Below are 278106 nucleotides of genomic sequence, written 5' to 3'. Positions count from 1 at the left end.
TAGGGTTGCCACCGGTCCCGTAAAATACGGATTTGTCCCGTATTTGAGAATAACATTTTGCGTTCCGGAACACGGTGTGTTCCGCATTTTCCTAAATGCCCCAGGTCTATCACACAAACGTCACTGAATATAGTCCATGGCGTCAGTTCAGAAAAAGCTAAGGTATGGCAACATGACTGGTGTCTTGCACGCACACCTTTGGCATGATACATTTATTTTAAGAAGTACATTTTATGTTTTTGCCCCCCGTTTCTATGGTTTCTTGGGCTGGATGTGGCAGCCTGGAACGGTTGTTCAAGTGCAGCTAAACTTGGCATGTTAGTAAACGTGCCACAATTAACAATAATGCATTTCATCTGTGCAGCTGACCTGCAGAACCTGGGAATATACCATTCTGTCAAGATGGGGAGACTATAATTATAATACCTTGTTAAAGTGACCATTTTGTTACATTTTGCATTTGCAGTTATTTTAGTGTAATTTAAAAACATAATAACCTGCACAGATAGACAAAGAGACATTCATGGATTTATTTAGAAGTAACTTTTATTTTCCCCCTGGACCCAGGGTATGGCAGCTGCATACCCCTGCCATACCCAATTGACACCCCTGTTTTGGTCTTTCAAAATAAAGGTCTAAATGTATTTCCTCCCCTTCTTGTTTCGTTGATGTGATTGAAATGATGTTTTCATCTGAAGAAAAAGCTCAATAGACGTAAAACCGAAAGCCATATTTAGCCTACTAGTGTTTTACACCCTGTCTGTCCGTCCGTCCGACCGTCCGTCCGTCCTTCTGTGGGTCCCGGTCCGTATGTTACCAGCTAATCTCCGGCACCGTTGGGTGCCACCCATCCCGTAAAATACGGATTCGTCCCGTATTTGAGAATGAAATGTTGCGTTCCGTATTGAACCATTACGGAACACGGTTTGTTCTGTAGGGCTGTCACACAAACGTCAATACTGAATTTAACAATAATGGACAACGAGATACAATTTCTGGATCTTGGGTTCCTACAAGCCAAAAGGGTTATCGCCCTTTCATGGAAAAAGACAGGGAAACCTAGCATCGCTCAGTGGTTTAAGGAACTGTCTTTGTGCCTTCCATTAGAGAGAATCACATACACTCTCAAAAACAAGCAAGAGCTATTTGAGAAAATATGGGGAAACTTTATCCAGTATGTCAAGGGCAATGATCTCTCTTATTTAATGGAGGAACCAGGTGTGGGGTAGCTGCATTTCCTCTGCAGTCATTTGTCCGGCCATACGGCATAGGACTCTGGGTGTAAATAGTGTAAATAGTACATGTGCTCTTTATATAATAATTATGTAATACTCTTATGTGTCGTGTTAGTGTCTTTTTTTTTGGGGGGGGGGGGGGGGGGGGGGTTTCCTTGTCTATGCATGTTGTTGTATTTTCCTTTTTTGCTTGTTTCATCTGTGTGTAGTATATTATTGTCCTGTACATGTTGTTTTGTATGTCTCTTTAAAAAAATAAAAACAAAAATAAACATATTGTTTAAAAAAAAAAAAAAAAAAAACAATAATGGACAAGTTAAAACGCAGGGAATATTAAAGACAGTGAAAAGGGACGGATTAACCCCCGCGAGGGCCCTGGGACCGATAAAGGGCTCCCCCCAACCCCCACCATAACTTAAGCCATGATGATCATCTGTGGGTCAAGAAAGCACCTGTAGACAACAGAGGTAGTGGGCCGGTATTCAGATGATAGACAAGCCAGTGGGGCCAATGTGATGGCTCTGCTACTCAGTGCTATAGAGAGAGATCTCTCTATAGCACTGCTGCTACTCATGTCCAAGCCAGTGGGACAATTACATTAGTTATATTTACTTTGTGGGCCAGCCATTTTTTTTAACGGTCGGCCTGGACCGGCCGGGAATGGACCGGCCTTTCGGGAGTTGTCCCGCTTTTCCCAATGGCCAGCACGTCCCTGCGACCCCCAAAATAATCAGATTTACACTGGGTACACCCCCCCCCCCCCCCCCTCCGCGTTGCGAGGCCTTGTGAGCATACGTGTAGATCAGCTATATTTTCACAATTTCAGCCTCTAATATTTGATGATTTGGCCAATGTTTAATTTGTCATTTTAGAGGTGTTAAAAAGTCCTTAAATTGTCACTTTATAAATGTGCAGATACCCTCTATACACTTAAACTGTATGTTGGTTTGTTTACTGTTGAGTGAGGAAACAATATTTCACATTAAGTTAATCATCTGGGGACCCCCCAAAATAATTTGGCGACCCCCCTGGGGGTCCCGACCCACAGGTTGAGAACCACTGCTGTAAGGAACATGGTCTTATTCATCTGTGCTTTTACAACATGTCATGTCAGCAGTAAAGACAAGTTCTGCCAAACTGTGCACACAGGCATGAAACAGGCATGATTCATTTATTTTGAGAAGTACATTTTCTTCAGTGAAAAGGAGTTGGAGAGGCCCTCAGTGAAAAGGGACGGATTAACCCCCGCGAGGGCCCTGGGACCGATAAAGGGCTCCCCCAACCCCCACCATAACTTAAGCCATGATGATCATCTGTGGGTCAAGAAAGCACCTGTAGACAACAGAGGAGGGGCCCACATTTGATTTTTGCTTAACTTATATATTTCATTTTTGTAAATTGTCATTGACGGCCCAGTTCCCCCAAGGGCCCCTGAGAGCCAAGGGCCCCTAAGAGCCAAGGGCCCCTAAGAGCCAAGGGCCCCTGAGAGCCAAGGGCCCCTGGCCCCACCGGCCCTATGGATAATCCAGCCCTGCCTGCGAGCATAAACATCCCGTGGCTGATATGCTCTGCTCTGCTCTGCTCTGCTCTGCTCTGCTCTGCCTGTCGGCCAGTCTGTGTCCGCTTTGCTCGCAGCCAGGCTGAGATCAATTCTGTATGCCAGTGGTTCTCAACCTTTTCAGGCAGGGACGTACTGGGCCCCTGATTCCGGGAAAAGGAGTTGGAGAGGCCCTCATTTCACGCGGGCATCAGCCGTGCTGCCCGCGCACCAGATTATTTCGCCTTCCAGACGCACTGCAAGGCCCCAAATACTAACCGATGAGCCGTTACTGTGATTTTAGGTGTCATTGTTTTTCTGAGAGAGTTAAGGCCGTTCCATACTTTGACCGAAACCGCCGTTTTCGGTCAAAAGGTCCTTTTCTACCATATAATTATATCCCTCGGGACTTCTGAAACGCATTGGACCGAACGAGAGATTGGAAATTTGCACGTCGGAAAACACAACTCACCGAACATTTCGGTCGAAGTATGGAGAGGCCTTAAGACCATCCAGGAGTAGTCAAGGAAGCTAGGGAGTAGTGGGCCGGTATTCAGATGATAGACAAGCCAGTGGGGCCAATGTGATGGCTCTGCTACTCAGTGCTATAGAGAGAGATCTCTCTATAGCACTGCTGCTACTCATGTCCAAGCCAGTGGGACAATTACATTAGTTATATTTACTTTGTGGGCCAGCCATTTTTTTTAACGGCCGGCCTGGACCGGCCGGGAATGGACCGGCCTTTCGGGAGTTGTCCCGCTTTTCCCAATGGCCAGCACGTCCCTGCGACCCCCAAAATAATCAGATTTACACTGGGTACACCCCCCCCCCCCCCCCCCCCTCCGCGTTGCGAGGCCTTGTGAGCATACGTGTAGATCAGCTATATTTTCACAATTTCAGCCTCTAATATTTGATGATTTGGCCAATGTTTAATTTGTCATTTTAGAGGTGTTAAAAAGTCCTTAAATTGTCACTTTATAAATGTGCAGATACCCTCTATACACTTAAACTGTATGTTGCTTTGTTTACTGTTGAGTGAGGAAACAATGTTTCACATTAAGTTAATCATCTGGGGACCCCCCAAAATAATTTGGCGACCCCCCTGGGGGTCCCGACCCACAGGTTGAGAACCACTGCTGTAAGGAACATGGTCTTATTCATCTGTGCTTTTACAACATGTCATGTCAGCAGTAAAGACAAGTTCTGCCAAACTGTGCACACAGGCATGAAACAGGCATGATTCATTTATTTTGAGAAGTACATTTTCTTCAGTGAAAAGGAGTTGGAGAGGCCCTCAGTGAAAAGGGACGGATTAACCCCCGCGAGGGCCCTGGGACCGATAAAGGGTTCCCCCAACCCCCACCATAACTTAAGCCATGATGATCATCTGTGGGTCAAGAAAGCACCTGTAGACAACAGAGGAGGGGCCCACATTTGATTTTTGCTTAACTTATATATTTCATTTTTGTAAATTGTCATTGACGGCCCAGTTCCCCCAAGGGCCCCTAAGAGCCAAGGGCCCCTGAGAGCCAAGGGCCCCTAAGAGCCAAGGGCCCCTAAGAGCCAAGGGCCCCTGAGAGCCAAGGGCCCCTGGCCCCACCGGCCCTATGGATAATCCAGCCCTGCCTGCGAGCATAAACATCCCGTGGCTGATATGCTCTGCTCTGCTCTGCTCTGCTCTGCTCTGCCTGTCGGCCAGTCTATGTCCGCTTTGCTCGCAGCCAGGCTGAGATCAATTCTGTATGCCAGTGGTTCTCAACCTTTTCAGGCAGGGACGTACTGGGCCCCTGATTCCGGGAAAAGGAGTTGGAGAGGCCCTCATTTCACGCGGGCATCAGCCGTGCTGCCCGCGCACCAGATTATTTCGCCTTCCAGACGCACTGCAAGGCCCCAAATACTACCCGATGAGCCGTTACTGTGATTTTAGGTGTCATTGTTTTTCTGAGAGAGTTAAGGCCGTTCCATACTTTGACCGAAACCGCCGTTTTCGGTCAAAAGGTCCTTTTCTACCATATAATTATATCCCTCGGGACTTCTGAAACGCATTGGACCGAACGAGAGATTGGAAATTTGCACGTCGGAAAACACAACTCACCGAACATTTTGGTCGAAGTATGGAGAGGCCTTAAGACCATCCAGGAGTAGTCAAGGAAGCTAGGGAGTAGTGGGCCGGTATTCAGATGATAGACAAGCCAGTGGGGCCAATGTGATGGCTCTGCTACTCAGTGTTATAGAGAGAGATCTCTCTATAGCACTGCTGCTACTCATGTCCAAGCCAGTGGGACAATTACATTAGTTATATTTACTTTGTGGGCCAGCCATTTTTTTTAATGGCCGGCCTGGACCGGCCGGGAATGGACCGGCCTTTCGGGAGTTGTCCCGCTTTTCCCAATGGCCAGCACGTCCCTGCGACCCCCAAAATAATCAGATTTACACTGGGTACACCCCCCCCCCCCCCCCCCCTCCGCGTTGCGAGGCCTTGTGAGCATACGTGTAGATCAGCTATATTTTCACAATTTCAGCCTCTAATATTTGATGATTTGGCCAATGTTTAATTTGTCATTTTAGAGGTGTTAAAAAGTCCTTAAATTGTCACTTTATAAATGTGCAGATACCCTCTATACACTTAAACTGTATGTTGGTTTGTTTACTGTTGAGTGAGGAAACAATGTTTCACATTAAGTTAATCATCTGGGGACCCCCCAAAATAATTTGGCGACCCCCCTGGGGGTCCCGACCCACAGGTTGAGAACCACTGCTGTAAGGAACATGGTCTTATTCATCTGTGCTTTTACAACATGTCATGTCAGCAGTAAAGACAAGTTCTGCCAAACTGTGCACACAGGCATGAAACAGGCATGATTCATTTATTTTGAGAAGTACATTTTCTTCAGTGAAAAGGAGTTGGAGAGGCCCTCAGTGAAAAGGGACGGATTAACCCCCGCGAGGGCCCTGGGACCGATAAAGGGCTCCCCCAACCCCCACCATAACTTAAGCCATGATGATCATCTGTGGGTCAAGAAAGCACCTGTAGACAACAGAGGAGGGGCCCACATTTGATTTTTGCTTAACTTATATATTTCATTTTTGTAAATTGTCATTGACGGCCCAGTTCCCCCAAGGGCCCCTAAGAGCCAAGGGCCCCTGAGAGCCAAGGGCCCCTAAGAGCCAAGGGCCCCTGAGAGCCAAGGGCCCCTGAGAGCCAAGGGCCCCTAAGAGCCAAGGGCCCCTAAGAGCCAAGGGCCCCTGAGAGCCAAGGGCCCCTAAGAGCCAAGGGCCCCTAAGAGCCAAGGGCCCCTGAGAGCCAAGGGCCCCTGGCCCCACCGGCCCTATGGATAATCCAGCCCTGCCTGCGAGCATAAACATCCTGTGGCTGATATGCTCTGCTCTGCTCTGCTCTGCTCTGCTCTGCTCTGCCTGTCGGCCAGTCTGTGTCCGCTTTGCTCGCAGCCAGGCTGAGATCAATTCTGTATGCCAGTGGTTCTCAACCTTTTCAGGCAGGGACGTACTGGGCCCCTGATTCCGGGAAAAGGAGTTGGAGAGGCCCTCATTTCACGCGGGCATCAGCCGTGCTGCCCGCGCACCAGATTATTTCGCCTTCCAGACGTACTGCAAGGCCCCAAATACTAACCGATGAGCCGTTACTGTGATTTTAGGTGTCATTGTTTTTCTGAGAGAGTTAAGGCCGTTCCATACTTTGACCGAAACCGCCGTTTTCGGTCAAAAGGTCCTTTTCTACCATATAATTATATCCCTCGGGACTTCTGAAACGCATTGGACCGAACGAGAGATTGGAAATTTGCACGTCGGAAAACACAACTCACCGAACATTTCGGTCGAAGTATGGAGAGGCCTTAAGACCATCCAGGAGTAGTCAAGGAAGCTAGGGAGTAGTGGGCCGGTATTCAGATGATAGACAAGCCAGTGGGGCCAATGTGATGGCTCTGCTACTCGGTGCTATAGAGAGAGATCTCTCTATAGCACTGCTGCTACTCATGTCCAAGCCAGTGGGACAATTACATTAGTTATATTTACTTTGTGGGCCAGCCATTTTTTTTAACGGCCGGCCTGGACCGGCCGGGAATGGACCGGCCTTTCGGGAGTTGTCCCGCTTTTCCCAATGGCCAGCACGTCCCTGCGACCCCAGATTTACACTGGGTACACCCCCCCCCTCCGCGTTGCGAGGCCTTGTGAGCATACGTGTAGATCAGCTATATTTTCACAATTTCAGCCTCTAATATTTGATGATTTGGCCAATGTTTAATTTGTCATTTTAGAGGTGTTAAAAAGTCCTTAAATTGTCACTTTATAAATGTGCAGATACCCTCTATACACTTAAACTGTATGTTGGTTTGTTTACTGTTGAGTGAGGAAACAATGTTTCACATTAAGTTAATCATCTGGGGACCCCCCAAAATAATTTGGCGACCCCCCTGGGGGTCCCGACCCACAGGTTGAGAACCACTGCTGTAAGGAACATGGTCTTATTCATCTGTGCTTTTACAACATGTCATGTCAGCAGTAAAGACAAGTTCTGCCAAACTGTGCACACAGGCATGAAACAGGCATGATTCATTTATTTTGAGAAGTACATTTTCTTCCCCCCCCCCCAGCTAAACTTGGCATGTTAGTAACCCCCCGGCTCCACCGGGCGCGTCGAGCGTCGCGTCAACGTCAACGCTGGGAACGCTCCCGTTTTAATCAATGAAGGGCGCTCCACTGCCGACGTCAACGTCCGCGTCGGACGCTCAAATTCGCCCCGGTTCATTTTTTTACGGCGTCCGACGCTGGCACGACGCCGTCATTTTGGTGGAGCCCAAGCCTAAACGTGCCACAATTAGCAATAATGCATTGCACCTGTGGAGCTGAAATGTGGAGAATACAATTATAATACCTTGTTAAAGTGACCATTTTGTAAAAAATTGCATTCGTAGTTATTTTACTGTATTTTAACATAATAACCAGCACAGATAGACAAAGAGACATTCATGTATTTATATTTAAAAGTAACTTTTATTTTCCCCCCTGGACCCAGGGTATGGCAGCTGCATACCCCTGCCATACCCAATTGACGCCCCTGTGTGCACACACTCCCTGGATGCCGGTTCAGAACCGCATCGGGCTGCCGGACCCTCCTGGGTCCTGCAGGAGTCTCCTGGATCTCCTCCTCCTCTCTGGTCGACTCCTGGGTTGTCAAACTCCCAACATTCACCAGAGCACAAGGAGTTACATCTACTATATTCTAAATGTCCTGGGGTAGGAGGGACCCCCGGACCCCCCGCTTGAGGGGTGAGGGCAGGGCATGCAATCACACAGAGATATTCCTCCTCCTTGCTCCTTGGAACTCTTTGCCTACCGTTTTAAAACTAGAGATGGATGCTAATGTCTTTTACAGAGGACTCAAGTTATGGTTGAAATCAAATCAACTGTGTTCACATGAATAGTTTCTGTTGTCTACCTGCTGTGTGAATTGATTGATTATGGCTATTTATGATGTTGTATGTCCCACAAGCTGATGGGTCAGATTGTGGGAAGTTGTTATTAGTTCTTATTAGTAAGCACATATTGTAATTGTTTGTACTTGACTGGGTTTTAGATTAGTATTATTGTTTTTGTACTTGATTGGGTTTTAGACTAGTATTAATGTTTATTGTACTTGATTTGGTGTTAGATTTGATTTTTGTAAGATAGAAAAGCCTCCTGTGGACAGGTGATGAGAATTAGTACTTGAGCTATAATCACTTATGTATCAATGCATCTGGTTTGTCCAATGTAATTGTGATGTCCATGACAAATAAATAAAACACAACATAACATATTCACTTGAGTAATTCATGGTTATCATTACAGATGGGTCTTACACGTTGATTCAGGAATCAAATGCATTTCTGTACGCTTACTTTGAGATTTAATGGTTGAAATTGTACAAATAGTTTTGCATGACAGTAAAGCAAGCCTGATAAAAGTATCAAGCATGCAATTCTTCAGAACACAGGAAAATACATCTACTCTGTTAACCCTTTAATACCTTTACTCTGTTAACCCCCCACCGAATCCCAAGACAAATAACTAGGGGTGTAACGATACATTTTAATAGCGATTCGATACATATCACGATACATGGTTGACGATACGATACATGGACGATATTGGTTAATTCATGGCAATACGATACGATTCGATTTGATTCAATGATTTAAAATCGATATAACTATTTAGCAAAGAAATTAAATCTGTGTGAAAGGTGTGGATAGTGCAGGTTTTTAAGGGAAACATGTATTATTATGGATATAAATAAGTAAACACAGGGATTATCTGCAATTAATACATGGACATTGTATATTGACAAACCTGCACCTTGACATGAAAAAGTAATTAAACCCCTCCTTTTCATTTTTTCTTCTTAAAAATGCTAAATTCTTTGCACTGCCGATTCGATACGATACAAAATAAAACAATACGATTCGATTTGAGCTGTTTTCATTTCGATATACTTCGATTTTTTAAGTTAAAACGATATTTCGATACAGTTACTATATCGTTACACCCCTACAAATAACCAACCTACATGCATTGTGAGCTTGTAGATCTGCTATGTTCAGCACTTTGCTCAATCTCAGTTGTTTTCAACGTGCTCTATAAATAAAACATAAATTAAATAAAAGGATCCTTTTCAGTTAAGAGGTGATTTGACCAGGAGTTCAGTCAGTGTCATGAGGAGCCCACTGTCCAGCTCCTAAAGAGTTAACCCTGCAAGGCCCTTTTTGGCAACATTTTTTAAATCATTTAAAAAAAATATATATAATTAGTTTTCCTGTTATTTTTTCAAATCACCATTAAATCCTATTGTTTAGTATTACAATGCCATTGGCCACGATATTTGCATATAAATACCCCCCACAGAGGCTGACATTCACACCTCCAAGAGAAGTTGAAATTCCAGCGTCTGGACGAACAACATCTCACTTTTTAACTGAAGCTATTCCTCACTAAAACATAAGTAAAATGCCTGTAATATTGTTTTTTTCCGTGATCATTAAAATGTCTAGAACACGTGCATATGTTAATATTGTGAAAAATATCCCCAAAATGCAAATTAGAGAAGGATTTATGATTTATGGCTATAAAACCTTACAAAAACATTAATTTTTTAACATTACATTTTCCAGTGATTAGGACTCCTAAAACACCATCTGATAAAAAAATAAAAATAAAATAGAATTGGCCAGTAGAAATTAATTCGGGTCTTGCAGGGTTAAACAGGAAACAACAGCGATCACACAAATAAAACCAAACTGTTTTCTATCCGTTTTATTTTATAAAAGTTTCCATCAAGTCCACTACAAAGATCCAAGAAATGTAAACAAAACAACAACAACAAAGAACATTGAAGAGTAATTCTAGTTGAACAGGTTCATGTGAAATGACAGTTTAATGACATCATAACGATGTCATTCTGCAGTGATCAACAGGCTTATCAAACATTTGGTTCAAACACGCTAACATCCAATCTGCCATTTATTCACTTTTTACTTCTTATCCATTCTCAACACTGACCAGAAGAGGGAGCTCAGGAGCAGAGGCACAGAAATGTCAAAATCACACATTTCTGTTCCAAAACGTAAAGAACCCAAAATGACTTGTTTTACTCACCCCACAGAGACTGGATTTCATGGATGTTTTTATGTTTTTGTCTCATTCCTAAGACTCTTTGTGTCTCCAATCCATCAGTGTTGTTTTTGACAGCAAATTCTGATTTAGTTTTAGTCATAGTCTTTTGAATAAAATGTCATTTAGTTTTAGACATAATTTAGTCACCTGAAAAGTTATAGTTTTAGTCGACTAAATATCATAACATTTTAGCCGACTAAATCGGCAAAAAAGTTGATTTAGTCAAATGAAATGGTTTTTTTTGGCAGGCCTTGATGGCATCGTAATGAGAGATTTTACACTTGGGTTGTGTGCTGAAAATATCAGATCTACAAGCTCACAACACGTCGCGCAAGCTTGTTGATTGGCTATTTTCAGCACACAACACCTGAGAGCAACCAAACATAAAATGACTCTTCTCCACTAGTCCCTCCATAACGATTTAGTCTAGTTTTTATTTTGTTGACGAAATTGACAATATATTTAGTCTTAGTTTTAGTCATCACAGCTTAGTTTTTGTTTAGTTTTTATTTAGTTTTCGTCAGTGAAAAAACTGTCGACAAACATTTTTCGTCATAGTTTTAGTAGAGGAAATCAACACTGATAGGAATGTGACAAAAACAAGAGAAAATAACCATTAATTGAAGTCTCCATGGAAGTCATAGATAGAATAAAAGTTATTTTTGGGGTGAACTCTCCCTTTAAGCCTCAGAGGGTCTAAGAAGGTCTAAACAAGCCATTATGAGCAGAAACAATGAGTTAGAGGTTTGATAACAACAGTCTTACTTGACCAGACTTTAGAAACGTTTACACGTTCTTTTAATGTTTAGAATCTATATGTTTATTTATTTTTATTTTGGGGGGTGGAAGAATAATCTTATAATCAGGTAATTAATATCAACCCGGTCTAATAATATGTATGATATTATTACATATTATATCATATAAAACCAGTAACAGATCCTCTTACAGAAACCTTCAGAGATTAAAACAGCCTCAAACAGACGATCTACAAAGTCTCTCAAGGCGTCGCCAATGAGACGCCGTGGTGTTGAGAGCTTGTAGATCACAGCCCAGTATTCTAGACCAGGAGACTACGTTTTATTTGTATTTTACAGAAACTAAAAACAAGGCAAATGTTTACATCTGAAATGGTTTCGTTTCGGAATGTGTAACTACTGCATAACAACTGGAATGTGTGTGTGTGTGTGTGTGTGTGTGTGTGTGTGTGTGTGTGTGTGTGTGTGTGTGTGTGTGTGTGTGTGTGTGTCTCGTCATGCGGTCCGTTCCCAGGCAGCCTCCCTACCAGGAGGGGGCAGTGTTGGCCAGTCTTCTCATGCGCCTGCAGGAATGAAAGAACACATTTCAGTCAGAGTTCTGCAGAGCAACATGTGTCCCCGCGCAGACCAGATTGAACCAAGGTAAATAGGAGGTAGGGACATCACGTGACAACGGGGATACGCCATGTCCAGCCATGGAGCTCACCATGGGTGCCAGTGCCGCGAGACTATCCACCGTTTCCTGTCTAGGAACCAAATCTCGCGATACTTCGGAGAAAGAAACGATTATTATTTACTGTTATTATTATTATTTAATTATGCACTGTGCACATCGAAAAGCAAGTGGTTGTAAAAATACCTTTGATATATTTTCTTTATATTCCTGAACAGATTATATGACAAAGGTCTCAGTCGTTCATAAATAGTGTTTCTTCCAGGTTTGTTCATGAGCTGATCTAGCCGGCTCCATCATTCTGGCACCCATGGGAGCGTCATGGCCGCTCCCAGCGGTCACCTGTTTCCCTTCCTTATATTTTAACTTCCTTGCCCAGAACCCTAACCCCAGGAAGAATAGCTAATGGGGATCCATAATAAAGTAAAGTAAACATTATATGTATTTGGCCGTGGACCCCCAATTCAAAATATGTTGTTCCAGGGACCCCCATCTCACAATATGTTGTTCCAGGGACCCCCATCTCACAATATGTTGTTCCAGGGACCCCCTATGTTGTTCCAGGGACCCCCATCTCACAATATGTTGTTCCAGGGACCCCCAGAAGCAAAGATTTTTGCTTTTTGCTTGCCTGACTGACCAAGTGCATGTTTGAGTGGGTACACCAATATATTTAGAGCGTGTCAAGTCAGACCAACGTAAACCCTTGATGTCCAGTCTGTGGACTTCAAAATAAAAGTGCTATGTCGAGTTATGGGAAAGTAAGAGTCTTCTGGTTTGTGGAATGTAAAATTACAGCACTGTTGGCCTGCTGTATGATGTGCTGTTTTAACTGTTGGTACAAATAAAAAGTGAAACCATAAATTCATAGCCATTTAGATATTTGTCATAAATATTGTATTCAGTATATCTGACTGCTTGTATTGACTGATACATGTGCAATAATATAGAACATTTTGATGCATCACAATGCATCGAATAATCAAATCGAATCGTTACCTGGTGAATCGTTATTGAATCGAATCGTGCGGGCAGTGCCTATGCTGCTGAAACCAGTGAATCGTGCAGGCAGAGCCTATGCTGCTGAAACCAGTGAATCGTGCGGGCAGAGCCTATGCTGCTGGAACCAGTGAATCGTGCGGGCAGAGCCTATGCTGCTGAAACCAGTGAATCGTGCGGGCAGAGCCTATGCTGCTGAAACCAGTGAATCGTGCAGGCAGAGCCTATGCTGCTGAAACCAGTGAATCGTGCAGGCAGAGCCTATGCTGCTGAAACCAGTGAATCGTGAGGGCAGAGCCTATGCTGCTGAAACCAGTGAATCGTGAGGGCAGAGCCTATGCTGCTAGAACCAGTGAATCGTGCGGGCAGAGCCTATGCTGCTGAAACCAGTGAATCGTGCGGGCAGAGCCTATGCTGCTGGAACCAGTGAATCGTGCGGGCAGAGCCTATGCTGCTGAAACCAGTGAATCGTGCGGGCAGAGCCTATGCTGCTGGAACCAGTGAATCGTGCGGGCAGAGCCTATGCTGCTGAAACCAGTGAATCGTGCAGGCAGAGCCTATGCTGCTGAAACCAGTGAATCGTGCAGGCAGAGCCTATGCTGCTGAAACCAGTGAATCGTGCGGGCAGAGCCTATGCTGCTGAAACCAGTGAATCGTGCAGGCAGAGCCTATGCTGCTGAAACCAGTGAATCGTGCAGGCAGAGCCTATGCTGCTGAAACCAGTGAATCGTGCGGGCAGAGCCTATGCTGCTGAAACCAGTGAATCGTGCGGGCAGAGCCTATGCTGCTGAAACCAGTGAATCGTGAGGGCAGAGCCTATGCTGCTGAAACCAGTGAATCGTGCGGGCAGAGCCTATGCTGCTAGAACCAGTGAATCGTGCGGGCAGAGCCTATGCTGCTGAAACCAGTGAAATTTTGACAGCAAATTTTGACTTTTAGTTTCGGTCATTGTCTTGACTAAAGTTCCATTTAGTTTTAGTCAACGGAAACATTTTACTTTAAGACTTAACCCATTCATGCCTAGGATTATTGAATGCTTTAACTATTGAAAAAATAGCAGATATACAAGCTTGTAGATCTGCTCTTTTTGAAAGTCGTGAAAATGTGTGAAAATCTTTGAATATATGTATTTTTTAAGCGAAAGTTTGTAACTAAAATTTTGCTTCTGGGTGGTCCCTGGAACTAGATATTTTGAGATGGGGGTCCGTGGCCAAATACATATCATTTTGGGGGTCCTTCACATGAAAAGGTTTGAGAACCACTGACATAGTAGTCTCTCAAGAACAGACTAACTGAGCTCCAGTTAACACATCGGACGCCCACGTGGTTTTGAGGTCTTAATTTGCTGGTGCCCATGGCAACGCGTCATTAAGTGTGCCTGCCATGCAATGGCAAAACACTTATTGTTATCCGCCATACTTAATAATAATCACGTCACAAAATTTCGGCTCGTAATAACTGCCGCACAATTTACGCCACCGCCGCAATATATACATCAAAACGTGCGGCTCGGCCGGGAATGGGGTGCTATTACTTTTCTAAGAGAAAGGTTGTATCGTTTAATTGATATTAATTTATTAGTGAATTAATTTTACCCATTGACTTATAATGGGAATCGCAAAAACTCACATTCAATATTTTTTTTCTCGCAAACCATAGGGGCTACAGTTTCAAAACTTGGAGAGGAGATTTATAATGATATCAAGGATTAAATAAAAAATAATTTCGTCAGTTGGCCTCATGGTGGCGCTATAACAGTCCACTTTACCTTTCGGCCTGTAACTCTTGAACCGTGGGTCAGAAAATTAAAATTCCTTTTTCCCTGGATTCCTTGGGTCATGACGCATCTCCTCATATGGGCCACGCCCATTTGCGTCAGGATAGATTTTCCGCCATTTTGAATTTTCTTCAAAACACACTTTTTGCTCCTTTTCCTACATATTTTCTCCAAATGTCACTAAAATCGATACACACGATCTATGGACTCATGCGATAAACATATTTAAACGATATTTTGATAGTCCATACCGTTCTTCCGTAACAGGGTTCCAAAGTTAGCGGGAGGAGCCCGTTTTGTAAGAAGTAGCCATAAATCACAAACGAAACATCCAGTCAACACCAAATTTTAACCACAAGTGGGGGGCGCTATACTGAACATATACCCAAAAGCATTTCCACTTCGACCCATAGGGGGCACCACAAACACGCAAAACGTAACCGTTTCATGCCAAAACGTGTTTTTCAGGGGGAACGACCCTCTCAAAACGAAACACAAACGATCTCGGGAGCGACGGGACAACGTAATCGCCTTGCGGAACTTGTGGGAGGAGCCTATTTCTTAAAAACAAGAAACCATATTGCTAATGCTAACACATGCTAATGCTAACACATGCTAATGCTAACAAAGATGCTAATGTTAACACATACAAGGTTGCACACACTTAGCGAGCTGCAGGCACACTTAAAATTTCTTCGAAATTTTCTTTTCTAGTTTTACCTACCGGCGAGAGTACTGGTGAGAAAAGTAATCCGAGTATGTCCTGTTTATTTCGCGAACATTTTTTCTTTCAGTCAGGACCGTTTTTTATCATTTCTAAGCCACAGTGTTTGTATTACGGCATGTAGAAGAGGCTGCCGTTTTGAGAAAAAAATGAAAAAAGGAAGAGAATCCGGAGAAAACAGCATTTTTGTGCAGCCGCTAAACAGGAAGTCAACGAGACACACAGCACGTCCGGGTGACGTAATTGCGTGCTGCATGTTGGGAAATGGAGTTTGTTTCATGACCGCGGTAGCCAAGTGCAGTAGCTACAGTACAGTATAGTTTACTGTACAACGCGTCAAACGCGTCGTGGGCCTCCAGCGACATCAAAGAAATTGACTTGTAGACACCACGTAGGCATCCGATGTGTTAAGTGAAAAGGACCTTTTCTTTGACGATGGCTGGCCAGATTGCTGACATAGAAACATAGGGTTTTTCAAAAAATCTTAGAAGGATTCAAAAGACACTTATAGAATCGGGTCAAAATTCAAATGTTCACGATTTTTCAAAAATAGCAGATCTACAAGCTCACAGCGCGGCACCGTGAGCTTGTAGATCTGCTATTTTTCAATAGTTAAAGCATAAAATAATAATACACAATAATGTGTACCCGTTGGGGGCGGGGCTTACCTAGTGTTCCTGTCTTGGTCTCTGATCTTCTTCTCCATCTCAGCGTCTGTCAGGGTCTCCAGCAGGGGGCACCACTGGTCTGCATCGCCTGTGTTACGGATGGCGATCTCTACTGTAGGGAGAGGGTTCTCACTGTGGGGAGAGTTACAGTCATTATGCATGGTTCTCACTGTGGGGAGAGTTACAGTCATTACCACCAGTAAGACTCCCTAATCGGGAGATAAGCGACCGTCAGGTCGCAGCATGATTTTAGGCCATAATGTGTAGGAGCAGTGTCCAAAAATGTGTTTGAAAAAATCTGCCCGATGGTGGCGCTATTTGGGACAGATCCATGTTGATCAGATGAGTGTAGACATACTGTGTACCGATTTGCGTGATTTTAGGGCAAAATCTGTAGGAGTAGTGGCCAAAAAGGTGTTTGAAAAAATCAGCCTGATGGTGGCGCTATGGGACAGATCCATGTTGATGATATGAGTGTAGACATACTGTGTACCGATTTGTGTGATTTTAGGGCAAAAATTGTAGGAGTAGTGTCCAAAAATGTGTTTTGCAAGAATGGGCCTCATGGTGGCACTAGAAGAGGGCCATGTGAGAATTGATTGGAGGTTGTGGTTTGGCAGGCAAGCAGTGTGTGTGCAGAATTTGGCATGGATCGGGGCAACGGTTGCGGAGATATGAGCAGGGCAAAAGTGTGACGTGTGACGTGTGACTGACTGACGGACGGACAGCCGGTGGAGGTTTTGATAGTAAATGCGACCTGACGGTCGCAATGATCTCTACTGTGGGGAGAGTTACAGTCATTACCATGATCTCTACGGTGGGGAGAGGGTTCTCACTGTGGGGAGAGTTACAGTCATTACCATGAGGAGAGGGTTCTCACTGTGGGGAGAGGGTTCTCACTGTGGAGAGAGGGTTCTCACTGTGGAGAGAGGGTTCTCACTGTGGAGAGAGGGTTCTCACTGTGGAGAGAGGGTTCTCACTGTGGAGAAAGCGCAATGCAAATTTGTAGATCTGCTATTGTCACCAGTTTAGTGAGAAGCTCTTGTATGATGAAGTGGAGCATTAATCTATAAACCTGGACAGTCAGTCAGTCAGACAGTCAGTCAGACAGACAGACAGACAGCTGTGCAGAATGTGTTTCTCTAGACCAGGGGTTCCCAAACTTTTTTGTCTCAGGTCACCCCATGAATATTGTTTTAATCCGAGGCACCTCTACATTATAATTTTCACTCCCAGCACCTTATATTTATAGCACATCGTCGTTGTCGGGTGAAAACCAAACCGTTTGTTTTGTATTTATCATCTATAAAATGTACTATAGTGAAAACAGCAGATCTACAAGCACACAACGCCTCGCATCGTGAGGCGTTGTGTGCTTGTAGATCTGCTGTTTTCACTAGTTTTGTGCGACAGAGGTTTCTGCCTGACAGTGACGATATTTTAGTGATTATGTTGCGAGGAAAACGTTGAGATAACAGCCATTTTGGTTAGAACTGACTGAAAATAACTTTGTACTTCAAGTTTAAAATGATACTAAATATTTCTTCAAGTGTCCAAATAAATTCCAAATAATTATCAAATGATCTCGCGGCACCCCTGGACTGCCGTCGCGGCACCCCAGGGTGCCCCGTCACCCACTTTGAAAACCCCTGCTCTAGACAGCATAAAGCATTCTGGGTAATGGATCATCATGGATTATGAGCTTTCTAGACATAATGTAAAGCAGCCTTTTATGTGTTTTATGGAACAATAATGGCCATGGATTAAATGTACTTAAAAGATTTCTAATGCTTCATTTAATCTGCTGCCATCTTTACTGCTTCATATCACCCTGCTGTGTGTGTGTGTGTGTGTGTGTGTGTGTGTGTGTGTGTGTGTGTGTGTGTGTGTGTGTGTGTGTGTGTGTGTGTGTGTGTGTGTGTGTGTGTGTGTGTGTGCGTGCACCCACCTGAAGGCGTAGGTCCTCTGGTGCCAGCTGAGCTGTCCTCTGATGCTGTATGCGATGGTGGTGACGAACTCTCCTCCCAGACCAAGCTCACTGCACAGCTTCAGAGCAAAGGTCTCTGGAGAGTTATCTCTCTCTGACATGTCCCACTCAAACTGATCCACCAGCGAGATGTTACCAACGTGGATATTTAACTGTAAATGTAATATTTAATATGTTAATATCTGTCATGTCTACCAAGGAGATGTTACCAACGTGGATATTTAACTGTAAATATAATATTTAATAAGTTAATATCTGACATGTCTACCAGCGAGATGTTACCAACATGGATGTTTAACTGTAGAATATAATATTTAATATGTTAATATCTATGACATGTCTACCAAGGAGATGTTACCAACGTGGATATTTAACTGTAAATATAATATTTAATATGTTAATATCTGTCATGTCTACCAGCGAGATGTTACCAACGTGGATATTTAACTGTAAATATAATATTTAATATGTTAATATCTGACATGTCTACCAAGGAGATGTTACCAACGTGGATATTTAACTGTAAATATAATATTTAATATGTTAATATCTGTCATGTCTACCAAGGAGATGTTACCAACGTGGATATTTAACTGTAAATATAATATTTAATATGTTAATATCTGACATGTCTACCAAGGAGATGTTACCAACGTGGATATTTAACTGTAAATATAATATTTAATATGTTAATATCTGTCATGTCTACCAAGGAGATGTTACCAACGTGGATATTTAACTGTAAATATAATATTTAATATGTTAATATCTGTCATGTCTACCAAGGAGATGTTACCAACGTGGATATTTAACTGTAAATATAATATTTAATATGTTAATATCTGACATGTCTACCAAGGAGATGTTACCAACGTGGATATTTAACTGTAAATATAATATTTAATATGTTAATATCTGACATGTCTACCAAGGAGATGTTACCAACGTGGATATTTAACTGTAAATATAATATTTAATATGTTAATATCTGTCATGTCTACCAAGGAGATGTTACCAACGTGGATATTTAACTGTAAATATAATATTTAATATGTTAATATCTGTCATGTCTACCAGCGAGATGTTACCAACGTGGATATTTAACTGTAAATATAATATTTAATATGTTAATATCTGACATGTCTACCAAGGAGATGTTACCAACGTGGATATTTAACTGTAAATATAATATTTAATATGTTAATATCTGTCATGTCTACCAAGGAGATGTTACCAACGTGGATATTTAACTGTAAATATAATATTTAATGTTAATATCTGACATGTCTACCAGCGAGATGTTACCAACATGGATGTTTAACTGTAGAATATAATATTTAATATGTTAATATCTATGACATGTCTACCAAGGAGATGTTACCAACATGTATGTTTAACTGTAAATATAATATTTAATATGTTAATATCTGTCATGTCTACCAAGGAGATGTTCCCTACATGTATGTTTAACTGTAGAATATAATATTTAATATGTTAATATCTGTCATGTCTACCAAGGAGATGTTACCAACGTGGATATTTAACTGTAAATATAATATTTAATATGTTAATATCTGACTGGTCCACCAAGGAGATGTTACCTACATGGATGTTTAACTGTAGAATATAATATTTAATATGTTAATATCTGTCATGTCTACCAAGGAGATGTTACCCACATGGATGTTTAACTGTAGAATATAATATTTAATATGTTAATATCTATGACATGTCCCACTCAAACTGGTCCATCAAGGAGATGTTACCAACGTGAATGTTTAACTGTAAAATATAATATTTAATATGTTAATATCTATGACATGTCCCACTCAAACTGGTCCACCAAGGAGATGTTACCAACGTGAATGTTTTAACTGTAAAATATAATATTTAATATGTTAATATCTGACCCACTCAAACTGATCCACCAAGGAGATGTTACCTACATGGATATTTAACTGTATAAATATAATAATATATACATGGTTGGTTATGTCTCTCTGACATGTCCCACCAGGTGCCAACCCAGAAACCAAGGATCAATATGTTCTCCTGCTATGCTGCTGGCTGGCTGGCTGGCTGGCTGGCAGGCAGGCAGGCAGGCGGGCGGGCAGGCAGGCAGGCAGGCGGGCGGGCGGGCGGGCGGGCGGGCGGCTGGCTGGCTGGCTGGCATGTTACACCAGTTTAAAATACACAACATAGGCTTTCTTGGTAGGGTAGGTTAGGGTTATGGTAGGCTATAGGGTAGGATACCTTAATGATAACTCTCTGGTCTTGCTGCTCCTCCAACAGTAGGTCAGTAGGGTAGGACTCCATCTGCTGACGGATGGCCGAGGCGATGGCAGGAACGAAGGCCAGAGGGTTCAGGTCAAGGTCATCACACAGGATCTCTGCAAACATCTCTGGAGTCATCAGCTTCTCTATGGGTTAGAGAGAGAAGATAGAGTTAGAACATCTATGGAGTCATCAGCTTCTCTGTGGGTTAGAGAGAGATAATGTTAGAACATCTATGGAGTCATCAGCTTCTCTGTGGGTTAGAGAGAGAAGATAGAGTTAGAACATCTATGGAGAGAGAAGATAGAGTTAGATCTATGGAGTCATCAGCTTCTCTGTGAGGGAAAGAGAAGATAGTGTTAGAAATAGGACCTCTAACAGTAGCCATGTGTTGCATAGAGCAGGGGTTTTCAAAGTGGGTGACGGGGCACCCTGGGGTGCCGCGACGGCGGTCCAAGGGTGCTGCAAGATCATTTGATAATATTTGTAATTTATTTGGACTCTTGAAAAAATATTTAGTATCATTTTAAACTTGAAGTACAAAGTTATTTTCAGTCAGTTCTAACCAAAATGGCTGTTATCTCAACGTTTTCCTCCCGACAGAATCACTAAAATATTGTCACTGTCAGGCAGAAACCTCGTATCTCCAAGTTTCAAATGTGTACGTCTTTTGGTAAAGCAAAGCCCTGCTTCATCATACAAGACTGTCGCACAAAACTAGTGAAAACAGCCGATCTACAAGTACACAACGCCTCCCAACTTGTATATCTGCTGTTTTATAAGTTATAAGCTATAAATATAAGGTGCTGGGAGTGAAAATTATAATGTAGTGCCTCAGATAAAAAAAATATATTTATGGGGTGCCCTGAGACAATAAGGTTTGGCATAGAGAATATAGGCTGCTGCCTTCAGGAAGGAGATACGGTGTTCCAGAATACAATACGGTCAGACTAAAAAGGTCCTTTGTCCATCAGTCCACTTTAAGGCTTAATCAGGAGTTTGGGTTAGTTAGGGTTAGGGTAGGTAGGCTTAGCGGTGGACACTGCTCTGGTCTGTATTATCCTTATGTATGTTCATCTGTTGTCTATGTGAAATGTTTTGATACATGGCTGCTGTGTCACAAGGCACATTTCACTGTGAACTGACAATAAAGTACTATATCATATATCATATCATATATCATATCACATCATATCATATCAGTGTCAGAACAGACAGACGCTGTGGGTTCTGGGGGCGTGTTCTCTCCTCCGCGTCATCAGCGCTCACAGGGTTGGTGAAAGGGCCTTTCTGTGTGGAGTTTGCATGCTAAGTACGTCCAACCGGGACGGGTGAAAAGAAGCGTCTTGACTCCTCATGCATAGAAGGAGGCACAAGGTCAGTCCGTTGCTCTCCCCAGGTTGGCAGAGGGAGAGTACATTAGACAACTGACACCGGGTGAAAAATGATGGATTACAAATGGATGGATTAAATAAAAGAAGAGAGAGAGAGAGAGAGAGAGAGAGAGAGAGAGAGAGAGAGAGAGAGAGAGAGAGAGAGAGAAAGAGAGATAGAGAAAGAGAAAGAGAATGTAATGTTGTTACCGTTCATATTCCAGGTGAAGGCATCTCGTAGCTTCTGTCCATCTATGTCCAGATAGATAGATAGATAGATAGATAGATAGATAGATAGATAGATATATAGATAGATAGATAGATAGATAGATAGATAGATAGATAGATAGATAGATAGATAGATAGATAGATAGGTAGATAGGTAGATAGAGTAGTTACCGTTCATGTTCCAGGTGAAGGCATCTCGTAGCTTCTGTCCATCGATCTCCATGTCCAGACGGATGGTAGGTAGGTATGTATTGTATGTATTGTATGTAGGTAGGGAGGTAGGTAGGTACGTAGGATATGTATGTAGGTAGGTAGATAGATAGAGTAGTTACCGTTCATGTTCCAGGTGAAGGCATCTCGTAGCTTCTGTCCGTCTATCTCCATGTCCAGACGGATGGTAGGTAGGTATGTATTGTATGTAGGTAGGTAGATAGGTAGGGAGGGAGGTAGGTAGATAGATAGATAGATAGAGTAGTTACCGTTCATGTTCCAGGTGAAGGCATCTCGTAGCTTCTGTCCGTCTATCTCCATGTCCAGACGGATGGGGACCAGGACTTCGCTCTGAGAGGCGTTCTCATGGATCACTGCCGGGTCGTGGTCGTCGAAGCTGAGGGAGACGGAGAAGAAACGCTCAAACCTAACAGTATATATCCTTCCTTTGAACGTAACAACACTGTAGTAGTCAGTAGGGCATTAACGACTTGTGATTTTTGCAAGTCGACTCGACTCAGTAAAAAGTTGAGTTGAAGTCGGCTTTATCGTTTGATGACGTCATCACATCACACACGACACCCCGATTATTTTGGGGGGTCCCCAGATGATTAACTTAATGTGAAACATTGTTTTCTCACTCAACAGTAAACAAACCAACATAAAGTTTAAGTGATACATCTGCTATTTTCACTTTATTTTATTTTTTATTTTTTTTTACTTTCTCAACTTTCTTTCGTCTTTCTCTGGTGGGAGTCGACTTGTGTAATGAAGTCCACTCAGTTAATGCCCTATTAGTCAGTACTGCTGTATGAGACATGGACCCTCACAGTGGAGTCAGTGCTGCTGTATGAGGCTGAGACATGGACCCTCACAGTGGAGTCAGTACTGCTGAGACATGGACCCTCACAGAGGAGTCAGTACTGCTGTATGAGACATGGACCCTCACAGTACTGCTGTATGAGACATGGACCCTCACAGAGGAGTCAGTACTGCTGTATGAGACATGGACCCTCACAGTGGAGTCAGTACTGCTGTATGAGACATGGACCCTCACAGAGGAGTCAGTACTGCTGTATGAGACATGGATCCTCACAGTGGAGTCAGTACTGCTGTATGAGACATGGACCCTCACAGAGGAGTCAGTACTGCTGTATGAGACATGGACCCTCACAGTGGAGTCAGTACTGCTGTATGAGACATGGACCCTCACAGAGGAGTCAGTACTCTATGGGAGCCAACCCAGGACAAACTGACTCTATGGGAGCCAACCCAGGACAAACTGACTCTATGGGGGCCAACCCAGGACAAACTGACACTATGGGAGCCGACCCAAGACAAACTATGACCCTGATGTTAGATACGAGTGTGGAGGGCAGCGATCCTGGAGTCCCAAGTTGGTGTTGGCCAGACTCTCGCTTTGCATATTATTTATTATTATAGAATATTATAGAATAGTTACACTTTATTATTTTACCACATAGGGAAGGTTCTCCTTCTTGTCTCGTCCCATGCGGTTGCGGTTGATAGTGGTGGAACACGGTACTGCGTCCAGGTGGTGTTATTATAGGATATATTTATATGATCTTACCACAGAGGGAAGGTTCTCTTCTTGTCTCTCCCCATGCGGTTACGGTTGATAGTGGTGGAACACGGTACTGCGTCCAGATGATGGGAGCTGTTAGGGAGCGTTGGAACCCACTGGCTGCTGCGCTTGGTCTTCTGCTCTCTGTGCAATGCATCATGGGAACACACAGGTGTTTACTAACACCCTCCACGCAGTGTTGTTTTTGACAGCAAATTTTGATGTAGTTTTAGTCAGTCTTTTGAATAAAATTAAATTTAGTTTTAGTCATAATTTAGTCACCTGAAAGGTTTTAGTTTTAGTCTAGTTTTAGTTGACTGAATATCATCAAGATTTTAGGCAACTAAATCTACAGTTGATTTAGCAACTGAAATGTATTTTGGCAGGCCTTGATGGCATCGTAAGGACTGATTTTACACTTGGTTGCGTGCTAAAAATAGCAGATTTACAAGCTCACAACGCGTTGCAGCGCTACGCGCTGTGAGCTTGTAGATCGGCTATTTTCAGCACGCAACACCTGAGAGCAACCAAACATAAAATCACTCTCTTCTCTACTAGTCCTCCCCAACGTTTTAGTCTAGTTTTTATTTTGTTTACGAAATTGTCAATATATTTAGTCTTAGTTTTAGTCATCACAGCTTAGTTTTTATTTAGTTTTCGTCAGTGAAAAAAAACGCAGTCGACAAACATTTTTCGTCATAGTTTTAGTCGACTAAATCAACACTGCTTCCACGCTGAACAATGAGGTTCTGTGATGATGGAAACTGCTTTATATTTCGTAGGATAATAATAAAACATTATTTATACAGCGCCTTTCATGACATGAAATGCAGCTCAAAGTGCTTTACAGAAAAATACAAATGATTACAATAAAGCAGAGGAAAATTAAAACATAAAACATTGAAAAACATTTAAAACATTTTAAGAACAGTGCGGACTTCAAAAGCAGAACAGGAATTTAAAGAAATCTGCTAAAAGCAAGAGTAAAGAAATAGGTCTTGAGCTGTGCTTTAACTGATTTAGGCCTAACCTATAGACGGGTTTCTGGTCCACGTAACACTGAGGGTCGGTACCAAAATTAGCCAATGAAACCATAGAGTATAGAATGAAACCAGCGCTCCCCAAAACAACAGGTTTGGGGATTGGACGGAATTGATTACATGATACAGTCACCTGTGCATTTAGTCTCAATGTTTGTAAACAAGAAACCCGTCTATAGTTAGGCCTAAATCAGAAATTAGCCTACAAAAACAAATGTTGCTACATACTGTACATGTACTGTAAGCCCCTCCCATACACTAAAATGTGTTCCCAGCCTGAATGGGTTAAAGCTATCCACAGAGGCTGCCTGTCTTAGGTGTAGTGGGAGTTTATTCCAAGCTGTCGGTCCGTAGAAGCAGAAAGCTGCTTCACCATATTTTTTACATGTCATTGTTGCGCCTCAAGTAGGTCTGCACTAGAGGACCTGAGTGGGCGGGTTGGAACATATCTATGCAGGCAGTCATAGAGGTACGAAGGTGCCAGACCATTTAGAGCTTTATAAACAAGTAAAAGTATTTTAAAATCGATCCTAAAAACAACCGGGAGCCAGTGTAGCGACGCTAAGACTGGACTAATATGTTCTCTTATCTTAGTTTTAGTTAAAACTCTGGCTGCTGCATTTTGAACAAGTTGTAGTCTGTCTGTAGTTAGGGTAGGGTAGGGGATAGGAGTAGGATGGTAGGATAGGGAGTAGGAGGAGGGGTTGGTTCTGGTAGGACTAACCTGAGGTAGGCTGGAGGATAGAGACAGCTTTGTATTTCTGTTAGGAGGGGCAGGGGGTATATAGGGGTATATATATAGGGGTGTATATATAGGGTATAGGTCGCAGGGTACCTGAGGTAGGCTGGAGGTTCTGTATTGATAGAAACAGCTTTATATTTCTGTTAGGAGGGGTAGGGTGGTACATGTAGGGGGTATAGGGTTAGGGTTAGGGGGTATAGGGGTGTAGGGTACCTGAGGTAGGCAGGAGGTTCTGTATTGATAGACACAGCTTTATATTTCTGTTAGGAGGGGTAGGGTGGTAGTATAGGGGGTATAGGGGTGTAGGGTACCTGAGGTAGGCTGGAGGTTCTGTATTGATAGAAACAGCTTTGTATTTCTGTTAGGAGGGTTAAGGGTGGTATATGTAGTATAAAGGGGGGTAGGGTACCTGAGGTAGGCTGGAGGTTCAGTATTGATAGACACAGCTTTATATTTCTGTTAGGAGGGTTAAGGGTGGTATATGTAGTATAAAGGGGGGTAGGGTACCTGAGGTAGGCTGGAGGTTCTGTATTGATAGAAACAGCTTTGTATTTCTGTTAGGAGGGTTAAGGGTGGTATATGTAGTATAAAGGGGGGTAGGGTACCTGAGGTAGGCTGGAGGTTCAGTATTGATAGACACAGCTTTATATTTCTGTTAGGAGGGTTAAGGGTGGTATATGTAGTATAAAGGGGGGTAGGGTACCTGAGGTAGGCTGGAGGTTCTGTATTGATTGACACAGATTTATATTTCTGTTAGGAGGGTTAAGGGTGGTATATGTAGTATAAAGGGGGGTAGGGTACCTGAGGTAGGCTGGAGGTTCTGTATTGATTGACACAGCTTTATATTTCTGTTAGGAGGGCTAGGGGGTGTATATAGGGGGTATAGGGGGGTAGGGTACCTGAGGTAGGCTGGAGGTTCTGTATTGATAGAAACAGCTTTGTATTTCTCGTCGTTTCCCTCAAAGATCTCCTCACACTCTGAGGCCTTCAGCAGGGTCACACTGGTGGCTGGGGGTCAAAGGGCAAAGGTCAATGTCCATTACTGTTGTTTCAGTGTAGAGAAAAATACTCACATTCATCAAGTAATCTAAAAACTATCAATACTGTAATCTGGAGTGCAATATTTACTTGAGTAAAAGTACAAAATAATTGGTATCAAAATGTAGTTGGAAGAACCAAAAGTAGAAAGTACTAATTACGCAGAATGTGTTGATTGACGTTTTCAAATGTATAAAAGAGCTTTGGAAAATAGCAGATCTAAGAGATCTGTATACAGAGCTGAAGTGGTTAATGTATGTTTTGTAATTAATCTACAAAGTAACGAGTAACTTAAGTTACATTTTGTCTAACACAGACTCTATGACACACACACACACACACACACACACACACACACACACACACACACACACACACACACACACACACACACACACACACACACACACACACACACACACACACACACACACACACACACACACACATTTATATTCCTGAACCCATGATGTGACAGCAGCTAACAATGCTTCAGAAACAGAGCTTTGATTCATTAGGAAGAGAAGAGAATAACAAAGACTGGAGCCTGTCAGCCTGATGAAGGCTTGTTGAGCTGAAAGGCAGGGATGGATTACTCAACGGGCACAATGGGCCCAGGGGCCCCTGAGCTAGGGGGGCCCCTCAGCTTGAGCCACCGCGTGACCGCGTCCCTGTTATTAAAGGAGTAGTTCACCCCCAAAATGACATTTTTTTATATTGATTACTCATGCCATAGAGAGTAGAGTTCAATAATATTTTTGGGTTTTTGTCACAAGACAAAAATTTGATTCGAGTAAATTTACCCCCATTGATTCCGGATGGGGACCCGTTTCGAAACGGGTCCCCATCCGGAACGAATGGGGGTAAATTTACTGTTATCACATTTTTGTCTTAGGAATGCGACAAAAAACTAAAAATATTATTGAACTCTAGTCTCCATGGCGTGACTAATCAATATTTAAAAAAAAAGTCATTTTGGGGGTGAACTACTCCTTTAACGTTGCGCTATTTGCCAGACACTATTTTATTCGTTCATGTCAATAAATTAACCCCAAATATTCCTAAAACACCATGATACATATTTTACTGTAAGTGTTTAGCTCCTCAGTTTATCTATACTAGCCCTTACCCGTTCAAAGATATGAGCTCCGAAATGATGTGCAGTGTGTGGATTATGGGATGTGCACTGTGCACACAGTATATGAGGGATGGAAAGTAACTTTAACTGGTGCTTGCATGCTAATATGTAGGAGCATCAATGTAAGAAATACCCTTTCCATTTAACGGCTACAGAGATACTGTGTACCGATCTGCATGATTTTGGACAACATATGTAACAGGGCCAGAACCCCCCCCCGCCCGCCCGCCCGCCCGCCTGCCCGCCTGCCCGCCTTCACACACACACACTCCCCCCCCCCCCCATGTGTGTGTGTGTGTGTGTGTGTGTGTGGGTTTGTGTGAGATTGTGCATGGCCTGAACAACAGCGCCCCTCCCTTAACATGTGTGGTGACAAAAGGTACTGTAGGCTAAATAGATATAGATACACGATAAAAATGCAATTATACAGCATACGATTTGTGAAAGTGACAAACAGGCTTCACAGTTATGTCAGGTGTGTTCATATGCTGATGGTGATGCGATTTCAGATCAATTGCTCCAGCCACCGATGAGAAACGCGGTTTCAGACAGACAGACACTCAGACAGACAGACATTCGGAAAATTATATGTTAGATGACTTCAGAGTGAGGGATCCAAAAAGCAAGTGCAAAACAACATTACATGTTTTTAGGGCAGAGGAGAGGGAAAATAAACCCATCCAAAATGTTTTCAAGAATAAATACTATGTTAAGCTACACAATATTGTGTGTTATAGTTACGGTATAACTATAACTATTCTATACATTTCAGGGGCTCTTTTTTGGGACTACACCGTCGCTATGTCGCTGTGCGGTCGTAAGAAGGCATTTTGGTGCCCATTTTTTCATAGTCTGTCTACGCTGAAAGGCATCGACCACCTTGTAATGAGTGTTCTAACCAGCTATCATTCACTGTAACATCACCTTGTAATGAGTGTTCTAACCTGCTGTCATTCACTGCAGCATCACATCACATCACATCACATTTCATTTCATAAAAACTTCAAACCTCCGCTGACAGTTTGCCAACCGTGCCCTGGTGTCCTTCTTTTCCTGGGTGAAAAAGCTCCATTTAAGGGCATGTCTCACCGTGTGATGACCATATAAGGGCATGTCTCACCGTGTGATGACCATATAAGGGCATGTCTCACCGTGTGATGACCATATAAGGGCATGTCTCACCGTGTGATGACCATATAAGGGCGTGTCTCACCGTGTGATGACGCAACGATCTTCTTCCTCTCCTCCACTGAGGCCAGTCTCCTCCATAAGGACGGGTAGCGCTTGTACAGCGAACCTCGGAACATACGCAGGTAGTTACCCACCTGGAGAAGATATTATATTATTATTATTATAAGAACATACGCAGGTAGTTCCCTACCTGGAGAAGATATTATTATTATTATTATTATTATAATGATTATAAGAATATAGTTTACAGCGCTTCTCATTAAGGCTGGGTGATATTAGGAAAACCTTCGATATTCGATAACGTTGTTGAATACCTCAATATCGATATTACTCATGATATTAGTAAAAACGAATATTGCATTATATAGTTTTTAATGTTTTTCTGCTTTAGGTCCACTGCCTGCCTAACCCAGATAATGAATACATATCCATGCATGCACACTATGCATGCATGCACAGTACACATAGAATAAACCAGATAATGAATATTATATCCATGCATGTGTAACATGGTTAATAATGCTTCCACTTGCCCATGCATTAGATGTATAGTGTTCCACCTTAAGAGTGTCCTGCCACCTTAAGACAATGGGCGCGACTGTCTTTAGACAATGACGTTGTCTCGTTCACTTCCTATTCTCTCCCTGATATGAGAGCGGTAGGTTGTGTTTCTTGTGCTCTGGAGATAATTTTATTTATTTTGTTATTTTCGTATGAATATATGAATAGTAATACATATGTACACAGAGATATTATGATATATAATGATGCTTTAAATAGTGTTCTAATTTCACTGTGTCTGCTCTATTTCCAGCCTGTGTTCATATATACTGTCCAAGAGAGCAGACCAGTGATTGCTTCATTTCTCTGTTTATCAGAATAAATCTGCTCAGATGAGAAATATCCTGGTCTGTGGTGCTTTTCAACACAACGCACGATCACGTCTGTTACACGTGCACACTGTACAGTACACATAGAATAAACCAGATAATGAATATCATATCCATGCATGCACACTGCACTGCACACATAGAAGGGTTAGGTAGTTTTTATTGAAATAACCACACCTGGTTACAGATGGACTGTTGTGTTGCATGTGCTAGGTGCATGCATAGTGTGTGTGTGTGTGTGTGTGTGTGTGTGTGTGTGTGTGTGTGTGTGTGTGTGTGTGTGTGTGTGTGTGTGTTAATTAACCCATTTAGGCCTAGAATTATTGAATGCTTTAACCAGTGAAAAATAGCAGATCTACAAGCTCGCAGCGCGGCACTCAAGCTTGTAGATCTGCTATTTTTGAAAAAGTCGTGAAAATGTGTGCAAATCTTTGAACATATGTATTTTCAAAGCGAACGTTTGTAACTCAAATTTTGCTTCTGGGGGGTCCCTGGAACTAGATATTTTGAGATGGGTGTCCGTGATCTGCTATTTTCACAATTTCTGCCTCTAATATTTGACAGTTTGGCCAATATTTAATTAGTCATTTTAGAGGTATTAAAAAGTCCTTAAATTGTCACTTTATCACTTAAACTTTATGTTGGTTTGTTTACTGTTGAGTGAGAAAACAATGTTGCACATTAAGTTAATCATCTGGGGACCCCCCAATATAATGTGGGGACCCCCTGGGGATCGCGGCCCATAGGTTGAGAACCACTGCTGTAGAGCAACCAGGGGTCCCTGAGGGGGTCCCAGGTGGTCCCCAGCTAAATGATGTGATGAGAGCTGGTAACCAAATGGACCCTTACAGCACAGTAACTCTGAGGTCCATTTGGTTCCATATCTACACTCTCAGAGTTAAATTAACAGTGATCTAACCATAGAGTTATAATAAGTAGATTACAGTATAAACTGGGGTCTCAGTCTGTCAGAGATAGACAAGCCATTAGATGGGGGTCCGTAGCCTAATAATAATGCATGTCAAACTGGGGGGTCCTTGATGTGAGAATCACTGCTAGAGCTAGAGCCTTATGGGGGTCCCTCCTGCCTCCTCCCTGGTATGTCTTTTCAAACAGGGGGTCCGCGGGCTGATGAGAGTCCATCTGGGGGTCCCTGACATGAGAACCTCTGAGAAGCACTGTTCTGAATGAGCATGCTAACGTTAGCATGCTAGCCTGGTCCGGCAGATAAATGAACTAAACGCTTGTTTAGAAGGTTTTAAAGGTGTAATAAAGATCATACTGTACCTCTGACCCCACCATGAAGAAGTCTCCATCCTGCTCCAGTTGGAACTTGATGGGTTTCTGACCGAAGGTTTTGCTCAGCGCGATGCACTGCATTGTTGTTGTTACTGATGCTAATGCTAATGCTAACTGTAGAGGTGGGACGTTCGCGAACGAATCGAGTCTTTTGAACGGCTCTTTGAATTGAACGATGGATGGGCGTTCCTGTCTAAATGAACAGTGGTGGAGAAAAGTACTCAATTTCTTTACTAAAGTAAAAAAAATATATCAATACTGCAATCAAGTAGAAGTTTGCAATGTTAATGTGCTTGAGTAAAAGTAAAAAAAAATATTGGTATCAAAATGTATTTAAAGTACCAATATTAGAACGTACTCATTATGCAGAATGTCCTGTTTCACAGGTTTTCCAATGAGTAAAATGTTGAAAAATAATTTAAAAATAGCAGATCTACACGCTCACAATGCGACGCAGCGCGACGCATTGTGAGCTTGTAGATCGGCTATTTTCAAATGGCAGTTATGTACCTATATACGTCAGAAATAAATGTATTGAATGGTTGAAGTTATTTGTAATTTAATATAACTAAAATATACAGAGTAACCAGTAACTAGAACGAGCCAGACTTTTGAACGGCTCTTTGAAAGGAACGGATCCCAGAGATCCGGCTCACTTCAAAGAGCCATAAATCCCATCTCTACAGGAAGCTTCTTCTTCTTCTGCTTGTTTGGTTGATGGGAGAGTTTACATGCGCTGTAGTCTATAGTATACCGCCCCCTGTTGTACGGTATGAGTCCATGGAATAGTTCACTAGTGGTTCTCAACCTGTGGGTCGGGACCCCCCAGGGGGTCCCCACAATATTTTGGGGGGTCCCCAGATGATTAACTTAATGTGTAACACTGTTTTCTCTCTCAACAGTAAACAAACCAACATAAAGTTTAAGTGTATAGAGGGTATCTGCACATTTCTAAAGTGACAATTTAATACCTCTAAAATGACAAATTAAACATTGGACAAATTGTCAAATATAGGCTATAGAGGTAGAAATTGTGTCATACAAAATGTAATGCCTCAACTCTTAGTGCTCGTCAGGGTGGTGGGGGGTCCCCAGTTAAAATATGATTATTGTGGGGGTCGCAGCCTGAAAAGCTTGAGAACCACTGCACTAGTAGCCTAGTATAAATGAATAGCAGTGGTGGGGAAATTACTAAATGTTTTACCGGGGCCGGTACCTATTCGTCCGCCAAGGCAACGCGGAGACCCCACCCCTCATTTCTCACATGGCCCTATTGTAGCGCCACCTTCAGGCCGATTTTTAAAACACATTTTTGGACACTGCTCCTACAGTTTTTGCCCTAAAATCACGAATATCACTACACAGCATGTCTACACTCATGTCATCAACATGGATCAGGAAGATTTTGGAAAAACAAATTTTTGCCCTATTTGTGGAGATAAGCCACCTACGGTCGCTTATCTCCCGATTAGGGAGTCTTACTGGTGTAGAAATACTCTGTTACAAGTACAAGTCTGGAATTCAAAATGTAGGCTACTTGAGTAAAAGTATGAAAGTGTTGGCATCTAAACTATAAAAAAAAACGTAAAAGTACAACATGTCATTCTGTTATATGAGTTTACATGTTTTTACCTTGTAGTCATGAAACTGTACCTTTTACTATGCAAACTCAAAAATCAATCAGATAATTTGTACTGTGGAGAATGTGGACCCTTTGCATCGATACTGTTATGTAGAAATAGGCCTACTCTGTTACCAGTGGTGTGATATTGATTTTAGAAGTGTGGGTCCTCTAAATTCATGTAAGTCCAGAATTCAAAATAGAACTACACTTAAAACGTAAAAAGAAAACATTACATTCCCATTAAAATGCATTGAAATCTGCCCTCATAGACTGATAGATTATTAAGGTGTGCCCTTAAAGTATAAAGTGCACACTTTGCAGAATGTCCCATTTTATCAAATGTTTCAAATGTATAGGCCTACAGTAGGCCCTATTCATCTTTTGAAAATATCACAAGTCAGTTAGGCAGGGGACAGCAGGGGTCTTCAACGTTTTCAGGGCAAGCCAAAGACCTCTTAGTAGAGAGAGAGATGAAGCAGGGACCCCCACAACCTGTTCATAGATTCCATATAGTTTAATTGTTTGACAGCACAATCATCAGAGTATTTTGGATTCATGTCAATTTGTGTTTTCAGATATTTAACCACTTGAACCGTCAATACTTAATAAACTTTCGCTCTGTACTTAGTCTGCTCTTTTTCCCCTCTACACCAAAACTCTTAGCCAAAAATAGCCAATCTACAAGCACGAGGCGGTTGTGAGCTGGTAGATCTGCTATTTTTGGCTACTCCGAATATGGGCGCTATAGGGTTCAAGTGGTTAAAAGGAGAAACAAGTTTCTATCACACAAAGATTTGGACCCCCTGTAGTAACTCTGAGGAACCCCCTAGGGGTCCCGGATCTCCTGTTGAAGACCCCTGATTGTAGATCTGTTTTATCTTTATTTTATAATGATATCGTCTGCAGCCCTGAAAAGCCACTTACAGGCAGCAGCCGTTCGCAACTGGTAAAAAAAAAACTAACCTTAGCCCAACCCTACCCTCCCCTGCCCCTTCTTTGTATATACTTACTGTTTGTTTAGACTTACTGTTTTCTTTTTTCTTTTTCTTTACATATCTACTGCATAGTACTGTGTTCTATTCGTCTGTCATTCAATGTTATATGAGATACTTTAATGGTTTCCAGTGGAAATAAGCTTAGTCTTTTCATGGATCTCCTTTTAGTAGACCTTGTACCAGTGAACTGTACCGTCATGAAACTGTACCTTTTCCTATGCAAACTGACAATAAAGTCTTCAATCAATCAATTGAAGATTTTCTTCATGCGAGCAGAACACAGCAGAACAACACTGCCATCCACTAGTACAGGGGCTAATACAAATATTGGTACCACACAAGGTGACCATAAAAATGTTGGATTTTCTTCTTTCTACATGTCTCTAGTTTATATTTTGGTATGATAACCCTTTCTGATAAGTAGCTTAATTGATGTTATCAGCCGCTAGAGTTGGTGTCCTGTTAACTTTACATTACAGGGAAAAAAAGGGAAAAAATAATCTGCTTTAAGTAGCATATGAGGGGTCAAACTAGGGGGTTTTCATGATGCTGAATCCATTGCAAGCATCTGTTTTGCACACAAAACATTCCTTGGGCTAAAACGGCCCCCTCAAACGTGTGAAAAGTGATGACTCATCACTTTTCATCCCTTTTTCAAACCACTAAACCGTCGTTTTTAGCGCAAGGAATGTTTTTTGTGCAAAACAGATGCTTGCAATGGATTCAGAATCATGAAAAACCCCTATAGTTTGACCCCTCATATGCTACTTAAAGCAGATTATGTTTTACCTTTTTTTCCCTGTAATGTAAAGTTAATGGGACACCGACTCTAGCGGCTGATAACATCAATTAAGCTACTTCTCAGAAAGGGTTATCATACCAAAACATAAACTAGAGACATGTAGGAAGACAAAAATGTAAAAAAAACGTACGGTAAACACTAATAAACACTAATAAATAGTCAAACAGAAACACTAATCTATAGTCAAACAGAAACACTAATAATCTATAATCAAACAGAAACACTAATCTAAACATTAATGTGATAATAACGTGTCTAAGACGGGAGAGAAAAAAAAAGATTTTCCCTTCCAGTGAAAGTGTTTTTATAAAATCCTAAACTCAGTCATCAAAACCAACCATGAGTTTTTACCACACGTTTATTCTTTAAAAAAAAGTAAAATGGAAAATAAACAATCAATCAATCAAACAAAACCCAAAGAAAAAAACCCACTAAAGATCAGAATGATTCATTCACATAACTGTTCACATGTACTTTATACACTCTTTTCTTTTCTTATTTCTTTACAACTGTAGAATATAATTATCCTTGTTTTGTTTTTATCTTAGTTTTTCTGAGATGAAGCCAAACATCTCCATCTCAGACCATGTGACCTCTCTTCCAACTTTAACCCATTTAGGGCCTAGAATTATAGAATGCTTTAACCAGTGAAAAATAGCAGATCTACAAGCTCACAGCGCGAGTGCCGCGCTGTGAGCTTGTAGATCTGCTATTTTTGGAAAACGACGTGAAAATGTGTGCAAATCTTTGAATATATGTATTTTCAAAGCAAACGTTTGTAACTCAAATTTTGCTTCTGGGGGGGGGTCCCTGGAACTAAATATTTTGAGATGGGGGTCCGTGGCCAAATACATGTCATTTTGGGGGTCCTTCACATGAAAAGCTTTTAGAACCACAGACATAGTAGTCTCTCAAGAACCGACTAACTGAGCTCCAGTTAAGTGAAAAGGACCTTTTCTTTGACGATGGCTGGCCAGATTGCTGACATAGAAACACAGGTTTTTCTAAAAACCTTAGCCCTAACCCTAACCCAAACCTAACCCTAACCCAAAAGACACTTATGGAATCGGGTCAAAATTCAAAAGTTCACGATTTTTCAAAAATAGCAGATATACAAGCTCACAGCACGGCACTCGGTGCCGCGCTGTGAGCTTGTATATTTGCTATTTTTCAATAGCTAAAGCATAAAATAATAATACACAATACTGTGTACCCGTTCTGAATGGGTTAAAGGAGTAGTTCACCCCCAAAATGATCTTTTTTCCATTGATAACTCACACCATGGAGACTTGAGTTCAATAATATTTGTATTTTTTTGTTGCATTCCTAAGACAACAATGTGATATAGGCCTATAGTCAATGTACCCCCATTGATTCCCTATGGAGACCCAAGTGCATTTGGATCCCCTTCCGGAATCAATGGGGGTAAATTCATTGTAATCAAATTGTTGTCTTAGAAATGCGACGAAACACAAAAACATATTATTGAATTCTCCATGGCATGAGTAATCTATTAAACATAAAAAAAATCAATCATTTTGGGGGTGAACTACTCCTTTAACCACTTAACCATTTGAGACCTGGAACGCATCTGTGACATAGCAGATCTACAAGCTCATGGTGTGGCACAGAGTGGCGCGCCGTGAGCTTTTAGATCTGCTATTTTTGAAAAATCGTGAAAATGTCTTTGAATGTATTTTTGACCCGATTCTATAAATGTCTTCTTTTGAAACTTCTCAAACCTTTTCATGTCAAGGACCCCTAGAATTATGTGCAATATATTATGTATCAGGGACCCCCGAGAAGCAAATATTCGCTTTAAATAAGACATATATTCAAAGATTAGCCAACATTTTCACGACTTTAAAAAAAATAGCAGATCTACAAGCTCGAAGCGCGGGCGCCTTGTGAGCTTGTAGATCTGCTATTTTTCAACAGTTAAAGTATAAAATGATTCCGGGTCGACTTTCTCTGGTGGGAGTCGACTTGTGTAATGAAGTCGACTTGTTGACCTTTTCGTAAATGCCCTACGACACGGCGCCTCGCTTGCTTTAGCTCGCTCTGCGGTGTCTCACGTGGCTCAAGACGCCGCGCCTCCGTCGTCTCCACCGGCCAAAAAGCTCCCAAGCCGCGAGGGGCGTCGCCAACCTTCTACAATAACCAGTAAACCCACTTTTCTACCCGTGGCACCACAAAATGGCCGCCACTCCTATATACACACACATAACCTGACTCTGCCAGATGGTGGCAGCAGTGAGTACCGCCATACTTTTACCATCTGAGACTGCTCACGGAGAGTTGATATCACTCGTAAAGTCCCGGGCCGGACCAATCAGTGGCAGCTACGGGCGGGCTCTGAGCGGCTCTGAGCCAATAGAGTCTGACTGCAGACCATGTGGAAACCCAGGAGGCGGATTCTGGGTCATGCAGACAGGCCAATATGAGTGGTTGGAGTTGGCACTCCCAGACTGTGATGGACAGACGGCCCCATCCAATCACCTGCTAAAGAACTTGAAAAAATGGCCCGCCCCTTACATGGGGTCTGCCCGAGCAAGTCCAGATGGTAACAGTAGGGCGGTATATGCAGTATGCTCACTACTGCCACCATGTGGCGGAGTCAGGTTAACGCACACACACCGTATGATGAAGAGTCTCATGTATGGTCCATGCTGGTCCCGCCCCCTCCGTCCGTCACTCAATGACCATTTTGGCAAATCAATCGTTTTGTTTTTCTTTCTTCCAGAACTGTAGAAACGTGTCGTTACGTCCCTTCGTTTCTCTCTGAGGAAGAGTCTTTATAAGTTACTCAGCAGTGGCAGGTAGGGAGGGGGCGTGGTCTCTGTTACCCCCCCCCCCCCCCACCATGTGTTGCCCTTCCCGCAGGGGGCGTGGTCTCTGTTACCCCCCCCCCACAGGTGTTGCCCCTCCCCCAGGTGTTACCCCTCCCACAGGGGGTGTGGTCTCTGTTAACCCCCCCCCCTCCCCAGGCGTTGCCCCTTCCCCAGGGGGCGTGGTCTCTGTTACCCCCCCAGGCATTGCCCCTCCCCCCAGGGGGCGTGGTCTATGTTACCCCCCCCCCCCCAGGGGGCGTGGTCTGTTACCCCCCCAGGTGTTGCCCCTCCCCCAGGGGGTGTGGTCTATGTCCCCCCCCCCCAGGGGGTGTGGTCTGTTACCCCCCATGTTGCCTCTCCCCCAGGGGGCGTGCTCTCTGTTACCCCCCCATGTTGCCCCTCCCCCAGGGGGCGTGGTCTCTGTTACCCCCCCCCCAGGCGTTGCCCCTCCCCCAGGGGGCGTGGTCTCTGTTACCCCCCCAGGTGTTGCCCCTCCCCCAGGGGGCGTGGTCTCTGTTACCCCCCCAGGCGTTGCCCCTCCCCCCAGGCGAATCCTCCAGGTCTCTCCTCAGGAAGAGGGTTGTAGTTGGCGTCTTCCTCTGGGGCGTCGAACAGCATCTTTCTGTTTATGATAAGAATAAGAATAATAAGAATAGTTAGCATCTTCCTCTAAGGTGTGGAACAGCATCTTTCTGTTTAGGATAAGAATAAGAATAATAAGAATAGTTAGCATCTTCCTCTAAGGTGTGGAACAGCATCTTTCTGTTTAGAATAAGAATAAGAATAATTAGGGCTATTTAACTTTATTTCACCATTAAACTATCACTAACAGTAAGAACATATTAAGTACATTAAACTATAACTGACTGAACAGACAAACATGAGAGAAGTTAAAGAGTAAAGGGCTTTGCACACAGACGCATTTGTTCGCACGGATAAAACGGACAATTTAATTTTTTTTAAAGAAAACAATGATTCTCTACGACCTCATGCACACTAGCTCCGAATTAGCCGTGCGACGAGTGGCTGCGGCTGTGCGCTTTCTTCTCAATCGAACCCAGTTCGATTTGTGCGTCTTGTCGCATGCGGTAAAAAACTCATCACTCCTTTTATGACTCCTTTTGGGATCCGCAGCACCGATTCCTGCACAGCCTTGCACACCAAATCCAATGCGTTTCAATCATGCAACAAGCGGAAAAACCTCAATGGTTGAAAAACGCGTCCGTGTGCAAAGACCTTTAAACTAAGAACAGACGTACATGAGAGAAGTTAAAGGGTTAAACTAAGAACAGAAGTTAAACTAAGAACATAAGTTAAACTAAGAACAGAAGTTAAAGAGTTAAACTAAGAACAGAAGTTAAAGAGTTAAACTAAGAACAGACATTAAAGAGTTAAACTAAGAACAGAAGTTAAAGAGTTAAACTAAGAACAGACATTAAAGGGTTAAACTAAGAACAGAAGTTAAAGAGTTAAACTAAGAACAGAAGTTAAAGAGTTAAACTAAGTACAGAAGTTAAAGAGTTAAACTAAGAACAGAAGTTAAACTAAGAACAGAAGTTAAAGAGTTAAACTAAGAACAGAAGTTAAAGAGTTAAACTAAGAACAGAAGTTAAAGGGTTAAACTAAGAACAGAAGTTAAACTAAGAACAGAAGTTAAACTAAGAACAGAAGTTAACTCATCTGCTGCCATTTAACAAAACCTTCGTACCCTCATAGGCCAAACTGTATCCATAGACTTCCATGTAATTCATAGTGCACGGATCATGCACACCCATGCCTAGATAATGCACCACGTGTGTCCACATTGCTCACAGCTTTCAAACAAAAAAATCCGAATGGAAATCCGTTCAGGCATTCATGAGATAGCAGCCATTATGTTTTCCTAAAATGTAAACAAAGATGGCTGCCATGTTTGAAAGATGGGGTTGCTATGGGGGTTAAACATGCAATTTCGCGATCGCTATCATGCCTACTAAATGTTTTGGGGTCAAAAAAAATTTTTGGAATTTTGTTTTTTTTTCTTTTTTTTTTTCAAAAATTCTCGGGTTCCTCGGGCGTGGCAGGGTGGTACATCGCGAAATTCTCGGGTTCCTCGGGTTTGGCAGCATATGAGTTAAAGAGTTAAACTAAGAACAGAAGTTAAACTAAGAACAGAAGTTGAACTAAGAACAGAAGTTAAAGAGTTAAACTAAGAACAGAAGTTAAAGGGTTAAACTAAGAACAGAAGTTAAAGGGTTAAACTAAAAACAGTACATGAGAGAAGTTAAAGGGTTAAACTAAGAACATACATGAGAGAAGGAGTCTTCAGCCATCTGCCCCCTCCTGGCTGGTTGGGGAACACATCCTCCAGGAAGAAGTAGACGTGACCCACAGCGATGCCTGGAGGAGAAAACAAACACACCCTGCTTCAAAACCTAGTGAAAACAAACGCACCCTGGTTCAAAACCTATGAAAACAAACACACCCTGGTTCAAAACCTAGTGAAAACAAACACACCCTGGTTCAAAACCTAGTGAAAACAAACGCACCCTGCTTCAAAACCTACAGAAAACAAACACACCCTGGTTCAAAACCTACAGAAAACAAACACACCCTAGTAAAAAACCTAGTGAAAACAAACGCACCCTGGTTCAAAACCTATGAAAACAAACACACCCTAGTAAAAAACCTAGTGAAAACAAACGCACCCTGGTTCAAAACCTAGTGAAAACAAACACACCCTTGTAAAAAACCTAGTGAAAACAAACGCACCCTGTTTCAAAACCTATGAAAACAAACACACCCTAGTAAAAAACCTAGTGAAAACAAACGCACCCTGGTTCAAAACCTAGTGAAAACAAACACACCCTGGTTCAAAACCTACAGAAAACAAACGCACCCTGGTTCAAAACCTAGTGAAAACAAACACACCCTGGTTCAAAACATATGAAAACAAACACACCCTGGTTCAGAACCTATGAAAACAAACGCACCCTGCTTCAAAACCTAGGAGGGTAGTATGAGTTAACAGAAAAAACATAATGGGTGTTTTTAATGAATCTATCATGGTTAAAATGGAGTTTGAAGTTACAATGGGTGTGTATGGGGAGAGGCTCTGGAGGAGGAGGGCCTGATATCATTTACATCAAATATCTAAATATTGAATCAAGCAAATTAAAAACTGTTCAGGGTGTTCATAAAAGCCTGATTAGACGATAAAATGACGAAAAGTTTTTTTGAAAGTGGAATATCCCTTTAACAGGTTAATAGTTTAATTACCCAGCAGATCAACGATGATAGAGTTAGTGTTAGTTAAGGTTAATGGTTTCATTACCCAGTAAGTCTACGATGATAGAGTTCCCCAGCAGAAGGGAGAAGCCCATCAACACCCAGGGCAGGAAGGGAGCCTGGAAGTTCAGCAGACCAAAGAAGTTCATGCGGACGTTGGGGTTCCTCCTGCTCCACACGTACACCAGCATGATGGTGAACGCCTGGCCAAGGAACACCAGGCTGACGAAGATACCGAAGATCTGAGCTCTGTGGTCAAGGTTTATACATGTACTGTATGAATACATAACTCCATACGAGCTTTATACATGTACTGTATGAATACATAACTCTATACCGAAGATCTGAGACCCCCTGGTCAAGGTTTATACATGTACTGTATGAATAATAACTCCATACAAGCTTTATACATGTACTGTATGAATAATAACTCTATACCGAAGATCTGAGACCCCCTGGTCAAGGTTTATACATGTACTGTATGAATACATAACTATATGAGGTTTATACATGTACTGTATGAATACATAACTATATGAGGTTTATACATGTACTGTATGAATACATAACTATATGAAGATCTGAGACCCCCTGGTCAAGGTTTATACATGTACTGTATGAATAAATAACTCTATATGAGCTTTATACATGTACTGTATGAATAATAACTCTATATGAAGATCTGAGACCCCCTGATCAAGGTTTATACATGTACTGTATGAATAATAACTATATATGAGTTTAACACATGTACTGTATGAATAATAACTCTATAAAAGTAGTACACATGTACTGTATGAATAAATAACTCTATATGAAGATCTGAGACACCCTGGTCAAGGAATGGTTAGTTATGGATATACTGTATGAGCTGGGGTTGGGGGGGAGCTGGTCGTTTGCATGTTCTCCCCGTGTCCCCTAGGGTAGGTAGCCTCACTAAAAACATGCAGTAATCCTGGTCTCTATACTACCTGATGGAGGGGAAAGGAACTGGTGGGAATAACATGTTCCTTCCACGCGCTACATCCAACCGGGGAAACTCCCCCCTGTCAGGTGATAAGAAGCGGCCTGCTCACTCCTCATGCACTGAAGGAAGCATGAGGTCAGTCCGTTGCTCTCCCCAGGTTGGCAGAGGGAGAGCAGAGCCCAGGATTACATTTGATAATTGGCACAGGGTGAAAAATCATCATATAGAGTACATATTATATTGTATAAAGGATACAGTCATCAGCAGGCCTCCAAACAGGAACATGAAGACAAAGTCAGCAGTTCTCCCTCTGAAGGATCCTTCCTCCAGCATCCTGCAGTACCTGTACCTGAGGAGCATCGTTAAGGACCATCTGACCTTCTGTTGGAACCATCTAACCCTAGATACAACATCTAAACAACTTGAGAGCATCGTTAAGGACCTTCTAATGGAGATCAGACCTTCTAACAACATCTAAACCACATCCTGCAGTACCTGTACCTGAGGAGCATCGTTAAGGACCTTCTAATGGAACCATCTAACCTTGATACAACATCTAACAACCTGAGAGCACTGTTAAGGACCTTCTGACCTTCTAATAGAGGGGTTTTCAAAGTGGGTGACGGGGCACCCTGGGGTGCCGTGACGGCAGTCCAGGGGTGCCGCGAGATCATTTGATAATATTTGGAATTTATTTGGACACTTGAAAAAATATTTAGTATCATTTTAAACTGGAAGTACAAAGTTATTTTCAGACAGTTCTAACCAAAATGGCTGTTATCTCAACACTTTCCTCACAACATAATCACTAAAATATCGTCACTTTGAATGTGACTATAGGTTTCTCACGTAGCATGGAAGAGATGTATGTGGCAGTTTACCAACCAGAGCTTTATGAATGAAGAGATGTATGTGGCAGTTTACCAACCAGAGCTTTATGAATGAAGAGATGTATGTGTCAGTTTACCAACCAGGGCTTTATGAATGAAGAGATGTATGTTACAGTTTACCAACCAGAGCTTTATGAATGAAGAGATGTATGTGTCAGTTTACCAACCAGGGCTTTATGAATGAAGAGATGTATGTGTCAGTTTACCAACCAGAGCTTTATGAATGAAGAGATGTATGTGTCAGTTTACCAACCAGGGCTTTATGAATGAAGAGATGTATGTGGCAGTTTACCAACCAGAGCTTTATGAATGAAGAGATGTATGTGTCAGTTTACCAACCAGGGCTTTATGAATGAAGAGATGTATGTGGCAGTTTACCAACCAGGGCTTTATGAATGAAGAGATGTATTTATGAATGAAGAGATGTATTTATGAATGAAGAGATGTATGTGTCAGTTTACCAACCAGAGCTTTATGAATGAAGAGATGTATGTGACAGTTTACCAACCAGAGCTTTATGAATGAAGAGATATATTTATGAATGAAGAGATGACAATGATAGTTGCACCTCTCTGACAAGGAACTCCAGCCCACCATGTCATACAGGGTGCAGTGATGAGTGTTAGAGTTCCCACCAGTAATAAACATTAGAGATGAGTGCTCAACTGAGTCCAGAGGCTTGAGTGTGGAGGCACCTGCAACCATAGATCAGGGGTTCCCAAACTTTTTTTGTCTCAGGGCACCCCATGAATGAATGAATTTTCACTCCCAGCACCTTATATTTATAGCATATCGTCATTGTCGGGTGGAAACCTTGTATGTCCAAAACCGTTGGTTTTGTATTTATCATCTATAAAATGTACTAAACTAGTGAAAACAGACGATCTACAAGCACACAACGCCGTTGTGTGCTTGTAGATCGGCTGTTTTCACTAGTTTTGTGCAACAGTCTTGTATGATGAAGCAGGGCTTTGCTTTACCAAAAGACGTACACATTGGGGTGCCTGGTGGCCTAGTGGACCAGGCGCATTATAGGCATTGCCATTTCGGCATCAATGCCTGTCGGCGTCGCCGGTTCGATTCCCGATCCGGGCGACCTTTGCCGCATGTCACTCCCTGTCTCTCCCCCATTTCCTGTCAGTTTACTGTCCTATCCAATAAGGGCAAAAAGCAAAAAAAAAAAATCTTGAAAAAAAAAAAAAAAAAAAAAGGCGTACGCATTTGAAACTTGGAGATACGAGGTTTCTGCCCGACAGTGACGATATTTTAGTGATTATGTTGCGAAGAAAACGTTGAGATAATAGCCATGTTGGTTAGAACTGACTGAGAATAACTTCAAGTTTAAAATTATATTAAATATTTGTCCAAATAAATTCCAAATATTATCAAATGATCTCGCGGCACCCCTGGACTGCCGTCACGGCACCCCAGGGTGCCCCGTCACCCACTTTGATAACCCCTGCCATAGATTATATCTCCATAATCCAACATCCAATGTTGTTGGATGATGCAACATCTAATCTAAACAACATTCTGTACCTTGAGAGCACTGTGAAGGAAACCTTCTAATGGAGAAGCACTTCTATGACATGTCAAACTGCAGGTTCCTAACGTACGCTTAACAACTCACAGACAGTTTGAGAAGGATACAAAAAAATCATATTGAAAAGAAAGTTGAAGCCGACTGGTCCGAAGAACAAGAAGTTGGTTATTAGCCTCCATACCTGGAAGAGAAGAACAAGAAGTTGGTTATTAGCCTCCATACCTGGAAGAGAAGAACAAGAAGTTGGTTATTAGCCTCCATACCTGGAAGAGAAGAACAAGAAGTTGGTTATTAGCCTCCATACCTGGAAGAGATGACAGAACATCAGCTGTTAGGTGGAAACCTTGGACGTTCAATTCATTACTTTTCAGGAAATGGAAAAAAATAACCACTTAAAAAAAAAAAGTAGAGTAAAGTTATCTAATTTGGTTAGAATAAGTGTTAAATTAGCTCTATATTGTGACAGTAATCATTGCTATAGAGTGTTTGTTCAGTAACAGTGTTAAATAGCTCTATATTGTGACAGTAATCATTGCTATAGAGTGTTTGTTCAGTAACAGTGTTAAATAGCTCTATATTGTGACAGTAATCATTGCTATAGAGTGTTTGTTCAGTAACAGTGTTAAATAGCTCTATATTGTGACAGTAATCATTGCTATAGAGTGTTCAGTAACAGTGTTAAATTAGCTCTATATTGTGACAGTAATCATTGCTATAGAGTGTTTGTTCAGTAACAGTGTTAAATAGCTCTATATTGTGACAGTAATCATTGCTATAGAGTGTGTGTTCAGTAACAGTGTTAAACAGCTCTATATTGTGACAGTAATCATTGCTATAGAGTGTGTGTTCAGTAACAGTGTTAAACAGCTCTATATTGTGAACGTAATCATTGCTATAGAGTGTTTGTTCAGTAACAGTGTTAAATAGCTCTATATTGTGACAGTAATCATTGCTATAGAGTGTTCAGTAACAGTGTTAAACAGCTCTATATTGTGACAGTAATCATTGCTATAGAGTGTTCAGTAACAGTGTTAAATAGCTCTATATTGTGACAGCAATCATTGATATAGAGTGTTTGTTCAGTAACAGTGTTAAATAGCTCTATATTGTGACAGTAATCATTGCTATAGAGTGTTTGTTCAGTAACAGTGTTAAATAGCTCTATATTGTGACAGTAATCATTGCTATAGAGTGTTTGTTCAGTAACAGTGTTAAACAGCTCTATATTGTGACAGTTTTAAAGCTGATATATCGCAATAGTATTGTATTGCAAAGATTCACAATATATTGTGATACTATTGCATCGTGACCCAAGTATCGTGATACGTATTGCATCGCGAAATTCTTGCCAATATCCACCCCTAAGAGCAGGGGTCTTCAATGTTTTCAGGACAAGGACCCCTTAGTTGAGAGAGAGATGAAGCAAGGACCCCTTAGTTCAGAGAGAGATGAAGCAGGGACCCCTTAGTTGAGAGAGAGATGAAGCAGGGACCCCCACAACCTGTTCATAGATTCCATATAGTTTCATTGTTTGACAGCACAATCATCAGTGTATTTGGTATTCATGTCAATTTGTGTTTTCTGATATTTAACCACTTGAACCGTCAATACTTAATAAACTTGACCTTTCACTGTACTTAGTCTGCTCTTTTTCACCTCTACACCAAACCTCTTTGCGCGAGGCGTTGTGAGCTTGTATATCTGCTATTGTTGGCTACAGTTCTCAGAATATGGACACTAGCCTAGGGTTCAAGTTGTTAATATTAAAAAGGATTGAAAGATTTGAAGGACCCCCTGTAGTAACTCTGAGGACCCCCTAGGGGTCCCGGACCCCCTGTTGAAGACCCCTGCTATAGAGTGTTTGTTCAGTAACAGTGTTAAATACAGTAGCTCTATACTGTGACAGTAATCACAATAGTCTGCCTCTGTACCAACATGTTGTTTACATCAATCAATCAATGGTCAGTTATGTGGGGTGAAAGGTCAAAGGTCACTCACCTGGTAATTGCGTAGAATCAGATCAGGGTTGAAGTACAGCTGGAATGGAGTGATGAGCTCTAGTTGCTGAGAGAGAGAGAGAGAGAGAGAGAGAGAGAGAGAGAGAGAGAATAAAATACTTAGATGAGACGCACATGAATCATTTAAAACTAAATGTGTAAAAATGGCAGATGTACAGATCCACCAGGCACGTGCTGGCCATTGGGAAAAGCAGGACAACTCCCGAACGGCCGGTCCAGGCCGGCCATTAGGAAAACAAATTAAAATAAAATGACGGCCTTCGTTCCATTTTGTAAGTTTTTTCGCAAAGCAAAGCCCTGCTTCATCATACAAGGCCGTCGCACAAAATTAGTGAAAACAACAGCAGAAAACAAAAACAACAGCAGATCAACGCCTCGCACCCGCAAGGCGTTGTGTGCTTGTAGATCGGCTGTTTTCACTAGTTTTGTGCAACAGTCTTGTAACTTGGAGATACGAGGTTTCTGCCCGACAGTGACGATATTTTAGTGATTATGTTGTGAGTAAAATGTTGAGATAACAGCCATTTTGGTTAGAACTGACTGAAAATAACTTTGTACTTTATTTTTTTGTCCTAAATATTTTTTTCAAGTGTCCAAATAAATTCCAAATATTATCAAATGATCTCGCGGCACCCCTGGACTGCCGTCACAGCACCCCAGGGTGCCCCGTCACCCACTTTGAAAACCCCTGCTCTAGTTTATTCAGCATTTGAGCCAGGGACCACGGACCAACATTCCATGACATTTAGCCTCTCAGAATCCCATTCCAAATCCACAATTCCATGCTGTATTGATGTTGGTGCCATAGGAGGGATAACAGTCAAAACGATGATCAAAATAACAATTCTTCTACCTTCTCTAACTGTGTAGACTTCTAGTAAACTAAGTAACACAGGTGTTTAACAGTAATTTAAGTCTTGAGAGCGTAAAATATTACACTCTCAACAGTTACAGATCTGTAAGGGTCCATTTGGATAATATAACATCTAACCACTGCTGCTGTGGTCAGTACACAGGCTGTTAGAGGTCTTTATATGTGTGTATATAATACACTATATTATAGTAGATCTATATAGCATAAACCTTACCACTGCTGTTGTAGTCAGAACACAGGCTGTAGTGTAAGATATATATAGCTCTAGTATATGTGTATATAATACAGTATATTAGTAGATAGTAGATCTATATATAATAATCTTACCACTGCTGCAGTAGTCAGAACACAGGCTGTAGTGTAAGATATATATAGATCTATAATACAGTATATTATAGTTACTAGTAGATCTGTATATAATAAACCTACCACTGCTGCAGTAGTCAGTACACAGGCTGTAGTGTAAGATACATATATAGATCTAGCCGCAAATTGCAACACTAGATTTTTTTTATACTCGGATGAATCTAGGGTTGCAATACCTCCCATAGGGATCCAATGCATGAAAACAGTTTTTTGCTATCTGATTGTATTAAACGACTTCAAACTCACCAATATTGTGGCTCTATGGAAAGCTTGGAATTTACTCTTGCTATCTGCAAAGTGTTTGTTTCTGAGAATTCCACCGTGGAATTGTTATGATTTATTTTCTGTCAATAAAATCCGAGCAGCCATGTTTTTTTTCTAAGTCTTGAACTTAGGAAGCGCTCGTCTTCTATAACACCACGTCCCGCTGCCTCCTGCATTAGGCTATGTGACAGAACCAGCTGGTACACAGGACTGCTGAGTGACTTCCCACGAGCGCTTCCAAACTCCAGCACTTAGAAAAAATAATCACCCGAACTGAATTTCTTGACAGAAAATAAAATCATAACAATTCCACGGTGGATTTTTCAGAAACAAACACTTTGCAGATAGCAAGAGTAAATTCCAAGCTTTCCATAGAGCCACAATATTGGTGAGTTTGAAGTCGTTTAATACAATCAGATAGCAAAAAACTGTTTTCATGCATTGGATCCCTATGGGAGGTATTGCAACCCTAGATTCATCCGAGTATAAAACAATCTAGTGTTGCAATTTGCGGCTAATATAGATCTATATAATACAGTATATTAGTAGATAGTAGATCTATATTACCACTGCTGCAGTCAGTACACAGGCCGTAGTGTAAGATATATATAGATCTATATAATACAGTATATTAGTAGATAGTAGATCTATATTACCACTGCTGCAGTAGTCAGAACGCAGGCTGTAGTGTAAGATACATATAGATCTATATAATACAGTATATTAGTAGATAGTAGATCTATATTACCACTGCTGCTGTGGTCAGAACGCAGGCTGCAGTATAAGATACATATAGATCTATATCTATATGTTTAAACAGTACATTAACAGTATATTAGTAGATAGTAGATAGTAGATCTATATTACCACTGCTGCAGTAGTCAGAACGCAGGCTGTAGTGTAAGATACATATAGATCTAGTATATGTGTATATAATACAGTATATTAGTAGATAGTAGATATATATTACCACTGCTGCAGTAGTCAGAACACAGGCTGTAGTATAAGATACATATAGATCTATATAATACAGTATATTAGTAGATAGTAGATCTATACAACATAAACCTACCACTGCTGCAGTAGTCAGAACGCAGGCTGTAGTATAAGATACATATAGATCTATATGTTTAAACAGTACATTAACAGTATATTAGTAGATAGTAGATCTATATTACCACTGCTGCTGTAGTCAGAACGCAGGCTGTAGTGTAAGATACATATAGATCTATATGTTTAAACAGTACATTAACAGTATATATAGTATTATAGTAGATCTATATATAATAAACCTACCACTGCTGCAGTAGTCAGAACGCAGGTTGTAGTGTAAGATACATATAGATATAGTATTATGTGTATATAATACAGTATATTAGTAGATAGTAGATCTATATTACCACTGCTGCAGTAGTCAGTACACAGGCTGTAGTGTAAGATACATTCATACATATATAGATCTATTATGTTTAAACTAACAGTATTAGTAGATAGTAGATCTATATTACCACTGCTGCAGTAGTCAGAACACAGGCCGTAGTGTAAGATACATATAGATCTATTATATGTGTATATAATACAGTATATTAGTAGATAGTAGATCTATATTACCACTGCTGCAGTAGTCAGAACACAGGCCGTAGTGTAAGCTCTGGTCACCAGAGGGATCTGCAGGTATTCCTGCTGTAAGGTCTGATAAGCCATGTTTACATATAAAACTATAAATCTACATAAAAATAAAAGGTTGTTTTATAAAAGATTCTCAGAGCGACGGGAAGCTGCTTGTTCCTTCCGGCAACCTGCACGACACGTCATCTATGCGTGGCGTCATTTCCTGTTAACCGGAGGGGGCGGGGCGAGCGGGATGCGATAGGTCATGGACGCGACCGAGTATTTCCCGGTGAATCTGTGCGCAAAGGTGGGGGCCGATGGGCAAGGAGGGTTGCGAGCTTATGAGAAACAACTAAAATAAGACCTTAAAACCTGGCGAAAACAGTTGCGTGCATTAGCGGAGGATGACGATAAAGGAAATCATTTAATGGAAAACATTAAATTAACTTCTGAAAAGCATACACGGCCTTAAAACATGGCAAAAACAGTTGCGTGCATTAGCGCAAGATTAGATGAGGATAAAGGAAAACATTAAATTAACTTCTGAAAAGGCTTCACCCACCTCGAGTCTATAGCCTACTAAAACTAGTGAACCGCGATCTTGCCACACGTGAATAATTGTGGTTGTAAACAATAACACAGACAATATAAATCCTTGTTGTGGGAAGAAAGGATATCATCATGGCCCCAAATAACTTTTAAATATCTTGCAATTTGCGACGAGTCTCTTACTAAATCGGCAAGATTACATTACATAACATAATACATAAAAGCTAAGCTATATAACCTCTCCATCATCAGCAATAGTCAGTGGTTCGTGTCCCCCACACTCCCAAGCCCCCACCTTTGCGCACAGATTCACCGGGAAATACTCGGTCGCGTCATGGACCCGACACCTGTCGGGGAGCAGGATGCGATAGGTCACCGGTTTCTGTGTGACGTACCGGAAGGGGAGTAGGGTACGATAGGTCACCGATTTCAGTGTGACGCACCGGAAGAGGAGCAGGATGCGATAGGTCACCGGTTTCTGTGTGACGTACCGGAAGAGGAGCAGGGTACGATATGTCACCGGTTTCTGTGTGACGTAGCGGAAAAGGAGCAGGGTGCGATAGGGCACCCGTTTCAGTGTGACGTACTGGAAGAGGAGCAGGGTACGATGAGTCACCGGTTTCAGTGTGACACACCGGAAGGGGTACAGGATGCGATAGGTCACTGATTTCAGTGTGACGCACCGGAAGTCTCAACAAGAATCTGGTCTCTTCTGACGCAGCGTTCCATAATGATGTTTTAGGGACATAAAGATGATTATAAAAGTATAAAACCTGCTTATATCAGCTCTCATTACAAACACTGTGTTTGATTAGTAGTTACGTTTAATAATAATAATAATCACTCGTTATTTTAATCAGTAGGCCTATTGTTGCTGTAAAATGTATTGTGCACTTTGCCGTTATCACCACAAGATGGCAGCAAAAGGCCGATATATGGCTTATTTTGCAAATAGAGCTTGAAAAGGAGGGGAAATAACTGTTATGTAGTGTGTGATATGCAGATAATATGATTTCTATTGGTATAGCTACCCTTTTTATAGAAAGATTATTTTGGTATAGCTACCCTTATGTATACAGAATATGCTGTCTAGTTTGTATTGTATAGCAACCCTTACTAATTATATAAAGATAAAAGTCGTTTTGATTGATTGATTGATTGATTGATTGATTGATTGATTGATTGAAGAATGTATTAGAAGATTGCAATAGAAACAGGTCAACTAAAAGGAGATCCTAGAAAGCTGAGGCTTATTTCCACAGGAACCACACTTTAAGTATCTCATATAACATTGAAAGACAGACGGATAGAACATAGTACTTTATCTAGGATATCAGTAAATATTAGCATAAATACACCCTTCATTCAGCTGTAGGTTATTATGGTTTGAATCATTCTGTTTTCACGTGGATCCAAATGATCATTTATTATCATTATTACACAACAGGGAGGTTGCCATGGGACACTTTAGAAACCAGCCCAAAAAAACACAACCCATAACGTAATATTATTTACAAGCGTCAAGCCCAAAGTCACTTGTAATGACCCTGTTTACAATGTATGGATGTCCATGTCTGCATTCAACATTGATTCATTGATTGATTGAATATCGCACTTTATTAGAAGTTTACATAGGTACAGTACAGTATAGTACAGCACAGTACAGTTCAGATACAAGGTGGATTAGGACCACAAGAATGAGCAATGCCGCGTTTACTTTGGGGTCCTTTGTACTCAATGCATGAACTCATTGAATGACAGACAAATAAACACAGCACTATGCAGAAAAAAACATCATAAAATGATCAGAAAAATCACACCTGCGAGAAGTGAGCAGCGCAAACACGACACATCTCCTTGTATGGGCAGTTGTGTCCGCGACGTCAGTTACTTTATGTGTCTGAGCAGGGAAGTCCATACATGGAGATCCGTGATAAAACATTTGGCTAACCATACATGGGGATCCGTGCTCAAACACACAAAGTGAAATGTAGGCGCAGTTTGCACCGCTGAAAATCACATAACAATTTACATTTTTAGTAAAAGGGTCAACATCCAAGCCAGGGACGTGCAGAGAATGTTAGAGGCAGGGGCTGACATTTCAGAAAGGGCCTGGTGAAAAGCATTGAAAATAGCAGACCTCCAAGCTCACAACGTGTCGCGCTGTGACGCGTTGTGAGCTTGGAGGTCGGCTATTTTCGGTGAGGGATACCACAATAAACTAAGCATAATCAAGTGAATAGGCTACTGGAGATGTGACATGAGATGCTGCATTCAAGTTCAGGAGAGTTTGGACAAGGCGATTCTCTTGAACGCTGCCTTCAGGTATGGCATGGAAAGAGGGGGCATTTGCATTTCTTTCACCATAAAAACTGCATTCATGGTCTAGAGAGAAGGCACTTTTAACTGACGGATAAAAGGGCAGGGGATCAAGCCCCCTTTGATGTGTATGTGTGCAGGTGCCTGGTCCCAGCATGCAGTTGTGCCCATCCATGTGCGTCCATAGACATAGTAAGGTAGACGCCTCCTTCGGCTAGGGGGCGCTAAATGCATTGAGCAACTAAGGGAATCTTCATCGCTTCCGTGTTCATTGGGCGTGCGTCACACATACGGAAGTCGGTAAGCCAATCAGAGGCAGGTGGGGGCTGGTCTTTACGTATGCAGCCTATTAGAACAGCTGAGCAGCGCAACATCGGAACTGGCTCTGTTGAATTGAATTGTGGTCCTTGGATAAGTCACGGAAAAGACACGCTGTGATTGGCCAGTAGTCACTTTGACTGACAGCGTTCCCTTCGTTTTTCCCAGGAGGTCCCGACTAGAACTTTTGCACATCGCTGCAATGAAGTGCAGAGGCGAACGAGGCATCTAGCTCTTTATATCTGTGTGTGCGTGGACCTCGTCTCCATCGCAGCTCGCCGCCTTCCGTTTCCTCTGAACGAGGCGGCTCTGCCAGCTGAGGAACTTCCCGTCGGCGGCCTGCATCATGTCCTCCAGGTGTCGGGTCAGGTTCCCGCCGCTCGTCAGACGCCCGTCGTCGCGTCGTCGTCCGCTCCTCTCTTGGAAAGGACGCAGCTTGGCGTCGCCAAACGCCCGCAGGTCAGCGCTGCTCTGGGCCGCCCTCTCCTCCTGATTGAGGGGCGGCGCGCTGAGCCCCCCCGGGAAGCACGACCAGAAGCGCCTCAGCAATGGGGCGGCGGCCGCGTAGAGCTCCCGCAGCTCCTCCTGAACGTCGGCGGGAACCGGCGGCGGCCCGTCAGCCCGCTGCAGCGACACGCCGCCGCCCGCCGACACCCGCTTGAGCCTGGGTTTGTAGCGACTCATCTCCTGCCGGACACGGCTGACGGAGCCGCTGATGTCCTCCTGACCGCTGCTGCGTCCGGACGGGAGGAGATGCGCCGACCGCTTGAGGTTCAAAGGAACCGTCTTCGGTGGGCTTTCCTCCCGCAGGTCCTCGTATCCCACGGCTTCCAATCGCGCCTTCTTGGCGGAGGAGGAAGGCTGGGAGGAACGCGGGTCGTCCGCGGGGTTGCCGCGGTCCGCGTCGCTCCACTCGCCGGCTGGGGAACTCGCGGCAGCGGGCGGCGTGCGTGCGGAGACCAGCAGCGAGACGCTGTGATGGTTGACTCGCCTGACGATGGAGGCGGGGCTGGCGCTCCCCCCTCCCCCCGCCGTCTTGCTCGGAGCGGAGGGGGGGCGGGGCAGGCCGTAGCCCTCGCCCAACGTCCCGTCCCACAGCGAGCCGAGGTCCAGCAAAGGGTTTTTCGTTCCTCGCGCCACCAGCGACGCGAACGACACCTTGTCGTCGTGCTTGGCACGTTCGGAGAGGACGTCCGGCGTTCCGAAGACGGAGTCGTTGACGTCGGCGCTGTGGACGTTGCCCGAACCGCTGCGTTCGCCGTCTCTCCGAGACTGAAGGTCTCCCAGAAACGCGGCAGGTATTCCCACCGCTTCCCGTCGGTCGGCGGGTCGCGGGCGCTCCGCGTTGTCGGTGCCGGTGCGTTTCTCCGCACCGCCCGCTCCGCCGGTCACGGCCGGGCCGCCGGCGTCCGGTCGGAGAGGCGCCGGAGGAGGGGCCTTCGCCGCGGCGCTCCGGTTGAACCGGGGCAGAAGTTGGTACAGGAGCTTCTTGGCGGCGTCGCGGTCCCTCAGGGCTCGGCTCTCGTCGGTGAAGTGGAAGGTGCTGCTCTGGCCGGAGTGGAGGACCAGCTCCAGCTGCACCTTGGTGTTCCCGTCCGCACTGATCTTCTGGCAGCGCACGTCGGCGTAGCGGTGGCTGAGCGACGCCTCGCCGTCCCGCCGCCAGGACACACGCTCCGCCAGAAGGTACAGAGTTCCTTCACGCTTCCTCAGACAAACCCTCTTCACGGCCAGACGCACCTCCTCATCCTCCTCCTCGAACAGACACTCCATCTTCACTTCAGCTTTGATTGATTCAGTGAAGACTTTATTAGAAGTTTGCATGGGGAAATGTAGAGTTTCATAGCAGTACACTTCACTGGTTCTCACTGCTAGATTAAACCTGATTACTTGACCAACAGACGCTTAGATAAATGTTTGTCTACAGAGACGTGTTGAGGTAAATATTAGATTTCCGCTAGCCTGGCAAGCCAGCCAGAGTTTGACTGTCTTTAACGCTCTGAATGTAGATCTATATATAAGGTGACCTGAAGCCTGCTATGATGTCACTGAATGTAGATCTATATATAAGGTGACCTGAAGCCTGCTATGATGTCACTGAATGTAGATCTATATATAAGGTGACCTGAAGCCTGCTATGATGTCACTGAATGTAGATCTATATATAAGGTGACCTGAAGCCTGCTATGATGTCACTGAATGTAGATCTATATATAAGGTGACCTGAAGCCTGCTATGATGTCACTGAATGTAGATCTATATATAAGGTGACCTGAGGCCTGCTATGATGTCACTGAATGTAGATCTATATATAAGGTGACCTGAGGCCTGCTATGATGTCACTGAATGTAGATCTATATATAAGGTGACCTGAAGCCTGCTATGATGTCACTGAATGTAGATCTATATATAAGGTGACCTGAAGCCTGCTCTGATGTCACTCACTGTTGTGTAACGATGACATCACACTAACTCCTGGAAGGAGCTTAGCTCCAACATAGGCGTGGCCTACATCTGGTCTATCTGGTCTACATCTGGTCTATCTGGCCTACATCTGGTCTACATCTGGTCTATCTGGCCTACATCTGGTCTACATCTGGTCTACATCTGGTCTACATCTGGTCTATCTGGTCTACATCTGGTCTACATCTGGTCTATCTGGTCTATATCTGGTCTACATCTGGTCTACATCTGGTCTACATCTGGTCTATCTGGTCTACATCTGGCCTACATCTGGTCTATCTGGTCTACATCTGGTCTACATCTGGTCTACATCTGGTCTATCTGGTCTACATCTGGTCTATCTGGTCTATCTGGTCTACATCTGGTCTACATCTGGTCTACATCTGGTCTATCTGGTCTACATCTGGTCTACATCTGGCCTACATCTGGTCTATCTGGTCTACATCTGGTCTATCTGGTCTACATCTGGTCTACATCTGGTCTATCTGGTCTACATCTGGTCTACATCTGGTCTATCTGGTCTACATCTGGTCTACATCTGGTCTACATCTGGTCTACATCTGGTCTATCTGGTCTACATCTGGTCTACATCTGGTCTATCTGGTCTATCTGGTCTACATCTGGTCTACATCTGGTCTATCTGGTCTACATCTGGTCTATCTGGTCTACATCTGGTCTACATCTGGTCTATCTGGTCTACATCTGGTCTATCTGGTCTACATCTGGTCTACATATGGTCTATCTGGCCTACATCTTGCCACACAATGCTAAAAGTTTACAGTTTTACAGTTTAGTTACTGGAATGCCCATATATGGGCATATTGGTTGGATTGGCGGTTCTGGACAACTGGATATCAGAAGAACATAACGTTAGTCCTGCATTAGGGTGGCAGCGTCGCTGCGGTGCCAACATAACTGGGGGAGAGGCCGCAGTGCAGTCGCAACTCACTCACACACACTCACTCACACTCACACACACTCACTCACACACAGACAGACACTCACACACACACACACACACACACACACACACACACACAGGGACAGTGTTTTTTGCAGGTCGTTCAGTCTGAGTCTATCAAAAAAGCAACTGGGTTAAGGCAGCGGGAGCTTGTGATTGGCTGCGTGGGGTGACGGAGATACACCTAAACCTGACCTTAACCCGAACCCTAACCCTAAACCTAACCTTAACCTTAACCTTAACCTGAACCCTAACCTAACCCGAACCCTAACCTAACTAACCTCAGTAACATTAATTCTGGTAAATGCTAACCTGGTGAAATGCTAACCTGCCGACGCTAGTGAATGCTAACCACCTAGTGAATGTTAAACTGGTCCGTCCAACAGTGCTTAACCCAGTTGCCTTTTTGATAAACTCGGGCTGAAAGACCTGCAAAAAACACTCTCCCCTCAGGCCCTCACACACAGTGGAGATGCACTTCATCTTGTGTTGCAGTGTTTTTATCACGTGGATATTTTACCTTGTGTTGTGAAACACTTTTAAAGTGTTTATACAATCACAATAATTATCATTCATTAAATGAAAAAAGAGCCTTTGAAAAGGTGAAAGGTCACTTCTCTTATTTTATTCATCTTGTAGAACCAAGTATTTACAACACCAGCCAAACATCTGTCATTTTATAATTAAATTAAGATATTATGGAAAATAAAAAAGATAAATTAAAAAAAGAAAACTGGCACCAAATCATAATTTAAAAACTTCATATCTGCCATGCTGACCAGTGCTGTGCTGTGACCAAGTTATTAACCAATCAAAACTGATCGTGTTAATAACCAATCAAAACTGATCGTGTTAATAACCAATCAAAACTGATCGTGTTATTAACCAATCAAAACTGATCGTGTTAATAACCAATCAAAACTGACCGTGTTAATAACCAATCAAAACTGACCGTGTCCAAAAAAGGACAGAAGGTTCAAAAGCAAAGCGACAGTAGCAGCCAATCAGGAAGAGCCAACAGCCATTTAGCTTCTGAACAGCCAATCAGGAATAGCTTCTGAACAGAGAAAAGCATGTGTAACTTGAGACGCACCATGTTGACATGTTGGCCGATGTATCGTCCAATCATCCGATACCGATATATTATATTTTTATATTTATATTGAACACATAGCTGTTTTTATTTTATTTTATTTTTTTCATTAACGTCCGCAATTGGTGACAAAATATCGGTGAAAAGATATCCGAATTATTTTGACACATGTTTATGTGGTCCGATATGGATATGGAACCGATTATATCGCCCATCCATATTTGTAACAGTTTCTACAGTTACTCCATCTGACATCAGTGAATGTGGGAGAGCAAAGGAAAAAGAAAAAATGGTTTTCAATTCAAAAAACAAATATGACGTTCATAAATGATACGTTATTATTCCTGGACATTTCTGTACATACAGTGGGGAGGAAAACACACGGATGTGTGTGTGTGTGTGTGTGTGTGTGTGTGTGTGTGTGTGTGTGTGTGTGTGTGTGCGGGTGACTCTTCTAAGATATATATTAATATTTTCTACAGAGATCTCAGAGTCACAAAGAAACGACAGACAATCAAATGATCATAAAAATAATAATAAGAATAAAAATAAATCATGGTAGGATTAATAACACAAAACACTGATCATCACCAACATCCCGTATCATTCATATTTTCTTTTCTTTTTAAAGTTAATATATTATTATAATGCTTCACTGTGCTGACATACACTTAAATAAATAGATCATATTTATATAGAAACACATCATCATTTTAACAAACACACTCAGCAGGGTGCCTGGAAACAGCAGATCTACAAGCTCACAACCGCGTAGGCCTGGGTGCAATAACCGCAACACCGCGGTTGTATAATGCAGTGGTTCTCAACCTTTTCAGGCTGCGACCGCAAAAGTAATCATATTTTAACTGGGGTTTAACTGGGGACCACCAAAATAATCATATTTTAACTGGGGACCCCCAAATAATCATAGTTTAACTTGGGACCCCCCCACCCTGACGAGCACTAAGAGTTGAGGCGTTACATTTTGTATAACACACGGTTCTATTGTGAAAATAGCAGATCTACAATGTGAGCATGTAGATCTGCTATTTTCACAATTTCTGCCTCTAATATTTGACAATTTGGCCAATGTTTAATCTGTCATTTTAGAGGTATTAAAAAGTCCTTAAATTGTCTCTTTAGAAATGTGCAGATGATCTGTAACCGACGTCACGGACTGAACGCCCATACAAGGAGATGTGCACGTGTGCAGTGTTTGCACCGCTCACTTTGCACAGGTGCAAATTACGGTATTATTGTTTTCATCCAAAACAACGTTTTTGGGGGAGACACCGCCGTACCGCCACCGTCGGTAAACAGTGACTTTAATACCGCAACTGCTAAAAGTCCATACCGCCCCGGCCCTCCTCACAACACTGTGGGCTTGTAGATCTGTAGATTTCCCAACACCCCAGTTCTAGACAACCCTGTCGTCATAGATTTAACAACCCAGTGTCATCATGGATTTGAGATCTCCAAGCTCCTCCCTCACCAACCGTCCCACCTAATAGAGAGAAACCTCCAATGCTGTCTGAATTCAACATTCCAGGTGTTTTTGTTGTTGTGTTCCAAACAGCTAATAATATTTACACACTTTATTAACCCCATATGGACGCTTCATTTAGATATAAAAAGTGTGTGCATTGTGCATACTGTACATACTGTACACATAGCAGTAGCCATGCAGTAGAGAAACCCCTTATTCAGCCTGTTGACCGTACAACCAAAGGCCTTCTCTCACCGGGGAGACGTACAACTAAAGGTCTTCTCTCACCAGGGAGACGTACAACCAAAGGCCTTCTCTCACTGTGGAGACGTACAACTAAAGGCCTTCTCTCACCAGGGAGACGTACAACCAAAGGCCTTCTCTCACCGTGGAGACGTACAACTAAAGCCCTTCTCTCACCGGGGAGACGAGACCAACGCCACAGAGAGTATTTCAAACATCTAAACTATTCATAAAGTCGACGACTCATTCATACAAGTTGATGTTTTTATTCCCGGTGTAAAAAAAATAAAAAAATTACCTCGTTCCAAAGCTCTCCCGGTTCCTAAAGACCTTAATTGTGTCAACAAGATGCTCTGTGATTGGACGAACCAGGGGTGAAGGGACAGAGCAAGATGCTCTGTGATTGGTCGGGCCAGGGGTGAAGGGACAGAGCAAGATGCTCTGTGATTGGACGAGCCAGGGGTGAAGGGACAGAGCAAGATGCTCTGTGATTGGTCGGGCCAGGGGTGAAGGGACAGAACAAGATGCTCAGTGATTGGTGGAGCCCTGGGAGAGGGAGTGCTCATACTGCATCGTTTAACGCTAGGAGGGTGAAAACAACGGAGCTACAAGCTCACAGCCCCGCGGTGTTGAGCTTGTAGATCTGCTTCATTCATGGAGGATATGGATTACACTTATATATACATCTATTTATACTGTATATTACTGTATATATACATCATATCATCGCTATCGAGCAGAAACCTCCTCTAACTTTAGTTGTTGTCTTACTTCCAGGGTTCCCACACATCCTTACCAATTAATTTCCAAAACTTTTCCAAAACCTTTCCAAAATATTTAACCTGATTTCCAGGACTATATAACAATAATTCAGCTCAAATACGAGTCGCTTACTCCTATGCGCAATGCCCAAAGACATGTAGTGTATGGCAGTGGTTCTCAACCTTTTCAGGCTGTGACCCCCGAAATAATCATGTTTTAACTGGAGACCCCGGCACCCTGACGAGCACTAAGAGTTGAGGAATTTTGTATAACACGGTTTTATCGTGAAAATAGCAGATCTACATGCTCACAACGCATTAACTAAATAATAACCACATACAATAAACCAAAAGACAATAAATAGCTATTTTTTTCCAGGACCTTCCAGGACCCTTGATCAATTCCAAAACTTTTCCAGTACTGGAAAAATATTTTTTCTAATTTCAAAATATTTCCAGGAATGTCATGACCGTGGGAACCCTGTCCTTCCTAAATCAACCACCATGTGTCACACAAGCATCACAGGTAGCAGATCTACAAGCATCACAGGTAGCAGATCTACAAGCTACCCTATGTTCGTTTCCAAACTGACGCCATTTAGCATCAAACGCCGCTCAAACACACCAAATAAATGTCTGTTCTTTTACCCATTAAAACCCGGAACGCATGATTACGTTAACCATTATTTTATGCTTTAAATATTACACAATATCAGATCTACAAGCTCACAGTGAGTTCGTAGATCTGCTATTTAGGAAAAATCCCTTTGCAATTCTTTGAATTTATTGACCCGATTCTATACTTGTCTTCTTCTAAATCAGTGGTTCTCAAACTTTTTGATGTCAAGGACCCCCAAAATTACATGTAATTGGCCCAAGGACCCAGGTACAAAATACTGTACATGCTCATACAGTAGATGTGAATACAGTACATGAATATAACATACATGTTCATTCAGTATATAGCAGGGGTTCCCAAACTGTTTTGTCTCAGGTCATCCCATGAATATTGTTTTAATCCGAGGCACCCCTACATTATAATTTTCACTCCCAGCACCTTATATTTATAGCATATCGACGTTGTCGGGTGGAAACCTTGTATGTCCAAAACCATTCGTTGTGTATTTATCTTTATCTATAAAATGTACTAAACTAGTGAAAACAGCAGATCTACAAGAACACAACGCCTCGCGACGCGAGGCGTTGTGTGCTTGTAGATCGGCTGTTTTCACTAGTTTTGTGCGACAGTCTTGTATGATGAAGCAGGGCTTGGCTTTACCAAAAGACAAACACATTTGAAACTTGGAGATACGAGGTTTCTGCCCGACAGTGACGATATTTTAGTGATTATGTTGCGAGGAAAACATTGAGATAACAGCCATTTTGGTTAGAACTGACTGAAAATAACTTTGTACTTCAACCCACTAACCCACTTTGAAAACCCCTGGTATAGATGTACATGTATATAACATACATGTCCATACAGTAAAGATGAACATCTCTCCTGCTGCGTCCATCAGACGTCATCAAAGATCCGGCTTCTAGAAGAAGACATGGAGAGATATCGTCCTCCTGCATGTCTGTGGAGGAGAAACACACTGAGTCAGTATAGGGCCTTTAAGCCGTGACATCATTTTGTAGTCAGACCTCCAAGCAGATTTATTATCAATAATCTGTCCCTCGCTATTTCAACAGATCCGAGACAAAAAGAACGACCAAAGTATAATTCTACCACTTTCCTTTCAACAACAAAGAGAAGAAAAATTAGTAAATAGTAAAAATAGTAAAAAGATTCGCTTTTTTGGGGCGCAAAGGTTCTCCTCTGCCTACAAAATGATGTCAGACTTAACAGCCCCATGCTAGTACACACACACACACACACACACACACACACACACACACACACACACACACACACACACACACACACACACACACACACACACACACACACACAATATTACACTGTTATTATGTCTGTTGTTAATTACACTATTTTAAGTACACACCAACCAGTAAGACTCCCTAATCGGGAGACAAGCAACCGTCAGTCAAATTGGCCTGTAAGTCCGCTGTGCGTGACTGTAGGAGCAGTGTCCATTAATGTTGTCTGCAAAACGCAACCTCATGGTGGCGCTAGAAGAGGGCCATGTGAGAAATCAGGGGCGGAGGTGGTTGTGGTTTGGTAGCCAAGGAGTGTGTGTGCAAAGTTTGGCATGGATCGGTGCAACGATGGCAGAGATATGAGCAGGGCCAAAAGTGTGACGTGACGTGACATGAAGGACAAACGGGGGGACAGTCTTATCGCAATAATGTTTTTTTCTTCTTCTTTTTTTTTTAAACCAGTAAGACTCCCTAAATGGTAGCCAATCAGGAGGGAATGTGGGCAATGGGACAGATCCATGTTAATGACATGACTTTAGACATACTGTGTACCGCTTTATGTGATTTTAGGGCAAAATCTGTAGGAGCAGTGTGCAAAACTGTGTCTTGCAAGAATAGGCCTCATGGTGGCTCTAGAAGAGGGCCATGTGAGAAATCAGGGGCGGAGGTGGTGATTTGCCATCCAAGGAGTGTGTGTGCAAAGTTTGGCATGGATCGGGGCAACGGTGGCGGAGATACCAATGAAGCACCAGAGAGTTGAGCCTGTAAGAATCCAGGGGGTGTTATGAGACATATAGTTACCTGTTAGAAGTGTCTCCATCCAGGGCGTCCTCTGTCAGACTGTCTGCGTTGAAGTCCAGTGGTTCTGCGTCCTGAAGAAGTTCAATGCAGTCTTTCTCTGCTCGACTTCCACTCCGAGAATATTTGGCCTCTTTTAGAGAAAAACAAAGATACATTTATTAAATAATATTTGGCCTCTTTTAGAGAAGAACAAAGATACATTTATTAAATAATATTTGGTCTCTTTTAGAGAAGAACAAAGATACATTTATTAAATAATATTTGGTCTCTTTTAGAGAAGAACAAAGATACATTTATTAAATAATATTTGGCCTCTTTTAGAGAAGAACAAAGATACATTTATTAAATAATATTTGGCCTCTTTTAGAGAAGAACAAAGATACATTTATTAAATAATATTTGGCCTCTTTTAGAGAAGAACAAAGATACATTTATTAAATAATATTTGGCCTCTTTTAGAGAAGAACAAAGATACATTTATTAAATAATATTTGGCCTCTTTTAGAGAAGAACAAAGATACATTTATTAAAGAATATTTGGTCTCTTTTATAGAAGAACAAAGATACATTTATTCAATAATATTTGGTCTCTTTTAGAGAAGAACAAATATACATTTATTAAAGAATATTTGGCCTCTATTAGAGAATAAGAAAGATAAAATGTAGTGACTATGGCCAGGGTTTGGATCACAACATGGTCTTTATTCTCTTCTGCCTGTCGTTGTCAGGACCATCAGTCCAACAGCTTAGTGACACAATCGTTCACTTAATGCATGAACAAAACTATGGTTTAGTGATGAGTCATCACTTTTCACAGTTTTGTGGGGGCTGTTTTTAGCCCAAGGAATGTTTTTCGTGCAAAACAAATGCTTGCAATGGATTCAGAATCATGTAAAAAACCCTACTTTGACCCCTTACATGCTACTTAAAGCACATCTATTTTTTGTATATTTTTTTTCTGTATAGTAAAGTCAATGAGACCCCAACTTTCTTTTGAAAAATTGTGGCCATATTGCATTTTCTTGAGTGGCAAACAAGCTTTTTGGAAAAAGTAGGTCCTTGGCATTGTTCATTCCAGATTTGGTGCTTGTATCACGAAGCAAAATGTTTTCTTTTCTCCAGAAAATTGACAAAAGATGTAGCTGCTTATCTACACAGGCATAGAGGAACTATAGGTTCAGTAGGACTATTTGAAATGGGACTGTCAGTCAAACCCTCCCCCCAGAGCCTCACCAAGTACAACTGCTTTTATAGTAATAAATGATAGAATATGTCAGGTTTTACTGCCGCACCGCTACACCGCCCAGTAGTTTAACTCACGTCTAGTGGTATTAGGAGGAACAGTGAGTTGTAGTTTAACTTTAACTCACGTCTGTTAGCGTTAGCAGGAACGGTGTTGTTGTAGTTTAACTTACGTCTGTTAGCTGTAGCGGTGTTAGCAGTGTTGTTGTAGTTTAACTTACGTCTGTTAGCTGTAGCGGTGTTAGCAGTGTTGTTGCAGTTTAACTCACGTCTGTTAGCTGTAGCGGTGTTAGCAGTGTTGTTGTAGTTTAACTCACGTCTATTAGCTGTAGCGGTGTTAGCAGTGTTGTTGTAGTTTAACTCACGTCTGTTAGCTGTAGCGGTGTTAGCAGTGTTGTTGTAGTTTAACTCACGTCTGTTAGCTGTAGCGGTGTTAGCAGTGTTGTTGTAGTTTAACTCACGTCTGTTAGCTGTAGCGGTGTTAGCAGTGTTGTTGCAGTTTAACTCACGTATGTTAGCGTTAGCAGGAACAGTGTGTTGTAGTTTAACAGTGTATTGTAGTTTTCTTACGTCTGTTAGCGGTAGCGGTGTTAGCGGTGTTGTTGTCCTTCATGTCAGAGTGAGAGTTCCTGTTCCTGGAGGCGTTGCCGTGGTTAGCGGCGTGGTTGCCGTGGTTACCGTTCCCTCCCTCCTCCCTGGTGTTCCCGTAGCGCTCCTTCCATTCCTGGAACACAGGAAGTAGTATTAATGCACAGGAAGTAGTATTAATGCTTTATCAGAGTCCAGGGTGAAGTGACGTCACCTCAACGTTAACCCATTTAGACCTAGAATCATTGAATTTTTTAACTATTCAAAAATAGCAGATCTACAAGCTCGCAGCGCGGCACCGTGTGCAGCGCTGCGAGCTTGTAGATCTGCTATTTTTCACTGGTTAAGGCATAAAATAGTGGTCAAAGTGGTTAACATCTTTGAGTGTTAAGGTGATCAACGAGTGGAGGCCATCCTAGTCACGGTGACGTTGTTTCTATTGTTCTCTCCTTCTCTCCCTCGTCCGACGCTCGTGTTGCTCGCGCCTCTGAAACCAGGGGGCACCCTGATTGGTCCAGATTGACCAATCAGTGAACAGGGTGATGGGGAGACTGTCTGATAGTAAAAACAGAGGAGATGTCTCGGGGTTCCTTGACTACCTCCCTTAAAACATGTAGCTCGCCGGCATCCTTCAAAACCGCCCTGAAAACTCACCTTTCAGGAGGCCAGAGACCTTACCTTAGCCCCACCCCTTTGTTTCCCCTATCCTGTACATGTAGTGTTTTTATAACTGTGATATTATTGAATGTTTTCTTTGCTTGCTATTTATCATGTCCATGAATTAAATACTGAGGACTTCCAATGTAAAAAAGACCATAAAAGGTCTTATTTGGGATGTTCATTTTAGGCAGGGTGTTTAACTGTACTTGTACTGTACTACATTTATATTGTATTGACTATACTTGTGCTGTTTTTGTCACATGTCTGTGTTGTCATACGTTACGAGGAAGCTGATCAATATCTGATCTACTTGTTTATCACACGTTTCTGAATTCTCTGCCATTGGTCTGAATGGAAGAATGGATACCCGGATGACTGCATCTCCCTAAGGATCATGGGAAACGTAGTCCCTGGTTTACTGCAGAGCCGTCTGATATTAAACAATAGTCCGGCTGCCAGTTTAGCATTTATGCTAAGTTGGTATCAAAGGTATGATATTTGGTATATAGTTTTTTTTATTGGCCTAAAATGTTGTCTATATATATACGTTGATGAATCCACCTGCTGACGGCCTGTCAGCATTGAGCAATTTCTTTTATAGGCTAGGGGGTAAAAGTTTGGGCCATTCACTTACTATACACTATACTATAAGGAAAAAAATACCCCCAAAAAATCTGCTTGAAGTAGCATGTGAGGGGTCAAACTAGGGGTTTATAATTATTCTGAATCCATTGCAAGTATTGGTTTGGCATGAAAAACATTCCTTGGCCTAAAAACAGCCGCACAAAAATATGATTTTGTGATGAGTCATCACTTTTGACAGTTTTGTCATGGCTGAGGAGGGGTATGGAATGTGGTATATAGTTTTTTGTATTGGCCTAAAATATTGTCTATATACATACAGTCATGAATCCACCTGCTGACCGCCTATCAGCATTGAGCAATTTCTTTTATTTGGGTAAAAGTGTGGGGCCCATTCATTTACTATACACTATACTATAAAAGGAAAGAAATACCCACAAAAATCTGCTTTAAGTAGCATGTGAGGGCCTGAGGGGTCGAACAAGGGGTTTATAATTATTCTGAATCCATTGCAAGCATCGGTTTGGCATGAAAAACATTCCTTGGCCTAAAAACAGACAAACAAAAATATGGTTTACTGATGAATCATCACTTTTCACAATTTCGTGAGGGGCTTTTTAAGCCCAAGGAAGGTTTTTCATGCAAAACAAATGCTTGCAATGGATTCAGAATCATTATAAACCCCTAGTTTGACCCCTCACATGCTACTTAAAGCAGATTTTTTGGGGGTATTTTTTTCCTTTATAGTATAGTGTATAGTAAGTGATGGGCCCAGACTTTTACCCCCTATATAAAAATCAAACCTCGGTTCGAATTGAAGCGGTGGACAGATAAAACTTCTATTCTGAATGTATTTGGAGAGCTGGTATGACAGTTGGTATAATAGGTTTAAAAAATAAAATAGATTAAAACACATACATTAAAATAAGAATTTGTAATTAAATAAATACATAAATAAATATAAAGTGTTTAAATAAGACAGATAAACCCTGTAGGCCAAATTATCATGTGAAGCTTGACCAATCCTCAAAGTATCCATTCATCTGACCGGGAGGGACACCGCACACATATTCTAGATGTACAGGACATATAAAGCCTATTCATTCTGAACTGAAATGACCATATATGGATATGGACATGGGACACACATTTTGCTTTTTGAAAAAGCCTATTCATTCTGGACTGATATTTTACACGTACGGGACAGGAAAAACCTGTTCATTCTGGCCTGGAGTGACCATATATGGACATAAGGTAACGGACATTCTGTTTTTGAAAAACCCTGTTCATTCTGGACTGAGATCACCATATATGGTAATTAAACGGACATTCTGTTTTTGAAATAGCCTGTTCATTCTGGACTGAAATGACCATATATGGGCGTGATACACACAAAGCCATTCATTGGAAGCAGTTTCCACCGCTTCAAAAATTGCGCAATGCTGACAGGCCGTCAGCAGGTGGATTCATGAACGTATATATATATAGACAACATTTTAGGCCAATAAAAAAAAGTATATACCAAATATCATACCTTTGATACCAACTTAGCATAAATGCTAAGCTGGCAGCCGGACTACAATGCAAAGACCGACTAACGTGGATATGGTGGCCGAGTGCAGTAAAATTTGAAAAGGCGTTTTGCCGTAAATGGCGAAAAAAGTGTTAATAAAAGATACTCACTCTCCTCCTGTTCTCTCCATCTTCAATCCTCTGTCGTTTCCTTTTCTCTGAGGTCAAGAAAGGACACTTTTATTATTATTATTATTATCATCATCATCATCCCTGAGGTAAACAAAGCAGGGGTGTCAATTGGGTATGGCAGGGGTATGCAGCTGCCATACCCTGGGTCCAGGGGGGAAAATAAAAGTTACCTTTAAATATAAATACATGAATCTCACTTTGTCAATCTGTATTATGTTGTTAAATTACAGTAAAATAACTACAACAATTTAACAAAATGGTCACTTTAACAAGGTATTGTGGCACGTTCCTACTAACATGTCAAGTTTAGCTGCACTTGAACAACCATTCCAGGCTGCCAATATCCAGACCAAGAAACCATAGAAACAGGGGGGAAATAGAATGTACTTCTTAAGGTATGGCAACATGACTGGTGCTTTGCGCGCAAGACACCAGTCATGTTGCCATACCTTAGCTTTTTTCTGAACTGACGCCACTGAAACAAAGAACACTGGCTTAGTGCGGAAAATAGTCAAAAGTAGCCGATCATACATGTGACCTGACGGTCGCTTTTCTCCCGATTAGGGAGTCTTACTGGTGATGACACATTATTATCATAATAACAGAGTTATGATCAGACATTATTATCATAATAACAGAGTTATGATCAGACATTATTATCATAATAACAGAGTTATGATCAGACATTATTATCATAATAATAAATGATTATGATTATTAAATATTATGATCAGACTGACCTCTCCTGATGAGCTCCTTGCCCTCGTCGATAAGGTCAGAGGTCATCTCGTTGTCTCCCATGAACTGCTGGAAACCCAGCAGGTTGAGACAGCGAGTCCCCAAGCTGTAATTAATATACCAATTAATACCAATTAATACCAATTAATACTATTTAATACCAATTAATACTATTTAATACTAATTAATACTAAACCCAGCAGGTTGAGACAGCGAGTCCCCAAGCTGTAATTAATACCAATTAATACTAATTAATACCAATTAATACTAACTAATACTATTTAATACTAAACCCAGCAGGTTGAGACAGCGAGTCCCCAAGCTGTGGATTCATTAATACTAATTAATACTATTTAATACTATTTAATACTATTTAATACCAATTAACACTAATTAATACTACACCCAGCAGGTTCAGACAGCGAGTCCCCAAGCTGTGGATTCATTATTACTGTTTAATACTATTTAATACTGTTTAATACCAATTAATACTATTTAATACTAAACCCAGGCGGTTCAGACAGCTGTGGAACTACAATATATGTGAAATTACATTGGTGGTCATTATTGTAAGGGATAAGGTCATTATGGAGTTCCATATCATCGTCAGGATCTTATCACTGAGGCAGACGTTATCCTGCTTATTACACGGCTACTTAATGAATACATTAATAATTTGACCAAAAACCTAAAACAAAACAAGGTTTTTCCTTGTTTACAGTAGTGAAAGTAGTCCACAAGTGTTGCCCCCCCCCCCCCCAGCGCAACACGGTCGCCTTGGAAAACAAGGAAGTGTTGAGCAACGTTTAGTTGTAAATGTCGCTGTGTGTTTGTTTACATGGCTGACATGTTGGATACAGCACTAAATTCACACAGTGCAGCCTGAATACAGCAGGTGTTCTGAGTCTTTGATTAGACAGCGGTCTGTTAACTCTTTTTGCGCCGATCCCGAACTAGTTCGGCTTTTTATATAAAATTATTGAAACACCCAGAGGCCTTACCGAAGCACCGGGCTAAATTTTCGAGTCGGCCGCGATTTGTTTACATCGGCCCGCGAGAGCGTCGCGCCGCCGATATTTGCCGTTCACTCCAATGCAATCCAGGATCTTTGGAGCTCATTTTCTCTGTTCTATGCCTTTCTTGGTTGAATGCGCAAGCATTCAACCAAGCTGTGTAATAAATGGGCATACCTAACAATAGATGCCAAACTAAATATCATAAAAAGCCAATCGTAATTACTTCCTGTAAAGGAAATCGTGCTGCGCGATGACATACTGTAGATAATCTTTCATGATATAAATTGATCTGCCTTTTCCTTCAAACACAGCTGATTCTAATTACAGCACTACTACATTTTGAATCTCCTTTGACGTCCAGACACTGCATTACTGATTGTAAACTTAATCTGTGACTATAATATTATATCTGAAAACATGGTAGGTTAGAAATAAGCCACGTAGCACAGCTTAGGTTCAGCAAGTGGTGCAGCAAGTACTGGGAGCTCCACGTCACCTACTATTTAGTCTTGCGTAGCCAGACAACTATTCCACAATCTCCGAATGCTATATAGAATCTGGAACGGCAGCTCCCGAACGGCGAGTATCGGAAGTACCGGTAGTCACTGCTGCACTGAACTGTAGTCCCATTGGAAACATAACAGAAACACACTAGCACAGACAGAGTCATTCTAGCGTCCTATTCTTGTTATGGGCGTACAGTTTAAGAAAACATTTGAAAACATCATGGAGGTAACACCAATAACACCAGAGAAAGACCAAATAACGCCCCCAGAAATATTGAAAGGAGACATAACGCTTCCAGTAGGACATGTTATTGCTACAGCACCAAGGGAGCGGTTGCATCACATCCGCTTTATCTCGCACTCATCGTTTCTATTTCCGTTTGCCAGACTGTATGCCGGGAGCATTTGGCCAAATCACGGAGGCAACAATCTGGCCACGCGAGACCACCTACGAACTGACCTGAAGTATGTGGCGATGCAGAGAGACCACCTACGAACTGACCTGAAGTATGTGGCGATGCAGAGAGACTACCTACGAACTGACCTGAAGTATGTGGCGATGCAGAGTGACCACCTACGAACTGACCTGAAGTATGTGGCGATGCAGAGAGACTACCTACGAACTGACCTGAAGTATGTGGCGATGCAGAGTGACCACCTACGAACTGACCTGAAGTATGTGGCGATGCAGAGAGACTACCTACGAACTGACCTGAAGTATGTTGCGATGCAGAGAGACTACCTACGAACTGACCTGAAGTATGTGGCGATGCAGAGAGACCACCTACGAACTGACCTGAAGTATGTGGCGATGCAGAGTGACCACCTACGAACTGACCTGAAGTATGTGGCGATGCAGAGAGACCACCTACGAACTGACCTGAAGTATGTGGCGATGCAGAGGGACCACCTACGAACTGACCTGAAGTATGTAGCGATGCAGAGTGACCACCTACGAACTGACCTGAAGTATGTGGCGATGCAGAGAGACTACCTACGAACTGACCTGAAGTATGTGGCGATGCAGAGAGACTACCTACGAACTGACCTGAAGTATGTGGCGATGCAGAGAGACTACCTACGAACTGACCTGAAGTATGTGGCGATGCAGAGAGACCACCTACGAACTGACCTGAAATATGTGGCGATGCAGAGAGACTACCTACGAACTGACCTGAAGTATGTGGCGATGCAGAGAGACTACCTACGAACTGACCTGAAGTATGTGGCGATGCAGAGAGACCACCTACGAACTGACCTGAAGTATGTGGCGATGCAGAGGATGAGGATGAGCATGGGGTAGTAGATGTAGAAGCCATTAGCGATGAAGGACAGGACACGCAGAGAACCCATGATCTGTGTGATAAAACACATGACATCATTATCTGTATGAATAAACATGACATCATTATCTGTATGAATAATATGACATCATTATCTGTATGACCAACCAATGCCGATCTAGCACACACCTGGCTCAGGGTCCCCAAACAAAGACAACTAGTTTATTTCCCAGAGGGACAGAGACTTTCAGTTGACTGACGTTTTGTGTTAATAAACGCCCTGACCCTAACCCTGACCCTAACCCTGACCCTAACCCTGGCCACTTGAAAACCTGTGTTTGTGTCACTGCACCCACAAAGCTCTCTCAACCAGCCTGAGCCTGTTACTATAGATATAAATGTATAAATACGGAGGTGTAAGACATATATAGATAAATATATATATATATATATATATATATATATATATATATATATATATATATATATAGATACAGACATACAGAGGTGTAAGACATATAGATATAGATATATATACAGTAGATATAGACATATTGAGGTGTAAGACATATAGATATAGATATATATAGATATGCGGAGGTGTAAGACATATATATATATATATATATATATATATATATATATATAGATAGATAGATAGATAGATAGATAGATATAGACATACAAAGGTGTAAGACATATATATATATAGATATAAGCATATACATACGGAGGTGTAAGACATATATATAAACGTAGACATACAGATGTGTAAGCGGTCTGCATCTTGTCCTGGTGGGAGATGGCAGAGTCCATGTGGATCAGACCCAGGAAGTTGAGGCACAGAGGAGGAGTCAGACGACAGAACAACCTGCAGGTGGGAGGAGGAACTACACGTTTATATCACACTCTGTATGCACAGTGGATTACAGTAAGAAAGGTAATCACATACACAGAATGCAGAGACATTCAATGTCCATGTGTTTGCTAGGGCAGTGGGTCTCAAACTTCTTTGACTGCATTCCTGAAGCCAGGTTCCCCCTTCCTTCACCATAGATAACTTTGCTTAGAAACATTGACATCAAATGTCCAGTTCCAATGCCACTGGTCAAGGTATTGATGTCATTTGGTTTAATAATTTACAGATGAGCAGGTTCAAGGGCATTAACGTTGAGTTGAAGTCGACTTTATCGTTTGATGACGTCATCACATCACACACGACCCCCCCAATTATTTTGGGGGGTCCCCAGATGATTAACTTAATGTGCAACATTGTTTTCTCTCTCAACAGTAAACAAACCAACATAAAGTTTAAGTGTATAGAGGGTATCTGCACATTTCAAAGGGCCAATTTAAGGACGTTTTAATACCTCTAAAATTACAAATTAAACATTGTCCAAACTGTCAAATATATCGTGGCAGAAATTGTGAAAATAGCAGATCTACATGCTCACAACGCCTCGCATCTGCTATTTTCACAATAGAACCATGTTATACCAAATGTAATGTAGCACTGTAATATTGGATCATTCCGTCCTTGACAATAAGCAATCCTACTGTTTGAATGCTGCATAGACGCACACATGGAGCAAAAATAATGATAGAAAAAATACAAAGGATTTTTTTTCTTTTTTTTTTCCAACTTCAACTTTCGACTTTCTCTGGTGGGAGTCGACTTGTGTAATGAAGTCGACTCGGTCGACATGTCGACTTTTTCGTTAATGCCCTAATTCATACAAACTCTGTCAATGTTTTATCATTGATCATCACACTAAAATACATATTCACATTTTTTTGTTTCTCTCCCATACCCCCCTGTAGTACCCTCGTGTACCCCTAGGGGTACACATACGTACCCCCATTTGAGAAACACTGTGTAGGGCACACAGTGTTTACTATTTGTATCAACAATACATTTTCCCTTAAAGGAGTGGTGACACCGGCCGAAATTTAACATTATGGTACAGTAGGTCACATGGTCTTTGTTGAAACGGTTTGGAAAGGGGGTGGAGCTCAAAGTATGCAGTATGGGGGCTCTGTGTTGCTGCCGACACGCCCATACAGCTACTGTAGCTGTATGGGCGTGTCGGCAGCATCATTTGATTGGATAATTTAACATGGGGGTACATGACATCATTAAAAAAAAATGCTAATTTGATAGCCATAATTAGCTGTTTTGGCCGTGTCACGCCCCCTTTAAATAACCTGCACTATTGACACGTTTCACACAGATGTAATGTCTTTGCTAAATAGTTTTTAATCATTGAATCGAACTGTATCGTATCGCCATGAAAGAACCAATATCCTCCATGTATCGACAGTATAGCAGGGGTTTTCAAAGTGGGTGACGGGGCACCCTGGGGTGCCGTGACAGCAGTCCAATTTATTTGGACACTTGAAAAAATATTTAGTATCATTTAAAACTTGAAGTACAAAGTTATTTTCAGTCAGTTCTAACCAAAATGGCTATTATTTAAAATATCGTCACTGTCGGGCAGAAACCTCGTATCTCCAAGTTTCAAATGTGTACGTCTTTTGGTAAAGCAAAGCCCTGCTTCATCATACAAGACTGTCACACAAAACTAGAGAAAACAGCCAATCTACAAGCACACAACACCTCGCGATGTGAGGCGTTGTGTGCTTGTAGATCGGCTGTTTTCACTAGTTTAGTACATTTTATAGATGATAAATACAACACGAACGGTTTTGGACATACAAGGTTTCCACCCGACAACGGCCATACGCTATAAATATAAGGTGCTGGGAGTGAAAATTATAATGTAGGGGTGCCTCGGATTAAAACAATATTCATGGGGTGACCTGAGACAAAAAAGTTTAGGAACCCCTGCCATATAGTATAGTACAGTATACATACATGGTGAACTTACATGTGACGTGTGTGTGTGTGTGTGTGTGTGTGTGCGTGCGTGCGTGCGTACGTGCGTGTGTGTAATCTTACATGCCGCTGAACTGCAGGCTGTAGGCGTCAGTCTGGTGATGCGAGGCCAGGTAGTAATAGTTAAACACTCGGATGCGGAACACGGTGGAATACACACACGTACACAGGAAGAAGATGGTGATGAAGCACGCCATCTGGTGGAGAGAAATGGAACAGGCTGGATTTAATGATACTAATTTACAAAGTGAAAGTGCTGACCTCGATGTACAGATAGTTGTAGTCTATATAATAATATTTAAGGTGAATGTGCTGACCTCGATATACAGGTAGTTGTAGTCCCTCTCGGCCAGTTGTATGAACACAGCGAACAGGGACAGGACAGGCTGCGTGCTGAAGAAGGTGCATTCTGACCACACCACGGCCACAGAGAACAGACTGAGCACCACGGACAGAGCCCTGTGGAACCACTGCTTCAGGAGACACTCCCAGTACCATTCTGAAACCCACAGGACATAGAACCCTTTAGCAAGGCAGTACCATTCTGAAACCCACAGGACATAGAACACAAGAGCACATTTCATTTCTCTTTTGAGCTAAAATGTTTGGCAACCACTGACTGTACTGACCTACAGTAGGAGTATAGAGGTCATACTGACCGGTATAGAGGTCATACTGACCTACAGTAGGAGTATAGAGGTCATACTGACCTACAGTAGGAGTATAGAGGTCATACTGACCGGTATAGAGGTCATACTGACCTACAGTAGGAGTATAGAGGTCATACTGACCTACAGTAGGAGTATAGAGGTCATACTGACCGGTATAGAGGTCATACTGACCTACAGTAGGAGTATAGAGGTGTATAGAGGTCATACTGACCTACAGTAGGAGTATAGAGGTCATACTGACCGGTATAGAGGTCATACTGACCTACAGTAGGAGTATAGAGGTCATACTGACCTACAGCAGGAGTATAGAGGTCATACTGACCGGTATAGAGGTCATACTGACCTGCAGTAGGAGTATAGAGGTCATACTGACCTACAGTAGGAGTATAGAGGTCATACTGACCTACAGTAGGAGTATAGAGGTCATAGTGACCGGTATAGAGGTCATACTGACCTACAGTAGGAGTATAGAGGTCATACTGACCTACAGTAGGAGTATAGAGGTCATACTGACCGGTATAGATGTCATACTGACCTACAGTAGGAGTATAGAGGTATCTGCTGAACCAGCCACTCTGAGGTTCAGGGAAGCTGTGGATGAACACGTGGGAGGAGGAGGTCTCGTTCTTGGCCACGTCCTCCAGATGGATGGCCTGTTGGAGCAGCATGGCCCACTGGACCCTGGTCCTGTTGTGTCTCTGGACCGCATAGATCACCTGGACACATACACAAACATTAAACACTGGACCTTGATGCTGTTGTGTCTCTGGACCGCATAGATCACCTGGACAACACACACACACATTAAACACTGGACCTTGGTTCTGTTGTGTCTCTGGACCGCATAGATCACCTGGACAACACACACACACACATTAAACACTGGACCCTGGTTCTGTTGTGTCTCTGGACCGCATAGATCACCTACACAACACACACACCAACCCATTTAGGGCCTAGAATTATTGAATGCTTTAACCAGTGAAAAGCTTGTAGATCTGCTATTCTTGAAAAGTCGTGAAAATGTGTGCACATTTTTCAATATATATTTTTCAAAGCAGACTTTTGTAACTCAAATCTCTGCTTCTGGGGGGTCTCTGGAACAACATATTTTGAGATGGGGGGTCTGCGGCCGAATAAATGTCATTTTGGGGGTCCTTGACATGAAAACGTTTGAGAACAGCTGATTTAGAGGACGGATCTAGAAGTCGGGTCAAAGATATTCAAAGACTTGCACACATTTTCATGATTTTTCAAAAATAGCAGATCTACAAGCTCGCAGCGCGGCACTCGGTGCCGCGCTGTGAGCTTGTATATCTGCTATTTTTCAATAGTTAAAGCATAAAATAATGGTTAAAGTGGTTCAAATCTAACGCGACTCGGGCTGCGTTCCAGGTATTTGAGAGTTAAATGTTGATTTATGTCCACCTAAACAGAAGTACAGGAATGCCTGGCTTGTACAAAGGACATAAACAATGGCAGTGCAGTCAGATAATCAGGACAACAGTTACAAGGTGCATGTGGGGCAGAACATTTCCCGCTGTACCGCGCTGCCATGCCCGTCGATCCCGGAAATTTAATTAGCTTCAATCATTATGAAACTATTAAAAGTATGATCGCTGATGATTGCAGGCTCTTCTCCGTAGGGTAGGTCTTATAGATCTAACCTGTTTATGTAGTTTAACCAGGCTCTTCTCCGTAGGGTAGGTCTATAGATCTAGTTTATCCCATTTAGGGCCTAAAATTATTGAATGCTTTAACCAGTGAAAAATAGCAGATATACAAGCTCACAGCGCGGCACCGAGTGCTGCGCTGCGAGCTTGTAGATCTGCTATTTTTGAAAAAGTTGTGAAAATGTGAGCAAATCTTTGAATATATGTATTTTCAAAGCGAACGTCGTTTGTAACTCAAATTTTGCTTCTGAGGGGTCCCTGGAACTAGATATTTGGGAACCACTGACATAGTAGTCTCAAGAACAGACTAACTGAGCTCCAGTTGAAGTGAAAAGGACCTTTTCTTTGACGATGGCTGGCCAGATTGCTGACATAGAAACATAGGGTTTTTTCAAAAAGTCTTAGAAGGATTCAAAAGACACTTATAAAATCGGGTAAAAATTCGAATTTTCACAATTTTTCAAAAATAGCAGATCTACAAGCTCGCAGCGCGGCACTCGGTGCCGCGCTGTGAGCTTGTATGTCTGCTATTTTTCAATAGTTAAAGCATGAAATAATGATACACAATAGTGTGTACCCGTTCCGAATGGGTTAACTACCTGTTTGTGTAGTTTCACCAGGCTCTTCTCCGTAGGGTAGGTGTTGTGTTTGTCGTCAAAGTCTTCATAGTCGTCCATGTTGCGTCCCATCTTCTCCTGGTAGTCCACTGGACACTAGAGGGCAGCAGAACACCACTGGATAGCATCAGGCACATTCTACAAGATGTTTTCTACAGCAGGGGTTCCCAAACTTTTTTGTCTCAGGTCACCCCATGAATATTTGTTTTAATCCCAGGCACCCCTACTTTATAATTCTCACTCCCAGCACCTTATATTTATAGCATATCGTCGTTGTCGGGTGGAAACCTTGTATGTCCAAAACCGTTCGTTTTGTATTTATCATCTATAAAATGTACTAAACTAGTGAAAACAGCAGATCTACAAGCACGCATCGCGAGGCGTTGAGTGCTTGTAGATCTGCTGTTTTCACTAGTTTTGTGCGACAGTCTTGTATGATGAAGCAGGGCTTTGCTTTACCAGAAGACGTACACATTTGAAACTTGGAGATACAAGGTTTCTACCCGACAGTGATGATATTTTAGTGATTATGTTGCGAGGAAAACGTTGAGATAACAGCCATTTTGGTTAGAACTGACTGAACATAATGAACTCCAAATATTATAAAATGATTTCGCAGCACCCCTGGACTGCCGTCGTGGCACCCCAGGGTGCCCCGTCACCCACTTTGAAAACCCCTGCTCTAAATCTTAACAGCTTTATGAAAAACTTAGGTTTATTTCAGTGGTGCTCAATCTCCTTGATGTCAAGGAACTCCAGATTACATCTCAAAACATGTTGTTCCAGGGACCCCCCAGAAACAAGAAAGATTTGAGTTAAAAATGTTTGCTTCAAACTAAAGATGAGCACAAATTCTCAAGATTTTACAAACATAGCAGATCTACTAGCTCATAGCGTGGCACAAAGTGACGTGTTATGAGCTTGTAGATCTGCTATTTAGAATCGCCAAAGTACAAAATAGGTTAAATCTAATCAGAGAAAAGTAAAGATGAGTGTTAAAATGTTTTCATTTACTGCTTTCTATTGTTTTAGTGATTTTAATGATTTAGATTTCAGTGGTTGGGGGCATGTGTACAAGTGGTTAAATATGTATTTTTAGACACAATAAGCCCATTCCCAAGATGCACCACAATCTTCCATGGTCAGATGTGACTTATGGAGGCTGGTAGTGTTACTGTAAATAGAAATAAAGAAAGTGCCAACTTATTGTGTCTAAAAATACACATTTAGGCAGTTGCACACATGCCCCCACCCACTGGAATCAATCTCTAAAACAATAGAAAACAGTAAAATGAAAACATTTTAACAGTCATCTTTTCATTTCTCTAATTACAATCTAAAATCTTCTTCATTTCATTGTGTTTAAAGGGTATTTCATTGTGTTTAAAGGGTTTTACCTTCTTCATGTCATTATTTTAAAGGGTATTTCATTGTTTTAAAGGGTTTTACCTTCTTCAGGATGGTTTTAAAGGGTTTTAAAGGGTTTTACCTTCTTCAGGATGGTGTCGATGTATTTCCTCAGAGGATGGTTGTACTTGATGGACTCACTGATCTTCCTCACTTCCTGAAGGAGGAGACACAACACACATGGTTATAGGAGGTCCCCAAGCCCAAGCGCCGAACCTGGGGTGACAGGGCCTTCTCTGTAGCTGCCCCCACCCTCTGGAACCAACTCCCTAAACCATACATGGGCAACTGGCGGCCCGGGGGCCACATGCGGCCCCCACCTTCACTTAATTTGGCCCGCAGGTTGAAAGTTGAAAGTTTGTTTTATTTGACAGGGACCGTGCTCATTAATGGACATGTCAGTTTTCACTTCAATGTAAATGAGCCAGAGTTAGCCGTAGGCTAATTTTCATCTGTGGTCACTGGACCCCCCTTGGTGGTGATCAACCCCCCAATCCAACCCTTGATGCTGAGTGCCAAGCAGGGAGGCATTGGGTCCCATTTTTATAGTCTTTGGTATGACCCGGCCGGGAATTGAACCCCCGACCTCCCAGTCTCAGGGCGGACACTCTAACCACAAGGCCACTGAGCTGGTTAATACCGGAATACTGATATATTATTGATTTCAGCTGTTACAATTCCAAACATGACCTGCTTTAATTCCGTCAGTCTATCTTAGTAGCTTAATGACTAGTATAGTATTATAGTATTAAAATGTATTTTTTTATGTCCAATGTATTTGTATTTAGGTTTATAAAGTTAACATGAGTATACAGTATAACTAAATGTGTTTGAAATTAAATCAAAATGTTACATTTCAGGATTCCAATTAAAAAATAACAAAAGAAATATTCAGGATTCCAATTCAAAAGAAGCAAAAATAGCAGATCTACAAGCTCAAACTTGTAGATCTGCTATTTTTGCTTCTTTTGTATGAGATAGTAGAATGACAAAGTAGGATGTAACAATATGCAATGTGTATTTTCCACAGTAACGAGTGTAGCCTACTAAAGCAGTCATTAAACTCTCAGTAGCCCAACTGTTACAGATGCGACCGGCCAGGGGTGCGTTCCAGAGTATCGAAACAAGGTATCGTTCGTTTTTACGTGAACCGATACCCGATTAGGGCTGTCACGATATGACATTTTACATGACGATTAATTGTCACTCAAATAATTGGCGATTAACGATTTAATTGTGTTTTTGTCGTTGATAATTACATTTCTGTTTGGCTTTTAGGCTTTGAAGTTGCACATGGCAGATATGACACATAACCTAAATATACAAAGAAATTACTGACATATTTGACAACTTACTACTTAAAAAATAACTTTGATAGTGGAAATAGCCGATCTACAAGCTCACAACGCGTCGCGATGCAACGCGTTGTGAGCTTGTAGATCGGCTATTTCCACTATTTCGGACATTTTTCAACATTCACGATCATGACGATTATGACAAAATAATTGCGATAATGTCAAATAATCACGATTAGACGATTATGTAATAATTGTGACAGCCCTATACCCGATAGTATCGACGTCATCCAATCGATACCATTAAAAGTATCGCAGACGATACCCAACCCTAGGTTCTAGATTCTACCTCCATCACATCCTCCAGCGTCTCCTCTGCGTCTGCCTTCTCCGTCATCAGCTTGGCAGCCTTGAAGTAAGTCTTGATGAGGAGGTGACCTCTGCGTGAGGAGTTCCAGTAGGAGCGGGGGATCTCTACCAGGCCGTAGCCCAGGAGAAGAACCAGGAGGAACAGACCCCAGGTGTTGGCCGCAGTGATGCCCACCGTCTGGAGCTCATACCTGGAGAGAGAGAGAGAGATGTTAGCCTCTGATGCCCACTGTCTGGAGCTCATACCTGGGGAGAGAGAGAGAGATGTTAGCCTCTGATGCCTACCGTCTGCAGCTCATACCTGGGGAGAGAGAGAGAGATGTTAGCCTCTGATGCCCACCGTCTGGAGCTCATACCTGGGGAGAGAGAGAGATGTTAGCCTCTGATGCCCACTGTCTGGAGCTCATACCTGGAGAGAGAGAGAGATGTTAGCCTCTGATGCCCACCGTCTGGAGCTCATACCTGGAGAGAGAGAGAGATGTTAGCCTCTGATGCCCACCGTCTGGAGCTCATACCTGGGCAGAGAGAGAGATGTTAGCCTCTGATGCCCACTGTCTGGAGCTCATACCTGGAGAGAGAGAGAGATGTTAGCCTCTGATGCCCACTGTCTGGAGCTCATACCTGGAGAGAGAGAGAGAGATGTTAGCCTCTGATGCCCACCGTCTGGAGCTCATACCTGGGTAGAGAGAGAGAGAGATGTTAGCCTCTGATGCCCACCGTCTGGAGCTCATACCTGGGTAGAGAGAGAGAGAGATGTTAGCCTCTGATGCCCACCGTCTGGAGCTCATACCTGGGTAGAGAGAGAGAGAGATGTTAGCCTCTGATGCCCACCATCTGGAGCTCATACCTGGGCAGAGAGAGAGATGTTAGCCTCTGATGCCCACTGTCTGGAGCTCATACCTGGAGAGAGAGAGAGATGTTAGCCTCCATGATGCCCACTGTCTGGAGCTCATACCTGGAGAGAGAGAGAGATGTTAGCCTCTGATGCCCACCATCTGGAGCTCATACCTGGAGAGAGAGAGAGAGATGTTAGCCTCTCTGATGCCCACCATCTGGAGCTCATACCTGGAGAGAGAGAGAGAGATGTTAGCCTCTGATGCCCACCATCTGGAGCTCATACCTGGAGAGAGAGAGAGATGTTAGCCTCTGATGCCCACTGTCTGGAGCTCATACCTGGGTAGAGAGAGAGACATGTTAGGTAACATGTCATTAGGTCGAACACCCTTTGGATCGACCACCAAACTCTAAACCAAACCCTAATCCTAACCTCAGTAAAACTATGCCTAACCCTAACCCTAACCCTAAACCTAACCTCAGTAACCGTGACGCGGGTGATTATCTAACCTGCTGACGCTGTTCGACCCAACGGGAGTTCGACCTATGGGGCAGTCCCCAGATGTTAGTCTCCGTGATGCCCACTGTCTGCAGCTCATACCTGGGCAGAGAGAGAGAGAACTGAGCTACACTTCCTAACAGCCTGTCCACTGTACCAAGACATCAGAGACACATACTTCCCACAAATCATAACCACACAAGGAGTGTTTCACTTGTACATATTTTGTTCTGATTGTATTTTATTGTATTATATTGTATTGTAGTGTGTACACTTCTGCTTTGGCAATGTAAACGTATGTTTTCTCATGCAAATAAAGCACTGTGTGGGCTCCCACATTAAGACATGGAATGCATCGCTGTCACGTTAGACTTGAGCTGCTTTAACCATTGTTTTATGTTTTATCAATTTAAAAATGGGTTTCCTCAGACGGGTGTGGCTGGTATATCCCCTAGAGATGCCCCCTCAGCCAACTGCACACAAACACAAGCAGAGCCACCAGACAGAACACTGGATTAAACCAAATTATAAAACAGCAAAAAGAAAGCTACCTGACAAATTGGAGAGAAGCAACCCAAAAGCAGAGCAAACTAGAATGCTATTCGTCCCTAAACAGAGAATACCTGAGCAAGGTGACAGACCCAAAACTAAGAAAAATCTTGACTAGGTAGAGACTCAGTGAGCACAGTCCCATGATCGAGAAAGGACGTCACAGGCATACCTGGCTCCCTAGAGAAAACAGACTTTGCACCCACTGCACACAAAATGAAGTGGAAACTGAGCTACACTTTCTAAATGTCAGTTCAGAGACACATACTGACCACAGATCAAAACCACACAAGGAGAGTTTGAAAACATGACCACTGATGAAAAACTCCCAAATCTGCTGGGTGAAGTAAAACAATGTGCAAACACAGCAGCAAGATTGGTGAAGCCAACCACCTTAAAATCCATTGCATGCATGAAACTGTTTTTCACCTGTACATATTTTGTTCCTATTGTATTGTATTGTATTGTATTGTATTGTATTGTATTGTATTGTATTGTGTACACTTCTGCTTTGGCAATGTAAACGTATGTTTTCTCATGCCAATAAAGCCCTTTGAATTGAATTGAATTGATAGGGTGAGAACCGCTGCTCCTACACTTGGAAAGGAGTCAGCTTAGGTGGTTGGGGCATCTTAGTACGGATGCCCCCCGAGCGCCTTCCTAGGAAGGTCCTCGATGCACGTCCCACTGGGAGGAGACCCCGTGGCAGACCAAAGACCAGATGGAAGGATTACATCTCCAAACGGGCCTGGGAACGCCTCGGTATACTCCCAGAGTAGTATGCGAGCTTGTAGATCGACAATTTTTGGAAGATATTGAAAATGTGTGCAAGTCTTTGAATATGTTTGACCCCATTCTATAAATGTATTCTAAATCCTTCTAAGGTTTTTGAAAAACGCACGTTTCTACGTCAGTTATCCTCAAACCTTTTCATGTCAAGGACCCCCTATAGAATTACATGTACCCCCATCACAAAATATTATGTATCAGGGACCCCCCAGAAGCAAATATTTGAATTACAAATGTTCACTTCAAAAGTATTTACAAAAATGTGTTTATTTAATGAAGTATTCAATCATACTAACCATGACAGCTGTATTTATGACATCATAGTAACCATGACAGCTGTATTTATGACATCATACTAACCATGACAGCTGCCACTCTGGGTGTATTTATGACGTCATACTAACCATGACAGCTGCCACTCAGGGTGTATTTATGACATCATACTAACCATGACAGCTGCCACTCTGGGTGTATTTATGACGTCATACTAACCATGACAGCTGCCACTCTGGGTGTATTTATGACATCATACTAACCATGACAGCTGCCACTCAGGATGTATTTATGAATTCATACTAACCATGACAGCTGCCACTCAGGATTAATTTATGACATCATACTAACCATGACAGCTGTATCTATGACATCATACTAACCATGACAGCTGCCACTCAGGATGTATTTATGACATCATACTAACCATGACAGCTGTATTTATGACATCATACTAACCATGACAGCTGTATTTATGACATCATACTAACCATGACAGCTGTATTTATGACATCATACTAACCATGACAGCTGCCACTCAGGACGTATTTATGACATCATACTAACCATGACAGCTGCCACTCAGAGTGTATTCATGACATCATACTGACCATGACAGCTGCCACTCAGGGTATATTTATGACATCATACTAAACATGACAGCTGTATTTATGACATCATACTAACCATGACAGCTGTATTTATGACATCATACTGACCATGACAGCTGCCACTCGGGTGTATTTATGACATCATACTAACCATGACAGCTGCCACTCAGGGTGTATTTATGACATCATACTAACCATGACAGCTGCCACTCAGGGTGCACGGCCACATAGATGAGCAGAGAACCAAAGATCAACAGGTAGGTTCCGTAGTAGATGGCGTTCTCGATCAGAGCCGTCTTGATCTTCCCCGTGATGGAGAACCCTCCGGAGCGAGCGTAGGACTGCATGAAGGGGAGGAGCAACCTGCAGGAGAGAACACATCATTTAGTCCACTAAAACAACCTCCGGAGCGAGCGTACGACTGCATGAAGGGGAAGAGTAACCTAAAGACAGAACACATCATTTAGTCCAGGGGTTCCCAAACCTCTTTGTCTCAGGGCACCCCATGAATATTGTTTTAATCCGAGGCACCCCTACATTATAATTTTCACTCCCAGCACCTTATATTTATAGCATATCGTTGTTGTCGGGTGGAAACCTTGTATGTCCAAAACCGTTCGTTTTGTATTTATCATCTATAAAATGTAATAAATTAGTGAAAACAGCAGATCTACAAGCACACAACTTGTAGATCGGCTGTTTTCACTAGTTTTGTGCGACAGTCATGTATGATGAAGCAGGGCTTTGCTTTACCAAAAGACGCACACATTTGAAACTGGGAGATACAAGGTTTCTGCCCGACAGTGACGATATTTTAGTGATTATGTTGCGAGGAAAATATTAAGATAATAGCCATTTTGGTTAGAACTGACTGAAAATAACTTTGTACTTCTAGTTTAAATTGATACTAAATATTTTTTAAAGTGTCCAAATAAAATATTCCAAATATTATCAAATTATCTCGCGGCACCCCTGGACTGCCGTCGCGGCACCCCAGGGTGCCCCGTCACCCACTTTGAAAACCCCTGATTTAGTCGACTAAAATAACCTCTAGAGCGAGCGTAGGACTGCATGAAGGGGAGTAATAACCTAAAAGAGAGCAGCCCATTCTCACCCCCTCTGCTTCACCCTCCCGAAGCGTTCCCAACTCATGCGCGACGGACGCGTTGGAAGGCTTACAGCGTCTTCTGTCAGACGAGAACGGAATGAGAACGGAGAGTCTTAGTACGCATGCGCCGACATGTGTTTACTGGAATATTTTCCAGTCACAGGGAATCGAACCCGGGTCTCAGTTTTAGCTGCCATCATGCTCTAGCGACTGAGCTAAGGAGATGGCTGGGAAATTCATTTTTTTGTGCTTTTATCTTTGATCCGCATTCGGACACGTCCATAACGGCACATAATTCGGTAGCGCCGCTGAGTCGGCTCATGCGCCGTTCGCACCAATCGCCGCGGCGACTCGGTCGCTACCGCTCCCTCGGCGGCGGCTCCCGGGGCTCATCGGCGGCTGAGACAGCGCGGCTCCGTCATTTATAGTGGCGTGAACGGGACCGTTGGGTGGCTGGTAAACCCTTCATAGCGGTATCAAATCTCGCTTCGGTAACGACTTTTTTTTTCTTTCTTCCTAGACCACTGGCCATACCCAATGCGTCCAACACTTGAAACAGTAGGCATAGCCAAAGCGTCCCCTCGTCCGACGCAGTACAGCGCGTCAGTTGTCTGACGCTTTGGAGGTGAGAATATGTTGAAGAGAGAAGACATCTCAAACAGCGGAACAGCAGTGGAACTGCGTGGATCGCCGTTCCACTACCTTTCAAGCTGCACTCACATATATATGGCCTACTTATGTGCCATCAGAGCGCGCAAGTATTGCGTTCGGTGGCGTATCTGTTAACTCATTAAAAGCCAACCCCGCGATGTCGCGGGAAAAGTAATAGAGTATCTATAGTGCCATCCACGCGATGTCGCAGGAAAAGTAATATATTACTGTAACGGCGAGTAAAAATACCTAGTACAATGGCCGACGCTCCGGAGACGAAATCCGCGCTGATTTGTCATCATCACGGCTCCACGAGCACACAATAGTCATCCCATAACATTGAGGTGGACGGCCGATCTCATCTTTAATGTCCATTATCTCAAAACTACACTTTAGAAGCTAGGATGGAGGCAGATGCTCGCTTATTTTACACAGTTATAAAAGCTCCCGGTCGGCCATTACACAACTCCACGTGGACACGCATCGGTTCCGGCGCACGATCCGATGACGTCAGACCGGAAGTACTTCTGGTCTAGACTTCTGGCCTTCAAAATAAGACAGCGGCCGTTAATGGGGCCGGGAGGGGGCACTCTGGACCCCCTAATCCGTTAATGTCCTGGGCTCAGAATGAGTTAATCAGGGGCCGCCACCAAACACAGTACGTAATAATAATAATAAATAATAATAATTCTAACCAACTCACCAGGTCAGGCATTGAGAGGTCCAGTAAATACATTATAATAATAATAATAATAATAATCATAATCATAATAATAATAATAATAACTCACCAGGTCAGACATTGAGAGGTCCAGTAAATAAATTATAATCATAATCATAATAATAATAATACTAACTAGAAGCAGTGCTCTTCCGAGCACAGGTCTCCACCAGGCCAGGCGTCCTGGTGGTGCTACTGTATAATAGGCCAATGTAAAAAGGGTGCCACATGTTCTTCACCTTAGATCGTTCATGGCAATCGGACGCTGCATGCATGATTTGAAGCATTGTGTTCCAAAAATGTGTTTTACTAAAGTCTACCTGCTGGTGGCGCTATAACAGGCCAATGTGAAAAAGGTAGCATTTGTTCCTTGACCTAGTGGGAATATGTGTGGCAAATTTCACGGTAATCGCAAGCTGCGTTGATGATTTGAGGCATTTTGTTCAAAAACGGAGCAATCCTGCAAACTTTGGAAGCCAATATTAGCCAATCAGGATGGAATATGAAATATCAGACGTATCGGACTTGATCACATGACTATAGAGAGATACTGTGTACCGATTTGCGTGATTTTTGGATAAAATCTCAAGGAGTAATATCCAAAAATGTGTTTTACATAAGTCGGCCCAAAGGTGGCGCTATAAAAGGCTGATGTGAAAAATGCAGGGCAAAGGTTTATCCTCAGCCTCTAGGGAGTGCGCTTACAAAGTTTGAAACTGATCGGTGGAGTTATAGGTAAAACCACAAATCGGCCTGTTATAGCGCCACCATGAGGCTGATTTAAAAAAATGTAAGTGGTATTTCTTCCTCAGCCTAGTGGGAACGTGTGTGCGCGATTTCATGATAATTGCACTTTGCGTTTGTGATTTGAGGCATTTTGTTCAAAACGGCTCAATCCTACAAACTTTGGAAGCCAATCTTAGTCAATCAGGATGGAATATGCAAAATCGGACAGATCCGTGTCGATCACATGACTGTCGAGATACTGCCTACCGATTTGTAGGATTTTTGGACAAAATCTGTAAGAGTAGTGCACAGAAATGTGTTTTGCGAACATCGGCCACTAGGTGGCGCTAGAAAAGGCCCATTTGAAAAATTTAGGGCAGAGGTTCTAGATTGGCATCCAGGGAATGTGTGTGCTCACTTTGCCAGCGACCGGACCAACGGCGACTGAGATTAGCTGCACACAAACTGCGAGGACACACGGACGCACGCACGCACGCACGGACACACGGACGGACGGAGGGGAAAACATACTCTCCCCCATGCCTTCGGCTGGTGGAGACAATAACTCACCAGGTCAGGCATTGAGAGGTCCAGTAAATAAATAATAATAATAAATAATAATACTAATAGTAATAACTCACCAGGTCAGACATTGAGAGGTCCAGTAAACAACCCTCCAGAAGACTGGCATGATCCCATCAGGAATATAACTCCATGGTTTATAGCAGGGCTTTGGAACACTGGAAATAAAAACATAATTTACATTAAACACAGTTGGATTGAACAGATGATACATACTTTTATTTATTGATAATGATAAAAAAAAAAAAGACTACAAAAACAAAGCCAAGGAATATTTCAACTCTATGAATTCTTATGTACCGGCTGCTCTCAAGCTGTACAACGAGACACACAACGGTCGATTGACAAGGACTACCTTCCTAACGTAGGACGACGGTAGCCTCTTTTTCTTTACTGGAACTATATCTGCACTGACTCTGACCTCTAAGGACCTTCCAGGGAGGGTGCTCTTGTGCGTCTTGCCGCGTCACACTTTCTTGTTTATTTAAAAAAAAAAATTGCTAGTTGTTTTTATCGCTCTGACCTTTGGACACTGCACTATTAGGTTGTGTTAGTATTATTTTCAGTATTTCTGCTTGTGTTTGACATGATGTAGAGATACTTGTTGCACTAACTAGCATTGACTGTTATGGTCACTTTGATTTGGGCACTGTATTATTTTGATAGTCGTGCTTTAAGACACTTTATGTATATATATTATTCGTTCCCTTTCCTGTTGTACCTTGCTCTTACTGTACTTACTGTACTCTGTACTCTGTTCTTGTTTTTTCTTTTATCTTTTTCATACTTCTCTGTAACTTTGTAAATATCCTTATACTGCTGTGCTGCCTCTGGGCAACTGATTTTCCCCCTTGGGATAATAAAGGTATCTATCTATCTAATTCAAAAGAATAGAAGTCCGCACAACAGCTCAATGCTCCACAGTGTTTATTAAAACATAAAGTTTGACAACGTTTTGGCCATCAGCTGTTGTGCAGACTTCTATTCTTTTTAATCTCATGTGGACCTGAGCCCAGCACTTGGAAAGGATGTGCGCTTCATCTTGTTCTTCTAACTCTATGGATTAGTCTCCACATGGAGGGTTCAATACAAAAAAGGTCTTGTCGCATATAATACATTTTCCTCCATTGATTCCGGATGGAGACACAAATGCGGCAAAACATAAACTTCACATCCATGAATTCAGTCTCCATGGGGTAATGGATCATTTAAGGTGAACTGTCCCTTTAATAGTGACTTTAAGCTTTGGACGGCAACGACAGACGGCAACGGGAAATGATCAGCGCTCGATTATATGTTCTTCCTTACCCGCTATCACAATAAGGGCGTGAATTTGTAGGAGCCCGTGTGTCTCTATAGATCAACCAGCCGCCGCTGCAGCCGTCTCGACAACGCCAGAAGCTCCCTTCCCACGTTGTGGCTGCCATGTCTGCTGCGTAGACGCGTCGCCATGGGAACCAGAGAGTTCAGTAAAAGGGGTGGGACCTCGTAGCCGACGGCTGTTTGCTTAACTCATTCAGAACGGATACACAGTATTGTGTATCATTATTTTATGCTTTATCTATTGAAAAATAGCAGATATACAAGCTCACAGCGCGGCACCGAGTGCCGCGCTGCGAGCTTGTAGATCTGCTATTTTTTTTTTTTATCGTGAACATTTTTACCCGATTCTATAAGTGTCTTTTGAATCCTTCTAAGGTTTTTTGAAGAAAAAAAAAACTATGTTTCTATGTCAGCAATCTGGCCAGCCATCGTCAAGGAAAAGGTCCTTTTCACTTCAACTGGAGCTCAGTTAGTCTGTTCTTGAGAGACTACTACTGTATGTCAGTGGTTCTCAAACTTTTTCATGTGAAGGACCCCCACAATGACATGTATTTGGCCACGGACCCCCATCTCAAAATATTTATTTCCAGGGACCACCCGCCCAGAAGCAAAATTTGAGTTACAAAGGTTCGCTTTAAAAATACATATATTCAAACATTTGTACACATTTTCACGACTTTTTTCAAAAATAGCAGATCTACAAGCTCGCAGCGCGGCACTCGGTGCCGCGCTGTGAGCTTGTATATCTGCTATTTTTCACTGGTTAAAGCATTCAATAATTCTAGGCCCTGAATGGGTTAATGATTCTGACCGCTATGGCGGCAGCCGTACTCCGCCAGGCGTTGCCGTCATGAAAACCGTGCAGCTTAAAGTCTCTGATATCTAATAGATAATTAATAATATGGGGCTGTTAAGTATGACATCATTTTGTAGGCAGAGGAGAATTTCTGCCCCCAGTTTCCGTGAATCTTTTTACTATTTTTACTATTTACAAATTTTTCTTCTCTTTGTTGTTGAAAGGAAAGTGTTAGAATTATACTTTAGTCGTTATTTTTGTCTCGGATCTGTTGAAATAGCGAGGGACAGAAAATGCTCTGGGGGCAGAGTTCTCCTCTGCCTACAAAATGATGTCACGGCTTAAAAGCCCCATAGACACACACAGGAAGTAGGAGGAGTCAGGCAAACCTTTTAGTGGGCGGGACCGAGTAGTTTCCTGTGGTCTGATTGGCCAGCGGTGGGCTGACAGTGAGAGAGGCGTGTCTCCTGTCCTCTTTACACTGGTTATATATAGTCTGGAGGAAGTGAACACACGCGCGCACGCACACACACACACACGCACACACGCACACACACACACACACACACACACACACACACACACACACACACACACACACACACACACACACACACACACACACACACACACACACACACACACACACACACACAACCCAAAGGAGACATTAGATGAACTAGTAGAAATAGCAGATCTACAAGCACACAACACGTCACAATGCAACAGGTTTTATTTGTATTTCTAAGAAGGCACATTTCATCCTCTGTTGATTCTTTTATCTGTGGCAGATATTGTTTTTTTATCTGTTATCTGGCCCAGTGGGAATGGGCCTTAAGACCTTAAAACCTGGTGAAAACAGTTGTGTGCATTAGCGCAAGATGACAAAGGAAATCATTATATGGAAAACATTAAATTAACTTCTGAAAAGGCTTCTAGGCCTACACTAGCCTACTAGTAAAACTAGTGGAACCACTTGAATAATTGTGGTTGTAAACAATAACACAGACAATATAAATCCTTAGTCTAGTTGTGGGAAGAAAAGGATATCATTACGGACCCAAATAACTTTTAAATATCTTGCAATTGGCAACGAGTCTCCTCGGCAAGAGTGCCTCTCAGAGTTCCTCTCATTTCATAAAGCTATATTATAACCTCTCCATCATCAGCAATAGTCAGTGGTGTGTGTTACCCACACTCCCGCGCCCCCACCGTTGCGCTCAGGTTCACTGGGAAAACTGCGGTCGCAGAGCAGAACAGTCGGCTCGCAACACTTTAGTTTATTAATGACAACTAGCAGCACAGACAGGGGTGTCAATTGGGTATGGCAGGGGTGAAAATAAAAGTTACTTTTAAATATAAATCCATGAATGTCTCTTTGTCTATCTGTGCTGGTTATTATGTTGTTAAATTACACTAAAATAACTACAAATGCAAAATTTAACAAAATGGTCACTTTAACAAGGTATTATAATTATATTCTCTACACTTGTATTCTCCCCGTCTTGACAGAATGGTATATTCCCAGGTTCCGCAGGTCAGCTTCACAGGAGCAATGCATTATTGTTAATTGTTTAAGTTTAGCTGCACTTGAACAACCGTTCCTGGCTGCCATATCCAGCCCAAGAAACCGTAGAAACCTGTGTAAAAAACTGCCAAAACTAGTTTTTTTTTCACACATTGTGAAAATAGCCGATCTACATGCTCACAACGCCTCGCAGCGCGAGCATGTAGATCTGCTATTTTCACAATAAAACCGTGTTATCCAAAATGTAATGCCTCTTTTCCATGAGGACACCCATCTTTGCCATACCCTAGCTTTTGCTGAACTGACACCACTGAGCACAGAGAGACGTGTCAACACTTTTTCTTCAGTATAAACAAGGAACAGGAAATCACATCTCTATAATACTATACTCTGGGCTCTATTTGCATCCATGCTGAACCCTAAACACCTAAACTAATACTTCCTTTTTTTACTATTTTGAAAAACATTTTTAAAGCTGATATAAAATACAGCTGATCTACAAGCTCACAACGTGTCCATGTAGATCAGCTATTTGAACTATTAACTAAACTACTAACTACTAACTAAAAGGTTTTTCAAAATAGTAAAAAAATGAAGATTATGTGTTTAGGGTTTAGCATGGATGCAAACAGAGCCCACAATGTAAGTCTAGTTTACACCTGGTGTTTGTATTTGTGTGTGTGTGTGTGTGTGTGTGTGTGTGTGTGTGTGTGTGTGTGTGTGTGTGTGTGTGTGTGTGTGTGTGTGTGTGTGTGTGTGTATTATATATTATATTATATTATATATATTTATACATACCGTGCTGACATCCAGGATAAATACCATGAGCAAACACAGCTACCAGGGTGTGTGTGTGTATCTATTATATATACTGTATAGATTGTATGGGCGTGACATCACTGTTGCTGGAAGTTATGTGGGAACGCCTACTGAGTGGCAAAACACTCATTTCTGCCATTGACAGCCCACACATCCAAACAGAAAAGTCCTATCTGATTGTATTAAACAAAGTTAACTCACCAACATTGCGGCTGTACTGAAAGCTTGAATTTTCCTCTTTCTATCTGCAAAGTTTTTGTTTCATAAAAATCCACCATAGGCATGTTATTATGACTATGAGCTACTTTCTGTCAAGACATTCTGTGCAGGTTTTTATTTTTCCAAGTGTCAGAGTTTGGAAGCACTCGTTTTCTACAACACAACATCCTGCTGTCTCCTGCATTATGTGCAATTAGAAACAGGTGGTATGCAGGGCTGTTGGTTGATTTGCAACGAGCACTTCCAAACTCCAACGCTCCAAGCTGCTCAATGTTTTGCCACTCAGTCTAGATTAGGGGGGCGGGTCCCAGTGGACGTGCATACCCTCTAATATATATACATACATACCGTTGGGGGTGTGTGTGTGTGTGTGTGTGTATACATACCGTGCTGACATCCAGTGGCAGTATGAACACGATGAGGAAACAGAGGTACCAGGGTGTATAATATAGCGCCACCTTCAGGCCGATTTTTAAAAACACATTTTTGGACACTGCTCCTACAGATTTTGCCCTAAAATCACGAAAATCACTACACAGTATGTCTACACTCATGTCATCAACATGGATCAGGAACATTTTGGAAAAACACATTTTTGCCCTATTTGTGGAGATAAGCGACCTACGGTCGCTTATCTCCCGATTAGGGAGTCTTACTGGTATATTATATATATATATATTCATACATACCGTGCTGACATCCAGAGGCAGTATGAACACGATGAGGAAACAGAGGTACCAGGGTGTATGTATATTATATATTATGTATATATTTATACATACCGTGCTGACATCCAGAGGCAGTATGAACACGATGAGGAAGCAGAGATACCAGGCCAGCAGTGTTCCAAACAGAACCATCCTCTGCTGCTTCTTAAAGTCTCCATAACGATGGAGGAGGAACAGAGCGAGGAAGAAGACCACGATGATCTCTATGGCAAGAGCTGCTCCACTCATCTGGAATATACATATAAATATATATAAATACATGATCTCTATGGCTAGAGCTGCTCCACTCATCTGTAAATATACATATACATATAGTTATTAATATGATCTCTATGGCTAGAGCTGCCCCACTCATCTGTAAATATACATATACATATAGTTATTAATATGATCTCTATGGCTAGAGCTGCTCCACTCATCTGAAATATACATATACATATAGTTATTAATATGATCTCTATGGCTAGAGCTGCCCCACTCATCTGTAAATATACATATAGTTATTAATATGATCTCTATGGCTAGAGCTGCCCCACTCATCTGTAAATATACATATACATATAGTTATTAATATGATCTCTATGGCTAAAGCTGCCCCACTCATCTGTACTATACATATAGATATAGTTATTAATATGATCTCTATGGCTAGAGCTGCCCCACTCATCTGTAATATACATATACATATAGTTATTAATATGATCTCTATGGCTAGAGCTGCTCCACTCATCTGAAATATACATATAAATATATATAAATTAGGGATGCGAATCTCGACCACTGAGGCGATACGATACGCATCACGATACACTACCAGCGATACGATATAATTGCGATACATTGAAATCTTGCCGATACGATACATCACGATTCACCCCTGACCCCGATACGATGCGATATGTTTCACGATATTGCGATACACCCCTGGTCCTTACGATGCGATACGATTCACGATTCGGTGCGATTCAACACAATGCAAAGGATTTATATTAAAGCCCATGTAAATTCCCCCCCCCCCCCCCCCCCCCCCCCAAAAAAAAATTACTAAAAATGCATTACATTTAATTTCCAAACAATTTATTGTTTCACTGTAGTACTAGGCTCTGTCTAACAATCCAACTTATTGAAATCTGGGAGAACACTCCCTGGCTGGTAGAATTGTTTGATTAATACTATATCATGATATCATTATTATATATCATTACATCCTCAACAGGTGGTCAGGGACCCCTAGGTTCCTCAGAGTTATGTGAGGCGGCCAAATATTAATAGTTAGTTGTTACAGTAACCAATTGAACCCTAGCAAGTAGCAACCCTATAGGGGAACATTAGCCAATACATTAACACTTAGTGGGGGTTTAAGAGATAATAATTAATGGATTATAATGAATAACATAAATCCATCATATTAATAGAAAAGATAATGTGTGAACAAATAAACACAACATAGTAATGTATTAATGTCACTGATGATATAGTGCTGTCAAACAAGTCTCTGATAAGTTTTAATCTGCAACAGTTTTATATAATAGCCTACAGTAGTCTAACATATAGCCTACAGTGGGGGTCCCTGCTTGATCTCTCTCTTCTCAGTTAAGGATCCTTGACCTGTATTATTATTATATTGTATGAATATAATCTAGGATTTTGCCATTTCTAGTCAAAATGTTTTAAAACGTCGATATTTGAGTCACAACGCGTCGCGTTGTGAGCTTGTAGGTCTGCTATTTAGGTGCGTGCGCGACACCGTCGAGCTGCCAAGTATAAATCAGGCTCCAGCCTGAGCCTCTCTTTGCAGAGGGAACAGCAGCAGCCTGCAGCTACAGTAACAAGTTGTGAATCAGTGTCAAATACTTTAAATCGCTAGTTGCACGCCCAGTATCGTTGTTGTAGTTCATACGTGTGTGTGTAGTTAAAGCGTGGAAGCTTCTGCTTTGTTTAAATCAATTCCGTCGCAGACTCGACAAGAAGAACAAACGGGTGTGGAATGTGGATCATAATATCACGCAGCGTGCTCCAGTCCAGTGACACAAATATCACGCAGCGTGCTCCAGTTCAGTGACACAACAACGGATCGGTTACATCAGCGAACATTGGACAGGGATGTTATAAAGCTAAACGTGGTACTAATATTGCATGTTTAACCAGTGGGCTCACGACTCACGAGTGCTGTCTGTCTGCATTCGGTCGGGTCGGGTGTTCACTGCGCTACAGCTCAGTGCTGCTGTAAAAGACGCATGTCTGTAGAGTCGCTACAAGTGCTTTTTGGGGGAGGGCTGATGTGGTATTCAATGCGCCTCGGAAACACAGTATAGAATGAAATACTATGCAAAAACCGATCCAACCGTGGAATGTACCGATCCAGACACCCACGATACGATACAATCACGATTCCAGCCGCCAATTGTACCGATCCACCCTGAATGAACCGATTCACTCGTGTCGCGCACGTTTGTATCGCGATTACGATCCGTATCGGTATATATCTCCGCATCCCTAATATAAATACATGATGATCTCTATGGCTAGAGCTGCCCCACTCATCTGTAATATAAACATAGTTATTAACACATATGGTGCCAACCCCGAGTTTCCCGAGTTTGTATTGGTACTAGTGCTGTGCCAACCCCGAGTTTCCCGAGTTTGGGCCGTTTTTGAAAAAAAAAAAAAAAATCATTTTTTTTTTTTTCAAAAATTTTTTTTGGACCACCAGAAATGTATTAGGCATGATCGCGATCGCGAAATTGCATGTTTAACCCCCATACCAACCCATTCTTTCAAACATGGCAGCCATGTTTGTTTACATCTGAAGAAAACATAATGGCTGATAAATCATGAATGCCTGAACGGATTTCCAAGCGGATTTTTTTGTTTGAAAGCTGTGAACAGCATCTACACACGTGGTGCATCATCTAGGCATGGGCGTGCACTTTTTACACACTTGCACAATTACATGGAAGTCTATGGTAACCATGGCAACGCGAGACATTGAAGAGAAAAAATCATTGCAACATAAGTGTTAATACTACTACTATAATATAAATCTAAACTAGGCTTTATTAGCAGTTTGGGAGGAAAAGGAAAGTGATTCTTCAAACTGCCAACATTATTAAATGATATTACATAATAATAAACATGATATCAAATATAATATGGATCAATATGGGAAAGAATCTGTGTGGTACTTTTTGGGGGGAATGGGGGCATTTCTCTGGAGTCATTTTGAGTCATTGTTGGGACAGGACAGGATCTTTTTCTGGAGGAGGGGGGGTGGGACGGGACAGGATCTTTTTCTGGAGGAGGGGGGTGGGATGGGACAGGAGTGAAAATCCACTCTACTGCAGTGGTTCTCAACCTTTTCAGGCCGCGACCCCCAAAATAATCATATTTTAGCTGGGGACCCCCAAAATAATCATATTTTAACTGGGGACCCCCAAAATAATCATATTTTAGCTGGGGACCCCCAAAATAATCATACTGTATTTTAACTGGTGACCCCCCCCCCCCCACCCTGACGAGCACTAAGAGTTGAGGCATTACATTTAGTATAACACGGTTGTATTGTGAAAATAGCAGATCTACATGCTCACAACGCCTTGCGTTGCGAGGCGTTGCAAGCTTGTAGATCTGCTATTTTCACAATTTCTATATCTAATATTTGACAATTTGGCCAATGTTTAATTTGTCATTTTAGAGGTATTAAAAAGTCCTTAAATTGTCACTTTAGAAATGTGCAGATACCCTCTATACACTTAAACTTTATGTTGGTTTGTTTACTGTTGAGTGAGAAAACAATGTTGCACATAGAGGGTGCATTCGGAAATGCGCACTCAACGCACTGGTGTGCCATGTTGTCGTTCGTTTATTCGGTGCACTTGGTGCGTTGTCGTTCGGAAATCCAGTGCGCGGTGCACAACCAAAATGTGGAACGCCCTACCGAAGGCCTTAAAGGAGTGTGGATCCCTAGCATCCTTTAAAATCCTTCTTTGTATATACTTATTGTTTGTAAAGACTTACTGTTTTTTTGTTTATTCTTTCTTTTTTACTGACTATATCTACTGCATAGTACTGTGTTCTGTCTGTCTGTCATTCAATGTTATATGAGTTAAATATCTATCATAGTACTGTGTTCTATCTGTCTGTCATTCAATGTTATATGAGTTAAATATCTATCATAGTACTGTGTTCTATATGTCTGTCATTCAATGTTATATGAGTTAAATATCTATAGTACTGTGTTCTGTCTGTCTGTCATTCAATGTTATATGAGTTAAATATCTATCATAGTACTGTGTTCTGTCTGTCTGTCATTCAATGTTATATGAGTTAAATATCTATCATAGTACTGTGTTCTATCTGTCTGTCATTCAATGTTATATGAGTTAAATATCTATCATAGTACTGTGTTCTATCCATCTGTCATTCAATGTTATATGAGTTAAATATCTATCATAGTACTGTGTTCTGTCTGTCTGTCATTCAATGTTATATGAGATACTTCAATGGTTTCCTGTGGAAATAAGCTTAGTCTTTTCTAGGATCTCCTTTTAGTAGACCTTGTACCAGTGAACTGTACCGTCATGAAACTGTACCTTTTCCTATGCAAACTGACAATAAAGTCTTCAATCAATCAAATCAATCAAACACATAACCACAGGGAAATGAGCTTAGACACACACACACACACACACACACACACACACACACACACACACACACACACACACACACACACACACACACACACACACACACACACACACACACACACACACACACACACACTGTGTTGCATTCTCATCTTCCTGGTTCTCATGCTAAACAGGGGCTCCACGGGGGGGGGGTCTATGTTACAGAACTTTATTTGAACAACAGACGACACCCACTGCAAACACAGCTGCTGCTTTTAAATACATTTATGTCTTTCTTATGATTATCCCATCTACTGTACATTGTATTGAGGAAAAACAAGGCTGCTATTCGTTCCAAAAGCTTTCTACCCTGACACAATGTGACATAGTCTGTTTGCACTCTGCTGTACCTCTTCCAACTGTATGTTCCCCATTTTACCTCCTCCAACTGTACATATCTCTGCTGTACCCCCTCCAACTGTATGTTCCCCATTTTACCTCCTCCAACTGTACATATCTCTGCTGTACCTCCTCCAACTGTACATATCTCTGCTGTACCCCCTCCAACTGTATGTTCCCCATTTTACCTCCTCCAACTGTATATATCTCTGCTGCCAGGCCGAAAACTCAAAAATGTTCATTTTGGGGAGTTAGGAGGTTTTGACCGAAGGGCTTTTTACTACTTTCCATTGGTTCAATATTATTTTAACCAACACTCAGATGTAAAGGGTGTTCAATAGCCCTGATTTATGACAAAAAAATCAAAACCTCGAAAATGGAGTTAAGAGGTTTTGGCCAGACAATGACGCCCATTTTCAACTGTTTTTATTTTATTTCTGACACTTGCGTTGGAAATGTAAACCTATGTTTTCTCATGCCAATAGAGCTCCTTTGAATTTAAAACTTGCACCCAGGGTGGGGGCAGGGTGGGGCAGGGTGGGGGGCAGGGTGGGGGACAGGGGGGGGGGGGCATTAACATGCACCGTCACCCCCCAGCTCTGTCCATGTCAAAAGGTTTAGAAAAAGCAGCTTCTCTGCAGCTGGCAAACAATACTCTGAGTCTCTGAACCACAACAATAGTGGGTTTCCTATTATAACCAGAAAGATGACATTCTAGTCTAGCCCAGTGGTTCTCAACCTGTGGGTCAGGACCCCCAGGGCGGTCCCCACATTATTTTGGGGGTCCCCAGATGATTAACTTAATGTGCAACATTGTTTTCTCACTCAACAGTAAACAAACCAACATAAAGTTTAAAGGACAACTTTAGTTTTTTACAACAAGGGTTCATATTTTAGATTAAGATGAGTGTTAAAATTATTTCATTTACTTCGTTCTATTGTTTTAGAGATTCTTATTTCAGTAGTTGGTGGCATGCGTGTGGCTAAATATGTCATTTTACACAGAATAAGCCCATTCCCAAGATACAACGAAACCTTTCATGGTTGGATGTGACTTAAGGGGGCTAGAAGTGTTACTGTAAATAGCAATAAAGAAACTGCTGGGTTATTGTGTCTAAAAAGACATATTTAGCCACTTGTACGCATGCCCCCATGAGTACGCGTGCCCCACATTTTAGCACGGTAAACGCAATAAAACAATAGAACGAAGCAAATGAAAACATTTTAACACTCACTTTTTCTTTTCTCTAATTACAATCTAAAATATGAACCCTTGTTGTAAAAAAACAAAGTTGTCCTTTAAGTGTATAGAGGGTATCTGCGCATTTCTAAAGTGACAATTTAAGGACTTTTTAATAAAACATTGGGCAAATTGTCAAATATTAGAGGCAGAAATTGTGAAAATAGCAGATCCACATGCTCACAACGCCTCGCAACGCGAGGCGTTGTGAGCATGTAGATCTGCTATTTTCACAACATGTTATACAAAATGTAATGCCTCAACGCCGAATGCTCACCCCAAAACATGATTTATGAGAGTGTGGTGGCTTGTGTGGGAAAACCAAGGCATGGATGTGTGTGTAATGACAACTAGTAACACATTCACTAAGAAAATAAAAATCACTTTTGACCACAACAAATAGTGTCGCAGCGATAGGCTTATAGGCTCCACTCTATGCTATGAGAGCTGCTGGGTTCTGCTGGGGAAACTGGACAACAGGAGCATTTGTGCCTAACAGACCCCATGGACAGTCATTATGGATCAATATAAGACCTAACAGACCCCATGGACAGTCATTATGGATCAATATAAGACCTAATAGACCCCATGGACAGTCATTATGGATCAATACAAGTAGGGAAATGAGCCTATAGATGTTATCTATTGCAGACTTTAATGTCTCAGTGAATTGAAAAGTACAAAAGGATCCCAAAGTCAACGATCCATAGTTCTTTCTTTCTATGGTTTAAATGCTATTAGTAGAGCTATCTGAACTGTCCTCTACTTTTACTATGAGAACTGATAATACAGTATTCAATCAAATCAATCAATCGGTGGTTTAATTGATGGTAAATTAATAGTTTAGTCTCTGACGTCAACTAGTCACAGATCAGCTGATAGACAACCATATGATGATCAGATTGTTCACATGACAACATGGGACCAATGATGATGATGTTAGCCCTGCACTGAGCTCACAAGTCCTTTAACCACTTAAAGGAGTAGTTCACCCCCAAAATGACTTTTTTTTCTATTGATTAGTCACGCCATGGAGACTATAGTTCAATAATATTTTTAGTTTTTTGTCGCATTCCTAAGACAAAAATTTGATAACAATAAATTTACCCCCATTGATTCCGGATGGGGACCCGTTTCGAAACGGGTCCCCATCCGGAATCAATGGGGGTAAATTTACTCGAATCAAATTTTTGTCTTAGGAATGTGACAAAAAACAAAAAAATATTATTGAACTATAGTCTCCATGGCGTGACTAATCAATAGAAAAAAAGGTCATTTTGGGGGTGAACTACTCCTTTAAGCCCCATATGAGAAGCTGACTTCCCACAACCAGTCACACAACTGGTTTTGTTCTGTTATTGGTCAATAAATCGATAGAGACAAAATCAAATTACAATTTCAATGTTGATTCTGCTACAGGGGCCCTACAGCACATATAATCAGCTGCCATTGTATGTTTCATCCATGCATTACTCATATTACATTATTATTACACATTATCATTACTTGTTTTTATCATTTTTCACCCTATACTTTAACATTACTAATATTACAGCACTACTCTCACTAAAACATCTGTAGAGTTTACATAGTTTGAAATATATTCATAAGATTTTGCCTATCAATTGATGACACCTTGATGGACAATTTCTCTATTCACTATGTCTCCAAAGAGGTCTGGAGTCTTTTTCACTATTCAGAATGAATGCACATTTTCCATAGGCGGAGGTCTTTTTCAATCCTCTTTTCCCTTGTCAGTGATCACAGCATTACAATTTGGTAAGAGAATTGTGATGTTTTACACTGCATTTGTGGTTTTCATCTGAAAACACAAATTGACATGAATCCAAAATACACTGATGATTGTGCTGTCAAACAATGAAACTATATGGAATCTATGAACAGGTTGTGGGGGTCCCTGCTTCATCTCTCTCTCAACTAAGGGGTCCCTGCTTCATCTCTCTCTCAGCTAAGGGGTCCCTGCTTCATCTCTCTCTCAGCTAAGGGGTCCCTGCTTCACCTCTATCTCAACTAAGGGGTCCCTGCTTCATCTCTCTCGGCTAAGGGGTCCCTGCTTCATCTCTCTCTCTCAACTAAGGGGTCCCTGCTTCATCTCTCTCTCTCAACTAAAGGGTCCTTGGCCTGAAAACGTTGAAGACCCCTGTCATACCAGTATGTGATCAATGAATTAAACCACGTGACCCATGTTATGGGTTGTAATGATCAGCTGACCTCCATAATGAACAGCATCAAACATGACACGACCTTAATGTCAACATCTGATGTCCACAAAACAATCTGGCTTCTTATAAACGATCTTAAAACAACAACAAACGTTTATACACTACAGTGAAAACAGCAGATCATCACGGGTGAGCTGGTAGATCTGCTGTTTTCAACATCATGTAGATGATATAATGAGATGATGACGACTGACTGAGTGCAGCTAGCCTGATGCTAACGCTAGCTCCCAGGCATGATGTATATAATGATAATAGAGCATTAATAAAGCATTAACAGTACATTAACAGTATGATAGATGAACATAATAAAGACTGTACCTTACTGTAGATCTCAGAGTGTTTATTAAACCCTCAGAATGATCAGATGAGATGTTTGAGACTCTCAGCTCCAAGCAGCATCCATTGTTGTTGTTGCTCACACTGAGATAGACTGGAGAGGAGAGGAGAGCAGACACACCGTAGACACACACCGAGAGGAATGGAGGGGAGGAGGAGGAGGAGGGGCCGATTAGCCTCGCTGCTCGCACATCCGCTCTGGAGCGGATACGGAAGTGCATGGTGACGTGTCGGTGTCATGGTCGGTGTTCGCCCGTAGCGTTGCCAGATTTTGCAAGACAAAATAAGCGATCCGGTATATTGAAGAATTTGTTAGAAGTTTGGAATAGGAAAAAGTACAGTTTCATCATGACAGTACAGTGCACTGGTGCAAGGTCAACTAAAAGGAGAGCTTTTTGGCTTATTTACACAGGAACCACTTTATGTATCTCAAACTACACTTTAGAAACAAGAGTAAAAACCAACAAAGGGTCAAACTCTTTTTTCTGCTACACCACCAAAATATGGAAAGCCTTACCAAGGGCCATAAAGGAGTGTGGATCTCTAGCATCCTTTAAAATTGCCCTGAAAAACCACTTACAGGCAGCAGCCGTTCGCAACTGGTAAAAAAAAAACTAACCTAGCCCAACCCTACCCTCCCCTGCCCCTTCTTTGTATATACTTACTTACTTACTGTTTAGACTCTTTTTTTTGTTCTCTCATTTTTCTTTTCTTTACATATCTACTGCATAGTACTGTGTTCTATTCGTCTGTCATTCAATGTTATATGAGATACTTAAATGGTTTCCTGTGGAAATAAGCTTAGTCTTTTCATGAATCTCCTTTTAGTAGACTTTGTACCAGTGAACTGTACCGTCATGAAACTGTACCTTTTAGTAGACCTTGTACCAGTGAACTGTACCTTTTCCTATGCAAACTGACAATAAAGTCTTCAATCAATCAATCAATCAATCAATCAATCAATCAATCAATCAATCAATCAAACAAACAAACAAACAAACAAGGAAAAGTATTAAGCACTTAATAATAAAGAACTACACTTAATAATAAAGAACTACACTTAATAATAAAGAACTACACTTAATAATAAAGAACTACACTTAATAATAAAGAACTACACTACACTTAATAATAAAGAACTACACTTAATAATAAAGAACTACACTTAATAATAAAGAACTACACTTAATAATAAAGAACTACACTACACTTAATAATAAAGAACTACACTTAATAATAAAGAACTACACTTAATAATAAAGAACTACACTTAATAATAAAGAACTACACTTAATAATAAAGAACTACACTAAAGAAGCCCAGTTAATCAACTACACTTTAGAGACAGAAGCCCCCCCCAAAAAAAACAAAAACAAAAACAAAATGTACATAGATAGTAACTTTACAGCAAAAGTCGCTTATAATAGGCAGACATGGCAACACTGCTGCCACCTACATGTCCTTGGTCAGCTGAGCACATCTGTCGCTAGGGGGCGCAGTGGAGCAAATAGGCTACAATGATAGCATCTTGTGATTAGTTTCTGGACAAAATAAAAAGTGTATTAAAGTGTATTTAATGTTTGTTAACAAACATTCATCTACCAGCATGGAGAAAAGGCTTCCAACGTCACTAAACTGTCTTTATTTCAGAGAGAACAAAACTACTTTTCTTTATGGTTTACAGTTTATTTTTTATAGACCTATAATAGATATTTGACGTCATGTTCAGGAGAACACAAAAGGCTAGCTTTAAAAAACTGGACACGTGACACAGGGCGTCGTTGTCATGGAAACCCCTCAATGGAGGATCTGTCACGCATGACAGAATGTGTGTGTGTGTGTGTGTGTGTGTGTGTGTGTGTGTGTGTGTGTGTGTGTGTGTGTGTGTGTGTGCGCGCGCGCGCGCGCGCGTGCGTGCGTGTGTGTGTGTGTGTGTGGCTGATAAGGAAAAATTGTTTGCACAGGAAGTTGACGTTCCTACCGGAAGGGGCGGTGGTTCCCATGACAACCATAACGCTTGGAGAGGGAGTGTCAACTGGACAGAATCATCATCTTCATAGTAAGTGTTTATTATTGTGTTATTATTAACATACAGAGACATGATGTGAAACATTACATTAGTCTGTTGTGTAATGAAACATAGATATCATAACTGTCTGTCACTGCCTTCATTAATTATTTCTCTATTTATAAATCCTTGTTTTGAGTGGTCTCCTGTAATACTTTTTAGACATGGATTTATGATATTCATGTATGGCACAACATGACTGGTGTCTTGCACGCGCGTGAAGGCGCATGTGTGCGGCGCATGTGTGCAAGACACCAGTCATGTTGCCATACCTTAGCGACAGGCAAGATACATTTATTTTACATTGATTTTAAGAAGTACATTTTATTTTTTCCCCCTAGTTTCTAGGGTTTATTGGGCTGGATATGGCAGCCTGGCTGGAACGGTTGTTCAAGTGCAGCTAAACTTGGCATGTTAGTAAATAAAAACATGTTAAAATTAACAATAATGCACCTGCAGAACCTGGGAATATAACATATTGTCAAGATGGGGAGAATACAAGTGTAGAGAATATAATTTAATATAATACCTTGTTAAAGTGCCATTTTGTAAAATCTTGCATTTGTAGTTATTTTACTGTAATTGAACAACATAATAACCAGCACAGATAAACAAAGAGACATTCATGGATTTATATTTAAAAGCAACTTATTTTCCCCCCTGGACCCAGGGTATGGCAGCTGCATACCCCTGCCATACCCTGGACCCAGGGTATGGCAGCTGCATACCCCCTGCCATACCCAGTTGACGCCCCCTGCACACTGACTATGACGAAATAAAAACATGGCACTTCATTTCAAAAAGGTTGCTGATCCCTGCCATAAAACCTTTGATTCAAGGTTCAAGGTTCAAGGTTCAAGGTTCAAGGCTTATTGTTAGGTCTTTTGTACATAAGAGTAAAACCCTATTCTAGTTTGGCTTCCTTCAGACAATGCAGTGATATATATATATATATATATATATATATATATATATAAAATAAAGCAGAACAACAGAACACAACACAACTAAAGATAAAATAAGTAATAATGACTTGGTATAATGACTCCGGTGGCCTACTGGTCAAGGCGCATACCACATACGCACCGCCACACAGGCATGGTTGCCTTGGCGTCGCCGGTTCGATTCCCGATCCGGTGACCTTTGCCGCATGTCACTCCCCATCTCTCTCTCTACCCATTTCCTGTCAGGCTACTGTACACGATCAATGAAAGGCATAAAAAGCAAAAAAACAACATTTAAAAAGAAAAACAAAAGCATCTCAGCTGTACATGTGCATAAAGTTTGGTGTATTTTATGCACCAATGGCATTTTTTTCCCGTAGTATCTACTGTACTTTAACTTGTTGTAAACCAGTAAGGCTCCCTAATCGGGAGATAAGCGACCGTAGGTCACTTATCTCCACAAATAGGCCAAAAATGTGTTTTGCCAAAATCTTCCTGATCCATGTTGATGACATGAGTGTAGACATACTGTGTAGTGATTTTCGTGATTTTAGGGCAAGATCTGTAGGAGCAGTGTCCAAAAATGTGTTTTTAAAAATCGGGCTGGAGGTGGCGCTATATGGGAGAGATTCATGTTGATGGGATGAGTGTAGACATACTGTGTACCTATTTGCGTGATTTTAGGGCAAAAATTGTAGGAGCAGTGTCCAAAAATGTGTTTTGCAAGAATCGGCCTCATGGTGGCGCTAGAAGAGGGCCATGTGAGAAATGAGGGGTGGGGTCTCCGCGCCGGCAAGGCGGACGAATAGGTACCGGCCCCGGCTGTCCCGGTCGCTCCTAGCCGGAGTTACGGCATTTTATGTGAGCTGCAGTGTAGGGGGTCCTCCACTGGGGGCGCCACCACTTTTGCATCCGTTCTGGAGCACCAGGAGTCGGTGGTCCCCGGGAATTCCCCGTGAGCAGCCCCGTTGGGGTGGTCATTTGGTCAGTTTAGCACATTTGGTCATTTTTTACATCTGGGGGTCCCCCAGGGACCTGGGGGTCCCTGGAGCTCCGGGGGTCGGAGGTTGTAGTTTGGCAGGTAAGGAGTGTGTGTGCAAAATTTGGCATGGATCGGGGCAACGGTTGCGGAGATATGAGCAGGGCAGGGTTTGATAGTATATGCGACCTACGGTCGCAACAACTTCACAGTGTGTTCCATGTGCAACTGGTCGGTATAATTAACAACTTCACCGTATATATACAGTATTTATGTACGATAGGTGCAGATCAGCCTCACAATATCTACTGTAGGTGAGGCTCCAGCGTCAATTGGGTATGGCAGGGGTATGCAGCTGCCATACCCTGGGTCCAGGGGGGAAAATAAAAGTCACTTTTAAATATAAATCCATGAATGTCTCTTTGTCTATCTGTTCTGGTTATTATGTTGTTAAATTACAGTAAAATAACTACAAATGCAAAATTTATCACAATGGTCACTATAACAAGGTATTATAATTATATTCTCCCCATCTTGACAAAATGGTATATTCCCAGGTTCCGCAGGTCAGCTGTTTAAAATGTAAAATGTACTTACTTGTATGTAATTCCTTCGCGCATGTGCAAGACACCAGTCATGTTGCCATACCTTAGCTTTTTCTGAACTGACGCCACTGATGGAAGGGACGAGTGTGATGGGGGGGGGGGGGGGGGGGGGGGGGGGTCAGGGACATCGAGGCAGTAAATAATTATCATGTTTTATGTAGAATAGATCTTTATTGTCATTGTCACAAGTACAAGGAAATTAAAAGTGCCAAACGATCAGTGCATCACTAAAAACACTAAAACAATACAACAAAATATTATATATTTTAATATATGTTCAGATGGCATGAACGTTGAGGCAGTAAATTATATATATATTTTATATATTTTTATTGCGACCGTCAGGTCGCATTTACTACCAAAACCTCCACCGGCTGTCCGGCTGTCAGTCAGTCAGTCAGTCACACGTCACACGTCACACTTTTTCCCTGCTCCGCAACCGTTGCCCCGATCCTCCTACAATTTTTGCCCTAAAATCACACAAATCGGTACACAGTATGTCTACACTCATGTCATCAACATGGATCTGTCCCATATAGCGCCACCATCAGGCCCATTTTTTTAAACACATTTTTTGCCACTGCTCCAACAGATTTTGCCCTAAAATCACGCAAATCGGTACACAGTATGTATACACTCATCTCATCAATATGGATCTGTATACTGTGACCTGACGGTCGCTTATCTCCCGATTAGGGAGTCTTACTGGTATATTTTATATATTTTAATATATGTTCAGATGGCAGGGACATCGAGACAGTAAATGATATATATTTTATATATTTTTATTAGGGCTGGGACTTTAACTGATTAATTGCGATTAATTAATTACAGAAAATTAACGCGATTAAAAAAATTAACGCATTTTAATCGCACTTAGTTTTTGCACCACAGAACCTTCAGTTTCGGGCATACCGATCATAACGATGCACCAACCAAGAAGAGACAACAAGCGCAAAGGGAGAAGTAGCCGATCAGAGCGCTTTGCTTGGCCCAGTGGATGCGAAATTTATATTTAAAAAAAATGCTTCTCAGCTCAAATATCGATGTGCGATTAAAATGCGATTAATTAATCACAGAGCCTGTAATTAATTAGATTAAAATTTTTAATCGCATCCCAGCCCTAATTTTTATATATTTTATATATTTATATATATGTTCAGATGGCAGGGACATCGAGACATGACAGAGAGATGGCGTTGAACGCCAAGCGACGGCTGTGTGTGAGCTCAGATCCTGTGGAGAGACTCCGCCTGCAGTGCCTGGCTCGAGGGTCATCTGGCATCAAGGGACTGGGGAGGTGAGACGGCTATCTATCTGTCTATCTATCTATCTGTCTGTCTGTCTGTCTGTCTGTCTGTCTGTCTGTCTGTCTGTCTGTCTGTCTGTCTGTCTGTCTGTCTGTCTATCTATCTATCTATCTATCTGTTGAAGCCATTTCATTGATTTTGTTTATTTTTATTTGTTGATTATTAGTCTAATTAATTGAATAATTGATTAATTTCGGCAGGCCTCTCTGAGGCCAGGTTTACCACACAGAGGGCTTATCTTTGGAGAGGTGGGGGGGGATGGATGGATGATGGATGATGGATGGGTGGATGGATGGATGGATGGATGGATGGATGGATGGGTGGATGGGTGGATGGATGGATGGATGGATGGATGGATGGTGCCATGGTGGATGGATGATGGATGGATGATGGATGGATGGATGGATGGATGGATGGATGGATGGATAATAATAATAACAACATTAACTCTCTATCTCCCTTGCAGGACCTTTAAGATCATGGACGACAACAACAGTCGCTCTCTGGATGTGAAGGAGTTCCTTAAAGGGTTAAACGACTACGGTGTTCTGATGGAGAGAGAAGAAGCTCTGAGTCTCTTCAGGACCTTCGACCGAGACGGCAGCGGAACCATCGACTTTGATGAGTTCCTGCTAACTCTGAGGGTAATTAACTCATTAATATTAATAATATATTAATTAAGGCCAGACTGTTGCCTCCGCGATTTGGCCAAATGCTCCCGTCAACAGTCTGGCAAACGGAAATAGAAATGATGAGTGCGAGATAAAGCGGATGTGACGCAACCGCTCCCTTGGTGCAGTAGCAATAACATGTCCTACTGGAAGCGTTATGTCTCCTTTCAATATTTCTGGGGGGCGTTATTTCATCTTTCTCTGGTGTTGTTGGTGTTACCTCCATGATGTTTTCAAACGTTTTCTTAAACTATACACCCATAACAAGAATAGGCCGCTCGAATGACTCTGTCTGAGCTATTGTGTTCCTGTTGTGTTTCCAATGGGACTACAGTTCATTATAATGACTCTGTCTGAGCTATTGTGTTTCTGTTATGTTTCCAATGGGACTACAGTTCATTAGAATGACTCTGTCTGAGCTATTGTGTTTCTGTTATGTTTCCAATGGGACTACAGTTCATTAGAATGACTCTGTCTGAGCTATTGTGTTACTGTTGTGTTTCCAATGGGACTACAGTTCATTATAATGACTCTGTCTGAGCTATTGTGTTTCTGTTATGTTTCCAATGGGACTACAGTTCAGTGCAGCAGCGGCTACTTCCGATACTCGCCGTTCGGGAGCTGCCGTTCCAGACTCTATATAGCATTCGGAGATTGTGGAATAGTTGTCTGGCTACGCGAGACTAGGCTAAATAGCACGGCTCTCTTCTCACTGGGTGAGATTTCTCCTGTCTTGCAGCCGCCGATGTCCCCGGCCAGGAAGGAGGTGATCATGCAGGCCTTCCGTAAGCTGGACAAGACGGGCGACGGGGTGATCACCGTGGAGGACCTGAGGGGCGTCTACAACGCCCAGAACCACCCCAAGTACCGCAACGGAGAGTGGACCGAAGAACAGGTAGTTATCTAGTACCCAGAACCAACATTTTGTATAACATGGTTCTATTGTGAAAATAGCAGATCTATAAGCACACAACGCCATAGACATGACGTCCTCTATCTTGTCAACACCTCTATGTTCCATTCCATAGACATGATGTCCTTATCTTCATATGTTCCATTCCATGATGTTCTTATCTTCATATGTTCCATTCCAGGTGTTCAGAACTTTCCTGGACAGCTTCGACTCTCCTTACGACAAGGATGGAAAGGTGACTAAAACACTGTTCATTTAGTCGACTAAAACACTGTTCATTTAGTCGACTAAAACACTGTTCATTTAGTCGACTAAAATACTGTTCATTTAGTCGACTAGAATACTGTTCATTTAGTCGACTAGAATACTGTTCATTTAGTCGACTAAAACACTGTTCATTTAGTCGACTAAAATACTGTTCATTTAGTCGACTAGAATACTGTTCATTTAGTCGACTAAAACACTGTTCATTTAGTCGACTAAAACACTGTTCATTTAGTCGACTAAAACACTGTTCATTTAGTCGACTAGAATACTGTTCATTTAGTCGACTAAAATACTGTTCATTTAGTCGACTAAAACACTGTTCATTTAGTCGACTAAAACACTGTTCATTTAGTCGACTAAAATACTGTTCATTTAGTCGACTAGAATACTGTTCATTTAGTCGACTAGAATACTGTTCATTTAGTCGACTAAAATACTGTTCATTTAGTCGACTAAAACACTGTTCATTTAGTCGACTAAAACACTGTTCATTTAGTCGACTAAAACACTGTTCATTTAGTCGACTAAAACACTGTTCATTTAGTCGACTAGAATACTGTTCATTTAGTCGACTAAAACACTGTTCATTTAGTCGACTAAAACACTGTTCATTTAGTCGACTAAAACACTGTTCATTTAGTCGACTAAAACACTGTTCATTTAGTCGACTAAAACACTGTTCATTTAGTCGACTAAAACACTGTTCATTTAGTCGACTAAAACACTGTTCATTTAGTCGACCAGAATACTGTTCATTTAGTCGACTAAAACACTGTTCATTTAGTCGACTAGAATACTGTTCATTTAGTCGACTAAAATACTGTTCATTTAGTCGACTAAAACACTGTTCATTTAGTCGACTAAAATACTGTTCAGTCGACTAAAATACTGTTCATTTAGTCGACTAAAACACTGTTCATTTAGTCGACTAAAACACTGTTCATTTAGTCGACTAGAATACTGTTCATTTGGTCGACTAAAATACTGTTCATTTAGTCGACTAGAATACTGTTCATTTAGTCGACTAAAACACTGTTCATTTAGTCGACTAAAACACTGTTCATTTAGTCGACTAAAACACTGTTCATTTAGTCGACTAGAATACTGTTCATTTAGTCGACTAAAACACTGTTCATTTAGTCGACTAAAACACTGTTCATTTAGTCGACTAAAACACTGTTCATTTAGTCGACTAGAATACTGTTCATTTAGTCAACTAAAACACTGTTCATTTAGTCGACTAAAATACTGTTCATTTATCAACGAAGGGTTCCGAGTTCGATCACGGGCTACGATGGAAAAACTATGAATTTTTGGGTGAATGTATTGCAAAATCTCTGTAAAGCACCTTGGATAAAGGCACTGTATAAATGCACCATTTATCATTGTAGACATACAGTATAGTATTGTGTTGTCCATTTTAGACATACAGTATAGTATTGTGTTGTCCATTTTTTAGACATACAGTAAGTATATAGTATATATACTGTGTTTATTACACATTGTGTTGTGTTTTTGCAGGTGACCAAAGAAGAGTTTATGAATTATTACTTTGGCGTCAGTGCGTCCATCGACACAGACGTTTACTTCATTCTGATGATGAAGAACGCATGGAAGCTATGACCTTTCAACTTTGACCTTTGGCTGATACACTACGCATATCAGTGGTTTCCGAGTCTCGAGACCCAAAAGAGAAATGAGACGTTTGCCCAGGACCCACGTGATCGCAGAACCTTTGATGGAGTGAAATTGTGACTGTAATGATTGCATGTAACCTTGTTTTAGCACTATATAATTATATCCTGAAAGAGAATGTGTCCTTTTGTAGGCTCTAGTGAAAAGTAATAGATGTTTTAAGTTAACATATTCTGTTATCAATCCTCCTTTTGACACAGACGATAATTATTTGGACATCTTTTTTATTTTTATTTTTTTATTTCTTTTACAGTTTCAATGTGTTTGTTAATATTTTCCAACAAAACGGTAGACAGCTAAGTTAAATGTTATTGAGGACTGTATTCTAATGCAATAGACATGTTATTATGTGTGAATACTTGTGTCAGTTGTATTTCATGTCATGTAAAAACAGGAAGTGTTCTTTCAACAGAAACTGGAGAATAAAGAGTCTGTCAAGTGGAAACCTTGTCTGTTCAGAACTGTCTTAGTTCAGGATTTCAAATTCAAAAGTAGGAAAAGTAGCAGATCTACAAGCTCAAAACGCAGAGCTTTGCGCTGCGTTTCGAGCTTATAGATCTGCTACTTTTGATGCTAATGTACCTAGGTCACCTTGACTCCATTATAATGTCAGTGTAGCTTCACATGTAGATAAAAGGTCTACAAGCTCACATGCGAGGCGTTGTGAACTTGCAGATCAGTTATTTCTAAAACGTTTGCCTCTTTATTACATAATATTTGTAAATTTGGCAATAAATAAATTAATACACATACATACAGCACACACACACGCGCACGCACGCGCGCGCGCACACACACACACACACACACACACACACACACACACACACACACACACACACACACACACACACACACACACACACACACACACACACACACACACACAGACAGACAGACAGACAGAGTGAAGCTCTGGTTCTCATGTGATGTGGTTCCAAGCGCCCCCTGGTGGAGCAGGAAGGAACAGTTTGAGAAAAAATGATAGCAACATAGGCCTACGTTTATTTTCAGAAAACTGTTAGGATTTAGGAAGACATTTTTAGAACGTGCCTATCAGTGGTTAAGGACCCCCAAAATGTGTTTTTGGCCGCGGACCCCCATCTCGAAATATTTTGTTCCACGGATGGACCCCTATTGCAAAATATTTTGTTCCACGGATGGACCCCTATTGCAAAATATTTTGTTCCATGGATGGACCCCTATTGCAAAATATTTTGTTCCAGGGACCCCCAGAAGCAAAGATTTGATTTCGGTCTATTCTGCATCTAGCTTAAGGGAAACAAGTTTGGGTCGACTTTGTTTTAGGTCGAGTATTGTATTGTATTGTATTGTATTGTATTGTATTGTATTTAATGTATTCCTCTCTAAGCATATCAGCTTTAATGTGCAACATAGTTTTCTCACTCAACAGTAGACCAACACAGTGAACACACATACAGTAATACTGTAGGCCTACAGTAATACAACAAATAGTTGTTATGTGGAAATAAGAAAAAAGTTCACATAAACTCATCACAACAATAACTACATTTATACATTATTATAAGCTTCAATTTCTAAATAACACACTGCACACTGGAGGATTTGGTACCTTTAACTCTCTGAATAATAATAATAATTAAAAAACTATTATTATTATTATTTTTATCATTTGTATTATCGTCATTATAGAATATAGTCTAATTGTTGTTGTTCTTCTTATTATTATTATTTTATAATTATTATTAAATGGGGAGGAAAATGGAGGTTTCCTATTGGTCGACGGAGGAGGAAGTCCCGCCCTAACAGCTTTATATCCGTGTGCTGATTGGCCGGCGGGTTGAAGCTCCGGAAGTGACCATAGAAGGATATCCGTGGTTTGTGTTTCAGCGGGAGCGTTTGAACAACACAACACAACAACGCAGTAAAAACACCACAACAGCCTTTAAAAGTCTTATTAAAGTTGTTAAAGTTGACTGTCCTGCTGAACAGCCTTCCTCCCGACCAGGTAACGTCTTCTTTATTGACTTTAAACCATTTTATCCATGTTTTTATCGTCCTTTATCGCCTTATCGTGGAGCTAACGGCCGTGCTAACGGCTAGCAGGCTAGCAACAACACACTGTACTGTAGTGCTAGTTTAACGTAACGGTGAACATTAGCAGATCTACAAGCTCTCAACGCGTCGCCTCCGCGACGCGTTGAGAGCTTGTAGATCTGCTATGTTCGCCATTTTAAAAGGTAAACGGTAGAATGCAATGTGTGTATAAACTCGGGGCAGGTGGAGAGAGTGGTTTAACCATGTTAACCATCCATTATATAATTTTAGAGAGAGGTCAGTCAGTCAGTAGGTCAGTCACAAATGCATTTCCACCTTTATCTCTTCAGCAACTGATCCCAATTTTCACATGGCGCATTGGCCATTAGCATTATACAGAGGCTGACGGAGCCCGATTTCCATTTTCACCAAATTCAAGCTATTTCTTAGCGTTTTTATACCACTTCTGTTCAACTCAACTTCAGCCTGTTGTCAGGGCAACGGTCCGTTCCTCCAGGCCATGGGATCTGTAACCCCACACCCACCAATCTCACAGTTAGGAATGTTGCAGTGTCTCTCTCTCTCTCTCTCTCTCTCTCTCTCTCTCTCTCTCTCATGTGGTTTGCCTGCATGCACGGGTCACTCATGCACCGGGTGCATTTGATGTGTGTCTTATCTTCCGACGGGTATGGCAAAATTATGTAGAGCAAGCGCATACATCCTCATACTTCTATTCACCTAATTTAGCTGTTAAATTATTTGTATCCATCAAAAAATATACACTCCTCCATGGGCTGCTCCTTACATTATGATGCCCCCACATATTCTCAGTTACAGTTACTTTCTCCATAACCCACACTCTGCACATATATTGGAGCACATATCTTCAAACGGGTAAGGTCTAGTACAATATAATGTAACACAATGATGAATATCTGAAAACAAAAGTCACCTCCAAACGGCTGCTATACCAAACCATTGATTGATTGATTGATTGAAGACTTTATTGTCAGTTTGCATAGGAAAAGGTACAGTTTCATGACGGTACAGTTCACTGGTACAAGGTCTACTAAAAGGAGATCCTAGGAAAGCACTTGGATTATTTCCACAGGAAACCATTGAATGACAGACAGAACACAGTACTATGATAGATATTTGACTCATATAACATTGAATGACAGACAGACAGAACACAGTACTATGATAGATATTTAACTCATATAACATTGAATGACAGACAGACAGAACACAGTACTATGATAGATATTTAACTCATATAACATTGAATGACAGACAGACAGAACACAGTACTATGATAGATATTTAACTCATATAACATTGAATGACAGACAGACAGAACACAGTACTATGATAGATATTTAACTCGTATAACATTGAATGACAGACAGACGGAACACAGTACTATGATAGATATTTAACTCGTATAACATTGAATGACAGACAGATAGAACACAGTACTATGATAGATATTTAACTCATATAACATTGAATGACAGACAGACAGAACACAGTACTATGATAGATATTTAACTCATATAACATTGAATGACAGACAGATAGAACACAGTACTATGATAGATATTTAACTCATATAACATTGAATGACAGATAGACCGAACACAGTACTATGCAGTAGTAGGAAAATCTTTTGTACCGGCTGCCCTTAAGCTGTACAACGAGACACATAACGGACGAATGAAAAGGACTTCCTAACTTAGACTGACGGAACTATTGCTGTATTGACTTTGACCTCTAAGGACCTTCCAGGGAAAGTGCTCATGTGCGTCTTGCGGTGACATGCTTCCTAGTTTCTTCTTCTCTGAGCTGTTTTGTATTGTTTTTTTTCGCACTGTTTTTTTGACTTTGCACTATTAAGTTGGAACTATTGCTGTATTGACTTTGACCTCTAAGGACCTTCCAGGGAGAGTGCTCATGTGCGTCTTGCGGTGACACACTACCTAGTTTCTTCTGCTCTGAGCTGTTTCTGTTGTCTGTTTGTTTTTTTCTCGCACTGTTTTTCGACATTGCACTATTAGGTTGTGTTGGTAGTTTCTAAGTATGTGTCTTGTTTAACAATGACAGTGAGATACTTGTTGCACTAACTAGCATTGACTGCTTGGTTTCTTTTTTGTAAGACACTTTATGTATATATACTTATATTTAATTCGCCCCCTCTATTGATGCACCTTCTCTTTTTGGTACTGTACTGCTCTTGTTTTTACTCTTATCTTTTTTTTTTCTACTTCTCTGTAACTTTGTAAATAACTGTATACTGCTGTGCTACAACTGGACAACTACATTTCCCCCTTGGGATAATAAAGGTATCTATCTATCTATCTATATCAGATATAGTCAGGACAAAAAGAAAGAAACAGTCTATACAAACAGTAAGCATATACAAAGAAGGGTCAAGGAATGTTACTTGTTAAGAGATACATAAAGTGGTTCCTGTGTAAATAAACCGAAAAGCTTCTTTTAGTTGACCTTGTCCCAATTATTTGTGCTGTCATGAAACTTTTCCCTGTTGCAACCTGACAATACATTCTTCAAGCAATCAATACAAATATAAATGAATACAATATGAATTAAACATATATAATATTTTCCTATGAAGGTCCACTATGAAGGTCCATTATTTATTCATCATTTGATCCACAGAACCACAATGTGATAGCCTCGGAAACCCAGGCTTCTTTTGGCGATAGGAAGAAAAGCCTGTAGATCTGCTGTTTTCACTCGTTTTGTGCGACAGTTTTGTATGATGAAGCAGGGCTTTGCTTTACCAAAAGACGTACACATTTGAAACTTGGAGATACGAGGTTTCTGCCCGACAGTGACGATATTTTAGTGATTATGTTGCGAGGAAAACGTTGAGATAACAGACATTTTGGTTGGAACTGACTGAAAATAACTTAATACTGTACTTCAAGTTGATAATAAATAGTTTTGTCGAAATAAATTCCAAATATTATCAAATCATCTTGCGGCACCCCAGGGTGCCCCGTCACCCACTTTGAAAACCCCTGCCCTAAATAATGACTTGACTAAACGGTGATATCATTACGTGCGCATCCCGCATCAAAAACTCATTCAAGTCGCCCAGGGACTCATTCATGTCATGGTCCTGGGGTCCCGGGGATGCGCCTCCATTGGAGTCCATGTTAAAATAATTTACCGGGTCGCGGTAAAAGAAAAACATTTTAAAATTCCACAGACACAGATACTGAATTTCCCCCTTGGGATAATAAAGGTATCTATCTAGACACCACCATTGTTCATGGGTGAAAGCATACTACTTTATCCTATGTTAACACAAATAAAATCCACGTAGAAAGTCTTAAACAGGCGATAGAAACGTCAATGTTTTGATTCCACCGACGTCTGATGCCATTTTGCGCGCCCGAATTCATTAGGGGCACATGTTTTAGAAGTTTTAGTAGTTCTAAGTTCAAACATTAGCCAAATTGTAAAATAAATATAAGAAATAGGCAAACATTTTGAAAATAGCCGATATACAAGCTCACAGTGCTCGAAAACATTGTATTGAGGACTCATAAAACTTTTCTGGGACCCATTTGAATGACCACCTGTGGGTCCCGGGACCCATTACATTGAAAACCTAGTAACATCACTGGACTAAAGTTTAAATATTTCTGTGTGTGTACTGTAACTGTAACACGGTCCCTAAATGATGTCTCTCTGTCTCTGCTGCAGGCTGTTGGGTGGAGCGGCTCCTCTCTCTGACTCCTCCAACCAACCGCTGCTCTCCTCTCCTGCTCATCCAGTGTCTCCAGGTGTGTGTTTTTGGCCTCCCCTCCTTTCTGCCAACACTTCTCTTTAGTCTTTAGAGCACGTTTAGGGTAGTCTCGCGTAGCCAGACAACTATTCCACAATCTCCCAATGCTATATAGAGTCTGGAACGGCAGCTCCCGAACGGCGAGTATCGGAAGTAGCCACTGCTGCACTGAACTGTAATCCCATTGGAAACATAACAGAAACACACTCATCATTTTAGCAACATATTCTTGTTATGCGTGTATAGTTTAAGAAAACGTTTGAAATCATGGAGGTAACACCAATAACACCAGAGAAAGATGAAATAACCCCCCCAGAAATATTGAAAGGAGACTTAACGCTTCCAGTAGGACTTGTTATTGCTACTGCACAAGGGAGCGGTTGCGTCACATCCGCTTTATCTCGCACTCATCGTTTCTATTTCCGTTTGCCAGACTGTATGCTAGAGCCCTGCACGGGCCTGTAATGTGGGGCCCGGCCCGGGCCCGTGGAATTAAGGCCCGGCCCGGCCCCAGGCCCGTTGGTGAGTTTCAGAACCGAGCCCGGCCCGGCCCGTAAGCCTGTCACCTTATTAATTATTTAATTAAATATTTACGTGCGTGGCTTTCACTGCTGCGTGCAGCAGCTACACTCTCAAGGGGAGTCCATACTGTCACATACCACCGAAATTTGCGTCTGAAAGGTCCAGTGACACACATAGTTTGTGTGAGTGTGTGACAGAAGAAAAGCCGTAAAGCCCTCGGCTCATCGCGGCCATTGGCTAATGTACTCATGTCACGACCAATCAGAGCCGTGTTGCTATAGATACGGATAGAACCCATAGCCTAGAAGACTATAGGCTATGCGAGGCAGCACCGCACTGACTCACTCACACTCTCCATTCTAGCTATGCCCACAGCCGCACACAGAGACGTCCAGGGTTTCCGCCACCGTTATATAGGCCGGGCGCCCCGCCCGGTCTGATATCGCCCCCGCCCGGCCAGACGTCCAGGGAAAATGATGCAAAATTCCTCCTAAAAGCGTACAGGCAGGCGACACGGCTCTGGAATGTGTTCAAGAATGTGCATGCATCCTGCCTCGCTGCGCTGTCTATCAACGCACATTAACACCAGATAGATTTGTGTTACATAGTTGTTATTTTTTATTCTTTTGTGCTGTGCTGTATGGCTGCAGCGTGCAGAGCATACACCATACCCCTTTTTTGCAAAGAGACTTCACGTCGTCGTCATTAGACACACACACACACACACACACTTGCAGAGAGAGGGAGAGCTATATTATTAGCCGACATGCTAACAGTGCCGCTATGTGTCCGATGGGACGCGATGCCAGATGAGAACCACAACAAAACGTTTTCATCATCTTCACCTCCCAGCGAGTCAACAGTTTGCAAATGCGGATCCTACATGCTGCCTGCATTAACATTGGATATGTTTCTTTAGCCTACTTGAACGGGGCAATAGTGTTCCGTTTCTCTCTCTCGCTCTCTCTCTCTCTCCCCCCCAGTCCCTCCCGTACAAACGTTGTGCAGTGCAGGCTTGCTGGCGTGTGAGCTTGATGAAAACCGCTAATCTACAGGCTCACATTATGCAAAAAAAAGACGTGCATCCGGACGCGATGAGCGCTCAACTGCCTGCAACTAATTCAAAATCGCGCAATGCAACCCGTAAAGCGACATGCCTCATTGTGCGAACATGAAGTGACTGTTATGGAGAAACTAGTCTTTAGCTGTGAGTTTTCTCAATCCCCCAAAACAGGCACAGGAGTAGCGCTAGGTAGAGAGGCGCGTGTGTGTCTTTGTTTTCAAAGAGTCAGAACAAACTCCTGGGCTGGTGATCAACACTGCTTTTCCGACGTTTCCTCCCAACAGCGACACATATCCACACGTTACTGAGCTGCATGTGTGTCCAGCCTGCTTGCAAGTGTTTGTGTGTTAAGATAAACACATCTCCAACTCCGACCGTCTAACTTTGCTCAGCGTTGCCATGTTTTGTTTGTGAGAGAAACAAGCAATCAGGTCTATGCAAATAAAATGTATGTTTTTGTAGTGGAGTAAAGGTACAATATTTGGATCCGAAATTGTGGTGGAGTAGAAGGAATCAAAATACTGAAAACTGGAAATAGACAAGTAAAGTACAAATACCTTGAAAATAATTAAGACACTTCTCTTTACTTCTTTAGGCCAAAAATGATAAATGTTCTCTTATTATTTTGAGGGCAAAAATAAGAATTAATATTAAAAATTAAGTGAATTAATTACTGGAATTAATTAATTAATTATCAAAAAAATTCGGCGCCCGCGCTTTGCGCGGGCGCGAGATCCCCCCCTGGTCAAGACTTTTTCCTGCAGGAAACCCTGACGTCATGTGTGAAATTCACTGCGCGAAATATTCCGAGCATGGTTCTGAGCCCGGCCCGGCCCTAGGCCCGTTGATGAGTTTCAGAAATGAGTTTTTGGCGGGCCGGGCCCTGGTCGGGTCCCGTCGGGCTTGCAGGGCTCTACTGTATGCCGGGAGCATTTGCCCAAATCGCGGAGGCAACAGTCTGGCCTCGTGAGACTACATTTAGGGTAACAGCTCTAATATCTATCTCTCTATCTCTCTATCATGTGCTTCTCAAAGTTTTTCATGTCAAGAACTAGGGGTGGGCCATATGGACATGAAAAAGTTTGAGAACAGCTGATTTATAGGAAGGATTTAGAAGTCTGGTCAAAGAGCGGGTCAAAGATATTCAAAGACTTGCACAGATCTTCACGATTTTTCAAAAATAGCAGATCTACAAGCTCGCAGCGCCGCGCTGTGAGCTTGTATATCTGCTATTTTTCAATAGTTAAAGCATAAAATAATGATTAAAGTGGTTCAAATCTAACGCGACTTGGGCGCGTTCCTGGTATTTGAGAGTTAATGTGTTGATGTTTTCTAATGAATGGTTCCAGGCTTCCAGCCAGGATGGCGTTCCTCAGTGAGCTGAAGAGCATCAGCTCCATGGTGGGTCAGGAGCTCCAGGACTTCACTGACCAGGTGGACAACGTCCACATGCTGTGGCTGGACGAGATCCAGCAGGAGGCCACACGATTGTTCTCGGGGTAGGTTCTAAAAACCATCTCACTGTCCTCCTCTGTACATGTCCAAACCATCTCACTGTCCCTCCTCTGTACATGTTCATCTCACTGTCCCTCCTCTGTACATGTCCAAACCATCTCACTGTCCCTCCTCTGTACATGTCCAAACCATCTCACTGTCCCTCCTCTGTACATGTCCAACCATCTCACTGTCCCTCCTCTGTACATGTCCAACCATCTCACTGTCCTCCTCTGTACATGTCCAAACCATCTCACTGTCCTCCTCTGTACATGTCCAAACCATCTCACTGTCCCTCCTCTGTACATGTCCAAACCATCTCACTGTCCTCCTCTGTACATGTCCAAACCATCTCACTGTCCCTCCTCTGTACATGTCCAAACCATCTCACTGTCTTCCTCTGTACATGTCCAAACCATCTCACTGTCCCTCCTCTGTACATGTCCATCTCACTGTCCTCCTCTGTACATGTCCAAACCATCTCACTGTCCCTCCTCTGTACATGTCCAAACCATCTCACTGTCCCTCCTCTGTACATGTCCAAACCATCTCACTGTCCCTCCTCTGTACATGTCCAAACCATCTCACTGTCCTCCTCTGTACATGTCCAACCATCTCACTGTCCCTCCTCTGTACATGTCCAGCCATCTCACTGTCCCTCCTCTGTACATGTCCAAACCATCTCACTGTCCTCCTCTGTACATGTCCAACCATCTCACTGTCCCTCCTCTGTACATGTCCAAACCATCTCACTGTCCTCCTCTGTACATGTCCAAACCATCTCACTGTCCTCCTCTGTACATGTCCAACCCATCTCACTGTCCCTCCTCTGTACATGTCCAAACCATCTCACTGTCCCTCCTCTGTACATGTCCAAACCATCTCACTGTCCCTCCTCTGTACATGTCCAAACCATCTCACTGTCCTCCTCTGTACATGTCCAAACCATCTCACTGTCCCTCCTCTGTACATGTCCAAACCATCTCACTGGCCTCCTCTGTACATGTCCAAACAATCTCACTGTCCCTCCTCTGTACATGTCCATCTCACTGTCCTCCTCTGTACATGTCCAAACCATCTCACTGTCCCTCCTCTGTACATGTCCAAACCATCTCACTGTCCCTCCTCTGTACATGTCCAAACCATCTCACTGTCCCTCCTCTGTACATGTCCAAACCATCTCACTGTCCCTCCTCTGTACATGTCCAAACCATCTCACTGTCCTCCTCTGTACATGTCCAACCATCTCACTGTCCCTCCTCTGTACATGTCCAACCATCTCACTGTCCCTCCAAACCATCTCACTGTCCCTCCTCTGTACATGTCCAAACCATCTCACTGTCCTCCTCTGTACATGTCCAACCATCTCACTGTCCCTCCTCTGTACATGTCCAGCCATCTCACTGTCCCTCCTCTGTACATGTCCAAACCATCTCACTGTCCTCCTCTGTACATGTCCAACCATCTCACTGTCCCTCCTCTGTACATGTCCAAACCATCTCACTGTCCTCCTCTGTACATGTCCAAACCATCTCACTGTCCTCCTCTGTACATGTCCAACCCATCTCACTGTCCCTCCTCTGTACATGTCCAAACCATCTCACTGTCCCTCCTCTGTACATGTCCAAACCATCTCACTGTCCCTCCTCTGTACATGTCCAAACCATCTCACTGTCCTCCTCTGTACATGTCCAAACCATCTCACTGTCCCTCCTCTGTACATGTCCAAACCATCTCACTGTCCTCCTCTGTACATGTCCAAACAATCTCACTGTCCCTCCTCTGTACATGTCCATCTCACTGTCCTCCTCTGTACATGTCCAAACCATCTCACTGTCCTCCTCTGTACATGTCCAACCATCTCACTGTCCCTCCTCTGTACATGTCCAACCATCTCACTGTCCCTCCTCTGTACATGTCCAAACCATCTCACTGTCCTCCTCTGTACATGTCCAACCATCTCACTGTCCCTCCTCTGTACATGTCCAAACCATCTCACTGTCCTCCTCTGTACATGTCCAAACCATCTCACTGTCCTCCTCTGTACATGTCCAACCCATCTCACTGTCCCTCCTCTGTACATGTCCAAACCATCTCACTGTCCAAACCTTCTCACTGTCCTCCTCTGTACATGTCCAACCATCTCACTGTCCCTCCTCTGTACATGTCCAAACCATCTCACTGTCCTCCTCTGTACATGTCCAAACCATCTCACTGTCCTCCTCTGTACATGTCCAACCCATCTCACTGTCCCTCCTCTGTACATGTCCAAACCATCTCACTGTCCCTCCTCTGTCCAAACCATCTCACTGTCCCTCCTCTGTACATGTCCAACGGGGAGGTTAACATGATGTTAACGTGTGTTTTATTTATGTGTGTGTTAATAGGGAGGTTTCCACAGAGCCTGACCTCATGCCAAAGACTCCGTCTCAGAAGAGGCGAGCTCGGCGGAAGCGTGTGTCCCTGGCTCAGGAAGAGGCAAAACCCAGGACTCGACGGTGAGTTGCTAACCCCCCGGCTCCACCGGGCGCGTCGAGCGTCGCGTCAACGTCAACGCTGGGAACGCTCCCGTTTTAATTAATGAAGGGTGCTCCACTGCCGACGTCAACGTCCGCGTCGGACGCTCAAATTCGCCCCGGTTCATTTTTTGATGGCGTCCGACGCCGTCATTTTGGTGGAGCCCTAGCCTTACATGAGACACACTGTTTAACCACACACACACTGTTTAACCACACACACACTGTCTGGCATAGACACACTGTTTAACCACACACACACTGTCTGGCATAGACACACTGTTTAACCACACACACACACACTGTCTGGCATAGATACACTGTTTAACCACACACACACTGTCTGGCATAGACACACTGTTTAACTCATATGCTGCCATTTAACAATACCTTCGTACTCTTTAACTGCCATTCGTCTCCATAGACTTCCATGTAATTCATAGTGCACGGATCATGCACACCCATGCCTAGATAATGCACCACGTGTGTCCACATTGCTCACAGCTTTCAAACAAAAAAATCCGAATGGAAATCCGTTCAGGCATTCATGAGATAGCAGCCATTATGTTTTACACTGTTGTGAGCTTGGAGGTCTGCTACCTGAGTTGTATGGGGGTTGTATGGGGGTTAAACAAGCAATTTCGCGATCGCTATCATGCCTACTAACGTTTTTGGGGTCCCAAAACATTTTTTGAAAAAAAAAATGTTTTGATTTTTTTTTTTTTTTTTTTCAAAATGGCGGAAATTCTCGGGTTCCTCGGGCGTGGCAGGGAGGGACATCGCGAAATTCTCGGGTTCCTCGGGTTTGGCAGGGTATGAGTTAACCACACACACACTGTCTGGCATAGACACACTGTTTAACCACACACACACACACTGTCTGGCATAGACACACTGTTTAACCACACACACACTGTCTGGCATAGACACACTGTTTAACCACACACACACACTGTCTGGCATAGACACACTGTTTAACCACACACACACACTGTCTGGCATAGACACACTGTTTAACCACACACACACTAGTGGCGTTTCCATAAACTTAAGCGCATTAGGGAAGCGTATTATCAGAAATGCGCATTTAGACTAAGTGAATTTAGCCCGTTTCCATTTGCGGGTGTCATTCGAATAAGGGTAGTAGTTCGTTTGGAAAACCAATAGGTGGCGCACCTTTTCAGTGCTACGACATTCTATAACTGCAGAAGAAGAGCGACAAGCGACACAACAATGCAATAATACATAATATAATGAATACAAAATGTCACGGGGCTGTTCTGAGAGCTTCGCCTTGCAACACACGCACGCACACGCACACGCACACAAACACATTAACGTATTATCCACACAACACACCATCGCATCGCTTCGCGCAATGGAGGAAAAAAACGCTTCAATAAGGAATGTGTCCCATTTTGACGATGAGTTCACTTCTTTGACACGTTTCCATCCATGCCTCTGTTACTCTCTCTGACTTTTATACCCTCTCTCTCCGCTGCTAAACTGGTCTGCGTGCTGTCTGCTTCTCATGCCATGGTGCCTGATTTATGATTAGTCGTATGACTGTGTGGCGCACGGAACAGTAGATTTCCAAGATCAAACTGTGTCCCTCCACGCTACGTTGTAGGGTTTGTAGATCAGGCAGTGGGCGTGTACTTGCAAGAGCAACATATAGCGAGTCAGTCCGTCACCCGTGCGCTGTTCCCATGCTGGTAGTGACTATCTGGATATATTTCTGCTGATATAAAACAAACCTGTAGGCCTATTGAGTTTTAATTTCCATCGCAAGCAATCATTATACAACCTGGGCGGATGGATGTGGACGGTATGAAAAGTGTGTGTGTGCGTGGGTGGCTGCGTGCGCGCGCCTGTACATGTGTGTGAGTGAGAGAGAGAGGGAGGGAGGGAGAGATGGAGAGGGAGAAAAAGAGAGAGAGAGATCTGTCGATCATCAGCAGCTGTCTTTCTCTGACGAACGCTATACAATGGACGTTAATTAAGCGGCGGGGGAAAGTGTTATATAGGAGGACGATATGGACCAGAACGTCATACTTTATTCGAATGTATTGTCTGACCCGTTTCCATTCACTTTTGCGCATTTAGTTTATCCGATTAAGCCTCAAAATCCTCCTCCTCCAAGCGTATAATCTTTTTTGCGGATAATGAAAGTTTATTCGCAAATTGAAGTGTTTCCATAAAAACATTTAGCGAATCAGCCGTTAATGCGCAAAAAGTAGTTTTATGGAAACGCCACTACTGTCTGGCATAGACACACTGTTTAACCACACACACACACTGTAGTGGCGTTTCCATAAAACTACTTTTTGCGCATTAACGGCTGATTCGCTAAATGTTTTTATGGAAACACTTCAATTTGCGAATAAACTTTCATTATCCGCAAAAAAGATTATACGCTTGGAGGAGGAGGATTTTGAGGCTTAATCGGATAAACTAAATGCGCAAAAGTGAATGGAAACGGGTCAGACAATACATTCGAATAAAGTATGACGTTCTGGTCCATATCGTCCTCCTATATAACACTTTCCCCCGCCGCTTAATTAACGTCCATTGTATAGCGTTCGTCAGAGAAAGACAGCTGCTGATCGACAGATCTCTCTCTCTCTTTTTCTCCCTCTCCATCTCTCCCTCCCTCCCTCTCTCTCTCACTCACACACATGTACAGGCGCGCGCACGCAGCCACCCACGCACACACACACTTTTCATACCGTCCACATCCATCCGCCCAGGTTGTATAATGATTGCTTGCGATGGAAATTAAAACTCAATACAGGTTTGTTTTATATCAGCAGAAATATATCCAGATAGTCACTACCAGCATGGGAACAGCGCACGGGTGACGGACTGACTCGCTATATGTTGCTCTTGCAAGTACACGCCCACTGCCTGATCTACAAACCCTACAACGTAGCGTGGAGGGACACAGTTTGATCTTGGAAATCTACTGTTCCGTGCGCCACACAGTCATACGACTGTTTAGCAGCGGAGAGAGAGGGTATAAAAGTCAGAGAGAGTAACAGAGGCATGGATGGAAACGTGTCAAAGAAGTGAACTCATCGTCAAAATGGGACACAAATTCCTTATTGAAGCGTTTTTTTCCTCCATTGCGCGAAGCGATGCGATGGTGTGTTGTGTGGATAATACGTTAATGTGTTTGTGTGCGTGTGCGTGCGTGTGTTGCAAGGCGAAGCTCTCAGAACAGCCCCGTGACATTTTGTATTCATTATATTATGTATTATTGCATTGTTGTGTCGCTTGTCGCTCTTCTTCTGCAGTTATAGAATGTCGTAGGACTGAAAAGGTGCGCCACCTATTGGTTTTCCAAACGAACTACTACCCTTATTCGAATGACACCCGCAAATGGAAACGGGCTAAATTCACTTAGTCTAAATGCGCATTTCTGATAATACGCTTCCCTAATGCGCTTAAGTTTATGGAAACGCCACTACTGTCTGGCATAGACACACTGTTTAACCACACACACACACTGTCTGGCACAGACACACTGTTTAACCACACACACACACTGTCTGGCATAGACACACTGTTTAACCACACACACACTGTCTGGCATAGACACACTGTTTAACCACACACACACACACACTGTCTGGCACAGACACACTGTTTAACCACACACACACTGTCTGGCATAGACACACTGTTTAACCACACACACACTGTCTGGCATAGACACACTGTTTAACCACACACACACACACACACTGTCTGGCATAGACACACTGTTTAACCACAGTCTGTTTAGTTATGGGTACACATAGACAGACACCTGGTTAATCACAGTCGGCGAAACACCTATATTCTTTTTAGGGGCTTTTATGCCTTTATTGATAGGACAGTAGACTGACAGGTCTTTATTGATAGGACAGTAGACTGACAGGTCTTTATTGATAGGACAGTAGACTGACGCGTGATTATGGATCCCACTGGGAAAGATGGATGGAAACGCCATAGAGCGCTCGTTTTCACAGTTATTGTCCACGACACTGCAAGCGGCGCGAAGGCCAGCGGACCTTGGTCCTGCTCTTCGCCCCCGAGCGCCGCAGGCGCGAGTGGCCGCGAAGCCGTGGTGAATGCAATCGTTACGGCCTGGGCAAGCGCACGATAAACGCCATGATAATTGGGGTTTGGTGCACCTCGCGCAGTCCAAGAGACTACAACGGAGCGCTCCCTACGTCCGGTTCAGCCAATCACAAGCTTCAAAATGAGTCCGGGGCGTGGTTATCCATCTTTCCCAGTGGGATCCATAATCACGCTAGACTGACAGCTCTTTATTGATAGGACAGTAGACTGACAGCTCTTTATTGATAGGACAGTAGACTGACAGCTCTTTATTGATAGGACAGTAGACTGACAGCTCTTTATTGATAGGACAGTAGACTGACAGGAAATGGGGAGAGAGATGGGGAGTGACATGCAGCAAAGGTCGTTGGAATCGGGACTTGAACCCGCGACACGCTGTCAGCCATCAGAGCCTATGTGTGCCTGGACCACTAGGCCAGCGGGCGTCCCAAAACACCAAAATTGTAATGACAATATAAAACTGGGGCTGACACTAAGGTCTCAGATTGTAATGACATTAATAATTAATAAGGACACTAAAGTCGACTTCATTACACAAGTCGACTCCCACAAAAAAAAAAAAAATAGCAGATCTACATGCTCGGAGCATGTAGATCTGCTATTTTCACAATTTCTGCCTCTATATATTTGACAATTTGGCCAATGTTTAATTTGTCATTTTAGAGGTATTAAAAAGTCCTTAAATTGTCAAGTTGCACATTAAGTTAATCATCTGGGGACCCCCCAAAATAATTGGGGGGGTCGTGTGTGATGTGATGACGTCATCAAACAATAAAGTCGACTTCAACTCAACTTTTTACTGAGTCGAGTCGACTTGCAAAAATCACAAGTCGTTAATGCCCTACGCCAACGTCAAAGCGTCACCATGCCATGATAAATGCAGAGATTTGCCTACATTTGGGCGTACACCAAACATGTATTCTGTTCCACGTTGATAAATGAGGGTCTGTACTGTCTGTGTCCTGTTGTTCTCAGGGGGAAGCAGTGATAAATGAGGGTCTGTACTGTCTGTGTCCTGTTGTTCTCAGGGGGAAGCAGTGATAAATGAGGGTCTGTACTGTCTGTGTCCTGTTGTTCTCAGGGGGAAGCAGAGATAAATGAGGGTCTGTACTGTCTGTGTCCTGTTGTTCTCAGGGGGAAGCAGTGATAAATGAGGGTCTGTACTGTCTGTTGTTCTCAGGAGGAAGCAGAGCAGTTCAGCTGTGGCCAAGAACCTGTTTGAAGATCCTGAGGTTGAGAAGACCCAGCAGAGCATCCTGGAGGAACCAGAGCCCTACAACCCTACCAGGTAGGCCTCTCACACTACCAGGTAGGCCTCTCACAGTGTGGATTAACCACAGTCTAACAGGTAGGCCTCTCCTCTCACAGTGTGGATTCTGACCGCAAACTGTGATTTAGTTTTTTTTTTTAGTCATAGTCTTTTGAATAACTTCAATTCAGTTTTAGTCATTTTAGTCATCTGAAAGTTTTTAGTTTTAGTCTAGTTTTAGTCTACTAAATAACATGATATTTAGCCAGGTAAATCTACTGTACAAACATAAATCTTCTGGTGATTTGACGTCTGGTTGCTTTGCTGAAAATAGCTGATCTATAAGCTCATAGATAGCTGATCTATAAGCTCGTAGATCTGCCACACCACCACAAGGCACGGCTCACTTCACACTGGCTGTGATTTAAAAAATGTATTAAAATGTCAGTAATGTCTTGGTATATTTACGTCATATCTGCCCTGAAGCCTAAAAAAAGGCCAAATGTAAATGTCATTTCTATTCACATGTTCCATAATGTTAAACGACCCAAAAGACACTTAACCTGACTGCGCCAGATGGTGGCAGCAGTGAGTATGCCTGGCTGCATGCCGCTCTGCTTACCATCATCTGGGATCGCTCAGGCAGACCCGATGTAAGGGGCGGGCCATTTTTTCAAGTTCTTTAGCAGGTGATTGGATGGGGCCGTCTGTCTATCACAGTCTGGGAGTGTCAACTCCAACCACTCATATTGGCCTGTCTGCATGACGTTACACCCAGACTCCGCCTCCTGGGTTTCCACGTGGTCTGCAGTCAGACTCTATTGGCTCAGAGCCGCTCAGAGCCCGCCCGTAGCTGCCGCTGATTGGTCCGGCCCGGGACTTTACGAGTGATATCAACTCTCCCTGAGCAGTCTCAGATGGTAAGGTAGGGTGGTACGCACTACTGCCACCATCTGGTGCAGTCAGGTTAAAAGACACTATGACACCGTAAATCACAATGAACTGTGCGACAACTAATTAATCCTCAACCTTGTGAATGTGCCCCAGCCCCGCCCCCAGCGCCGCCCCCAGCGCCCGCAGGTGTCCCCAAGCCTCTGTGAGGATCTCTGCTTCCGACCGGCGCTCTGCAGAGCTGTCCGTGATGCCATCTCTCCACGGGCGCTCTGCAGAGGTCTCTGTGATGCCACCTCTCCACGGGCGCTCTGCAGAGGTCTCTGTGATGCCACCTCTCCACGGGCGCTCTGCAGAGGTCTCTGTGATGCCACCTCTCCACCGCCAGACCGCTGTGACGACGCCTCCCCAACCAGAGCAGAGGTAGGCAGTAGAGGATGACATTTGACAGGAATTCCCGTGGCAGGACAAGAGTCAAATTTGTATTGATGCCAGGATCGGGACGGGACAGGAATGAAAATCAACAGGAGTGGGCAGGAGCGAGAATCGTCCCAGACCAGTTCATCAAATCGCAGAAATAAATTGCACAGGAAAGTGAGGTCTTTGAACTGCGAACATTATAAAATTATACATTATATAATAATAAACATGATATCAAATATAATATGGATCAAAATAGAAAAACATCTGCGCGATTTTTTTTTTTTTTTCTTTTTTCGGGAGCGGGATGTGAACGGGAGTGATTTTGACCAGGAGACATTGTACAGGAGTGGGACGGGACAGGAGTGAAAATCCACTCCCGTGTCATCCTCTAGTGGGCAGTAGGCTCCATGCCGCCTCCTAGAGCACTGGTTCCCAACCTTTGCAGATGTTTTGTAGATCTGCCATTTTCACCATATCTGCCTCCAATATTTGATCATTTGGCCAAAAGCCAATTTGAGTAGCTGAGACGAAAGTCCATATTTGAATATAGATATTTTTTTGATTTACCAGACTGTAAACCACAAACTTTTTAATCTGTTAAATTCTTAATGCACTCCCACCTCATTAGGAATTATAAGACTTATACTGTGGAAAAGACATTATATCTCCAACAGTTTGTGAAACGTACAAGCAATATTCAGCAGACAAAGGGAGCAGATAACATTAAAACAGACACTTGAACAAAATGAGGGGGGATTGCATTAACAATTTAACAGATTAAAACGACTAGTTTGTGGTTTACAGTCTGTAAAATCAAAAAACATCTATATTAAAAATATATATATATATGGACTTGGACTGTTATTCGTCTCAGGTACTGAATTAAAAAGGTCTTGAAAGGTCCTTCAATTTGTCACTTTAGAAATGTGCAGATACCCTGGTCTGTATACACCCACTCTGAGGGAACGCGGACATTATTTGTTGGCCGGCGGATCTCGCCGCGTCCTCCGACGTCTCAAAATGACTCCTGCTGCTGTCTACTTTGAGTAAATGAGGAAGTGATCCGCGGTGGAAAACGACTGATAAATCATAGTGATTTTATCATTATAATGGATAAGCCTAAACAAACCAGTCCACATGAACAATACTGATGTAAAATAAGATATCTGAACGGCTACATTTATTTATACAATTAAAATGTCATGAACCTAGTGTTGTCAAAAATATTGGTATATCGATAAATACCGATACTGAAAAAATCCATTCGGTACAATACGGCTTTTCCGTAGTATCGGTAGTATCGATACTACGTTTTACAGTTCGGTACGGCCATGCAAGCTGGAGCGTTCCTGAGCTGTGGCGGCTTATTTTCTCTTTCTTTTATTTAACTCTCAACAACAACAGGTCCGCTCGCTCAAATAAATAACTCCATCTCATTACAGTTCATCTGAACAAAAACAACGATGCGAGCTGAACGGGGCTATTAGTGTTCCGTCTATCTCTCTCGCTCTCTCTCACCCCGTCCCTCCCTCCCTCATCCCTCCACACACACTCTGACTCACACACACACACAACGAACTGCAGCTAGTGGTGGCTGCGTGAGCTAATCTAAGAGGCATACAAACTCACATCATGCCAAAGAATGGCCAGATTAATGCACACGCTTTACGTGCTGAAGGACAGGGCACCATGCTATTCCCGCAAAAGTGCTAAAATCAAAGGCTGCTGAAGAAGCGCTAAAAATGTCCTCCCTGTTGGTAGCCAGCCACACATATCCACAATATTGCACTACATAAATGCATTTAATCATGAGCATGTGTGTCCACTGCAGCCAGCTTGTTAGCGTCCTGTGCTAAGATAAACACATCTCTGTCTGATCACCCAATGTTGCCAGGTTTTGTTTTTGAGAGAGAAACAAGCAACCAGGGGGGTTGCTTGTTGATACTGATGACAGTATAAAAACAGAAAGGATTGCCAAGCCAATTTCACCAGCATATTAATAACAATAATAATGATAATAATAATAGTTAACTCTTTGAGTGCCAATCCCGAACTAGTTCGGCTTTATTAGCGTATCGTAGAGTGCCGATCCCGAACAAGTTCGGCTTTTAAAAAAAAAAAAAAAAAAAATTGAAATTTTTTTTTGAATTTTTTTTTTTTTTGGACCCCATCAAATCTGGTGAACATGATTTCAATCGCGATTTTGCATGTTCCACCCCCATACAACCCCATCTAACATACAGGGCAGCCATTTTTGTTTACATTACATGTAAAACATAATGGCGATTATCTCAAGAATGCCTGAACGGATTTCCAATCGGATTTTTTTGTTTGAAAGCTGTGAACAAACTGCACAAATCCACTCCAATGCAATCCAGGATTGCATTGGATTTTTTAGAGCTCATTCTTCTCTGTTTTTTTTCCCATGCATGAGGTGTGCAAGGTTTAATCATGGCTAAGTTGACGAAAATAAGGCTTCTAAAATGCTTGGTAGCCAATAGCTAACTTCAAGCTAACTTCATCCTCTTCCTGTACATGCACAAAGGAAAGTGTTCAGGCAAGTCATGGCTCCAGGGCTTGGGCATGCATTACCAGCATATCTCTATTATTCTCTGGTCACTGGGCGCCCTCTAGTGGTGATAGGCTGGCACTCAATGAGTTAAATAATAATAATAATACATATTTTAACAATAATAATATATTAATTCATGAATTTATAAAACATTTTAATATCATTTTTGGGGACGGATTACATTAATTTGGGGACGGTTAAATTTGACGTTTGTAGACGGTCCTGGGACGTTGGTGAAAAAAGTTAGTCTGGAGCCCTGGCCTTTACAGTGTGACAATCTGAGGCTTTTGAATATGCACACTACCTCAATATTTACAATTTACAATTGCAATGCATGCCATGCACTCACTGTTACTGTGAAAGAAAAATATTACTGTGAAAGAAAGTGTAGTTATTTCTTCCAGACACTTGATAGTTCATTTTTTTTATTTGTGTATTTTTCTTTAAATAAAAATACATTTTTGCACTAAATTCTCCGTGGTTGCGTGGTATCGAAAATGGTATCGAGTATCGAAATTTTTCAAAATATCGTATCGAAGTTGAAAATCCAGTATCGTGACAACACTAGAACCTACACAGTTATAGGGGGGCTTGCCCAGACTTCTTTTTCTTCCGATCACCAAAAGAAGTCTGGGTTTCCGAGGCTAGTATACACCTGAACTGTATGTTGGTTCCTTTACTATTGAACCAGAAAAGATTGTTCCACATTGAACTGCTTTAGTCTAGCACCCAGCCAACTGTGGCTTTAGATGTGCGTGCCTTTTGGCTGCTTTGCGGTCACCTTGCTTACCCACATTAAGCTGATCATCTGGCCCCAGGTTGAGAACCACTGTCCTAGAGCACTGTTTAACATCTACACTGATTGATTTATTATTTGTAAACAACAACACCTTCTTATTCCCCTATGAGATACAATAATCCTTCACACAGAAATAAGACAGGAGAGTGATCAGAGTGAGAATGGAATGTTTTACTATGGAGAGAGAGTATTCAAGACAAAGGTACAACAGAATAATCAATGGTTCGTGCTCTCTCTGACAAATTATGTTTTGACATGAGTATAAGTATGGTCATTTCATCAGTCAATGGATGACGTTTCAACAGTTCATAGGATATGTTTCTTGTCCACAAATCACAAGACAAAGAGTCCATATACAGGGTTCCTGGGGGGAGAGATGTCCTTGCTGGTGTCTGGATGACACCAAATGTCCCAGGCCGAGCCTTCGAATACCAAAACAATTCTCATTGTTTAGGTACTGGCTCCAGGCAGTTGATAAGGCCTGATTTCTACCAGACGGAGACCTTGTGTGTGTACTGTACATGACATTTTTATGACACAGTCACTGTGCCTTAAACTTCAGGTGGTCATCAATATGTATTGATAAAAAGATGATATTAACCATAACAAAATACTTATCATACACACTGAATCAAACAACTTAAAAACTGTCTGAGTAGACGTTGTTAAAATGTCGCCACAACATGTTTGTTTTTATGTTGATAATATGGTACACTGACCATGAAGAAACAACTAAAAACATGGCACTTCTTTATGTCAAGAAGGTTGCAGAGTCCGGAGCCAGAGGAGCCAGAGGAGCCAGAGGACGCTGGCTCTCCTGAACCGCCAGCCGCCTCTCCTGATTCCGCGCTCGACTCCTCCCCTGAACCTGCGTCCATCTCCCCTGAGCCAGCGCTCGACTCCTCCCCTGAACCTGCTGCCGTCGTCTCTCCTGAGCCAGCGGTCCTTCTCTCTCCTGAGCCAGCGGTCCTTCTCTCTCCTGAGCTGGCAGCCATGTCTCCAGAGCTAGGGTTCGACTCCTCCCCTGAGCCAGCGGTTGTCTCCTCCCCACAGCGTGTGGCCGTCTCCCCTGAGCCAGCGGCCGTGGCGGTGGCGTTCCCCAAAGCGCTGAGCATCAGGATGTCGGCCGCAGACCGCCGCTCCGCAGAGACGGCCCGCAGAGCACTGACCTCTGGGACCTCTGTGACCTCTGTACCCCAGGTGAGGAAGACATGATATATGACTGATTATGACTTTAATAGAAGCTTTAGATTTACCTTCAATGAAATGATATGACTGCTTATGACTTTGATAGAAGCTTTAGATTTACCTTCAATGAAATGATATGACTGCTTATGACTTTGATAGAAGCTTTGATGTACACTCAATGATATGAATGAAATGATATGACTGCTTCTGACTTTAATAGAAGCTTTAGATTTACCATCAACGATAATACTTCTACATTATGATATTTGATAGCTTGTAAGTCTAAAGACCTGTCCATACTCTACGACCACTAAAGTTTTCTTCTTAAAGGGCCGGTTCAACTACAAATCACTCGCAACTTCTCAAAAGCATTACTCCGAATTAGAGTTCGGAAAGCTGCAAGTCAGAAAGTCGTAACTCACCGACGAAAGGTTTGGTGGTCGGAGAGACCGGCCTGATAGCTGTTGTTTTGGTACAGCCTGTCTTGTTAGCAGCGACGGTAGAACTGTGACCTCTGACTCGTACCACTGACATCATGTTGTACTTCTCTCCATGATATTACAGGGGTTGACACTAAGGTCTCAGAGGCACTTGCCCGTCGGGCAATTACAGGTCATGTTCTACTTGCCCAATGTTCATGCCTACTTAAGTTGCCCGACAAGTAAATTGTCCATTATAAACGTATAGGTACTGTACAATTTTAATGAATAAGTGTTTAAATTTAACACTTATTTCTTTACTTTCTGGGGCTGTGCGATAAAAAAGAAATCATACTGTACCTCAATACTTCCAAATCCAAATACCTACATAGCTATGATTAAATATGTTTATGGTTTCACACTAGTGTGTAGCAACAGTAAAAACTGCACATTATAGGTAAACTGTGCTCTTATTTTACATTCCACAGACCAGAAGACAGAGCACTCTGGCCACGTTCAGGTGTTTAGATATCTGGTGTTGTGTTTATAGATGGTTGAGTCCCCTCTCAAATGAGCACTTGCCCGGTCGGGCAACCTGAAAGCAAACTTCAGGCAAGCCTTAGTGTCAATGCCTGATATTGTGTTACATAGAATATTGATCTGCTCTCCTAATCTCCTCATCGATTACTGTGTGATTGATCAGAGTTCCACCCCAGCGGCCGCGCTGCCCAAAGCGGTGGTGGAGATCACCGCCAGGGACCGCCGCTCCGCCGAGGCCACCAGGCGCGCGTCGTCATCACGTCAGAGTGACCACGCTGTGACCACAGAGACACGGGCGCCATCCGACACACCGGCGACCACAGAGACAGCGGTGGACACAGAGACAGCGGCGGAGGAAAGGGTAGGGCTGGGCCATATGGAAAAATACAATATCACAATATTCTTCCAAGCTGTATCACGATAGACGTCACAATTTTTTTTTTCATGTTGGTTTTTATGGTTATTTAACAGTACAACCGCCTACAAGCTAACAAAAACTAAAAGAAAAAGTAGTAACAGACCATTTAGACCAGTGGTCCTCAAAGTGGGGTCCAGGGACTCTCTGGGTTCCTTTTGGGAGGTCTAAATTGATCCTTGCAAGTATGTAACTCTGACAGTAATACAAATGAAACCAAATGGACCCTTACGGGTCCATTTGGTTTCATTTGTAAACTGTCAGCGTTAAGGGGAGACCTTGACGTTTTAAAGTTTGAGAACTACTGATTCATTGTTGACTCATTTAGGCCTGTCCTCTAAAGATCGACGAATCGACGCGTCGCTTTAAGCCCCGGGAATCGACGCCAATTGTTTCAGTCGAGGAGTCGAAAATATATATTTTTTTATATCACCAGTTAGCCTACTACTGCAGTGCACTGCTGGACTGCTGTCATGTACTTCCAATTGAGAGATGTAGCAATTGGCGAACAGTCATTTATTGTCTCGCACTATACTAGCGTAGGGGTGATTGGGTGAAAGTGAGACGGAACGACCAGAACCGCCGCATCGTTAAAACATTCGGAGCCGCCGTTAAGAGGAGAAGCACGCTGTCAAAATCCCATATTAAATAACCTGCCACAGCACAAACGCACGTCCACGAAGTAATTAAACAATCTACTAAAGTCAAATTAACATACACAAGTGTAGGCTACTAGTTACATTTTCTAATTAAAGTGCTTCTGAATTGTTCCAGTGTTGTAAGTAATCCATGATGATGTTTGTTTCGCTGTGTTTGCGTCCATGGCATGTCCACACTGACTGCTGGCTCTAGCGGGAGCTGTGCCTCCCGCTTTTTATGATCCGTTTCTGAAATGAATCCGTTCTCGACACCGACTCATTACTCTGTCAGTGAATGGTGTCCCGCGACTGCGGACTGGATCCCATCGTTCATTTAAAATTCTTCTCTTCTGACCTTCGACAGAGACAGTCGCTTTTTCTCTCTCTCTCCCCCGGCCTACCCTGGCCCCGTTATCTCTATCTCCTCGGAGTCGAGATGGCGGGGCCTCCGATAATCTATCGCCTCCCCTCGGCTATATCTTGTGTCTCTTGTCCGCGTTTGCCTGCCTGCTCCTTGTGACTGCTCTGAGGGAACTGCCTGGCTATCGCTCTCTCTGCTATTCTGCACTTCGGAGCAAAGATGGAATTCATTAATTGGGGCCTGAGTGCGATCGATACCATATTCTCAACCAAGACGAATGATGGGGACTCACATTGTCCTGGCTCATCCTACCCTGCGGGATATTTAAAAGATTCTTACGGGAAATGGCAACCACTATGCCTGTTTCCGTTAAGCATCGAAGATTCGGAAGACATAATTATATTTTGGAGCCTGGTGGCGGGTACCCTAATGCTTGGAACTGCAGCGGGGCTCGTGTACCGAAAGATAAAGAAGATGGCAGGAGCCCAACAGAATGCCCAACGCCTGCCGGAGATGATAGCGGAGATCGGACGGGGTGTTCAGCTGATGTCGGGAAGGCTGGATCTCATTGCAGCACGACTGGCTAACCCCTGAGACGGGTCGCACTGGGAAAGACTTTGAGGGGGGCTACAATCAAGCCACCCCGAGCTAAAGTCTGTTTTTCAAATGGATATGATTTCGGACCCCCTGCCCGCAAACAATCAACCGAGAGCTGCGGTGGAGCAGAGGGGAGCTTGCTATGCTTTTCCCACGGAGCGTCCCCTGGAACTCACCCGCCCCAACCCCCCAACCCGTCCAGACCCCCCCAACACCTGCGGGCAGCGCTGTCTCAACTTTCACACGGTGGGGGCTGCGTCGGCCCGTGGATTACACACACTCACACATTCATTGCCTGGCGCGCACAAGGGCATGGTGAACTCTCTCTGACTGTTGCTCGAACTTTCTCGAACTTATCGCATTCCAACGCGTGTTAAGTCAACAGCACGATACATCAAGAGACTCTATGTTCTGTGTGACCTTGTCAAACTGATAAACCCGACACAACATCTGTCTCTGATTTCCTCTGTCCCCCCTCCCTCCTGCAAGGCTTGAACATGTTTTGTCTAAGGAGTGTTTTTGCAAATGATTATCCTGTTATGACTTATAATCAGAGCTCATGACCGTGATGAATATTTGATTTTTTTGACTCACCCTCATGTCCTTACCCCTCCCCCCCCCTCCTCTCCTGCCTTTTTCTCTCTTCCCCTCCTGTGTGTTTGTTCGTAAACCTGTTTGTTTTGTTTTTGTCTTCATGTGGGGACTACGGATGAAATTTAGCATTCTTGCTAATTCCGGTGTATTTACATTGCATTCATGTAGTGTTCATTAATATGCATTGTCCCGTCTAAATAAATAAATACAAAAAAAAAGAGCCGTTCAAGAGAGCGGAATCGTTCGCGAATGTCTCATCTCTACTGCACGGCAGTGCACCGAGACGGGGCAGAGTTGAACAGCGGAGATGTTTTATTTGTTTTAACGGTGTTGTACATTGCTATGCAGATAACATTTGTGCTCGCGCACCGATATCACCGAAAACACAGTGTATTCAATTCATCTTAATGTATTATTGTGTTATGTTGATGTGGACGTTTAAAGCAACACTTTTTTTTGGATTTTATTTTTTATTTTTTTACACAACGTAGACTATAAAACGATTCGTCGACGCGTCGGAATGAACCCCTCGACTCGAATCGACTTCAAAAATCCCGAGTCGAGGACAGCCCTAGACTCATTGTATCAGGACATAAACAGCAGGATATCTCTGAAAAGGCATATTGTGGAGACATAGTATGGATCTCAATGATCTTTCTCACCATGTCGCCCACCTCTAGGAAATGGTCAGTCGTCACAGTGTCTCCCTGAAGCTGAGGAACTCTGTGGCCGGTCTGAGGACCTCCAGGACCTCCAGGAGCTCCAGGACCTCCAGGTCTCTCCTGAAGAAGATCAGTGTGACCCGTGCCACCCTGCAGAGGTCCATCTGTCCTGGTACGTCATGGTTGGACAACACTGGCTTTCAGCCCTTTACACTTCAAGGCCGTTATGTATTCATCATTTGATCCACAGAACCACCATGTGATGACATTTATCCTCTCAGACCCAACACTAGTGTTGTAGTACTCGAGTCAATGTCTCGTCTCGAGTCAGGACTCGAGTCCAAATTTTCACTGACTCGGTCTCGTCTCGGTCTCGCCCTTAATTTGACTTGGACTCGTCTCGGTCTAATTTGACTAGGACTCGCCCCCCACCGAGTCCACTCGAGTCGAGTCACAACAATGCAATGGAATAAATGTTATATCCATATGAGAAGACAGAGGAGCGCAGTCACGTTAACATTAAGAGAGCTGCCTTGTTAAGTAACGGAGCATTCTGACGCGCATCTGATAGGCACACAGTAGTAGCACGCATGCACACACACAGGCACACACACACACACACACACACACACGTAGAGCCCCCCCTCAGCACAGCAGCAAGCAACTAATCTTCCCAGAAGTTATTTTTTTCGCCATACAGACAACAGCGCAACAGTCCACTTTCCTCTTACCTGCAGGATATCCTTGTGTCCCCAAATAAATAAGTCCTTGTTGTAGTAAAAAGAGCTTCCAAACACAAGCCTTTGTGATTATGTGTAGTTTAATCCACCCGCAACGCTGGATTAAGACTTTTCTTTTTGTATTTCCAGGTGTAGTCTATTACTCGTTATGCAAGCCTCGTCCAAAAGTTTTAAAGTGCACTGATCAACAGAGAGAAGTGTAACATTGTAAGTCCCTGTAGAGAGGTTAAAACAAATCAAGCAGTGACATGGGGTATTGTTTTGCCTTGTATATACTTGAAAGGCATCAGACTAATGACATAGGGTAGGCTAGCCTACATTTCTCACCTTAAACAATGAAATGCAGACAGGCACGTACTGCTATGTGTTTGAATGGGAAAACCTTATTTATTTATTTTAGCTTTTAGTCAAAATAAAATAAGATAAGATTTTGTTTGAAAAACGTTTTGCTATAATCATGCATGCTCAGTCTATTTCAATGCAACTATAACAGCAATGTTTAAAAATGTTATAGATTACAGTAGTAGACCTATAATCATTTTTTAAATAATATTATTTTTGTTATCACTTGGCCTTTTGGTGCATGGGCATCAATATTATATCCATATCATGATATTAGACTGGATAGGCCTAATTATCGTCTGTGATTTGGGATATTGTGTGTGTGTGTGTGTGTGTGTGTGTGTGTGTGTGTGTGTGTGTGTGTGTGTGTGTGTGTGTGTGTGTGTGTGTGTGTGTGTGTGTGTGTGTGTGTGTGTGTGTGTGTGTGTGTGTGTGTGTGTGTGTGTGTGTGTGTGTGTGTGTGTGTGTGTGTGTGTGTGTGTGTGTGTGTGTGTGTGTGTGTGCAAACTCGCCTCCCATTGGTCTTGGACTCGACTTGGACTCGACCCCCTCCCAGGGGCTCTTGACTCAGACTCAAACCCCATATGACTTGGACTTCCTGTCATTCTGTTCTGTTTCTGTCTCAGTAGTGGCGTTTCCATAAAGCCTCTTAATGCACATTTACTTTCATTATCCGCAAAAAAAATTATCCGCTTGGAGGAGGTTGATTTTGAGGCTTTATCGAATAAACTAAATGCACATTTGTGAATGGAAACGGGTCAGACAATAAATGCGACTACATTATGACAATCTGGGTCTATATCGTCCTCCAACTTAACACTTTCCCCTGCCGCTTAACGTCCATTGTATAGCGTTTATAGCCCACAAAACAAACCGGTTGTTTGTTACACACGGAGTGACACGGACCGTGTGTAAATTCCTCCCGTTTTCACCTCCAGGAGTCAAGCCATCCATGGCTAACCCTTCCTCATCACACGGTGTTGCGTGCCAAAAGTGTCCGATCTACAAGCTCACAGCAGCTCGCATCCGCGTCTCCGCGCCGCGCTGTGAGCTTGCAGATCGGCCACCTTCCAGAGGACGCTGAAACTTGCAGGATGAGTGTGCAGTGTGCAGCGATCGAGTCACAACAGTCAGACGTGCAGTGCCCACGTCTCGGTTCGCAAATGGAAACGGGCTAAATTCGCAGTGACCAAAGTGACCATAACAGTCAATGCTAGTTAGTGCAACAAGTATCTCATCATGTCAAACACAAACAGAAATACTAAAAAACTACTAACACAACCTAATAGTGCAGTGTCCAAAGGTCAGTGAGATATAAAAACAACTAGCAAAAGAAAAAAACATTGATGTTGATGTATTGTAAATCACCCTGCATTAAGAGTGTCTGCTAAATGACTAAACTATCCATGCTTCATGTTGTGTTTCTCTTATAGAGGACGTCTGCCCAGAGGCAGACGACGAGGGAGACGACCAACTGGAGTGAGTATTATTTCTCCCATTAAAACCAGGAAAGTGTCTTGTTGTCATTTTGGATTTTAGCTTCCCCGCCCTAGGAGAAATCCTCCCTGTTTGCTGCCCTAGTTCTGAGTAGGTAGTGAACATTTCATATCACGATTATTCTGACGAAAGAAATTGCGGTTTACGGTATTATCGCGATAATCAAAATATCCTCCCCATCCATTATCCTGGGGCGGAACATTTGCCAAAAAAATAGCAGATCTACAAGCTCACAACACGTCGCAATGCGACGCGTTGTGAGCTTGTAGATCGGACCTTTTACCAGTTACAGAGGGTTTAAGTGGTGCCGGATATGCAGCTCTGTAAATAAAAGGTGAATTGATCCCAGTGCATGACGGAGGACGATATCACAATAAATGAAATCTCCACGATACGACTATCGTGAGTGTTTTTTTATCACAATAAACGATAATATCGCTTATGGTCTCATCCCTAGCTCTTAGATGTCAGTATGGCTCTTGTAAATCCGTATAATCTCTCTTCCTAAAGCTCTGCAAACCCTTTGTCTTTTCAGGATGGAAACGGAGGCCTCAGGGGAGCCAGAGGTCAGTCTGTTGACGTTAACCTTTGCTTTGACTTGTAGAGTTTTACAGAATGAAGCAGGCTTCCCACAGTCATGAAATTCCTGGAAATATTTGGAAATTTAGAAAGATATTTATCCAGTACTGGAAAAGTTTTGGAATTGATCAAGGGTCCTGGAAAAAAATAGCTATGCATTGTCTTTGGTTATTGATTTTGTTAATACCTCTGAAATGACAAATTAAACATGGCCAAATTGTCAAATATTAGAGGCAGAAATTGTGTAAATAGCAGATCTACATGCTCACAATACCTCGCAAAACGCGAGGCGTTGTGAGCATGTAGATCTGCTATTTTCACAATAGAAACGTGTTATACAAAATTCCTCAACTCTTAGTGCTCGTCAGGGTGCCTGGTCCCCAGTTAAAATATGATTATTTCGGGGGTCACGGCCTGAAAAGGTTGAGAACCACTGGCATACACTGCCTGTCTTTGGGCATTGTGCATAGGGGTAAGTGACTTGTTATTGAGCTGAATTATTGTTATATAGTCCTGGAAATTGGGTTAAATATTCTGGAAAAGTTTTGGAAATGAATTGGTAAAGATATGTGGGAACCCTGATGAAGGGTTTACTGAGCCTTGTGTGTTTGTTTCTAAAAGCAGGAGGAGGAGGTCGTTCACAGCAGGAACCTGGTTACCAGAGCCAGTACCCGGGCTAGTACCCGCTCCACTGCTGCCAACTGTACCCCACGCACCCCTGGTAGGTTTAAATAGAACCTGGTTACTGCTAACTCTACCCCACGCACACCTGGTAGGTTTAAATAGAACCTACTGCTAACTCTACCCTACACCTGGTAGGTTTAAATAGAACCTACTGCTAACTCTACCCCACGCACACCTGGTAGGTTTAAATAGAACCTACTGCTAACTCTACCCTACACACACCTGGTAGGTTTAAATAGAACCTACTGCCAACTGTACCCAAACACACCTGGTAGGTTTAAATACTATACCTGTAGTACATGGTATCTATACTGCCTCCCCCTGGCCAGCCCGGGCTCCTGATGGAGGGGAAAGGAACTGGTTGGAATAACTTGTTCCTTCCACGCGCTACGTCCAACCGGGGGAAACTCCCCCCTGTCAGGTGATAAGAAGTGGCCTGCACTCTTCATGCACTGAAGGAAGCATGAACTCAGTTCAGGGCTCTGCCCAGGCTGGCAGAGGGAGAGCAGAGCCCAGGATTACAGCTTAGACAACTGGCACTATGATACTAAACTATGATTGTTTTGGGGGTCGCAGCCTGAAAAGGTTGACAACCCCTGGACTAGAACATCCCTACCGGACATAAACATGAAGCAGAGGATACAACACAAGCATCCATCTGGTCATACACACTTACTCTGTGTGTGTGTGTGTGTGTGTGTGTGTGTGTGTGTGTGTGTGTGTGTGTGTGTGTGTGTGTGTGTGTGTGTGTGTGTGTGTGTGTGTGTGTGTGTGTGTGTGTGTGTGTGTGTGTGTGTGTGTGTGTGTGTGTGTGTGTGTGTGTGTGTGTGTGTGTGTGTGTGTGTGTGTGTGTGTGTGTGTGTTGAATCAGGTGTATTGTACACAATGACTAATGTTACATTCTGTTTGTAGGTCTGACGGCTGCTCTGTCTCCAATGAGGTAAGAACTGCTGACCTTTTGGATCTTATCCACTGTAAAAATGGCTTTCATGACTGTCTAATAATGATGATAAACGTATTGGCCTTCTAGAGCGGTTTAATGAAATAATAAATATCCTTGTAAAGACCCAGGAGTATGAAGTATAGGCCTTCTAGAGTGGTTTAATGAAATGATAAATATCCTTCTTATAGACGACCCAGGAGTATGAAGCGCAAGGCAGAGGAACCAGCAGAGAACACCCGCAAGAAGTCTGTGGTGAGATTCTTCTTTTTTCTTTTCAAAGTTTTGCACAATTTCAAAAATGGCAGATCTACAAGCCCTGGGTGCCACACTTATGAGCTTGTAGATCTGCTATTTTTGAGTATAAAGGTTTAGAGTGTTTAAAATGTAAAGTAACACGGATGGTTTCCAGATGAAGTGAAATGGTTAGGGTTAAATCATGTTTAACTCATTTACTGCCATTTTGAATATGCCGTCTTTCAGGTTTTCCTGACAGAAGTCTCCATAGACTTCCATGTAATTTATAGTGCACAGATCATGCACGCCCATGCACAGATCATGCACCATGTGTGTGTGCACGTTGTTCACAGCTTTCAAACAAAAGTATCCGCTTGGAAATCCGTTCAGGCATTCATGAGATAGTAGCCATTATGTTTTACATGTTATGTAAACAAAGATGGCTGCCATGTTTGAAAGATGGGGTTGTATGGGGGTGAAACATGCAAAATCGCGATTGAAATCATGTTTACTAGATAGAATGGGATCCAAAAATATTTTTTTCAAAAAGAAGTTAAAAAATAATAATAATATGCAAATTAGGTCAAACTTGTCATAGGCAAAGTGGACCCCATTAATATAACTGGTCAAACTAGTCATAGGCAGTAGATGAATTAATGGTGTTCCATGTTTAATGGTGTTTCAGATGAAGTTAAATGGTTAGGGTTAATGGTGTTTAATGGTGTTTAATGGTGTTTCAGATGAAGTTAAATGGTTAGGGTTAAAGGTGTTTAAAGGTGTTTAATGGTGTTTCAGATGAAGCCCAGCCTGAAGTCCTACCTCCACTCTGTCCAGAAGAACCATCATGTGATGAGCACTCCAGGCTCTGTGGGCCGCAGCACTGTCATCAAGAGCTTCATCAAGCACAGCACTCCTCTGAAGATAGACTTCATGGTCAGTGTCCCTTTAATTAAACACTTCATGGTCACTGTCCCTTTAATTAAACACTTCATGGTCACTGTCCCTTTAATTAAACACTTCATGGTCACTGTCCCTTTAATTAAACACTTCATGGTCACTGTCCCTTTAATTAAACACTTCATGGTCACTGTCCCTTTAATTAAACACTTCATGGTCACTGTCCCTTTAATTAAACACTTCATGGTCACTGTCCCTTTAATGTTATAACCTTTACGCCTAGAGTTCATTTCTTCCACTAAAACTATGACAGAAAACTAAAAACCAAGCTATTATGACTAAAAGGAAATGTATATGTCAAATTATGTCAAGGAGGGACTATTGGAGAAGAGATCCAGTAGAACTTGAAGACAAGTCATTTCACGTTTGGTTGCGCTCTGAAAATAGCGTAATGCGGCCCAGTGTAAAATGTGTTTTTATACAAAATGAACTGCAGTTTAATTTTTTAGTCGACTAAACTTTTTGAAGGCTTTTATTTTGGGGTGTCTTAGTTTTCATGCCTTTATTGATGGGTACTCAGTAGTTGCCTGACTGCGAGCGCCAGACATCTCACACTACGTTTCACTTCGGGATGAGAGTCTGAAATTGAGGGCAGACATTCTATTTCGGCGGGGGGGGGGGCGGCTAAAGCCTATTGACGTCACATACACACACACACACGCACGCACGCACGCACGCACGCACGCACGCACGCACGCACGCACGCACGCACGCACGCACGCACGCACGCACGCGCGCGCGACGGCGACGTGGCGTGACATTGCAAAAATACGTTATTTCTCATAACATATTATATGTCTGCATGTTTACGTTAGTGCAAAATGGTATTAAAACGTGAAGAAACGGCACTATTTCATAGTTTATTAAAATAATACGAGTCGAGTCTGACTCCGCCATGACAGTTTTCACGGACCAATCAGAGTCCACTAGACTCTCACGTGGGCAGAGGACACCAATCAGAGTCCACGAGCGAGTCTCACGTGAGCTCAAGAGCTCTGTTTGGAGGGGGCTGGGACCGGAGCAGCCTACCACGTGCCCCAAGCATACAACCCTGATTGGCCCATTCAATGCGCCCGCTCTTTGGGCGCTTTCGAAATAGATTAAAATGTGTGCAGCTTCAGTCCACACTACACACCACCCACCAGCAGGGGGTGGTGATGTGCGGACTGAAGTGTCAGGCTAACTCAGTAGACTGACAGGAAAGAGTAGCTAAGAGCACAGTATGCAGATATGGTAAAATGGTAAATGGTGCATTTAAATAGCGCTTTTATCCAAAGCGCTTTACATAGATTGTGCATTACATTCACCCATTCACACACACATTCATACACCGGTGGTGGAGGAAACCATGCAAGGCACCAACCTACTCACCGGGAGCAATGTGGGGTTCAGAGTCTTGCTCAAGGACTCCTCCACATTAACTCAGGGGGAGCCCGGATTCGAACTGGGAACCCTTCGGGAACCCTTCGTGCTCTAATAACGGTTTCTCTACCCCTGAGCTATGCCGCCCGCTATGGGGCGTGTTTTATCACCCGAGGCATTTCTTGAATCTGTCCCTTGGAAATACAGCTTCCAACACAGATTAATATCTCCAGTGATGTTAGTCTGACTGTAGACTAAATCTACACAGAGTTCTCAATGCCCAACCCTAACTGGGCCCTAACTAGGCCGGCCAGGTCCGGTCCGGTCTGACTAATTGGCCGACATTTTAGGCCCTGCCCGGCCCGAAAACGTTGGGTCGGATTTGGGAAGAATTTGAGAACTATATCACAGAGTAAAAGTAATAAAATAATAAAACAAATATCATATTATTTCATTGGACCCGGCCCGGCTAATTAGCATACATTTTAGGCCCTACCCGGCCCTAAATGTGGAGTTGGGTCAGATATGGTTGGGTTCAGGCAGAATACTCTGTGCCATGCCAGCCTAGGACTCATTGGTACTCTGTGTGTGTGTGTGTGCCATCATGACAGCCTAGGACTCATTGTTTATTCTGTGTGTGTGTGTGTGTGTGTGTGTGTGTGTGTGTGTGTGTGTGTGTGTGTGTGTGTGTGTGTGTGTGTGTGTGTGTGTGTGTGTGTGTGTGTGTGTGTGTGTGTGTGTGTGTGTGTGTGTGTGTGTGTGTGTGTGTGTGTGTGTGTGTGTGTGTGTGTGTGTGTGTGTGTGTGTGTGTGTGTGTGTGCGCATGACAGCCTAGGACTCATTGGTATTCTGTGTAGGGCTGGGCGATATGGTGATAATTATCGTTGAGACGATACAATGTCTCCACGATATGCCTTTTCAGACGTATCGTATATATCGTGATACAATTGAGGGAGCCTTGTAAAAAATCCTGTTTAATCGTTAATACAGAGGTTCATTGCAGAATTCAATTTAAACCTGCATTTTGGTCTAAATCAGAAGTTCTCAAACTTTAAAATGTCAAGGTCTCCCCTTAACTCTGACAGTATACAAATGAAACCAAATGGACCCGTAAGGGTCCATTTGGTTTCATTTGTATGCTGTCAGAGTTAGATACTCGTAAGGTTCAATTTAGACCTCCCAAAAGGAACCCAGAGTCTAGTTTTTGTCAAGCAACTTGAAAAATAACCATAAAAACCAACGTGAAAAAGAATCGTGATGAAATCGTGTGTCGTGATACAGCTTGGGAAAATATCATGATATTGTATTTTTCCATATCGCCCACCCCTAATTCTGTGTGTGTGTGTGTGTGTCTCTCCAACAGACTGAGGGTCTTGTGGTAAGTATGAGGTCAATGTCATTCCTATGACCTTGAATGTCCTTCATTATGACCTTTGGAGTTTGGGCTGGGTGATCAAACCTCACACCTCTATCCACACTGTGATAAATTATGCATTTCATTTTGACCTTGTCAAACATTTCCAAATGCTGAAAACCATCAATCGTCACATTGGCTATTTTTGACACATTGTTTGAATAAATACGGTAAATGATGGATTTAAGTGATCTTACATCACAGATCTATATACAGATGTACAGTAGATCTATATACAGATGTACAGTAGATCTATATACAGATGTACTGTAGATCTAGTCTCACAGCTGTTTGATCTGTCCAGGAGCTAGGTTTCGACCGATATGGGATCAAAGTCGTGATCAAAGAGGCCGATTACCGATATTATGAACCGATATGCATTTTAAGTAAAAAAATAAAAAATGTATCCCCCAATTTGAAATAGTGGTTAATTAATTTATATATTTTTCCCATCCTAAATGTCTAGAGGCTCACATCTAGTCTCCACATACTAGAATAGAGTTAAAAAACGTATTCCACAGTAGGAAATCGGTGAAAAGTAACCAAGATGCAAAAAATAAATAAATAATAAATATATAGAAGTTTTTTTCAACTTTTTGTTTTTTTCAACTTTTTTTTTCCGATATTGATATTTTGCGATATTAATAAATGTTATGAATATCGACTTTGATTATCGCCTATTTCGATAGTCGGTCGATCCCTACCAGGAACACAGACATGACTTCATTAACACACTGTGTCTTCAGTCACGTTGGGGTGAAATGGTTCTAGAGTCACTGCAGCATGAGATCTCAATGCACTGGAGGTTCTGGTAGACACTGCAGCATGAGATCTCAATGCACTGGAGTTTCTGGTAGTCACTGCAGCATGAGATCTCGATGCACTGGAGGTTCTGGAGTCACTGCAGCATGAGATCTCAATGCACTGGAGGTTGTGGGAGTCACTGCAACATGAGATCTCAATGCACTGGAGGTTCTGGAGTCACTGCAGAATGAGATCTCAATGCACTGGAGGTTCTGGAGTCACTGCAGAATGAGATCTCAATGCACTGGAGGTTGTGAAAGCAGGGACCCCCATAGCGGAGTTATAAACTCGCACGCTTGTAGATCGGCTACATTTCTTAGAATTTGAAACCACTAAAACGATGTAAATCCTGTATGGGGATCCTGCCACACAACATGTCCCATGGGAGTCCAAAGACAAATGCATTTAATATGGCGGTCCTTGACACACATCTACTGATGTAAAGGACAACTTTTTTTTTTTTTTTTTTTTACAACAAGGGTTCGTATTTTAGATTGTAATTAGAGAAGATGAGTGTTAAAATGTTTTCATTTACTACTTGCTATCGTTTTAGCGATTTGGAAGTCAGTGGGTGGGGGCATGCGTACAAGTGGCTAAATATGTCATTTTAGACACAATAAGCCATCCGTTTCTTTATTACTATTTACAGTAACACTACTAGCCTCCCTAAGTCACATCCAACCATGAAAGGTTGCAGTGCATCTTGGGAATGGGCTTATTGTGTCTAAAAAGACATATTTAGCCACTTGTACGCATGACCCCACCCACTGAAATCAAAGTCATTCAAATGGCTGAAACAATTGAAAGCAGTAAATGAAATCTTTAACACTCATCTTTTCTTTTCTCTGTTTACAATCTAAATGATGAAACCTTGTTAAATAACCAAAGTTGTCCTTTAAACTCCAACAGATGTTCTGTTGTGTTGTTAACCTCCAACCTGTGTCCTTCCAGACCAAAGAGCTTCAGAAGCAGAAGTAGATGTAGTGTTGTTTTAACCTCCAACCCGTGTCGTCCTTCCAGGCCAAAGAGCTTCAGAAGCAGATGTAGATGTAGTGTTGCATTAACCTCCAACCCGTGTCGTCCTTCCAGGCCAAAGAGCTTCAGAAGCAGAAGTAGATGTAGTGTTGCATTAACCTCCAACCCGTGTCGTCCTTCCAGGCCAAAGAGCTTCAGAAGCAGATGTAGATGTAGTGTTGCATTAACCTCCAACCCGTGTCGTCCTTCCAGGCCAAAGAGCTTCAGAAGCAGGAAGCTCTGAAGAAGAAACAGCAGCAGGAGGAGGAACGAGAGAAGAAACGAGACGAGGAGAAGAAGAAGAAGCAGGAGGAACTGAAAAGGTAGGAGGTTTTCAGCCTGCAGGGGTTGAAGTTCTGTCCTGGGGACTGGTTTCAGTCTTGAGCATTCCCAATCCCTATGGGCCGTTTCTGAGATCAGTGTAGGGGGAGGTGTAGCGATGGCCGCTGCGTGAATGACAGTCATCAAAACGCTAAAAAAAAGTTATAATTTCAAGATCAGAGTATTTGAATTGGCCAGACTAGCAATAGAATACAACAGAAGTTCAGAAGATACTTCTATAAAATGAAGCATGGATTGGTACACACACATTCATTCAGTGAAGGCAGTTCAGAACTTCAGGGAAACTCCACAAATATTGGTCTTTTAAAAGTCACATATTGGCTTGAACCCTTAGCTCGTTTCACATGGTTGGTTTTAACGTTTTCACAATAACGGCTCAATTAAAACAAACGAGCTTTTACATTCTCTTTTACAAGTAGTGTAGACTACTTGTAGAGTGTAAAATGAAACCAAGTGGATGTGGTTCCAATTAAATATCTATAAGAATCCATTTGGTTACCAACTTACCACCATTTAACTGGGGACCACCTGGAACCCCCTCAATTACCACCGGTGGTCCCTGGACCACTGGTTGACACACATTCATACAGTGATGTCAGAAGAAACCATGCTTGGCACCAACCTGCTCATCAGGAGCAGTTAGGGGTTCAGAGTCTTGATAATTAACACCAACCTGCTCATCAGGAGCAGTTGGGGGTTCTTTAGGAGTCTTGCTCAAGGACTCTTCAACACTAACTCTGGGGGAGCCTGGGATCCAACTGGGAACCCTCTGTGTTCTAATGACGGCAACTCTACCCTTGACTGACTTGCATAGCATAACCACACCTGTGGGAATATTAGTTTTGTTTACTCCAAAGACGCGTACAAAACAAAATTGTGAGCCTATAATAAATAAATCCGTTAATTTGATGTTGTTAGTAAGATGAATTTTTAAATATTAACGTGATGTATTCTCTGTATTTCAGGAAGCGTGAGGAGAGACAGAGGAGAGTTTTAATAAATGTTTTATGTTATAGGAAGCGTGAGGAGAGTTTAATACATTAACATGATGTATTCTCTATGTTATTACAGGAAGCATGAGGAGAGTTTAATATATTAACATGATGTATTCTCTATGTTATTACAGGAAGCATGAGGAGAGTTTAATATATTAACATGATGTATTCTATGTGTTACAGGAAGCATGAGGAGAGTTTAATACATTAACATGATGTATTCTCTATGTGTTACAGGAAGCATGAGGAGAGTTTAATATATTAACATGATGTATTCTCTATGTTATTACAGGAAGCGTGAGGAGAGTTTAATATATTAACATGATGTATTCTCTATGTTATTACAGGAAGCATGAGGAGAGTTTAATATATTAACATGATGTATTCTATGTTATTACAGGAAGCGTGAGGAGAGGCAGAGGAGAGCGGCTGAGGTTCGAGCAGAAAAAGCGGAGCAGAAAGAAGAGGAGAAGAAGAGAAAACTGGAGCAGAAAAAAGCTCAGGTTGATGAGAAGGTGATTCATTAATTAATGTGTTAATTAATGTACACCTGCTGCTGATACTGGATTAAATGATAGAAATGAACTTTATCAGTTTAACGCTCGTCTTTCACTATGAAATAAATCTCTTGACTTCACCTCGCATACTGAGTATACTGTGTGTGTGTGTGTGTGTGTGTGTGTGTGTGTGTGTGTGTGTGTGTGTGTGTGTGTGTGTGTGTGTGTGTGTGTGTGTGTGTGTGTGTGTGTGTGTGTGTGTGTGTGTGTGTGTGTGTGTGTGTGTGTGTGTGTGTGTGTGTGTGTCCTGTGTGCATGCTCTGTGTGTGTAGCTGCGTGCGGAGCGTCTTGCTGAGGAGAAGCAGAAAGAGGAGGTGGAGAACAAGAGGAGACAAGAGGAGGAGATGAGAGTGAAGAAGATCCAACAGGCTGTGAGTTGACTTTAACCTGATGTTCTCCTAATGTTGTCCTGGGGTTAGAAGTAGAGGTCTTCGGATCCACCCGAGGTCCGAAATTACCCGGGGTCCGAACCGCCCCGAACCGGGTAACGGGGCCGTTTATGTGCAGTGAGGTCGGGGCCGGGTCGGAGCCGCCGCCGTATGTCCCGGGTCCTGGGTATCTGATAGTGAAATCGCCGGTTCCTGATCCCCGAGGGGAACCGAGTCAGCCGAAATTGAAAATAATATGTGCCCAGGTGCACTACAACGATTTCGCCACCAGATGGCCCTAAATGATACAGCATGTAATCTTAAGCCTAGATAGTGAAATGAGGAGACGCTGTCTGCGTGTCTGGGGCAGTATTATTATCAAAGATGTGATATTAACGTAACGTGTTGGTTTGTGGTTCACAATGGAGTTGTCATCGCGTTTTGTCATGCTCTGCAAAGCATATAATGGAAACTTCAAAGCAGACTATAAACAACAACAACACATGCGACAGAAAATGATAGCATTAGCATTGGCTAGCCAGAGAAGAAGGAATAAAGAAAACATGGATTTATTTGTATTTACAAACTGTCCGCAATGATTGACTTACTGGTCTGGGAAAACATCTTGTTGTGAGGAGAGGCGCGCAGCATGGCTGAACGCAGCAGCAGTACTGCAACCATTACCATGGCGACGTTTAGGTAAGAAAGTAGTCTCATACTGTCATACAACTCTTAATATAATAACGTTGGCATTCGGGGCCACAGGTTCGGGTCTCGGACCTCTCATTCTGCGCGGGTATCGGATCCAATTTGCATATTAATAGTACGGGGCCGTCGGACCGGGTCCGTCACGTTTCGGGGCGAGACGGGTAACGGTTCTGAAATCCCAAATTATAGACGGGTCCAAATGGGTCCGGTTCCATTTTCCCCGGGTCCATTTGGGTTCGGGTAGTTAAAATTGGACCCGTGAAGACCTCTAGTTAGAAGTAGTGGTGAATATCAACGTTCTCGTGGTGCTCCTCTCCTTAGGAGGAGGAGGAGGAGCATCAGAGGGCTCTGGGTGGTGTTAAAGTAATGTTCTCTCCTACAGGAGGAAGAGGAGAAGCGTCAGAGGGCTCTGGGTGGTGTTAGGGTGGTGTTAAAGTGACTGTTCTCTCCGTAGGAGGAAGAGGAGAAGCGTCAGAGGGCTCTGGGTGGTGTTAGGGTGGTGTTAAAGTGACTGTTCTCTCCCCAGGAGGAGGAGGAGAAGCGTCAGAGGGCTCTGGGTGGTGTTAGGGTGGTGTTAAAGTGAATGCTCTGTGCTGCCCCCTGTAGGAAGAGGAGGAGAAGCGTCAGAGGGCTCTGCAGGCCAAGAGGAGGGCTGAGGAGGAGGAGCAGAGGAGGATGAAGGTGGAGGAGGCGCGCAGAGCTCAGGAGATGAGGAAGGAGCAGGAGAGGAGAGACCAACGGTACACACTTACTGCACTACTGCACCTAACCCTAACCCTATACTTATACTTACCACTTAACTCATTTGCTGCCAAACCCGAGGAACCCGAGAATTTTTTACCCCAAAAACTATAGTAGGCATGATAGCGATCGCGAAATTTAACCCCCATAGCAACCCCATCTTTCAAGCATGGCAGCCATTTTTGTTTACATATTAGGAAAACATAGTGGCTGTTAACTCATGAATGCCTGAACGGATTTCCATTAGTTTTTTTTTGTTTGAAAGCTGTGAGCAATGTGGACACACGTGGTGCATGATCTAGGCATGGGTGTGCATGATCCGTGCACTATGAATTACATGGAAGTCTATGGAGACTCATGGCAGGATTGGAGTACGAAGGTATTGTTAAATGGCAGCAAATGAGTTTAACCAGAGAGAGGAGAGGTGAGGAGAGGAGAGACCAAAGGTACACGCTTACTGCTGCACACTGAACACAACCTCGAAAACAGCCAGTGGGCTTGATATGTTTGGCTCAATAAAGCCCCTTTTCGACTGCAGCTTTAGCACCACACCACACCACTTAAAATGATCAACATTTTCCATTACACAAAGTAATCCTATCGGTAGGAAACAAATTTACCCTTTTAACTGTGATTATAATACAATATAAATTTTCATTGCAATGATCCTAAATTATAATACACTATAATGGATTATAACTGATTATAATACACTATAAAGTATTAATGTATTACTATGATAATTATAATACACTACAATAGATTATAATAGTGGTTATAACACAATAGAATCTATTATCATGTATTACAACTATATCCTGGTGGTCTAAATGAAATGTCAGTGAGTGATCAGTTATTATGAAGTGTTTGGCCCTGTTTGGCCTAGCTCAGACCTACTCTGGATTGGATACTTTTTAGTACCACGTTTAGTACCACTTTCACACCTCTCTACCCACGTCCTTGTAGTGGAAAACCTGGCACAAGTGGACGGTGTGGTGTGGTGTGGAGTGGTGTGGTGTTGGGCCTGTGGAAAAGGGGCTTAAGCAGGATGGATAAGGTGCTCTGGGCGGGACCCAGCCATGGGAAACTCATTACGTTACTCACTTTGACTGATCGCCATCAGCGCATCAAAACATCGTCAGCAGAACAGCAAATACGTCTTTTACAGATAGAAATTCCAAAAGTGCAAACCCGGTTGTCATTTTTTTTATTTCTGAGATGCCATGATTTCAGATAAAACTTGGCTTAATGCAGCTTTTATTTGAGATTTGTGGTGATTTGCCATGTTTGTTTTCAAAATGTGAGAGGTGCAGCAGCAGCTCGACCAATCAGGAGCGGTGTGAGGCGGGTCGCTCCAAATGCAGCCATTTGATTGGAAATTAGATTAGAACATATTTTCTAACCCATAATTTCTTGATCGCCTCTTGTCCTGATTGTTTAAACATGGGACGCTATGCTCGATAACGAGCTTGATAAGTCCAAAGCTTATTGATAGCGGGTACTCGATACGTTTGTTATCGACTTTGTAGCGGACCCTTGTTTTGAGCTCCCTCCCTAAACGGGACCAATGACAAATCTAAGATATGTGGAATTATCTGGCATAAAAAAGATGCAGGTTTGTAGCTCACAATGCAGTGCACTGCCGGCAAGCGGACGTGCTATGGGTGCCCAACCATGCATCTGCTTAACTTAATTCTCCAGTTTATTTATGAATGTTTTTGCTGTTCTCTCCTCAGGGAGCGAGCGGAGGCTGAACGGGCTCTGGCTCTTCAACGGGAGAAGGAGAGAAGGGAGGAGCTAGAGAGGGCTGCAAGGGAGAAGAGGGAGGAGCTAGAGAGGGCTGCAAGGGAGAAGAGGGAGGAGCTAGAGAGAGCTGCAAGGGAGAAGCAGAAGAGGGAGGAGTTGGAGAAGGCTGCAAGGGAGAAAGCGAGGAGAGAGGAGCTAGAGAAAGCTGCCAGGGAGGAGCAGAAGAGGGAGGAGCTAGAGAGAGCTGCCAGAGAGAAGGAGAAGAGAGAGGCGGAGAAGAGGAAGGCGCTGGAGGAGCAGAGAAAGAAGGTAAACCTGACTGACTCTTCTACACATCAGTAGGAACAGTAAGTCACTGTAGTTGGGTATATTCATTCCTTAGAAAGTAAACCATTTCCAGAAGACTCAGCTTCCACCCACAGAGTAAAACCACAGTCAGTCAGAGTCAAAGAATATCCCATAATGATTAAAGATTACTCCCACACAAGAAAGGAGACCACACCAGTGTCAGTCTGTTTTTCTCTTAGTTGTATTGAAAGAAGAGTTCAGCGTACAGTACAGCAATTCACCCATGGTACCTTCTGCTTATACAAAACATAATTTCACAGATATATGGAGTTTACAGAATACATTAGTCACATTCTGATTGGACAATTATAACATAACAGTGGATATCAGATGTTTTCGTGTCTTGGGCTAGAAGGACAACGCCAGATATGGCTTGGCATTATCCAATGCGTTATCCAGTGTCCTGGGCAGTATGACCTGGATCTCATCATGTGCATTAGTTAGTTGATCAAAACAAAATAACCTTTTTTAACACTGAAAGTGGTGTCTAACATTAAAATGTAATTTGATATTGATCAATCCTTATCGATCAGTCCTGGTGTCTGGCTGTGTAGGAACAGTAAGTCACTGTAGTCCTGGTGTCCACATGTGGAAGTGTCCTTGGACAAGACACTGAACCCCACCTTGCCTCCAGTGGGTTGGTGTCAGCTTTGCCACCGTTGGTGTGTGAATGTGGGAAGTGAGGACGCTGGCGTTGACTGTTCACCGCTTCCCCTCCCAACGAATGGATGAATGGTGAAGAGCTTTGAGCACTTGGAAAAAGCGCTATAAATAAATGCTATCCATTAACGTTCCTCTACGTCTTCAGGAAGAGCAGCAGAGACTGGCTGAGGAGGAGAAAGCTGCTCAACAGAGACAACATGAAGCAGCAGCTAAGATGCAGGTTGGTGATGATATGATTAATATGCTACGCTTGCACCTCCTGGTACTCCAACATCAAACATCCACTAAAGACTAAGCTCCAAACCTCCCAAAACAAACTAATTGGGCTACTTCTCCACCTGGGGTCCATGACTCATGTTTCTCCCACACATTGTGCTAGCCTAAGTTGGCTCAGCGTTGAAGACAGGGTTAAACAACTAAAAATGGGATTGACTTTCAAACTAGTCAACGCAAATCTGCCCTTCATCCCCTCAGTACCCTCATATCTGCCCTCCATCCCCTCAGTACCCTCATATCTGCCCTCCATCCCCTCAGTACCCTCATATCTGCCCTCCATCCCCTCAGTACCAGCATATCTGCCCTCCATCTCCTCAGTACCCTCATATCTGCCCTCAGTACCCTCATATCTGCCCTCCATCCCCTCAGTACCAGCATATCTGCCCTCCATCCCCTCAGTACCCTCATATCTGCCCTCCATCTCCTCAGTACCCTCATATCTGCCCTCCATCCCCTCAGTACCCTGTATCTGCCCTCCATCTCCTCAGTACCCTCATATCTGCCCTCCATCTCCTCAGTACCCTCATATCTGCCCTCAGTACCCTCATATCTGCCCTCAGTACCCTCATATCTGCCCTCCATCTCCTCAGTACCCTCATATCTGCCCTCCATCTCCTCAGTACCCTCATATCTGCCCTCAGTACCCTCATATCTGCCCTCCATCCCCTCAGTACCAGCTTATCTGACCAAACATCTACAAAAGGTTAGCAACACCCACAGCCACAACACCAGAGGGAGCAACACAACGATCTGATAACACAAACCCATAAGACACATATGGGTAAATTCTCCTTCTACAACACTGCCACCCAGGTGTGGAATTCCTTGACTATCTCCCTTAAAACATGTAGCTCGCTGGCATCCTTCAAAACTGCCCTGAAAACCTCTTGCCTTAACCCCACCCCTTTGTCTCCCCTATCCTGTACATGTAGTGTTTTTATAACTGTGATATTATTGAATGTTTTCTTTGCTTGCTATTTATTATGTCCATGAATTAAATACCAAGGACTTCCAATGTAAACTAGACCGTAAAAGGTCTTATTTATGGATGTTCCTTTTAGGCAGGGTTTTTAACTGTACTTGTACTGAACTACATTCATCCGTCTAATAAAATAATTTATCAATCAATATAATATCACATTATAACAGTGATTTTATATGAACACAATTACATAACAGTGTTTGTGAAGCAGCAGCTTCTTGGTATGGTATCAGCTGACTGGACCAGCTGACTGGGCATCCATAACATTTAAGCGCTCTCTCCTTTACTTTGATAATGAGTGGGTGTCGTCCTAATTCTGCCCTGCACGCATCGTTTGATGTTTTCCGTTGGGTGCGGAGGATGGATTTGCACGTTAACTGATCTGACAGACCTCACATTACCTGCTGTCTCTTGTAGAGCTGTGTGATGAAGACTCCGTCAGGGAAAGGGACGAAGGCTGCTGCGCTCAATGTGACCATGGATGTGGAGGTAAGATATTAATTAAAAATAGCTATGCATTGTCTTTGGTTATTGATTTTGTTAATACCTCTGAAATGACAAATTAAACATTGGCCAAATAATCAAATATTAGAGGCAGAAATTGTGAAAATAGCAGATCTACATGCTCACAACGCCTCGCAACGCGAGACGTTGTGAGCATGTAGATCGGCTATTTTCACAATAAAACCGTGTTATACAAAATTCCTCTACTCTTAGTGCTCGTCAGGGTGCCGGTCCCCAGTTAAAATATGATTATTTCGGAGTCACAGCCTGAAAAGGTTGAGAACCACTGGCATACACTGCCTGTCTTTGGGCATTGCGTGTAGGAGTAAGCACCCTGTTATTGAGCTGAATTATTGTTATTATTATAGTCCTGGAAATTGGGTTAAATATTCTGGAAAGGAAATTAATTGGTAAAAATGTGTTCTCTCTTCCACAGCAGTCTCCCCAGTCCTACTCCATCACCCCTAAGGGTGATGGAGTAGGACTGGTCCCTGCTTCATCTCTCTCTCAACTAAGGTTTATGTTGTCTCTCTCCTCAGCAGTCTCCCCAGTCCTACTCCATCACCCCTAAGGGTGATGGAGTAGGACTGGTCCCTGCTTCATCTCTCTCTCAACTAAGGTTTATGTTGTCTCTCTCCTCAGCAGTCTCCCCAGTCCTACTCCATCACCCCTAAGGGTGATGGAGTAGGACTGGTCCCTGCTTCATCTCTCTCTCAACTAAGGTTTATGTTGTCTCTCTCCTCAGCAGTCTCCCCAGTCCTACTGACTGGTCCCTGCTTCATCTCTCTCTCAACTAAGGTTTATGTTGTCTCTCTCCTCAGCAGTCTCCCCAGTCCTACTCCATCACCCCTAAGGGTGGAGACCGTCCGGTGAAGTTGAGCTCCAACCCTGACGACTACGGGATGGACCAGAACAGTGACGACTCAACAGACGACGAGTCGGCGCCACGCAAACCCATCCCGTCCTGGGCTGAAGGTAGCACTAATTTACAAACCCATCCCGTCCTGGGCTGAAGGTAGCACTAATTTACAAACCCATCCCGTCCTCTGGGGACCCCCCAAAATAGTGGAGTGGAGTTGATACACCAGGGGTTCCCAAACTTCTTTGTCTCAGGTCACCCCATAAATATTTTTTGAATCCAAGGCACCCCTACATTATAATTTTCACTCCCAGCACCTTATATTTATAACATATCGTCGTTGTCGGGTGGAAACCTTATATGTCCAAAACCGATGCAAGGCGTTGTGTGCTTGTAGATCGGCTGTTTTCACTAGTTCTGTGTGACAGTCTTGTATGATGAAGCAGGGCTTTGCTTTACCAAAAGACGTACATATTTGAAACTTGGAGATACAAGGTTTCTGCCCGACAGTGACGATATTTTAGTGATTATGTTGTGAGGAAAACGTTGAGATAACAGCCATTTTGGTTAGAACTGACTGAAAATAACTTTGTACTTCAAGTTTAAAATGATACCAAATATTTCTTCAAGTGTCCAAATAAATTCCAAATATTATCAAATGATCTCGCGGCACCCCAGGGTGCCCTGTCACCCACTTTGAAAACCCCTGGGTTACACGATGACTAATGACCAATGTGTCAGCGGAGGATTCCAGCTGTAAACCATGTCTCTGTGTTGTGTTTTCCTCCTCAGGTCAGAAGCTGCAGAGCAAACTGTAAACCATGTCTCTGTGTTGTGTTTTCCTCCAACAGGTCAGAAGCTGCAGACCAAACTCCTGAAGGAGTATTTCAACCCCCCGGACCTCCACGCTCTGTTCGGACCCATCGAACCTCCCAACCTCAGCGAGATGTTCAAAACCAGCAAACCACGCTTCCACAAGAGAACCAGCTCCGCTGTGTGGCACTCCCCACCCATGGGAAAATAGAGCTGTCTGCCACTCCCCACCCATGGGAAAATAGAGCTGTCTGCCACTCCCCACCCATGGGAAAATAGGCCTCCATTAGCAAACGAACCCTGTTAAACAGTCTGCACACTCCTTATCATTTACAGTTCATAAACCCCACACTTTTCACTCCCAAATGGACTCTTAGTGGCTTCTGGGAACAAAGTGTGACTCGACGTGGCCCGCTTTGTGACGTATTATAATTCTATAATGGTTCTTATTGTTTGAATACATTTGATTATACACATGTCTTCTAAATCCTGAATAGCTTAAATTTGAAAAACGTACGTTTCTATTTCAGTGTCAACGAACCCTAGAATTATATGGATTTGGCCACCGTCCCCCCATCTCAAAATATGTTGTCCCAGGGACCCCCCAGAAGCAAATAATTGAGTAAAAAATGATCGCTTAAAAAAATGATATTCAAAGATTTGCACACTTTCAAGATTTTGTTTTAAAATGCAGATCTCCAAAGCAGATGGAAGCGTTTCAGTGTCTAAGTGGGTTGACACATAACTGTTGTTTTATTCAGTTAAATGTTCAGAGAGGTTCACATGGTGGCGGGTGGGGAAGTTAGTTTGTTGTTCAAGTTGAAGCACTGTATATTTTGATTTTCATTACTTAAGATTTATGTTCATCTTTTAATAGTTTTAATCGTTTACTGTTAATAAAGATTTCTTCCAATAACATTTGTCTTTGTGGTGTAAAGTGTTGCTTTAGGGAACGCATGCAGCAGTGATTTTAACAGCAAATTGTTAGTAATTAGTCATTGTTTTTGTCATTGGTTTTGTCGATCTTTCCAGGGACTTAAAGGGACAGAACATCTGTTTAGCAGAATACGGCAGCTTGTGTGGGACAACGATGGCATGGATGTGTTTGCAGTGACTACTAATAACAGATTGATTTAAAAAATCGCAACAAATTAAGTAGCGACAGGCAGTGGCGTCACTTCAGCAAAATCTAGGGTATGGCAAAGATGGGAGTCCTCATGGAAAAGAGGCATTACATTTTGTATAACAGGGTTCTATTGTGAAAATGGCAGATCTACATGCTCACAACGCCTCTCAGCGCGAAGCGTTGTGAGCATGTAGATCTAAAAAAGAAAATGAGTTTTGTCCGTTTTTTACCCAGGTTTCTACGGTTTCTGGGGCTGGATATGGCAGCCAGGAACGGTTGTTCAAGTGCAGCTAAACTTAGCATGTTAGTAAATGTGCCCCAATTAAATAATGCATTGCCCCTGTGCAGCTGACCTGCGGAACCTGGGAATATACCATTCTGTCAAGATGGGGAGAATACAAGTGTGGAGAATACAATTATAATACCTTAAAGTGACCATTTTGTTAAATTTTGCATTTGTAGTCATTTTACTGCACAGATAGACAAAGACATTCATGGATTTGTATTTAAAAGTAACTTTTATTTTCCCCCCTGGAACCAGGGTTTGGCAGCTGCATACCCCTGCCATACCCAATTGATGCCCCTTATGTGCTTTACTCTCTGCTATGAGGGCTGCTGGGGAAACTGGACAACAGGAGCATTGCTGCCTAATAGACAGTTATTTGGGATGGATATAAGTAGGACAAGGAGCCTAGATGTTATTTACTACAGAGTTACTAAATAATAGTCCTATAATTGATGTACTGATTGTGAGTGCCAAGCACTAGGGCATTAAAGACTTGTGATTTTTGCAAGTTGACTCGACCCCGTAAAAAGTTGAGTTGAAGTCTACTTTATCGTTAGATGATGTCATCACATCACACACGTCCCCAGATGATTAACTTAATGTGAAACATTGTTTTCTCACTCAACGGTAAACAAACCAACATAAAGTTTAAGTGTATAGAGGGTACCTGATCATTTCTAAAGTGACAATTTAAGGACTTTTTAATACCTCTAAAATTACTAATTAAACATTGTCCAAATTGTCAAATATATAGAGGCAGAAATTGTGAAAATAGCAGATCTACGTGCTATTTTCACAATAGAACCGTGTTATACCAAATGTAACGCCTCAATTCTTGGTGCTTGTCAGGGTGGGGGGGGGGGGGGGTCCCCAGTTAAAACATGATTATTCTGGGGGTTGCGGCCTGAAAAGGTTGAGAACCACTGTAATATTGGATCATTCTGTCCTTGACAAAAAGCTATAAAATACAAAGGATTTCTTCTTTTTTTTTACTTGGACTTTCTCTGGTGGGAGTCTACTTGTGTATGGTATGGTATGATTTTATTTCGGTTTCAAAGTACAATGTTTAAAAGAAAACAATTAAAACAATAACAATTTAAATAAATAAACAAAATGTTGCCGAAAAGGATTAGGCTGAAGCCACAGCTTATGGTGCCTACCCTTTTTGTCACTTCATCTTACATTAGAAACAAAATATCTGATACTTTCAAAACAAACAATAAGAACAAAACTAAATATTAAAAAGAATATATATAATTATATATACTGCATATTATATATTTAAAAAAAAAAATAATGTTATGGACCAGTCATCAGGACATCTGGTTCTCTGAGATTAAAACTGATTTATATTTCCCAGTAATAATGACTGGACCAGTCATCAGGTCATCTGGTTCTCTGAGATTAAAACTGATTTATATTTCCCAGTAATAATGACTGGACCAGTCATCAGGACATCTGGTTCTCCTTGAGATTAAAACTGATTTATATTTCCCAGTAATAATGACTGGACCAGTCACCAGGACATCTGGCTCTCCTTGAGATTAAAACTGATTTATATTTCCCAGTAATAATGACTGGACCAGTCACCAGGACATCTGGCTCTCCTTGAGATTAAAACTGATTTATATTTCCCAGTAATAATGACTGGACCAGTCACCAGGACATCTGGCTCTCCTTGAGATTAAAACTGATTTATATTTCCCAGTAATAATGACTGGACCAGTCACCAGGACATCTGGCTCTCCTTGAGATTAAAACTGATTTATATTTCCCAGTAATAATGACTGGACCAGTCACCAGGACATCTGGCTCTCCTTGAGATTAAAACTGATTTATATTTCCCAGTAATAATGACTGGACCAGTCACCAGGACATCTGGCTCTCCTTGAGATTAAAACTGATTTATATTTCCCAGTAATAATGACTGGACCAGTCACCAGGACATCTGGCTCTCCTTGAGATTAAAACTGATTTATATTTCCCAGTAATAATGACTGGACCAGTCACCAGGACATCTGGCTCTCCTTGAGATTAAAACTGATTTATATTTCCCAGTAATAATGACTGGACCAGTCACCAGGACATCTGGCTCTCCTTGAGATTAAAACTGATTTATATTTCCCAGTAATAATGACTGGACCAGTCACCAGGACATCTGGTTCTCTGAGATTAAAACTCCCTTCTGTGGGATTTCTTCACTTCCTAGTAAATCACAACATCGATGTGTCATCAAAGGTCACAGCAGGTCCTACAGTTTCTCAACTCCAGTGGAAGGACATTTAATGACAATAAAATACTTTTCTTTGCTACGTTTCTAAATGCATTCACAGGGACCACATTCTAAATGCATCAACGGGGACCACATTCTAAATGCATTCACAGGGTATGCATTCACATAGTTTATAAAGCTAGGCGAGATAGGAAGTCATAAGAATGGGCTGTCAATGCCCCTGGTGGATGAATGTGTTAATGCTTACCAGGGCTTCTAAAACCTTTTTAGGCCGTGACCCCCAAGATAAACATATTTGAACTGGGGACCCCCACCCTGACAAGCACTTGGAATTGTAGCTATTACATTTAATGTGACTCGGTTCCAAATAGCAGATCTACATGCTCACAACGCCTCGCAAAGTTAGTTTGGCTCTTGCTTACTTAATATTTGCCAGTTTGGACAGTCCTGTCGAATATTCCACTATTCGAATACTTTGAGGTCGAATAATTCGAATACTAAAAATCACTATTTGTGAATGCCCTAGTTCATAGTCAATATCCAATAAAGAATATCCATAATGCATACAATTAAATATAAGTCTTGAATATTGAAATATAAAAGAGGTCTCATATATAATATTTCATTGCCCAACAGCACATACTGCACTTAGTAGGACAACCAGAGAGAACAGAGTGTAGAGACAGGAATGAGCAGAATGATGATGATGTCATGACTGTAATCTCACTGCAGCAAGAGTTTAATGAACTCACAAACTGTACAATGGAAGAGTTTTCATAAAACTTCACCATGGCTTTATTCATGACATTCTGAATAAATCACCATTATTCTCTACACTAGCACAGTGTATTGTTTATAGTTATAATGTACACTAGCACAGTGTATTACTATGGGTTATAGTTATAATGTTATAATGTACACTAGCACAGTGTATTGTTTATAGTTATAATGTACACTAGCACAGTGTGTTACTATGGTTTATAGTTATAATGTAAAGTACACTAGCACAGTGCTTTACTATTGTTTATAATATCTAGATTCAGTATTTCTACTGCAGATGGAAGCATTCATTCCAAGAACCGCCACGAGGTGGCAGTGTCTGTCAGCTTTGTGACATGACAGTTAAAGGAATAGTTCACCCCCAAAACGACTTAATCACTCACTGCCATGGAGACTTGAGTTCAATAATTATTGTGTTGTATTTTGTCGCATTCCTAAGACAAAATGTGATTATCGTTCATTTTATACCCCCTTTGATTCCGGATGTGGACCCAAATGGAAATAAATACATTTGGGTCCCCATCCGGAATCAATGGGGTAAATTTATTGCAATCACATTTTTTGTCCAAACAGACAGACGGACATTATTAGTGTCTGTCTTTCAATGTTATATGAGATACTTAAAGTGTGGTTCCTGTGGAAATAAGCCTCGGCTTTCTAGGATCTCCTTTTAGTTGACCGTGTACCAGTGATTTGTACTGTCATGAAACTGTACTTTTTTCTATTGCAAACTTCTAATTATAAATTCTTCAATCAATCAATTAGAACAAACACAATATCCAGGGGGGTGTGTCTGTGACGTCACGGTCACGCAGAAGCGCTCGGTTCCGCGCGGCTCTAATCGCCGGTGACGTCATGTGTCCCATCCTTGTTTTTTCTTTTTTCTTTCTCTCTCTTTCAGCGCAGCGTCGTCTCCATGGCAACAAGACAGAGGAAGTGACGTCATGCTAGTGGTTCCCTAGCAGCAGCAGCTCCGCAGTGGAATAAAACAGAATGTTTGATCAATAAAATAAAACAATATAAAATAATCCATGGATTAATTAATGAATTAATGATGTTTACTGATGAAGTGCTGGACTGCGTGGGCGTCCAATCAGAATGGAGGAAACGGAATCAACTGGCAACGGAAACGGTTTGAGAGCTTAATGCTTTAGCTGTTGAAAAAACAGCAGATCTACAAGCTCACATCGCGGCACCGACTGCTGCGCTGTGAGCTTGTAGATCTGCTTTTTATTGATTTATTTATTTTTAAGTCGGGAAAAATGTGTGCAAATCTTTGAATGTGTGTTTTTAAAGCAAACTTTTGTAACTCAAGTCTTTGCTTGTGGTTCTGGGGGGTCCCTCCATGGAACAAGATATTTTGAGATGGGGGTCCGCGGCCAAATGCACGTCATTTGGGGGTCCTTGACAGTTCACAGTTGACATGACAAAACTTTGAGAACCGCTGATCGCCTGATAAGCAGATTTTACAAAATGTCTTCTATAAAATCCTAACAGTTTTCTGAACAATGTTGCTATAGCTTATCAGTGGTTCTCAAACGTTGTCTTGTCAAGGACCCCCACCATGACATGTATTTGGCCGCGGACCCCCATCTCACAATAATGTTTTCCAGGGACCCCCAGAAGATTTCAGTTAAAAATGTTCACTCTGAATTTGGGTCAGAACGTCTTGTCACCACAGTCACGGATGAACTTCAACACAGTGTTTCTACTTCCTCCAATTTACAGTCCGTACTTCTACATAAACGTTCACATTTCAAATATAAAGTGTTCATCCCAGGGCCATGGATGTACGGGTCCTCAGAAGTACCCTGTTTCCCCGTATTGTTCAATAAAAAGCATTTTAATCCGATCTGAGGCCATTTTCTCATAGAGTTATAATGCATCAGATGCGTGCAATACACCGCCCAACCGATAGGTGTGATTGGTTAAAAGAATGCGCAGAAAATTGTCACTGATCGAATTAAAATGCTGTTTATTGAAAATTAGGGAACAAACGTGTACTTCTGAGGGCCCTTACAGTATTATAACATCCGTGGCCATGCGGCAAACACTTTATATTTGAATTGTGAGTGTTTGTGTAGATGTAGGGAGCAGAAAGGGAGAAAGTGCAGACACTGTGTTGAAGTTAATCCATGACTGTCATGTTTCAGGGCTAAGCAGTAAGATTCCATGCATTCTGCACAGCCTAGCCGCAAATTGCAACACTAGATTTTTTTTATAATCGGATGAATCTAGGGTTGCAATACCTCCCATAGGCAGCCAATGCATCAAAACAGTTTTTTGCTATCTGATTGTATTAAACGACTTCAAACTCACCAATATTGTGGCTTTATGGAAAGCTTGGAATTTACTCTTTCTATCTGCAAAGTGTTTGTTTCAGAAAAATCCACAGTAGACATGTTATGAGTTACTTTCTATCCAAGAAATTTGGTTCAGGTGATAATTTTTTCTAAGTCCTGGAGTTTGGAAGCGCTCGTGGAAAATCCCTCAACGGTCCTGTGACCACCTGGTTCTAAATGTCACATTATGCAGGAGGCAGCGGGACATGGCGTTATAGAAGACACGCGCTTCCGAAGTTCAACACTTAGAAAATAAACCATGTCTGCTCGGATTTCTTGACAGAAAATACATCATAACAATTATACGGTGGATTTTTCAGAAACAAACACTTTGCAGGTGGGTCAGTGACGTGACGCCCCAAAAAATGTGTTTTTAAAAAAACTTTAAATTGCAGGCATAAAAGTTATTTACTTTTGTTCTACTCACTCTCAACCTTATGGAAATACATTTTGTTTTTAGATATTTTATTGGAATCAGACTTTATTCAGCAGTTTGTTGTACTTGTGCCTAAAATCGTCATATGGTGTGACATGAAAATAATTGTTCATAAAATGAAAATGGAGTACATCTTTCTTAAGTTACTCACTTTATCAAAGTCCTTTATCATAACTAACCAGTGATCCACTATAGTTTTTTGAAAATTAATTATATCTGTATATTTTTTTCATAATCGACACTCTGTGTGAGGCCCATGTTCATGATCTTACAACATATTTTAAATGTATTCTGTCAAAACTTTCTCTAAAATTACACAAATATTTGTGACTCTTCCTGATAATATTCTCTATGTAATCCATAAACATTTTTTTGGTTTAATCATTAATAAAGGTATGATTTCTCACTATTTGGAATGTCACACCAAATGATTTAGTGTCACACCGTATGATCATATCTTCATGTGTCAAAGCAAACTGTGTTTTAACCTACCTATTAGTGAGTACTGAACTTTACTGATTGATTAAACAATTACCCAGGATAACATGGCCTTAATATTTCTGAACAGGATATTATTGTAGGGCTTTAACATGGGATAAGAAAGAATTGTAGTAGTAGATGGATGATGAGGATGTGCACAGGAATGCTATGCACACCTAAGTCTTCTGCCGGCCCACGGCAGAAGGATCCTAAAGGGACAATAAGGCGCATAGCCACACTTGGAGCCAAGGCATTGAAGGCAACATTTTATTAACTCATTGAATGCCCTTTTCAAGATGGCCGCCAAGTACCAGGATGCCACTATCTTAAATTTCTAGTGCACGGATCAATTTTTAGTGCACGGATTGTGCACGCCCATGCACCATATATGCACCATATGTGTAGTACTTTTTAACAGCTTTCAAACAAAAAAATCCGCTTGGAAATCCGTTCAGGCAATCATGAGATAGAATCCTTCAAAGTCAGACAAAACAAACACTGCCACCTTCCTAAATTTCGAGTGCACGGATCAATTTTTAGTGCACGGATCGTGCACGCCCATGCCTAGATCATGCACCATATGTGTAGTACTTTTTAACAGCTTTCAAACAAAAAAAACGCTTGGAAATCCGTTCAGGCATTCATGAGATACAAGCCTTCAAAGTCAGACAAAACAGCCATTTTTGACATTTTGAAAGATGTGTTTGTTATGGGGCTAAACATGCAATTTCGCAATTGCGATCATGACTAATACATTTGAGGCATTTTTAGAAATTTTTTTATAAAAAAAAATTTTGAAGAAAAAAAAAAAAAAAATTTTTTTTTTTTTTCAAAATGGCTTCCAACTCGGGAAACTCGGGCTGTGGCAGCCTGGGACTACTGTAATAACTCGTGAAACTCGTGCCTTGGCAGTCAATGAGTTAACACCAATTAGTGGAAACAGAACTCAGCATTCAGGTAAATTGCTTTTTTTCCGAAGTCTCCTGAACTTGAACACAGCATTTTGTGTTGAACAAATGTAATTAGGAATCATGACATTACACCACATCTCCACTAGCTAAAGAGTGCTGGGTTGCGCAACTCTGAAAATAGCTGATCTACAAGCTCTCGCAGCACAACGTGTTGAGAGCTTGTAGATCAGCTATTTTCGCTAGTTTTGTCTCGGGTCCTACCTTAACACTGTCCACTGTCCAGTCCAGTGAGTGAAAGTACAAAAGTATTAGATCAGATTAGATTATACATTTAGACTGTATTATTTGTACATCAGCCAGTCGTATTTGGTGAGGGTAGCAAACCGGCTGCCTTGTTGAGGTTCTGCTATGCCACAGACAACCTCCTGCTCTTCGTAGAAAATGCAGTCTCGCCCCTTTGGCTCCTCTCTCCTTGCTGGGTCATTGTTTAGTTTCTCCCTGTACTTTCTCGTTCTCTCAGCACTTGTCATTTTCCAGCTGACAAAAGAAAATGGAATGTATAGTTTAAGACAAAGAGAAAATATTGTTTAGATTGAAACAATATGTTAAGGTTTCTGTGAAGGGGTTTCTGCTCTGTCTGATGAATTTGAAGTATCACTGAATGAAGCTAAATTACATTTTATGTAAAAATGTTTAAAACAAATGTTTAAATGTACAAAAGAAACATGGAACTTTGTTATTTGTTGTTATATCTGTAGTTAAATACAGTATAAATCATATGGTGTGACAGTCAAGTCATATGGTGTGACAAGCAGACATGTCACACCATATGATTAAGTGTCACACCATATTACTGTTTTCTCCATTTAGGTTTACCTTGAGGCTACTATGTACACATTAGCATGCTAACAGCATGCTAGCTATAACAAAGCAGCCTAGATCTACATGGAAATATGACCAAAACTTCAAATAACTTAAGCTTTTTTTAAAGAAAAGGTGTCACACCAAAAGACATCCAGAATGGTGAGTTTGTCAACGTTTCAACAAGATGGCATTTCATGAAAATGTTAAAATCATAACTCACCTCAGACACCTGTCTTGCAGTTGTGCTGGGAGTGCTGAATAGCCTTACAGAAGAAGGACCTCTCTAGCCAATAGGTGTCCAAATAATTGCCTGTTTAATTTTTCCAAACTAGTGTCACACCAAATGATTTTGGGTTGGGGGACAAAATGTTTTTGATCAGAAATGACTGAAAACATTATGCTTTGACTTTGAAAAGATATAGGCTCAAAATAGACATTCTTTTTAGCCTAAATTCATTTTCAAATGATTTTTAGCAATTCTTTTTCTTAGTTTTATTCAAGTTCCCACTTTGAGAAACAAGGTCAGGACAGTCACACCATATGAGTTTTGCCATGTTTGGTTGAAGATTCTGAAGAAATGAGGAATGAAATATTTTAATCTTGAGTAAGTTCACATAAAGCTTAATGTCCTGCACAATATTCAGAAGGTTTTTGACAAATATATTTTTTATTTATACATGTTTGACACCGAGGACAGCGAAAACGTTACGTCACGTCACCCACCCAGATAGCAAGAGTAAATTCCAAGCTTTCCATAGAGCCGCAATATTGGTGAATTTGATGCCGTTTAATACAATCAGATAGCAAAAAACTGTTTTGATGCATTGGCTGCCTATAGGAGGTATTGCAACCCTAGATTCATCCGATTATAAAGAAATCTAGTGTTGCAATTTGCGGCTATGCACAGCCTATAGTCAATAACTGAAAGGTGTTAATAGAAAGTAATGAATGTAGTTATTATGTATGAACTGCATTAGACTGAATGTTCCCCCCAGAATAGGGATGATGGGATTCAAGTGGTTAAACATCAAGTAGTAAAAGGGTCATTCCTAATAGGTTAAACATCAAGTAGTAAAAGGGTCATTCCTAATAGGTTAAACATCAAGTAGTAAAAGGGTCATTCCTAATAGGTTAAACATCAAGTAGTAAAAGGGTCATTCCTAATAGGCCTGTTCTATTCTAAGTAACTTATAAATGTTTGAGAACCACTGCCCTATGGAGACACAAAGAGTCTCCTCATACGACAAAAAAACTCAAATATGTCCATGAATTGAAGTCTCCATGAGGTGAGGAATCCATAGGAAAATGTTCATTTGGGAGGTGAACTACGGTAGCTGTAAATCTGCTATTTTTGTTTTCTCAAACCTTTTCATGTCAAGGACCCCCTAGAATGACATGTATTTGACCGTGGACCCCTCATCTCACAATATGTTGTTCCACGGACCCTGAGGAAGAAAGATTTGTTAAAGACTTGCACAAATGTTCAAGATTTTTCAAAAATATCAGATCTACAAGCTCGCTGCGAGCTTGCAAGTTTTCAATAGTTAAAGCATAAAAGAATGGTTAAAAGGACTTCCGACATAAACAAGACCGTAAAATAACTTATTTGGGAGGTTCCTGTGTTTAACTGTACTTGTACCGTAGGCCTACTACATTTTTTATTGTATTATTGACTATACTTGTACTGTTCTCTGTTTTTGTCTAATAAAATATCCAATTAATATTATTATACAGAGTCTGGGGTTTTTAAAGGGGAAGACCACCCATTTTCAATATTTATCTCCCGATTAGGGAGTCTTACTGGTTAATATACCTTAGAGGAGTTGTGTGGAAATAAATAAATAAATAAAAAGTTCCCCCTCTTCTGTGTTGCCCAGAACTGGAAGATTGATTTTGGGGTTTGTATTGTAAAGTACAATGTGTGATGTCATCAAGTTGTACTTTACAATACAAACCCCAAAATCAATCCTCCAGTTCTAGGCAACACAGAAGAGGGGGAACTTTTTTCTATTTCCACACAACTCCTCTAAGGTATATTAATGACATAGTTCAATATTGAAAATGGGTGGTCTTCCCCTTTAATGATTAAAACCCCTCCTCTCTCTCCTACGCGACGAGTATTTCCCGGGGAACCTAAGCGCAACGGTGGGGGCTTGGGAGCTGATGATGGAGAGCTTATAGCTTAGCCTTTATGTATTGAGAATGAGAGGCACTCTTGCCGATTTAGTAAGAGACTCGTCGCCAATTGCAAGATATTTAAAAGTTATTTGGGGCCGTAATGATATCCTTTTCTTCCCACAACTAGACTAAGGATTTATATTGTCTGTGTTATTGTTTACAACCACAATTATTCACGTGTGGCAAGATCGCGGTTCACTAGTTTTTGTAGTGTAGGCTTAGAACTAAGCCTTTTCAGAAGTTAATTTAATATTTTCCATTTAATGATTTCCTTTATCGTCATCTTGCGCTAATGCACGCACCTGTTTTCACCAGGTTTTAAGGTCTTAATTTTAGTTGTTTCTCATAAGCTCGCAACCCTCCTTGCCCATCGGCCCCCACCTTTGCGCACAGGTTCACCGGGAAATACGCGGTCAGACAGCCAGACCACAGCATTATGTTATTCAGAGTCTGGGGTTCTTAATGATTAAACTCCTCCTCTATATCTTACAGACCACAGCGTTATGTTATACAGAGTCTGGGGTTCTTAATGATTAAACTCCTCCTCTATATCTTACAGACCACAGCGTTATGTTATACAGAGTCTGGGGTTCTTAATGATTAAACTCCTCCTCTATATACTACAGAGACACAGCCAGACCACAGCATTATGTTATACAGAGTCTGGGGTTCAGGCTGGAGGAGACACTATGGAGACGTCCAATCAGACTGAAGCAGCAGAAACACTCCCTCCTCCTCCTCAGGATGCTTCCCTGGCCGGCCAGCAGGAGGTGCTGTTGAGGGCCTTCCTCCATGGCGTTCAGGTAGGGCTGGGCGATGTGGTGATAATTATCGCTGAGACGATACAATGTCTCCACGATATGCCTTGTCAGAGATATCGTATATATCGTGATACAATTGAGGGAGCCTTATAGAAAATTCTGTTTAATCGTTTCACTGCAGAATTCAATTTAAACCTGCATTTTGGTCTAAATCAGAAGTTCTCAAACTTTACAATGTCAAGGTCTCCACTTAACTCTGACAGTATACAAATGAAACCAAATGGACCCGTAAGGGTCCATTTGGTTTCATTTGTATACTGTCAGAGTTACATAGTTGTAAAGTTCAATTTAGATCTCCCAAAAGGAACCCAGAGAGTCTAGTTTTTGTCAAGTAACTTGAAAAATAACCATAAAAATCAAACCTTGGTTCGAAGTGAAGCGGTGAACTGTTATTCTATGTGTTCTAGAGTTATGAACTCTGTGATCTATACATTCTTTATATATTCTGAATTCTACATTCTTTATATTCTGAATGAATGAATGATTTTATCTGGAGGGCTGAAATGTCATGTGAAGCTTGACCAATCCTCAAAGTATCCAATCATCAGACCGGCGGACACTACACACATATTCTGGACGTACGGGACAGATAAAACCTGTTCATTCTGGACTGAAATGACCATATATGGACATGAGGTGACAGACATTTTGTTTTTGATAAAACCTGTTCATTCTGGACTGAAATGACCATATATGGACATGAGGTGACAGACATTTTGTTTTTGATAAAACCTGTTCATTCTGGACTGAAATGACCATATATGGACATGGGACACACAAAGCCACTCCTTGGAAGTGGCTTTCACCGCTTCAAAAACCAATGTGAAAAATAATTGTGATAAAATCGTGTATGGTGATACAGCTTAGGAAAATATCATGATATTGTATTTTCCCCTCCGTTCAGGACATGGTCCTCAGAGCGCTGGCCCAGAACTCCAAGAGCCACGCCTTCGACGGCTTCACCGCCCAATGGGAGGAGGAGCACGGTCACATGGTGAGGGGCACCGGCCAATCATAGACGAGGTTCAAGGTTATCGTCACATACATCCATACAAAGTACCAGTAAGACGCCTCAGGCCAACAAGCGACCTCGCCCTAAAGTTCGCCGCAAATTATTGGCCATCTGGCCAGTGATGTATATCGGACCAGTTACCCATATATGGAGACCCCTGGTACCCATATATGTGTAACGGAGGTGATCCGAACCTCCCCACCCGGGTTCGTACCCGGATCTCCCGCGTGAAAGTCCAATATCTTAACCACTAGACCAAAGAGACATCTCTTTGGTCTGGGGGAGATACTAGACTTTTGAGGCTTCAAGGCTGGGGCTGCGACTCTCTCCGTCACATATGGATATCCATGTACTGTATATGGAGATATGCTGTGAGAGCCCAAACACGCTTACTCAGTTATTCTTTATGTGAAAGTCCTATGATGTCTATGACATCATACATAGAATCCCTTGTATGCCCATAGGCATAAGGGACCATATGAACATTTTCATGTCACGATTGTTGTGACCAAAGAAATTGTGGTTTGTGATATCGCGATAATCCTCAACTACCTGATCTGATGGTGTTTATTGATGTTCTGTTCTGTGTTGTGATGTCTCCAGGTATCATGTCTCCACCGTCTGCTGCATCCTGGAGCTCAGGAGAAAGCTCTCCACGTCACCAGTGTCACCTGGAACAGCACCGGCTCTGTAGTGGCCTGTTCTTACGGACGGTACGTATAACCTGGAACATCCCCACCGGCTCTGTAGTGGCCTGTTCTTACGGACGGTACGTATAACCTGGAACATCCCCACCGGCTCTGTAGTGGCCTGTTCTTATGGACGGTACGTATAACCTGGAACATCCCCACCGGCTCTGTAGTGGCCTGTTCTTATGGACGGTAGGCCTATGACCAGGGATGGAGCCCTAAACAAGGGTAGCTCGATAACCCAATAACAGATTTATTGAACAATCAAGACAAGAGGCCATCAAGAAATGATTGCAGTATTATTCATAATATAAAGCCATTTAACACTTATTGTACACTAATGATATTTGTTACTTTTGTCAGTTGTCATCTTCATAGATGGTGGTCAGCCACAAACTCACAGTCACAACAACTGGACAATAAAAAAAGATACCAGTTCTGTTCTGAATTTGTCGTCTCACATCTTTCCACAAAATATTAGAAAACACTCAACAGTGGGCTGGATAAAAACCTGGATCAATAAACAGGATGGATAAGGTTATCATTATCAATCAAAACTAATGAGCTCTATCCCTACCTGAGTCACTGGTCACTGTTTAACCCCATTCAGACCTGGAATGCATCTGTGTCGATTGATTGATTGATTGATTGATTGATTGATTGATTGATTGATTGATTATATACAAAACAAAGGGATGTCACAAGATACGCACAATGTAGTTTAAAAAAGATCTGGTCCATATTTAGAAAACTCTTCAGGGAGGACTTAAAACTAGAAGTAGACCGCTGCCCCGACCATCTAAGCTGACTCCACTCCAAGTCGAGGAGCAGTGGGAATATTTAACTTACATTCAGGCCTGGAATTTGGTCATTTTAGGGGCGTGGCCACTTGGCCTTTGGTGTTGTCCATTTTTAAGGGCACAAAGGGCAAATGCCAGGGCAGAAAGGCCATCAAATAAAACCAGTAAGGCTCCCTAATCGGGAGATAAGCGACCGTAGGTCACTTATCTCCACAAATAGGGCAAAAATGTGTTTTGCCAAAATCTTCCTGATCCATGTTGATGACATGAGTGTAGACATACTGTGTAGTGATTTTCGTGATTTTAGGGCAAAATCTGTAGGAGCAGTGTCCAAAAATGTGTTTTTAAAAATCGGCCTGGAGGTGGCGCTATATGGGAGAGATTCATGTTGATGGGATGAGTGTAGACATACTGTGTACCGATTTGCGTGATTTTAGGGCAAAAATTGTAGGAGCAGTGTCCAAAAATGTGTTTTGCAAGAATCGGCCTCATGGTGGCGCTAGAAGAGGACCATGTGAGAAATGAGGGGTGGGGTCTCCGCGCCGGCAAGGCGGACGAATAGGTACCGGCCCCGGCTGTCCCGGTCGCTCCTAGCCGGAGTTACGGCATTTTATGTGAGCTGCAGTGTAGGGGGTCCTCCACTGGGGGCGCCACCACTTTTGCATCCGTTCTGGAGCACCAGGAGTGGGTGGTCCCCGGGAATTCCCCGTGAGCAGCCCCGTTGGGGTGGTCATTTGGTCAGTTTAGCACATTTGGTCATTTTTTACATCTGGGGGTGAGCTCCGGGGGTCCTTGGAGGTTGTAGTTTGGCAGGTAAGGAACGTGTGTGCAAAATTTGGCATGGATCGGGGCAACGGTTGCGGAGATATGAGCAGGGCAAGAGTGTGACGTGTGAGGTGTGACAGACAGACTGACGGACTGACGGACTGACAGTTTGTGCAGGGTTTGATAGTAAATGCGACCTACGGTCGCAACAAGATTTAATCCATTGAAAGAATTTGTTGAATTTAAGGGTTTAGGGATGATTAGCTAATCTGCCGTGAAATAGATAAATGATGGTATTTAGAATCTGATCCATGCTCAGCCCTGCACCAATCAGTTACTGGATTGGTTTAAAGATGGGGACTCGGGGGAGTTAAGATTTCAGAATCTCAATAAAAGACACAAGCACACATAGACATCAAAGGGGGCTTGAGCCCCTGCCCTTTTATCCGTCTGTAAAAAGTGCCCTCTCCAGACCATGAATGCAGTGAAGAAATGCTAATGCCCCCTCTTTCCATGCCACAAGGCAGCATTCAAGAGAATTGCCTTGTCCAAACTCTCCTGAACTTGAATGCAGCATCTTATGTTGAAAGAATTGCCCTCTCTGTGTAGAAATCCATGTCATACGCCACAACTCTAGTAGTTCATTGTGGTATCAAGCACCAGAAATAGCCGAAGGTCTGCTATTTTCGATATGTCCACCAAAAGGCCCTTTTAGAAAATGTCAGCCCCTGCCTCTCTAACATTCTCTGCACATCCCTGCTGGTGTCTACATGACAAGAAAGAGACACTGGTGTCTACATGACAAGAAAGAGACACTGGTGTCTACATGACAAGAAAGAGACACTGGTGTCTACATGACAAGAAAGAGACACTGGTGTCTACATGACAAGAAAGAGACACTGGTGTCTACTGTCTACATATTGACCAGAAAGAGACACTGGTATCTACTGTCTACATATTGACCAGAAAGAGACAGAGGAGAAAGTGCCACAGTCAGCTGGGGCATTAAGGCCACTTTGGCCTCCAAAACCACGCTGTAATACTTTTATGTGTGGACGTGCATGTGTCTGTCCTGCAGCATGGACGATGGTGATTGGACCAGTGAGAGGTCGTACGTGTGCACGTGGAACCTGGACCGCGGGAAGGTGAACGCCCAGCGAGCCGACCTGACCATCGATGTTCACACCGTGGTCACTGCTTTGAGCTTCCACCCTACTCTACCTAATGTTATAGCAGGTTAATATATACTCTACCTAACGTTATAGCAGGTTATTATATACTCTACCTAACGTTATAGCAGGTTAATATATACTCTACCTAATGTTATAGCAGGTTAATATATACTCTACCTAATGTTATAGCAGGTTAATACCAGTAAGACTCCCTAATCGGGAGATAAGCGACCGTTGGTCGCTTATCTCCACAAATATAACCGACGAATCTCACTAAGTCTGACCTCACAAGCCCCATATTTGGACACAAACAACATATAACTCCATATATAGAGACATAGCTGCTGACATCAGTATGACATCACACTGCTGACATCAGTATGACATCACACCGTACACAAATGACCCTTATATAAGACCGGCATTATCTACCGACAGATTAGATGCAAGCAGGATCTCGACTCTGACACAACTCATCGGCTCATAAGCTGGTTCTCCCTCCATATATGGAGATAACCGACGAATCTCACTAAGTCTGACCTCACAAGCCCCATATTTGGACACGAACAACATATAACTCCATATATAGAGACATAGCTGCTGACATCAGTATGACATCACACTGCTGACATCAGTAATGTATGACATCACACCGTACACAAACAAAGGTGTGACGTGTGACCGACGGACGGACGGACGGACGGTGGAGGTTTTGATACTAAACTGCGCCCTAACGGTCGCAATAATGTTATAGCAGGTTAATGTATACTATACCTAATGTTATAGCAGGTTAATGTATACTATACCTAATGTTATAGCAGGTTAATATATACTCTACCTAATGTTATAGCAGGTTAATGTATACTATACCTAATGTTATAGCAGGTTAATATATACTCTACCTAATGTTATAGCAGGTTAATATATACTATACCTAATGTTATAGCAGGTTAATGTATACTATACCTAATGTTATAGCAGGTTAATGTATACTATACCTAATGTTATAGCAGGTTAATATATACTCGTATAGCAGGTTAATGTATACTATACCTAATGTTATAGCAGGTTAATATATACTCTACCTAATGTTATAGCAGGTTAATATATACTCTATCTAATGTTATAGCAGGTTAATGTATACTATACCTAATGTTATAGCAGGTTAATGTATACTATACCTAATGTTATAGCAGGTTAATATAATGTTATAGCAGGTTAATGTATACTATACCTAATGTTATAGCAGGTTAATGTATACTATACCTAATGTTATAGCAGGTTAATATAATGTTATAGCAGGTTATTATAATGTTATAGCAGGTTAATATAATGTTATAGCAGGTTAATATAATGTTATAGCAGGTTAATATAATGTTATAGCAGGTTAATATTATTATTATTATTCATATATTTCTGAAACATTCATATATTTCAGATACATTACACATACAGTAAATTATTCAAAACCTTTTTTGTTAACACTTTGATTTTTCATGGCATACAGCTCATGAATATCAAAAGTCCATATTTATAAATATTACAATATTACAGGAGACTCAGAACAAGGATTTATAATAAAGAAATGTCAACCTTCTGAAGTCAGAGTAGCTTGAAGTCCAGAGGGAAGTTTCTGCAGTCAATTATGATTTGTGGTTCAGATGGATCTGTAATCCTGCTTGGTGCCAAGCATTAAAACCTTCAATGTCTTCCATTGCCAGAATGCTTACCTTTTAATGTGCACGGATGATGCACGGATCATGCACTACACGTGTTCACGCCATTCACAATTCACTTTCAAACAAACAAATCTGCTTGGAAATCCGTTCAGGCATTCAAAAGATAGAGGCTATAGTGTTTTCTTCGAATGTAAATAAACATGGCTGCCATGGGCTGTTCTGGGAGTAAAACATGCATTTCGCGATCGCAATCATGCCGAAACCGGGAACTTGGAAGCAAGGAGAGTAGGGAGAGCAAAAAAAAACAAAAACTGACAACTTGGGAAACTCAGGCTTGGCATAGCTGTAGGGCCTATACAAACTCGTGAGACTCGGGCTTGGCATAGCTGTAGGGCCTATACAAACTCGTGGGAACTCGGGGTTGGCTACAAAAGAGTTAAAAAAGGTTTCTGACCACTGCCGCTCCTTTATTTATTTATTTATTGCCCCATGTAAAGCGTCTTTGGGTACTCAGAAAAGCGCTATATAAATTTGAGATATTATTATTATTATTATTATTATTATTATCTTCAGTGTTTTCTTTTCTTTTAATCTGTGTTAATGTTTAATCTCTCTATTTGAGCGTCCAGGAGGTTTGTACAGTGGAGAGGTTCTGGTCTGGGACACTAGCAGGACTCAGGACCCCCTGGTGGCCCAAAGTGGAATGTCAGCGCAAAGCCACCGGGAACCTGTCTATGAGGTCAGTGTGATGTCATAGTAACGTCTATGAGGTCAGTGTGATGTCATAACGTCTATGTGGTCAGTGTGATGTCATAGGAAGATGGATGGATGGATGGATGGATGGATAGATATAGATATGTTTTATTATCCCACAGGGGAAATCAGTTTCCCAGAGGCAGCACAGCAGTTTAAGGTTACAAGTTACAAAGAAGTAAGAAAAGAAAGACAAAAAGAAAAACAGTACTGTTGTGTACAGTGAAAAAAGGCAAGGCACAATAAAAAAGAAGAATGTAAACCTAAAGTGTCAAAAAGCTGTCACAAAAAAGAAGAATAAGTGACCAAGAAACATTCAACACTCATAAGTGTCACATCACACAAATAGCAATACTTAAAGCACAGCTTATCAACGCAACGCCAAACTAAAGTGTTCATAACAGTTAATGCTAGTCAGTGCTACAGTGTCTATGAGGTCAGTGTGATGTCATAGAAACGTCTATGAGGTCAGTGTGATGTCACAATATAGAGCTGTATAAACCTGACATTATTACCTTTTCCAATATGTAGAATAAATATAACATTTTAATATTGTTGTCAACTGAGATTTACATCCTAGCCTGTGACCCACGTTGCGGCTATTGTAAGCAAACCAACGTGTGTGTGTGTGTGTGTGTGTGTGTGTGTGTGTGTGTGTGTGTGTGTGTGTGTGTGTGTGTGTGTGTGTGTGTGTGTGTGTGTGTGTGTGTGTGTGTGTGTGTGTGTGTGTGTGTGTGTGTGTGTGTGTGTGTGTGTGTGTGTGTGTGTGGACGTGCGCTACGCTGTGGATTCAAAAAGAAAACAAAGAAAGATGGCTGAGGAAAACAGTTCATGGACAGAAACTTTGGCTTCCACTGTCAGTGCAGATGGATTACGTTTGCACAGAGAAGTTATCTGATAACAGTCATGTTGAAAGACATTTCCAATGAAAGAAAGCTAAATCTGAGAATCCTGCTGGGAATGAAAGGCGCGTTGTGAGCTTGTAGATCTGCTATTTTCAAACATTTTGTACTTTGACATTTGGTACTTTAAATACATTCTGATGCCAACACTTTCATACTTTTACTCAAGTACATTATGAATTCCAGACTTTCACTTGTAACAGAGTATTTCTATATTGCAGTATTGGTACTTTTACTTAAAGGCTAATATGCACTTACATCCTTTGTTGCCTTCATTATAAGCAATATCAGGCTTAGATATTTGTTGCGTCTCCAGACAGATTTGGTATAGCCGGGGATCCAGACACCCAGAATGACCTGTGATGTCATGCTGTACTTTTTATTTGTTTTATCTATTAGTTTGGTCATTAAGGTCCACAGAATGAGAGGCCTGCTCTGCTGGAAACATTGCGAAAGAAAGTTATGGCCATTTGTATATTCACTGTCCCATCGACTTATACAGGAAAGGAAATATATTTAAAAAAGAAAACATCTGCTTTAAGTAGCATGTGAGGGGTCAAACTAGGGGTTCTTCACGATTCTGAATCCATTGCAAGCATTTGTTTTGCATGAAAAACATTCCTTGGCCTAAAAACAGCCCCTTCAAAACTGAACAGTGATGAGTCCTGACTTTCCTTTGTGTCCAGGTGCAGTGGGTTTGACTTGTCTTTGTGTCTCCAGGTGCAGTGGGTTTGACTTGTCTTTGTGTCCACCAGGTGCAGTGGGTTTGACTTGTCTTTGTGTCCACCAGGTGCAGTGGGTTTGACTTGTCTTTGTCTCCAGGTGCAGTGGGTTTGACTTGTCTTTGTCTCCAGGTGCAGTGGGTTTGACTTGTCTTTGTGTCTCCAGGTGCAGTGGGTTTGACTTGTCTTTGTGTCCACCAGGTGCAGTGGGGTTGACTTGTCTCTGTCTCCAGGTGCAGTGGGTTTGACTTGTCTTTGTCTCCAGGTGCAGTGGGTTTGACTTGTCTTTGTCTCCAGGTGCAGTGGGTTTGACTTGTCTCTGTCTCCAGGTGCAGTGGGTTTGACTTGTCTTTGTGTCTCCAGGTGCAGTGGGTTTGACTTGTCTTTGTCTCCAGGTGCAGTGGGTTTGACTTGTCTTTGTCTCCAGGTGCAGTGGGTTTGACTTGTCTTTGTCTCCAGGTGCAGTGGGTTTGACTTGTCTCTGTCTCCAGGTGCAGTGGGTTTGACTTGTCTTTGTGTCTCCAGGTGCAGTGGGTTTGACTTGTCTTTGTGTCCACCAGGTGCAGTGGGTTTGACTTGTCTTTGTCTCCAGGTGCAGTGGGTTTGACTTGTCTTTGTCTCCAGGTGCAGTGGGTTTGACTTGTCTTTGTCTCCAGGTGCAGTGGGTTTGACTTGTCTTTGTGTCTCCAGGTGCAGTGGGTTTGACTTGTCTTTGTGTCCACCAGGTGCAGTGGGTTTGACTTGTCTTTGTGTCCACCAGGTGCAGTGGGTTCGACATGTCTTTGTATCCACCAGGTGCAGTGGGTTTGACTTGTCTTTGTGTCTCCAGGTGCAGTGGGTTTGACTTGACTTTGTGTCTCCAGGTGCAGTGGGTTTGACTTGACTTTGTGTCTCCAGGTGCAGTGGGTTTGACTTGACTTTGTGTCTCCAGGTGCAGTGGGTTTGACTTGACTTTGTGTCTCCAGGTGCAGTGGGTTTGACTTGTCTTTGTGTCCACCAGGTGCAGTGGGTTTGACTTGTCTTTGTGTCCACCATGTGCAGTGGGTTTGACTTGTCTCTGTCTAGGGCTGTCACGATATGACATTTTACATGACGATTAATTGTCACTCAAATAATTGGCGATTAACGATTTAATTGTGTATTTGTCGTTGATAATTACATTTCTGTTTGGCTTTTAGGCTTTGAAGTTGCACATGGTAGATATGACACAAAACCTAAATACACAAAGAAATTACTGACATATTTGACAACGTACTACTTAAAAAAGAACATTGATAGTGGAAATAGCCGATCTACAAGCTCACAACGTGTCGCATCGCGACGCGTTGGGAGCTTGTAGATCTGCTATTTCCTTTTTTTTTTTTTTTTTTTTTTTTGTTATTTTTTTTTTTCAGGGTTTTTTTTTTTTCAGACAAACATGACTAACAGACTTGGACCTACACAAAAGACAAAAGACATACGGGAAATTATACATACAGATAATAGACAAATAACAGGGGAGGGAAAAAAAAATATATACATCTCAAGTGGTAAAAAGCTTCAAAAACAGAAAAAAGAGAAGGGGGGCACAAGGAACTCTTGCCCATGTCTCACCGCCCCCATGGGAAGAGAAAGAAAACTTATGTTATCCTCTACCCCCATCTGAACAGTGGGACACGGGCCAGAATCCTGCAGCGCCTTGTCATACGTGTGCGTACATGGTGGTGGGATGTCGATCATATTATCATAACCAGACTTACATACAGTAAAGATCATAAGCCAACCTAAGTCAGTTGCCCCTTTCTAGAAAATCTAAGAAGGGGGACCATACTTCGAGAAACACCTCTGCCTTGTCTTGCATTTCATACTTAAGTCTCTCCAGGGGTAACACAGACATTATTTGGGCCATCCACATATGTTCGTTTGGGATTTCATCAGTCTTCCATAACGTCAAAATGCATTTTTTGGCCAAAAACCTAAAAAAAATCAAACAGCTTCCGATGTGAAGAGCTCATGGGTACATTTAGATCCACTCCTAAGAGGTATAGAATAGGAGATTTCCTCAGTTTTGACTTAAAGATTTTTTCAATTGAAGCATGAATTGTTTGCCAAAAGGGTTTAATTTTGGAACAAAACCAGAACATGTGTGAATATGTGCCCAAAGTTAATTTACATTTATTACATAATGGCGAATACTCCTGGGACATTTTGTTTAAACAAACTGGAGTTAAAAAGGTTTTGAAAATAAATTTATAGTTGTGTTCCAGCACTCTAGCCGGAAGCGAAGATGGATTTACTTTTGCACATATCATTGTCCATGTTTCTTGATCTATAGTTAGATTTAAGTCTAATTCCCATAACCTTTTCAGAGGTTGGAAGGATGAAGTCACTCTACCATTAAGAATTGAATAGATCTTTGACGTAAATTTAGACATAGATTGATTGCTGAAAAACATTTTTTCTATTTCGTCTACTTGAAATCTAAATAGGTTTTTCTTAATCAAGGATTGTAAAAAATGTCTCACCTGTAAATACTGAAACAGGTTTGCAGAGGACAAACCATATTCTTCCTTTACCTCTGAAAAGGATTTCATATCTATGTCTCTGAATAGACATCCCAGATTGTTAACGCCTTTAATTGTCCACCTATGTAAACCTATCTCACTTAAGCTTGCTGGTAAATCGGGATTATGAGAAATGGGTGAAAGTACAGATATATGCTTGTTAATTTTGCAGTATTTCTTACAATTTGGCCAAACTGATAAGATACTATTAATTACGAAGGATTTATTCGGCCCTGCCAGACTCTTGTTTATAAATGGAATAGATTTTAGCGGAATTGGGTGACTGAATTGGGATTCTATTGGTTTCCAAAGAGAGTCTTCCGAATCATGAAACCATTCAGTCATTCGTTTAATTTGAGCCGACCAGTAGTATAACTCAAGATTAGGCAGAGCTAAACCTCCTTCTTTATATGGTTTACATAAAGTGGCCAAAGAGATTCGCACTTTTTTGTGGTTCCAGAGGAATTTAGAAATATCTGCATTTACATTTTTAAAGAATAATGCTGGAATGGGACAGGGTAATGACTGAAATAAGTAGTTTAATCTTGGTAATAAGTTCATTTTTACTACATTTATCCGACCTATAAGTGTTAGAGGTAAGTTGGTCCATACATCGATGTCCTCCTTGATTTTTTGCACAAGCGGTGTGTAGTTGCGGTTGAATAAGTTATCAAGTGTTGGAGAAATGAACACACCAAGATAGGTAAAGCCTTCTTTTGTATGTTTAAAAGGAGACAGAGTGTTAAGTCTGTCATCGTCGATATGGTTAAGTGGACATAGAATAGATTTTGATAAATTTATTTTATAGCCGGAAAGGGAGCCATATAAGTTAATTATGGATAGTAAATTTGGAATTGATTGGTCTAAATTAGATATAAATAGTAAGGTGTCATCGGCATATAAAGAAATCTTATGCTCCGAATTTCCGGCAACTATGCCTTTAATATTGTGATTCAGTCTAACTGATTGGGCAAATGATTCAGCGACGAGTGCATATAAAGAACCGGATAACGGACATCCTTGCCTAGTCCCTCTTGCCAGTTTGATTTTTTTTGAAAGAAAGCCATTTGTGAAAACTTGTGCTGTTGGAGAACTATATAATGTTTTTATGCAATTTATGAACATGGGGCCGAGACCGAAATGTGCCAGGGAGGAGAGGAGAAAGCTCCAGTCCACGCGATCGAAGGCCTTGTCTCCATCAAGCGATATAATTGCGGATTCACCTCCACTCTTATCTGCATAGTCGATTATATTTACCAGGCGGCGTATGTTATCAGCACCATGGCGACCTTTAACAAAGCCTGTCTGGTCATTTTTTATCAAAAATGGAAGAACAAGGTCCAATCGTTTAGCTAAAAGCTTGGCGAGGATTTTATAGTCTGCATTAAGGAGTGAAATTGGCCTATAGGATGAACATTCATGCATATCTTTGTCTTTTTTTTTAATAAGTGTGATCGCTGCCTCTTTCATAGAACCTGGGATAATATTGCAGTCAGCAAATTCCTTTACCATAGGCATAAAGAGTGGCTGTAATTCAGACCAGAAATGTACATAAAATTCTACAGGGAGTCCGTCAAGGCCAGGACTTTTCCCAACAGACATTGCCTTAATGGTGTCATAAACTTCTTCAGATGAAAATGGAGTATTTAAAAGCAAGCGTTCTTCAAGAGTAACCTTGGGTAGGTTAGCAGCTTGTAGAAAAGAGTCAATATTTTCACTAGCTGGAGAAATATGTGCTTGATAAAGGTTATTAAAAAACGTAAAAAAAGCGTCATTAATCTCAATTGGGTCATATGAAATTACTTGATTATGTGTCCTAATTGCTTTGATCTCACGTTCTGTTTGTTCTTTTTTAAGTTGATATGACAGCAATTTTCCTATTTTATTATTAAATTCATAGTGTTTTTGTCTAGAAAATAGCAATAACTTTTTAGTGTCATTAACATATTCAAGTTCCAGCTTAGCTTTAGCAATTGAGAAGGCCTGCCGATTTTCATCTGAAGGGATACATTTATTTATTGCATCCAAGTGTTTTACTTGGTTCTCTAGTATTATTCTGGCCTTTTGGGACTCCTTTTTTTTAAATGAAGCATATGAAATTATATAGCCACGAAAAGTAGCTTTTGCTGCATCCCATAAGGTGGATACGGTCACCCCTGAATGTTTGTTATCGTTATAGAAATCAATAATTATCTTCTTAAAATATGAGTCAAAATCTGTGTCATTTAACAATGAAGTATTAAACTTCCAGCTCTTAGCTTGGGGCTTGGGTTGGGTCAACTTAATGTCAAGAAAGATGGGAGCGTGATCCGAGATGATTATCTGTCCTATGTCACATTTTGATACTGAGTGGACCATACTGCTTGGAATTAAAAAATAGTCTAATCTTGAGAAGGATTTATGTGGGTTTGAAAAAAAGGTATAATTTCTGGACATAGGATTGCGCTCTCTCCATGCATCTATGAGACCAACCTCCTCACACAGCCCGTTGAGGGCTATGGAGGATCTTGATCTCACCGCTGCAGGAGGTGCCTTATCAATAAGAGGGTTCATAAGAAGATTAAGATCTCCGGCAATTAAGCCCACGCCTTTACAGTGATAGCTAAACAGTGTAATCATCTCAGCCATGAACTCAGGGCAATCCTCATTAGGTGCATATACATTCAACAGTGTTATATGCTGACCAAACAATGTTCCAGTAATTAAAATGTATCTGCCCTCTGAGTCAAGTATTTGGGTTTCAAATATGAAGGGAGTTTGTTTATCAATAATAATAGCAACTCCTCTACTATTAGATCTAAATGAAGACGAATAAACCTGCCCAACCCAGCCCTGTTTAAGCTTTAAGTGTTCTATTGAGGTCATATGAGTTTCTTGTAATAAGGCAATAGAGGTTTTATGTTTTTTTAGATGCGTTAGAACCGTTCTGAGCTTGATGGGTTGGCCTAAGCCTCTAACATTCCAGGATGTAATATTTAGATTAGACATATTATGCTTGAAGTAAGGTTAACTAATATTCGCAGCTGGCTAGTAGGAGTATATCGGCTGTCAATGGAAAATTCAACATCCACCTGGGGTAACACACAGCTATAATGTTTACATTCAGATTGATAGCAATACCACTTGAAGTCAAAGAAAACTAAATAAAAGACACATTCGGGGTGGTGAGTAAAAGCAAACAAAAAACAAAACAAACACATAAACGTTACACAGAACAAACATGCAGACATACATTCATTTATGGTGCCGAGTAGCACCATGAGAACACAAATTTCTAAGGGGCTATGTCTCATTACCCGGGAAAGGGGAAAGAAACCCTATTTTTTTTTTCTTTTTTTTCTTTTTTTTTTCTTCCCTGAAGCACGTCACTTCCAAAAAGCAAAATAAATAAATAAAATAAATACTAATAAGGGTGGTAATAATAATAGTAATAATAATAATGATTATTAAAAATAAGATAATAAAATCAAAATCAAACGTTAATAATTAGTTAGATAATATAAATTAAATTGTTAGTAAGAATAGAATTTAAATAATAATAATAATTAAATAATAGTAATAAGGGTAATAATAAAAGTCTAAATGCAAATCTTGCTTGTCAATGGCCTATTATGGCCTATATTTTCCTCTTCTGTATTTCATATTTCAGATCTTTAATTTAGGAAAACCTGAAGGGTGTCATTTACCAAAGCTTACCCAGGGAGGGTGAAATTAAATAGATCAATTTTAACCAATTACTCATCTTGCAGGAATCCTGAATCCTGAACAATTATTTTATTCAATGATATCAATAGGATCGAAACATAAAGGTAGAGTGGAGCAGAGCAGAGAGGCCTACCCACTCAAAATAAGCACTCAAACTTGATAATTATACAGAGCATAGACTGAGTAATTCATCTTCATCCAATTATGGCTTACAGGCTCTTCTCTTTGGTAGCTTATACAAAAATAAAAAAAAAGACAAAATGTATTTATATATTTTTTTAACAAAAAAGAAAAAATAGGAAAAAAGGCCAGAGAGGAAGTAATAGTAATAATGATAGCCTTTACACAGGTTTGAAATGGTAAATATTCGTTTTGAGGACCATCTTAGTTAATGAAAGATGCAACCTTGCAGTATGTAAAGTCTAGACACTAAAAAAAGAAAAAGACCTCTGCCTCTGACAGTGCACAGATGCGCCCAGACAGGCCGTTAAGGTCCGCTTGGTTACGTCCATGCACTCGCGAGGCAGAGCACCATAAAAAGGAAATGTAGGGAAAAAAAGAGAAAAAATATATATATAAAAAAGAAAAGTGACCAAACTAAAACATCTATAAACCGAAATATATGTCAAGTATCTGTCACTAGTAGCTCAGTCAGTTCATTGCCAAAGTACAAAGAAAAGTAGTAAAAATGATAAGCTACTGCATGGATAATAAACAAAAAGAAACAAAAACAAAAACAAAAAATAGGCCTATCTGTAAACAAGATTAGACTGTGGGGCACACATTACCACAATTCACAACTGCCCGTGAGATATAACGTGTGTGAATAAACAAACACGAAACATCTCATGGGACAGAGGTTGATCTTGCAGTTTATCCACATAAATAGTCACAAAGCATTTTCTTATATAAATGCCCCCATCATTTTCCTTGTCAATAAATGGAACGTAAAGGACAGAACGAAACACACACGAGGGCCGGGGATCCATACCACCAATGTCTCAGTATATGTATAGAATGTGTATGAATAAACACGAAACGTTCCATGGGGAATAGGTTCATCCTGTGGTTTATCCACATAGTCAGACAATAAAAGCCCTCGTCCTCTTCTTTATCCACGAGTGGAAAATAACGTTCAAAGCGAAATAAAGCGAAAGAGGAGAGGGGAAATAAGGATTACTGTGGGTCGCGCCACTCGCATGGACTCACACGTATAATAGTAACAATGTCTCAGTTCTGATGAGTGGATCATAAGCGATAAGCCCAGCCATCGGTTCATGCATCAGACAGTCATATTAATTAAATGGATTGGGGCTTACCACCTCGAATGAGAGTGAAACTCTCTGGTGTGGTTCAGTTCAGCTATGGGACTGAAGCGAAATCCAAGTCAGGGAAGGCGACTATCAATCCCTTCCTCGCTTCTTCTGGGTTCTTGAACGTGAACATCTCTGTGTCTATCCACACCTGTAACATTCCTGGGTTGCGAAGTTTGGTTTTAATCCCCTTATCGTGGAGCGGCTCTCTCAAAACCCAGTATTCTTGCTCGCGTCGTCTCAGTATTCTTGCTCGGGTCGTGTGCGGACGTGTCCTTGCTTGCTCCTGCTTATGCTTGCTATGCTTACATTTCTTCTGCTGATAACGATTTTTTATTTTATTTTTTCACTTTGGGAAACTACAAGTGGATCGCTATAAACGTCTGGGACTGCTCTGCCGTTTCAAAATACATTTTCTTTTTTACTTTGTATTTCCAGTGACTGGTTACGTGGCACTTAGCTAAAGCTAACTAGCACCAGGATGCCCCCTGTTATTTCCACAGAGGACTATCAAAAACTGCTTCAGAAGATGGCAGTACTGGAAACGGAAATATTTCAATTCAAACAAATCCGAAGACTGGATAAACCACTCGCCTGGAATTCCCTTGGCGAAAAGCCAAAGAAGATGAAAGAACGTATAACGGGCAGGACTCCCTCCCAAAGCCCTCTTATCACCGATGATGACTGGCCGGCACTACCCCGGCACAGCGCTGCTTCGACACCCCTTCATAAATGGGCCACTGCCAAGGGGAAAAAGACTGCTAAAAACACAAATGCAGTCAAATCTCCACAAACGCCGAGTGTGCAGCTGATTAACAGATTCACGCCACTGGCCGAGGACCAAAGATGCCTCTCCGATGACAGGGGCAGCATTTCCCCGGGCTGGCTAACAGAACAGCTGCAAGAAGCCCCCCGAAGTCCCTCTGTTGACAGAGAGAACGTCCCACCCAGCAGGGTAAGAAGCACCTCAGATCCTGATGTTTTGATTGTGGGCGATGCCGCTTTAAAAGATGTCAAAAGCATAAGAAACAGGAAGGCAAAAGCTATTTGTTTTCCCAAAGACACAATCTCTGACATGAAAGACAGAATTTTGGATCTTGTCAACGAACACCCAACGGTGAAAACGCTGATTCTACATACTGGCACATGTGACACAGAAGAAAACCAGTCGGAAATCCTAAGGGAGAGATTCAGGGCTCTATTCGACACACTGAGCTCCCTCAGCGACATAGAGATATGCATCAGCGGCCCCCTACCGCCTATGAGAGGCACAGATGAGAACTTCAGCAGACTGTTTTCTCTGAGCAAATGGCTTTTAGCTGCATGCACCAACAAAAATGTGCATTTTATTGACAATTTCAGCTTTTTCTATGACAGAAGACACCTTTTCGCTGATGCGAAACAACTAAACAAAAAAGGGGTGAAACTATTCACTCAAAATGTTTTCCATGCTCTAGCCTCGGCCAGAACACAAGAATCCAAAACAACAGATAGTGATGAGCAACCTTTATCTGCTACCCTTGAAGTCACAGCTGCCCCTGCTGAAGCTGCAAAAGATGGTGTTTTGGCTACCGAAGTGCCCCCCCCGGCCGAGGGGGGAACGGCCTTGGCGAACGGAGGAGATTTCAAAACAACAACAGACACCGTTGTCCCTGCCAAAGCCCTCTCTGCCAAAGACGAGAATGTGGAAGACTCCACAGAAGAAGCAGATGACGTCAATGCAGAGATTGGGTTGATCAGGGAAATATTTGAAGAGGAGAGTAACAAAGAAACGTTCTCTGGTTTCCTTACCCCAGCCGTGGCTGGCCCGAACCATGAGCAGAGTGAACTGTCAACAGACAACAGAGAGTCGACAGAGGAAGAGGAGAGTAACGAAGAAACGTTCTATGGTTTCCCTGCCTCAGCCGTGGCTGGCTCGAACCATGAGAGTGAACTGTCAACAGACAACGGAGAGTCGACAGAGGAAGAGGAAGGGGCTGGAGAGTCAACCGATGAGTCGACAGAGGAAGAGGAAGGGGCTGGAGAGTCAACCGTGGAAGAACAAGCCCCATCTTCCCAATCTTTCTCTTTCTCCCTATCGCCAATGCCCCTTCTAGATTTCACGAATGGGATGAATGAATTAATTAACAAAGGGATTAAAATGACCCCGGCCAGACGCCAGGCCAAACGCCCGGCTCCACAACCGCCACCGGCCAAATGCCCGGCTCCACAACCACCATCTTTGAAAACGGACGAAACTGACCCTGCCATGCCCCAGAAATCTGTGGCCTGGGTTCTTTCACCCCCACCCATCCCTCCACGACCTAAACGAAAGAAGAACCTGGCCTCCCAACGAGCTGGGACAATACTGGGCCAAAACATGGCCTCCCAGCTGAACATGGCTCCACGACCTCAACGAGCTGGGACAATACTGGGCCAATACATGGCCTCCCAGCTGAACAATACATTCAGCCACTGATATCAGTTGGGTCCGATATTATACCCAGCAACAACCGTATCTGGACCCGATGCTCCTCTAGGCGCTTTTACTAAGCAGGCTCACAATATTTCTACTGTAATTTCAAATAGAGTGTCCAGGACAAGCAGTGGCTCTGCTAATCTAGCAAATTTAACTTACATACCCTAGGGACTATAGTACAGTAGAATGTCAAAATATAAATCTGGCCCTCTTTAACATCAGGTCACTTTTAAACAAGCCCTCCTCTGTAAATGATCTAATCTGTGAAGAGAAGCTAGATATAATCTTTTTAACAGAGACTTGGCTGGGCACAGATGGAGCTGTTGCACTTGGCGTCGCCTGCCCACCAAACTATCATTTTATTCAATCAGTGCGCGAAGGAAAAAGAGGTGGAGGTTTGGCGTACATTTTCTCTGACATCTTTAAATTCAAGAACCTGTCTTTTGGAAGTTTTTCATCCTTTGAATACCAAGCTAACTTATTTGAGAGCAAATCCTCTGTTCTAATGATTACCATATATCGCCCACCAAAATGTAGCAAAGCCTTATTTCTTACAGAAATATCAGAACTTTTATCTATCTGTTCCACTGACTATGAGAGAACCTTGATTGCTGGCGATGCAAATTTACATGTGGATATTGTTACAGATGTTACTGCTATGAGTTTCTTACAGTTATTACATTCCCTTGATTTTGTTCAGCATGTTACCGGGCCAACCCACAATCAGGGCCACACCCTAGACCTGGTGATCTCTAAAGGGCTAAGTATTTCTATGGACAGGATCATCGCTAAGCCTGACTTATCGGACCACTATTTACTGTGTTTTAATATGACTGTCTCTGATCTAGAAAAATACAATAGAGAATATACTATAAAAAAGAGATTTTTCAGGGCATCGGCAGCAGAAGAGTTTGCTCGCCATCTTGCATGTGCACCCCCCCTTCCTGATATTCCCTCAGTAAATGATATGGTTCAACATTTTAATCTTAAATTAGAGTCAGCTCTGGATATAGTGGCTCCTATGAAAACTAAAAAGAAACATAAAGTAAAAGAAACACCCTGGATAAACGATCATATACGCTCACTCAAGAAACAATGCCGCAAAGCAGAGCGAGCTTGGAGAAAAAATAAACTAACTATCCATCTACAGATTTTTAAGTCATTAACAGCCACGTACAATAAAACCATGCGTCTGGCTAGGCAGGCCTATTTTTCCGGAATTATTAATGAGAACAAGAACAATGCTAGGGTCTTATTCTCCACTATTGAACGCCTCTTAAACCCCCCCCAGTCCTACAAGCAGTCACTCCTTGCCTCTAAAGCAAAGTGTAATGAGTTTGCATCCTTCTTTGACAACAAAATTGTGAACATTCGAGCTGGTATTATGAATAATACTGTCACAAAGGCAAATGCGGTTAATGGTGCCATGTGTAAAAGTGTAGATAAATCTAGGGGCAGCCTAGTATCATTTTGTGAAATTGATGAAGAGGAACTTCGTAAAACCATATCGCAAATGACATCGTCTTCTTGCTCGCTGGATGCAATACCCACGCCATTTCTCAAAGAGGTTGTAGACTGTGTGATTGGAGATATCCTAAAAATAGTAAATAACTCTATACAATCAGGTGTCTTTCCAGAAACACTGAAAACGGCCGTAGTTAAGCCCTTACTCAAGAAACACAACCTCGACCCGTCCATGCTGTGTAATTATAGACCCATTTCCAATTTGCCTTTTCTGGGCAAGGTCCTAGAAAAAATTATCTTTCATCAATTGGATGTATTTCTGCAGAACAATAAGGTGCACAACAAATTCCAATCCGGCTTCAGGAAAGGACACAGCACAGAAACTGCACTTTTAAAAGTAATTAATGATCTTAGGGTGTCTGCTGATAACAAAAATGTATCCGTTCTCCTACTGCTGGATCAAACGGCGGCTTTTGACACAATTGACCATACAATTCTAATACAACGTCTTGAACACTGGGTAGGGCTGTCAGGCACAGCTTTGTCCTGGTTTTACTCCTACCTAACAGGCAGAAGCTACTTTGTTAATCTAGCTGACTTTGAATCAAACAAACACAACATCTGCTCTGGTATTCCACAGGGCTCAATTCTTGGTCCTTTATTATTCTCCCTCTATATACTGCCGCTGGGAGAACTTATTTCCGCTCACGGTGTGAATTTCCATTTCTATGCTGATGACACCCAGCTGTACCTTTCGGTAGCTCCGGACGACCCCTGTGCTCTAGACCCATTGCTGACGTGTGTGTCTAGCATAAAATGCTGGATGAGTGAGAACTTTCTCAAACTAAATGAGGACAAGACAGAAGTTCTCATAATTGGTTCTACTGCGCAGAGAGAATCAATAATAAGTAGACTTGGTAACCTGTCTAAAGAAAGTAACACTTCTGTAAAGAACCTGGGAGTGATCATTGACGCTGAATTGAATTTTAATACACACATTAATCATGTCACCAAGATTGCCTTCTTTCACCTTAGAAATATTGCGCGAATTAGAGCCTATCTAACATTGGACGATGCAAAAACGCTGATCCACGCTTTTGTTTTCTCTCGGCTTGATTACTGCAACGCACTTCTCTCTGGTCTGCCAAAGAAAACAACTGACAGTTTGCAACTTGTTCAAAATGCGGCAGCCAGAGTTTTAACTAAAGCTAAGATGAGAGAACATATTACTCCAGTCTTAGCGTCGCTACACTGGCTCCCGGTTGTTTTTAGGATTGATTTTAAAATTATTTTACTTGTTTATAAAGCTCTAAATGGTCTGGCACCTTCGTACCTCTATGACTGCCTGCATAGATACGTTCCAAACCGCCCACTCAGGTCTTCTAGTGCTGACCTACTCGATGTGCCTAAAATGAAATATAAAAAATATGGTGAAGCAGCTTTCTGCTTCTACGGACCGACAGTTTGGAATAAACTCCCACTACACCTAAGACAGGCAGCCTCTGTGGATAGCTTTAAAGCACAGCTCAAGACCTATTTCTTTACTCTTGCTTTTAGCTGAATTCTTTTTTTTATCTCTTTGATGCTATTGACGTCCACACTGTTCTGAAATTGTTCTTCAATGTTTTATGTTTTTATTGTTCTGCTTTATTGTATTCATGTGTATTTTATTTTTTCTGTTAGGTAACTGTGCTTCATTTTCTGCTCTGTAAAGCACTTTGAGCTGCATTTCATGTCATGAAAGGTGCTATACAAATAAAGCTTTATTATTATTATTATTATTATCCTTGCGGTTTTATCCGGTTTGATCTTTAGGAGCTGGCCATCAACTTTGATTTCGACTGAGTTTGCAGCCTTCAGAATGTCCAGCTTCTTTTGAAAAAGAAACATTTTGAAGATAAGCCTCCGTGGTTTCCCCGTCTGTCTCGCCGCACCTACACGGTGTGCGACCTGGATATCACTCTCCTGGATCTGAATTTGGAGCTTATCAGAAAGCAGGGTTGCCAGATATGAAATCATATTCTTTGCTTCACTTGCCTCTGGTGCGAAAAGCAACAATAAGTTATTTTTCCTGGAGTGATTTTCCAATCTGTCGATTTCATCAATAGCATTCTCAAGTTTGGACTCCAAGGACTTAATTCGTTTGTCGTGTAGTTCAAGTTCAATGCCTTGGTCGTGCAAGTCTGCCCCCGCCTTCTCCACTGTAGTATCCAAGGAGCCGATCTTTTTCTCCACCAAATCAATCTTCGCTGAGAGTAGTTCTATCTTGTCAACTTTTGCCGACAGCAAGGCGACCTGCTTAACAAGTTGTTTATTCGATGAGACCACTTCTTCCATCATCTTTTCTAATCGCTCCATGTCCTTCTGGTTGCGTGTCATTGTTCCAATTGTTTGGTCGGCCTACTCCGCTTCATGGAGTGCCAGGTTCATTCGAAAAGTGCGATTAGTCCAAACTATATTAACATGGTTCAATTCAGCATCGGTTTTAGGGTTACAGCATGGACTTTAAATCGCAGATTAAAGGGAAAAATAAAGGTTTCTTAATTCCCGAGTAGGAGCCTCTCTCGTGCCTACTCACACCCGTCCGCCATCTTTTTTTGATCTGCTATTTCCACTATTTCTGACATTATTCAACATTCACGATTATGACAAAATAATTGCGATAATGTCAAATAATCACGATTAGACGATTATGTAATAATTGTGACAGCCCTATCTCTGTGTCCAGGTGCAGTGGGTGTGTCGTCCAGGCAGCAGAGAGCAGGCGGTGCTCAGTGGAAGCTCAGGAGGAAGAGTGTTGCTGTGGAGGATGGAGACGGAGCAGAGGAGGCTGTGTCTCTCTGAGGGCTACGCTCTGGTGATGGAGCAGGTTCCTCACTGCAGCCACGCACACTCCAGGGTGAGGAAAACCTTCCATATTAGATAACGTTGTTGAATACCTCGATATCGATATTACTCGCGATATATTTGTAAAAACAATTGCATTACAGTATATACAGTAGTTAAGTGTGCCTGCCATGCAATGCAATGGCAAAACACTTATTGTAATCCGCCAGTCATGTTCTTGCAAATTTCTGCACGTAATAACTGCCGCACAATTTACGCCACCCACGCAATATATACATCAAAACGTGCGGCTTGGCCGGGAATAGGTTGCTATTACTTTTCTTTCCGATCCGCGTTACCATGGCGACGTAATTCGCAAAAAACGACGCCCAAAAACCCCATTGACTTAGAATGGGGGAAATTTCGGCACGTAATAACTGCCGCAAGATTTACCCCACCCCCGCAATATATACATCAAAATGTGCGGCTCGGCCGGGAATGGTGTGCTATTACTTTTCTTTCCGATCCGCGTTACCATGGCAACGTAATTCGTAAAAAACTACGCTCAAAAACCCCCATTGACTTTGAATGGGGGACTCCGAAAAAAACCCAGAAACTTTGGCGCCACATAACTCTGCCATACTTTTGCCTAGCAACGTGATTTAAACTTAAAAATGCACACATAACTTTGGTCTTTTTCCGGCCAATAGGGATGAGCTGTAATTGATTAAGCCCCGCCCCCCCTGTAACAGTAAGTGCCCTTCGCCAAACAGGAAGTGCCTCTACATCTCATGAACCGTTTGTCGTACAGATGCGTGGATGGTTTCATATGACTCGATTAAGAGTCCTTGACCTTAATTGGGGCCTATTTCGCCAAACAGGAAGTGCCCCTCACCAAACAGGAAGTGACCCTTTACCTCGTGAACCGTTTGTCGTACAGACGCGTGGATGGCATCAAATGACTTGATTAAGAGTCCTTATTAACCTTAATTGGGGCCTATTTCGCCAAACAGGAAGTGCCCCTCACCATACAGGAAGTGACCCTTGATCTCGTGAACCGTTTGTCGTACAGACGCGTGGGTTGCGTCAAATGACAAGATTAAGAGTCTTTAACCTTAATTGGGGCCTATTTCGCCAAACAGGAAGTGCCCCTCACCAAACAGGAAGTGACCCTTGATCTCGTGAACCGTTTGTCGTACAGACGCGCGGGTTGCGTCAAATGACAAGATTAAGAGTCCTTAACCTTAATTGGGGCCTATTTCACCAAACAGGAAGTGCCCCTCACCAAACAGGAAGTGACCCTTGATCTCATGAACCGTTTGTCGTACAGACGCGCGGGTTGCGTCAAATGACAAGATTAACAGTCCTTAACATTAATTGGGGCCTATTTCGCCAAACAGGAAGTGCCCCTCACCAAACAGGAAGTGACCCTTTTTCTCGTGAACCGTTTGTCGTACATACGCGTGGGTGGCGTCAAATGACTTGATTAAGAGTCCTTAACCTTAATTGGGGCCTATTTCGCCAAACAGGAAGTGCCCCTCATCAAACAAGAAGTGACCCTTTATCTCGTGAACCGTTTGTCGTACAGACGCGCGGGTGGAGCCATATGACTTGATTAAGAGTCCTTAACCTTAACTGTGGCCTATTTCGCCAAACAGGAACTGCCCCTCTCCAAACTGGGAGTGACCGTTTATCTCATGAACCGTTTGTCGTACAGACATGTGGGTGGTGTCATATGAAGAACCATAATGTTAAAGCTTATGCAAAAAAATGCTAATGTTAAAAAATGTAACGCTAATGCTAACACCAACCGCTACACAAGGTTGCACAGACTTAGCGAGCTGCAGGCACACTTGAAATTTTCTTTTCTAGTTTTTAATGTTTTTCTGCTTTAGGTCCACTGCCTGCCTAACCCAGATCATGAATAGCATATTCATGCATGCATGCATATTGCACAGTACACATAGAATAAAGACATTAAATGCCTTATTTCCATTTTCCAACAATAGTTTTATTGAAACTAGAAAAGAAAATTTCGAAGAAATTTTAAGTGTGCCTGCAGCTCGCTAAGTGTGTGCAACCTTGTATGTGTTAACATTAGCATCTTTGTTAGCATTAGCATTTGTTAGCATTAGCATGTGTTAGCATTAGCAATATGGTTTCTTGTTTTTAAGAAATAGGCTCCTCCCACAAGTTCCGCAAGGCGATTACGTTGTCCCGTCGCTCCCGAGATCGTTTGTGTTTCGTTTTGAGAGGGTCGTTCCCCCTGAAAAACACGTTTTGGCATGAAACGGTTACGTTTTGCGCGTTTGTGGTGCTCCCTATGGGTCGAAGTGGAAATGCTTTTGGGTATATGTTCAGTATAGCGCCCCCCACTTGTGGTTAAAATTTGGTGTTAACTCATACCCTGCCAAACCCGAGGAACCCGAGAATTTCGCGATGTCCCTCCCTGCCACGCCCGAGGAACCCGAGAATTTCCGCCATTTTTTCAAAAAAAAAAATTTTTCAAAAAATGTTTTGGGACCCCAAAAACGTTAGTAGGCATGATAGCGATCGCGAAATTGCTTGTTTAACCCCCATACAACCCCCATACAACTCAGGTAGCAGACCTCCAAGCTCACAACAGTGTAAAACATAATGGCTGCTATCTCATGAATGCCTGAACGGATTTCCATTCGGATTTTTTTGTTTGAAAGCTGTGAGCAATGTGGACACACGTGGTGCATTATCTAGGCATGGGTGTGCATGATCCGTGCACTATGAATTACATGGAAGTCTATGGAGACGAATGGCAGTTAAAGAGTACGAAGGTATTGTTAAATGGCAGCATATGAGTTAACTGGATGTTTCGTTTGTGATTTATGGCTACTTCTTACAAAACGGGCTCCTACCGCTAACTTTGGAACCCTGTTACGGAAGAACGGTATGGACTATCAAAATATCGTTTAAATTTGTTTATCGCATGAGTCCATAGATCGTGTGTATCGATTTTTGTGACATTTGGAGAAAATATGTAGGAAAAGGAGCAAAAAGTGTGTTTTGAAGAAAATTCAAAATGGCGGAAAATCTATCCTGACGCAAATGGGCGTGGCCTATTTGAGGAGATGCGTCATGACCCAAGGAATCCAGGGAAAAGGGAATTTTAATTTTCCGACCCACGGTTCAAGAGTTACATGCCGAAAGGTAAAGTGGACTGTTATAGCGCCACCATGAGGCCAACTGACGAAATTATTTTTTTATTTAATCCTTGATATCATTATAAATCTCCTCTCCAAGTTTTGAAACTGTAGCCCCTATGGTTTGCGAGAAAAAAAATATTGAATGTGAGTTTTTGCGATTCCCATTATAAGTCAATGGGTAAAATTAATTCACTAATAAATTAATATCAATTAAACGATACAACTTTCCTCTTAGAAAAGTAATAGCAACCTATTCCCGGCCGAGCCGCACGTTTTGATGTATATATTGCGTGGGTGGTGTAAATTGTGCGGCAGTTATTACGTGCAGAAATTTGTGGCGGGATTAATTAATTACTTACTTAAGTATGGCGGATTACAATAAGTGTTTTGCCATTGCATGGCAGGCACACTTAATAACCACACCTGGTTACAGATGGACTGCTTTTTTGCATGTGCTACGTGCATGCATAGTGTGTCTGTTAATTAATTTGACACATACACCAATACCTCATTTCATGCCGTCTTCGTCTGTATGTATACCTCGCATGATCATACCCTAACCCATACAATTTCTGCCTCTAATATTTGACAATTTGGCCAATGTTTAATATGTCATTTCAGAGGTATTAAAAAGTCCTTAAATTGTCACTTTAGAAATGTGCAGATACCCTCTATACACTTAAACTGTATGTTGGTTTGATCACTGTTGAGTGAGAAAACAGTGTTTCACATGAAAGAAGCTATAGTCAACTTTTTATTGTAGGGCCGACACTTTGTTTACATCCTAGTCTATAGACTAGAATGTGAACAAAGTGTTGGTCTGACAATGGCCAAAATGATTATTTTATCGTTATTTTACGCTTTTTGTGGTCATTTTTGAATAGAAACATATATGACGCTTATTTTTGTATAAAATATTTTCCAAACAATATTTTTATTTTAGCATCCGTTTTTCAAGAAAAAGTTGACTGTAGCTCCTTTAAGTTAATCATCTGGGGACCCCCCCTAAACTCATTTGGGGACCCCCTGGGGTTTGGACCGCTGCCCTGACAGAGTCGTGTTGTGATGTGTGGTCCTGTGCAGGGTGGTGGGGGGGACAGAGTCTTGTTATGATGTGTGGTCCTGTGCAGGGTGGTGGTGGGGGTGACAGAGTCTTGTTATGATGTGTGGTCCTGTGCAGGGTGGTGGGGGTGACAGAGTCTTGTTGTGATGTGTGGTCCTGTGCAGGGTGGTGGTGGGGGTGACAGAGTCTTGTTATGATGTGTGGTCCTGTGCAGGGTGGTGGGGGTGACACAGTCTTGTTGTGATGTGTGGTCCTGTGCAGGGTGGTGGGGGTGACAGAGTCTTGTTGTGATGTGTGGTCCTGTGCAGGGTGGTGGTGGGGGTGACACAGTCTTGTTATGATGTGTGGTCCTGTGCAGGGTGGTGGGGGTGACAGAGTCTTGTTGTGATGTGTGGTCCTGTGCAGGGTGGTGGGGGTGACAGAGTCATGTTGTGATGTGTGGTCCTGTGCAGGGTGGTGGGGACAGAGTCTTGTTGTGATGTGTGGTCCTGTGTAGGGTGGTGGGGGTGACAGAGTCTTGTTGTGATGTGTGGTCCTGTGCAGGGTGGTGGGGGTGACAGAGTCATGTTGTGATGTGTGGTCCTGTGCAGGGTGGTGGGGGTGACAGAGTCTTGTTGTGATGTGTGGTCCTGTGCAGGGTGGTGGGGGTGACAGAGTCATGTTGTGATGTGTGGTCCTGTGCAGGGTGGTGGGGACAGAGTCTTGTTGTGATGTGTGGTCCTGTGCAGGGTGGTGGGGGTGACAGAGTCTTGTTGTGATGTGTGGTCCTGTGCAGGGTGGTGGTGGGGACAGAGTCTTGTTGTGATGTGTGGTCCTGTGCAGGGTGGTGGGGGGGACAGAGTCTTGTTGTGATGTGTGGTCCTGTGCAGGGTGGTGGTGGGGGTGACAGAGTCTTGTTATGATGTGTGGTCCTGTGCAGGGTGGTGGGGGGGACAGAGTCTTGTTGTGATGTGTGGTCCTGTGCAGGGTGGTGGGGGTGACAGAGTCTTGTTATGATGTGTGGTCCTGTGCAGGGTGGTGGGGGGGACAGAGTCTTGTTGTGATGTGTGGTCCTGTGCAGGGTGGTGGTGGGGGTGACAGAGTCTTGTTATGATGTGTGGTCCTGTGCAGGGTGGTGGGGGGACAGAGTCTTGTTGTGATGTGTGGTCCTGTGCAGGGTGGTGGGGGTGACAGAGTCTTGTTATGATGTGTGGTCCTGTGTGTGCAGGCCCCGGGCAGCACGATGGTGGGGGTGACAGAGTCTTGTTGTGATGTGTGGTCCTGTGTGTGCAGGCCCCGGGCAGCACGGCGGTGGGGGTGACAGCTCTGGCTCTGTCCCCCTGGGACCCTGACTCCTTCCTGGTGGGCTCGGAGGGAGGCCTGCTGCTCAAATGCTCCTTCTCTGCCCAGAGGCCGGCTGCAGTGTCCAGCCATGACCACCAGGAGGACGCCATGACCCTGAGAGCCCCTGCGGTGTTCTCCTTCAGACCCTGCGGCAGCCCCGTGCACTCCATACACTACTCTCCCTTCCACAGGTAACTATAGCCCCTCCCACTCCATACACTACTCTCCCTTCCACAGGTAACTATAGCCCCTCCCACTCCATACACTACTCTCCCTTCCACAGGTAACTATAGCCCCTCCCACTCCATACACTACTCACCCTTCCACAGGTAACTATAGCCCTGTGCACTCCATACACTACTCACCCTTCCACAGGTAACTATAGCCCCTCCCACTCCATACACTACTCTCCCTTCCACAGGTAACTATAGCCCCGTGCACTCCATACACTACTCTCCCTTCCACAGGTAACTATAGCCCTGTGCACTCCATACACTACTCTCCCTTCCACAGGTAACTATAGCCCTGTGCACTCCATACACTACTCTCCCTTCCACAGGTAACTATAGCCCAGTGCACTCCATACACTACTCACCCTTCCACAGGTAACTATAGCCCCGTGCACTCCATACACTACTCTCCCTTCCACAGGTAACTATAGCCCCGTGCACTCCATACACTACTCACCCTTCCACAGGTAACTATAGCCCCTCCCACTCCATACACTACTCTCCCTTCCACAGGTAACTATAGCCCCACCCACTCCCCTTCCACAGGTAACTATAGCCCGTGCACTCCATACACTACTCTCCCTTCCACAGGTAACTATAGCCCTGTGCACTCCATACACTACTCACCCTTCCACAGGTAACTATAGCCCCTCCCACTCCATACACTACTCTCCCTTCCACAGGTAACTATAGCCCCACCCACTCCCCTTCCACAGGTAACTATAGCCCGTGCACTCCATACACTACTCTCCCTTCCACAGGTAACTATAGCCCCGTGCACTCCATACACTACTCTCCCTTCCACAGGTAACTATAGCCCTGTGCACTCCATACACTACTCTCCCTTCCACAGGTAACTATAGCCCCTCCCACTCCATACACTACTCTCCCTTCCACAGGTAACTATAGCCCCACCCACTCCCCTTCCACAGGTAACTATAGCCCGTGCACTCCATACACTACTCTCCCTTCCACAGGTAACTATAGCCCCTCCCACTCCATAGACTACTCTCCCTTCCACATGTAACTATAGCCTCGTCCACTCCATAGACTACTCTCCCTTCCACAGGTAACTATAGCCCCGCCCACTCCATACACTACTCTCCCTTCCACAGGTAACTATAGCCCCTCCCACTCCATACACTACTCTCCCTTCCACAGGTAACTGTAGCCCCGCCCACTCCCCTTCCACAGGTACCTATAGCCCCGCCTACTCCCCTTCCACAGGTAACTACAGCCCCGCCCACTCCATACACTACTCTGTGTTGTGTTTATAGAAACGTGTTTATCAGTAGGGGGACATAATGTCTTTGTGTCTCCTATAGGAACCTGTTTATCAGTGGGGGGACATAATGTCTTTGTGTCTCCTATAGAAACCTGTTTATCTGTGGGGGGACATAATGTCTTTGTGTCTCCTATAGAAACCTGTTTATCTGTGGGGGGACATAATGTCTTTGTGTCTCCTATAGAAACCTGTTTATCTGTGGGGGGACATAATGTCTTTGTGTCTCCTATAGAAACCTGTTTATCTGTGGGGGGACATAATGTCTTTGTGTCTCCATAGGAACCTGTTTATCTGTGGGGGGACATAATGTCTTTGTGTCTCCATAGGAACCTGTTTATCAGTGGGGGGACATAATGTCTTTGTGTCTCCATAGGAACCTGTTTATCTGTGGGGGGACAGACGGGCTGGTCCATGTCCACTCGGTGCTCCAGTCCAACCCTCTGATGTCCCTCAGGGTCTCAGAGTCCTACGTGTTCCAGGTGTCCTGGTCTCCCAGCCGACCCACAGTGTTTGCCGCAGCCACTGGACAAGGTATGACCTGTTAGTCTGTTCCATTACAGTCCTGTTTATTACAAGGTATGACCTGTTAGTCTGTTACATTATAGTACTGTTTATTACAAGGTATGACCTGTTAGTCTGTTACATTACAGTCCTGTTTATTACAAGGTATGACCTGTTACATTACAGTACTGTTTATTAACCCTTGTACTGTTGTGCATTGAGACGCATGGTGAGACACGAGGCGAAGCCGAGTGTCTCCAACCCTCTCAGCCGTTATAAAATACAGGTAGCCAGAGGCCTCGCGTGGCTTATTGCTTTTCTAAAACGGTTACAATATGGCAACATGAAAAATCATAGACATTAAAACTGTTCTATTTCACTAATAATTCACTACAAGGTCTGCAAGAAAGTAGTTCTACTTGCAATCAGAATGGGGAATCAGTTTCGCTTGCTGTTTCTACAAAGCTCCGTCACTCAGTTGGCGTCCTATGCATAGACATAACAAGGTAGACGCCTGCTTCGGATCTGGGGCGTCCGTCTTTGAGAAAAATGCATATATCTCCGCTTCTTTTCCCATATCTTGCGTTTGGACAAAACAGCCTGTTTTCTATGGACCATAACTTACACACGGAGCATCGTGGTTGAATGTTTTCTTCTCCGCGTGAAAGAAAAGATAAAACCAGGTAAATACAATAGGAAAAATCCTCTGCAGTTAATCTACATTAGTTATGGCAAAACTATGTCATTGTCTCCTCCAGCCGAAGGCAGGGGGAGAGTGTGTTTTCGCCCCTGTCCGTCTGTGCGTCCGTCCGTCCGTCCGTCCGTCCTCCGAGTTTGTGTACAGCTAATCTCCGGCGCCGTTGGCCCAGTCGCTGCCAAACTGAGCACACACACTCCCTGGATGCCAATTCAGAAGCTCTGCCCCACATTTTTCAAATGGCCCTGTTTTAGCGCTAACATGAGGCCGATGTTTGCAAAACACATTTCTGTACACTACTCCTACAGATTTTGTCCAAAAATCCTACAAATTGGTAGACAGTATCTATACAGTCATGTGATCATCATGGATACGTCTGATTTTCCATATTCCATCCTGATGGCTACAATTGGCTTCCAAAGTTTGCAGGATTGCTCCGTTTTGAACAAAATGCCTCAAATCATGAACACAGCGTGCAATCTTGGTGAAATTGGCCATGGCGTGCACGTTCCCACTAGGTAGAGGAAGAAATGCCACTTCAAATTTCTCAAATCAGCCTCATGGTGGCGCTATAACAGGGTGATTTGTGTGGTCTGGTGGAGACCTGTGCTCGGAAGAGCTCTGCTTCTAGTTCTTACTGTGTTAATGAACACTTTGCTTAATGAAAGCATTCATTAAATCCTGTGTGTCTTTGACCCCAGGTGCGGTGCAGCTGTTTGACCTGGGCAGGCGCTGTGACCGTCCCGTGGCCACCATCGAGGTGGGGGGTCCTGGGGGTCCAGGGGGTCCCCTGGCCTCCTGTCTGGCCTTCAACCCCAGGGACCCCCGGCTGCTGGCGGTGGGCTGCTCCCACGGAGCCCTGCACGTCTGGAGCCTCAGCACCGAGCTGACGGAGCAACAGCCCAGCGACACCATCCGATTGGAGCAGCTCGCTGCCGAGGTGGCAGAATGAACCAATCACATGCTGCCATTAGAGCAGCTACAGCAGAATGAACCAATCACATGCTGCCATTAGAGCAGCTACAGCCGAATGAACCAATCACATGCTGCCATTAGAGCAGCTACAGCCGAATGAACCAATCACATGCTGCCATTAGAGCAGCTACAGCCGAATGAACCAATCACATGCTGCCATTAGAGCAGCTACAGCCGAATGAACCAATCACATGCTGCCATTAGAGCAGCTACAGCAGAATGAACCAATCACATGCTGCCATTAGAGCAGCTACAGCAGAATGAACCAATCACATGCTGCCATTAGAGCAGCTACAGCAGAATGAACCAATCACATGCTGCCACTACAGCAGAATGAACCAATCACAGGCTGCCATTGGAGCACTGGTTCCCAAACACTGGGTCGGGACCCATTTGTGGGTCGGCGACACATTTGTATGGGTCCCTTAATTATTGGTTTCCTAAATTTTGGTTTCAAAACATTTTCAAAAAACATTCCCCAAGAAGCTAAGATTGTCATGAATATTTTTTTGTTTTTTACAGTTTTTCACCAACCTTTAAATGATAAATGCTTGGATCCGATCCGGCCATGGATTAGCCTGGCAGGCCAGCCCTGACACTGCGCTCACTCATTCATTCCTTCCCCAGTATCAGTCTGGACTGCGGCCAATAGGCACCGAGTATGAGAAATCACAAAACGATTGGGGCCAATCGGTGACTGCGTTTTAACTGCTGTCCGCACAACAAGTGAAAAGCTTCCCCTGATTGGTCCATGTGTAGATGGTGACGTAGAATACATGCTGTGGCATTTTCAAAACAACAATGGCTGCCCTCGATGCAACAACAGTTAACGCTGAAACAATAAAAGCAATAAGTGAAGTTATTTCAGAGTTGGAATCAATCAATTACAACAATTAAAAAGGAACAGGAGTATGCGCTAGCGGAGTTCATCGGCCGAAAAGACGTGTTTGCCGTTCTTCCGACTGGCTGCACTGATGACGTCAGATGTTTTGCTACGCTGATTGGTTAGAGGAGTCTGCAGTGTCAAGGCAAGTACTCCCGCCCACTTTTCAAGCTGCCAATAGGCAGAAGTCCAGACTCATGTTGTGGGAAGGAGTGAATGAATGAACAGACAGACAGTCTGAGGCTCCAGAGGTTCACACTGATGTCATAGAATCAGGTTCAGTCCAGTTTGGATCGTTCTATGTAAAGTTACAACATGTTGAATGCAGGCTGCGCCAGACTGTTTACACAATGACTCAATGAGAGCCGATGGGGTGTGTGTGTGTGTGTGTGTGTGTGTGTGTGTGTGTGTGTGTGTGTGTGTGTGTGTGTGTGTGTGTGTGTGTGTGTGTGTGTGTGTGTGTGTGTGTGTGTGTGTGTGTGTGTGTGTGACCTGATTTTTCTTTTCATGGTTCACTATAGTTCCCAACATAAATCTAAACATTTCAGGAATTTTGCAAGGAAATTCATTGAATTAAAATATTTAATAAAATCCCATAAAATGACACGTTGTTTCACTATTAAATGGGCAGTAAGTGGTTTATTCATGATATAGTTGTGTAGAGATGAAACCAGATATCAGAGTTCCTTCAAGGACCTACACCATGAATTTTCACTTTTTCTATTTTAAAACCTTTTTTTGGGGTCCCACTGGCACCTTCTATCCTCACAAAGTCCTATTTCTGACCATTGTGTCTTTCTCTGGTTTTGGGAAGACAGAGATGAAAAGCTTTCCACGGGTTCTCAGAACAGTGCTGTTCTGAGAGTTGATCCGTGTGACGTCACACGGATTCCCGTTTTTTTTTTTTCTTTTTTTTTTATTAATTTAAAAAAAATATATATATATCAAAAACTTTTTTTTTCAAAAACTTTTTTTTTTCAAAAACTTTTTTTTTCAAAAACTTTTTTTTCAAAAAACTTTTTTTCAAAAAACTGTTTTTTTTTCAAAAAACTTTTTTTTTTTCAAAAAACTTTTTTTTCAAAAAACTTAACTTTTTTTTTTCAAAACTTTTTTTTTTTCAAAAAGCATTTTTTTTTTTTTTTATACATAAATACAATGCAGGTGGGGTTGATTGTCTAATGTAGATTAACTTTCTGTAATGTCTGGTCTAGCAACGGTCGCCCTGTGTCATTTGACAGTAGGCCTATAACATACAACATAGGCCTACAGTAGGCTATAATCAGAGCTGCAACATTATCCTGTTTTTGTATTGGCCCAATATTAACATTATTTGTTGTCAACGTGGGGTCCGGGGAGGAGTGAAGAGGAGGGGAGGGGGGAGGGGTGAAAAAACCCCACTAGATGCGCCCCTGAGCAAACAGAGGCCGTTTTGGTATTGCAGCTGGAGAGCCTCATTATAGTAGAGCTAGAACAAACAAAAAGAATGGTCAGAGTGTTTGTTGAGGGTTAAAACCTGTCTAAGACTCAATTTTGAGCATATATTTATACAAAAAATATAGTTTTAAAAGCATGGTGTAGGCCCTTTCATGTGTAAATATTACATATTCTGTTGTCATGTTGAAAGAAATTGTTCCGTTTAAACCAGTGTTGATGACAGTCACTTTGATTTAGTTTTAGTCATTAGTCTTTTGAATAAAACTTTATTTAGTTTGACTTATATTTCATTTCAGTCATCTGAAATGCTTTAGTCGACTAAATCTACAGTTTTAGCGAGGAAAATGTGGCCTTGATGGTGTTGTAATGAAATTATTTTACACTTTGCATGAGAGCTTGTAGATCTGCTATTTTCAGAGAGCAACCAAAACATAAAACGACTTGTCTTTTAGTTCTACTGGATCTCTTCTCCACCAGTCCCTCCCTGACATTTTAGTCTAGTTTCTGTTGATTAAATTGTCAACGTATTCAGTGTTAGTTGACACTCAGACTCACTGTGACGAATGGGATCTGAAATAACAGAAATAATAAACATGTAAAAGTCCTTAAGTTGTAACTTTATAAATGTGCAGATACTCTGTATAAACTTATATTGTATAAACTTATAGTGTTGATTTGTTTACTGTTGAGTGAGGAAACGATGTTGCATATCAACAGTGGTGGAAAAAGTACATGTTTTACTTACTTTTGAGTAAAAGTATCGATACTGCATTGTAGAAATACAAGTAGAGTAAAAGTACAAACGTATTGGTATACACAATGTGCACATTGTGAGCTTGTAGATCCGCTATTTACAAAAGGATTTTCAGACATTTTATCCACAACTTTCCAACATCCCATCATGCATTGCGCAGAAGGTGTGCGGCAGCTTCCGGCGCCACAGCCGAGAGTGATCTACAAGCTCACAACGGCTGCATCTGCGACACGACGTGAGCTTGTATGTCTGCTGTTAACCCGGAAGTGTCCCGCAGATAATGCTACAGTAAAGTCTTGCGGAAACAGATGGATACATTTGAAAACTTGTGAAATGACTGCTTTCTACTTTGGTACTTTAAGCATATTTTTTGATACCAATACTTTTGTGCCTTTACTCAAGTACATTTTGAATTCTGGACTTTTACTTGTAAGGGTGCCCTCACACCAAAATACCTAGAGTGGAATCCGCCAATGCATTTCAATGAGAATGGAGCGTTTTTTTGCCAGTAGAGGATTTCTGCAGAAAAACGCTCCATCCTCATTGAAATGCATTGGCGGATTCCACTCTAGGTATTTTGGTGAGGGCACCCAAAGGGGTCCCCTCTCACCAGATTGGGTGGGGTGCTGAGGGGTTCACCACCATGGAGAATAGACTTTCAATAATGCAAAACTACCTTTGGTTTGGTGTGTAGTGAAGTAGTTTAGTTTATTTTGACTCAAGTTGAGCGCTGGTAGGGGCTGAGAAAACGCGGTCTAGCCATTTGCCGACGGGTCTGTCAGAGCGTCACTGGAGGTGACGCCATGGACCAGAGCTAGTAAAACATTAGAGTACTTTGTTTCCGCCACTGCTTTGGCTCAACATCCAGACAGGAAATGAAGGAGTGGGAGGCGACCTTCATGACCTCTGGGTGACCTCAGTGTGTGATGACACATGGTTTCAGTTCCAGTAGGACAGACAGTCTGGACCAATCATCCTCCTCCTTCATGCTTTCACAAGCTTCTCATCCTGACGGAGTGGAGAAGCTTTTATCTCAGCTTAAAGTTCTTCTCATCCTGACGGAGTGGAGAAAGCTTTTATCTCAGCCCGTTAAAGGAGACACAACAGGATGAATCAAGCTTCATGATGTAAGTGTTTTTAATTTCATTCTATGTTGCTGTTGATGACCTTGGGGGCACCCTGGGGTGCCGCGAGATCATTTGATAATATTTGGAATTTATTTGGACACTTCAAAAAATATTTAGTATCATTTTAAACTTGAAGTACAAAGTTATTTTCTAACCATAATTACTGTTATCTCAATGTTTTCCTCGCAACATAATCACTAAAATATCGTCGCTGTCGAGCAGAAACCTCGTATCTCCCAAGTTTCAAATGTGTACGTCTTTTGGTAAAGCAAAGCCCTGCTTCATCATACAAGACTGTCGCACAAAACTAGTGAAAACAGCAGATCTACAAGCACACAACACCTCGCGATGCAAGGCGTTGTGTGCTTGTTGATCGGCTGTTTTCACTAGTTTAGTACATTTTATAGATGATGAATACAAAACGAATGGTTTTGGACATACAAGGTTTCCACCCGACAACGACGATATGCTATAAATATAAGGTGCTGGGAGTGAAAATTATAATGTAGGGGTGCCTCGGATTTAAAAATATATATATATTTATGGGGTGCCCTGAGACAAAAGGGTTTGGGAACCCCTGGGTTAATGCATGTTTTGTAATAATAGTCAAAATCTACAAAATAACTAAAGTTTTCAAATTAATGTAAAAGTTTACAATATTTGGATCTGAGATGTCGTGGAGTAGAAGTAAAAGTACTGAAAACTGGGAATACTCCAGTAAATTAAAATAAATACCTCATAATTGTAATTAAGTACGGTGCTTGAGTAAATGTACTTAGTTACTTTATACCATTGTTGATAAGGGTTTGTTTTATTTTCTCTAATGCTTCAGGGGGTCCGGGACCCCTAGGGGGTCCTCAGAGTTACTACAGGGGGTCCTCCAAATCTTTGAGTGATCTTTTTTATATTAACAACTTGAACCCTAGCGTCCATATTCTGAGAACTTTAGACAAAAATAGCAGATCTACAAGCTCACTTGTGAGCTTGTAGATCTGCTATTTTCGGCAAAGAGCTTTGGTGTAGAGGGGAAAAAGAGCAGACTAAGTACAGAGTGAAATGTCAAGTTTATTAAGTATTGACGGTTCAAGTGGTTAAATATCTGTAAACACAAATTGACATGAATACAAAATACACTGATGATTGTGCTGTCAAAATAGTTCTTGCGTGCTCTGATGGTGCAATTAATAACAAAATATCAGATCTACAAGCCTGAAACGTGTTGCGTTTCCAGATTGTGGATCTGCTATATATATATATATATATATCAGTGCACTGAGAAGCACTGATATATAAATCATCCGTGTCTTCATTAACAGGTCTGTTTCATCAGCTGAGCTGAGAACCAACATGTGGAGCAGCTTGTATATCTGCGTTCTGATGACCTCTGTGATGACCTCTGGAAGCCAGGAGGTCACCAACCCTGGTGAGTGGTCTGTCTTCATTGGTGGAAACCAGGGACGTGCTGGGCCCCTGATTCAGCCCGGGAAAAAGAGTTGTAGAGGCCCTAATTGCTATAGAGAGAGATCTCTCTCTATAGCGCTGCTGCTGCTACTCAAAGATTTGCCATTTCAGATCATGACAAGTGACAAGCCAGTGGGCCAATTACTGTACATGAGTTATATTTCGTCATTGTCGGGTTTCGTATTTATCATTTTAAAAATGATTTAAACTAGTGAAAACAGCCGATCCACAAGCACACAACGCCTCGCGGTGCGAGTCGTTGTGTGTTTGTAGATCTGCTGTTTTTACTACTTTTGTGCAACGGCCTTGTATGATGAAGCAGGGCTTTGCTTTGCGAAAGAGATACGAGGTTTCTGCCCAACAGTGACAATTTACTTTGTTGGCCACCCAGCCCCCAAAATGGAACGAAGGACGACATTTTATTTTGAATTATTTCCTAATGGCCAGGGAATGAACCGGTTGTTCGGGAGTTGTCCCGCTTTTCCCAATGGCCAGCACGTCCCTGGTGGAAAGTAGTGTTGGGGAAGTTACTTTGAAAGTGTAACTTGTACAGTTACAAGTAACTCACCATGGCAGTAACTTGATCAAGTTAAATTAAGTTATACCACTGGAGAAATGTAACTTGTAAAGTTTCAAGTTACATAGAAAAAGTAACTTGAGTTACTTTTTTTCAGCGTTAAATTGAGAATGTTCATTTGGTGTTACCTGACTTTCGCCAGATGGTGGCAGCATTGCGTATATAATGCTCTGCTTTACCATCTGGGCTTGGTCGGCCAGAGTTGATAACACTCGTAAAGTCCCGGGCCGGACCAATCAGCGGCAGCTATGGGCGGGCTCTGAGCGGCTCTGAGCCAATAGAGTCTGATTGCAGACCACGTGGAAACCCAGGAGGCGGATTCTGGGTGTAACGTCATGCAGACAAGCCAATATGAGTGGTTGGAGTTGGCACTCCCAGACTGTGATAGAAACGGCCACATCCAATCACCTGCTACAGAAATTCAAAAAATGGCCCGCCCCTTACATCGAGCCTGTCCGAGAGAGCCCAGATGTAAGGCAGAGCGTTACGCACTGCTGCAACTATCTGGCGAAAGTCAGGTTACATTTGGTGTACATGAAACAAAATATAATATCCTACAAAAAAGTCACATGCCAGCAGAAACATGCCTCTCAACTGAGTTTTATGTTTTATTTCAAAAAGGTTGACATTTTCTCTAGTAAACATCTGTGTAATAAAAAAAAATAAGAAAATTATGATCTGTTGAGGACATTTGATCGTCAATCTTAACAAAACTTACATGTAAAATTATAACTTCGCTTGTAACTTCTTGTAACTTGTAGCCAAAAATGACCCAAAAAGTATCTCAGTTACTTGACGAGTTACAGAAATATGAATGTAACTCAGTTACCAGCAAGTTACAGCAAAATGTAACTTAGTTACGTATCTCAGTTACATGTAACTTTAACTTCCCCAACACTGGTGGAAAGTAACGGAGTGCATTTATGTGATCGGAGTTGAGGTGAACTCATAATAATAATACACTTTATTTGTAAACAAACTTTACATTTGACAACAAACCTCAAAGTGCTACAGTGCAGAGAAAAGAGAACATAAGCTAAGACATTTGCATAAAATAGTCAAAGCAAGTTAAAACAAGTTAAACGGGGGAAAATACATTCTATTGTGAAAATAGCAGATCTACAACGCCAATTTCTGCCTCTAATATTTGACAATTTGGACAATGTTTAATTTGTCATTTTAGAGGTATTAAAAAGTCCTTAAATTGTCACTTTATAAATGTGCAGATACCCTCTATACACTTAAACTTTATGTTGGTTGGTTTACTGTTGAGTGAGAAAACAATGTTTCACATTAAGTTAATCATCTGGGGACCCCCCAAAATAATTGGGGGGTCGTGTGATGTGATGACGTCATCAAACGATAAAGTCGACTTCAACTCAACTTTTTACAGAGTCGAGTCGACTTGCAAAAAAAGTCATTGATGCACTACTGGGAATATTAATAAAAAATGAAACATTTCCCACTCATTCTGGGATTATTTTAATGTACTAAAATGAATAAATTAAAACTGCTAGCCCTATTCTCCTTTAACCCTTTCAGACCTGAGAGACCCATAGTATAAATATCTCCTAAATCCTTCCAAGGTTTTTGAATAATCTAAGTGTCTAAGATCAGAGGTTCTTAGTCTTTTTCATGTCAAGGACCCCCAGCAGAATGATATGGATTTGGCCGTGGACCCCCATCTCAAAATATGTTGTTCCAGGGACCCCCCCCCCCCCCCCCCCCACACACACACACACACACACACACGCACACTCCCCCACCCCCAGAAGCAAAGGTTTGAGTTACAAAAGTTTAAAAAGTTTGAAAATTTATAGGCTATATTCGGAGATTTGCACAAACTGTCATGATTCTTTCAAAAAAATAGCAGATATACAAGCTCATAGCGTGGCATGAGCTTGTATATCTTTTTGGTGAATTGACGGTGTATATAATAATGGATGATGAAATGTAAAGCGACTCATCAGAGGCTGTAAACAAACACACCCTGCTTGTTGCTTCATCCAGGCTGGTTGTGCAACCGAAGGTTTCCCCTCTCTGTTCCTGGCAGCATGATTCACTGTGTGCTTCTCAACATGTGGGGTCGGGACCCCCAGAGGGGTCCCCACATTATTGTGGGGGGTCCCCACATTCACTTGATTATGTTTATAGTTCAGTGTGGTATCAAGTACCGGAAATAGCAGACCTCCAAGCTCACAACGCGTCACAGTGCGAAGTATTTTGAAAATAGCAGATCTACAAGCTCACGTCGTGTTTTTGAGCCTGTAGATTTGCTACAGCTGAAGTATAGGGCTGAAATGAAGTAACTAGTAACTAAAGTTTTAAAATATTTGCCTCTGAGATGCAGTGGAGTAGAAGTCAAATTAAAATACTTAATACCTACAGTATGATCCTCGATATTACCATGCATTGCTGTATCATATCTTTTATTCATACCATTTACCATTACTATTTCTATGCATCAATGATGTGTTGTCCTACATTCAGGCACCCCTACATTATAATTTTCACTCCCAGCACCTTATATTTATAGCATATCGTCGTTGTCGGGTGGAAACCTTGTATGTCCAAAACCGTTCGTTTTGTATTTATCATCTATAAAATGTACTAAAGATGCGAGGCGTTGTGTGCTTGTAGATCGGCTGTTTTCACTAGTTTTGTGCGACAGTCTTGTATGATGAAGCAGGGCTTTGCTTTACCAAAAGACGTACACATTTGAAACTTGGAGATTCAAGGTTTCTGTCCGACAGTGACGATATTTTAGTGATTATGTTGTGAGGAAAACATTGAGATAATTTGGTTAGAACTGACTGATACTAAATATTTTAGTGTCAAGTGTCCAAATAAATTCCAAATATTATCAAATGATCTTGCGGCACCCCTGGACTGCCGTCACGGCACCCCAGGGTGCCCCGTCACCCACTTTGAAAACCCCTGGGCTACAGTGTTGACGAAGACCAGAAGACTAAACCATTTCAGAAGACTAACACTAAAACTAAATGTGTGTTATTCAAAAGACTAAGACAAAGTCTAAATCTGAATGTGTTGTTGTTGTTACTATAAAACCTGCTGCTCATGTGCGTGCGTGCGTGCATGCGTCCGTCACGCCTCATCATGTCACACTCATGTCACGTACCTGCTCTGACATCACAATGATGACTGGGTCCCAAGCCTCAAGCCATGGAGGCTTGGCGGGCCATCCCTGATCCTGCGTTCACTCATTCCTGCCCCTGTGTCAGGTCTGGACTTGGGCGTATAGGCAGCGAGAGTGAGAAATCAGAAAATAATCTGGGCCAATCAACGACTGTCTTTCAACTGCCGTCCGCACAACAAGTGAAAAGCTTCCCCTGATTGGTCCATGTGTAGATGGTGACGTAGAATACATGTTGTGGTATTTTCAAAACAACAATGGCTGCCCTCGAAGCAACAAGTGTAACAGTTAACGCTGAAACAATAAAACAAGCATTCTAAAACGGCTAGTTCCATTCCTTGATTCTGATTGGCTGGTTTCCCTTTAATTACTGTGGTATATAAGACTATAACCCACACCTTGAATCAGTTTATATCAAACCCAGGTGCGTTATTTATTTCCAGTGTTCCACAGTGCACCAATTATCTGCACCTGCGTTGTTGGCAAAAGGCTGGGAACTACTTTCTTGTAGCTGGGGACTACTTTCTTGCAGAGCAGACCTTATAGTGAATTATTAGTGAAATAGAACAGTTTTAATTGGTACATGTCTATGATTTTTCACGTTGCCATATTGTAACCGTTTTAGAAAAGCAATAAGCCACACGAGGCTTGTGGTTACCTGGTATTTTACACCGGCTGAGAGGGTTGGAGACACTCGGCTGCGCCTCGTGTCTCCCTACGCCTCTCAGCCGGTGTAAAATACCAGGTAACCACTGGCCTCTTGTGGCTTATTGCTTCAATATATATGGGCATAACCTTGACCTATAAAGTTTTGATATAACATACTGGCGAGCTCACAATTTAAGTACTTAGTTTCTTCCCACCACTGTCTCACAGATTGAATAAAAGTATTTAATGACTCCCCCAGCTTGTAGAGCTCAGAACGTGACGGTCAGTATGTAATGACTTCCAGCTTGTGGAGCTCAGAACGTGACGGTCAGTTTTTAATGACTCCCCCACAGCTTGTGGAGCTCAGAACGTGACGGTCAGTATGTAATGCTTTAACAGCTTGTGGAGCTCAGAATGTGACGGTCAGTATGTAATGCTTTAACAGCTTGTGGAGCTCAGAACATGACGGTCAGTATGTAATGCTTTAACAGCTTGTGGAGCTCAGAATGTGACGGTCAGTATGTAATGCTTTAACAGCTTGTGGAGCTCAGAATGTGACGGTCAGTATGTAATGCTTTAACAGATTGTGGAGCTCAGAACGTGACGGTCAGTATGTAATGACTTCCAGATTGTGGAGCTCAGAATGTGACGGTCAGTCTCAGCCTGACGGAGCAGAAGATCTTCCTGACCTGGGAGGATGACCCCTCCTGCAGGGTCATGACCTTTGACCCTTCCTACTGGACCACCTATGAGCTGGTTGTGACGTCTGCACACTCCATGAAGACCGTCCACCACGTAGGTCTATGTTCCCTTTAAGGCCCTCTGACATCTAACAACTTTAAAAATAATTCTCAGTCGTAATAAAGTCGCGGCGCGCTCCCGTGATTCGGTCGTTATTCAATCGTTAAATGTGAGGTAGTGTTTCCGACTCGAATTGTACCACAACTTGAGAGCCAGATTCTGTTACGAGAATATCAAACTGGTTTAATATTTTCACAAATCGGGGCTGAGTCTGAATGAATACGATGACGTAGCCTACGACCAAAACAGAACGAGCCAAAAGCCAAGCCATTCATTCCCCAAGACGCTGAGCTGCCAGTCTGGTCGTTGTTGGTGCAGCTACTACCACAGCCCTTTATTAGTTATTTCTTCCATTATTCCAAACATTCAACGTTCATAATAAGTTGATAGGATGCTTTATAATAATATCATTTATTTTATATAGGAACACAAGGCTATAATATAATAGGCATATTTCAGCAAATAAAAGGGAATCTTGAACCAGTCTTTACACAATCTTTAGAGGCATCTCACATCTAACAACTGAACTATTTGAAAAATAATTATAAAGTTTTTGGAAAGTCTTTTTCAAATCTTATAGTGTGAGAGGGTAGTCTTTGAGAAATCTTTCCAAATCTGTCCAAAATCTTATCAAAGTTGTTAGGTGTAAAATCAATATAGTAACTATTTATCAAAGAAATGTGTTAAAGGTGTGGATAGTGCAGGTTTTTAAGGGAAACATGTATTATTATGGATATAAATAAGTAAACACAGTGATTATCTGCCAAATACATGGACATTGTATATTGACAAACCTGCACCTTGACATGAACCCAGAGATTACACACATTTATCGATAGACCAGTGTAGCTATATGGAAAGGAAAAGTAATTTAACCCCTCCTTTTAATTTTTCCTTCTTAAAAATGCTAAATACAATGCACAAGTAGGTAGTATCGATACAATCGATTCTTTGCACTGCCGATTCGATACGATACAAAATAAAACGACAATTGACGATTCGATTTTAGCCGTTTTCATTTTGATATACTTCGATTTTTTTTAAGTTAAAAACGATATTTTGATACAGTTACTATATCGTTACACCCCTAGTTGCCGGGGTTACATGGAGGTGAGACATGTGTTTCTGTGTTGCCACGGTTACGTGGAGGTGAGACATGTGTTTATGTGTTGTCATGGTTACGTGGATGTGTTTATGTGTTACCAGGGTTCCGTGGAGGTGAGGCAGCAGCAGAGAGGACTCCCTCACAGATGGAACTGGACGTCTGATCTTCCTCTAGAATGTTCCTCCTACTCTGTGGGCATCAGAGCAACCACACACACCCAGCACAGCAACCACACTACTGGCTGGAGCCAAGTCAACATCACTGTTATGGGTTAATATCGCCCTTTTAAATTGTTTTTTATTGTTTTTTCATTCATTCATTCATTCATTCATTCATTCCTTGTGCCAGCAGAGCACTGCGTTCGGCTGCGTACGTGGTATGTAGGTTTGGTACCGATGTTCCTGGTTGACATTGCCACATTTCACTCAGGTTTTTTCATCTCACTCACGTCACTTTGTCTGCTGACCTCACTCAGCAACGAAATAAAAATAAAATAAACAAAAATTAAAATAAAACAATTCACAGGAGGCAAGCAGTGATCACCCCATGATGTGCACTGCGTTGCAGTTGCTTTTTTGAAAGTGAAAAACTAAAAAAGAAGAAGACAAATGTGACATGCATGATCTGGGCAGATTGCCCCGGGAAATGTGCCAATAATATCAACCCAAAACAACAGTAGGTAGCAGTGTTGTACCAGGTAGGTAGGTAGGTAGGTAGGTAGGTAGGTAGGTAGGTAGGTAGATAGATAGGTAGGTAGGTAGGTAGGTAGGTAGGTATAGGTAGGTAGGTAGGTAGGTAGGTAGGTAGGTAGGTATAGGTAGGTAGGTAGGTAGGTAGGTAGGTAGGTAGGTAGGTAGGTAGATAGGTAGGTAGGTAGGTATAGGTAGGTAGGTAGGTAGGTAGGTAGGTAGGTAGGTAGGTAGGTAGGTAGGTAGGTAGGTAGGTGGGTGGGTGGGTAGGTGGGTAGGTAGGTAGGTAGGTGGGTAGGTAGGTAGGTAGATAGGTAGGTAGGTAGGTGGGTAGGTGGGTGGGTAGGTAGGTGGGTAGGTGGGTGGGTAGGTGGGTGGGTAGGTAGGTAGGTAGGTAGGTAGGTAGGTGGGTGGGTAGGTGGGTAGGTAGGTAGGTAGGTAGGTGGGTAGGTGGGTAGGTAGGTAGGTAGGTGGGTGGGTAGGTGGGTAGGTAGATAGGTAGGTAGGTAGGTAGGTAGGTAGGTGGGTAGGTGGGTAGGTAGGTAGGTAGGTGGGTGGGTAGGTAGGTAGGTAGGTAGGTGGGTGGGTAGGTGGGTAGGTAGGTAGGTGGGTGGGTAGGTGGGTTGGTAGGTAGGTAGGTGGGTAGGTGGGTGGGTAGGTAGGTAGGTAGGTAGGTGGGTAGGTAGATAGGTAGGTAGGTAGGTAGATAGGTAGGTAGGTAGGTAGGTAGGTAGGTGGGTAGGTAGGTAGGTGGGTGGGTAGGTGGGTGGGTAGGTAGGTAGGTAGGTAGGTGGGTGGGTAGGTGGGTAGGTAGGTAGGTAGGTAGGTAGGTAGGTGGGTAGGTGGGTGGGTAGGTAGGTGGGTAGGTGGGTGGGTAGGTAGGTAGGTAGGTAGGTAGGTAGGTAGGTAGGTAGGTGTTTGTGTCTAAGCACAGAGCCCAATGAGGGACCAGCATTCCGGGTGATGCCAGTGGTGAGCTCACCTCATGGCGCGCTCTGCTGTTGCACAAGTAGGCCATACATGGACTACTTGTGCACAAGACACAAGTTGTCAGTTGTATTTTATTCATTATTATGCCAACACCCGAGTGCAACCAAACATAAAATGACTTGTCTTTTAGTTCTACTGGATCTCTTCTCCAGTAGTTCAGGGGGCAAATCATTAAGGTTGAATGGACTTTATTGACAAGAATGGAAGCATACAATATAGCAGGCAGCAGAGACATAAGAGCAATATATATATAGCAATACGGTAGCATCCTATAGCCTAAGCAGCAGCATCCTATAGCCTAAGCAGCAGCATGAATATGTAGCGTAACCAGACTACATGCGGATGGATTGGCGATGGATTCGGCTAACGGATCATGTGCCGCGTCCACGATAAATGATTAAGCTATAATCATCTATACGTGACTGAAGCTCTCCGCGTCACATGATCCGAGACCCCCAGCAAGGGGATAGCCTAATCCTGAGGTGGAGTTGGGGAAGGAGGTGGGGCGCTGAGTTTAGCAACTGAAGCACTGTAGGGTTAGTACCCTAGATATACTCTGAGTGGGGGGCGGAATATAATACTCCGCCCACCTGGGGGCGCGCCGCCAACCTCTTAGATCTCCCCCCTGAACTGGCTACGTCATTCTTCCTGCGCCTAATTTCAGGGGGCAAATCATTAAGGTTGAATGGACTTTATTGACAAGAATGGAAGCATACAATATAGCAGGCAGCAGAGACATAAGAGCAATATATATATAGCAATACGGTAGCATCCTATAGCCTAAGCAGCAGCATCCTATAGCCTAAGCAGCAGCATGAATATGTAGCGTAACCAGACTACATGCGGATGGATTGGCGATGGATTCGGCTAACGGATCATGTGCCGCGTCCACGATAAATGATTAAGCTATAATCATCTATACGTGACTGAAGCTCTCCGCGTCACATGATCCGAGACCCCCAAAGAAGGAAGGACGGCGTCCTGCCAGGACGGCGTCCTAACCCCCCAAAACACGCAATGCTTCCGAATCCATGATCAATCCTAAACAATTACAGCAGCATAGGACATGAGCCGCAGGCAGCATAATAAAATGAGCAGCACGCATGGATAAATGCAGCATAATCTATACTACAAGCGGAACCTAAGAGTGGCTTATGGATTCTAAAAGGAAGGACCCACGCGGGTCCCCCCCCAACACACGCAACGCTTAGAATCCATAGACTCCTAATCACCGGTGAGGATGATTTGTTTCCGCGGACCTAACAGCTTGGACACTGCTGTGACCAGAAGCGCGAAATAACTAAACTGACACTATAGCGTACATTTACTATGCCCCCATACTCAGAATACAGCACCTTTAATTACCTGAATTATGCAGCAACCTATACATTTTATTAAACTCTCCCCCTTCCCAACACACCTTGCTTTTGCAGAAGAGAACACCATTATACGAAGGGCTCCGTCCCTCCGCGTGACGTTCTTTCTTTTAGCGGTTACTGCTGAGCTGAAGCAATTAAAATATCTACTGCCAACTCCAGAACTCTAGAGCGCTATTGAATACTAGAATGAGCAGGCAAGGAATACTCGTTAGTACCAAAGTATTAGATATTAGCAGCTTGCCTAAAGCCAACCAATGATAAGAAAGGTAGCTCTAGTGTACTTTTGGCAATGCTGTAGTGGGCATGAGCAACTAGATATAACACTAATTAAAGACCTGTGAAGTGCAGCAGAGGCAGCACGTAAAAACCCACAAATATAAGGTATACGCTGCACATAACAGTAACTATACTGTTATAACCTTAAAGACACCCTGCCTTGTATATAAATACATGTGAGGGGCAGCAATAAACACACAGCCGAAACAGAACCTCATAATGCGGCCTTCTGAACCTGAGCGTCCTCCACGGGACGCGTGACTGATTGCGTGCCTCGGCCCCATCAGTCCATTAACCACGGGCTGCTTCACATCGTTCCCACGCCGCTTGACTGCTCCTCCGCCGCTGCATACGGAGGAACCCAGCCTGCTGCATCCGATGCAGCGGACGCCTGCTGCTGACGACCAGCTGAGGCCCGAGGGCGCCCGGAGCGCCGCCGCTGCTCCATGCCAGGAACGCCGTCGCCGAAGCTGCTCCGTGCCGGGGGCGCCGCTGCTGAAGGTGCTCCTCGCCAGAGAGCCGCCGCCGAAGCTGCTCCGCGCCAGGAGTGCTGCCGCCGAGTTGCTCCGCGCCAGGAGTGCTGCCGCCGAGCTGCTCCGCGCCAGGGGCGCCACTGCCGAAACTACTCCGCGCCGCAGGGAATGTGGCGTGTAGAGGGATGGCGCGACGCCTTCACTCTGGCCCTGCTCCCTCAGTCTCGCGGCGAACCAGCGTGCGTCATGGAACAGAGGGTCGTTGGGGCAGACATCGGGCGGGCAGCCAGGTGTTTCGGCATGGAGACACAGAATGGAAAAGTGCGTTAGTTCTGCTGCAGAGTCTGCTGACGCACATATAAGAAACTCTACAACCCAGCTCTTGACTTTTGAAGTCAAGCAATGCCAAAACATGGCCCAACCGATATGCGTAAAGTCCCCAGCTTAGAGCGACTGCGCCCTGACGGAACCGAACAAGCAAATGCGCTGCTATTTACCTGCTAGAGTCTGGCTCCGCTGTGCTTCCGGGGCAGCCGTCGCTGGCGAGAGAACTGGCTCCCGCCGCTGGCGCTAGAACTGGCGTTCCTTTGCTCCTTCGCGGCATGACGGCGGTGTCGGTGTGCCGCTCCCCCGGAAGCTGAGCCTGAGCCCTACACGCCTCCGTCGTGGGCTCGCGGGTCGCCGGGAAGTCAGGAAGGCTGGAGGGCCGGCTGGCCCAAGGCAGCAGCGGAAGCAGCTGCGCCGTCGCAACAATAGCCTCCGCGGTGCCGACGGACTCCCAGCCGCACACAGCAGTTGACTAAGCTAGGAACATAACCTTCATGACATGATTAGTGGGACCCGCAGCCAAAGCTGCCATGATAACCTGCTGTCATAGCCGTGGGCCTGCAGCCGCTCCGGCCTGAAACTGAAATAAACAGGATGAATAGCAACCAGTATGTATTAGCTTAGCATGAGCTGAAGGAAAACAGAACTGTAGCCAGTGCAGCGGCCACGGAAACACTGCTAGGACATACGGTGTGCTGTGTGACCCGGTACTATAGCCTTAGTTTGAAACAAATATTTGAGTTAAATCCCTTTAACTTCTGAAGCACTGGTAGCAGCTTAACAAGCAGTTGAAACACCCCGCAGCTGCCGTGCGACGCTGCAATGACGACCTGCTGTAGCTGTCGCTATGCGTCGGCTTTAGCCCGAAGCTGAAAGATAAACCTCATGTTTAGGAAACCTGAAAAATAAACATAATGTTAGGGTTAGGAACCTGAAAAATACAACGTAGACCTGGTGTTAGCCGCGCCCTTATAGCCGCCGCAGCGAGACGCTGTTAAGAAAAGTGATTTAGCTGAGCCTGTGCCACTTTAGCCTGGAGCTGCCATACTGGAGCAGTAATGACAACATGTTAGCAGAAACACTCAACACCCTGGTAACAGCTTGACATGCAGTAGAAACAATAACTTGCTGAAATAATAGACAGAATGTTAGCAACCAACAAGTATTAGCTTTAGCATGAGCTGAAAGAAAACATGATACAGCATTTTTACAAGCATCAGCCTTAGCTGTAATTATTAGCAGTTATGCTAGCACGCCGCCGCAGGTTGAGTGGAGCTACCAAGCATTTAGAGAAGACTACGATTCCCTGCATGCATTAGCGAGTCAACTGGTGACGTCAAGACAGACAGCACGCCTAGCGTTAGCGGACGCAAAACATTGTTTGCACGTAAACTGTGGCACCCATGAGCTTGCGGGTTTTCCTCCTTCCAGGAGCCCGCGCAAACATACAAGCGACAGGAACCATTTAGAAGCTGCTAAGGTATAGCAACCGGAGCCCTAGAATAGAGAGTTGCGTCACTCCCGTTCACTTCATGGGCCAGGTCTTCTACGCACACATCTATTGGCGTATAGTGACAAACGGCGAACCGGAAGTTTACAAAATGCATTGAAGTCTATGAGGTGTAAAGTGACAATGAACCACGTGACCAGCGCTGTTTCTGACCCCGCGGTGACACCACTCTCTGATTATACTGCTCTGATAGCAACTAGCACCTCATAAGCAGCAGCTGTTTATAGAGCAACGTTTTCAGACGGGGCCATACTTGCGCCTAGAACATGGCTAGCAAGCTGTTTTACCAACTAGCAGCTATCCTTACATTAGTTAAAGCTAGCCGGCTAACAAGCAAAGCTAGCCCCTGGCTGACTGCAAGGAAGGAACGCTGCTCAACAGTAGCATATACGGCTGACAAAATACACCAATACGCCACTGATCCCGACAAATACACCACTGTTCCCGATAAGCACAAGCAACTGAGTTAACCTAGCGAACGGTCGCAAGCAAGCCAAGCACAAAGAAGTTATTTTAGCGTTAGCCAGGAGCCGCAACTGCTCCCGTCTCGATCTGTAGTATGCAAACTCAGCTGGAAAGAGCACCATTACCTTGATGAAGCAGTAGTTAGAAGTAGACCTCGGCCGTGTTTACCACAACAGCTAACCCAACCTTTATGCCATAATCCTTGCCTTGAACCCAGCCTGGACAGCCGCTAATCTTTAGCAACGTTAGCGAAACCCATAAGCACCTTAAATTAGCATTAGCAACAAACGACTGCCACATTAGACTGTAGCACGGAATCCGGCTGGGCTTGACATGCTAGCGAACTACATATCCCATCCCCAGCGTTTAGTATGCGCTGACGACGTCATGCCGTAAACCACCGCTTGACATGAACTCGGCTAGCTCGGATGCTAGGTGAATGCTGCCGATACCTACAACAGCCTACAAACTGAATCCTCCTGGCGTGTTTCATACTTGCTACGGGGCCACGTTATCGCGAGGGGCCGCCGCTCTATGCATTGACATGGCTAGCACGTTGTTTTACCAGCTAACAGCATCTTTACCGGAGTAGCCGGCTAGCAATAGCCACCGGCTAGCTCCTGGCTGACTATACATTGAACCTGTTGCTCCATGCTAGCCGATACGGCCCGCGCAGTCGCAAAACCACTGTGGCTATCATCGACAAACCCAACGACTGAGATTACCTTAACTCATGGTAGCCCAGTAAAGGCCCACCGGGGCACAATAAGTTAGCATTTAGCCCGTAGCCACAGCCCACTTTCTATGATCCTCCTTAGTATACATTTAGCCATGTTAGCAAGCCCGTAGCACCTTTAGATTAGCTTTAGCAACATGACTGAAGTACAGAATTCAGCTGGGGCACCAGCAACTTTAGCAAGACAATATGGACCTTGAAACTTTAGAATCAGCGATTACCCGAATAACAATCTCAAAACTACCCATGCGACTTGGCCAAGAACACAACTTCTAGCATTCAGTGATTACCAGAATAACAACCTCAACCTTCCCATACAACCTGGCCAGAACACAGCTTCTTAACTAGGTTAGTTTGGCAGCTAAGAACATGAAATAAGCAATAGTAGATAGCAGAAACAGCCAGAAATACTCAGCCAAGTTAGGCACCCTCTCGGAGCGGTGCATGGGCAGCAGTACGCTTCCAGCAGCAACAGGTGTGGCACCTGTGTGTGTCCTGCAGCGCTGAGTTTAGCAACTGAAGCACTGTAGGGTTAGTACCCTAGATATACTCTGAGTGGGGGGCGGAATATAATACTCCGCCCACCTGGGGGCGCGCCGCCAACCTCTTAGATCTCCCCCCTGAACTGGCTACGTCATTCTTCCTGCGCCTAATTCCCTCCATAACGTTTAGTTCTACTGGATCTCTTCTCCAGTAGTCCCTACCGTGACATTTTAGTCTAGTTTTTATTTGTCAATATATTTAGTCATAGTTTTAGTCATCATAGCTTAGTTTTTATTTCGTTTTTATTTAGTTTTCGTCAGTGAAAAAAGGTAGTCGTTTTTTGTCATACTTTTAGTTGAAGAAATCAACAAAAGCTGACAAACGTTGTTTTCTTCCGAGTTTAAGTTGACGCAATGAACTGTTATCTCTGCAGACAGGGGGTCCCCCAGGCGGGGGTCCCCCCAGGTGTTAACATAATGAACTGTTATCTCTGCAGACAGGGGGTCCCCCAGGCGGGGGTCCCCCCAGGTGTTAACATAATGAACTGTTATCTCTGCAGACAGGGGGTCCCCCAGGTGTTAACATAATGAACTGTTATCTCTGCAGACAGGGGGTCCCCCAGGCGGGGGTCCCCCAGGCGGGGGTCCCCCCAGGTGTTCCCCAGGGACCGGGTGGTCCCTGTGGGCAGCACATTAACCCTGTGCTGCCTGGTGGAGGCTCCGGGGGGGAGCGTCCGTCACATGAAGGTCATAGGTCACAACCACACGGGGGTCCGGCTGGCCGAGCACATCCAGGTGTTGACCCTTGACCTCCGAGACCCCTCCCCCCGAGGCAGCTGCACCAAGGTCACCTGCAACGGGGGGGGCCACGGGACCTGTGTTTATGTGGGATGTGAGTATTATGGGATGTATTTTGATTGTCTTAAAGGGGGCCTGTCACCTAAAGGGTTACTGTCACTTTAAGAATCATCTTAATATTTTTATGATGTCATTGTGGGGATGCGCAATAGAGTAGTGAAGTGTGACGTAATTTACCCATCCTACCTGGTTCGCGGTTTTCTTCCCCCATTCTGAATTCCCATAGACCTTTTTCATATGGCGTCATATAAGAACTGTGTCCCAATTATAAAGAAAAATTATCTCAGCGGTTTCACTCATATGGATGTGAAGAATCAACTGATGGTGAGAAAACACTAATGTTACTGTCGCCGAATCAGTTACATTTTCACTAGAAACAGGCTTTATCAAATATGAGTGAATGACTATCATAAACCATACAGAGCCTCCTCGCCGCCAATATCGCAAAGACCGTTTGTTTATTTTTGGACCACAATGCTTATATGAGAGGATTTTAAGATGACTCAATGTTATTCTCCATAGAGAAATTACTTCCGTGGAACCGGGGGATGAGCGAGTCAAGTCATGACTTCACTGTTCTATTATAAGCCAATCAAATTAATTGTCTGTATAGCCTGACTGTATGACTACTTACTGTACTGGTCAGCTGTTGTTGGGGGGCGAGGGGCAGATTACACTGTGACATGAGCTTCAGACTGTTTCAGACCGTTTTCAGAGAAGCTCATGTCACAGTGTAATCTGCCCCTCAACCCCTTTAGGTGACAGTACCCCTTTAAGTAGCATCTCTTATGCCTTAACTTAAAGGCCTGTCCATTCTGTCTCTGACCGGTTCGGAAACATTTCCCCGAATTAGAGTTTGGAAAGCTGGCACGTCGGAAAATTGGAAGTCTCTGACGAAATGTTCAGCGGTCGGAGCTGGGACTTCGGCTTATGTGGGGTTCACATGGGCTCAGGCAAGCGGTAGACGGCAAACGGCACCACCTGCTGGACGGTACGGCAAGGTAGAACAAAATATGCCCAACGGAACGGTACGGCAACATTAATTACCGTATTTTCCGGACTATAAGGCGCACTTAAAAGCCTTTAATTTTCTCAAAAAACTACAGTGCGCCTTATAGTCCAGTGCGCCTTATATATGGATCATTCATTGACATTGACATTCCCTTTAGCACAGCTCCATCTGTTTGATGCATAACGCAACGGTAGCGTCTATTATGTGCGCCTTATAGTCAGGTGCGCCTTATATATGAAAACAGTGCGCCTTATAGTCAGGTGCGCCTTATAGTCCAGAAAATACTGTAATTATTTAAAGTGCTCGTGCAAAATGAAAACGCGCGCTGCGGTGGTTGAGGTGGCTCCATGCTGCTCTCTCTGCTACTGCTGGCTGATGTGTGTTCTGTGTGTGTTGGCGCTCTGCTCGAATTTGTCCCGCGAGATGGAGCTACGTAACATCCGGTTCCAGATTCCGTCCTGTACCACGGTAAAAAGATAACATAATTTAACTTTGAACGGCATGCCATCTGCCGTTTACCGTCACCGGTTTCGACTGCCGGACTACCGTATCGTTTGCCGTTCTACTCCCGTCCACTAAAATGACTTCCGGTTTGCCGTCTACCGCTTGCCTGAGCCCATCTGAACGCAGCATTAGGGTTTCTTTTTTATTTGTCAGTTGCAAACCATTTACTACTATTTTGTCTGTTGTTGACGAATGGTTTGATGCTTAATTCTCCCAAGGATGATGTTGTCTGTCTGTCTATCTGTGTGCGTGCTATTAGACCCTCCAGCAGCCAGGGGGCTCCAGTGATGTTGTGTGTGTGTGTGTGTGTGTGTGTGTGTGTGTGTGTGTGTGTGTGTGTGTGTGTGTGTGTGTGTGTGTGTGTGTGTGTGTGTGTGTGTGTGTGTGTGTGTGTGTGTGTGTGTGTGCGTGCGTGCGTGCTATTAGACCCCCCAGCCTCCAGGGGGCTCCAGTGTGAGACTCAGGACCTCCAGTCTGTCCAGTGTGTCTGGACCAGAGAGAGAGACGACTTCCTGTCTAAGAGACACTCTACTGTTTATCACCTGAATGGACGGTACCGTAATTACCTGTTAATTACCTGTTAATTACCTGTTAATTACCTGTTAATGACACTCTATTTATCACCTGAATGGGAGGTACAGTTAATTAGCTGTTAATTACATGTTAATTACCTCCCACTGAGCAATAGTCGTTTTTTACACGACTAGTTTTTTTTTAGCCTTAATTTCACCCGGCTAGATTCCGGTTATATTCACACCGAAAATATACTTTGCAATTTATTCCATGATTCGATAACAATTTATTAAAAAAAACAACAGTAAGGTGCTTAACTGATCTCCTAATATTGGACTAACATAATTATAATATCCGTTGATCATTATTAAGTATAGTTTAGATCTAGCCGAGATTTAGCCAACTAATTATAGTCGCCGTATCAACGTTTATATTTACACCGAATTTAGACAATTAGATTTAATCCATATTTCAATAAACATTTCTTTAAAAAAACAACTCCACGTTGCAGAACTGATCTCGAAATATTGGTGTAAAATGATTCCAATAGCCATCCGATCATTAAGCTATTTGTCTGGGTGTAGTCGTTGTATAGCCGGCTTTTCAACGCCTTTTTTTAAACCAATGTCAATATAAAGTCTTTAAAACAAAAATATACGATGAAATGAACTCCTCGTCTGTCAGTCAGACAGTGCAGTGCCGCGTGATTATGGATCCAACTGGGAAAGATGGATGGAAACGGCAAAGAGCGCTCGTTTTCAGTTATTGTCCACGACATTGCAAGCGGCCGGCGGAGCGCCGCGCGAGTTACGAAGCCGTGGTGAATGCAATCGTTATATTTACGGCCGCGTCTGGCGTATGCCCAAGGCTGTCCCTGTTCCGGTCTGGTTCCGGTCTCCCCCAAGCCCCCTGTGATTGGCTGAACCGGACGTAGGGAGCGCTCGGTTGTAGTCACTTGGACCGCGCGAGGTGCACCAAAACCCAATTATCATTGCGTTTATCGTGCGCTTGCCCAGGCCTTACGGCCTGGGCATAAATATAACGATTGCATTCACCACGGCCTGCGGCGCTCGGGGGCGAAGAGCAGGACCAAGGTCCGCTGGCCTTCGCGCCGCTTGCAATGTCGTGGACAATAACTTAATGTCGTGGACAATAACTGTGACATCTAACCATAAAACGAGCGCTCCCTTCATAGACACGCTTGGTAATCTGCTGGACGCTTTACGGCCTGGGCAAGCGCACAGGGCTGCCAACTTTCAGGAAAACCTAAGAGTGAGATTTTTCTTTTTTTGCGAGGGGGGGGGGGGGGGCTTTGGTGCCTCAAAAGAAATATAAAGAAATGATATATAGTCCTATTTGTTCAACAAATATTACAATAATTTAGGTTATTATTATAATTTTATCGACCCTTGGAGTCACTATTACACCAACCAGGTACAGTATGTTGCACCGGGTGGGTGTTATTTAATTCTCCAATAACCCTCAATAATGAATATGTAATTTTGAGGCAGAAACGTAGTGGTGGGGGTTCTGGGGGTCCTCCCCCAGAAAAAAATGAAAAGAGTAGATGTTATTTCCTGTATTCTGTTGCATTTTACAGGGAGTTTGATACTTTTATCTGGCTTTACTAGGATGAGAAAATTATGGATAAATGTTTACATTAAGCTGCAAGTAACACGTCTTTTGCTTGAAGATCTGTTCTTTTTGCACACGCATCCATCCAAAAGTCCCTGCTCATTTAGACTGCCTGCTAGTAAGCAATGGGCATTTTGGACGTGTTGAATTAATGTTGTAGTAGATCCATCCTGTCGCCTGTCGATCTGACTGTAGAGAATGATGCGTTCCTCACACCAGACGCTCACGCACACACAGCGATGCATCTAATCATTACTTCAGAATCAGATACAGTATTTTAAGCCCTTTTTTGTTGCTCAAATCGCGGCCGAACTGGATGTCTCAGTGACACTTCAGTTGACGCAGTTTTACACTTTGTGACGGCTGGTGATATGACGGCGTGAGAAATACGATGTGTGGCGTGAGAGCGTGAGAAGAGGGTCATTTGCGTGAGTCTCACGCTCATTGCGTGAGGGTTGGCAGCTCTGCAAGCGCACGATAAACGCCATGATAATTGGGTTTTGGTGCACCTCGCGCGGTCCAAGTGACTACAACGGAGCGCTCCCTACGTCCGGTTCAGCCAATCACAAGCTTCAAAAATGAGTCCGGGGCGTACACACACACACACACACACGCACACGCGCACACACACACACACACACACACACACACACACACACACACACACACACACACACACACACACACACACACACACACACACACACACACACACACACACACGCTAACATTTAGTTTCCTCAACAATGTGCACTACACTAAAATGAACACAGGTGGGCAATGTCACCTTTTAATACGGCCAGAAAGTCTATACTATCATATCAGCATTGATGGCTGAGTGGATAGCGTCGCCGACTTGAGTGTCAGAGATTAGTGGATCGAATCCCACCGTCGCCCTACTTTTCACTACTTTCGACTGCCGCTAACGGCGAAATGTAGACTTTTTGTATCCGACTAATAGTGGTATATGTAGCAACCCGTGTAAATATAGCCGACTAAACAACTAGTCAAAAATATCAAATCTAGACCTTTACAACACTGATTTTCAACGCGTGGTGTAGAAGATAAAAACACGACTATTAGGCAACTAATACACCTCAAAATGCTTACTGGGCTGTTAATTACCTGTTAATTACCTGTTAATTACCCGTTAATTAGCTGTTAATGACACTCTACTGTTTATCACCTGATTGGAAGGTACAGTTCTGTCATTATTACCTTCCACTCTGCATTCACAAAAATGGACCTTGAAAAGGGTTGAAAGAAATGAAAACCACTGTATTAATGGAACAGACTACTTTAGAGTTACTGTATGGAGAAAGAAACAAATCAGTTTCATCTCACATGTTGTTCAGGTCATGTCCAGCCTAGGTGTTGGTGTTAGCTTTGGTGTTCAGGCTGTGTCCAGTCGACTCAGTGGACTTCATTACACAAGTCGACTCCCACCAGAGAAAGTCAAAAGTCGAAGTTGAAAAAAAAAGTAATACTTTCTATTGTGAAAATAGCAGATCTACATGCTCACAACGCCTCGCGAGGCGTTGTGAGCATGTAGATCTGCTATTTTCACAATTTCTGTCCCTATATATTTGACAATTTGTTTAATTTGTCATTTTAGAGGTATTAAAAAGTCCTTAAATTGTCACTTTAGAAATGTGCAGATACCCTCTATACACTTAAACTTTATGTTGGTTTGTGTACTGTTGAGTGAGAAAACAATGTTTCACATTAAGTTAATCATCTGGGGACCCCCCCAAAATAATTGGGGGGGTCGTGTGTGATGTGATGACGTCATCGAGTCGACTTGCAAAAATCACAAGTCGTTAAAGCCCTGGTGTTCAGGTGATGATGTTTGCTTTGGGTTTGTTCAGTCCGTGTCCAGGTGATGATGTTTGCCAGGAGGATTCCGGTTCTGGTTTTGCGAGCTGCCGCTGCCAGCAGGATGTGAGTCAGAACATGATCCGTGGAGGAGAGAAAACCTGGAGCCTGAAGGCCCGGAACGCTCTGGGAGAGCTGGAGCTGACGGACACCGCTGACCTGATGCACCGAGGTACACATGTTACAGTTAGATTGGGTAACTCAGGGCCGACGCTACATTGTTGTTGCCTTTGTTGTGGATCAAAGCGACCGCTTGTTCCGCCCCGCGCCGCACGACGAGCGCTCCGGTTCTCAATTTCACTGAACCTCAAAAAAACTGTGACACACACACCACTAGGTGGAGCTCACTGACACTGCTGACCCATAGACTTTAGAAAAATATGGACGAAGCGAAGCCATTGGTCTCTATGCTGCGAATGTCCCTTGTATTGGTGTCGCCATCATTGTTTGAATGGTACCCCAGGAATCATAAGGAATGCTATTGGCTGCCAACGGTCACGTGGAACCGCAGGGATACATGGGAGAATGTGTTCGGAGCCTCCCGAAATACAGCACATGAAGAAGAACACAGCCGACTGGTATCAGTTTAGTTGTCCACGCCTCCCGCAACTTTCATGGTGATTGAAAAGGGAGTTTTTCACTAGCGACAGGAACCATAAAGTATTTAAGGGGTCCCTTCACCTTTTCGGGGTTTGATCCGGTCGGGAGTAGAAACCACTCTACATCATGTTGTAGTCCTAGACAGACTACACTTTGGCCGGAACTATCAAACCGGAAACAGTTTAAACCAAAATAATTCCCCTGCGCCCAAGGACATACTTTTAGGGCTTACCTAATAAACTCCTTGATGCAGAGTAGTTTTGCTATTTGGAAAATTAGTTTGGTGATTGCATCTTTTAGTCCAACTCGTAGCGACCATAGAGTTATAATTAGAATAGAGAGGACACCAGATAACCCCGCCCGTCCACTTGCATTGAGTTGCTCACCCAGCGCATGAAGCGTACTTCCGCGTTTGGAAACACATTTTGCGTCATATTTTGTGTTCATGGACGCGCTGGGGCTCCAATTCATGAACGACCACTTCCGGTATGAACGCGCGTCAATACAAAGAAGCCTAGATGCGCGTTCATGTGGTTAGTGGCCCCAACTGCAGTACCTCAAACGGCCACCATGTCCATGGCGCTTCAAAGCTCCCCCTCGGTCCCGGGGGGCTTGGTAGCGACTGGCAAGACTACACTAGGCTACTCCAGCATTTTAAAAGGGAATTTGGGGAAATTGGGTCTTTAACCTGAAAACTGCCCCTGTTCTATGAAGTTCTTAACATGATCAATTCCAACATGTTTGTGTATTTTTATTTGTCTCCATTCTTTCAGTTCACATGTTCGCCCCAGTGAGAGTGACGGCTTCAAACGTCAACGCACGCAATGCCACCCTCTGCTGGCGGTGGATGACATCGCACTACCTCAGGCTGCCTCTGGTGTGTCAGATAAAGATTATGAACGGTCATGATGGGAAGGAACACATGGTGAGTCCGGGACCCCTAGGGGGTCCTCAGAGTTACTACAGGGGGTCTGGGACCCCTAGGGGGACCTCAGAGTTACTACAGGGGGTCCGGGACCCCTAGGGGGTCCTCAGAGTTACTACAGGGTGTCCGGGACCCCTAGGGGGTCCTCAGAGTTACTACAGGGGGTCCTCAGAGTTACTACAGGGGGTCCGGGACCCCTAGGGGGTCCTCAGAGTTACTACAGGGGGTCCTCCAAATCTTTCAGTGATAGAAACTTTTTTCTTCTTTTTTATATTAACTGCCCCCTCCCGAGTTTCCCGAGTTATTACAGTAGTCTCAGGCTGCCGTGGCCCGATTTTCCCGAGTTTTCCCGTTGCTGTGAAAAAGTACTACACAGATGGTGCATGATCTAGGCATGGGCGTGCACGATCCGTGCACTAAAAATGTACCCGTGCACTTGAAATTTAGGAACGTGGCAGTGAGGAACTTGGGGGCCATTTTGAAAAGGCAATCAATGTGTTAACCACTTGAACCCTAGCGTCCATATTCAGGGAACTTTAGACAAAAATAGCTGATCTAGAAGCTCACATGCGCGGGGTGTGAGCTTGTAGATTGGCTATTTTTGGCAAAGAGGTTTAGTGTAGAGGGGAAAAAGAGCAGACTAAGTACAGAGTGAAAGGTCAAGTTTATTAAGTATTGACGGTTCAAGTGGTTAAATATCTGAAGACACAAATTGACATGAATCCAAAATACACTGATGATTGTGCTGTCAAACAATGAAACTATATGGAATCTATGAACAGGTTGTGTGGGGTCCCTGCTTCATCTCTCTCTCTCAGCTAAGGGGTCCCTGCTTCATCTCTCTCAGCTAAGGGGTCCCTGCTTCATCTCTCTCAACTAAGGGGTCCCTGCTTCATCTCTCTCAACTAAGGGGTCCCTGCTTCATCTCTCTCTCAGCTAAGGGGTCCCTGCTTCTTCTCTCTCTCAGCTAAGGGGTCCCTGCTTCATCTCTCTCTCAGCTAAGGGGTCCCTGCTTCATCTCTCTCTCAGCTAAGGGGTCCCTGCTTCTTCTTTCTCTCAGCTAAGGGGTCCCTGGTACATACAAGTACATTTTGAATTCCAGACTACTTGTAACATAGTGTTTCTACATTGCAGTATCCACCTCTTTCCGCGGGAATTTGCTGGAGATTTCTTTGCACCACACTTCCGGTTAACAGGCATACAAGCTCACGTTGCGTCGCAGATGCAACCGTTGTGAGCTTGTAGATCACACTCAGCTGCGACGCCGGAAGCTCCGTGCAACTTCTGCGCAATGCACGATGGGATGTTGGAAAGTTGTGGATTGATATTTTTACTGAAGTAAACAATGTGAATCCTTTTGCAGAGCAATGTGAGCGGTGTTGGTGTTAAAGTGAGCGTCCTCCATGACCTGACTCCCACACAGAGATACCAGGTTCAGGTCAGTGATCATTAATGAATCTAATTAATTAATCCAATTAATCTACTAAAAGAACTCACTGAGAGATGAGGACAGATTGTAAATAACTTTGTTTAACCACTTGAACCCCAGCAGCCTGTTCTCCCTGTTCTTTTGAAGAGAATTGAAAGAATGCACCAAGTACAGTACATTGCCTACAATGTAGCCTGCTGTTTCACTCAGGGTCTTTGTAGTTACAAACTGTAGTTTGTAACTGTAGTGACGAATTCCAAATATCATCAGTGTTCTTCTGAGTCACCCCTGTAAAGCCCTTTGCACACAGGCGCGTTTAACTGCACGGATAAAACGGACAATATAATTTTTTGAAAAGAAAACAATGATTCTCTATGACCTCATGCACACCGGCTCCGAATTAGCCGTGCGACGAGTGGCTGCCGCCGTGCGTTTTTTTCTCGATCGAACCCAGTTCGATTTGTGCGTCTTGTCGCATATGGTAAAAAACTCATCACTCCTTTTATGACTCCTTTTTGGATCCGCAGCGCCGATTCCGCACAGCCTTGCACACCAAATCCAATGCGTTTTATTCATGCAGCAAACTAAAAAAACGCATCTGTCCTGTGTGCAAAGGGCTTTACTGTCTACCCGCAGTAGACCAAACATGTTGTTCTGAGTCAGTCCTGTTACTGTCTACCTGCAGTAGACCAAACATGTTGTTCTGAGTCAGTCCTGTTACTGTCTACCTGCAGTAGACCAAACATCTGAGTCAGCTCTGTTACTGTCTACCTGCAGTAGACCAAACATCTGAGTCAGTCCTGTTACTGTCTACCTGCAGTAGACCAAACATGTTGTTCTGAGTCAGTCCTGTTACTGTCTACCTGCAGTAGACCAAACATCTGAGTCAGTCCTGTTACTGTCTACCTGCAGTAGACCAAACATCTGAGTCAGCTCTGTTACTGTCTACCTGCAGTAGACCAAACATCTGAGTCAGCTCTGTTACTGTCTACCTGCAGTAGACCAAACATCTGAGTCAGTCCTGTTACTGTCTACCTGCAGTAGACCAAACATGTTGTTCTGAGTCAGTCCTGTTACTGTCTACTACCTGCAGTAGACCAAACATCTGAGTCAGCTCTGTTACTGTCTACCCGCAGTAGACCAAACATGTTGTTCTGAGTCAGTCCTGTTACTGTCTACCTGCAGTAGACCAAACATGTTGTTCTGAGTCAGCTCTGTTACTGTCTACCTGCAGTAGACCAAACATCTGAGTCAGTCCTGTTACTGTCTACCTGCAGTAGACCAAACATCTGAGTCAGTCCTGTTACTGTCTACCTGCAGTAGACCAAACATCTGAGTCAGCTCTGTTACTGTCTACCTGCAGTAGACCAAACATGTTGTTCTGAGTCAGTCCTGTTACTGTCTACCCGCAGTAGACCAAACATCTGAGTCAGTCCTGTTACTGTCTAACTGCAGTAGACCAAACATGTTGTTCTGAGTCAGCTCTGTTACTGTCTACCTGCAGTAGACCAAACATCTGAGTCAGTCCTGTTACTGTCTAACTGCAGTAGACCAAACATCTGAGTCAGTCCTGTTACTGTCTACCTGCAGTAGACCAAACATCTGAGTCAGTCCTGTTACTGTCTACCTGCAGTAGACCAAACATCTGAGTCAGTCCTGTTACTGTCTACCCACAGTAGACCAAACATCTGAGTCAGCCCTGTTACTGTCTACCTGCAGTAGACCAAACATGTTGTTCTGAGTCAGTCCTGTTACTGTCTACCTGCAGTAGACCAAACATCTGTGTCAGCTCTGTTACTGTCTACCTGCAGTAGACCAAACATGTTGTTCTGAGTCAGTCCTGTTACTGTCTACCCGCAGTAGACCAAACATCTGTGTCAGCCCTGTTACTGTCTACCTGCAGTAGACCAAACATGTTGTTCCACTGCCTTTTTAACACTGACCAAAACTATGGATGCGTCGCCGTTCGGAAATGTGCACCGGGTGTGTTCAGTGTAGTGAGTGCAGTGGATGGTGACGCGACCACAGTTTTCCCGGTGAACCTAAGCACAACGGTGGGGGCCGATGGGCAAGGAGGGTCGCGAGCTTATGAGAAACAACTCAAATAAGACCTTAAAACCTGGCGAAAACAGTTGCGTGCTTTAGCGCAAGATGACGAGAAAGGAAATCATTAAATGGAAAACATTCAATTAACTTCTGAAAAGCCTACTAATCTAAGCCTAAAACAGTTGTGTGCATTAGCGCAAGATTAGATGAGGATAAAGGAAATCATTAGATGGAAAACATTAAATTAACTTCTGAAAAGGCTTCTAAAACTAGTAGAACTGCGATCTTGCCACACGTGAATAATTGTGGTTGTAAACTAGCCTAACATTAAGACACTCCTCTTAATGTAAGGCTAGTTGTAAACAATAACACAGACAATATAAATCCTTAGTCTAGTAGTGGGAAGAAGAGGTTATCATCATGGCCCCAAATAACTTTTAAAAATCTTGCAATTGGCGACGAGTCTCTTCGGCAAGCGTGCCTCTCAGAGTTCCTCTCAATACATAAAGCTATATTATAACCTCTCCATCATCGGCAATAGTCAGTGCGTGGTATTGTGTTCCCCACACTCCCGCACCCCCACCGTTCAGGTTCACCGGGAAAACTACGGTCACGACGGTGACGTTGTAGAGTGCATTCAGTGTGGCTTATTTACCAACGACCAGATAAGAGGCAGCGGTGAGCTTTAGGAAGAAGGAAGACTTTTTGAAAAGCAGCAGTTGCTAACGTAACGTTGCTATTGATAGGTAATTTAATTCATAACATTGGCCTTCCTGCTGCTAGTTCACATGTTGATGCTTGTGTAACAATAAAGCCCAAATGGACCTATTCGAGCTGCAAATGGTGCATTTTGTTATCAATTCCTCCATTGTTCACAGCTGAGAAGCGCTCGAGACACTGCAACCAATCAAAACGCGGCACTGACGCACCACACCGTCAAACCCCATCTTCTGAGTAGGGTTGTTCAGTGCGTTCAGGGTTGTTCAGCACACCCGGTGCACCGCACACTGAATAAACGAACAACAACATGGCACACCAGTGTGTTGAGAGCGCATTTCCGAACGCACCCTAAATAAAATGTTACGCAATGATGCTTAAAACCTATGACTAAACAGATTGAAATTTCATCAACAGACTAAAATGTCAGGGAGGGACTTTAGTGGAGAAGAGATCCAGTAGAACTAAAAGAGAAGTCATTTTATGTTTGCTTGGAAACAGCCTGCAAGCTCACAACTGAGCTTGTAGATCTGCTATTCAGTAAGTATAAACCAGGCAATGGTGACGCCATCACGGTAAATTGACTGTAGATTTAAGTCGACTAAAATAGTATGATATTTTAGTCGACTAAAACTAGACTAAAACTGAAACATTTCAGATGATTAAATATGAATAAGGCTCTATTATTACTTTTTAATTGAAAAGACTGATGACTAAAAGTGAATGAAGCTTATAGCTGTGAACATTGAGGCTTGTCTCTCCAGGTGAGATGTGGGACACAGCAGAACCTGTGGAAGTGGAGTGACTGGAGCTCAGCTGTCTCCTTCTGTACCTCAGGAGATGGTGAGTTAATATGTTGACATTACATCATACATTACATACACCTCAGGAGATGGTGAGTTAATACACAATACATACGTTATATACACCTCAACTGTCCTATTCACTACAGGAGATGGTGGGTTTGTACTAGTGGACCCCCTTGGTGGGTCCCGACCCACAGGTTGAGAACCACAGCAGGTTTAATGTGTCCATGTGTCTGTCAGTTCCACAGAACAGGTTTAATGTGTCCATGTGTCTCTCAGTTCCACAGGTTTAATGTGTCCATGTGTCCTTCAGTTCCACAGGTTTAATGTGTCCATGTGTCCTTCAGTTCCACAGGTTTAATGTGTCCATGTGTCCCTCAGTTCCACAGGTTTAATGTGTCCATGTGTCTGTCAGTTCCAGATCCATTAGACGTCTGGATGAAGAGGAATGATGATGATGATGATGATGAAGACCAGACCCTGATCGTGTGGAAGGTACGGTGTGTTGTTAGGTGTCTTGCTCAACGGCTCTTACAATTTACGATTTACAATTTAAGCATTTAATCCAGATAGTCCAGGCGTTTTGGGAAGTATTTTGATGTAATCGTGCACTTTATGAAAGAAGCATGACATTTGGCACACAGTTAGAACATGCCATATGGAACATTTTTGGCTATAGGGACATCGCAGATTTGTCTTGGGAAACTTGTGGGAGCCAATTAAAGTTGGGCTCTCATAGACTTTACTATAAAATAATACAAAAAATAAATATGCTTTAAGTAGCATGTAAGGGGTCAAACTAGGTGTTTTTGGGGATTCTGAATCCAATGCAAACATTTGTTTTGCCGGAAAAACATTCCTTGGGCTAAAAACAGACCCCATAAATCTATGGTTTAGTGATGAGTCATCACTTTTCAAAGTTTAGTGGCGGCCGTTTCTCGGAAAGGAATGTTTTTCATGCAAAACAAATGCTTGCATTGGATTCAGAATCCCAAATGACACCTAGTTTGACCCCTCACATGCTATTTAAAGCATATTAATTTTTTGTATTTATTTGACTCTATAGTAAAGTCTATGAGAGCAACTTTGATTGGCTCCCACAAGTTTCCCAAGACAAATCTGTGATGCCCCTATAGCCAAAAATGTTCCATATGGCATGTTCTAACTGTGTGCCAAATTTCATGCTTCTTTCATAAAGTGCACAATGTTTGCCTGAAACGCTCGGACTAAGAGTGATTTACGATAAACAGGTAATAAGGTACATCAATACATCAACATTCATACATCAAATGCATAGAAATATTAATCTAGAGAAAAAATACGTAGGTATGAGCACCTAATCAGTAAAAAAGCTTTATATGAACAAAAGAAAAAGCTTTCATGTCTGGTCGTTGGGGGGGTGCTGTGGTAAGTGCTATGGGCTAAAATGGAGTCTGAAGAGGTGAGTCTTCAGACCACGCTTAGAAAGAGATGAAGCAGGGACCCCTTAGAGATGATAATAATAATAATAACTTGAATTTATATAGCGCCTTTCAAAAACCCAAGGCGCTTAAAACAAAACAGAAATAATCACATTATTGTCCAAAAGCCAGAGTAAATAAGTGTCCCTTCAGTGCGGACTTGGAAGAGTCCAATGTTGGCAGCTGGCGAACCACCAAGATAGAGATGAAGCAGGGACCCCTCAGCTGAGATAGAGATGAAGCAGGGACCCCTTAGAGATAGAGATGAAGCAGGGACCCCTCAGCTGAGATACAGATGAAGCAGGGACCCCTTAGAGATAGAGATGAAGCAGGGACCCCTTACAGATAGAGATGAAGCAGGGACCCCTCAGCTGAGATAGAGATGAAGCAGGGACCCCTTAGAGATAGAGATGAAGCAGGGACCCCTTAGAGATAGAGATGAAGCAGGGACCCCTCAGTTGAGAGAGAGATGAAGCAGGGACCCCTTAGTTGAGATAGAGATGAAGCAGGGACCCCTTAGTTGAGAGAGAGATGAAGCAGGGACCCCTCAGCTGAGATAGAGATGAAGCAGGGACCCCTCAGTTGAGAGAGAGATGAAGCAGGGACCCCTTAGTTGAGAGAGAGATGAAGCAGGGACCCCTCAGTTGAGAGAGAGATGAAGCAGGGACCCCTTAGTTGAGAGAGAGATGAAGCAGGGACCCCTCAGCTGAGATAGAGATGAAGCAGGGACCCCTCAGTTGAGAGAGAGATGAAGCAGGGACCCCTCAGTTGAGAGAGAGATGAAGCAGGGACCCCTCAGTTGAGAGTAGGGGTGTCTTCTAAAAATCGACGAATCGACGCGTCGTTTTAAGCCCCGGGAATCGACGCCAATTGTTTGAGTCGAAGCGAAAATATATATTTTTTTATATCACCAGTTAGCCTACTACTGCCAGTACTGCGGTGCACTGCTGGACTGGTGTGGTGTCATGTACTTCCAATGAGAAGTAGCAATTGGCGAACAGTTATTTATTGTCTCGCACCAGCGTCGGGTTGAAAGTGAGACGGAACGGCCAGAACGGTTCAGACCGCCGCTTCGTTAAAACATTCAGAGCCGGGACAGTGTTCCGTTAAGAGGAGGAAGCACGCTGTCAAAATCCCATATTAAATAACCTGCCACAGCACAAACGCGCGTCCACGAAGTAGTAAACAATCTTCTAAAGTCAAATTAACATACACAAGTGTAGGCTACAAGTTACATTTTCTAATTAAAGTGCTTCTGAATTGTTCCAGTGTTGTAATCCATGATGAATGATTGTGTTTCGCTGTGTTTGCGTCCATGACATGTCACTGCTGGCTCAAGCGGGAGCTGTGCCTCCACCTGTTTATGATCCTTTTCTGAAATGAATCCGTTCTCGACACTGACTCATTACTCTGTCAGTGCTCTGTGTCCCGCGACTGCGGACTGAATCCCATCGTTCATTTAAAAGAGCCGTTCAAGAGAGCGGAATCGTTCGCGAATGTCTCATCTCTACTGCACGCTGCAGAGAGACGGGGCAGAGTTGAAACAGCGGAGATGTTTTATTTGTTTTAACGGTGTGTTATAACTCTATGGTTGTACACTGCTATGCAGATAACATTTGTGCTCGCGCACCGATATCACCGAAAACACTGTGTATTCAATTCATCTCTTAATGTATTATTCTATTATGTTGACGTGGTTTAAAGCAACACTTTTTTTTTTTTTTTTTTTTACACAAAGTAGTATAAAACGATTCGTCGACGCGTCGGATTAACCCCCGCGACTCGAATCGACTTCATAAATCCTGTGTCGAAGACAGCCCTAGTTGAGAGAGAGATGAAGCAGGGACCCCTCAGTTGAGAGAGAGATGAAGCAGGGACCCCTCAGTTGAGAGAGAGATGAAGCAGGGACCCCTCAGCAGAGAGAGAGATGAAGCAGGGACCCCCACTGCATATTGTATAACATTGTGTTGCAGATCAATCATTCATAGCTGTTCATAGAGGTGTTTGTCAGCAGTATGATCAGTGTGGTCTAAATTAATGTTCTTAGTTAGTGAACTTGACCTTTGCCTCTGTACTTGGTCTGCTTTTTTTTTCTTTTTTTACTCTAAGGCAGGGTTCCCCAATAGGCGGCCCGCTGGCCATTTGCGGCCCGGGGGGGGCTACTGTCTGGCCCCCACCAACCCCAGCCAGTAATAATGGTGGTATAAGAGCAGCAACAACACTAGTATATCGTCGTTGTCGGATGGAAACCTCAAATCTCCAAATGTGTACGTTCTTTCGCAAAGCAAAGCCCTGCTTCATCATACAAGGCCGTCGCGCAAAAGTAGTGGAAACAACAGATCTACAAGCACACAACGCCTCGCGGTGCCAGGCGTTGTGTGCTTGTAGATCGGCTGTTTTCACTAGTTTAAATCATTTTTAAAATGATAAATGCTAACCGAACGGTTTTGGACATACACGGTTTTCACCTGACAACGGCGATATCTGAACTGTCGCTGGAGTAGCGGGAACGCCACCGTCGCCCCCTGCAATGTTGTGGCCCTCGGCTTGTTACCCTAGACATGATTCAATGTTGTGGCCCTCGGCTTGGTACCCTAGACATGATTCAATGTTGTGGCCCTCGTCTTGGTACCCTAGACATGATTCTATGTTGTCGCCCTCGGCTTGGTACCCTAGACATAATTCAATGTTGTGGCCCTCGGCTTGGTACCCTAGACATAATTCAATGTTGTGGCCCTCGGCTTGGTACCCTAGACATAATTCAATGTTGTGGCCCTCGGCTTGGTACCCTAGACATGATTCAATGTTGTGGCCCTCGGCTTGGTACCCTAGACATAATTCAATGTTGTAGCCCTCGGCTTGGTACCCTAGACATAATTCAATGTTGTGGCCCTCGGCTTGGTACCCTAGACATAATTCAATGTTGTAGCCCTCGGCTTGGTACCCTAGACATAATTCAATGTTGTGGCCCTCGGCTTGGTACCCTAGACATGATTCAATGTTGTGGCCCTCGGCTTGGTACCCTAAACATGTTGTGGCCCTCGGCTTGGTACCCTAGACATGTTGTGGCCCTCGGCTTGGTACCCTAGACATAATTCAATGTTGTGGCCCTCGGCTTGGTACCCTAGACATGATTCAATGTTGTGGTCCTCGGCTTGGTACCCTAGACATAATTCAATGTTGTGGTCCTCGGCTTGGTACCCTAGACATAATTCAATGTTGTGGCCCTCGGCTTGGTACCCTAGACATAATTCAATGTTGTGGCCCTCGGCTTGGTACCCTAGACATGATTCAATGTTGTGGCCCTCGGCTTGGTACCCTAGACATAATTCAATGTTGTGGCCATCGGCTTGGTACCCTAGACATGATTCAATGCTGTGGTCCTCGGCTTGGTACCCTAGACATGATTCAATGGTGTGGTCCTCGGCTTGGTACCCTAGACACAATTCAATGTTGTGGTCCTCGGCTTGGTACCCTAGACATAATTCAATGCTGTGGCCCTCGGCTTGGTACCCTAGACATGATTCAATGCTGTGGTCCTCGGCTTGGTACCCTAGACATAATTCAATGCTGTGGTCCTCGGCTTGGTACCCTAGACATAATTCTGGCCTTGGGGAAAACTAATGGGGGAACCCTGGTCTAAGGGGTCCAAGTGGTTGGAGGGGTCCCGGACCCCCTGGTATGTAAAACACTGATGCTACTGTGGATAATAACGATGATGTTATATACCAGGGGTTCTCAAACCTTTTTGTCTCAGGTCACCCCATGAATATTGTTTTAATCCGAGGCACCCCTACATTATAATTTTCACTCCCAGCACCTTATATTTATAGCATATCGTCGTTGTCGGGTGGAAACCTTGTATGTCCAAAACCGTTCGTTTTGTATTTATCATCTATAAAATGTACTAAACTAGTGAAAACAGCAGATCTACAAGCACACTGTGTGCTTGTAGATCGGCTGTTTTCACTAGTTTTGTGCGACAGTCTTGTACGATGAAGCAGGGCTTTGCTTTACCAAAAGACGTACACATTTGAAACTTGGAGATACAAGGTTTCTGCCCGACAGTGACGATATTTTAGTGATTATGTTGCGAGGAAAACGTTGAGATAACAGCCATTTTGGTTAGAACTGACTGAAAATAACTTTGTACTTCAAGTTTAAAATGATACTAAATATTTTTTCAAGTGTCCAAATAAATTCCAAATATTATCAAATGATCTCGCGGCACCCCTGGACTGCCGCCGTGGCACCCCAGGGTGCCCCGTCACCCCAGGGTGCCCCGTCACCCACTTTGAAAACCCCTGGTATATTGCCTTACGCTCTACAGGTGCCGCTGATGAGCCAGAGTCACGGGGACATCATAGACTACGAGGTGACCTGGACACTGGCTGGACAGACACACAGACACAGGACGGTCCGTCCTCCTGCTCACAGCGTCTCTCTGCGTCTCCGCGCCGCTGAGGAGCACCGCGTCTCCGTCACCGCCAGGAATGTCAACGGAAGCTCCTCCCCTGCCACCATCACTGTCCCCAAACTGTCACATACAGGTATTCTATTCTCTGCGTTCTATGATCCTATAGTTTACTGAGACGCTACGCTGTCTCTCTGCGTTCTATGATCCTATAGTTTACTGAGACGCTACGCTGTCTCTTTGCGTTCTATGATCCTATAGTTCATTGAGACGCTACGCTGTCTCTCTGCGTTCTATGATCCTATAGTTTACTGAGACGCTACGCTGTCTCTCTGCGTTCTATGATCCTATAGATTACTGAGACGCTATGCTGTCTCTCTGCGTTCTATGATCCTATAGTTTACTGAGACGCTACGCTGTCTCTCTGCGTTCTATGATCCTATAGTTTACTGAGACGCTACGCTGTCTCTCTGCGTTCTATGATCCTATAGTTTACTGAGACGCTACGCTGTCTCTTTGCGTTCTATGATCCTATAGTTTACTGAGACGCTACGCTGTCTCTCTGCGTTCTATGATCCTATAGTTTACTGAGACGCTACGCTGTCTCTTTGCGTTCTATGATCCTATAGTTCACTGAGACGCTACGCTGTCTCTCTGCGTTCTATGATCCTATAGTTTACTGAGACGCTACGCTGTCTCTCTGCGTTCTATGATCCTATAGTTTACTGAGACGCTACGCTGTCTCTCTGCGTTCTATGATCCTATAGTTTACTGAGACGCTACGCTGTCTCTCTGCGTTCTATGATCCTATAGTTTACTGAGACGCTACGCTGTCTCTTTGCGTTCTATGATCCTATAGTTTACTGAGACGCTACGCTGTCTCTCTGCGTTCTATGATCCTATAGTTTACTGAGACGCTACGCTGTCTCTTTGCGTTCTATGATCCTATAGTTCACTGAGACGCTACGCTGTCTCTCTGCGTTCTATGATCCTATAGTTTACTGAGACGCTACGCTGTCTCTCTGCGTTCTATGATCCTATAGTTTACTGAGACGCTACGCTGTCTCTCTGCGTTCTACGATCCTATAGTTTACTGAGACGCTACGCTGTCTCTCTGCGTTCTATGATCCTATAGTTTACTGAGACGCTACGCTGTCTCTCTGCGTTCTATGATCCTATAGTTTACTGAGACGCTACGCTGTCTCTCTGCGTTCCATAATCCTATAGTTTACTGAGACGCTACGCTGTCTCTCTGCGTTCCATGATCCTATAGTTTACTGAGACGCTACGCTGTCTCTCTGCGTTCTATGATCCTATAGTTTACTGAGACGCTACAGACTCACTCCCTATAGCTTCCATTAGAACTACAGACTCACTCCCTAGCTTCTGCTGTGGTCTGAAGACTCACCTCTAAACCCATAGCACTTACCGTAGCACTCGCCTACCCTCGATGACCATACATGAAAGCTAGATAGCATTCTTAGGTTTTATATAAAGTTTTTTACTGATTAGGTCTGCCTACATTACTTTCTATAGATTGATATTTCTATGCAATTGATGTATTGATGTATTACCTTGCTTGGATTAAGAGTGTCTGCTATATGCCTAAACTGTAAACTGTAAACGGTTGTTTTCAGACAGACTGGTCTCCTCTCAGATGGTCGGTACCGGAGGGGGGTTCCCTCTATTCTGGGACCCCAGCCCTGAAGCCAGCTGTGGATACATCGTGGACTGGAGTCCCTCCTTCACTGGACCGGATCAGAACATCGTGGACTGGAGTCCCTCCTTCACTGGACCGGATCAGAACATCGTGGACTGGAGTCCCTCCTTCACTGGACCGGATCAGAACATCATGGACCGGAGTCCCTCCTTCACTGGACCCACACTGGACTGGCTCAGAACACCTGCTGGGGTCACTAATGTCACTGTAACATCAGGTAGGACTGGTCACTAACATCACTGGTCACTAATGTCACTGTAACATCAGGTAGGACTGGCCACTAACATCACTGGTCACTAATGTCACTGTAACATCAGTATAGACTGGTCACTAATATCACTGGTCACTAATGTCACTGTAACATCAGTATAGACTGGTCACTAACATCACTGGTCACTAATGTCACTGTAACATCAGTATAGACTGGTCACTAACATCACTGGTCACTAATGTCACTAACATCAGGTAGGACTGGTCACTAATATCACTGGTCACTAATGTCACTGTAACATCAGTATAGACTGGTCACTAACATCACTGGTCACTAATGTCACTGTAACATCAGTATAGACTGGTCACTAACATCACTGGTCACTAATGTCACTGTAACATCAGTATAGACTGGTCACTAACATCACTGGTCACTAATGTCACTGTAACATCAGGTAAGACTGGTCACTAACATCACTGGTCACTAATATCACTATTGAGTTATGAGTTAAACTCATATGGACTAAATTGAAGAAGACATTATATAGTAGTTGTAGATGTTTCTTAACTATTGGCATGGATAGTGATGACCTCAGTGATGCATCTAGACCAGGGGTTTTCAAAGTGGGTGACGGGGCACCCTGTGGTGCCATGACGGCAGTCCAGGGGTGCTGCGAGATCATTTGATCAAATTTCGAATTCATTTGGACACTTAAAAAATATATTTTGTATCATTTTAAACTTGAAGTGTGTAAGTACATTATTTTCAGTTCTAAGTTACCAAAATGCCTATTATCTCAACTTTTTCCTCCTCCTTTTTAACATTTCTGATTAAAAAGATCTTTAGATCATACTGTTATGCGAAAGGTAATATTAAAATATGTCTATATTAAAATATAAGCTGCTGGGAGGGAGAATTATGAATATAATAGTAGGAGTGCCTTGAAGGGAACAAAATATATATGGGATGCCCTGAGCCAAAAAGGTTTGGGAACCCCTGATCTAGTATATATTTTGTATCATTTTAAACTTGAAGTACAAAGTTATTTTCAGTTAACCTGACTGCCTTTACCATCTGAGATTCCTCGGAGAGAGTTGATAACACTCGGAAAGTCCCGGGCCGGACCAATCAGCGGTAGGGGGCGGGGCTCTGAGCGGCTCTGAGCCAATAGAGTCTGATTGCAGACCACGTGGAAACCCAGGAGGCGGATTCTGGGTGTAACGTCATGCAGACAGGGCAATATGAGTGGTTGGAGTTGGCACTCCCAGACTGTGATAGACAGACGGCCCCATCCAATCACCTACTAAAGAACTTGAAAAAATGGCCCGCCCCTTACATCGCGTCTCCCGGAGCAATCCCAGATTGTAAGGCAGAGCGCATACGCACTGCTGCCACCATCTGGCGCAGTCAGGTTAATTTTCAGTCAGTTCTAACCAAAATGGCTGTTATCTCAACGTTTTCCTCGCAACATAATCACTAAAATATCATCACTGTCGGGCAGAAACCTCGTATCTCCAAGTTGCAAATGTGTTCGTCTTTTGGTAAAGCAAAGCCCTGCTTCATCATACAAGACTATCATACAAAACTAGTGAAAACAGCAGATCTACAAGCACACAGCGCCTCGCGATGCGAGCCGCTGTGTGCGTGTAGATCTGCTGTTTTCACTAGTTTAGCACATTTTATAGATGATAAATACAAAACGAACGGTTTTGGACATACAAGGTTTCCACCCGACAATGACGATATGCTATAAATATAAGGTGCTGGGAGTGAAAATTATAATGTAGGGGTGCCTCAGATTAAAACATTGTGGGGTGACCTGAGACTAAAAAGTTTGAGAACCCCTGATCTAAATGATTCTATTAATGTATATACATATACGTAGATGTATCTATTAATTCTCTGTTAAAACGTGTAATATGAACCCTGACTATCTCTGCCTCAGAAAGCTTCATGGCCGGTGTGAGGTACTCTCTGTCCATCTACGCCTGCGGCCCTCACAGTCCTCAGCTGGTGGACAGACGACACGGATTCGTTAGAGAGACACGTATGTACAGTATTATATATCCTTCTATCTACACTGTATGTTAGAGGGACACATGTCTTTTCTACTGTATGTCCTTCTATAGCCGGTTTTCCATATGCATGGCCCCACTCCACTCCACTCCACTCTACCCCACACCACACACTTGTGTCTGGTTTTCCACTACAAGGAACTGGGTATAGTGGTGTGAAAGGGGTACAAAACGGGGTACGAAAACGGCTCCAGTCTAGAGTGAGTCCGGGCTGGGCCAAGTGAGGCCAAATCAGTACACTCTGCTGATATTGATTGGTCGGAGTCTCACGGCTGAGCTGTGTCTTTCAACACGACAACTTGAGACAGATTTTATAATAAATAATATAAAAGCAAAGCCTGTTTGTTTCATATATCCGTTTATAAAGAGGTCGATTAGGCAGAATTGTGTTCCCCAGCCCTGCAGTTGAGATACCACAGTTTAGTTTAGCAGATGCTTTTAATCCAAGCCAAATCCAAAGCCACGAAGCACCAAGAACATATTAACCAACACAAACAGTGGACATAGGCTATATCTATCGTCACAAGTCGCAATAATCAACGGCCAATGCGTCAGCCATCCATTATTAATTTTATATAGATCTCAGTGACATGTCTCCTGTTTGTATTTGTAACTGCATGTGTTGAATGGGGAAAATAATCTACAGTACATGTACTGTACTGTACTGTTTTTCTTCCCCCAAACTTTTATCCCACGATTTCTGTAATCCATTTTTTCACCCGGTGTCAATTTGTCTAAACCTGGGGAGAGCAACGGACTGACCTCATGCTTCCTTCTATGCATGAGGAGTCCAAGATGCTTCTTTTCACCTGACAGGGGAGAGTCGTTGTTACGTTAGGTCTTCCTGATGGTCTCATTGAAGCAGTGCAACATGAACAGCGGTGCTCAGATGTTGTTATATTGCAGGTCTTCCTCCAGAGCAAAGGCACTGTGTTGAAGATGTACAGGAACATGTTATTATATTGCAGGTCTTCCTCCAGAGCAAAGACACTGTGTTGAAGATGTACAGGAACATGTTATTATATTGCAGGTCTTCCTCCAGAGCAAAGACACTGTGTTGAAGATGTACAGAAACATGTTGTTATATTGCAGGTCTACCTGCAGGCCTCATAGAAGAGATGTTGTGGTGTTTTGGTAGGTTTACCTCCAGGCCTCAGGCCGGACTCACACACATGCGTGAAACATCGTCTCAGAACGAGGGGGGGAGGGGGAGGTCCAATGCATTGTCAATGAAAGGTTGTTTGGTGTTTTGTCGTTGCCGTGTCGCTAGCTCAACCACAGGCTTGAGACACGGCAACGACAAAACACCAAACAACCTTCCATTGACAATGCATTGGACCCCCCCCCATTCTGACACGATAGCTGTCGCAACTGTCTGTAGCGCGCCTCATAGAAGAGGTGCAGCATGACCAGCGGGGCTCAGATGTTGTTATATTGCAGGTCTACCTACAGGTCTCATAGAGGAGGTGCAACATGACCAGATGTTGTGATGTTGTGGTGTGTTGGCAGGTCTTCCTCCAGGTCTCATAGAAGAGATGTTGTGGTGTTTTGGTAGGTCTACCTCCAGGTCTCATAGAAGAGATGTTGTGGTAGGTCTTCCTCCAGGTCTCATAGAAGAGATGTTGTGGTAGGTCTTCCTCCAGGTCTCATAGAAGAGATGTTGTGGTAGGTCTTCCTCCAGGTCTTAGAAGAGATGTTGTGGTGTGTTGGTAGGTCTTCCTCCAGGTCTTAGAAGAGATGTTGTGGTGTTGTGGTAGGTCTTCCTCCAGGTCTCATAGAAGAGATGTTGTGGTAGGTCTTCCTCCAGGTCTTAGAAGAGATGTTGTGGTGTGTTGGTAGGTCTTCCTCCAGATCTCATAGAAGAGATGTTGTGGTAGGTCTTCCTCCAGGTCTTAGAAGAGATGTTGTGGTGTTGTGGTAGGTCTTCCTCCAGGTCTCATAGAAGAGATGTTGTGGTGTTGTGGTAGGTCTTCCTCCAGGTCTTAGAAGAGATGTTGTGGTGTGTTGGTAGGTCTTCCTCCAGGTCTCATAGAAGAGATGTTGTGGTGTGTTGGTAGGTCTTCCTCCAGGTCTCATAGAAGAGATGTTGTGGTGTTGTGGTAGGTCTACCTCCAGGTCTCATAGAAGAGATGAAACGTGAGCAGATGTTGTGGTGTTGTGGTGTATTGTTAGGTTTACCACCAGGTCTCATAGAGGAGGTCCAACGTGACCAGCAGGGCTCAGATGTCGTGGTGTCCTGGCGTCCCGTCCCGTCCAGCAGACAGACTGCCTTCATCCAGGCTTACAGGCTGACCTACAGCGCCACCTCTGTCCCTCCAGGCAACAACAGCATCACAACAGGTAGCATGAATATAATAATATATGATATGATGTTTACTGCAGACTTGTTTCATATCAAGGACCTCCACATTGATATGTGTTTCATATCAAGGACCTCCACATTGATATGTGTTTCATATCAAGGACCTCCACATTGATATGTGTTTCATATCAAGGACCTCCACATTGATATGTTTTTGGCCATGGAAGTGTAAAATCATGTTTAACTCTTCAACGCCAATGATTCTCCTTGCAACATGGAATAGTATTGGTGCTGTTTTCTCTCTCTCTCTCTCTCTCTCTCTCTCTCTCTCTCTCTCTCTCTCTCTCTCCTCTGCACCTGATTAGAATTTAAATCGGGTTGGGCTTGATCGGGTTTATTTAGGTGTTTACATGGAGAATTGTATTCGGGTTTATTTTAAATCTTGTTTTAATCCGATTAAAAGTGTCCATGTAAAATGTATTTTTGTCACATGTCTCCATTCCGACACTAACCCGATCCCTTACCCTTACCCTAACCTCTATGGAAGTGTTGCCACTCCGACAATAAGAAGTCAATGTCAGAATGGAGAGCACAGAGCAGCCCCCCTCATCAGTACGCTTGTTTCTTACACGTATTTCCACCTGAATTCTGCTTAATGAACTTCATCTCAACAGCATTAAAATACATGGATATATGAGGGTGTTCATGTTTGATTGCAACTGACTCTGTTGTGTTTGATTGGTTCAGACAGCGGTGATGTCACTGACTCTGTTGTGTTTGATTGGTTCAGACAGCGGTGATGTCACTGACTCTGTTGTGTTTGATTGGTTTAGACAGCGGTGATGTCACCAGCCTCAGAGCCACAGACCTGCCCATCGGCTCCTATTGGTTCACCCTGTCTGCTGTGACATCACTGGGGGGCGGGGCTGAAGTCTCCTTTATGCTGACCATGACTCCTTACAGTATGTACAGTATTATATTTATTAATATATGATTTATAATATACATCACCATGACTCCTTACAGTATGTACAGTATTAATATTCATTAATATATGATTTATAATATACATCACCATGACTCCTTACAGTATGTACAGTATTAATATTCATTAATATATGATTTATAATATACATCACCATGACTCCATACAGTATGTACAGTATTACATTTATTAATATATGATTTATAATATACATCACCATGACTCCTTACAGTATGTACAGTATTAATATTCATTAATATATGATTTATAATATACATCACCATGACTCCTTACAGTATGTACAGTATTAATATTCATTAATATATGATTTATAATATACATCACCATGACTCCATACAGTATGTATTAATATTACTGTAATATATACATTATTACTGTAATATATACATTATTTATTACTGTAATATATACATTATTACTGTAATATATACATTATTTATTACTGTGATATATACATTATTACTAAAATAATATACAGTACCATGACTCCTTACAGTATGTATTAATATTACTGTAATATATACATTATTACTGTAATATATACATTATTTATTACTGTAATATATACATTATTACTGTAATATATACATTATTTATTACTGTAATATATACATTATTACTGTAATATATACATTAAAATAATATACAGTACCATGACTCCTTACAGTATGTATTACATTTAGTAATAATTATATGATTTATAATATACATCACCATGACTCCTTACAGTATGTATTTATTACTTATTTTTTTTCCCCCACGATTCTGTAACCCATTTTCACCCAGTGCCAATTGCCTATGTAATCCTGGGCACACGAGCGGAGTGGAGCGGTGACAAAAGCCGCTCTGTGCTCCAGAGGGCTCTTGTCCCACGCTCGTCGCTCTGGTCGGCCACCGGGCCGCTCCACTCCCCGCCGCTCCGTCGCTCAACTTGATTTTCGCATCTCTCGCTCCGCGCTCGCTCCACACTCCGCTCAGGGTCGTCAATCAGAGTAAAAAAAGTAGTTTTCTACCATGTCCGAAACACTTTCTCCTTTGCCAGTGTGTTCCCAACACAAATGGCTGCAGTAACGTGAGCCTCGGCTTTGATGGAGACTTGGAGAGCTTTCCACTCGCCACTGTTTTGTTGGAAATATGCGGCGCGCGGCCCCAACAGGATCGCCTCGGAGCGGAGGAGGGTCGGCGCTCAGACCCATTATAAAAGTCGCTCGCTCACGCTCAACTAAAAAACGGCTCGCTCCGCTCCCCGCACCACTCGCGCTCCACTCCGCTCGTATGCCCTGCCCTGGATCTACTTTTCTCTGCTTCGCTGTTTATTTCTTGGGTGAAAGCGAGGCACACTCCACTGGCTCTGTCTTGGTACTGGAGTTTTCGCGGACGCCTGATATTTTTTCCACAACACTTTAATATACATCACCATGACTCCTTACAGTATGTATTAATATATGATATAATATTAATACATAGCGAACAGTATGTACTAATATTAATATTCATCACTATTTAATCCACAGCTGATCGTCTGCTGGTGACCCTGACCGTCTCCCTGCTCAGCATGTTTACTGTCCTCTCTGTGGTCACCGTCCTCTGCTACACCCAGTGGAGCTGGTAAGAACATGTCTTTATCTACACCCAGTGGAGCTGGTAAGAGCATGTCTTTATCTGCTACACCCACTGGAGCTGGTAAGAGCATGTCTTTATCTGCTACACCCTCTGGAGCTGGTAAGAGCATGACTTTATCTGCTACACCCACTGGAGCTGGTAAGAGCATGTCTTTATCTGCTACACCTACTGGAGCTGGTAAGAACATGTCTTTATCTACACCCACTGGAGCTGGTAAGAGCATGTCTTTATCTGCTACACCCAGTGGAGCTGGTAAGAGCATGTCTTTATCTGCTACACCTACTGGAAGAACCTGCTCTGCATCCTAACAACATGTGCAGTATGTAAGGGATAATGAATGGCTCCGCGGTGAATGACGACAGATAACTGACCGACGGACTGATAACTCCCCGAGGCGCTAGCCGAGGGGAGTTATCAGTCCGAAGGGAAGTTATCTGTCGTCATTCACCAAGGAGCCATTCATTATCCCGCTTATTACCCGGCTACTAAATAAAAGTAATAATTTGACTCAAAACTAAAAACAAAACAAAGTATTTCCTTGTTTACAGTAGGTTTACAGATGGCTGGAAGTGTTCCACAAGTGTTGCGCTGGGCGTCCTCCCAGCGCGACACGGTCGCCTTGGAAAACAAGGAAGTGCTGATTAGATAGAATCCATTTTCTGATACTACGTCCTCTATTTCTCACTTAAAATATTTTTAAAAACATTCTTGAGATCAACGTTTAGTTGTAAATGTCGCTGTGTGGTTGTTTACATGGCTGACATGTTGGCTACAGCACAAGGTTCACGCAGTGCAACTTGACTGCACTGCAGCAGGTGCTCTGAGTCTTTGTTTAGGCAGCGGTCTGTTATAGAGCGGAGCGGTCTGTTATCGTGTGATAACAGACCTCTGATTTCAGCGCTCAACCAATCAGAATCAAGAATCCAAACAGGCCGGGTAATAAGTGATGATACAGTAGGGTTAGTCGATAAGGGAAAAAACAATATCACACTATGTTCCCAAGCTGTTTCACGATACACGATCTTATCACATTTATGTTGGTTCTTATGGTTATTTTTCAAGTTACTTAACAGTACAACCACCTACAGTACAAGGTAACAAAACCCAGAATAAAAAGCAGTAACAGACCATTTAGACCAGTGGTCCTCAAAGTGGGGTCCAGGGACTCTCTGGGTTCCTTTTGGGAGGTCTAAATTGATCCTTACAAGTCTGTAACCCTGACAGTAATACAAATGAAACCAATTTGGTTTCATTTGTATTTAAAGTTTCATGTAGTTATTTTAAAGTTTGTGAAAAACTGATTTAGACCAAAATACAGGTATAAATGAATTCTGCCATGAATCTCTGTCTGTATTAACAATTCAACAGGACTTTTAATGAGGCTCCCTCATTGTATCATGATATATATATATATACGATATCTCTGAAAAGGCATGTCGTGGAGACATTGTATCATCTCAAGGATATTTATCATATTACCTAACCCTATGATACAGTCCAGTACCTCAGTGGTTAACCTTTTCAGGCCGTGACCCCCGAAATAATCATATTTTAACTGGGGACCCCCCCACCCTGACGAGCACCAAGAGTTGAGGCAATACATTTTGTATAACACGATTCTATTGTGAAAATAGCAGATCTACATGCTCACAACGCCTCACTTTATTTTCCTTCCCCGGATTCAACTGGGGATTTATTAGCGTACTCTGCCATACAGATTGTTAAAACAACAAATACATATACATACTGTATATTCACAAAAGATAGTTATGGATTGCATCTTTAAATTGCTTCAGCTGTGACACACATTGTTGGCTTTGTGTGTTTGTTGTCTTTTATATCAATATTATGTATCATCTATACTATCTCATGTGTTTGATCCTACAGTGTCAAACTGAAGGTTTATCCCACCATTCCAACTCCTGTTGTTAAACCACTGGTAAGTTATCATCATAATTAAGTGTGCCTGCCATGCAACGCAATGGCAAAACACTTATTGTAATCCGCCATACTTAAGTCGGTCGGTCGGTCATGTTCTTGCAAATTTCGGCACGTAATAAGTGCCGCACGATTTACGCCACCGCCGCAATATATACATCAAAACGTGCGGCTCGGTCGGGAATGGGGTGCTATTACTTTTCTTTCCGATCCGCGTTACCATTGCGACGTAATTCGCAAAAAACGACGCCAAAAAACCCCATTGACTTAGAATGGGGGAAACTTCGGCACGTAATAACTGCCGCACGATGGTGTGCTATTACTTTTCTTTCCGATCCGCGTTACCATGGCAACGTAATTCGTAAAAAACTAAGCTCAAAACCCCCCATTGACTTTGAATGCGGGACTCCGAAAAAAACCCAGAAACTTTGGCGCCACATAACTCTGCCATACTTTTGCCTAGCAACGTGATTTAAACTTTAAAATGCACACACAACTTTGGTCTTTTTCCAGCCAATAGGGATGAGCTGTAATTGATTAAGCCCCGCCCCCTCTATAACAGGAAGTGCCCTTTGCCAAACAGGAAGTGCCTCTACATCTCATGAACCGTTTATCGTACAGAGTTGTGGCTGGTATCATATGACTTGATTAAGAGTCCTTAACCTTGATTGACGCTTCCTTCGCCAAACAGGAAGTGCCTCTATAACTCATAAACCGTTTGTCGTACAGACTCGCGGCTGGTGTCATTTTTTTTTTTTTTCTCTCAAAATTTTTTTTTCTCTCAATTTTTTTCTCAAAAAACTTTTTTTCTCTCAAATTTTTTTTTCTCAAAAAACTTTTTTTTTCTCAATTTTTTTTTCTCAAAAAATGTTTTTTTCTCAAAAAATGTTTTTTTCTCAAAAAATTTTTTTTTCTAAAAATTTTTTTTTTTCTCTCAAAAAATGTTTTTTCTCAAAAATGTTTTTTTTCTCAAATTTTTTTTTCTCAAAAAACTTTTTTTCTCTCAAATTTTTTTTTCTCAAAAAACTTTTTTTCTCAAAAAATTTTTTTTTCTCAAAATTTTTTTTTTCTCTCAAAAATCTCTATTTTGCCAAACAGGAAGTGCCCCTCACCAAACAGGAAGTGACCCTTTACCTCGTGAACCGTTTGTCGTACAGACGCGTAGATGGAATCAAATGACTTGATTAAGAGTCCTTAACCTTAATTGGGGCCTATTTCGCCAAACAGGAAGTGCCCCTCACCAAACAGGAAGTGACCCTTGATCTCGTGAACCATTTGTCGTACAGATGCGCGGGTTGCGTCAAATGACAAGAATAAGAGTCCTTAACCTTAATTAGGGCCTATTTCGCCAAACAGGAAGTGCCCCTTACCAAACAGGAAGTGACCCTTTATCTCGTGAACCGTTTGTCGTGCAGACGCGCGTGTGGTGTGAAATGACTTGATTAAGAGTCCTTAACCTTAATTGGGGCCTATTTTGCCAAACAGGAAGTGCCCCTCACCAAACAGGAAGTCACCCTATATCTCATGAATTGTTTGTCGTACAGACGCGTGGGTGTCATCAAATGACTTGATTAAGAGTCATTAACCTTAATTGGGGCCTATTTCGCCAAACAGGAAGTTCCCCTCACCAAACAGGAAGTGACCCTTTATCTCGTGATCTGTTTGTCGTACAGACATGTGGGTGGTGTCATATGAAGAACCATAATGTTAAAGCTTATGCAAAAAATGCTAATGTTAACAAATGTAACGCTAATGCTAACACCAACCGCTACACAAGGTTGCACAGACTTAGCGAGCTGCAGGCACACTTACAATTTCTTAGAAATTTTCTTTTCTAGTATATCTTTAATCTTTATTATACATATTTATATAAACTTACACCTCCATATTACTTGTTATGGTTTTAGGAGATTAACGCCCTACTCTCAAATAGTAGCCAAAGTACTGTAGCTGATCTACAAGCTCACAGCATGTTTTTATGTGTGATGCGTTGTGAGCTTGTAAATCCGCTATTTTTTTCAAAAGCAGTTGAATCTGTGTGTTTATAAATATTGAACAAATGAAAAGTATCAAAAAGAGATCATGAATGAATAATAACTACATTGGATCTTATAAGAGCAGATTATTTTAGATATTGTCTGAAAAGCAACAGTTTTATTGATAATGAGCACCCTATTGGTCCTGTTTATTGATCCAGGCTTTTATCCAGCCCACTGTTGAGCGTTTTCTAATCATTTGTGCAAAGATATGAGACGACAAATTCAGAACAAAACTGGTATCTTTTTTTTATTGTCCAGTTGTTGCAACTGTGAGTTTGTGGCTGACCACCATCTATGAAGATGACAATTGACAAAAATAACAAATATTATTAAATATCATTAAAACAATCATTCATTAGTGTGCAATTAGTCTTATATGGCTTTATATTATGGATAGTACTGTAATAATTTCTTGATCGCCTCTTGTCTTGATTGTTTAAACATGACATCATGGGCCGCTATGCTAGCTAACATGCTTGATAAGCCTAAAGCTTATCGATACCGGGTACTCAATTAATCTGTTATCGGGTTATCGAGCTACCCTTGTGTAGGGCTCCATCCGTAGTTTTAGACATACAACTACAAGGTACCAAATGACACAGATGACATCCTCATATAAATGAATGCTCTACTCTGTCATTTGTCACACAAAAAGTAGCACAAATAGCAGATCTGCAAGCAAAAATTGCCATTTGAATCCTGAAAAGTATTCAAATGGGTATGAATGCTTGAACTGCACATTAAACCTCCACAGGCTGTCTGTCAGTCAGTCACGTCACGTCACACTTTTGCGCTAATCATATCTCCGCCACCGTTGCCCCTATCCATGCCAAACTTTGCACACACACTCCTTGGCTGCCAAACCCCCCATTTCTCACATGGCCCTCTTCTACCGCCACCATGAGGCCGATTCTTGCACAAAACATTTTTGAACACTGCTCCTACAGATTTTGGCCTAAAATCATGCAAAGTGGTACACAGTATCTCTACAGTCATGTCATCAACATGGATCTGTCCCATTTCCCATATTCCCTCCTGATTGCCTTCTAAAGTTTGTGTATGCGACCTGACGGTCGCGTATCTCCAGTCCAGATTAGAGAGTCTTACTGGTACTGTGAACATGAATATACTAACGAGTTGCACACAGAACATACACAGTGAAGTTGTTTACACAAAGTTAGGTTTATAGACGGTATGCGCGTGACATCATCATCATACCAGGAAGTTATGCAGGAACGCCTACTGAGTGGCAAAAACTACTTTCTAACAGAAAAGTCTGATTGCATTAAACAACGTTAAACTCACTTTGCCACTCGATTTGCCACTCACTTTATGCATGCATATTTTTATGCATGCATATTTTTATTCTCTCTTTGCTCTTTTTCTTTTTTCACTGTTTCTTTTCTTTAAATCTTTTTACGTTTGTTGTTATTATCGATGCTGAGGAAACCAAACCCAAATCAGTTGGACTCTTATGTTCCTGTACACCAGATGTAACATTAAAGTACAACCTTGAACCGTGAAGGAATGCTTTTAGACATGCAGACACCAACCCAGCCCTGATGTTTCATATGTGTGATCTTCAGCATGTTAACAGAGCTCAGATCTTCAGCGTGGATCCACATCACGCCGACGTCCCCGACCTGGTCTGTGAGATCTGTGAGGTCTGTGAGATCAGTGAGGTGGGGTCGGTGGGCTGCGGTGAGAAGGACCCCCTCAGGGACCCCTCCTCCTCCTCCTGGGTCCAGAGGTACTACAACCACACCCTGAACCCCAGCGTCCCGCGGACCACCCACCACACCTCAGCCTCCCAGATGCTGCTTCTCCTCAGACGCCTTGGTCTCGGGGACCCCCAGGGGGACCCCTGGGACTCTGAGATCCTGAGGATGGTTCCAGTGGCTCGCTCTCACAGTTGCAGAGCTGCGAGGGTCCTTCTGGAACCCCCGCCAGGAACCCTGGGGGTCCCTGGAGCCGGCTGGGAGGACCCCCGCTCTGAGACGGCCTCTCTGTCAGGTCTGGTTGGTTTCTGGTTTACTTTGGTACTGCATTGAAGTTACTATGAAAACCTCCACCGGCTGTCAGTCAGTCTGTCAGTCACACGTCACACTTTTTCCCTTCTCATATCTCTGCCACGGTTTTCCCGATCCATGCCAAACTTTGCACACACACTCCTTGGCTGCCAAACCACTACCTCCACCCCCCATTTCTCACATGGCCCTCTTCTAGCGCCACCATGAGGCCCATTCTTGCTAAACACATTTTTGGACACTGCTCCTACAGATTTTGCCCTCAAATCACGCAAAGCGGTACACATTATGTCTACAGTCATGTCATCAACATGGATCTGTCACATTTAGCGCCACCGTTAGGCCGATTTTTACATGCGACCTGATGGTCGATTATCTCCCGATTTATACTAAATGTATTACCTTTGGTGTCATGACATGTCAATGTCATGTAGCAACAACTGTTCTGGACGTTTTATTCTGGGGGTTTTTAACCTCCGTTTACGATGGTCCTGTGTCGTCCATGCTTATTTTTTTTATTTTTTTTCGCTGTACATAAGAGTATGTTTTTCTTTTCATACTTCCCTGTAACTTTGTAACCTTAACTGCTGTGCTGCCTCTGGGCGACTGATATTCCCTCATGGGATAATAAAGGCAGGGACGTGCTGGCCATTGGGAAAAGCGGGACAACTCCCGAACGGCCGGTTCATTCCCGGCCGGGCATTAGGAAAAAATATATAAATAAAATGTCGGCCTTCGTTCCATTTTGGGGGCTGGGCGGCCAACAAAGTAAATCGTCACTGTCGGGCAGAAACCTTGTATCTCCAAGTTTCAAATTTGTAATTTTTTTCGCAAAGCAAAGCCCTGCTTCATCATACAAGGCCGTCGCACAAAAGTAGTGAAAACAGCTGATTTACAAGCACATGGCGTTGTGTGCTTGTAGATCGGCTGTTTTCACCACTTTAAATCATTTTTAATATGGTTTTGGACATACAAGGTTTCCCCCCGACAATGACGAAATATAACTCATGTAATTGGCCCACTGGCTTGTCACTTGTCATGATCTGAAATGGCAGATCTTTGAGTAGCAGCAGCGCTATAGAGAGAGATCTCTCTCTATAGCGCTGCAATGATGGCCTCTACAACTCTTTTTACCGGGCTGAATCAGGGGCCCAGCACGTCCCTGAATAAAGGTGTCTGTCTGTCTGTCTGCCTGTCTGTCTGTCTGCCTGTCTGTCTAGATTTGTCTGCCCTTCTTCCACTGATGCTGGAGAACCTGTCGTACGATCTGGGGACAACGCAGCCTGGAGGAGAAGACTCACCGCCATGCTCAGTTGGAACCCACCAGAGAGTTCCTGCTCCGCCCCAGGCAGCAGAACATCTCCATGGTCACCAGGATCAACATCTCATGGGTCCAGAAGAACATCACAGTGGTGAGCAGGATCAACATCTCATGGGTCCAGAAGAACATCACAGTGGTGAGCAGGATCAACATCTCATGGGTCCAGAAGATCATCACGGTGGTTACCTGGCCCAGTGTCTCATTGAACCTTCTGGCATTATCAATTAAATACACAGATGGCCCTCTCCACAGGACTTTTGTTTTTTACTATGAAAACCTCCAGCGGCTGTCAGTCAGTCTGTCCGTCAGTCACACGTCACGTCACACTTTTCCCCCACTCGTATCTCCGCCACCGTTGCCCCGATCCGTGCCAAACTTTGCACACACACTCCATTTCTCACGTGGCCCTCTTCTAGCCCCACCGTCAGGACGATTCTTCCAAAACACATTTTTGGACACTGCTCCCACAGATTTTGTCCTAAAATCACGCAAAGTGGTACACAGTATCTCTACAGTCATGTCATCAACATAGATCTGTCCCATTTGCCATATTCCCTCCTGATTGGCTACCATTGCCTTCTAAAGTTTGTGTATGCGACCTGACGGTTGCTTATCTCCCGTTTAGGGAGTCTTACTGGTATGTATGAGGCTCAACTGACCATGAAGTTTTAGAGAAACTGTTTGGACTTACAGGTTACCATGACTACCAGATCATGTTTGGGTTATAAGCAGGGGCATAGTTCCGCCGATTTAAAATGACTCCAATACGGAACTAAAACTTCCTATGATTGGCCGCTAGTTGCGCTGTTTTCCCCCCCGGCCGATCGCAAAAAGAATTGTTCTCCATTGGACCCCATTCATTTTCCCCTTTCGTTTTCTAACCTTAATTAACACTTTCATACATACTTTATGGTTCCTATCGCTAGTTAAAAATCGCCTTTCAATCACGATGATAATGTGTTTTGTGAAAATGAGGTCCCATTTATGTTAAAATTGATGATAAAGTTGCGGCTGTGTTCTTCTTCGTGTGCTGTATTTCGGGAGGCTCCGACCACATTCTCCCATGTATCCCTGCGGTTGCACGTGACCGTTGGCAGCCAATAGCATCCTCCGGTGCCTTTACAATCTATGATGGCAACAACCATGCCAAGGAGCCAAAATGTGTCATTTGCGCTGCATAGAAACCAATGGCTTCGCTTTGTCCATATATTATACAGTCTATGGTTATAAGGCATATGGTTTCTGTCTTGTCACATTCTCAGAACCAATCAACGGTCATATACTGTATTCATTTATACCAGTGGTCCCCAAATTATTTAGTGGGGTCCCCAGATGATTAGCTTAATGCCATTTTATTTCCTCACTCAATGGTAAAGAAACCAACACACAGTATAAGTGTATACAGGGTATCTGCACATTTCTAAAGTGACAATTTAAGACCGTTTTAATACTAAACTGGCCAAACTGTCAATTATTAAGTATGCAAGAGGCGAACATTGTGAAAATAGACGATCTACATGCTCACAACGCCTCGCAACGTGAGCATGTAGATCTGCTATTTACACAATGTTGTATTTATCTGCGGAACTGAGTGAGTCACATTAAATGTAACACCTACAATTCCAAGTGCTTGTCAGGGTGGGGGTCTCCAGTTCAAATATGTTTATTTTGGGTTATTATTAGTTATCCTTTTAGACACTTTGGGGCCAGCAGTGGCCTGAGAAACAGCTTCCACATCCAAGGAAGAAAGCAGGAAATGACCCTCTCCCTGCACGGTGAGGTAATGACGAAGAATAGCAACCCAGGACTCTTTGGAGGCCCTGTGATTGGAATGGGTGGACTTTAAGTCCTTTGAGCGGCCGCTGGTTGGATCCCGGGCTCCTCCAGAGTTAAGCCCTTTGCACACAGGCGCGTTTATCCGCACGGATAAAACGGACAATTTCATTTTTTTTAAAAGAAAACAATGATTCTCTACGACCTCATGCACACCGGATCCGAATTAGCCGTACGACGAGTGGCTGCCGCCGTGTGTTTTTTTCTCGATCGAACCCAGTTCGATTTGTGCGTCTTGTCGCATGCGGTAAAAACTCATCACTCCTTTTATGACTCCTTTTGGGATCCGCAGTGCCGATTCCGCACAGCCTTGCACACCAAATCCAATGCGTTTTATTCATGCAGCAAACGAAAAAAAACGCAACTGTCCTGTGTGCAAAGGGCTTTAGTGTTGAAGAGTCCTTGAGCAAGACTCTGAACCCCTAACTGCTCCTGATGAGCAGGTTGGTGTTAATTATCAAGACTCTGAACCCCTAACTGCTCCTGATGAGCAGGTTGGTGTTAATTATCAAGACTCTGAACCCCTAACTGCTCCTGATGAGCAGGTTGGTGCCAAGCATGGTTTACTCTGACATCACTGTATGAATGCGTGTGTGAATGGATGAATGTAATGAATGTGTGTGTGTGAATGGGTGAATGTAATGAATGTGTGTGTGAATGGGTGAATGTAATCAATGTGTGTGTGAATGGGTGAATGTAATGAATGTGTGTGTGTATGGGTGATTGTATTGCACAATCACAATATGTAATGCACAATAAGTAAAGTGTTTTAAAATGTTTTCTTTTTTCATCACAATGTTAAACATTGCTTAAAATGTTAGTTCACTCATTGAGTCTCCATCAGTCATCAAATCATTGGTTTATAGGAATTAGACAAAAACTAAAACATCTCCCTGAATTCAAGGCTGAGGAGTTGATATAAAATAAGTAATGTTGGGGGGTGAACTACTCCTTTAATGTCTACTGTACTGTTTACATTTCCCTCTGATAAAGTATTCAATCAATGAAATAAAATGAGAGAAGACTAGAGATTACAGTTATAGGCTCTTCTTCTGCATTGTATCGTCATTTTTAATTTGTTTTAGATTTTTGTCTGCATTGTTTCTTAACGTTTAAAAGTCTTCGCTTCATTGTTACAGCACTTTGAGCTTCATTTCCATGTGTGAATATTAATGAATATCATGAGGTGTTTGCTATGAAATGTTTGCTTTGAAAAATCTCTTACAAGTTGCTGCAACTCCAAACTGGTAAAAGACAAAGCCAACCCCCTCCCCCCACCCTTAGCTATTTACTGTAATATTTTGGATGTTTTTTTTTTTTTTTTTTTTTAGATTTAATTTAATGTCTCAATGAAATTAGCATGTAAAGCATAATTATGTAAGCCATAGTGCAGGGGTTCCCAAACCTTTTTGTCTCAGGGCACCTCATGAATATTGTTTTAATCCGAGGCACCCCTACTACATTATAATTTTCACTCCCAGCACGTATTTATAGCATATCGTCGTTGTCGGGTGGAAACCAAACTGCTCGTTTTGTATTTATCATCTATAAAATGTACTAAACTAGAGAAAACAGCAGATCTGCTTGTAGATCGGCTGTTTTCACTAGTTTTGTATGATGAAGCAGGGCTTTGCTTTACCAAAAGACGTACACATTTGAAACTTGAAGATACGAGGTTTCTGCCCGACAGTGACGATATTTTAGTGATTATGTTGCGAGGAAAACGTTGAGATAATAGCCATTTTGGTTAGAACTGACTGAAAATAACTTTGTACCAAATGGACCCTTACAGCTCTGTGACTCTGAGAGTGTAACAGATGTTAATGGAACTCCCAATGAAAGTATAAAATGATGATGGTTAAAAAGTAAAAAGAAAAAAAAAAAATATATATATATCTTCAACTTCAAGTTTAAAATGATACTAAATATTTTTTTCAAGTGTCCAAATAAATTCCAAATATTATCAAATGATCTCGCGGCGCAGCACCCCTGGACTGCCGTCACGGCACCCCAGGGTGCCCCATCACGTCACCCACTTTGAAAACCCCTGCCATGGTGCTTGCTTGGGTCTAAATGCAGTTAGTAGAGCTTTAATCTGATCTAAACTGAACTGTGCTTTTACTGAGAACTTGATAATAAAGTCTTGAATCAATCAAATCATACCTAGTTGCAATGTTGACTTTGTCCACTGGAGGGAGACAAACGCCGAGTTATGTAAACCCATGTGACGCTTCCCTGCGTTCAGTCCTTGTTTGGTGGTTGCCATAGCAACCTCAAAGCGTTGCCCTCCCAGCGTCACCATCTTGGTTCTATTTGTACACTCTCAGAGTTACAGACCTGTAAGGGTCCATATGGTTCCATTTGTACACTCTCAGAGTCACAGAGGAACCAAATGGAACCAAATGGACCCTTACAGCTCTGTGACTCTGAGAGTGTAACAGATGTTAATGGAACTCCCAATGAAAGTATAAAATGATGATGGTTAAAAAGTAAAAAGAAAAAAAAAAAAATATATATATATCTTCAACTTCAAGTTTAAAATGATACTAAATATTTTTTTCAAGTGTCCAAATAAATTCCAAATATTATCAAATGATCTCGCGGCGCAGCACCCCTGGACTGCCGTCACGGCACCCCAGGGTGCCCCATCACGTCACCCACTTTGAAAACCCCTGCCATGGTGCTTGCTTGGGTCTAAATGCAGTTAGTAGAGCTTTAATCTGATCTAAACTGAACTGTGCTTTTACTGAGAACTTGATAATAAAGTCTTGAATCAATCAAATCATACCTAGTTGCAATGTTGACTTTGTCCACTGGAGGGAGACAAACGCCGAGTTATGTAAACCCATGTGACGCTTCCCTGCGTTCAGTCCTTGTTTGGTGGTTGCCATAGCAACCTCAAAGCGTTGCCCTCCCAGCGTCACCATCTTGACCAGTGTTATCTGAATTAATCTACCAGTCATCAGAAATGTGTTCTTATCAGAAGATTAAACCTCCCAAGGAATTCATCGGACCAACGCCTCACTCTGGAGCCGTGGTGAGTTGAATTATGGAGAAATAAACATGTTTTATTACACTTTATATTGAGAGACTTCATTTAGTGCAGTTGTTGTCAATCTTTGTCATTTCAAGGAACCACAATAACTGACAGAGTCACAGAGCTGTAAGGGTCCATTTGGTTCCATTTGTACACTCTCAGAGTCACAGAGCCGTAAGGGTCCATTTGGTTCCATTTGTACACTCTCAGAGTCAAGGAGCTGTAAGGGTCCATTTGGTTCCATTTGTACACTCTCAGAGTTACAGAGCTGTAAGGGTCCATTTGGTTCTATTTCACTCTCAGAGTCACAGAGCCGTAAGGGTCCATTTGGTTCCATTTGTACACTCTCAGAGTCAGCTGTAAGGGTCCATTTTGTTCCATTTGTACACTCTCAGAGTCACAGAGCTGTAAGGGTCCATTTGGTTCCATTTGTACACTCTCAGAGTTACAGAGCTGTAAGGGTCCATTTGGTTCCATTTGTACACTCTCAGAGTCACAGAGCTGTAAGGGTCCATTTGGTTCCATTTGTACACTCTCAGAGTCAGCTGTAAGGGTCCATTTTGTTCCATTTGTACACTCTCAGAGTCACAGACCTGTAAGGGTCCATTTGGTTCCATTTGTACACTCTCAGAGTCACAGAGCTGTAAGGGTCCATTTGGTTCCATTTGTACACTCAGAGTTACAGAGCTGTAAGGGTCCATTTGGTTCCATTTGTACACTCTCAGAGTCACAGAGCTGTAAGGGTCCATTTGGTTCCATTTGTACACTCTCAGAGTCACAGAGCTGTAAGGGTCCATTTGGTTCCATTTGTACACTCTCAGAGTCACAGAGCTGTAAGGGTCCATTTGGTTCCATTTGTACACTCTCAGAATCACAGAGCCGTAAGGGTCCATTTGGTTCTATTTGTACACTCTCAGAGTTACAGACCTGTAAGGGTCCATATGGTTCCATTTGTACACTCTCAGAGTCACAGAGGAACCAAATGGAACCAAATGGACCCTTACAGCTCTGTGACTCTGAGAGTGTAACAGATGTTAATGGAACTCCCAATGAAAGTATAAAATGATGATGGTTAAAAAGTAAAAAGAAAAAAAAAAAAAATATATATATATATATATATATATAACATATATTATTTTTCATGTCAATCAGAGAGCGAGGGTCCCGTCCTCCAGAGCCCCCCCGGACCAGCTGTTCCAGGAGAGGAGGCGTCATGAGGAGAGTCGCCAGCAGGGGTCAGAGTTCTGCAGGAAGCAGCAGGGCTGGGAGCTGAAGAACACCTGGGAACAGAGCACCAAGAGGAGGTTCATCAGGGAGACGGTGGAGCGACACACCCAGGGGGTCCTGGGGGTCCTGGAGACCTCTGTCCAGGACAGGAGGGACAGGTTAGTGGAACGACAGACCCAGGGGGTCCTGTAGCTCTGGTCCATCGCGTCACCTCCCGGTGACGCTCTGACAGACCCGTCGGGAAATGGCTAGACTCCAGTATCTCAGTAGCCTGATTTCAGACTCAGCTCACGCTTACGGACAGAGAAAGAGTCCACTCTGAGAGTGGGCGGGGTCTCTGGTCTGGAAGCAGGCTAGTATCTCAGCCCATCCGAGCGCTCAACTTCGGTCAAAATAAACAAAACTGTTTCACTACTCACCAAACCAAAGGTAGTTTTGCGTTGTTGAAAGTCTATTCTCCGCGGTGGTGAACCCCTCATTACCCCACCTACTCTGTAAAATACATTATTTATGTCATGAAATAAAACGCACCCACCTCGAGACACCAAGCGGCCACCGCAGATACAATGGTTCACAACCCGGAAATAAGCGGCGGTCGAGTTGGATGCACTTTATTTCATGACAACAATAGTGTATTTTACAGAGTAGGTGGGGTGCTGAGGGGCTCACCACCGCGGAGAATAGACTTTCAACAACGCAAAACTACCTTTGGTTTGGTGAGTACTAGTGAATAGTTTAGTTTATTTTGACTGATGTTGAGCGCTGGTAGGGGCTGAGATACTGGAGTCTAGCCATTTGCAGACGAGCCACAGAGGCTAGGAGGGACAGGTCAGCGCAGTGGTTCTCAACCTGTGGGTCGGGGTCCCCAAATTATTCTGGGGGGGGGGGGGGGGTCCCCAGATGATTAACTTAATGTGAAACATTGTTTTCTCTCTCAACAGTAAACAAACCAACATAAAGTTTAAGTGTATAGAGGGTATCTGCACATTTCTAAAGTGACAATTTAAGGACTTTTTAATACCTCTAAAATGAGAAATTAAACATTGGCCAAATTGTCAAATATATTAGAGGCAGAAATTGTGAAAATAGCAGATCTACTGTGGAATGCGAGGCGTTTTGAGCATGTAGATCTGCTATTTTCACAATAGAACCGTACAAAATGTAATGCCTCAACTCTTAGTGCTCGTCAGAGTGGGGGGTCCGCAGTTAAAATATGGGGGTCGTGACCTGAAAAGGTTGAGGACCACTGGGTTAGTGGACAGACACACCCAGGGGGTCCTGGAGTGTCCACTCAGGACAGGTCAGTGAGATGAGGTCCACTGTGGACAAAGGGCGGCAGTGGCTCAGGGGTAGAGAAACCGTCATTAGAACACAGAGGGTTCCCAGTTGGATCCCGGGCTCCCCCAGAGTCAGTGTGGAAGAGTCCTTGAGCAAGACTCTGAACCCCTAACTGCTCCTGATGAGCAGGTTGGTGTTAATTATCAAGACTCTGAACCCCTAACTGCTCCTGATGAGCAGGTTGGTGTTAATTATCAAGACTCTGAACCCCTAACTGCTCCTGATGAGCAGGTTGGTGTTAATTATCAAGACTCTGAACCCCTAACTGCTCCTGATGAGCAGGTTGGTGTTAATTATCAAGACTCTGAACCCCTAACTGCTCCTGATGAGCAGGTTGGTGTTAATTATCAAGACTCTGAACCCCTAACTGCTTCTGATGAGCAGGTTGGTGTTAATTATCAAGACTCTGAACCCCTAACTGCTCCTGATGAGCAGGTTGGTGTTAATTATCAAGACTCTGAACCCCTAACTGCTGCTGATGAGCAGGTTGGTGTTAATTATCAAGACTCTGAACCCCTAACTGCTCCTGATGAGCAGGTTGGTGTTAATTATCAAGACTCTGAACCCCTAACTGCTCCTGATGAGCAGGTTGGTGCCAAGCATGGTTTCCTCTGACATCACTGTGTGAATGTGTGTGTGAATGGGTGAATGTAATGAATGTGTGTGTGAATGGGTGAATGTAATGAATGTGTGTGTGACTGAAATATCTATAAAGTCACTGATATACATATTGATTGATTGATTGATTATTTTATTAGACAAAAATGGAGAACAGAACAAATATAGTCAATACAATATAAATGTAGTTCAGTACAAGTACAGTTAAACACCCTGCCTAAAAGGAACATACCAAATGTGACCTTTTACTGTCTTTTTTACATTGGAAGTACATTGAAATTCATAAACATAATAAATAGCAAGCAAAGAAAACATTCAATAATATCACAGTTATAAAAACACTACATGTACAGGATAGGGGAGACAAAGGGACAAAGGGCTAAGGGTAGGGGGGATAGAATATTAAGTTAAAGGAGCTTTAGTCAACTTTTTCATTTTGGCCGTTGTCTGGCTGACTTTGTTTACATTCCTCTTCTATTCTTTTATATGGAATCCATATAAGCTTTTTGTGGTCATTTTTGAAAAGAAACACATATGAAGCTTAATTTCTATAAAATATCTTCGAAACACTATTTTTATTTTAGCATCCGTTTTTCAAGAAAAAGTTGACTATAGCTCCTTTAATATAACGTAATAATATTTTACCCCTTCCAGGCTACAGACAGATAGAATAGAGAAACAAAGCCATGTCGTCATTTGTGCGTAATGTCGCCCTCTGGGGGGTTCATGCTGGTATTGTTTTGTACTCAAATCGCCATTGGAGATTCTGCGTTCCTCGCATATAAGGACTGTGTTAAAAATATAAACACACCATGTGCGCATTTCTTTCAGCGGGGGGGTTCTGCATAGTTTATGATATTCATTCATATCTGATAGAGCCTGTTGTAACTCGTTTCTAGCGTTTATTGTGTTACTCTTTGGGTAAATCTGTACATTTCCACCTTAGTCGATGCTTCATATCCATTTGGGTCAATCCGAGAGCATGGTGTGTTTATATTTTTAACACAGTTCTTATATGCGGTGATCGCAAAATCCCCAATGGCGATTTGAATACAAAACAATACCAGCATGAACCCCGTAGAGGGCAACATTTCACGCCATTTCACGGAAGTGACATCACACTTCGCTACTGAATATTAAGTTAATATAAGGTAATAATATTTAACCCCTTCCATGCTACAGACAGATAGAATATTAAGTTAATATAAGGTAATAATATTTAACCCCTTCCATGCTACAGACAGATAGAATATTAAGTTAATATAACGTAATAATATTTAACCCCTTCCAGACTGCGCTCCATGCTGCAGGCAGAGGAGGCGGGGCTCCAGACAGAGCTGGAGAACAAGCAGCAGACTGTGATGGAGAGACAGGAGAGAATGAGAGAGAGAGCTAGGACTCTGAAGGACAAGAGAGAGAGAGAGAGACTGCAGCTGGTGGAGGACAAGATGGGGCAGCTCTACAGGTAGGATTATTAGTATTGTATTATTGTGGACTCGCCTGAAAGGCGAGAACAATATGTTATCTTCATTATTTATAGAGTGAGTTCCGTCGCAGACAGTACAAAGGCAGGGCCCTCAGCCAATGAGGTGCGGAAAATCTGGGAGTGGTGTTAGCTGGGGTATTGGTTGAGCTTCACATGACAGTTAGCACACTGCAGAATATAGTCACGACTCACGAGCGAGCCCACACTGTTTCTGAGGAACGGTATCTCTAGTTACTATTATTATTCTTATCTTAAAGTTATACCATGTAACTTTTTTTATAAAACAAATCTTAAAATTGTCCTAACTGTTAAATCGCTAAAGTTTTAGAACACCCACTCCGTTATTTTCAGCTTCAAAAGCCTTCTCTTTATATGTTTTCTATGAGCCGTGAGGGGGGGAGAATTTCGCGTCAAAATTGCGTCATCATCACTACCGGCCAATCACACGGCGAAAACGGCCGAAAGACGCGGACGCGACCGAGGTTTGCTATAGAGCTACTGACCACTGGTTGAGCAACTTACACAGTATAGCTTTAACTATTGATTTACAGACTGTCTGTCTGTCTGTCTGTCTGTCTGTCCACAGTACTCTGACATCATATAGTACTGACGTCACATAGGCTACTGGCCAGGACACGGAACACCATATATGGGCATTAGGGCTGGCTGGGAGTCTGGACCACCGCCCACCGGGCACAACAAGGGGGATATTTACTATACTCACAAAACTCTGGGTCCCGACCCACTGTATGGGAAACAATTTGTCAGCCTTCTGATTGGTCCCTGACTGGCCAACCAGAAAGATCATTCTCTTTTGCTACCGGGGGCGGAGTTATGCAGTGGGACAAAGTCCACATTCTACCATCCTACTAATAAAGGAGCAAACTCACGCTCTAACGCTCTAACGCTCACGCTCTAACGCTCTAACGCTCACGCTTATCTACGTTTATCTATTCACTCGCTTCAGCAACTGATCCCAAAGTTCACATGGTATTGGCCATTAGCATTATACCAACACTGACGGAGCCCGAATTTCATTTTTCCCAAATTAAAGCAGTTTTTTGGCGTTTTCTTAACCACTTCTGTTGAACTCTGCTGTCTGTTGCCAGGGTTACGGTCCGTTCCTCCAGGCCATGGGATCTGTAGCCCCACACACACACACCCCTTTCTCTCACAGTTAGGAATGTTTCTCTCTCTCTCTCTCTCTCTCTCTCTCTCTCTCACACACTTTCACCGGGTGCGTTTGACATATTTTGGAGCACATATCTTCGAACGGTTAAGGTCTAGTTAATATTAATGGAGAGAGTGTAGTTTTAAATTTATATTTATTTATATTTTTTATTTAATTTTTTGCTTTGTCATGATAAATAGGAACATTTTGGAACAAAATGGAGTGAATACACAGTGGATATCTGTTGAAATGATAAAATAAATCGCTATGTGGATTACTAGTCTTGCATAGACGTCTCCTGCTAGACACTGCATTGTGCAGTGATGCTTGGTATGGCCACGATGTGGTACGGCGCTTAGCGGTCATAGCGATTTCGATAAGTATATGAATAAGCTTCAACAAACTAGTTCACATGAACGATATCGATGTAACTAAGAGATTCGATTTTTAAATGGGCAGAATTACAATTAAAATACATTTTATGTTGAGGGCGAGATTATAGTTCCACAACTTCCTGGTCATTGCGAGGTATAAAAAAGATGCACTGCTCTCTCTCTCTCTCTCTCTCTCTCTCTCTCTCTCTCTCTCTCTCTCTCTCTCTCTCTCTCTCTATGCCCTCTGCCTGTTTCAGAGGATTAAACTAATTAAAACAAGTATGTTCGGGGGAAAACCCCTGTCTTGCAATGTAACTACTGTACTGTTTTGTTCCTTTTTTAATAATATCAGGTAGATGTTTTTCTTTTGGTACTTTAAATAGCAATAATGAGGCTATGATTTCTTTTCATACACTTCCATTATAAAAATAGTCTGCCCTGGCTTTACTGTCCCACCTAGAAACAGAGCGACATGGGGTGGCGGGTGGGACTTGACAAAGAGTGAATTGACACTGGGAGAAAACAATTACAAAGATCGTGTGATAAAAACGAACTCAAACATTGGCGTTTTTTTTTCCCCTCCTCAGGGAGCAGAGTGAGGAGCTGCGTGCGACGCAGACCCGCCGCCGTCAGGACCAGGTGTGTGCGGAGCGCAGCGCTCAGCTGCAGAGCGTGCGGGAGGCGCAGCGCCAGCGGCAGACAGAGGAGGCGCTGTTCGCTGCGCTGTGGGAGGAGGACCGACGGGCCAAGGAGGAGAGGCAGGAGGAGGAGGAGAGGAGGCAGAGGAGGAGCAACCAGGAGGTCAACCTGCAACTCAAGGTCTGGTTTTGTATTTAACGTTTAGTTTTTTAGTTAACCCATTTAGGCCTACGATTATTGACTGCTTTAACCAGTGAAGAATAGCAGATATACAAGCTCACAGCGCGGCACCGAGTGCCGCGCTGCGAGCTTGTAGATCTGCTATATTTTTTTTATCGTGAAAATGTGTGCACGTTTTTCAATATATATTTTTCAAAGCAGACTTTTGTAACTCAAATCTCTGCTTCTGGGGGGTCCCTGGAACAACATATTTTTAGATGGGGGTCTGCGGCCGAATAAATGTAATTTTGGGGGTCCTTGACATAAAAAAGTTTAAGAACAGCTGATTCAGAAGAAGGATTTAGAAGTCGGGACAAAGATCAGGTCAAAGATATTGAAAGACTTGCACACATTTTTAATATTTTTCAAAAATAGCAGATCTACAAGCTCGCAGCGCGGCACTCGGTGCCGTGCTGTGAGCTTGTATATCTGCTATTTTTCAATAGTTAAAGCATAAAATAATGATTAAAGTGGTTCCAATCTAACGCGACTCGGGCGCGTTCCTATATTTGAGAGTTAAGCTGGTTGCACACTGCACTGCGTGTTTTCGTTGCGTTTTGGAAATCCGAAATCCAAAAGCCAGGGAGAGAGAGAAGAAAGAGAGAGAGAGAGCAAGGGACTCAGTGCAACAGCTGCTAAAATCAGAAAAAAATCAACCCTGGTCCGAAAATGAATACGAAACGGGCGGCAGTGTGCAAACGTGATTGACATAACGCGAGGTTGATTTCTTTATTCACGCGCTCCGAAATTCACTCCGATATACGGCCCGAAAAATGCAGAAGTGTGCAAAGACCTTTAGTAAGATATTTTGGGGGCTTCTCTCGTTCTCTGCCTTTATTGATAGCACACTTTGGAGATAGACAGGAAACAGGGAGAGAGAGACGAGGAGTGACAGGCGTCAATTGGGTATGGCAGGGGTATGCAGCCGCCATACCCTGGGTCCAGGGGGGTCCAGGGGTATGCAGCTGCCATACCCTGGGTCCAGGGGGGTCCAGGGGTATGCAGCTGCCATACCCTGGGTCCAGGGGGGTCCAGGGGTATGCAGCTGCCATACCCTGGGTCCAGGGGAGAAAATAAAAGTTACTTTTAAATATAAATCCATGAATGTCTCTTTGTCTATCTGTGCTGGTTATTATGTTGTTAAATTACAGTAAAATAACTACAAATGCAAAATGTAACAAAATGGTCACTTTAACAAGTTATTATAGTCATATTCTCCCCATCTTGACAGAATGGTATATTCCCAGGTTCCGCAGGTCAGCTGCACAGGAGCAATGCATTATTTCATTGTGGCACGTTTACTAACATGCCAAGTTTAGCTGCACTTGAACAACCGTTCCAGGCTGCCATATCCAGCCCAAGAAACTGTAGAAACCTGTGTAAAAAACTGACAAAACTCTTTTTTTTTCAGAGATTGTGAAAATAGCAGATCTACATGCTCACAACGCCTTGCGCTGTGAGGCGTTGTGAGCATGTAGATCTGCTATTTTCACAATAAAACCGTGTTGTACAAAATGTAATGCCTCTTTTCCATGAGGACTCCCATCTTTACCATACCCTAGCTTTTGATGAACTGACGCCACTGGAGAGACGGGGAAGGAACCCAAATAAACAAACTAAATATATTGACAATTTAGTCAACAAATAAAAACTACGGTAGACAAAAATGTCAGGGAGGGACTAGTGGAGCAGAGATCCAGTAGAACTAAAATAATGTTTTATGTTTGGTTGTGCTCGGATGTTGTGCTCTGATATAACGTTGTGAGCTTGTAGATCGTCTATTTTCAGCATGCAACCAAGTGTTTAAATCAGCCATTACGACTCCATCAAGGAACCCGCCAAGATACATTTTCTTGACAAAATCAACCAAACATTTCAGAGGACTAAAATGTGAGTAAATAACCATTTTATTCTCCTCTCTGCAGCTCCAGGTGGAGGAGGTGGAGCAGCAGAGACTGGAGGCCAAGATGCTTAAAGAGGAGGAGGCACGACTGCTGGTGAGGAACTACAACTGCTGCAAAATGAACTACAACTGCTGCAAAATGAACTACAACTAATGCAAAATGACACATCACAGAAACTACAACTGCTGCAAAATGAACTACAACTGTTGCAAAATGACACTCATAACACAGAAACTAGAAACGATCTTCTGCACATGGAGCAGGTCTGCACTAGAAGACCTGAGGGTGGGTTGGAACGTATCTAGACAGGCAGTAATAGAGATACGAAGGTGCCAGACCATTGAAAGCTTTATAAACAAGTTAAATAATGTTTGAATCAATCCTAAAAACAACCGGGAGCCAGTGTAGCGACGCTAAAACTGGAGTAATATGTTCTCTTATCTTAGGTTTAGTTAAAACTCTGGCTGCCGTATTTTGAACAAGTTGTAGTCTTTAATCTCAATTATTAAGCCATCCATGGATTCCTGGTGAATTATGGCCATAAAACCTTTGCTCTTGTGAAAAAAAATAAGAAAACCGCTAAACAAAGGGTATTTATTGAAATAATATATCATATAATGCCATATTCAATATATTGTGCATTGTGTCATCAGAGTGAGCACACAGAGGCGCTGCGGGCGGAGCATCAACAGGCTGTCCTCCAGAAGCAGAAGGAGCAGCAGGGACGTCGCAGGCAGCTGGACAGATGTCTGCGTGTGAAGACACAGCGTCTGTCCAGAGAGAGACAGGACAACCTGGACCTGGACATGTGTCTCCTCCAGCAGCTGATCTCTGAGGACACCGACGAGCTGCAGCAGGCCAAGATCAACAAGGTGACTGCATCATTACTGTTATCATCAGGGACGTGCTGGGCCCTTGATTCAGCCCGGGACAAAGAGTTGGAGAGGCCCTCATTGCGTGCTGTAGAGAGAGATCTCTCTCTATAGCACTGCTGCTGCTACTCAAAGATTACTGTACATGAGTTATATTTCGTCGTTGTGGGGTGGAAACCTTGTATTTCCAAAACCGTTTGTTTTGTATTTATCATTTTAAAAATTATTTAAACTAGTGAAAACAGCCGATCTACAAGCACACAACGCCTCGCGGTGCGAGGCGTTGTGTGCTTGTAGATCTGCTGTTTTCACTACTTTTGTGCATCGGCCTTGTATGATGAAGTAGGGCTTTGCTTTGCGAAAGAAATGTATACATTTGAAACTTGGAGATACAAGGTTTCTGCCTGACAGTGAAGATTTACTTTGTTGGCCGCCCAGCCCCCAAAATGGAACGAAGGCCGACATTTTATTTTTATTTTTTTCCTAATGGCCGGCCTGGACCGACTGGGAATGAACCGGCCGTTCGGGAGTTGTCCCGCTTTTCCCAATGGCCAGCACGTCCCTGGTTATCATCCTAGATCCAGGTCATAGTCTAAAGACACATTACTGTTATCATCCTAGATCCAAGTCATAGTCTAAAGACTCATCCTTACTGTTATCATCCTAGATCCAGGTCATAGTCTAAAGACACATTGTTACTGTTATCATCCTAGATCCAAGTCATAGTCTAAAGACACATCATTACTGTTATCATCCTATGTCTAAGTCATAGTTTAAAGACACATCGTTACTGTAATCATCCTTCATCTAAGTCATAGTCTAAAGACACTCCATTACTATCCAACTTTGTGATGAGATTTTAGAAAACCCTGTTGGGTTTATAAGGCAAATCTCACCTAATTTAACAGCAATCAAATACAGAATCATAGAAATAAAAAACAACATAGCAACATAAATAATGCAACTAATAAATATACAATATGAAAAGAACAAATACATTTATAAAAGAAAAAGTGTGGGTGCAAAGTGTATGATGTGGGTGTGTGAGTGGGAAACTATGTGGATTTGTATGAGTTCTCTTGGAACTTCTAAGCTTTAGGCATTTAGCAGACACTTTTATTTAAATTGATTGATTGAAGTAGACTTTGATGAAATTGTAATATGACTGTTCCATAGCCAAGCCCCCGTGAACCTGATGAAAAACCAAGCTCATCTGTAAATTGTTAAACCAAATGACATCAATACCTCGACTAGTACAACTGTTATTGAATAGAAAGCAATGTTTATTTACCATTGTGCTGTTTCATTTTGAACATTTTGGCAATGGAACTGGACATTTGATCTTTCTAAGAAAAAAGATGTAGTCAGGGGAAGGGGTTACTTGGCTTCATGTGTGTGCAGGGGCGTCACACCAAATGCTGGGCCCTGGGTACAAGGATTCACTGCGGGCCCCCCATGAATGTTAACTATTGAAAAATAGCAGATATACAAGCTCACAGCGCGGCACCGAGTGCCGCGCTGCGAGCTTGTAGATCTGCTATTTTTGAAAAATCGTGAAATTGTGTGCAAGAAACCTATGTCAAGGACCCCCAAGATGATATGTATTTGGCCACGGACCCCGATCTCAAAATATTGAGTTCCAGGGACCCCCCCAGAAGCAAAATTTGAGTTAGAAATGTTCGCTTAAAAAATACATAATATTCAAAGATTTTCACACATTTTCACAACGGCACTCGGTGCCGCGCTGTGAGCTTGTATATCTGCTATTTTTCAATAGATAAAGTTATTAGGGCCCCTCCACCTTGGGCCCTGGTAACTCAGTCCCACTTTCCTACCCCTTGTGACGCCCCTGTGTGTGCGTGCGTGAGCAGCTCCAGCTGCAGCAGGAGCAGCTGCGGTACCGTCAGTTCCTCCAGCAGCAGAGGGAGGAGCAGAGGAGGACCGAGGAGGAGGAGAACATCTTCATAGGAGAACAACTCAACAACATCTGGAAGCAGAGAGAACAGGAGAAACATCTGGAAGCACAGGCCAGGAGTAGACTGATGAGGGAGGTGATGGAGACACGACAGTTACAGCTACAACATAGAGGTAATTAATAAATATAATAATATGTAATAGACTGATGAAGGATGTTATGGAGACACGACAGTTAGCTACAACATAGAGGTAACTGTTATAAATATAATAATATGTAATAGACTGATGAGGGAGGTTATGGAGACACGACAGTTACAGCTACAACATAGAGGTAACTGTTATAAATATAATAATATGTAATAGACTGATGAGGGAGGTGATGGAGACACGACAGTTACAGCTACAACATAGATGTAAAATAGCTCAATGGATTGTTCACAACTATACTCATAACTCCTCCCCAGGATGCCGGTCAGAGCATCAGGACCAGACTGGTAGTGGTGTTAAAATGGAGTTTTATTGACTCAATGCAGTTATGGGGGAACATGACATGATGATGGTGGTGGTGATGACGATGATGGTTTGACTAAACAGAATGGAAACACAATATCAGTAACAGACTAAACTTAGGCATAAATAATTAGGAGATAACTAACTTAACATAAACATTACAGGAACAAAACCATACAAACATTACAGGAACAAAACCATACAAACATTACAGGAACAAATCACCCAGCATTACATGAACAAGTCACCCAAATAGCATTAAACTTCATTATACAAATATATACAAGACTACGGGATCTTCAACACTTCATAAATATAACATTACACAGACTCTTAAATAAGGCACATGCAAGCAACAGAAAACTTACATTAACGCATCAGGATTCAGGGCACAGACATGGAGCTCTTGTTAGGCTTTCAGATCAAATGTTTGGTGTGCAGTGCCACCTGAGTCTATATAGGCTCAACACAGGTGTTCCAACTTTGGCTAATTACAGGACCACACCCATGACTGAGTGCAGTGATAAGAGCAACATAGTCCAACCCCACCCACTCCTGGCCAGAGTGTGTGGGGATTTTGTACAATAGAGGTAACTGTTATAAATATAATAATATGTAATTGACTGATGAGGGAGGTGATGGAGACACGACAGTTACAGCTACAACATAGAGGTAACTGTTATAAATATAATAATATGTAATAGACTGATGAGGGAGGTTATGGAGACACGACAGTTACAGCTACAACATAGAGGTAACTGTTATAAATATAATAATATGTAATAGACTGATGAGGGAGGTTATGGAGACACGACAGTTACAGCTACAACATAGAGGTAACTGTTATAAATATAATATCTATATATATATATATATATATATATATATATATATATATATATATATATATATCTCTCTATATATATATATATATATATATATATATATATATATATATATATATAATAGACTGATGAGGGAGGTTATGGAGACATGACAGCTGCAGCTACAACACAGAGGTAACTGTTATAAATATAACTATATGATAACTATAACTATGTGTGCGTGCGTGCGTGTGTGTGTGTGTATGTATCAGTGGATCAGAACACCCAGCAGCAGCATCAGGAGGATGCAGAGAAGGATGAGATGAACAGAACCATCCAGGAGATCAGAGAGATGGACCAGGAGCAGAGGACAAGGTACGTCCAGGGAGGGACTGGGTTACCAGGGCCCAAGGTGGAGGGGCCTTCATTATTTTATACACAAGTTTCCAACATCCGGAAAATAAAATATCTAAAATCACCAAAACATTTGAACACTCATCTTTTCTCTTCTCTAAACACAATCTAAAATATGAACCCTCGTTGTAAAAAAAAGAAGAAAAAAAAAGTTGTCCTTTAAAGCTATCCACAGAGGCTGTCTGTCTTACCAGTTAAATGATTCAACCCTCTCTGAGAATTAGGTTTATTAGTTTACTTACTGTTCCTTTGACTTAGAAGCTCAAAACCCTACTTTTTGGAACATTCAGTGTCTTTGCAATTGTTTTATATCCTTTTCCTTTTTTCTACAAAGCAAAAATCTCTTCTCTGAACTTCTCTGACCATTCCTTAAACATGTTTCTAACTGCTCTAATCACAAACAAACTTCTAGTCAGTCCAGATTGCACATCTGATGCAACTATTCAAGCCCTCGATTAGTCGAGTTGATTACAGATGTTTTCAGGTGTAATTAAGAGTTGAATAATTGAAAGTGAAAGTGGCGTTTAGCTTTAAAAAAAAAAAAAAAAAAGTGGGAGGGGAGTGGGACTGAGTTACCAGGGCCCAAGGTGGAGGGGCCTTCATTATTTTATACTTTAGCTATTGAAAAATAGCAGATCTAAAAATGTGTGCAAATCTTTGAATATATGTATTTTTTAAGCGAACATTATTGTAACTCAAATTTTGCTTCTGGGGGGTCCCTGGAACTAAATATTTTGAGTTAGGGATACAAGCTCTCAGCGCGGCACAGAGTGCCGCGGTGTGAGCTTGTAGATCTGCTATTTTTCAATGGTTAAATCACAAAATAATGCATAATAATGCGTTCCCAGTCTAAATGGGTTAAACCCCCTCCCCCTGTGAAGAACATTCAAAACAAGCAATAAGTGCAGTTATTTCAGAGTTGGAATCAATTACAACAATTAAAAAGGAACACGGGGGATGCGCTAGCGGAGTTCATCCGATGAAAAGACGTGTTTATTTGAGAGAGATGTTTTGCTACGCTGATTGGTTAGAGGAGTCTGTCTGTCAAGGCAAGTACTCCCGCCCACTTTTCAAGCTGCCAATAGGCCGAAGGCCAGACGTTATACTGGGGAAGGAATGAGTGAGTGAACGCAGTATGACGTCAGGCCCCGCCAGGCTACTGGTCTCTAACTGGTCTCTAACTGGTCTCTAACTGGTCTCTAACCCTGGTCTCTAACTGGTCTCTAACTGGTCTCTAACCCTGGTCTCTAACTGGTCTCTAACTGGTCTCTAACTGGTCTCTAACCCTGGTCCTTGTCCTCCAGTCTCCAGCAGAGGTGTCGTGGTTACCAGCAGGACCTTCTGGCCCAGATGAAGCACCGTCAGGTCCTTCAGGACGCTGAGGCCCTGCACAGGGACCGGGAGCACCAGGAGGGCCTGGGGGTCCAGGAGAAATACCACCAGAAGATGGAGGACATCCTGGCCCTGCCGGGGTCCTCTGGCAGTCTGTCTGTCCACCCCTTTAGACGCCCCGTCCGTCTGTCTGTCTGTCCACCCATTTAAACACTCTACCTAGTACCACACTGTCTGTCCACCCCTTTAGACGCCCCGTCCGTCTGTCTGTCCGTCTGTCTGTCTGTCCACCCCTTTAGACGCCTTGTCCCTCTGTCTGTCTGTCCACCCATTTAAACACTCTACCTAGTACCACACTGTCTGTCCACCCCTTTAGACGCCCCGTCCCTCTGTCTGTCTGTCGACCCATTTAAAAACACTCTACCACACTGTTTCTCAAATGGTGGGGCGGGACCCATTTTTATGGGTCCCTTCATTCTTTTGGTTTCCTACTATTACTTTTTAACTATTATTATTTCAAAACATTTTCAGTCAACATTTCCCCCCAAAAATATGCATTTTTCATGAATTAAAAACCAAATTTTAAGATTTCTTTCAGTAATTTCATGAAGAAATCAAAGAATAATCAAAGAAATTCCAAGAACACAAATGTCTAAGAAGTAGTGAAAACGGCCGATCTACAAGCTCACAACGCGGCGCGAAAGTCCTATCTCGATTTGCCATTCACTTTATGCATGCGGACAGCCTCTATTGGGTCAAATATTGGTGATGTTAGTTAATGAATTGGTAGTACACACTAGGGCATTCACGAATAGGGATTTTTAGTATTCGAATTATTCGACCACAAAGTATTCGAATAGTCAAATATTCGACAGGACTGGCCAAACTGTCAGATATTAAGTAAGCAAGAGGCGAATGTTGTGAAAATAGCAGATCTACATGCTCACAACGCCTCGGCGTTGTGAGCATGTAGATCTGCTATTTTCACAATATGTATCTGCGGAACCGAGTCACATTAAATGTAATACCTACAATTCCAAGTGCTTGTCAGGATGGGGGTCCCCAGTTCAAATTATGTTTATTTTGGGGGTCACTGCCTAAAAAGGTTTGGGAACCATTGACAACTCATTCTTATGACTTCCTACAAGCTTTATAAACTATATATTTTTTAAAGAGAAATAAAAAAGCGAATATTCGACTTCGGTGAACAACGTCTAATAGTGACTTTGATATTTGAATATTTGAATATTTGGTGAATGCCTTGGTACACACATATTGTTGTTATTTTTTAGACTAGTATTATTGTATTTTTGAAAAGACAGGTGATGAAAACTAGCACTTGTGCTGTATTCACTTTAATCGATGCATCTGATTGGTCCAATGTGATAGTGATGTCCATGTCAAATAAATAAACACAGTCACACAAACGGCAGGGCTTGATTTCATTAATAATGAGAAAACTCATTTCGTCCACTCGTATCCACAACCTTATTCTTTTGGTCGTGACTCGTGATCCACACTTCACGATAAGTCTGGGTGATATCAGGAAAACCCTCGATATTCGATAACGTTGTTGAATACCTCGATATCGATATGTCTCACAATATATTAGTCAAAACAATTGCATTATATAGTTTTTAATGTTTTCTGCTTCAGGTCCACTGCCTGCCTAACCCAGATAATGAATATCATATCCATGCATGCACACTGCACAGTACAGTACACATAGAATAAAGACATTAAATGCCTTATTTCCATTTTCCAACAATGGTTTTATTCAAATAACCACACCTGGTTACAGATGGACTGCTTTTTTTGCAGTTATGCGGGAACGCCTACTGAGTGGCAAAATAACTACTTTCTGGCCTTGAGCCCATTTGATTGATTGATTTAAGACTTTATCA

The 278106-nt window shown here is 42.7% G+C and overlaps 8 protein-coding genes across 8 annotated transcripts in view; 4 read left to right on the top strand and 4 right to left on the bottom strand.

Moving 5' to 3' along the window:
- Positions 1-10086: 10086 nt before the first annotated feature.
- LOC308298818 (SWI/SNF-related matrix-associated actin-dependent regulator of chromatin subfamily B member 1-like) lies at positions 10087-31149 on the bottom strand. The gene is made up of 9 exons (XM_080742499.1): positions 31026-31149; positions 28871-28982; positions 26381-26489; positions 23706-23843; positions 22384-22511; positions 20283-20449; positions 17991-18181; positions 16043-16174; positions 10087-11764 (listed from the first exon to the last, which is right to left on the bottom strand). Exons 1-9 carry the CDS (start codon positions 31116-31118, stop codon positions 11725-11727), a joined length of 1110 nt encoding a protein of 369 aa, XP_080598625.1. The 5' UTR covers positions 31119-31149; the 3' UTR covers positions 10087-11724.
- A 6644-nt stretch (positions 31150-37793) lies between these two features.
- Positions 37794-49268, bottom strand: derl2 (derlin 2). The gene is made up of 7 exons (XM_080742723.1): positions 49090-49268; positions 45955-46020; positions 44064-44137; positions 41779-41872; positions 40603-40798; positions 39578-39668; positions 37794-37911 (listed from the first exon to the last, which is right to left on the bottom strand). The coding sequence occupies exons 1-7, from the start codon at positions 49180-49182 to the stop codon at positions 37806-37808; spliced, it is 720 nt and encodes a 239-aa protein (XP_080598849.1). The 5' UTR covers positions 49183-49268; the 3' UTR covers positions 37794-37805.
- A 3235-nt stretch (positions 49269-52503) lies between these two features.
- LOC308299921 (general transcription factor IIH subunit 1-like) lies at positions 52504-54048 on the bottom strand (the record flags this gene model as incomplete). Its single annotated transcript, XM_080743699.1, has 1 exon — positions 52504-54048. One exon carries the CDS (start codon positions 54046-54048, stop codon positions 52504-52506), a length of 1545 nt encoding a protein of 514 aa, XP_080599825.1.
- A 6479-nt stretch (positions 54049-60527) lies between these two features.
- lmbrd2b (LMBR1 domain containing 2b) lies at positions 60528-100909 on the bottom strand. Its single transcript, XM_080742979.1, has 18 exons — positions 100802-100909; positions 92025-92198; positions 89066-89172; positions 86617-86715; positions 82965-83132; positions 79195-79405; positions 77633-77707; positions 76126-76239; positions 74389-74569; positions 73500-73681; positions 73246-73379; positions 71052-71157; positions 70262-70359; positions 67484-67587; positions 66723-66769; positions 63780-63933; positions 61968-62097; positions 60528-60862 (listed from the first exon to the last, which is right to left on the bottom strand). Exons 2-18 carry the CDS (start codon positions 92196-92198, stop codon positions 60799-60801), a joined length of 2148 nt encoding a protein of 715 aa, XP_080599105.1. The 5' UTR covers positions 100802-100909; the 3' UTR covers positions 60528-60798.
- Positions 100910-106578: 5669 nt separating this feature from the next.
- capslb (calcyphosine-like b) lies at positions 106579-110199 on the top strand (the record flags this gene model as incomplete). Its single annotated transcript, XM_080743284.1, has 5 exons — positions 106579-106715; positions 107192-107369; positions 108136-108291; positions 108491-108544; positions 110098-110199. 5 exons carry the CDS (start codon positions 106579-106581, stop codon positions 110197-110199), a joined length of 627 nt encoding a protein of 208 aa, XP_080599410.1.
- An 8855-nt stretch (positions 110200-119054) lies between these two features.
- Positions 119055-157985, top strand: LOC308299920 (uncharacterized protein; the record flags this gene model as incomplete). Its single annotated transcript, XM_080743698.1, has 22 exons — positions 119055-119191; positions 121574-121684; positions 127008-127115; positions 128124-128390; positions 132526-132961; positions 134072-134269; positions 137194-137347; positions 139691-139736; positions 140290-140320; positions 140958-141054; positions 141930-141957; positions 142149-142212; positions 142990-143127; positions 147959-148068; positions 149483-149597; positions 149912-150010; positions 151322-151455; positions 153193-153511; positions 154359-154433; positions 155889-155960; positions 156797-156950; positions 157686-157985. 22 exons carry the CDS (start codon positions 119055-119057, stop codon positions 157856-157858), a joined length of 3066 nt encoding a protein of 1021 aa, XP_080599824.1. The 3' UTR covers positions 157859-157985.
- Positions 157986-163035: 5050 nt separating this feature from the next.
- dync2i2 (dynein 2 intermediate chain 2) lies at positions 163036-203561 on the top strand. The gene is made up of 10 exons (XM_080743173.1): positions 163036-163204; positions 169910-170086; positions 171009-171098; positions 171720-171829; positions 174449-174606; positions 176851-176960; positions 192810-192980; positions 198422-198663; positions 200361-200518; positions 201887-203561. Exons 1-10 carry the CDS (start codon positions 163124-163126, stop codon positions 202135-202137), a joined length of 1548 nt encoding a protein of 515 aa, XP_080599299.1. The 5' UTR covers positions 163036-163123; the 3' UTR covers positions 202138-203561.
- Positions 203562-261288: 57727 nt separating this feature from the next.
- The window catches only part of cfap53 (cilia and flagella associated protein 53), a gene marked incomplete at both ends in the record, with an annotated part of 20148 nt that continues 3330 nt past the window's right edge, over positions 261289-278106 (top strand). Inside the window, 9 exons of the mRNA XM_080743697.1 lie at positions 261289-261357; positions 262510-262742; positions 265832-266005; positions 268159-268390; positions 270355-270426; positions 270987-271205; positions 273077-273293; positions 274729-274831; positions 276175-276353. Coding sequence (XP_080599823.1) covers positions 261289-261357; positions 262510-262742; positions 265832-266005; positions 268159-268390; positions 270355-270426; positions 270987-271205; positions 273077-273293; positions 274729-274831; positions 276175-276353 — 1498 coding nt within the window. The remainder of the gene's footprint in view (positions 261358-262509; positions 262743-265831; positions 266006-268158; positions 268391-270354; positions 270427-270986; positions 271206-273076; positions 273294-274728; positions 274832-276174; positions 276354-278106) is intronic.

Source organism: Nannobrachium achirus (assembly GCF_963921795.1).
Source record: "Nannobrachium achirus genome assembly, chromosome: 15".
In the NCBI taxonomy this organism is placed as follows: domain Eukaryota; kingdom Metazoa; phylum Chordata; class Actinopteri; order Myctophiformes; family Myctophidae; genus Nannobrachium; species Nannobrachium achirus.
The sequence above is the reverse complement of the archived record's forward strand: the minus strand, read 5'-3'. Positions and strand labels throughout refer to the sequence as shown.

Coding starts and splice junctions, on each gene's coding strand:
- lmbrd2b (XM_080742979.1), bottom strand. CDS start 92,198: ATGAGTGGAGCAGCTCTTGCCATAGAGATCATCGTGGTCTTCTTCCTC. Junction 63,934..66,722: donor ATGGAGAGAACAGGAGGAGA/GTGAGTATCTTT, acceptor CCTGTGTTCCAG/GAATGGAAGGAGCGCTACGG. Junction 60,863..61,967: donor GATGGAGACACTTCTAACAG/GTAACTATATGT, acceptor TCTCCTCCACAG/ACATGCAGGAGGACGATATC.
- derl2 (XM_080742723.1), bottom strand. CDS start 49,182: ATGGCTTATCAGACCTTACAGCAGGAATACCTGCAGATCCCTCTGGTG. Junction 41,873..44,063: donor CTTTTCAATATGATTTTTTT/GTATCCTTCTCA, acceptor GATGCTCCTCAG/GTACAGGTACTGCAGGATGC. Junction 39,669..40,602: donor TATCATCGTAGACTTACTGG/GTAATGAAACCA, acceptor TTTCTCCTCCAG/GCATCGCTGTGGGTCACGTC.
- LOC308298818 (XM_080742499.1), bottom strand. CDS start 31,118: ATGCAGTGCATCGCGCTGAGCAAAACCTTCGGTCAGAAACCCATCAAG. Junction 26,490..28,870: donor GATCGTTGCGTCATCACACG/GTGAGACACGCC, acceptor TTTGACCCCCAG/CCACCAGTGTGACCCTGCTG. Junction 16,175..17,990: donor CAGAGGACCTACGCCTTCAG/GTGGGTGCACGC, acceptor CTCTCCCCACAG/TGAGAACCCTCTCCCTACAG.
- dync2i2 (XM_080743173.1), top strand. CDS start 163,124: ATGATGTTTACTGATGAAGTGCTGGACTGCGTGGGCGTCCAATCAGAA. Junction 171,830..174,448: donor GTGGCCTGTTCTTACGGACG/GTACGTATAACC, acceptor TCTGTCCTGCAG/CATGGACGATGGTGATTGGA. Junction 192,981..198,421: donor GCAGCCACGCACACTCCAGG/GTGAGGAAAACC, acceptor CTGTGTGTGCAG/GCCCCGGGCAGCACGGCGGT.